The sequence below is a fragment of the Orcinus orca genome, chromosome 5 (genome assembly GCF_937001465.1).
Source record: "Orcinus orca chromosome 5, mOrcOrc1.1, whole genome shotgun sequence".
Lineage (NCBI taxonomy): Eukaryota > Metazoa > Chordata > Mammalia > Artiodactyla > Delphinidae > Orcinus > Orcinus orca.
This window is the reverse complement of record NC_064563.1, coordinates 71,439,773-71,728,130: the sequence shown is the minus strand read 5'-3', so window position 1 is coordinate 71,728,130 and position 288,358 is coordinate 71,439,773. Positions and strand designations below refer to the sequence as shown.

The 288,358-nt window shown below is 38.7% G+C and overlaps 2 protein-coding genes, 1 long non-coding RNA gene and 1 pseudogene across 5 annotated transcripts; 3 read left to right on the top strand and 1 right to left on the bottom strand.

Annotated features, from left to right (window-relative positions):
* The first annotated feature begins 66,400 nt into the window (after positions 1-66,400).
* LOC101289265 (nascent polypeptide-associated complex subunit alpha-like) lies at positions 66,401-67,230 on the top strand. Its single transcript, XM_033403250.2, has one exon. The coding sequence runs from the start codon at positions 66,461-66,463 to the stop codon at positions 67,049-67,051; it is 591 nt and encodes a 196-aa protein (XP_033259141.1). The 5' UTR covers positions 66,401-66,460; the 3' UTR covers positions 67,052-67,230.
* Positions 67,231-115,831: 48,601 nt separating this feature from the next.
* P3H2 (prolyl 3-hydroxylase 2) lies at positions 115,832-284,616 on the top strand. 2 transcript variants are annotated; one of them, XM_033403246.2, is made up of 15 exons: positions 115,832-116,875; positions 233,354-233,506; positions 234,927-235,116; positions 245,352-245,483; positions 247,100-247,242; positions 247,568-247,657; positions 252,880-252,920; positions 254,910-255,004; positions 261,356-261,483; positions 262,043-262,138; positions 262,671-262,821; positions 263,915-264,032; positions 264,990-265,065; positions 269,158-269,298; positions 281,313-284,616. In XM_033403246.2, the coding sequence occupies exons 1-15, from the start codon at positions 116,402-116,404 to the stop codon at positions 281,496-281,498; spliced, it is 2,214 nt and encodes a 737-aa protein (XP_033259137.1). In that variant the 5' UTR covers positions 115,832-116,401; the 3' UTR covers positions 281,499-284,616. The 2 variants fall into 2 exon arrangements, with proteins under 2 accessions (XP_033259137.1, XP_004278539.1); XM_004278491.3 differs by lacking the exon at positions 281,313-284,616 and adding an exon at positions 274,625-275,655 and having other exon boundaries at positions 115,837-116,875.
* LOC105748445 (RAD52 motif-containing protein 1-like) lies at positions 188,970-192,677 on the top strand (annotated as a pseudogene). The gene has a single exon (XR_007477558.1). The product of XR_007477558.1 is annotated as an RAD52 motif-containing protein 1-like (transcript).
* LOC125964499 (uncharacterized) lies at positions 277,773-281,774 on the bottom strand. Its single transcript, XR_007477566.1, has 2 exons — positions 281,673-281,774; positions 277,773-278,405 (listed from the first exon to the last, which is right to left on the bottom strand). It is a non-coding gene; the product is annotated as an uncharacterized LOC125964499 (long non-coding RNA).
* Positions 284,617-288,358: the final 3,742 nt, after the last annotated feature.

Sequence of the window (288,358 nt, the reverse complement as noted above, 5' to 3'; positions counted from 1 at the left end):
AGATCAGCTCGGTGCTTTGTGACCGCCTGGAGGGGTGGGATAGGGAGGGTGGGAGGGTGGGAGAGAGGGAGACGCAAGCGGGAAGAGATATGGGAATATATGTATATATATAACTGATTCATTTTGTTGTGAAGCTGAAACTAACATACTATTATAAAGCAATTATACTCCAATAAAGATGTTAAAAAAAAAATTATATAAATCAACATACTGGAGTTCCCAGACCTTGAGCCATCCAAGAAAAATAGCCCTTATAGCTTCCAGGACACTGAGTTTAATTCAGAAACCATTTGATAAACATTTACTCTTTCATAGAGAGAAGAGATCTAAGAAAGGAGAGAAGTCATCTGGAATGTAGCACTGACTTCTCTTTAATGGGAGGAAAAGAGTGTGTTACACTTATATTCTTGGATTATGTCTGATAATCATAGGTTCAGCCACTGGATTAGTCATATCATGAATTTCATAATCACTGTGTAATTGACACAGACGTTTAAACAGTCCTTTCTCCCTGGAGCCAGTTTATTGCCGGAATTAAACGAACTGTTACTCTCTGGGGAAAATGGAACCAACTTTTCACTTGGCTCTTCTTGGCTGTGAGAACGAGCTTTCCAGGAGTTCGTTCTCTTCCTAATCAAGCTGTCCAAGTGGAAACAAGTAGATTGTCCTTAAGGATGCAAAGATTCTCTAAGTGGGAGCCTGGAGGAAAGGTAAAGGAGAAAGTATTTAATGCCCAGACTGTTAGAAGTAATTAACTGACTGTGCTGTGTGTGTTTCCACTGTATAAACACCAGCATTTAATTAAGCCTCCATGCAACCCAGGCACATCCACTCTAGCCTGGACTCTGGAGCCAGAAGGACAGTTCCAATCCCAGCTTGGCCACTTGCCAGCCATGTGACCTTTGGCAGATGGGACCAACCGGGGTGCATGTTCCACAGGACTCTTGTGATGATTAAAAGCAGGTAAAATAAAATAAAAGTGAAGTAAAATAAAATAGTAAAGTAAAAGCAAAAAAAAAAAAAAAAAATACCTAGAAACAAATGACAATGGAGACACAATGACCCAAAACCTATGGGATGCAGCAAAAACAGAGGGAATTTTATAGCAATACAATCCTACCTTAAGAAACAGGAAACATCTTGAATAAACAACCTAACCTTGCACCTAAAGCAATTAGAGAAAGAACAACAACAATAAAAAGTTAGCAGAAGGAAAGAAATCATAAAAATCAGATTAGAAATAAATGAAAAAGAAATGAAGGAAATGATAACAAAGATCAATAAAACTAAAAGCTGGTTCTTTGAGAAGATAAACAAAGTTGATAAACCATTAGCCAGACTCATCAAGAAAAAGAGGGAGAAGACTCAAATCAATAGAATTAGAAATGAAAAAGGAGAAGTAACAACTGACACTGCAGAAATACAAAAGATCATGAGAGATTACTACAAGCAACTCTATGCCAATAAAATGGACAACCTGGAAGAAATAGACAAATTCTTAGAAAGGCACAACCTGCCAAGACTGAATCAGGAAGAAATAGAAAATATGAACAGATCAATCACAAGCACTGAAATTGAAACTGTGATTAAAAAATCTTCCAACAAACAAATGTCCAGGACGAGATGGCTTCACAGGCAAATTCTATCAAACATTTAGAGAAGAGTTAACACCTATCCTTCTCAAACTCTTCCAAAATATAGAAGCGGGAGGAACACTCCCAAACTCATTCTACGAGGCCACCATCACCTTGATACCAAAACCAGATAAGGATGTCACAAAGAAAGAAAACTACAGGCCAATATCACTGATGAACATAGATGCAAAAATCCTCAACAAAACACTAGCAAACAGAATACAACAGCATATTTAAAGGATCATAAACCATGATCAAGTTGGGTTTATTCCAGGAATGCAAGGATTCCTCAATATACGCAAATCAATCAATGTGATTCACCATATTAACAAATTGAAGGAGAAAAACCATATGATCCTCTCAATAGATGCAGAGAAAGCTTTCAACAAAATTCAACACCCATTTATGATAAAAACCCTGCAGAAAGTAGGCATAGAGGGAACTTTCCTCAACATAATAAAGGCCATATATGACAAACCCACAGCCAACATCGTCCTCAATGGTGAAAACCTGAAAGCATTTCCACTAAGATCAGGAAGAAGACAAGGTTGCCCACTGTCAGCACTATTATTCAACGTAGATTTGGAAGTTTTAGCCACAGCAATCAGAGAAGAAAAGGAAATAAAAGGAATCCAAATCGGAAAAGAAGAAGTAAAGCTGTCACTGTTTGCAGATGACATGATACTATACATAGAGAATCCTAAAGATGCTACCAGAAAACTACTAGAGCTAATCAATGAATTTGGTAAAGTAGCAGGATACAAAATTAATGCACAGAAATCTCTGGCATTCCTGTACACTAATGATGAAAAATCTGAAAGTGAAATCAAGAAAACACTCCCATTTACCACTGCAACAAAAAGAATAAAATACCTAGGAATAAACCTCCCTAAGGAGACAAAAGATCTGTATGCAGAAAATTATAAGACACTGATGAAAGAAATTAAAGATGATACAAATAGATGGAGAGATATACCATGTTCTTGGATTGGAAGATCAACATTGTGAAAATGACTCTACTGCCCAAAGCAATCTACAGATTCAATGCAATCCCTATCAAACTACCACTGGCATTTTTCACAGAACTAGAGCAAAAAATTTCACAATTTGTATGGAAACACAAAAGACCCCGAATAGCCAAAGCAATCTTGAGAACAAAAATCAGAGCTGGAGGAATCAGTCTCCCTGACTTCAGACTATACTACAAAGCAACAGTAATCAAGACAGTGTGGTACTGGCACAAAAACAGAAAGATAGATCAATGGAACAGGATGGAAAGCCCAGAGATAAACCCATGCACATATGGTCACCTTATCTTTGATAAAGGAGGCAGGAATGTACAGTGGAGAAAGGACAGCCTCTTCAATAAGTGGTGCTGGGAAAACTGGACAGGTACATGTAAAAGTATGAGATTAGATCACTCCCTAACACCATACAAAAAATAAGCTCAAAATGGATTAAAGACCTAAATGTAATGCCAGAAACTATCAAAGTCTTAGAGGAAAACATAGGCAGAACACTCTATGACATAAATCACAGCAAGATCCTTTTTGACCCACCTCCTAGAGAAATGGAAATAAAAACAAAAATAAACAAATGGGACCTAATGAAACTTCAAAGCTTTTGCACAGCAAAGGAAACCATAAACAAGACCAAAAGACAACCCTCAGAATGGGAGAAAATATTTGCAAATGAAGCAACTGACAAAGGATTACTCTCCTAAACTTATAAGCATCTCATGCAGCTCAATAACAAAGAAACAAACAACACCATCCACAAATGGGCAGAAGACCTAAATAGACATTTCTCCAAAGAAGATATACAGACTGCCAACAAACACATGAAAGAATGCTCAACATCATTAATCATTAGAGAAATGCAAATCAAAACTACAATGAGATATCATCTCACACCAGTCAGAATGGCCATCATCAAAAAATCTAGAAACAATAAATTTTAGAGAGGGCATTGAGAAAAGGGACCACTCTTGCAGTGCTGTTGGGAATGTAAATTGGTACAGCCACTATGGAGAACATTATGGAAGTTCCTTAAAAAACTACAAATAGAACTACCATATGACCCAGCAATCCCACTACTGGCCATATACCCTGAGAAAACCATAATTCAAAAAGAGTCATGTACCAAAATATTCATTGCAGCTCTATTTACAATAGCCTGGAGATGGAAACAACCTAAGTGTCCATCATCGGATGAATGGATGAAGAAGATGTGGCACATATATACAATGGAATATTAGCCATAAAAAGAAACGAAATTGAGCTATTTGTAATGAGGTGGATGGACCTAGAGTCTGTCATACAGAATGAAGTAAGTCAGAAAGAGAAAAACAAATACTGTATGCTAACACATATATATGGAATTTAAGAAAAAAAAAATGTCATGAAGAACCTAGGGGTAAGACAGGAATAAAGACACAGACCTACTAGAGAATGGACTCGAGGTTATGGGGAGAGGGAAGGGTAAGCTGTAACAAAGCGAGAGAGTGGTATGGGCATATATACACTACCAAATGTAAAATAGATAGTTAGTGGGAAGCAGCCGCATAGCACAGGGAGATCAGCTCGGTCCTTTGTGACCACCTAGAGGGGTGGGATAGGGAGAGTGGGAGGGAGGGAGATGCAAGAGGGAAGAGATATGGGAACATATGTATATGTATAACTGATTCACTTGTTATAAAGCAGAAACTAACACACCATTGTAAAGCAATTATACTCCAATAAAGATGTAAAAAAATTTTTTTAATTTTTTAAAAAATAAAAATGGGTGGAACACTTAAATAGACATTTCACCAAAGAAGATATACAGATTTCCAACAAATACATGAAAGGATGCTCCACATCACTATTCATTAAAGAAATGCAAATCAAAACCACAATGAGGGGCTTCCCTGGTGGCGCAGTGGTTGAGAGTCCGCCTGCCGATGCAGGGGACACGAGTTCGTGCCCTGGTCCGGGAAGATCCCACATGCCGTGGAGCGGCTGGGCCCGTGCGCCATGGCCGCTGCGCCTGCGCGTCCGGAGCCTGTGCTCCGCGGCGGGAGAGGCCACAGCAGTGAGAGGCCGCATACTACAAAAAAATACAAAAATAAGAAATAAATAAATAAATAAATAAATAAATAAATAAAATGCACAGATTTAAACAAAAAAAATAAAGAAACCACAATGAGGTATCACCTCACACAGGTCAGGATGGCCATCATCAAAAAATCTACAAACATTAAATGCTGGAGAGGGTGTAGTGAAAAGGGAATCCTCCTGCACTATTGGTGGGAATTTAAATTGATACCGCCACTATGGAGAACAGTATGGATGTTCCTTAACTAAAAATAGAACTACCATACCACCCAGCAATCCCACTACTGGGCATATACCCTGAGAAAACCATAATTCAAAAAGAGAAATGCACCATAATATTCATTGCAGTATTTACAATAGCCAGACATGGAAGTAGCCTAAGCGTCCATCAACAAATGAATGGATAAAGAAGATGTGGGACATATATACAATGGAATATTACTTGGCCGTAAAAGGAAATTAAACTGAGTTATTTGTAGTGACGTAGATAGACCTAGAGTCTGTCATACAGAGTGAAGTAAGTCAGAAAGAGAAAAAAAAATACTGTATGCTAACACATATATATGGAATCTAAAAAAAATATATATGGCTCTGATGAACCTAGTGGCATGACAGGAATAATGACAAAGATGTAGAAAATGGACTTGAGGACATGGGTGGGGAAAGGAAAGCTGGGAAGAAGTGAGAGAGTAGCATTGGCATGTGTACACTACCAAATGTAAAATAGATAGCTAGTGAGAAGCAGCTGCATAGCACAGGGAGATCAGCTCGGTGCTTTGTGACCACCTAGAGGGGTGGGATAGGGAAGGTGGGAGGGAGACGCAAGAAGGAGGGGATATGGGGATATATGTATACATGTAGCTGATTCACTTTGTTATACAGCAGAAACTAACACAACATTGTATAGCAATTATACTCCAATAAAGATGTAAAAAGAAAATTTAAATTTAATAAAAACAAACTAAAAGCATGTGTTGTTCAGAAAATTTTAAAAAATTAAATTAATTTACATTCTATGTTGAAATTTTGTAGCACATGTTTTCACTTTAACTATTAATACGTTGTCCTTTTATACCAATCAGCCTCTCATTCAGCCAAGATTATGAATTAAGTGACCACAATAATCTATGTATAGTATGCACTGAACACTTACCTAATACTAGCAAATTTGTTTTTTTAAAGTGAACCGATGTCTACTCTGGCACAGTCATAAGGCCAGCACTTAGCTTTGTAAAGATGGTGAGACATGGTTTGAAACTTCAAGTATCTTAGAGGGCAGTGTTCTCAGCTGAAAAACTGCCCTGGCTAAACCATCCCCCAGACTGGGATAAATCTTAACAGGAAACAACTCTCAAAACAATATGCAGCTTCCTTTGGTTCTCCTTCATGATTTGCTGTTATTTCCCTCTCAACTAAAGCCATCTCAAATTTAAAACTCCAGGCCCAGTGTATTCCGAGAACTCCAGACTTGATACACAGCTACTTACCCAATAATAGGCTGTCTAACAGGAATCTCAAACTACAAAAGGGAAAAACCAAATTCTTGATACAAAGCAAACAAAACAGAAACTTGAGAAGGTCTCTGTCTCCTCAGTTTAACTACAACTCTGTTTCTGCAGTGCTCAGGGCCAAAGCCTTGACAATATCAGTGGCCTTATTCTTTATCTCATGCACTCTTTCCATCCATTATCAAAACCTGTCATCTGTAGTTCAAAAGTTATCTCAAATCTAATCACTTCTCACCACCTTCCTCCAAGTCACATAGTCTCTCATTTGGATTACTGATATTTCATTGGACTTTTTCATTGGTCACTGGGCTTCAATCCTCGTTCACTCACGGTCTAATTTCCACACAACAGCTTGATTATTTAAAACCCAATTCATATGACGTTACTCTTCTGCTCAAAACCATCCAAGACTTTTACATCTCACTCAGAATAAAATTCAAATCCCACACCTTGACCCATTGCCTGTAAGGCCCTACCATATTATCTGACCCTCAGTTACCTGTCTGATATCATCTCCTCTCCCTGGCTCATTCTTTGTCAGCCCACACCTTGACCCATTGCCTGTAAGGCCCTACCATATTACCTGACCCTCAGTTACCTGTCTGATATCATCTCCTCTCCCTGGCTCATTCTTTGTCAGCCACAATGATCTCCTTGCTATTTCTCAGTTAGGAAAATCATATTCCCAATTGAGGACATTTGCATTTGTCATACACTCTGAGTAGATAGCTCCTCCCCCAGATACTCACATGGTTTATTCCCTCACTGCATTCAGATTTTTGCTCAAATGTCACCCTGTCCAAAAATCCTCCCTGACCAACCTAAATGAAACAACATATAACCCAACCCCTCATCACTCTCTAACATCTTACCTGCTTTTTATTTATAATTCTTATTATGACATATATATCAAATATACAATGTGCATATTACATATTTCTATAAACAAAATAATATCTTATATATTATACATATTTGGGGTTTCTTTGTTTATGTGCATATCTTTCATCTCTCCAGTGGAACATAAGCTCCATGAAAGTGGAGAATTTTTCTGTTTTCACTGCTGTATCTCCAGTTTGAATAACCGTTCCTGGGTCAGAGCAGACAATCAAAAACTTCTTGATTAATTAATAATAAACTTTTCTTCTTTTACTTTAACATTGTCATACAGTGTGCTTCACAGCTTCTTAAAAAAGGAGAATTCTTTATTTCTGATTTGTCCACACTCATTGTAAGGTGGCAGAGATGTAGAATAAAAGATGAAATACCTCCTTAGTTACACGTTTGTAGAACTCCAAGGATGAATTGGCTGACAGGAAAGGAGCTGTAGAAATGAAAATGGTGAGGACAAAGACAGTGTTTTTCCTTTGTTCAAAATTCTCTTCCACCCAGGACTAGATAAGGTCCTAGAAGTCAAATGGGACAACCCGGCCCAGGCTGAAAACTTTTTCTAGCATCCTAGACAAGTGGTCACCCTTTCTACCTCCAAAGACAAGATATTCACTGATGCAGGGCCACAGATATCATAAGTCACATACTTCTCCCAAGTAAGCTCCATACTCTGGAGTATCTTTCAGAGGTTATATTCCATTTATCACTAGAGAATTTTTCCTAAGTCCCCCAAAGAACTAACTTCCAGGTCCACTTTCAGTCTCAATCCTAACCAAGTGTAAAATCTGTTATCATTTCTGAAGCTCAACATGAGGTCCTGTTTTCTCTGCCAAGCCTCCAGACCTTGAGGCAATGTTGTCAGGCTTTCTGTAACTGTGATTCAGCTCACAGGTCATAGCAAAGAGAGACTGAGAACCTCCCAAGAGAGATTCTTTTGTCATGAATTTATACCAGGACTAGATTATGTGACAGGCTTATCAGTGCTGATGAATAGTAAAGCCACTTAACTGTTCCAAAAATGAGAAGTCACCTACTTTAACATGAGCTTTCTTGACTCTAACCAGTCAGGGATTCACACTGACACTTAAATAGCTTCATGATTAAGTTGTCTTTCACTTACTACTTGTGACATTGGTGAGGTCATTAATTCTCTCTAAGATTCAATTTCCTCAGCTTTACTTGGGAATAATAACTACCTAATTCACTGGGTTGTTGTTAGTATTTAACCTTTTTTTTTTTTTTGTGGTACGCGGGCCTCTCACTGTTGTGGCCTCTCCCATTGCGGAGCACAGGCTCCTCTCCGCAGCCATGGCTCATGGGCCCAGCCACTCCGCGGCATGTGGGATCTTCCCGGACCGGGGCACGAACCCGCGTCCCCTGCATCGTCAGGCGGACTCTCAACCACTGCGCCACCAGGGAAGCCCCCTGTTGTTAGTATTAAATAAATAGTTATACTTCCTGGTCCTGGTAGTCACTCAGTGACATTACCTATTATTCTTTTCTTGATAATGATATGGGAAAAAAATGGGATATAGGTTTATCTTCTAGAATTCTTCGCTATTTATCCAGTGAAAGTCCTCACTTAGAAGTGAAAGTAAAAGGTGAGACTTCTTAGAATTAGTATAAAATTTTGAGTTATTGATCATTCAAATAGAATTTTTATAAAATATTTTGCAAATATGTGTTTCTAGTAAAAGGTAATCAGATACTTGAAAACATTCCACTTAAATAATAGTACCATAATCAGATAAAATATTTTTATTCAATTATCTAGACAATTTGATAACTTCAGTATTAATATAAACATTTACCCTCCATGGGTATCTCAGATATGAGATTGGATTTTGGGACAAATGGGTTGGGTCTTGTCAATGTGATAAAGGGAATCATAAAATTAGTTTTTTCCAGTTCTGCAGCAAAATCACCCAAATTTAGTGGTTTTCAAAGTTTGATGTTCAGTCTTCCGGGGAACACTGAGACTTATTCAGGAGTTTTCTGAAATCAAAACTATTTTTATAATACTACTCAGATGTTATGTGCCATTTCCACTGATGGTGAAAAAGCACTGGCTGGTGAAACTTCTGGTATCTAAACATGAATCAAGGCTTTGACACCACAGTGTATTTGTAATCATTATATAATATTCTCTGCCACATCAGTGTAACTAATTCATCAAAGAATGTCCTTCATGAAACACTAAGAATTATTAATTTTATTAGATCACAGCCCTTGACTACAGGTTTTGTCAATATTCCCTGTGACAAAATGAGACATATGCATAAAGTACTTCCCTGTCATACTGAAGTGTGATAGCTGTTTCAAGGAAAAGCTCTTGTATGATTATTTGAGTTGCAAACTGAACCAGCTGCTTTTTTCATGGAACACGATTTTTACTTGAAAGGCTGATTGAAAGACAAACTATGGTTAATAAACCTTGGGTATTAGGCAAACATTTTCTTGAAAATAAAAGAAGTGAGGCTGTCACTTCAAGGAAAACAACTGAGAATATTTGTTGCCAATGGTAAAAATTTGCACTTTCAAATGAAAATGTATATCTATTTGCAACTTGGAAAACGTGTATCTGCTATTATGAACTTGATAACTTTCTAGTGCTTAAAGATTTTTAGGATGTGACCGACAAGGGCTTAATTTCCAAAATATACAAATGGCTCATACAACTCAATAACAACAACAAAAAACCCACAACCTAATTTAAAAAAATGGACAGAAGACCTAAATAAACACTGTTTCCAAAGAAGACATACAGATGGCCAATAAGCACATGGAAAGACGCTCAACATCGCTAATTATTAGAGAAATGCAACTCAAAACTATAATGAGATATCACCTTACACCAGTCAGAATGGCCATCATTAAAAAGTCTACAAGGGCTTCCCTGGTGGTGCAGTGGTTGAGAGTCCGCCTGCCGATGCAGGGGACACGGGTTTGTGCCCCGGTCCGGGAAGATCCCACATGCCGTGGAGCGGCTGGGCCCGTGAGCCATGGCCGCTGAGCCTGCGCGTCCAGAGCCTGTGCTCCTCAACGGGAGAGGCCACAACTGTGAGAGGCCCGCGTACCGCAAAAAAAAAATGTCTACAAATAATAAATGCTGGAAAGGGTGTGGAGAAAAGGCAACCCTCCTACACTGTTAGTAGCAACGTAAATTAGTGCAGCCACTATGGAAAGCAGCATGGAGGTTCCTTACAAAGCTAAAAATAGAGTTTACATATGATCCAGAAATCCCACCCGTGGGCATATATCCAGAGAAAATTCTAATAGAAAAGATACATGTACCCCAATGCTCATAATAGCACTATTTACAATAGTTAAAACATGGAAGCAATCTAAATGTCCATTGTAACTGAATCACTTTGCTATACACCAGAAAGTAACACAACATTGTAAATTATACTTCAATAAAAAAAATTTTTAAGATTTTTCTTTTTGAGATTGGTGATGTTAACAAAGTTGATTTGTTAATATTGTGGAAAGATAGTACCATTCATTTGGAAAATCTGTATAACTTAGTGAACTAATATTTTACAAACAATCAGTGCTTAATATTACACAATCATGCATGGATAAAATACTGATTCAAAATGCAAGATAGTTTTGATACAATGAGGTTATCACCTCACACTGGTTAGAAAGTCCATCATTAAAAAATCTACAAACAATAAATGCTGGAGAGAGTGTAGAGAAAAGGGAACCCTCGTACACTGTTGGTGGGAATGTAAATTGGTACAGCCATTACCAATACAGGAACAGCATGGAGGTTCCTTAGAAAATTAAAAATAGAGCTACCATTCCTTAAAAAAACTAAAATTGATCCAGCAATCCCATTCCTGGACATATATTTGGAGAAAACCATAATTTGAAAGGATACATGTATCCCAGTGTTCATTGCAGCACTATTTACAATATCCAGGACGTGGAAGCAACCTAAATGTCCATCGATGGAAGAATGGATAAAGAAGATGTGGTACATATAAACCATGGAATATTACTCAGCCATAAAAAAGAACAACATAATGCCATTTGCAGCAGCATGGATGGACCTAGAGATTGTCACACTCAGTGAAGTAAGTCAGAGAAAGACAAATATCATATGATATTGCTTATATGTGGAATCTAAAAAAATGGTAAAAATGAACCTATGTACAAAACAGAAATTGAGTAACAGATGTAGAAAACAAACATAGTTACCAAGGGGGAAAGTGGGGGGGATAAATTGGGAGATTGGGATTGACATATACACACTTCTGCATATAAAAGGTAACTAATAAGAACCTACTGTATAGCACAGGAAACTCTTTTGGGTGCTCTGTAATGACCTATATGGGAATGGAGTCTAGAAGAGAATGGATATATGTCTATGTATGGCTGATTCACTTTGCTGTACAGCAGAAATTAACACAATATTGTAAATCAACTATACTCCAATAAAAAATTAATAAAAAACACAAAATGCAAGATATTCCATTTTATGTACACACCATACGTTCTTTATCAATTCACCCATTGATGGACATTTTGGTTGTTTCTATCTTGAGTATTATGCATAATGCTACAATAAACATGGTAGCGCATCTATCTCTTTGAGATCCTGATTTCAGTTCCTTGGATAACTACCAAAAAGTGGGATTGCTCGATCAATCTCAGTAGTTTGGTCAATTTGCCATTATATATTTTCTATAATCTTATTTGCACCCTGCTCTTCAGGTCCCCAGCTCTGGCAAGTCATCTGATTTTTTCCTAACTGGTTTTCAATTATTTTCCTATGCAGAACATTCTATACTTTTCTTTTTCTTTTCTGCACTGTTATTTTATTAGTCCTTCGATTTTTTTTTTTTCTTGGTACAGGAATGTAGCTTCTAATAGTTTTCTTTTCAGTTTTCAGAGATTGTATGTAGGTCAAGATGACACTTGGGGGCTTCTCTGATACAACCTGTTTAATAACTCGTCAGTCTATATCAAATTCTCATTCCATACTAGTTTGGTAATATTCACATTTCAACTATCTATTCAAATCTTATATATTAACTTTTTCTGGTTCTTGAAGTAGACTCTTTCCCCACAAATTTAGTTAGAGCTTTTAGTGTATGTGAAATGTCAATATGTACCAGGAAAGTGGATTTGCTTGGAATTCAGTGTTGCTAGAGCTAATTAATTGTTACTAAAATTATAAATGAAAGGATCTTGCGATTGTGCTGAAGTGTGCCCTATATTTCTCTGTAGTCCTTTCAGGAACTAGCACAAAGCCATACATATGGTAAGCACTAAGGTAATGTTGCTTTATTGGGCTGCAGAGATACTTTATCATTATAAAGTTGGATTCTTTTTAATAAAATTGATTCTGCTATCTTTTTTTCACATGGTTACTAAAGTTAAAATGTTATAAACTAATGGTAACAGAAGCATCTGGTGTCAAGGTTCTGGCTCTATGCTAACGGTTTACAGGCAACGGCTACCAAGGGCAGGTCTAGTGACTACTGAGCCCTCTTGTCCTCTCCACTTCTCCCCACTTACATGCAGGGGCAGCTGCATGGGACAAGTCAGCAGCCGTTTGTTTTGGCTCATGAATTCCTCTAGACCACACCTTAGTCTCCATCTTTGTTCTGATATGTTGAATTTAAAGCCTTATTTTTGGACTGGCTAATTGTCTCTTTGTAGATATCCTCAAAGTATTTTTCAAGTACTTCACACACACACACACACACACACACACACACACACACACACACACACACCTGGCAATTATTACCATAACTGCTTACAACAGTAGCTGTCCCATTTCTCTAGTGAGTTAGTCTTTGTAACTGAATACTGTGAAACAATACTCCTTTTCAGCCTCAAGTGATATCACGAAGCTGAGTTATTCCATAAATCCTCTGTTCCTTGGTTATACAACTTTCTGTTCTCTCCTTAGCTTCCTGATAGCAATAACCAACAACAATAACCATGGCAACCCGTGGCAGCAGCTCATCTCCTTCCTTCTCTGTTGTCTAACTTCTAGCCAATTGCTGACTACCCTTTCTTACTTATTAATAATTGGAGGAACAGTTTGGTTAAACACTCAGGGATTATTTTAAGCATCAGCCTTATCGTTCTGCAGAACCTACAAAACTAACCCAGTCTATGAAAATGGTTGAAGTTGTTCACAGTACTTTCTTTTCCCTTAATTCTCAAACCTAATCTGTCACTGAGTCATGCTGAGGGCTATTTTTTCCTAAATACACCTCAAATCATCTGTTTCTCTCCATTTTCTCTGCCACTATCTTGGTCTAAGCCACTGAACTATTTCAATGTCTCCAAAAAGATCCCTCCCTTCCATCTATTTCCATGTCCCTTGCCAGTCCTAGGCCTATTATCCTCAGATCAATCCCTCCCTCTTCCCATGTGCTGCTTGACATTGTAAGGAGGCTAACACTTGCAGACTGTGATAACCAGGTTATGAGTCTGCAGGCTTTTTGCTAATGGGAGACATTGGCAGGAAATGGGAGGATATAGGAAGGGAGACACCAGCTATTAATATTTCCCTCTTTCCTGCCCTACCTTGTGAATCATCTCTGGCACTATCTCCACCACTTCTGGGTTTTAGCTATCATCCCTCATGGTTCCAGCTTCTGCTAGGAGACCCTGGACCCCAAGCACAAGTTTACCACCTCCTTCCTTGGTCCCTCCAGCCTTGGTGTGTTAGAGAATTCCAGCTGTTACTAACTCTGGGTTACTTTGCTGTTACCTGTTGACTTTTAGTCCACTTCATCAACTGTTAACTGTCAGCTGACTCTTACCAGACAGGAAATTGTCAGAGAAAAATATGATACAACTATAACCAAGGAAGTTTAGGGCTCAGCACTTCTCTCCTACTTAAGACCAAGACTAATTCTAGGGGCAAAAAATAACAAAGCTATTATCATATATTTGTTGCTGACTGTTCTTTGCAAGAGCTAAGAATACAAGCACACCACTGACACTGAATAAGGACTGTTTAGAAGGAAAAATTGGCAACATACACCAAAAACAAACAAATAAATAAAAACCGTGATATGAATTGTTTCCTCTGCACATAGACCACTAATGATTGTTTATCATGTGGATTCTCTCTAGCTGTTTAACTTTTTCTTTTTGAATATGATAATTGGTGGGAGCATCCGCCCCTGGCTAGACAGATGACATGAGGGTAGGTACAGATGCAGCAATACACAAATGCTGTTAAGATGAAAGTCTCCAGGGAGGAGACTCCTTTTTTGTTCTGTGATTGTACAATTACTGAGCTAAAGGTACCAATATGTGCTTCATCTTTAATTGCCAGATTTCTCTGCAGTACACACAATTCCCTTTCTGCAGTCTTAGCAGTTTCTCAACAATGCTGGTGGTCAAAAATCCCTGTACAGTCCAAACACTTTCGAACCACAGCATAATTTTAAAATATACAGGGTTTTACCTTATATCCCATGGAAAGCATTCTTTGGGTCTGGCTAGGTCTCCCTTCCTTACAGACTTAATTTGCTGTAAGCTCATTACAACTAAATTAGAAAGAAGCAAAAAGGCACCAAACTGTATTCAGTTAGATTCACCATAATGTTTATAATTTGATACTTATGAGGGGAAAACAGTCTTTTTTAATTGGGGCTCTGATTCTACCACTACCTATCTTCATTTCAAGCTGAGGTTTTCAGAGAAAGAAATGATTTGTCCAAGACGTGCTTTCTCCATAACTTTTCTAGGTACAAGTAAATTAATCTCAGTGTTGCCTCTGGTGTGGTAATACAGGAGAGTGGTTAGAGTATGACCTCTGAGTTTGAGAGATCTGGATTTGAGTCCTGGCTCCAACACTGACCAGCAGTGTAAACTTGGGTAAATTGAATTCCCAGTGCCTCAGTTTCTTCCACTCTACAGCAGGAATAAAAATCAAATTATTGTAAGGATTAATGACATATTTGTGTGAAATCCTTACCACAATGTTTGGTACCTAAGGAGTTTGATATATGCTAGTTATTCTCTTCTCATTATCATTTTTATTCATAATATGTCTACTTACGTTGTATGAATTTTATTAGAAAATGTCTCCCCCCATATCAAAAATATTCCTCTGTCGAGTACGAGGCATAAAATGAGAATCAAGCTTTCTATAATAAATAACTGAATATGTAATGATTTCATTAAGATCATATGTACAGAATCAAACAAGGAAGAAATCATTAGTCCTCTTCTGCAAATATAGAAACCAAGTTTTCAGGAAGGTATGTTGTTCAAACCAAGGTCTTCTGCCTCCAAAATTCAGGTTCTTTCAATTCCCTTTTGTGATCTGATATACATGAGAGCAGTCAAAAAAAAACTGAACTTTTCATTCTTGTTCTCCCTCCCCCACACCAGGCAAACTCCACCCTCTCAACCAGCCACATGTTTTTTCAATGTTTTTTTCCTCACCATCTCCCATTTTCTCACTTCTCATTTACTATCTTTTTAGTTCCAAACAACTTGATTCAATTCAGTGAAAGTCATGATAATAAACATATAAATATCTTGAAGACACAGTCCAGCCCTTAAGAAATTAAAAATTAGACAAGTTCTCAAATGATGATGCCCAATTTACTGTTAAAAAAACAAACAGTTACCCAAGAAATATAAGAAAGGTATTATGATGTTGCAGAGTTGAAAAATCACATCTTGTTAGGGAATTAAGAAAAGAGATTATGGAGGAGACTTGAAAGATGATATGGTTTCATCATGAACTGTCTGAGCAAAGATATCCCAGGAATGTCAGAGATATTTGTGGGGAGCATGGAATAGTCTGATTGTGCTTAGGATTCTTGTAAATAGTAGTAGTAACTAAGAGGGAGAAAGGGATTGGGAATATTTTGTGGAATGTTTAGAACATCAGAATGAACAATGTACACCTGATCTGATAGCCAATAAGGAAATCTTTGACAGCAGTGTTTACTATTGTGTTTTTATATCTTTCCATATATTTTGCTGCCCAGTTTCAGATTCTAGAATATTTAGACAAAAAACGTAACAACACTCAAAATCCAAGCATAAGATCTATCCAATTCCTCTACTTAAAGTACAGATACTTAGGTTATTACTAAAAGATTCCAGGAATCATTGTATCTTATGCTTTAAATTCTTTGGGCACAAAAGTAAACATATTCATAACAAGTGTGTTTTCATATATGCTTGGTTTCATTACAAGCCACAAGACATGTCAGAACAAATAACTCAAATCACATTCTCTTGCTTATTGTAAACATAGAAATTCAAGTGTTTTGGTTCCATTCACCGATAGAGTTGAGGAATTTCTCTCTGTCTTTGTATAGAACTTCAAGGAGGAAAAGAGGCTATGTTCTGCATTGTGTTAGCACGTTAGAGGAAGATACAATACCTAATTTTTTTTAATCAGCAATTGAGAGTTTTATAAGTAGTCTCATAAGGAAAATCCAGCTGGTATAGTAAATCCCTGTGGATAAAAGTGGATCATTTATAAACAGCTGCTTTGCAAAGTACAATCTCTTTTCTTCATTCTACCCACACTCCATCATTAAAGTGAAACAAATCTGTTTTCCTTCTTACCTTTTTCTTCCCTTGATAATTTCACCAAGAATTTGCAATTTTATTTGCCTTTTCCAGCAATCAATATTTGACTTTTTTTTAGATCTTCTCTACAAGATATTTGTTTATTTCATTGGTATCTATATTCTCTACGTCTTTCATTCTATTTTATTTGAATTTAATTTGCTGTTATTAAAAAATACTTCTTGAGATGGATGAGCTAAGATTGAGTTTTCTGTCTCATTTCTTTTCTCAAATATGAATTTAAAGATAAAAATTTTCCTCTAAGAACAGCTTACCCTGCAATCTGTAGGTTTTGAAATGTCGTACTTGTGTTAGCATCCAGTTAAACACATGTTCTAACTTCCATTGTTATTTCATTGATCCACAGGCTATTTTAAAGTTCATACCATAATTTTTAAAAAGTAAAAATTTTTGTTCTATCTTTTTTAAATCATTAATTTCTATTTTAATTGTGTTTTGGTTAAAAGACACACAATTGGAAAAAAAAGTATATTCTAAAGTTTGGAGTATAGTATTTTATATGTCAATTAGATCAAGTTTTCATTTATATTTTTCAAATATTCATTGAGAAATTGACTTTTGTTGTTTTGTTATGTAACTTTTATTTTATCGTATGTCGTTTGAGTCTGTGTTATTAGTTGTCTGCATTATTATTTGCATACAATTTAGCATTATATCTTCTTTATAAATTAAGTATTTAATCATTTTGAGGTGACCCTATTTATTTCTAGAAATTCTTTTGTTAAAAATCTTGTCTGATATTACAATAGCTACACTGGTTTTCTTTTGGTTATTATTTGCCTGGTATATTTGTCTCTATCCGTCTGCTTTCATTCTTTCTATATCCTTATGTTGTAAACGTGTCTCTTGTAAACAGAATAAAATCTTTCTGAGCTGCAGCATTTGCCAGGCTTTTTTTTTTTTTTTTTTTTCTTCTTGTCAGGTGACTGGAACGAGCCAGCCTGATTCCACGGGGGCTGGACGGAAGCTGGCCTAGACTTTTCTGAAAGGACAGTAACAAGGTGGCAAATTTTACTAAGCTGTAGAAAGGATTCCATAATTCCATGCCTTATAATTTCCATGGATCAGACATGCATAAAATTATTTTCTAAAAGTCGTGGTGGAGAAAACCCTCCGTGATAAGTATCAGCTAACTTCAGCACTACTCTATGTTGGAGGTATAAACAAACTGATGTTCCGGTTGGAATATTTCAAACATTGAATGCCTCTTTCTTTATAGTTTAGTGCTATTTAAAAAATCCAACTTCTCAGTAACAGCTGGTAGGATAAGAGGAGAGTGAAAATCAGCTATAAAAAGCGTGGCAAAGTTGGAAAATTTCAATGCATCCTAATTGTCACTTATGCTGAGTGCTTAGTCCCTGTAGCTTTAACACAAGAGTATTTCCTAAAAGGTCCTTGAGAAAATGCTAATAGATGTTCTTATGAAAAAACAATGAAAGAAATATCTCCTTCCATAATTTAATTTTAATATTATGTTAGGAAATATCAAACATATTTTGTATCCTTTCCTTATTTAAAATGCAATGTCTTACATATTTATTTTGAATAACTAAGTTATACTAAAACATATTCTGTGGCTAAGAGGAGAAAACAAAACAAAACAAAATCTTGAGGTTCTCAAACTATGACGGAGTGAAATAAGCAAAAATTCAGATTTCCTTAAAATAAATTAAATAACCACAGCCTTTGTTGTAAAAAAGTGATAATCTTTCCAAGATGTAAGCATTAATAATGTTTAGAATATCCTAATTCAAGACTACCAGCTTATTACCGGGTGGTTCATCTTCTCTTTACTATAATGGATAGGTATAAAATAGGATTTTCATGTTAAGTGGTACTCAAAATAAAATACAAAATACAGATTAACTTGAATTCTCTATTTTTATCTGTTATAAAGTTAAAAGCAACTCATTAGAAAAATGAATGTTTATCATTGCTGGCAACAATTCAGTTGTGAAATCATTTTTAGCTATCCACTGTACTCAAATTGCTTATTATTGCTCATGATTCTCTGTTGGATTTCTATTAATACCTTATAACCTTATAAGTATTCCTGTGGTCTGATGAGTTGGGAAAATATCTAAAGTATTGGGAGACATTTATATATAGGAAAGAAAAAAAATATGCATATAATTTGGAATCAGAACAAGATTTAAATCTCAGTTCTACTTACTAGCTATATGACCTTGGGCAAGGTCCTTGGCCCTTACCCAAGGATCTTTATCTTTACAAAGAACACAAAGATGCTACAACTGGGAGCACTTCCATGGATGATTGGAATTGAAAGAGTATCAAGATAACTATTCCAGCACTTTGATGTTTGAATTTTTTTAACATCTACACTTCAGGCAATGCTGCTTGAAGTTCACTGATAGACACTCAAGCATCTATTGAATTGAAAGAGATGTAAAGAAGAGAGAATATTTATACGTGTCAAAGAGCTAGGTAGGTATTCAACATATTATTCTGCTTTGACAAAAATATGAAATTTATTTTTATTATTATGCTCTGAAGCTCAAGAAAACTAGATAATTGACAGAAATCACAAAAGTGAGAGACTGAATATACAAATAGACAATGGTCAGACCATATATAAAAATAGAGCTCTGACCCACTACCTAAAGCAACCTGCCCAGAAAATCAACTTTTTACCTACAAGAAACAGTCCAGGAAGCCAGCCTTCTATAATAAGGACTTGTAGGAAGCCAGATTTCTTCTCTAGTAACAATCCAGTAAGCTGAACAGTAATTCTTGTAATAATTGACCCCAAATGATCAGGACTTGATTATTAACTGACAGCCTCCCTAATACTCCCCAATTCCAACTTAGGACCAAGAGAAAGTCCCCAATTCCAACTTAGGACCAAGAGAAAGTCAAATATGTACCCCTATATCTTCCCCACACCAAGAGCCTCTAATCATGGTACACCTGTAGCCTTTCCTTTTTTCTACTGTAAAACTTTCCCACTCCTCTGTCTGCCTTTGAATCTTTGCCAAAATGCAAGTGACAGTGACTGACACTTTTGCTGTAGCAAGTTCTCGGTAAACAAGTTTTGCTTTTCTCATTTAGCTGGTCTTTATTTATTTCCATAAAATCTAACAAAAACTAGGATTTAAGAAATTATTGCATGTGTGCAATAGGCTACATGTACAAGAATATTAATTGTAACACAATTTATGATAGGAAAATGTCCTTCAATAAAGGACAAATAAATTGTGGTATAGTTATACAATGGAAAACCTTGAAACAATGAAAAATTAACACATTATAGCTATAGACAGCAATGTGGATACATCTTCCTTTCAGGAAAAGGGTATTTATAATTATTAGAAATGGGCATACAGGGGGATTGTAGCATGCCCACATCTGGTATTATAGACCTGATTGGAGTTACATGGGTTTTTCTTGATTCTCAATCCAGACTCCTTTGCTATAATATATTCCTTTCCCAGGATAAACATCACAATTATTTACTGAACTTAAAATCTGAGTGTAAGAGTTTGGGGATACTTACAATTTCTGTGTGATTGATTCTTGTTTTAAGGTGAGAAAAAAATCCTTTCCTGGGAGCATGAGCTCCCTTTAAAATCCACTCCTAAATTCCTGCCTCAAGCCAGGTTTGTGCATCTCCAACAACTACAGCCAGGTTTTTCTGCTCCACAGCTGCTGGGAAAGAATGACCACTTAGCATACTTGCTCTGAGACTCAATTGGATTCCAAATGGAATTCTAGTCCATGAATGCGGCAGGGAAGGAATGAGGAGTTACTTGTTAGAGCGTTACCAGGTTTCTCCTTCACATCTAACTTTTTCTTAACTCATCCCATTAGGAATAAGAAAAAATATCTCTGAAATTGCATCATAGAGGTTCAAGCCTCTAGACGTATGGGGAAAAGGACAGATGACTTCTGGGGTTGTTGGTGAAGGTCCCGCTGACTTAGGCTTTAAAGTCATAGCAAGTTTTTTAGTTTGTTTAAACATTTTTACATGTTATATGGACTCTTAGAGCTCTTCTCTTTTCCTTTATTTATATTGAAATAATTTTAGACTTACAGGAAAGTTGCAAAAATAGTAAATAGACTTCCCACATAACTACATTCAGCATTCCCTGATGTTAAAATCTTAGAAATATATGTATATAAACTGACCAAGTGTATACACACACCTTTTTTCATTTCTGTATCTGTGTGTCTGCATGAAAACCAGGAGTTTATACTGGTATCTCTGATTCTAATCCACTATCCCAAGGTTCATTCTAATCTTCCTGAAAAAAATGGTAAGATTTTAATGGCAGAGGAGCTCTTTATATTAATGTAAACAAAAACATAGAGCTTCAAAAGTCAACACTACTGAGGGAAATGGTCAGGTTTTGCATGGCTTGGGTGGGAAAAGGATAGTTATCCTGTGAAAAATTTGCCAGTAGGAAAGGAAGACAAATATAAGGCAGAACCACACAATTAAACCCATATAAAATATTTATTTGATTTATTATTGAACATAGGACTATAACTTAAACCTACATTCTATTAATGAGTACTTATTAGGAATTTAGTCTCAATCATATAGAAATTTTCTCCTCCTCACCCATTGTTCTCACCTCCCAACTCTACATTTTCTAAACACTCAGAAATGTACAATCTTGCCTCCTAAAATTTGAAATCAGCTAGGTTAAGACTCATTTCCTCTTTCACAATCTTGGCAGCATCTGGGACGTTCTCTGCCAAAATTCCAGGCAGCTGTGTAAAATCTGGTGCTTGGGAACCAGCAGACATGTGAATTAATTGTGTGGGTGCTATTGTTTGGTGAAAATTTATAGGTTTATAAGCAACATGAATAATAACCTGCTTGGTATAAAATGGTAATTTTATTCAAGAATACACGTCTAACACTGCAAAACATTATTATGCCTTTGTATTGTACATCTCTTCTATGATTTATGTAATTCTTACACTTAGGAATTTTCACTGACTCTGTTAAGTATACTAGTTTCCTGATGTGTGGGACAGTTTGTCCCTTTCTGTTGACTCAACACTAATACTTTACAATCTGTTGAGCTTCCTACTCTATTCTCCTGGGCTTAAAGCTTAAGGCAAAGTTGAATAAGGTACAGCATATATATGTCTCTTTCTTTACCATTTCACAGCCAACTTTTGACTTCAGTGCCAATGGTGTAAAGAGCTTAGAAGTCGTCACTCCTGCCCTTACAACAAGAAGAAGCTGAACAAATTGAAAATCAATGACTTTTCTTTGACCCATCAGAGAAGTGAGATTGAAGGGCAAACCACCACCCTACAGAGACAGATGAATTCAGAGAGACACAGCTGAGATCCACTTACCTAGAGCAAAAGGCAGTAAAGTTATAAACTGATAGGAAAAATTGAATGGTGATTTTGATGAGTGCTAGAGGCTGAGTACAGACTACCATGGGGATGTGAAAAATGCGGGATGCAGTCTTAGAAAGATTCCCACAGTTTTGTGGGTTTTACCTCCAGGAATCCCATAAAATTATAAAATTAAAGACCCAAGAAAATGGTTTCATGTCTCTGGTGGGGAAGGGGGAGGGTAGGGTATAATCATTGTGAAATATACAAGTATTCTCCATGACAAAGGCCTACTCTCAAGGGAAAAATACTATCAGAGTTTTATTCCAATTGGGGGAAGGACATGTCTCCAACTTCAGTCCCCTCTAGCCTTCCTGTATCACCTGAGGTAATGATGGGCTATATCACTGAAGAAACTATTGTAAAGGTCGTCACCAGCGACAAAGACACACTAGAAGACTGAGATTTAATCATAAGATTATAGAATTCTTCCTGTCCCCCACACTTTCTCACTGTACCAACAGTTTCCAGCATTATAACAGATTACAGCTGAAAGAGCTATAAGACAGACGTTCTCGGAGAAAGAGTACTAAGGGAAACGCAAAGTCAAGACAGGAGACAAAAACAAGGATCGTACAGGAATTGTAAGCCTCTGACACCTACAACTACAGCAAATATTAAAAACAACCCAATTCTTAGGCAGATTAACATAAATCAGTACAATAAAGTCCTATTTACCTTAATTCCTATTATGTGATAAGTCATATCCAGCTTTAAAAAAAAACGACATGCCACAATAAGGAAGTGCATAGGCTAAAGAAACAAAGCAAGTATCAGAACAGGCTCAGATGTAACCCAGATTTGAAAGTATCAGAGAATTTAAAATAACTATGGTTACTATATTAGAAATTTAATGAAAAAAGTAGACAACATGAAAGAACAGATAGGTAATGTAAGCAGAAATATGGAAATTCTAAGAAAGATACAAAAGTAAAAACAGTCATGCCTCAGTATCCATGGGGATTGGTTTCAGGACTCCCCATAGATACCAAAATCTGCAGATGCTCAAGTCCCTTGTATGAAGTGGCATAGTACAGTTTGCCCCCCATATCCACAGGTTTTGTATCCACAGGTTCTGCATTTGTGGATTCAACCAACTGCTGATCAATTCATGGTTGGTTGAATCCACAGATGCAGAACTGCAGTTATGGATGGCTAACTGTACTAGAAATAAAAAATGCTGTAATGGAAATGAAGAATGTCTTTGATGGGCATATCAGTAGACTGGACATGGCTGAGGGAAGAATCAGTGAGCTTGAAGATAGATCAATAAATAGAAACTTCCCAAACTGAACAGAAAAAACAACAACCCCAGAATATCCAAGAACTGTGGAAATTTTTCAAAAGGTTTAACTTGTAATTTTAATACCAAAAAGAGAAGTAAGAGAAAATGGAGTTGAGGGATTCAAAGTATGATCTGGCAGGAAAGGCACAAGTCCTTTACGTCTGAGGAAGTACATGAAGATCCACTGTGGAGCCATGAGGAAACCACAGGACCTTAATGAAACAGAAATAAGACTGAACAGATCAGAAAGAAGATCAAGAGAATTGATCAGATGTCTTCATTTTTCAGTGTCTTCCAAAATCTGAATTTTCCTGCAACTGGGTGGCTGTAGGATCCTCTTACAGTAAGAGTCAGAAGCTCTCATCGTGATATTTAAAGGTCATCTCAGACAGGTAAGGGCCACAGCTTTGCAGCTCTGTTTGTGCTACCACCCTGCCACCCGCAGTATTCTCTTCTGTTTCCCTTGACTTTTCCCCATCAAACCAATCTTCTCCAGGGAAAGAATCACAGCAGGGATGAGGAATAAAAGAAGCTATAGCAACAAAACTCTTCTTTGGCCCTTTCTCAAGCATCTTCAATGTCCTGTGCTTGGTTTATAACACAATCCTGTGCCATACTGTCCAGAAGAAAGCATAAATGTTTCCAATATTATTATGTTCTATATAAAAATTTTCTGTATCCAATCCCCAGCCTGGCTTTCAAGGCCCACTAGGCTAAATGTTTTTTGTTTGTTTTGTTTTGTTTATCTAGAAAGTTAGTATAATTAAAAGGTTAGTTTGTTTGTTTTTGCGGTCCGCGGGCCTCTCACTGCTGTGGCCTCTCCCGTTGAGGAGCACAGGCTCCGGACGCACAGGCTCAGCGGCCATGGCTCACGGGCCCAGCCACTCTGCGGCATGTGGGATTTTCCCGGACTGGGGCACGAACCCGCGTCCCCTGCATCGGCAGGCGGACTCTTAACCACTGCGCCACCAGGGAAGCCCTAAGAGGCTTTTTTATCTGCATTATTGAGAGTGGCTTTTAAAGAGACAAGACTGGCAGCAGAACAATCAGGAAATATATAATTAATTCATTTGAAAGTGATGAGGGTCTGAACTAAGACTATGGTGATGTCAAGTAGAAGAGTATATTGATGAACGGGTAGGGACATGGGGCCAAAATGAATGTAGGTGAGAGAGAGACACTTATATTTGAGGACTATATAAACTGAATATGTTCCCTAACAAGGACATATTAGTATTATTGTTTCTGCTCACAAATATGAGTAAGACAATTATAAGTCTAATAGGAACAGAGTCTATATTTTAAAGAGTCAGAGATAAGTTTGCAAAAGGTAAGAGAGGCAGGTTACAAAAAGTCACAGAAGTTTGACATATTTAAACATGATGCCACAGACAAGAAGAAGTCAATGGAGATTCTTGAATGACATCATGCAGCAATCTAAAGGGTGAGTGGGAGGGGAGAGAGGTTGGAAGGAGAGATAAAAAGCCTTTGCAGGGGGGCTTCCCTGGTGGCGCCGTGGTTGAGAGTCCGCCTGACGATGCAGGGGACGCATCGTTAAAATCCCAACTCTCCTACTTACTAGCTGAATATCCTTGTGCAGGTTGCTGAACCACAGGTGCCTCAGTTTCCTCAACTGTAGGATGAAACTTAAAACAATACCCACTTCATAGGCTTGTGTGAAGGTATATGAAATACACATACACAAAGAACTCTATTCAGCACATAGTAAGTTCTATGCAACTGTTGGCTATAATTATATATATAGTAAGTACCTTACTCAGTACCTAACACAATGCTCAATAAATGATATAGCTTGTATTTTTAAAATAGTTGGAAAAACAGGGCTTCCCTGGTGGCGCAGTGGTTGAGAGTCCGCCTGCCGATGCAGGGGACACGGGTTCGTGCCCTGGTCCGGGAGGATCCCGGATGCCGCGGAGCAGCTGGGCCCGTGAGCCATAGCCACTGAGTCTGCGCGTCCGGAGCCTGTGCTCCGCATCGGGAGAGGCCACAACAGTGAGAGGCCCACATACTGCAAAAAAAAAAACCAAACAAACATATAATAGGTAAGGACTAAAAGCCCACCCGATTCAATTCTACCTAAGACTCAGCATCAAAGTTTCCCCCTACAGCATCCCTGCCCTGCAGGTATCTAGCCTCTGCTTGGACAATTCCCACAGCAAGGAGCCCAGAAAGGCATTTCATGGAATGTGCCAGGACTACAGGTTAAGATTTGTTCTCTGCTTCAACCTCTCTCTGGCATCTGGCAAATAACCATGAGTCATTGCTCAGTTATTCTCAGTACAGATCATAAAACCAAGGCAGATAGCAAGAGGGCCTTGCCCTTGCATCAGTGGTTGCAGCCCTATTTTCTTGAGTCTGTGGCTCTCCCAGAAGCTGAATAGAATCTGCTTCTTTTCTTTTCCTTGTGCATGTCTTAGGGACACTCGATCTTCCATTCCCAATTAGAACCCTATGAAAAGTATAGAATTCCATTTTCTTACCTAGATTAAGCAACTTCCTGCTATACTAACTGGGGACAATATACGTAAAGAGCCTAGAACCTGACAGTTTAACTAATTCAACAAATACTCATTGCGTATACACCAAATATCAGGCACTGAGAAGATGAGACTAAAAATAAATCAAATATCAATCTTTTTTTCTAGGACCTCAAATCTAGTTGGAAGGATCGATTTATATGAATAAATAAAATGTAGGGCAGATAAATACAAAGTATAGAGAGAACACAGAAAGAGGAGCCTGATTTCCTGAAGGTTTGTCAACAGAAATGATATCTTCCTCAGGGTAGCTCCCAAACCTGGGCCTCTTCCCTCCTCTTCCTTCCCTTTTCCCGTCCACATTAAGCTGTATCACTGTGGGGTAGCAAGTGTTGTTCCCATACAGGTGGAAAGACGTCATTTTAGGACTGTGTCCTTATTCTGTCAACTTGCCAGTTAATGCATGATCTGACTCACGATGCCACAGGTATTTATTGCTCAACAAGCCAGGTGTGATAGCTCTGGGAGATCCAAATCCCACAACCATAATGAAGGCCAGAATTTTCACTTAGTAAACACCTGGTCTGTAATTCGGTTTTGTTTTCTTACTTGATTGAGCTATTGCCTCAAAACTACAGGCTTTTAAAAATACTTATTTTACTTTACATTTTTCTCTAGAAATTGTGCCAGCTTAATTGGCAAAATTTGGAATAAATTTTCCCTATTTTTTTGAGTGTCTAATTAGATGGGGTATTGCTTAAAATCTTCTAATATCTGCACAGAAGCAAATCTTGAAATGATTTAATCTGGACCTCCTATCTGATTCTTGAATCAGCTCTTCGTCATTCTTACCATGTGGATATCTAGTCTTCTGGTTGCACAACAGTGACATGCAACTATACTTATGATCAGCCCATAATACTGGGCTTTCTTTATGAAGGAGACTAGTACTTATTTTGTGTGTTAACTTTTCTCGTTTTTAGAGCAGAGGCCTCATCATAACCATCCTATCATTTTAGTGTTGCACAATTTTCAGATTGTTTTTTCTTACATTTCCATGATTCTTACATTCCTGTGAAGAAGACAAACTGGTATTATCACATATCACCAGGAGAACAGCCACCTGGATCCCTAGTCCACGATTATGTTTACTACTTCAAACCATGATGACTACCAAAATATTTTTCAATACCCTCATACGACTGTCTCAAAACTCTTTATCAGCACTTGACTTACAATGTGACAGTTTCCTCAGGGATGAACGTATCATGCCCTGATGTCCAAATTGACTTGTTACACTTCAATGTAGGTTTTTGGAGTTGACTAGAATAAAAAGGCACAAACTCATTGTACTGTTGTGCTTCACCATCATTGTGAAGAATTTATTTTTTGTTTCCACTATTATTTTTTTCCTCTCAAGAATAAACTTGGATCCTTCAAGATGTCAAACCTTTTAAAAAGTTGCCAGAGTTTAGTTAGGCATGGAGTCATGTCAAATAATAGCCACAGTTGATTTAATGCCTACTGTGTGGCAGTCACTGAGCCAAGGTCTTTGTACTCCACCTCCCATAGTTTTATAGTCGAGAAAACTAAGGCTTAAACAGTTGAACAACTCATCCAATGGTAAATAGCAATGAACTTCAGGCTCTGGGATTTAAACCTAGATTTTTCTGACTTGAAATCTTGAGCTCTTAGATGCTATGTTAGTATTTCTTAAAGTGTGGTGTCCAGACCACCTGCATTAGATTACCTGAGGTATGTATCAATAAATCAGTTGCCTGGACCTTTCCCCAAGGCTACTGAATGGGAATTTCTGGAGATAGGGCCAGGCATCTTCATTTGGAACAAATTTTCATTTGGATCACTAAGGTTTGAGGACCACTTCGCTCTTCCATCCTCCCTCTCAAACACTTGTATAAGCGGGAGGGAAGGGTGTGGAAAATCTTTAGTTTCACCGCACACCATGGGTGCTGCCACATGGTGACAACTGCAACCAAAGGTTACTGGGGCTTGTACACTTTAAGGGGGTTGTACTTGGCTATTTTGACACTGCACAGGATGGCTTGAATCAAGTTTTTGGCACAATTGGAACATGGAGTGTTTTTGCTATTTTCCACATCTATGTTTAGAGATATTGAGGATACATGAAGATTTAAAATCTCAGAACTTCTTGTTTTGTAGAAAGGCTGTCCAAATTTCTAAATAGCATCTCTTCTCCCTGTTCCAAAGTTTCTGCAGCTATGTTGTTACCATCCTCCTGGGCTATTCCTGCCATAAGTGCTTTCTCCAAATCTAGATCAAGGGGAACTAGTATACCTCACTGAGCCACTGAGGAACGTTTATTGAAGAGAACAATGCCAGCAAAAAAATCATCGCCTTGATCAGTGAGGAAGATAGTGCAATGTAGAAGCCATAAATCCTCAAAAACTCTCTGAAATGTACAAAAGGAGGTGCCTATGGGATGAGACATAGGAGGCCATAGTGTCTTCAGGGTCTAGAAATGAGTCCAAAATCATACATGAGGGACATTCATAATTAAGATATTAGGAGTTTACACATTAATTACTCCTTCCTGCCTGACTCTTGTGTATAGGTCCTGCCCCTCCAGCTAGCCCATCTTCCATTACTTTTTTGTGACTCTTCCAAGCTCTAGTGTAGTGAAATACAACAGTTTAGTTGCTTTGTTAATGCTGATTATGAAAATCCAGTTGCATTTTGGGTAAAGTATACTTTAAAGTAGAGAGTCTTAATTTTCAAAAGCTGAATCAAAGTGGGATATCACTCTTCTGTTTTCATGAAATTCTTCATGGCTTTTGCAAAATAAGCAGGGTGATAGTTGATAGTACAATTTATTTTTCCAATTATTTAGTTTATCATACATACATATATGAGTGTATATCATATATGTGTGTGTGATTAGCCAGTCTTGAGGGCTGCCTTGTGTGGGCAGTATTCTCCTCATTTTTGCTGAACAGACAATATGGCTCAGTTAAATTAACTGCACAGATAAGGTAATTGCACAAAGTAATGGAGCTAATGCTAGAGTCAAAACAGTAATTCAGGTCACTCCAAACCAAGGGCATTTTCTTCTGCAAGGAATCTCCATGGGAAAACTTCTTCAAAGAGGGATGTAAAGTATGAATTACCATTGCTATTGCTATACACTATTGATATTATTATGTCTCATGTTGACTTAGGTTCCCTCCTTCTAAAATGCTGATGCCTGTTCAAGGGAATTCATGATAATAAACTGTAAAAGATTTCCAGCTTCTGAATACTTTGAGATTAAAAGTTCAAAACCTGCTTGAGGGGCTAGATATTGTTTTCATTTCTTTTCTGTGTGGGTGGTCTGCTGTGATCCCCAAGACCACCAGCACTGTGGGGCTGGAACACCAGCTGATGGTGCACTAGGGAATTAGGCTGTTGTTTTGCCCTCCCAAATAACAGCTGAGCTAGCCAAGCCCAGGTCAGCATACACACACGCACACACACATGCGCACACACACACCTGCACCAAGAGAGTTAGCCTCCAACTTCAACTCCACCCCCTGAATTCCTTCATCAAAAAGAGCTTTCCTTGCCTTTCTAATGCTCCCAGTCCCATCCACAGATATCTAGAGATGTAGACACGCAGGTTTCGAGACCCTAAGGAGAGGCTTATAAAAGGTATTCCCAATCCAGCGACCCAATTTTTTCAAACAGCCACCTGAGCTTAGGTTTAGGGAATGTACGTGTTTCTCAATGTCTGTCTCTTATCTTGCGAATACATCTACCCCAGAATTACCCTCTGCCTCTCTGCCCTGGGGCAGCCTGTACGTATTACATGCAAAAAAGAATTCCTTCACTCATAATGAAATACTTCTGTCTGGCTATTTGATGTGTGTCAGGTGTATTCAGCAAATCAGAGGCAGGCCTGGGATCTGCCCAGCCTCTGGACTCTAATTTTCATATTTTAGTGTACAGTCTGTGCAGCGATTTTGAGAGAAGTTCTACTTCTAACTACCCATAGAAGTTTTAAAACCTGTTGCTTTAAAGCAATCCTCTTGGTAAATAATATTTCACAGTCCCCAGAGGGCATGTCAGATTGCTGTAGGAGTTATAACCATATTTCAACCTCCCAAGTGAGAAATAACTAGCTAAAGACCAGAGGAGACACTTCTGACATCTTGGTTTTAGACAAACTTGAATTGAAAAAGATGCAGTTGTATTTCCCTTCCTTTGTTTGCCCCAGTGAACTTTTGTTCCATCAGAACTGTTCTTTCTTCAGAATCTGGCATCTACTGCTCAAACCACCCCCTCATGCTTGGACACGTTTATGAACTTTTCTCAGAAAGTTCTGACGGTACCTCTCTGGGACATTTTGTCAGGAGCTTTTCCTTGGAGCTTTTCCTTGCAGCCAAGTCTTAATGAATTCACAACTACTCTTTTAGGCATCAGGGCCTCCCTCAGACACTTCCGTGATTGGGGTCAAGTTGGTCAATCTCCACTTTTTAAAAAGAGCTGGAGGAATTAGGATGGCCTTGAAAAGATAGTCAGGAGCTCATTCCTAGGGGACTCTCCCATAAAAGGTGCAGCTTGGGACCTACATAACTCCATCCTAGGTTTCAGAAATTCCTCTGGGAATGAACAGAAGAGGCAATTAGCCTCAACAGGTCATAATAGGAGGCGAAGGGTAAAGGTAAAGAAAGAAAGAATCACAGCAAAGAGTAACAGAATGGAGTGTTTGGGAAAAAAATTAGCAATAAGTGTTTCATCATACAAAAGGAAGGAAATTCATACCTGTTAAGTAACTATCATGTCTTAGTTCCTCAGTAAAGCACTTTAGTATAGAATCTCATTCAATTCTCCTCTTAGAAAGAAAGTTGAATTGTGTCCCTCCCAAAATTCATACGCTTAAGTCCTAGTCTCTAAACTTCAGAACGTAACTTTATTTAGAAATAAGGTTATTGCAGATGCAATTAGTTAAGGTGAGATCATTTAGGAGGGGCTCAGTGAGGATTTGCTCAAATGAATGGCATTGAAATATTTTTTTATTATACTTTCCGACTTTAGAGGAAGCTTATACCTTGAGAACTTCTTTAAAACAGCCTGTTCGTGATTCCCTGATAGAGCACACTGACCCCATTAGAATTGTATCCTTTCCATAGTCAAATCTGGAATAAAATAAAATGCTGAGGTGTTTTTTTTTTCAACTTTAGACATGATTGCACCCTGAGTGTTTTCCACTACCAAGAATTCCACATAAGAACTTTGATCTGATACATGCACCCCTATGTTCATAGCAGCACTATTTATAATAGCCAAAATATGGAAACAACCTAAATGTCCATCAACAGATGAATGGATAAAGAAGATGTGGTACATATACACAATGAAATATTACTCAGCCATAAAAAAGAATGAAATAATGCCATTTGCAGCAACATGAATGACCCAGAGATCATCATACTAAATGAAATAAGTCAGACAGAGAAAGACAAATATCATATGATATCACTTATATGTGGAATCTAAAATATGACACAAATAAACTTATCTGCAAAACAGAAACAGACTCGCAGACATAGAGAACAGACCTGTGGTGGCCAAGGGGGAGGGAGGTGAGGGAGAAATGGAGTGGGAGTTTGGGGTTAGCAGATGCAAACTATTATATATAGAATGGATAAACAACAAGTATAGCACAGGGAACTATATTCAATATCCAGTGATAAGCCATAATGGAAAAGAATATAAAAATGAATATATATATATATACATATATAAAATTAAATCACTTTGCTGTACACCAGAAACTAATACAACATGGTAACTCAACTATACTTTAGAAGAAAAAGAAAAAATAATTTTACAAAAATTTGATCTGAGGCTTTTCTACTGTAGGTTACAGTACTCGAGTTTTCCATAAACTTCAAAGAGAAATGGTAAACTCTTCACTATTGAAATATTAGCAACAGAAAATCTTTGCCAAAAACAGAAAAACCCAAAACAAACAAACAAACAACAACAACAAAAACCCACCTCTCCATCCACAATTGCTATTACCCAGAGAGGTTTTAAATTGTATTTGGGGGCAGTATCTTGCTTTTAGAAATACCAGTTGCTGTTTCAGGTCCTAATAAAATTGTCCATGAGGACATTTACCCTGGGATTACAGCAGGAAAGACACTGGTCTAACACCCTCCTTCAGCACAGGAAAAACTGAAGCCCAGAGAGGGTACCACTCAAAGTCAAGACCAGACCCAGTTGGTATTATTCCCATTCCAGAGGTTTCTCCACTATCTAAACTGCCTTTATATGTATTTTTTTTTCTTTTTGCAACCCCAGTTTTCATTATGAAAAATTTCAAGAAATGAAAAAAAGGAAGAGAAAACAGTATAATATACACTCATATGTCTATAACCCAAATTGGATTGAACAATTGTTAATATTTTGCTATATTTGTATCATTTTTCTTTTTTACTGAAATAGTTTAAATTACAGATAGCGTGGCATTTTATCCCGGTTATGCATCTCTAAAAAGTAAGGATATTTCCCTATGTAAGCATAAACCATCATACCTACCAAAATTAAGAATAATTTCTTAGCATCATCTAATACCCGAATCATATTCAAATTCTTCCAAATACTGCCATCATTTCAGTTATAGCTGTTTCATCTAACTAGGATCCAATCAAGGCCCATACATTGCCTTTGATAGTTATATCTCTTAAGTCTCTTTCAATTTACAATATTCTTTCTTCTAATATCATATTATTTAATTTTATTTATTTAGTTTTTTAATAATATTGATTATTTGAAGAGACAGGAAAGTTCTTCTATAAAATGTTCACCTTTTGGGTTAGTCTAAATCCTTCCTTATGGGTATTTGTTTTGTTTTTCTACCCGCCCCCCCCCCCCACTCCCTGTGAATTGGAAGTAAGATATAAAGGCTTGATTACATCAACATTAAAATGCCTCTATTTTTGAAGATAGAAATTGGCAGCCATTTCTCTAGTATAATTAACTTCACAAAACCCTGAAGATTGACTTACAAGAGATGCAAGGGAGAATACAGGTAATGCCAGCATGTGGTGTGGAAAGGAGAATATCCCAATTACATGACTGCATTCCAGGATCTGTTATTGAGCTCTGATCCTCAGAACTTGAGTGGATTTAGAGACACAGAGCAATGAAATAAAAACCAGAATATTACTTTCATAATTTGTAATGAGATATGAAGCATTAAACTAACTAAAATGTTTTCCTTGACCAGCCAGTGGTTTCCAAGCTTAGCTGCATTTTAGAATTATCTGGGACTCTTAAAAAAATACCACCCCCGGGCTTCCCTGGTGGCGCAGTGGTTGAGAGTCCGCCTGCCCATGCAGGGGGCACGGGTTCGTGTCCTGGTCTGGGAAGATCCCACATGCCGCGGAGCGGCTGGGCCCGTGAGCCATGGCCGCTGAGCTTGCGCGTCCGGAGCCTGTGCTCTGCAACGGGAGAGGCCACAGCAGTGAGAGGCCCGCGTACTGAAAAAAAAACCACCCCCAGAGATTCTGATTTAATCGGTCTTGGGTGGGGACTAGGCATTGGTGTTTTTTAAAAGCTCCCCAGGTGTTTCAAAAATGCAACCAGGGCTGAGAAACACTGCTGTAGGTAGATCTAAATCAGAAGCCAATTTCTCATCAGAAAGTTGTTTTGGACACACAAAACCAGAAATTGCCATGTCAGTGATACAAATAAAGAACGTCTGCACAGTCTGTATCAGTCAGTGGTGTTCCAACTTCTGCATACATAAGAGAAATTGGTGTATACATACTTAAAAAAAAAAAAAGCAGAAGGAAAACACTGGATCCCTGTTTTCTACTTCACTCTCATCTTTCCCATCCCCTGTAAGATTCTGATTAAAGAACTCTAGGGTGGTCCCCTAGATGCTGCTTCAAGAAACAGCCAACAGGAGTCTGATGTAGATAATTCATGGTCCCCACACTAAGGAATACTAGTCTACATCCTCTGGGATACACTTGCTTGGAGGAGTAGATAAGACCTGTGTTGTTCTCAAACTTAAGCTTCATCAGAATAAACTGCAAGACAGGCATGTTAAAACACAGATTGATTGCTGGGCCTCACCCCTGGAGTTCCTCATTCAGTGGGTTTGGGCTGGAGCCCACAGTTTACATTTTTAGCAAGTACTAAGGCAGTGGTTCTCAGCCAGGGAGAATTTGCCTTCTAGAGGACCTTTGGCAGTGTCTGGAGGTTTATTTGAAGACGTTATTTTTTTGGAGCAGTTTTAGGTTCACAGCAAAATTGAGAGGAAGATACCTAGATATCCCAGATACCTCTTATACTGCTATCAAATCCCCTACCCACAATCTTTTGTCATCTCACATTTCTCTTTCCAATTTTTTTCATCTGCCTTTCAAATCTCAAGATATTGTAGATCCCTTCAAAGATTATTCCTCGAGTTCTTTCTCATTGGAATCTTTACAGATTTTTTACACATTGAAGAGTTTTGCTTTGAAGGTACCTACCCTAAAGCCATCCTCCTTGTAAGTCTCAATCATGGAGTAATTACTAGGTTTTTTTCAGGATTGTTTGAAATGTTTTTATTTCTATAGCAATATAAAAAATAAGCTAAGGCATATTTATTTGGAGACAATAATAGACTTTATAATAATATTTATTCTTATAATGTCCATGATTTTTTTTCTTATGCTCCTTATGACACAATAGTAATTTCTTAAAGATTTTTAAAAACCTTCTTAAAGTCTAGTGCACATATCTGTGCTATGTTAGAAGAGGATATTAGGTTTTATGAAACGAGAAAGGGTGGAACCTCAGTTTGAAGTGAAGAACTATTTTCATCCAGGCTGGAGAACAAGTTCTACGGGTTTGGATTCAGCCCCTGGGGCACACAGGTGACTTCAAAGGCCCACAGGGTTTGAGGGTTATAAACATAACTTGCTTACTCCAAAGGGCAAGAGCAAGGCCTGACATTTCTTTCTTAACCTTGAGAGAGATGTTCCCATTCAAATGGTGATTTATTGTTGCACTCATGTGTTTCAGGATCAGGAATAGGTATTATAAAATCACACAAACAAGAAAAACATAATCTAGTAAAACAGACTGAGATGTGCCTAGTAGGAGAGATTGACGATTGCACAAATAACTCTAAAACAGGCAGAAAACTCAAGTGCTCTAGTAGAGACATAAGTTGTGATCTGTGGTTATTTGAACAATCAGGGGAGGATTCAGAAAGGAATAGCATTGAATGATGCCTGGGATTTGAAATAGCTGAGTTGATAAGGAACATTTCAGGCTGAAAGAACAGTATTAGCAAAAATCTTTGGACATCTGTAGATAGGTGTAACAATAGTGCAAGAGTTAAAGGTACATCTTGTAGAGCTGCTGGGGATCCAGTGATGAATAGAAAGACTTAGTGGGGAATAAACAGGGAATAAATAGCTCATTGACTTGAACTAAACAGAAACAACCATCTGGGTATAAGTTCTCATTTTGAGAATGACTCTTAACTTAAAGCTCTCTAGAATCTGTTGGTGTCTTCTGTGTTACATCCTAAGGGTCGACAGGAAGCGGGTAATATATAGTAAGCCCAGGTCTCTCCACCCTGGAAAGCCCATTGAGTTCACTCTTAAGGAAGACAATAAAAGCCTCAACTCTGTACAGGACTACAGTTGGCACACTTGGTATTAGAAAGCTTCCAAGCGCAATCTTAGTGTCTTTATTAGTTCTTGGATTTTTCATTTTTGGTTTGTTTTCTTTCATTTTTAAATTTTTTGCCCATAGATATTATATTTCATGGAGTGTAGTTAATTCCCCAGTTCTCAGCTCTATATAAATCACTGTTGGTGAAACTTTTCAAACCACTACCTGTTGACTGCTTACCTTATGATTTCTGTGACAAGGCTGGGAATCTGTTAAGAGAGGAACAGCTGAAGGACATCCAACAGCATATTCCAAGCACTTCTAGTACCCAATTGAATCTTACAATGCAAGCAAACTCTGTACTCCAAGGAGCTCCCTTGAGACACCCAAAAGAAGCCCAGTCAGCCACTGGGTTTGAGGAATTCCAGGGGTGGCACTCCATAATAGTGGTATCCTGATGATGGCATCAGACAAGAATGAACTCCCAGAAAGATCTCAGAAAGTCTGATGTCATTTAAGACCTCAATTTTCCAAGTAAATGAAGAAGAATTTCATTGACTTGGATAAAAAAAAAAAAAATGTAAATGTAAAGACTACAGAATATCCTTCTCTGAAAACTTGTTGAAATAGGCTAATAACAACAAATTCCCTGATGACAGGGAATTTCCCCCGTCATCTTCTTGGCACAGGTAAGTGTCTTACTGTGCTACGAAAGGAAGCAGCTCTTCCTCTATTAGTGTGATGTTTCCTGCACCACGAGGCAGGGTTTTGTGAGTGGGGTACCTTAGATAAATTAGTGGATCTTTAAGTCAAAGAGGATTGCTGGAGGTCATATCCAGTTTCAAGGTGGGTCCTCATATAAAGTATCAGAGAGAGAGAGACATGCAGCAAAAGAGACCTATGGTGGGAGAAGCACAAACGTTAGAATCACGAAGTCCACGCTTAAATCCCTCGGCTACCACATCTAGCCATGTCATTGGCTTAACTTCTCTGAGTTACACTGGAATATGGGGTTTGGGAGGACAAGGTACTAATACTGTTTTTAACACAACAGTCTCAAGAATCAAATGCTATAATGTATCTGAAAGTGCCTCATAGACTAGTGAGTCTCAAATTTTAATTTGCATACAAATCACCCAGGATCTTGTTAAAATGCAGATTCTGGGGTAGATCTGGGGGCAGGGCAGGGAAGTCTGCATTTCTAACAAGCTTCTGCGTGATATTCCCTTGTGGTTGGTCCCTAGAGCCCCTCTCTAATAGCACAGTGGTAGAGAATGAAGTGTCACATAGTAATCGGTTGTTGTTATTAGCCTATTTCAACAAGTTTTCAGAGAAGGATATTGTTTAGTCTTTACATTTACATTTTTCTTTTAATTCACTAACTCCTACCAGAACCCTCCACATAAACGCACACAGCTAATAATTCTACAAAACTCGCTTAATATAGTGAATCCTGCTCAAAATAGCAATCAACAGTTTCACTGAAGAGTAGACTTACAGGAAAATGATTTTTTCACTCAGTCTTTATGTACAATGATTTCACCGTTATCTCTGTGTACATCAGATATATGGATATTGTGATGATGCAAAAAAATTAAGTGCTTGCTAAGTTGCAAAAGAAAATTGGAGGGGATTTTATAAAAGGATCCCTTGGAAATCAGTATATAATATTTGCATATAGTGTATGTCTGTATAATGTGAACATTTGTGTAATATTTTATATAATTTACCATTTTCAGGACACTTCCTCATGTGTCGCCCCATTAATCCTTTGCAGAAAAGTAGACTGGGCTGGAATCATTTGGCCCATTTTACTGATGACGAAACTGGAACACAGAGAGTTGAAGGGAGTTGCTCAAGGTCGTGCTCGTACAGTTGCTGCGACACTAAGACAAAGCCCAGTTTTTCTGATTCCTAATTCAGTGATCTTTCCTTTGTCTCCCTGTCCACAGTGCTTACCATACTGACAAAAAAGTTATGGTTTGGTTTGTTGAAGCCTGGTTATGAGTAAGGTAGCAGCATGTAAAAAGTACCAGACATCACAGAGTTGGTTACTGCAGGTACATCGTCAACAGGGAGCCCATCAACGTGGCTATCTCTCATAGTGATCAGATGAAAACCTGCTGCAACCCTGAATTTTCAGATGATTCATTTGCTTGTTTAATTTCCAGCCAAGAATGCAATGTCTTACTCCTTTTGGAATGTTTACAGATGAGAGTTAGAGCTTGGGGGTGGAGGACAAATTGATTACTATAGTCATCCCAAATGAGTGCTTTGTCTTCTACTCTCAGAAAATATTCTTCTTGCCTTTCTTCTTACTTCCTCTACGATATGCCCCTGAACACTCCATCTCATAGCGATCTCAATCTCTCTTTCCCTGTTTGTGTTAACAACCCTGTGAGTAATGAGGCATTTGGCATCTAGCATCGTATACTGTCTTGCCTGTAGTGATGTTTCACTCAGGGATGTGTGTGTGTGTGTGTGTGTGTTCCTTGCCAAATGAAATTGGGAATTCTTTGAGGGCAGGGACAAATATGTTTCATGTTTCATCATATATTGAATGATGGAAATAAGAAATGGAGGTACAGAATGAAAACTATATTGAATTTGGAGTCAGGTTATCTGGATCAATGTCTCACGAGCCATATGACCCTGAACAAGACATTGAAACTTTGGGTTTTTGCTGCCTCATCTAGAAAATGAGAATATTAGTACTTATACTGTTGTCATGAAAGGTAAATGAGTTAATATGTGTGCAAATACAAGTACTTGGCAAAGTCACAAGAACTGTATAAATGTAAAGAATGTATTTGTATTTACTTTAAAAATAATGTAGATTAAATCTGAGAGATCTGCTGGTAACACCAGTCATATACAAAAGTATTTGCTTCACCCCCAAAACATTGTATATCTCTGTGTCCTGCTATTCAAAGAAATATAGCCACATGGAAGCAATATTATTAATTTGCTTTTGCAAAAGTGGGAAAGATAAAAGATTTTTGAGTCAAGGAAAGTTGATATAATCCAGATGCTAAAAATGTTCATTAAGAGCTGTCAGCATTGTAGTTTCATGGAATCCAGATAGTAGGAGTTAAGTTTTGGCTTAGGAAATTCCCTTTTAAATTCTAATTATTTTGCAGAAATATTAAGTGAAACAGCATAACTACCAAAACCTCTAAGGGTAGGAAAATGATTCGCTCTCTAGAATGAGGGTGCTAATGTAAGCAGAACTTGCATGCCTACCAGCTCCTCTGAAAGTGATTGTAAAACCCAAACCCATCATTCTCTTCCTACTTATCCACTTTCTGCTGGTACCACATCAAAATACTTCCGGTTTCTGGCCCCAAGACTGTTCCATAGCATTCCTTCTCCTCTTTCTTACCCTATCACACACATAATAATAACTGCTACCTATTTAATACCCACTGGTGTCAGGAGCTGCACCAGGGCTGCACCAGGGCTCTTTAACCAATACCCGCTAGGTGTCAGGAGCTGCACCAGGGCTCTTTAACCATGAACCAGGGTTCATGTTCAATGAAACATGGGTTTCATTATTCCCATGTTATAGAAATCAAGATCCCAAGAATCTTAAGGACATTGCTTACAGTCCTTCTGTGGATCAGGGGACAAGAATTCAAACTGGTAGAATTCTGGTTTGAATTCAAAGAGGCATTTGGCATTCAAAGAGTTCAAACTGGCGGAATTCAAAGCACTGTGGTGCTTTGCCCCTGCTCTAACCAATCAGCAGCACTGTCCAATTCTCAACTTTTTTCTTTCAAAATGTTTTACATTAATAACCCAGGCAATTTAAAAAATGTTTTCAGTCACTGGGATCTACCTGTAGACATCTTTCAAATGAAATCATGAAGATATGAACATCTTCCAGACAAATACTTTTTGAATTAAATTGGTGACACCAGATAATGTAAAAATAAGGGTATGAATAAGAACATACAACATGATGAATTGAGTAGTGACATTCTTCATATGTAATCAAAATATTTTTTTGAATTTTATTTTTTTATACAGCAGGTTCTTATTAGTTATCTGTTTTATACATATTAGTGTATATATGTCAATCCCAATCTCCCAATTCATCCCACCACCATCTTTTTTTTTAATAAATTTATTTTTGCTTGTGTTGGGTCTTCGTTTCTGTGTGAGGGCTTTCTCTAGTTGTGGCGAGCAGGAGTCACTCTTCATTGCAGTGTGCGGGCCTCTCACTTTCATGGCCTCTCTTGTTGCGGAGCACAGGCTCCAGATGTGCAGGCTCAGTAGTTGTGGCTCACGGGCCCAGTTGCTCTGCGGCATGTGAGATCTTCCCAGACCAGGGCTCGAACCCGTGTCCCCTGCATTGGCAGGCAGATTCTCAACCACTGCACCACCAGGGAAGCCCCCACCACCATTTTTTAAGAAGGGAGTGGTTTGGTAAAAAAAAAACAAAAACAAAAAAACACTGGATTATGAAGCAAAACCCCAGGTTCCAGTCGTTGCTCTATAACAGACTTTCTGTGAGATAGTTGGTAATTATCTTTTCCTCCAGACCTCAGATTTCCCATTTTTGACATGATGAAGTTCTATGAAGTGTGTCACTGACGTACAGCCAACTGTCCTGTGGCATTAGCTTGCCCAACTTTATCCCCTACCTTTCTACCCACACATCCTCGTCATGTCTTTCCTCTTTTTCCAGTCTAGCCTTACTTGGCAATTAGTACCTTGCTCAGACATGCTTTATATTAATCTACCACCACAATGCCCACACTATTTTAACTTAATATTATTCTCTAAATTAATATGCAAAACTTTAGCTTTGTTTTAATTAATCATGTCTATGAATTCATACATTTAGAAAATTTTTTTTTCTAATACTCACGGAATTTCATGGATAACCTTAAATTTTCTTTTACCCCTGAACCCCAAATCTTGTATGTCATCCATTGTAAACAAATCATACCTTGGGAAACTCAAGCTTTCCTTTGGGACGCCACAAAGAAACTTGTCCTCATCTCAGAGAAGACATAAACAAAGACAAGCTGTGAGGGAAAGTCCAGCTGGGAACGGAGCCAGTACCCTTGACTGCCCTCCTTCTCCACCTCTCAGGTGCTTTCTCAATACCTGTCCAATTCACCAGGTTGACTCATTCACTTACTCCATCCTGAAACCTTCTATCACCACCGGGCCTCACATTTCAGAGTCCTTTTGTGTGTCCTATGGGTGGACAAATCTCCTTTCACCACAAACACATAAAAGACAAAAAGGCACACTAGGTAGTGACTTAAAATAACATAGTTTCAGTTGTGCCCAGTCCACCATCTCCTTGACAAAGAAGGTACTTTCTTAGCTGAACTGCATATTCTCCTTCTGGGTATCAGAACACCCTGAACTGCTCAGCGTGGTCCATCTGACCCTCTTAGAGATCATTCTTGCTTTGTGTCCCTGAGCAGCAATGACCTTGAGCAAGACCACTTTTTTTGTTGTTGTTTTGTTTTTGTTTTTTCCTCTCTGGTTTCTTGGCTGTAACGGGGGAGCAAACACAACCAGAAGTTAGACTGAACTGGGCTGCAGTCCTAGATCTACCACTTACTGGTCGTAAGTCATGAATAAGTGACTGAAGAGCTCTATGTCCCAGTTCATTTATGTGTAAAATAGGAAAACAATTTTAAAAAGTGATTTTTATGAGATTTAAATGAGGAAATGTGGGTAAAATATCTGGCATAGTATTTGGCAGCATTCTTATCAAATGTCATTTCCACTTCTGGTATCTGAAACATAGTTATTACCTGGAGGTTATTGTTGGTTCTAGTCTGTAAGGATACTTGGCTTCTTCAGTTACACTTAAACTATATTTCTATTTGTGCCCAGTGAGACACACTGTCCCCATGAAGGCCTCTCTACCTCACATCAGCTCCTTTGGCAAGACTGTCATATCAAAAACCTGACTTCTAAGGGACTTCCCATTTTGTTCCTGTGCCTGGCCTGTGGGAAGCTAATTTAAAAGCAGAACCGATTTGACTTACTCTGAATGTTTAAATGCTTTCTGGCTTGAAATTCCATGATTTTTTTTTTCTGATAACCTATGTAAGTATTCAGTCACTTCCACCTATAAGAGACAAAATAATTTACATGTTCACTTATCCAAATATTTAGCGAAATGTTGATATTTATCAACAGATACGTAACAGACACACATGATCCCACTCTACTTTGGGTTTTCTTTTTGCTTTTTTTTTTTTACATTTGTTTATTTTTTTATAGAAGTATAGTTGATTTACAATGTTGTGTTAGTTTCAGGTGTACAGCAAAGTGATTCAGTTATACACACATATATATCTATTTTTTTCAGATTCTCTTCCCTTTTAGGTTGTTACAAAATATTGAATATAGTTCCCTGTGCTATGTAGGTCCTTGTTGGTTATCTATTTTATATATAATAGTGTGTATATGTTAATCCCAAACTCCTAATTTATCCCTCCTCCCTTTCCCCTTTGGTAACCATAAGTTTGTTTTTTATGTCTGTAGGTCTATTTCTGTCTTGTAAATAAGTTCATTTGTATCTTTTTTTTTAGATTCCACATATAAGTGATATCATATGATATTTGTCTTCCTCTGTCTGGCTTACTTCACTTGGTATGATAATCTCTACATGTTGCTGCAAGTGGCATTATTTCATTCTTTTCTAGGGCTGAGTAATACTCCATTGCATAAATACATCACATCTTCTTTATCCATTCGAATAATAACTGCTGGAAAGGGTGTGGAGAAAAAGGAATCCTCCTATACTGTTGGTGGGAATGTAAATTGGTACAGTCACTATGGAGAACAGTATGGAGGTTCCTTAAAAAAGTAAAAATAAAGATGTTATATGATCCAGCAATCCCACTTCTGAGCATATATCCAGAGAAAACCATAATTTGAAAAGATGCATACATCCCAATGTTCATTGCAACACTATTTACAATAGCTAAGACATGGAAACAACTAAATGTCCATAGACTGATCCCACTCTACTTTGATGTAGGTTTGAAAATTTCCCTAGCAAAATGTAAAAGGAAGATTTTCTTTTATAGTTTTCCAAATTACCACTTGGATGACTCCAAAACTACAATCGTTTCTCTTTATCTTTTACCTCCTACCATCTATCTTCAAATAGCTTGCTTTGCCCCATCTTGTATCCTCTATTCTGACCAGAAAATTTATTAACCTTCCTAGGTAAACAAAGCAGTTGATTTGTCTCTGGAGCTCACACATATTCCTTCCCTTTTGTATGGCCTGCTGCCCAATTTCCTGTCCAATGAACAGAGTCATTTTTCTCCTGACCACTGATAATGACTGTTTCTTCCATAAAGAGTTTTAAGTAAATCCCGTGGATTAAGTCTATCTCTGTGCAACCACAATTGTGTAAGGATGTGTCCAATGTTTCTGTAATAGCCTTTGAGTTTTTGTTTTTCCAACGGGGTTTGTTCCACCATCACTTTAATTTTAAGTTCCTCAAGAACAAAGATGAGGAACTTTGAATAATTCCACTTCCTTAATAATTTGCCACAAAATCAAAAGCAATGTCTTCTGCAGTGGGAGCCTTCGGGGCATGTGAATTAGAAAATATTTTTCTGTTGGAAGATCTGAAAGATTGTATGAATTTTCTGGGAGACCAAAGTGACAAATTTCATATAATTAAGGCCAGGGCATAAGCAATGTTGGGGGGGTCTGATAGCTAGACAGCTTAGGTGAGAAAGAACATTTTCTGATTTCATCCTTCTTTTTACTTTAAGTGTGGGTATTTGTTTTTGATCCTCTCTCACTACTGCAGTCCTTTCTTTTTGCCTCCCACTGATGCTGCAGCTACATTAATAGCTATTAGCAGAGAAAGGAGAGAAATATCTAACATAAAATACTAACAACTTGAATGTGCTTAAGAAGTATTCACTGAGCAAAGAATTGAATTACCATCGCCACTGCTTCAGCCAAAAATTAATTTTTTCTTTGAGGAAAGGATATTCTGTGTGCTAGTTATAGAGAGAAAAACACCCTCTTGAGGGGGCGGGAAGCAGTGGACATAGTTCTTAAAAGGAAAGAAAGAAAACCTCCCTTTCTCAAGCCTCCTGCTACATATGTAGTCAGTTGGGAAAGCAAGATTTCTGATGAACCCTGAAATCCCAAAGACTGTGGTCCTGAAAACCCAGGCAGAGGGACTAGACTAGAACATCAGCAAGGGCCCCTTCAAGTACAAAACTCCTCTAACATTTTGATATAAAAAATGTATATAGTTCTGTAATTTCTCTTTTACTTAAGAAGGAAGAAAGGAGATAGAAAGAAGAAGGAAGGAACAGATGGAGAAAGAAACAAAGAAAGGAAAAAAATGAAAGAAGAAGAAATAACCAAAGAATTGTAAAGAAAATTTGGCTCCTCTGAAAGATGAAAGAAAGAAAGGAAGGAAGGAAGGAAGGAAGGAAGGAAGGAAGGAAGGAAGGAAGAAAGAAGGAAGGAAAGAAAGAAGAAAGAAAGAAAGAAGAGAAAAAGAAAGAAGAGAAAAGAAAGAAAAGAAAGGTATCAGCTTTGAGTGATGGTTTAAAGTTTTATTATTTATTTATTTATTTAACTTGTGTTCATGTAGCGCCCCCTATGGGCAGAAAAATTGTTTTTCAGATCCTCAAGTCACTGAAAGCTTTTCAAGCGGCAGATGGTTTCTGGAGCAGAGCTGAGAAGGTTATATTCTCACAGGAAAATGTGTTCTTTGCCATGAATAATAAGATGAACTACTTAGCTTATAAATATTGGAGATCTTTAAAATCACTACTGATTTTATTTTTAAGAGCTATACTAAAGGACCATGTATTATTGAGACATGGTAATAAAAATTTAACAAATCCACGCATCTAGAGACCATATTAAAATACAATTTTTGTTATGATTTCTTTGGTGTCCATTTTAAGCTTTGCTGAAAATAACCAATAATCATAAATATTTACAACAAAATAACGTCTTTTATGGAATGAAGATATCATGAAGCCATTTTTTATTAGTTAATCCTTCACATAGGGCAGAATTAAAACATCACCATCCTTCCAAATGCATAAATGTCAAAACTAAGGTATAAAAAAAGACCAATGTACTAATTTGAATGCAAATTAGTGACTGAGATTCAGGTATCATATTGACACGGAGCTGAAGAATTTGCAGGTCAAGAATCAATTTCCTTAGAGTTGCAGAACGACTGAATGTTTTTCTCTGATTTCTGCCTCTGAAAATTAAGATAAATAAATGGCATCCCTTCCATCATGTTTCCCTCATTTTCAGACTCAGGAAGTAACATTTACAACTCTATACTCCTGTCACACTTTACATGTACCTCTTTATAAGCCTTTTAATATTTATGTGATAATGATTTAGTTTATATCTATACTGTGATCTCCACATGGACAAAAGACACTGTTCTTATTTCTTTGCTGTCCCAAATTTTCACTGGGACGAAGAGGGGTATAATCAATTAACTAACTATATGTGTAAAAATATACAGTGCCTAGCATAGGATGGTAAAATCCCAAATAAGTGTTTTGGATAAATGAATAACTGCTGATAAGTGAATAAATAAACCCATGAGGTAATAGTTTCAGCAAAGTTCAAGCACAAAGCAATTTAAGACTCCTAGAAGGAAACATAGGTCAAAGCAACATAAAGCAATGTTGTATAAACTAAGTAGAATTCAGTGCTAAAGGAATACTATGTGAAGGTGTGACAGAATAGGTGTCAGTTTATTTAGAGTGTAGGTCCGATTTGAGCCAGGTTTTGAAGGATATGGACCAGTAGGCACATTCTTTCACTCAAGCACTATGCAGCATGACCCCATCATTTTGTTGAAAGTCCAAAATTATTCTAAAGAATAAAGTCTAAAATGTTCCACTCTCTACCACTGAGTGAGGCAGTTGTTTGGTGGCAGCCCATTTTAGCCTTGGATCAACATAAAGAATCAAAATATTGCCTCTTGGGCTTCCCTGGTGGCGCAGTGGTTGAGGGTCCGCCTGCCGATGCAGAGAACACGGGTTCGTGCCCCGGTCCGGGAAGATCCCACATGCCGCGGAGCGGCTGGGCCCGTGAGCCATGGCCGCTGAGCCTGCGCGTCTGGAGGCTGTGCTCCGCAACGGGAGAGGACACAACAGTGAGAGACCCGCGTACCACAAAAAAAAAAATATATATATATATATATATACATATATATATATATATGTATATATATATATAGCCTCTTAGTGTCTAATAAATATCTCCATATTAATAGGTCCCAAATCGAACTCTTGATTTCCCATACCCTTAACTTGTTTCTTCTCTATTTTTTCCTATCAAAGTAAATCACATCACCCCAGACTCAGTTTCTCAATCCTAAAATCTATAGAGACTCTCTTCCTCTTTTTCTGATTAATAATCAGGCCGTGCTAGTTCTTATCTCCAAAACCACCTGCTTCGATTTCTACTACCATCATCTTAGTCCTGACTACCACCATCTTATGCCTGGACATGTTCCCCTAGTTAGTCTCCCAACTTTCAGTTTGTCCATCTCCAACTTATTAGAAATGTGTAATATTTTTTACAAGAGAAAACAAATAGATCAATGAAATGCACCAGCAAGATCAGAAAAAAGACTCATGTATTAACATTTTTAAATCAGTGAAGAAAGTGTGGACTACTCAAAAATACTGATTATCTATGTAGAAAAATAGATTCACACTTAATTTTATTCTCAAAAACAAATTCCAGGGCTTCCCTGGTGGCGCAGTGGTTGAGAGTCCGCCCGCCAATGCAGGGGACGCGGGTTCGTGACCCGGTCCAGGAAGATCCCACGTGCCGCTGAGCGGCTGGGCCCGTGAGCCATGGCCGCTAAGCCTGCACGTCCGGAGCCTGTGCTCCGCAACGGGAGAGGCCACAACAGTGAGAGGCCCGCGTACCGCAAAAAAAAAAGAAAATTACAGATGGGACTAACACTCAAATGGCGATAACAAAAAAAAATTCCAAATTATTAACAAAATTATAGTGAAATTTATCATAGCCTTGGGGTATAAAATCTTCCTAAATAGACACAAAAATAAATGCTTTAAAGATTGATAAATTTACATCAAAATTTAAAACTTGGATATAGAAAGAAAACTATGAATTGCCATGTTTTCTCTCCTAGCTTATATATTTTTCTCTGTAGCTTTCTAGTTGATTAGTGCTCCTTTTCATTTTTTGTTAAATTTTGAAAGCTAAAAGTTTTCTTTTCTATCATCTAGTGATGTCTTAAATATCTGACATACACTTTTAAAATTATTTTAACAAAATCTTATCACTAGCTTTATCCAACCTCCATGTTGATAATATCTAAAAGTTTACTTCTCCCTCGTCATTTAAAGCTAATTTTTAATCAAACAATACTTAAATTTGCTAATCTCATTTACTGATTTCTTTGGTTGTGATTCCTTCTTGCATCTTAGTATATACTATTAACTTAATTTTTATTCTTTGTAGACTATATTTGTTACTTGCCCTTTCAAAGAGAATCTGTGGGTTATAAACTTTATGAATCCTCTATGTCTAAAATTCTTTGCCCAGCTAAAATAGGTTAGCTGAGTATAGAATTCTACATTCAAGTTTATTTTATTTTATTTTATTTACTTTTTTGCGGTACGCGGGCCTCTCACTGTTGTTGCCTCTCCTGTTGCGGAGCACAGGCTCTGGACACAGAGGCCCAGCGGCCATGGCTCATGGGCCCAGCTGCTCTGCGGCACGTGGGATCCTCCCGGACCGGGACACGAACCCGCGTCCCCTACATCTGCAGGCGGACTCCCAACCACTGTGCCACCAGGGAAGCCCTCAAGTTTATTTTATCTTAATTATATGAAGATATTGCTACTTTGTCTTCTCAAAAACAGTATTACTAATGTTATTCTATTTCTCATTCCTTTGTAGTTTATTTTTTTTTCTATATAAAGTTTCTCCTCAGAAGTGAATTTCTTTCCATTATTTTCTTAAGTTTCATTTTGTTGTTTCTAGCTATGGGTGTTTGTTCTGTTTGTTTTTTAATCTTGCTTGGCAACTAGAGAAACCTTTAATCTTAGGAGTCATGTTTTTTTCACTTTTGGAAAATTCTTGGTCATATTTCTTTAATATTATCTCCCCTCTATTCTCTCCCTTTTTTCCTTCTGAAACCTCTTTTAACTAAATATTTAGATTCTGGACCTATTCTTATCTTTGACTTTTCTTTAATATTTAGTATTTGGGGACACGTTCAGGGAAGTTTCTCAGCTCCGCTTTCTAGCACATTTTTAATCCCTTTGTTTTTTTTAATTAAAATACTGTTTTTTATTTACTAGAATTTTTATTTTGTGCTTCTTCATAAGCACCTGTTCTTTATCATAATGTTTGGGTCTAACTCTTTGAAGATAGTTTTTGGAAGAAGTTACCTCCTTTGGCTCTTTGAGCTTATTAAATATTACTTTAAAATCCTTTTTAGGCTGCATTATGACCTTTACTTCCTTGGTTATATGTTCTTTTGGTGGTTGAGCTTATCTGTGTTTATGTAAAGATGTTGGTGTTACTTAGCGGTTTTGTCATTCTTAGCTGTTTGTACAGGAATTCTTTCCACATTCTGTGGGGAGAATTTCTCCTAGTGTAGTGGCTTCACAATCGTGTAGATACTAAACTTGAAGATGGCCTAGCTTTAGATTTGTCTGCTGGGCAGAGACATATCAGAATTATTTTCCAAGCAACACAGCCCTGGTTCCAGCTTCATGATAGTAAAACAGCAGACTCTGGTGGTTTTGAGTTTGTTTTACTCTTTTAGAAATACTTCTTCAATTCTGGTCCATGAAACTTTCTCTTACTTGTTTTTGAGTGTGGCTAAAAATTTGTTCATTAAAAAAATATGTATATATCATTTTAATGGATTTTGTGTAGAAGGGAGGTATTTTATCATATTTCTCATGGGCCACCTTGAACTTAAAAAGGAATATAACTGATATTTCTAGTTATAGTTATAGACACAATAGTTATAGACACAAAGAGCTATAGCAGAACACATGACATGATGGAAGCTCAACGTGAATATCAAGGGTATGGGATAGGAAAATATCAGTGTAAGAAGGGAAGAGCGAAGTAGGAGCTCTTGGAACTGACTTATAGTTTTGGAAAGCTATTGATAATATTCTTTAGTATTTACAAACTGCTCTAAGGCAAAACATGTCTAAGATTACCTCAGCACTATTAATCAGAGTCTGTTAGTATTTTTCTTAATTAATTTTTAATTAATCTTAACTTTTCTTAACAAACATGTAAAATTAAGAAAAAATAATTTAAGTATACAACATTAGATGAGCAAAATGTGAATCTCTTATTCCATGTCCCCTTCACCACTCCTCCATCCTTCCTCAGAGGCACCTGCCACTAATAGATATGTCTGTATTCTTGCAGTCCCCTTCTATGAATTGACATTCATACACAGATAATTACATATTTCAAAAACAAATGGGAAACATTGCCGTGCAATTTGTCTTTTCAATTAAAATTATTTCTTAAAAAATTCTGCATCATTTCATACAGATGCACTTCTTTTTTAATTACTGTTGCCTAAAATTCTACAGTATAATTTCTCTTTAGAATAAAGTTTCAGTGCCTGAGTACCCAGGGTTGCTCATAGACTTTCCAGGAACATATGAGAATGAAGAAAGAAATTGATTTCCAGATTCTTCAACTTTCCATTGTACTTTGCCCCAAAATTGACTTGCCTGAGAATGCTCCTGTGATCAGGTCGGTCTTGTTTCCTCTCTCCACTTTCACAATCAATCAATCAATCACCACTCTCCTATTTAACAGCAGAAAAACATGTCTCTCATCAATCCCCCTTATTTGCTATGATGTAATTGCCTCAAGATATAACGCACTTTGGGGTGCAAATCAAAGGACCCTTGGAAAATGCATAGCTTCTGGGGGAAAGGGCCAGGAAAAATAAGACACAGAAAGTTTAAACATTGGCAATGTAACATTGATTTCACTCAGGCAACTGGAATAGCTTAGCACTGGAATGCGAAAGCGAGATGGTTGTCCCTGGAACAGGTATTTATATGTCTATTTGAATTGAAAATGAAGTCAAATATTTTTGACATAAATATGAGAGCTGTCTTTGCTCTTTAGATTATATGGCAGACTTTCTCCATAAATTGAATGAGTGAATTTATAGCACTTAGACTTGGATGAAAATATATTTAAAGCATATGCACAATTTAAGAACATCAGAAATCACATCTTTTGCAATAAAACATTATGATTAAAATAACGTCAATATCATAGTTTCTCAAAATTCTTATGAAGAATAAATGAACAAAAATTTTAAAGACGATAGTCTTCTGATACTCTCCTATTGATGGACTTTCATCATTCCTCACTCAGCTGATGCTTCTGAGCACTTACTGTGTACCAAGTAACTATTTTAAGATGTGGAGGTGCCCCAGTGGATCATAATAAACAAAATCATCCAAGTAACCAAACCAAAACACAGTCAAAAAACAATCCAGTTGAAGGAGATAGAAAATAAAAAACACAACTTCATAAAAGCATAAAATATACACTATGTCAGATGGTGATGACAAAGCGTACACTTTTAAATAGGGTGCTCAGGAAAGGCTCAATGAGGTGACATTTGAGTAAAGGCTTGAAATAGCTCAGGGGATATATGAGGAAGTTCAGGCAGAGGGAACAGTTAAGTGCACGGGCCCCTATGCCAAGGTTATGTCTGGGCGTTTTGAAGATTTAAAAGGAGGGTAGAGGGATTCCCTGGTGGCGCAGCGGTTGAGAGTCCGCCTGCCGATGCAGGGGACACGGGTTCGTGCCCCGGTCCGGGAAGATCCCACATGCCGCGGAGCGGCTGGGCCCGTGAGTCATGGCCGCTGAGCCTGCGCGTCCAGAGCCTGTGCTCCGCAACGGGAGAGGCCACAGCAGTGAGAGGCCCGCGTACCGCAAAAAATAAAAAAATTTAAAAAAGGAGGGTAGAGAGTCTTGAGAAGAGTGAACCAGGAGAGTGTTGGTAGGTGAGGTGAGAAAGATAAGAGGAGAGAGCTCTGGGAGGAAAGAAGTGAGGGCTAAAATTATGTTAAGCCTTACAAGTTATTGTGAAAATCCTGGCTTTTACTCTGAGTGAGATGGGAATCCAGTGGAGAATTCTAAGCAGGAGAGAGACAGGATTCATCATTCTACTGGCTCTATTGAAAATAGACCACAGGCAGATAAGACTGGAAGTTGAGAGACCAGATTAGGAGGCTGTTTTAGGCATTCAGATAAGAAATGATGATGGCTCAGAGCAAAGTAAGAATAGAGGAGGTGAGAGATGGTTTGATTCTTCATATATCTCTAAAGTATAGCCATAATAGAACTGTACAAATTACTGACAAATGGGATGGAGGATATGAGAGAAAGTGGTTTCAAATAATGACTTCTAGGATTTTGGCTTAAGCTACTGGAATGATGAAGTTTCTATTTATCGTGCTCTAGAAGACCAAGATGAGAACGGGTTTGGAAGACAAGATCAAGAGTTTGTTTTTCAAGTTATGTGTGAGGTGTATATTAGATATGGAAGAGAAGGTGTCAGTAGGCAGGTGGATGCATGAGTCTGGAGGTCAGAGGGGAAATTTGAGCTAGAAATAGAAATTGTCAAGTGAAGAGTAGTGGATGTTGAATCAGAGAATCAGGACACCAGAGGAGGGCACCAAGGAAGTGAGTATAGATGGAGAAGAGATCTTAGGACCAAGTCCTGGGGAACTCCAACAGGAGGAGGTGAGGCACATGAGGAGGAACCAAGAAAAGAGACTCAGTCTCAGAGGCCATTGAGGAGGAGAGAAAGCCAGGAGAGCGTGACATTTTGGAAAGCAAGAGAGGAAAGTGATTTCACTTTAACATGTTCCGCATTTTCAGTATTTTTTTAAAAATTAGGCAATGGGGCTTACCTGGTGGCGCAGTGGTTGAGAGTCTGCCTGCCGATGCAGGGGACACGGGTTCGTGCCCCGGTCCGGGAAGATCACACATGCCGCGGAGCGGCTGGGCCCGTGAGCCATGGCCGCTGAGCCTGCGCGTCCGGAGCCTGTGCTCCGCAACGGGAGAGGCCACAACAGTGAGAGAGGCCCGCGTACCGCAAAAAAAAAAAAAAAAATTTAGGCAATGGACGTATATCTTTGTGCACATATGTGAATATTTCCTAAGGATTGATTCCAGAAGTAGAGTTGCTACGCTAAAGATGTGCGCATTTAAAACTTTTATAGATTCTGCCAAATTGCCTTTCAAAACTGTTTCACCAATTTAATCACCCTTCAAGAGTGTTTGACAGTGCCTGTTTCCCCATATTATTACACACTCTTGATAATACTAAATTTAAAAAATACATACAAATATCTTATTTTGATTTTAACTTGCATTTTTCTTAATGTTAAGTTTGAGCATCTTTTTATCAGTTTATTGGCCATTTATAAATCCTAAGTGAATCCTGATACAAATCATTTCCCCATTTTTCTATTGACCTGTTTTCTTAATGATGTGTAGATGTAGAAGCATTTTTATGTTCAGAATGTAATTTCCAGTCTGCCACTTGTTGTTTAACTTTGTTTATGGTGTCTTTCATCACAGAGAATTTGAAAATTTTTATGTAGTCAAGTGTTTCAAACATTTTCTTTATGGTTCTGGGGTTGTGTTTTGCTTAGATTTTCCCCACCATATGGTTGTAAAAATTATCGTGCATTTTCTCCTTAACACTTTTATAGTTTGCTTTTTACATTTACCTCTCTAAGCCATAAGGAATTTATACTGGTAGATGGCTCGAAGCTGAAAATAACTATTTTTTTCCAAATGCATAACACATTTTGGCAATGCCGTTCATTGAATATTGACTTGCTCTCTTTCTTCCCACTGAGTTGAACTGTCACTTTAATTAACAGCTGAACTTCAACATTTTTTCATCATTCTGTTTCTGGAATCTGTGTGCTACTCAATGAGCTTACTCATTTATTTCTGCATAATTTGACATCTTTTAATGACTATTATTTTATGATTTTTATATATCTTAAGCAGGTCCTTTATCTTATGGGGGGGTATTGTTTCACATTTTTTAAAATTTAAATATTAGAACATATTTATAAGTGTTCCAGTATACAACAAACAAAAATCTTTTGGGATTTTGTTGGATTTGTAGCTAAATTTGGGAACAGTATGCATATTTATAATAATAATATACTGCACTTCTTTTAAAAAGTGCAGTATACCTTTTCCTTCTTCTGTATGCCTTGGTAGGGTTCTACAATTTTCTTCATGTTAGGCTTATTCCTAGTTAATTTATGGGTTTTCCTAGAATTTTGTGAGGAAGAGTATATTGAAAGGGGGCCCAAGAGGACGCCTACCTCAGATTTTAATATTTCTAGCTCTATTGACTGGCCTCCAATATTCACCTAGCATACACCATAATTAAAATATGTCTTCGGGTTAATTTTGGTTTTGTTTTTCCCAGCTCAGTACTTGTCAATTTATAGATGATAATGTAATAAAAATAGACCACTAGATGGCAGAAGAAGCCATCTTTTCTGGACTGGTGTACGCTTTTTTAGAAAAGAAAAAACGCTGCTGAGAAGAATAAATTATAGTCCACAACACACCAGCATACACTGGCAATAATATTGACCTAAAAAAAGTCAATATTAAATAGATCAATGATCCCTACTTCAAAACAATTGCCATAAATTATACTTCATTAAATTCTTTATGTAAACATACGTTTATTATTCTTCCTCAAATTCTTCCTTATTCCACTGCAGAACTGTGGGTATCCTGTAGAATTCAATTTTTGATCTTCTGCGTTGCTTTGTTCCTTTTGCTTTACTCCATCTAAATAACTTATCTACTGCAAGGTTTCAACCATCATCATCTCTGTGCCCAGAACTCCTGAACTGCATTCATGACTTTGAACTCAAATTCATCCTCAAATATCTTATTTTTAATAATGGACCGACATGTCCCATAGGCTACCTGAGTCCTTCTCTTCCTCTAGGACACATAGGTTGCTAACATTTGCCTCCTCCAGGGACCTCTTGTCTGATTCGTTTCAAACAACAAATTGCATCCCATTAGTAGGCTATGAAAGCAATTAAGTTATTTGCATCCAGTAATATAAAGAATAATGCAGTAGAAAAATGTCAGAGAGCAATGCCCATAGTAAGGGCAAATATTCATTCTGCGAGATACTTGTGTCAGCTAAATATATGCATGTATATGAATATGTGTACTGGATTGTGATAAAAATGTATTTTTTACTGTGGATCACAGTCAAAAAAGCTTGAAAAAGAAAAAGAAAAAAAAAGTGCCCTAATAGGATCTCTCAGACTTCATCTTACCTAATATAATGGAGGACCTTAGGTTCCACTTTCCAAAATATACCATGTCACTTTATATGCTAACCCTCGGTCTTTGCAAAAATATTGAATATATTTGCACAAATATCCTACTTTATGCTTCTAGGTGCATCAGACTGTGAAATCTACCTAGATGTCTCTTTAAAGTCACAGAAGTCCTAGCCTTTCCATAGGTGCTTAGGTGTATGAGCTCTCCCATCTCTCCTACCATAATTAGCTTCGGAGTTCCAGCTTGCTGTCCTCTAAGCCTTGCTGTATACTCTATCCTTGCCTGACGTTTTTGGAAAAGCGGGTCTAAACCCTATTCATGCTGAAATTCCATAGGAAGTCTGCATGTAAGTCACACTGTCATTTAAAGGTGAACACATTTGAAACTTAACTCATCTTCTGTTTCAAATCAGCTTATATATTAATTTGTATGGTATTCACAATTTTATCTATCTGTTAATTACTTAGGCTTGAGATCTTAAAATGAATATTAGGTTAGGGCTTCCCTGGTGGCGCAGTGGTTGGGGGTCCGCCCGCCGATGCAGGGGACACGGGTTCGTGCCCCGGTCTGGGAAGATCCCACATGCCGTGGAGCGGCTGGGCCCGTGAGCCAAGGCCGCTGAGCCTGCGCATCCGAAGCCTGTGCTCCGCAACGGGAGAGGCCACAACAGTGAGAGGCCTGCGTACCAAAAAAAAAGAATATTAGGTTAGATGATAAAAGCTTTAACTCAGGAGAATATGGCTTTGAATATCAGCTTAACAACTTTTTCTCTGTGTGTCTTTATGCAAGTTACTTAGCATTTCCAATTCTCAGACTTCCTCATCTATAAAATGGAAATAATGATAATACCTATGTTAAAGAGTCACTAAGAAGATTAATGGCATGATGCTTTCAAAGCACTTAACACAGTGTCTGACAAATAGTAAGAACACAAAAAATGTGGATTATTGTTTTTAATAGTAGTAGCAGTGGCAGCAACAATCCTGAAAGAAATCAGCAGAACTCGTCAAGCCTCTGGTATGATCTGGATTCCCTTGAGGTTTTCACCTCCATAGTACATAGCTTAATGTGAAGTACATGGAATGCACTCCATAATAGGGTGTGCCTGGGATAAACATTTTATCTTAGTATTCTCTAATTATTCTTTTTAGTTATGTAACTAATCTTTTAATATTATTTTCCTTAAGTGCTTATATTTGTATTCTATATTAGAGAATCTCTTTTTTTCTAAAAATGTTTCTTATGCTCTACAATTTTGTAGTGAAAATTATGAGATATTAGTGCTGTTCCTTTTTTTAAAATAAATTTATTTATTTACTGGCTGCATTGGGTCTTCATTGTTGCACGTGGGCTTTCTCTAGTTGCGACCCGGGTGGGCTTCTCATTGCAGTGGCTTCTCTTGTTGTGGAGCACAGGCTCTAGGTTCGCGGGCCTCGGTAGTTGTGGCACGTGGGCTCAGTAGTTGTGGCTCACGGGCTCTAGAGCGCAGGCTCAGTAATTGTGGTGCACGGGCTTCGTTGCTCCATGGCATGTAGGATCTTCCCGAACCAGGGATCTAACCTGTGTTCCCTGCATTGACAGGCGGATTCTTAACCACTGAGCCACCAGGGAAGTCCCGTGTTCCTTTTTTAAAAAAGAGAAATACATGTATGCTTTGCATTTATAGAGATGAGATTAATAAAATCTGTTTTTCCTCATTATGAATTCCATGTTTTAAATGTAAAACAGGAAGAGTCAGAGCCTAAATGTTGGAAAACTACTCAACAGTGGCTTGAGGATCTCTTTTCTCAAATATTTGATGTACTTTGGAAAATTTAAATTATCTGGTTCCTTGACTGTGATATTGTGATATATAAGGAATATATATTTGCTCATGTAGATGACCAGAATATATTTATCATATATATATATGTGGTCTTTGTCCACAGTTCTTGACTCACAGCTCTCAAAACTTGGCATTTTCTAAGTGTTGGGAGTGATAAAGGTGTCTTTGTTATGTGAATGAGGTGACTTTTGGAATCCAGGGTTGGAACTCGAGATAGTACCTTTCATCTCCTGGAAAGGGAGACGGACTAGAGGTTGAATCAATCCACAATGTCCAATGATTTAACCAATCATGACTATTAATGAAGGCTTCATAAAAACCCAAGAGGATAGGATTTGGAGAGCTTCCAGGTTTGTGAACCATCAAGATATGGAGAGAACGGTGTGTACTGAGAGGGCGTGGAAGCTCCACGCTCTTTCCCCATACCTTGCCCTAAGCATCTCCTCCAGCTGGCTGATCCTCAGTTACGTCCTCTTAAAATAAAATGGTGATCTAGTAAGTAACATGTTTCTCGGAGTTCCGTAAGCCACTGCAGCAAATTATTCGGATGCAAGGAAAGGGGGTCATGGGAATCTCTGATTTATAAGCCAGTGGGTCAGAAGCACAGATAACAGCCTGGACTTTTGACTGGCCTTTGAAGTGAGGGGGGTGGGCAGGCAGTCTTGTAGGGCTGAACCCTCAAACTGTGGAATCTGATGCTATCTCTGGGTAGATAGTGTCAGAATTGAGTTGACTTCTGGGACACCCATCAAGTGTTCTAAGAATTGCTTTTTGAGGTGTGGTGGTCCTCGTCTTTCCCCCTGTTCTATGGCGCGTATTGGAAATTGAGTCTCAGAACACCAAAGGTTGACATTCTCAACATATTCTGGCAAGAGTATACCTTCACTGTCGCAGACAAAGAAATATGATCTTTGGAGACACTGTTCCCTGTTCTAACCCTATACCTAATTCAGTGCCTGGCGTGGTGCTCAATAATATTTATTGAAGGAATGAATAAACGAATACAAGGAATCAAATCCTGACTTTGCTAATTAACATCCTGACCTTAGTCAAGTTATTTACCTCTAGAACTTAATTTTTTTTTTTCTTTTTCGGTACACGGGCCTCTCACTGTTGTGGCCTCTCCCGTTGCGGAGCACAGGCTCCGGACATGCAGGCTCAGCGGCCATGGCTCATGGGCCCAGCCGCTCCGCGGCATGTGGGATCTTCCCGGACTGGGGCACGAACCCGTGTCCCCTGCATCGGCGGGTGGACTCTCAACCACTGCGCCACCAGGGAAGCCCTAGAACTTAATTTTACTCTTCTCTAAAATATGGAAAGTCTACTTACATTTTTGTGATCATGTAAAATGAGGAATTTATGAAAGTGTATGACAGATAGTAAGCATGCTGTGTATTGGTTTCCTCCTCCCTTTTATTGTTGCAATAATAAAACTGATTTATCCAAATGCTCAGGTTATTCTATTATAGAGATTTTATTGTTTTGGTAGGGCTATTACTGTATAGGATAGGTGGTAATTTAAAACGGTAATTTAAGCAGTAAATATTATTGCTAGCTCTAGAAAGGATTTCAGACCATCTTATCCTATTGCTTCATTTTATAGATGAGGAAACTGAGGCACGGAAAGGGAGAGTATCTTTACCAAGTTCCCACAAGTTCATGGAGCTACATTCCAGATTTCTTAGTTTCTCAGCACAACACAACTATTTTTCTTTGCCTCCCCCTCTTCCTCTCTCTGTCTCTCCCTCCCTTTACTCTACAAAGCAGCTTTCCAAAGTTACAGTCATTGGCCGAGAGGGACCCACTGGAGAAGACAGTCAGACAGCAGGCAGTTAAGACACGGCATCTGTTAATGTTTTCTTCTCATGTTAAATATCAGCTAGAGACTTAGGACAAGCCCTCTGGGGTGGCTGGACTTGTGCAGCTCACATGCAACACTGGCCATCCACTCTGGCCTTTGAGATACTGGAGCACAGATGGGCAGCTGGGGAAAATGCAAGAGTCAGCAGTTAATCGAAGGGCAAATCTGCGGTGTGGTTCAGGATCTGGGCATCTCTTCTGAGCAATCAGATTGTGGAATCTAACTGGCTCCATGTCTCTGTATGTCACCGGTATCTGTGTTCAATAAATATTTAGCCTTTGTGTTCATTAAGTATTTAGATATCTTATTAACTGTTTTTTTCAAAGTATTTCATATTTACTTGTATTTATCTCCATTATTTATAATATGTGTCCCTAAGTAACATATTAAACAGTTTTATACATAAAAATAGTTTACTAATAAGTAAACTTCATGTAAAATTTTATTTTCTTATAATTCTATTAATCTTTTAACTGAAATATGTTTTGTTTATTTAAGCAGCTCCCCTCTACAGATTTTTTCTTCAGATTGCAGAAAAATCTTGGCATCTGGTAAAAATGTGTTTGTAAAAAAAAGAGACAAGTAGAGTTGATCTCATCATTAAATTCTAACTTTTCAATTTTAAAATAATCAATAGTTTTTCATAACTTTAACTGATTTAGAATGAGTAGATACAATCAGTATTATCTTTCTGAGAATGTTTAATTTCATTGAGAAGTGAAATTTGTCAATGTGGAACCTAGAAAATGATACAGATGAACCAGTTTGCAGGGCAGAAATAGAGACACAGATGTAGAGAACAAACGTATGGACACCAAGGGGGGAAAGCAGCGGTGGCCAGGGGAGGGGGGGGAGGGCGCGGCGGGGAGGGTGGTGTGATGAATTGGGAGATTGGGATTGACATGTATACACTGATGTGTATAAAACTGATGACTAAAAAGAACCTGCTGTATAAAAAAATAAATAAAATAAAATTCAAAAAAAAATGTGACACAGACACTAAGTAAGCAAGTGCTGTTGGAAAAATGGCACCAATAGACTAGCTCCATGCAGGGTTGCCACAAACCTTCAATTTGTAAAAAAAGAAATACAGTATCTGTGAAGTGCAATAAAGTGAAACAATAAAATGAGGTATGCCTGTGCATTAATCTCACAGACATTATCCTGAGAAAGAAAATGGACACAAAAGAATCACTGTATATGGATTTCATTTATATAAAGTTCGAGAACAGTGAAACTAAACTAATGAAAACAATTTTAAATGATTGCCTCTGAGAAGTGTTCACTGAGAAAAAAGCAAGTAGGAATTGTCTGGGATGATGGAAATGTTCTATATCTTGACGGAGCATGAGTTACCTGGTTACATGCATTTGTCAAAATTCTGCCAGTTGTACACTTAAGATTTGTGCATTATATTATATGTAAAGTTTACCTAAATAAAAGAACTATAAACAGAAAAAAAATGAAGCCAAAAAAAAAAAAAAGAGAGAATGTTTAATTTAATTGAGAAGTGAAATTTGTCGGACCGAAAGAAGTAGAATTAATTATGTTTTAAAATATCAGTCACTCATTCATTCAGTTGATTGTTTATTGAGCATTTCCTATTTTCCAAGCCTTTGCTAGCGCATTTCTTACTGTATTACTTGTTATAAAAAGGCTCTATAGTAGGTATTGTTAGCCCCATATTCCACATGAATTAACTGACATTTAAAGGGGCCCATGTCACATAACGAATAAAAGGTAAAGCTGGGATTGAAATCCAGGGTATTTGGGCTTCTCTCGTTGTCTCATGAAGTCTCAATAAACTAATAACACTTATTCATAATAACGCTGATAAATAGCACTTACTTAGCAGTGGCCACACGTTAGACATCATTATAGATAGTGTCTGACTTTTTTTTTCACATTACTTCACACACAGGTAAGTATTATAAAAATCAGGAAAGGAATATTTATTTGGTGTTAAGAGATGCTGATAATTGAATCTCAGTTCGATTGTAAATCCTGTACTAGAGCTTCTTAACCAGGAATATGAGAATAGAATTCAAGGGGCTCATTAATCTGGAACCAAATAGAAAGTCATTTTCACACTAGTTTTTAACTGAAATTTAACATTTTCTTTAACAATGAATAGTGACAAAAAAAAAAAAAAAGAAAAATCACAGTAGCATTGGAGGCCCAAGACAGACAAAGGTAGCCAGCATATTGAAAAGGTTAAGATTCAAAAACTTCCATACTTCATCTCACAGAAGTCATTCCTACCATGTGCCTAGCACTGGGTTTCATAAATCAACAGAAAAAAATTACCCTTAGGGAGCTCAGAGAATTGCAAAGGAAATTGACATGTGAATATATATATATATATATAGCATTTAAAGACCACAAGAAAGGTGGTGAGAGAAAAAAGATAAAATCACCAACTTTACCCCAAACATCTCCTCAGGGAGAGAGGCCACCAGAAGACCTTCCTTCAAAGAAGAGCTACTTGAGCTACATCTTCAAGATGAAGAGGAACTCACCTTGCCAACAACAGTTCAGCAAATGAGTGAGAATTCCTGGTAAAAAGAATGACTTGTGAAAAAGCACTACAATGTGAGAGGCAAGGCGCATTTGGAGAACTCAAAACAGTTCAGAACAAATGGAAAGCAAGGTGGATGTCAGTGAGTGTCAGAGACTGAGGCTCAAAGCCAGTGGGGCAACGTCATGCAGATCACTGCCGCGGTAAGATGCTGAGTCCGCGAGCGGAAAAGCCTTGGGAAGGATCTATCTCCCATGAGAATGAGCAGCATGTTTAAAAAATAAGTGTTCAGGGCTGATCTTTACACACCTTCATCATTCCCTGGCCATAAGGGCTGCTTTGCCTCAAACCCCTTAAGTATCAGATGTTTGATTTCTTAGAGGCGCAGTGGAGACAGCTGAGGTTGACGAGATGCCCCGTAAAGTAGCAGAATCCTCTTAGTGTGGGGTCCTGGGCTCTGGAATTTTAACCAGATGTTTGGACACAGCCTCCGTTTATTTTCCTTCTGAGCCTGGTTCTCACTTTATCCTGTTCACTCTGACCTACAGCTGGGAACAGAGGCTGGAAACAAGAGGGTTTGCCTGAGTTCTAGGAGACAGAAAAGGAGGGAGATGAAAGCATTGGCACTTTGAATCTTGACTTCTGTTCAGAGATCTTCCCGCACTGCTCAGAGAGGAGTCCACAGCTTCAGTTGGAAAAAATAAGCGACATTTTCCAACGCTATTGTTAAGCACTGGTGGGACTAAAGTTGGGATCTGATGGGCTTGTGTAGTAGCCCAGCGAAACAATTTATTACAATAACAGTCATTGGGCCCTTTCTGCGTGTCAAGCACTATGCTAATCGTTTTAGAAACATTAGCTCATTTTTTCCTCACAGTAATCCCATGAGGTAGGGATTACTTTTCCTACTTTACCGTGTAGAAAGCTGTGTTTAGTGAGGTTAAGTAGTTTCTCAGACTTCACCCTACAGTCCACCTGTTCAAGAGCCAGGATTTATACATGGGTCTGGCTGACTCCAAGCCCATGCTCTGTAAAGAGCAATTTTATGTAGTGGAAGGAGCACTTTTTAAGGAGTCTGGATCTAACGTCTCATTCTGCCACTTAATTTGCCGCGAAATCTCAGTTAAGTCATTTACTCTGTTTCTTGGCTTCCTTATAAGCAAATGATGTACTACAGATATTTGTTGTGGAAACCAAATGAATTCATGTGTGTACAAAGAGTTTTTGATGTTGTTAAATTCTACGTCAAAGAATTTACATATTTTTATTTATTTCAAAGCCTCAGTTGTTGTACCTATAAATTTGGGAAATAGTGGTCCTGAGTAACTCACATGGATGTTGGAAAAAACCGAGATGACCTATGAGGAAGTACTTTATAAACTGTAAAGTACTGTACAAATGAGGTAATGTGCAAGCAATCACCTTATAATTCTAATAGGCTGCAAGGGATTATAGTGATTACCGTCAGTTCCTCTGAGACTAATAACAAGTATCACTAGTTAATATTCTTTCACTTTTATTAGGTTCCTTAGATTGCTGTGGCATATATTTTCCAAGTAACTTGGCGTAGAACTTCCTCCTATCCAGATTTCCTTCTCCCAGACTCTCTGCCACTGTAAAACAAGAGGACGCCAGCATGAAAGTAGCAGCATGTTCTTTGAATGACCTGCCAAAGTCAGAGCCTCATGTATTACATATCTTAAGAACTGCACATGCATTAATACTATAAAAGAGGTTTTGTGAGAGAGACAAATACAAACACCATGAGGTCACTTCTTCCAGAGTATAACAGGATGCAGATTCTTGGAAGGAAATAGTATAAATGTCCTCTTGGAAAATTTTGTCTCTGAGTACAGAACACATTATAAATTTTTCCAGAACCCTCCAACATACAGTACATCAAACAGTGTGCCTTTTCTTTTCTTTCCTTTATTCCCCTCTCTCTCTAAGTAGTTCTATTTTCAGAGAAAGGAGGAACAGCTGGGAGGAGCTTTTAGTTACCAAGGATTTCCAGCATCAGTTTCTGCTCTTCAGACCCCAGTCCATTTGCAGACAGAGCAGTTCAATCAGTCCAGAATCAAGATCCCAATCCCACTTTTTCAGCTGGGTGAATAGTCCAATTTTTCAGCCCTCTTCATCTGCCAAGGAGAACAGAATGACATGAAGTTAAACAAATACTGAAGTGGAAATCAAGAGATTTGGGTTCTATTAAATAATTCTACAGATAATTGTAGTATGACAAAATAACTCTTTTAATGATAGCTACTAAATTTCTAGCACCACTTGGCACAAGCTCACTAAATAGTTGTTGAATTGTAAGAAGTGAGTGTAAAACACTCGGTAATAAGCAAAATTTCAATGAAGGCATCACTGCACTGATCTGATCGTGGTATTTCTAGACTTCCGGTGGTGCTAGCCATAGTGTGTAACTTGGAACAAGAGAATGACTCCGGAGGAGGTATGAGAGCTTCAAGTTGAACTCAGGTCTGTTGCCTCCACGATACAATGCTGTCCTTATGATGAGTGAATTGGCATCTCTGAGCCTCAGTTTCCCCATCTATAAATGAAGCAGTTAGATTAGATAATCCCTGAGACACCTTCCAGCTCTGTGAGTTTACTTCTATATAGTACAGCACATAACAATTTAAGAAACTCTAGACTTAGAAAGAATTTTCTGTAAACACTGAAAGTTAAGTCCCCACTCCAGAAAAAAATAACATCAAACACGCAAGAAATTGTATGATCTCTTCTTACAGACGGTAATGCCATAATTTCTGTGGATATCTTATTTGAGAGCTACATATCCAAAAACACCAAGTGGCTAGTTGCCCTCTTTTACTCTCATCCCATACCCTGGGTAATTAATTTTATGTTTTTAAAAGCCTCAAAGATTGCAACTGTTGATCTTCAGCCTTTTCTTTAGACCAGTGGTTTTCATTCATGACTGCACATTAATGTCACCTGTGCAGCTTTTAAAATGTGAGGATGTCTAGGCCCCATTCTCTGAGATTCTGATTTAATTGGTTTGACTTGATCAAGGTGGAGTCCGGACATCTCTTTTTTAAAGCTATCCAAGTGATTCTACTAAGTAGTCAGGGTTGACTAGAGCAGCGTCTCTTAAATTGTAATGTGCACATGAATCACCTGGGGATCTTGTCCAAATGCAGATTCTGATTCCATAGTTCTTAGACAGGGTCTGAGATTTTATATTTCTAATAAACTCCCTAAACTCCCAAGTGATGTTGATGCTTTGACCCTTGCCACTAGAAGTGTGATCCATGGGTCAGCAACATTAGCATCTTCTGGGAGAATGTTAGAATGCAGAATCTCAGGCCCCACCCCAGACCTACTATATTAGGGTTCTGGAGAGAAACAGATCCAATCGGAGATAAATACATATAATGGAGTTAATTATAAGGCACTGGCTCATGTGATTATGGAGAGTGACAAATCCCAGGCAGTAGACAAGCTGGAGACCTAGGAGAGCTGACAGTATAGTTCCAATCTGACTCTCAGGGCCTGAGAACCAGGATTGCAGATGGCATAGTTCTAGTCTAAATGACAGCAAGCTTGAGACTCAATGAAAGCCGATGTTTCAGTTTGAGTCAGAAGGTAGGGGAAAAGCCAGTGTCCCAGCTCAAGGCAGTCAAAGCTGGAGGAGTTCCCTCTAACTCTAGGCAGATCAGTCTTTTTGTTCTATTCATGTCTTCACATGATTGGATGGGGTCCACCCACATTAGGGAGGGCAATCTGCTTTACTCAGTCTACAGATTCAAGTGTTAGTCACATCCGGAAACACCCTGACATTCCCAGAATAATATTTGACCGAATGCCTGGATACATGACCCATTCAAGTTGACACAAAAAATTAAGCATCATATCTACTGAATCAGAATATGTGTTTTAATATATTATATATACATATGTATACAAGTAATACACAGAGTATGAGAAACACTGCACTGCAATAACAATTCTCAAAATTTTTGGTTCTATTGACCCTTTTCACATTCTTAAAAATTATTGAGCATCCCGAAGTATTTCTGTTTGTATAGGCTATATCTATCAATATTTCTTGTATTAGAAATGAAAACTTTCAAAATATTTATTAATTAGTTTAAATAACAATAATAAACCCATTATACATTAACATAAATAACATTTTCATGAAAAATAACCATATATTTTAAAGACAAAAAGTTATGACAATAACATTATTATACAATTTTCCAAATCTCTTTTTTTGCATTACGCGGGCCTCTCACTGTTGTGGCCTCTCCTGTTGCGGAGCACAGGCTCCGGACACACAGGCTCAGCGGCCATGGCTCACGGGCCCAGCTGCTCCGCGGCATGTGGGATCTTCCCGGACCGGGGCACGAACCCGTGTCCCCTGCATCAGCAGGTGGACTCTCAACCACTGCGCCACCAGGGAAGCCCTCCAAGTCTCTTTAATGTCTGGTTTAATATAACACAGGTGGATACTCACTTCTTTCTGAATTTAACATGTGGCAATATTGTATGTCATATAGACTCTGGAAAATTCCTCTCTACTCTCGTAAGATAAAGGGTGAAAAAGGCAAATAATATCTTAATATTATTGTAAAAATAATTCTAATTTTGAATACTCCCTGAAAATGTCTCAGGGGCCTCCAGAGGTCTCAGGACCACACTTTGAGACTGCTATTCTAGAGAAAATCTGAAGAATCTATATAATTCCTTCCAAAACAGTCAGCCTCATACCTCACCAATTCTACTGACATTTGGGGTAATTACAGCACTTTCTGGAGGAAGTCATCCCTTTTTTTCCACCAGTAAATTATGCAGTACTGCCAGTAGTTTCAAAGACCAATGATTAGAATGCCAGTTTTGAAATTTACTAACTTCCCACTCTAAACTAAGTTTTCTCAACCTCAGCACTCCTGATACCTTGAGTGGAATACTTTACTATAGTGGGCTGTCTTATGCATTGTAGGAGTTTTCACAGCGTCTTTGGCCTCTACCCATGAGGTGCTACCACATCTTCCCTATCGTGACAACCATAAATGTCTCCAGACATCACCAAACTCTAAGGCAAATGTCTCCAGACATCACCATCCCCTCGAAGGCAAAATTATGTCTAACTGAGAAGCAACGCTATAGACTAAGGGAGACAATGAGAGTGGCGAGGGTAGGAGACAAGGTTTCCGGCTCTGATTTCATCTTTTGTGTGGATTGTGGTACATTTAACAGGAACTGGAAATAAAGGGGGAGAAAAGTTTTGAGAGGAAGACAATGAATTCAAGTTTTCAGTGTTGATTTTGAAATATCCAAGGGCTCTCTGCATGATTAGAACACGGGGTGTTATCAGAGGAACTGCTACCAAAAGACTAGAAACAGAGGTTCTCCAGAGTCACACTATAACTGAGAATGAGAGAATGTCATCTAATTGGATATCAAAAAGAAATTCTTTTCATTTTTTTAATTATGTTCCAAGCATCTCATAAGACCTCTTATAAATAGCTGTTATTCTACCTAGTATGACCCTTTTACTGGTGAGAAACTGTACACTGAGAGAAGTTGAGTAACTGTTCAAAGCAAAAAACTCTTAAATGGATAAGTTTGGTTACACTCTAGAGTCTAAGGGCTTTCTACTACCCCTTTCTCTCTCTCTGTCTCTCTCTTCTTTCTTTCATTCATCAAATATAAGTGGCTACCATGTTCCAGGAGATATGTATGGTGCTGCTATACATTAGAGTAAAGAAGAGATAGTACAGACTTTGTCCCTTATGGAGCTTTCAATCTAATAGCAAAATAGAAAATTAAACAAGGAATAACAATGTGTTAACTGCTATGATCGAGAAATCACAGGGCCACAGGGTCCCATGGCAAGACCATTTATCCCAGTCTCCAAAGGGCAAGTCAGAAAAAGCTCCCTACAGGAAGTGACACTTAAGCTAAGATCTCACTGATGAGTAAGAATTAGAAAAAGACAAGGGGAAAGAATGTTCTACTCTGAGGGAATACTATGTGTGAAGGATGCGTCTCTCAATTTTTTGCTGTTTTTAAGTCTAAATTCTTTTATTTTCTTTACTCTTTTATCCCAATGTCATTTATATCAGTTTGTTAATATATAATTTTATTAAACCACATCATAAATATGTGGTTATATTTTTTGAAAGTACCTTTCTCTGAATTTTAATTAAATTGTACCAGGAAAGGCAGTCTGGCATGGTGAAGCTTTGAAGCCTAGATTTCAAGAGTAAGACATTCAACAAAGCATTTCCCGGCAGGTCACGCTCTCGCTAGCTCTCTTTCTGCCGCCATCTTGGTTCCGCGTTCCCCGCACAAAATGCCCGGTGAAGCCACAGAAACCGTCCCTGCTACAGAGCAGGAGTTGCCACAGCCCCAGGCTGAGACAGGGTCTGGAACAGAATCTGATAGTGATGAATCAGTACCAGAGCTTGAGGAACAGGATTCTACACAGGCAACCACACAACAAGCCCAGCTGGCAGCGGCAGCTGAAATCGATGAAGAACCAGTCAGTAAAGCAAAACAGAGCCGGAGTGAAAAGAAGGCACGGAAGGCTATGTCCGAACTGGGTCTTCGACAGGTTACAGGGGTTACTAGAGTCACTATCCGGAAATCTAAGAATATCCTTTTTGTCATCACAAAACCAGATGCATACAAGAGCCCAGCTTCAGATACCTACATAGTTTTTGGGGAAGCCAAGATCGAGGATTTATCTCAGCAAGCACAGTTAGCAGCTGCTGAGAAATTCAAAGTTCAGGGTGAAGCTGTCTCAAACATTCAAGAAAACACACAGACTCCAACTGTACAAGAGGAGAGTGAAGAGGAAGAGGTTGATGAAACAGGTGTGGAAGTTAAGGACATAGAATTGGTCATGTCACAAACAAATGTGTCGAGAGCAAAGGCAGTCTGAGCCCTGAAGAACAACAGTAATGATATTGTAAATGCTATTATGGAATTAACAATGTAACCATCTTGAAAAGAGGACCTTTTTTTGGTGTTTCAAAAGAGTAACTGCAGCTGGATTTGAAATTTGTACTGTTTCTATCATTAATAAAGTTATGGCTTCTTGTTGGATAAAAAAAAACCAAAGCATTTCCCTCCCAAATTTTCATTTTCTTCACTTGTAAAATGGCAATGGGCTATTGTAAAGACCATAAAACATAATATATATGGAGATGCTTGTGCAGATGTAGGCTTTCCATAATAACTGGACTATTATTCTGCCGGGTCAAAGGATCAGCACGAGTAAAAGTCATGAAATGTGAACACAAAAGGCATGTTCAAGAAAGCAAATAATCCGTATTAGCTGGAGCCTTGAAATCTAATGCAAGAGGAAACCGAAAACTACATTTAAGCAGTATGGTTGTGGGTCTTAAATACTAGAGGTAAGAGCTTACTGAACTTAATAGACAGGTCTCCCGATGTAGGTTATGAGTCTTTACTAACGACACCAGAGCAAGAGCCAGTATTCTCTGGGGAACTCTATAGCATCTGGTAATATCTATAAAGCTTCTATAAATAACAACTGATTATATGCTGCTGTTTTCACAACTGATTCGGGAGCAGTGTAAATATTTCTTCAGTTTCCAAGTATTCCTGATTTGAAGTTGGGCTCCAGAAAGCTGTTTAACAGATGCAGTAACATTTTTAAGGTATACAAAAAGAAATATAAATGTTAGGCTAAATTTAGAACTATCTTAAAATTTTCCAGACTATGAGATGTAGCAGTCCAGCCATGCAGCTTGTGTATGCAAGGGGTGGGAAAGTGAGATAGTCACAACAATAAGGGTCTCGGGGACCAAGCACGTGACCTTGGCAAAGTTGTGCTGAGTGACACAGGACTCTGAGGTGAACGCGGTGATGACCTTGAGAAAGCAACTGTGCTATTGAGTGTTCTGGTCTCAGACGCAGCCAGAGGATCCTGCTGAGAAGACCTTTGGAAAAAATGTACAGTTCAGAGGGAGACATTGCCAAGATTCTGAGGCAGTTCTGAGAGGTCTTCTTGAGGAAACCAGAAAGGCATCTAGTGTTATATAAAGAGCCTGGGTCCAGGAAGCAGAATACTTGGCTCTGAGGCCCAGCTAGTAACTATTAGCTGAATCTTCTACAAGATACTTTACCACCCTGAGACTCATTTTCATCATCTGAAAAATGGAATAAAGTTAGAGACTTATTCATAAGGTTGTTGTGAGAAAGAAATAATATTGCATCTTAAAAGACTTCTATGGAATTTAAGGTATTATACAAAATGTAATACATAAAACATAAGTGGCAGACCAGAGAAGTCAATAAAAAAAACCATTAAAAACTGGAAATTTTGTTTTAATTTTGTTTTAATTTTGTTTTAATTTTTTAACTATATATATGTTTGTGGGGTTTGGAGCACATTGGTTTTCTAGGCTCTAAGGTACCCAGATTTTATCTTGAACTCCTATAGTCCCTTTCCAATAAAATTAAAAGAAAATTCCTATTTGAAAAGCAAGATAAATCTCAACTAAAGACATCATTTAATAATTAAGAAAAGAGGACATGAATCGATGGCATCGCACAAGAGATTGAACCAAACACAGGGTTAGAAATGCCCAATGTATAGTTCTTGCACAAATTGAGACAGTATTTAGGATTCTCTTCCTGATGAGACAAGGGAAGAGCCTAGAGTTCAAAACGTATTTAAAATTAACATTAGAAGCCTTTCTATTCCAGGGACAGACATTCACTGCTGTACCTTCTTCACTGTGAAACGAGTTTCTGGGACAGTCAGAACATGGAGACATAATGCTTTCCGTCTAGAAGCTAAATGTCTGGAAGCGGATCTTCTGAGACAAATGGAATGAGACATTTATTAAATTTTTGCATACATTGTCAAACTGCTCACTAGAGAGGTTTCACTATTTTTAATGCTCATTAGCACTCCTAAAAAATGTCCATTTTCCCACTGCCTTGGGGAAACCTGGGTACTTGCCAACATGTGATATTCAAAAACTTTCTTTAGAGTTTAAAAATCTACTAGAGTATAAACTGTATCTTACTATTAAATTTTATATTTCTTTGAACATAGATAACTGAAATTTTGGTCCTAAGAATTTTACTCGATGATCTAAATAAAATTATTTGATCAGTGGACTTTCACATTCTTCATTTATAAGGTATTTACACATATTCTCACCCCCTTGCAAATGATGTGAACGTGTCTGTTTTCCTGAATCCTAAGTATTATATTTTCCAACCCTCACCTCAAATCTTAAAAAGAGACACTTAAAAGAAAAAAAAATAGTTTACTTCTTTTCATTAGTAGGTATTTGAATAAAATTTGGATAAATCTTTCTAAATTAACTTACAATAAATAAAAAGGGTGAGACTCAGACTCTCTGCAGAATGAATTAATGTCTGGGGAAGATAGGGTGAAGATAAAGATAGATGGGAAGTTCAAGTGGGATTTAAAAGCCAGAACTCTTTTTAAACCAAGATACAGATCATATAATAATGCAAGAAGTGGAATTAAGGAAATGCAAAAGTAGAATTAGGAAAAAATAAATAAAACTGACCATATACAACTCATTCCATGCCCCCAATGACCAGTAAAAGAAAGTTACCATATCTCAGTGCTCGATTCCAGGAACGTTCCTCTTTTCAGGAGCTGATGCCATGCCACTTTGCACTGGGCTTAACCCTTGATTTCATTTCCATCTGGTGGCCTCCCTTCGGCCCTTTGGACTTGGCATGGGTACTTGGATTCCTTGGCTTTGAACTTTGTTGAATGCTGAAGACTTTAACTCATACTCACTTTTCCAATGCATTGCTCTTGGATCCCTTGGGTAATATCCTTTGGGCCATAACCTTTCCCTTATTTCAGACCACAAAGTTTGTGTGTAGCATGTACACTGGGGTGCTGCAAGTCTGAGTAAAAGAGGTAATGATGGGTAAATGTAGGGACCTTGTACATGGAAAAGATCATCTGAGCTTTGCATCTCTTCTTCAGTAGTACTTGGACATATAAATACTCTTAATAGTAATAATTATCTGTCATATTTCCCGAGCATGACCCTATGTTTTCATTACATGCTATTCAGAATGCAACGGCCTTCAACCACCTATTTACTCCACCAGATCCTTCTAGATTATAGCTTGAATACTACCTCCTTTATGAAGCCTTCCTGATTTGCCCAGGCTGTTAGTTCTGTTCTTTGTCTTCCTATAGTTGTTTGAAGAAATGAATAGTAAGTACCATGTTGTTTTGTAATGTTTCTGGATAAATATGCGTCTCCACAGCAGTACTATGGATTTCCTCTGTTTCACCAAACCTAGCAAACTTCCCTGCATATAGTAAGTGCTAAGTAAACTCTTCCTAAATAAAAATTTAGTGATGCCAGTGAGGAAAGCAAAACAAAAGCTATCACCTTCATTCCATAGAACAGAGGAAGTGATTGAAGTGTAAGAGACAAAGAGGACTGTCCCAGGTCACCAAGCTAGGCAATATCAAATCTGGGACTCAAGTTCAAATTCTTTGAAACTAATCATGAGATAGTTTTCCCTTCAAAATATCATCTTCTAATCAAAATGAGGTAATAGAATACTTAAACACGATAGTCGTAAAGAACCAGTGACCCAAAGCTTAGCAGCAGTGCATGAAGAGTTCTGAATTTCTAATCCCAGAGCAAAAGTTTTAAGATTAAAATTTTTCTTGCTTTTAATTAGATCAGAGGAAATATTATATACTCCCTGAGCTTATGCTAAGGGGTGGGGTAGTAAACACTCAGTTTAAAAAACTCGGGACTTGTGACTTCAAAGAAGTTCCAGACTGGTGAAAAGTTTCACAGAGTAGGAAACATTTTTTTAAGTTGCGCAAGTCAGTTGTTACGTATTTATGATCGTGTTCAATTTATAGAATACTTTATGTGTATTTTAAGTGGAAATTCCTTAGGGCAGCTGTGCAAAGTAGGTTGATAGAATATTTTTCCCACTTCTCAAATGATAAAAGTAAAATACGGAGGTTATAAGCAACTTAGGGGCAGAGTCTTCGATCTTCAGACCTTTCCTTAGGTCACTGAACTGAATAATGAGACAAAGAGCTGTTTTATGGCTACACCTCCTCTTCAATCCAGACTGCTCAGCAGACCCTTGCTCTGTGCAATGGAGTGTATTTATTCAGAGGTATCTGTGGAATGTCCAGAGCAGAGCTGGTGGTCTCACAGTGTGCCTTTGAAGAACAGCAGATTTCCAGCTTTCAAAAAGCATCCTTACTTTGAGGTTAAAGCTCCCTCATTATTCTCACGACTACTTCTGTCCACTCCCTGACTCCCTCCTCTTAAATTCTCTTTCTCAGTGAACCCATACCCACCAGTTGCCAACTTAGGTACTGTCTTAGACTAGTTTTCCCATCCCACATCAAACATTACATCAAGCCTATTGCTTCTTGGCGCTCTGCCTCTTGCAGCCATCCTTTCTCCCTTCCTCACTGTGACTTGGGTCAGGTCAGGTCATAATACATCTATTAGACCTCCCTCCATCCAGTCTTGCCCATTCCAATCCTGTGTTACACACAGTCCAGCCAGACTGTTCTTCCAAAACAGAAATTAGACTGTGGCTTTTTCAGTGCTTTAAACCTTTTCTGCTCTTTTTGGCTGACCTTTGGCTCCTCTCCTCACCTCTTCACCCTCATTCCTTTCACTCCTTCTTAAGGATTAAGTTTCAAACTCCTTAATATGGCTTGGGAGGCTTTCATGATTTGTCCGTGTCTTACCACCCTCATCTCCCCTTACCCTTTTTTTGTATTCTATGCTCCATCCAAACTGAGCCACTTACAGTCCCATGAAGGCACCTTGCTACTCTTCCACCCTGTTCTGTGGCCGAGGTACATGTGACTTCCTCCAGCTGGAGCATCTTTTCACCCTATCCTCCACTTTATCGCTTCTCCTTGCACACTCAGCCTGCATGGCTCGCACTTGTGCTTCTGACCTCAGCCGATATTCCAGTCCCTTCAGGAAGCCTCCCAAGCCCTGGGAGCTGAGTTAGGGCTCACGTGCTGGGCTGGTTGACACCTGGTGTTTACTCCTAATTAACACAAGTGGCATCATTTTAAAACTGCACATTTATTGGGTATTTCCTCTATTATAGTCAGCAATTCGAGTGCAAAGACTGTGCCTTTGTGCAACTCTACAACAGTTGGCATAATAATTACACATAGTAGGCCTTCAATAAATGTTAGTTGAAAGAATAAAGGATCTCATTAGTGAATAGAGGATTGATATCATGGAGGTCCTTGTAAATTCAAGTTGTGTTATCCAGGAGGATTAGCATATTAACACCTCCCTAGTCCTTGCCTAACACACATCACTTTTTTTTTTTTAACATCTTCATTGGAGTATAATTGCTTTACAATAGTGTGTTAGTTTCTGCTGTATAACAAAGTGAATCAGTTATACATATACATATGTTTCCATGTCTCTTCACCCTTGCGTCTCCCTCCCTCCCACCCTCCCTATCCCACCCCTCTAGGTGGTCACAAAGCACCGAGCTGATCTCCCTGTGCTATGTGGCTGCTTCCCACTAGCTATCTATTTTACGTTTGGTAGTGTATATATGTCCATGCCACTCTCTCACTTCGTCCCAGCTTACCCTTCCCCCTCCCCATATTCTCAAGTCTATTCTCTAGTAGGTCTGTGTCTTTATTCCTGTCTTGCCCCTAGGTTCTTCATGACCTTTTTTTTTTTTCTTAGATTCCATATATATGTGTTAGCATACGGTATTTGTTTTTCTCTTTCTGACTTACTTCACTCTGTATGACAGACTCTAGGTCCATCCACCTCACTACAAATAACTCAATTTTGTTTCTTTTTATGGCTGAGTAATATTCCATTGTATATATGTGCCACATCTTCTTTATCCATTCATCTGTTGATGGACACTTAGGGGAGTTTGATCACATTATACAACTTTGGCAAGTGTTTATTTTTGCTATTTTCTTATTGGGAGTAGAACTAAAGATTACGATGGAGCTGTGATAAGCAAAGTAGCTTGAAAAATCTTGACATTTGTCTCAACTTTGCCAATGATCAAGCCTCATTCTGGCTTTGTCTTTAGATGTATAACAACTACTGGAACTCCTAGCCAAAGTATTTTGGCACTGGTTAAATACCACAGTTTTATCAAATGAAAAATGAGTCAGTCTATAAATTAGTCTCTGGTAATGGTTTAGTGGGCTGCTTTTCAAACTTATCATGCATAAGAATTCTGGAGAGGCCTGGTGTTTCTGTAGTTCCCACCTTCAAAGACACTTGGGACATGTCTCAAGAATTTGCATTTCTTATAAGTTCCCAGCTGTAGCTGATGCTGGCAGTTCACAGACCACGGCCTAGCACTAGTGGAGCAAAAATCAACAGTTATTTATTGAGAGCTTGCAGTGGGAAAGACACAACAGGTAGGGAAAGATCCTGCCAAAGGGTATCCGATCAATTCCACAAATATTTATTGAGTACCTACAGTGCCACCAAGTGCCGGCCTATACACCGGGATTCAGATATTAATATGACACTATCTCTGTTCTCCTACAGCCCCCGGTGTAGTGGCAGAAATTAACATTGGTAAGAGAGATAGTACATACTATGGCTGTCCACATAAGTGGTTCAGCTCCTCTAGAGCACGGACTAACGTATGTGCTGGGTAAAAATAGGAAAGAAAATTTCAGACCAGAGCATGAGGGCTTTAAATCTCATCTTAAGGAATTTGTGCATGCTTTTGTTGGCCACGGGAAAGCAAAATATTTTTAAAAGGGAATGATATGAATCGTTTCTTGGAACACTGATAGCAACTTCTGATAGCAGTTTGTATGGTTGTATGGAGGGACTGAGAATGGAGACAAAGACACTAGTGAGGAGGTGGTTGCAATGATTCCAGCAAAAAGTAATGAGAGGATAAAGTAGGGAGTTGCAGTAAAATTTTAATACAAATATATAGTCCCCTTCCAGCACAGCAGTAGAACTCCTGGGGCTTTCTTAATTCTCAGGAATATTTAAGGCCCTGTAAAGTTTTTCTACATCAATTTGTTGGCTCTTTCTTCATGTTCAAATAAAGAGAAACATCAAGTCTATTTTGTTTTTTAGTGCATTCCCAGCACATAATAAAGTTACTGGCACATATTGGTGTTAAATAAACATATATTGATTGATTGCCAAGCTGGAAAAGGTCCTACGTATCATCTAAACTTACCCCTTCATTATTTGTTCACAAATAGTGAAACTGAGGCCAAAAAAGAGGAATTGACTAAAATCATACAACTGGTTACTAGTCAAACTAGAACTAGAACCCGCATGTCTTGACTTCCCATCCAGTGCTTTTCAACCTGACACCAAGCCCCAATCAGGCTTCTGTTAAAGTCGATATTGTGTTAGGGATAATGAGCTACTTCTATGACCTCACTGTTCTCTGTTTTTCTGCCACATGCTGTGGCCTGGCAGACAGCAACCCGTTTAAGTCATCTTCTTCCAGTCAATGGCATCCTTGACTAAGATAATAAAATGTGTTTTTCTTCAATATATAGCCCACTTCTAGTGGTTTGTTTTTCTCTATTCTGTATTTCACTACAAGTTACCACCGCTTAATTCCATAAGCCTTTCAAAAGATGAAAGTAAAGTGGTTTAGCAAGCAGTAACTGCTGAGAGAGATTAAATCCTCAAACCACATCCTCAGTTAAAAAATGTATCACATGGAAAAAGGCACCAGAATCTCCTGACTAAACCTTGTAAAATGCCTCTGTTGTGAATGTTCCTGGTCATGTCTCCAATAAAGCCCCCAATAAATGCTTTGTATTGGTCTCAGAATGTGTATTCTGGGCAGTACTAGAATTCCCAAAGGGAAATTGGCCAGTTTCCTACTATTTACAGTTGTCCATCTGTGCAATGCCTTGGTGTTATATATGCTTCACAGTCATATAGAGTTTCTTGTATCTCAGATAAGAAAAAGACTAGGTTATAATTCCAAAGTCTTAGATGTTGGTTGCTACTCACAGGGTATGTGACCTCAAATTCGCTTTAACTCTCTGAGTTAATTTCCTCATATGTTAAAAGAAACAATAATATCTTACAGCATTTAGAGAGAAAGTGTATATGAAAGTACGTGGAAAGTTCTGATACAGTCATGTTTTTAAACATTTACTAAGAAGTATCAGTGTCCACCTGGATCAATTTTATATGGTTTTATTACCATGTTGTAGGGTATAAAGGTGGAAGATCTTTGTTAGTAACATATCCAAAGCTTTCTAGTGTCACCAGCTCATATGTCTATATTTCCTTCTGATATAGATGTTTAGTGCTATAAAATTCCCTTTAAATATTGCTTTAGTAGCATCTCGCAAATTTTGAGGATACCTTCATTTTTATCCAATTCAAAATAATTTTTAATTTCCTTTTTGAAATCTTCTTTGACTCATATATTTAGAAGTATATTGATTAGTTTCCAAATATGAGGTTCACTGATTAACATCTAATTTAATTCCATTATTGATAAACAACCTACAGTGTAAGGCTTGAATCCTTTTAAATTTATCAATGTTGGTTTTTATTGATATGACCCAGAATATAGTGTATTTTGGTTAATTTCCTGTGTACACTTAAAAATAATGTATATTCTGTGCTTGTTAGGTAGAGTGTTCTATAAATGTTAATTAGATCAAGTTGGTTGATAGTGTTGTTCAAGTTTTCTGCATATTTACTGATTTTCTATCTACTTTTTCTATCAGTTATTGAAAGAGGAATATTTAAATTCTTTCTGTGTTTTTATATTTAAAGTGGGGTTTGTTTTAGGCAGCATATAGTTGGTGCTTGCTTTTTATCCAATTTGATATCTCTAACTTTTAATTGGTGAGTTTAGATGATTCACATTTACTGTGATTATTGATATGTTTAGGTTTAAATTTTCCATCTAGTTTTTTGTTCCCTATTTGTCTCATCTGTTCTTTGTTCCCTTCTCCCTATTTTCTGTTTTCTTTTGGCACTTGTTATGATTCCATTTTATCTCCTTTGTTGTCTTATTAGCTACAATTCTTTGTTTTTGTATTCCAGAAGTTTCTTTACCTTATTACAATTTATATTTTCCAGTGATATTATACTACTTTATATATAAGAATTTTATAAGAATATAAATTTCTCTTCTGTTGGCCTTTATGTTATCGTTGTCATACACATCACTTACACATATATTATAAACACCAACTACATTGGTACTGTTTTGGTTTAAATAGCTAATTATCTTTTAAATAGATTTAAGAGATAATTTTACAAAATTGTATATATTTAATACATATATATCATATATATTTAATACATATATTTAATACATATAGTTACCATTTCTAGACTTCTTAATTCCTTTCTTTCCATCTGGTATTATTTTTTCTTTCCTCCTAAAGGATTTCCTTTAAGATTTTTTTGTGTTGGTTTTCTGGTGAATTCTGTAGGCTTCTGTATATCTCAAAAAGCCTTTAGTTTGCCATCATTTTGAATGATATTTTCACTGGGTATAGGATTTTAGGTTGACAACATTTTTTTCTGAACACTTTCAAGAAGCTACACCACTGTCTTCCTCTTTGCATTGTTTCCTACAAGAAATTGTCTGTTATCCATCTTTGTTCCTCTGGATATAATCTGTTTTATTTCCTGGGTTTAAATTTTTTTTCTTTTTTATTATAGGTTTTGAGCAATTCAGTTGTTATGTGTCTTGGTGTAGCTCCCTTCATGGTTCTTATGTTTGAAGTTTACTGGGCGTACAGAATCTGTAAGCTTATAGTTTCCATCAAATTTGAAAAAAAATTGATTATTATTTCTGCAAATATGCTTTTTTGTCCTGCCTTTCCTCTCTTTCAGGGACTTGAGTATATGCAAGGAGCTTGCTATTCTCCTACAGCTCACTGATTCTGAGTATTTTCTTTTTAATCTTTTCATTTCATTTTGATAGTTTCTCTATTCTTATGACTTCAATTCACTAATCTTTCCTTCTGCTGTATCTAATCTCTCATTAAACCAGAGGATGTATTTTTCATCTCAGACAATGTAATTTTCATTTGTAGAAATTTGATTGGGTTTTTTAAAAATATCTTCAATGTCTCTACCTAATATAACCAACATATCCTCTATCTTTTTGAACATATAAATATAATTATGGTAAGTATTTTAATGTCCTTTCTAGAAATTCTAAAATCTGTGATAGTTCTGGGTTTTCTTTATGATTGATGGATTTTTTCTTTATTATATATCATATTTCTTGTTTATTTGTATGCCAAGTAATTTTAACTAGATGCCAGACATTGTGAATTTTACATTGTTGAGTGTTTGTTATGACCTGAATCATGTTCCTCCCAAAAAGATATGTTAAAGTCTAACCCCCATTACCTCAGAATGTATCCTTATTTGGAAAAAGAGTCTTTACAGAGGTAATCAAGTTAAAATGAGGTCATTAAAGTGGGCTTTAATGCAATGTGACTAGTGTCCTTATTAAAAAAGGAAATTTGAACACAGGAAGAGAAACACACAGAGGGAAGACAATGTGAAGACACACAGGGAGAACACTATATGAAGACAGAAGATGCATCTACAGGGTGATGCATCTACAAAACAAGGAATGCCTGAGGCTACCAGAGGTGAAGAAAGAGACATGGAATAGCATCTTCTCTAGTACCTTCAGAGGGAGCATGACCCTGATGACACCTTGATTTCAGACTTCTGGGCTCCAGAACAATGAATTTCTGTTGTTTGAAGCCACACAGTTTTTCATACTTTATATGGCAGCTAGGGAATTAATATACTGCTGGATATTTTTGTATTCTTATAAAAATTCTTGAGCTTTGTTCTGGTATGATGATAAATTACTTGGGAACAGTTTGTTCCTTTTGAGTCTTACTTTTAAGCTCTTCTAAGATTGTGTAGTGTAGTATTTATTCTAGGGCTCATTTTACCCTGCCACTGAGACAATGCCCTTATTCTGAGCACTCTACACAAAATCTCCATAAATTAGGAGTTTTTCTTTATGTGGCTGTGTGGAAAGAGGCACTCTTCTTGGCCTTCTGTGAGCTCCAAGTACTGTAATAACAGTACTAATCCCTTCGGGTGGTAAAAGAACAACTGTATATACCCTTCACCAGTATTACCCTATTGCTAATATTTTACTCCATTTACTGTATTTTTGCTTGCTTTCTCTTTTTTCCTCTGATTACTTACTTGCTTATTTATTAGTGGACTCATGAATTCATATTTATTCAATGGTTTATAATTAATTACTCTGTTTATTTTGGTCATCATATTGTACCATATGTGGTCACTGGAAGCTCCTTCAAGCTAGTTTCTATGTCCCTTATACTTTTTTGAGCACTTTTACTTTCTGGACTAACAAGTTATTTACTTTCTGGACTAACAAGGCTCACTTTGACCTGCCCCAACACTGGTACCATTCATAACTTTAGGAGCCGCAATTCCTGTCAGTGGATATGGTACTAGAGACCAAGATTTATGTACTAAGTGTGCTCATTGCAACTGCTATGTAGAACTTAAATACTTTAGCTTAAATATTTGTAAGTTATATCTATATAGATAGTCCATTGAACTCAAACTAAATGTAACCTCCCTGTGGTCACTCCAAGGCCACACTTCATGAATGGAAGTGTGACAGAAGGAAGTTGAGTGAAAAGAAAAATATGTAAACTTTATAACAGTATAAGACCATAGGGATACAATGCAAGGGCTCCTACCAGACCTCAGGAAGGGTCTATAGAAAGTTTACATTCATTAGCTCCATGGTAAATCTGCTTTAGTCTACTGAAGAGTTGATTTCATCCCTTATTATGGGGGAGGAGGCTGTCAATAACAAGAAGCTCTTGCAGAACCAACTAAACTAGGTAAATTAATTGGGATTTTATGAAAGTTTTTTATTCAACATTTGTGAATTTCTTTAAACTCTTCAACATCTTTTTACAGTCCACCATCTTGAATTTTCCCAATGGGTCACTTTTCATTCCAGTGTTTTATTGACTCTTGTGTGTTCAAAATTACTAAGAGAAGATATATGACTTGAAATTATTTCATTTCAACCCCATTATGTAAAAATATGCTTTTACGTTTCTGAGCACAATATTTGGGATCAAATAAGCCTTTGAACAATTGAAGAACTACAGCTAATTGGAAGTAAGTAGTTCAAGGCCTAGAGTGCCTGGCTAAGATGTCCATCTCTTTGCCCTCTAGAGCCTTCAAGGTGATAGGTACTGCCTTTATTATGGAACTAGAGGAGAATCCATTATTCTTTAATGGGAAGGTATTGGCTGTTAGAGTGATGTGGTGCCTTGTTTAATCAAGGATGACTCAGGTTAATCTTGCTTCCCTGGAATTCTGTACACATTTAAAAAATTAACACATATCTAAGCATAACTTTAAGGTTCTATCATTCTGCTAGGAAAGTATTATATTATAATCCAGGAATCGTATATACAAAGTAAATCTATATAATAACTGGAGTACTTTGAAAGAATTTATACATATTTTTCCTCTGGGAAATTAAAAAAATAATTTAGAAAAGTCTTATCTAGAAATTAACATTTGGATCATTAATGTACCAACCAACTGATAAGTTAGAAACTGACTATTTATACTGTACATAATTTTATGAACACATAATAAAATGTCTACAATATTATTAACTTAACTATTCTCATCTATCAATCAGTAACATGTAAACCAAAATAAAACTTAAGAACTAGGAAGTTTTACTGGGTATCTAAGAGGGACCACATTTTCAACATGCAAACTTATCTGTGAAATTTTTGTTTTTGTTTTTTCTGGTATTTTATCTTCTTCTATGAGTCCTTTGTGACACTTACAAAAACTATCAAGGTCAGTTAGGTAGTCTATTCCCTAGGGAGAATTTAATTATGAAGGCAAAAATAAGTGTCATCTGTTTGAATATCATTCTGCATCCAGAAAAAATAAGAAAAATGAAATGTGTAAATCACATGGACTTGTTATGATTTGAACTCTTGGGTAAAGTCAAATATTAAAATTGTTATATTCAATTTAATTATTTAACAAAGCTAATACTCATGTTTTAAAATAAAAATATAAAAACTACATTAAAACTTTCTTAGCCTTTCTCATCTATGAGAGAAATGTTAAAGAACCCAACTCCTAAGTATTTTAGAATTTATATAAAAGTGACATATTTTAAATCAATTTGAACTCTGGTGGTGACTTGCACAGGTACCTGAATTGCACAGACATCTTCTAAGATTTCCTTCTGTCCCCATTAAAAGTTACTAGTGCAGGCAGCCCTCTGTTACCAAGGGCATTGACTTACACATTGAAGGTCATGGGATCAGATCCTATCTCTGATGACAACTGATTCTGTGATCTTGAGAAAGTCAGTCCAGGAGTCTCAGGGATGTTATGTATAAAATGAAGGAGGTAATTGTATTGGTGCAGGACCCTCAGACTAGTGTCAGTTCTTAAAATTTTTGTTACTGGTCTGAGATGAGTACAGAAATTGAGAGCAAATATTTAGAAATATTCCATCACATTCTGACAGGGTCACTTTACTTCTTTTGGAAACCTGATAAAACATAAGGCCTATATTTTGCTTATCTTTTTTCTACTAATTAATTTTAATTTTGTTTTTCTAAAAGTATCAATATTTGACAGATGGGTGGTGGAGTGAAAGAAGCAAACACCTGGTCCTTTTCACAGAAACAGAACCAAATGATCCCCAAAGTGCCTTTTTGTTCTAATAAAGACTACCACTGTATGATTCTAAGATGGTTCATTAGGAAAACAGCAATTGTCTAACTTTCACTTCCCTCTAAGCAGTTTATAAGAGCACAGGAAAACACAGCTTTTGCCAAAGTTCTTGCCATTTGCCAACCAATTTTGATTATGAAAGGGTATCTGGGCTAGTCATGTAGTAGCTAATTTGGGCTTGTCCAGACAAAATCAGAAAAGGAATTATAAGGCTGGCTTTGGTATGAAGCAACGAATAGAACATGTACTATGTTTCCAGTTGTTTCAGGAGAAAACTTTCTTTAATTCTAGTTCAGGAAGCAATGCCAAATTTCCAAAGGAATCTACTTGTTAGTGTTCAATGCACAAATAGTGGAAAGATATTCTTGACTAAATGTGAGACCACGAATGCTCACATGCTTTAGTATTCAAGAAATTTAAAATAAATACATAGGTATTTATACATTTATGGTGCCTGCTCTGAAATCCATATAAAGTAATCTTATGACTAGAAATAGTGTGTAGACTTCTAATTGGCATAGGTATGACTTAACAACAACAACAAAATCACCAGACTGGAATTTTTTTGTTTGTTTGTTTTTATTGGCTGCGTTGGTCTTCATTGCTGTGCGCAGGCTTCTCACTACGGTGGCTTCTCTTGTTGCTGAGCATGGGCTCTAGGTGCATGGGCTTCGGTAGTTGTGGCTCGTGGGCTCAGTAGTTGCATCACGCAGGACCTAGAGCATGCGGGCTTGAGTAGTTGAGGCGTGTGGACTCAGTAGTTGCAGCGCGCAGGCTCTAGGGTGCGCGGGCTTCAACAGTTGTGGCCCACGGGCTCGGCAGTTGTGGCTCGTGGGCTCTAGAGCACAGGCTCAGTAGTTGTGGCACACGGGCTTAGTTGCTCCACAATATGTGGGATCTTCCCAGACCAGGGATTGAACCCATGCCCTCTGCATTGGCAGGCAGATTCTTAACCACTGCACCACCAGGGAAGTCCCACCAGAGTGGAATTTGAAGACAAATTCTAGCTCCCATTTCTGCCAATGATACATGATCACTTACCTCTCCAGGACATAGGGAAAACACATGTTAAATGAGAAAATTAAACAGATAAATCTAAAATACCTCCATTTTTAATGATGTGTGTTCCAAAATGATGTTATTTTCCGCTTCTAAAAGTGAACATTGTATTCTCATTTTTTATTAGGCATTAACAAGAGATTGACCTATAAGCCATTAGAAAACCAGAAACTGTTTAATATAACAATAAAAAGTCCAATATTTTCTTACTATTTCTTTCTAAACTTTGAAGCCTGAAATAAAAAAACTTACAATTAGTCGTTTATTGTGAGTGACGATGATGATAGTAACCATTGCTCACAGATAACATGCTCTTTCTCATAGTAGAAATGGGTTCAGGCTGATCCAGTTATGTTTCCTTTTTGTTATAACCTCTTTCCTTTTTGTTATCAACATTTTGGAGTGACTCGAACATGGGGTAAAAATGGAGCAAAACTACCTAAGCTCAAAAAGAGGATTTGCCCCTAACCTAGATCTGTTAAGCAAGGTACTTAACTTAATACCACTGGACAAACACTCTGGATCTTGGTATAAGAGGTGTTGGAGGGTATTTTTTTCTACCATCCTGATTAGTATTATCACTCTCTGAATGATAACGTTCTCTTTAGAAAATTCTGAAGGGGACCTGTATCGCAGTCCTCAAATGTCAAAATTAAGAAAGCAATAACATTCATTTGTTTTATATGATTGTCCTTTTAAATGATTTATTATATTTTTAGATTGGAAAGAACTAAGAGGTCTTTTAATCCATTTTTAAATTGGTCAATGTCTGTGGACTGTCTACATTAGAATTTTTGGTGAAATTTTTAGATTCCTTCTCTTTGTAATGTCCCTTTCTCATTTTCTAGATTCTTATTCAGTAGAACCAAGAACTAGGTTCTAGAAATCTGTATGTTTAAAAAGTTACCTATACCACATTTTCTTTATCCATGCAGCAACCTAAAAGTCCACTGACAGATGAATGGATAAAGAAAATGTGATATATATATATACAATGGAATATTACTCAGCTATTAAAAAAAGAATGAAATAATGCCATTTGCAGTAACATGGATGGACCTAGAGATTATCATACTAAGTGAAGTAAGTCAGAAAGGGAAAAACAAATATCATATGATATCAATTATATGTGGAATCTAAAAAAATGATACAAATGAATTTATATACAAAACAGAAATAGACTCACAGACATAGACAACAAACTTATGGTTACCAAAGGGGAAATGGGTGGGGGAGGAATAAATTGGGAATTTGGGATAAACAGATATACACTACTGTATATAAAATAGATAAACAACAATGACCTACTGTATAAGATAGGAAACTATTTTCAATATCTTGTAATAACCAATAATAAAAAATAATGTGAAATATATATATATATATATAACTGAATCATTTTGCTATACACATGAAACATTGTAAATCAACTATATTTCAATTTTAAAAAAAGGAAGGAAAAAAAGGCTACCTAGTTTGTGGAATCTCTAATCTAGTTCAACCACCCATCTGAAGACTGAATTCCTTATGTGACCCATTCACCAATGGATGTTCGGTATGAAGTGGACCTTTACCTCCGCTTGAATACCTCCTCTGATAGAGAATGCTTTTCTAAATATCACTGGCCTGTTAGAGAGTAGATACTCAGCAAATGTGTGATAAATGACTGAATACACCAAGAAGGAAGGAAGGATTACCAGAATGGAATAAAACGATCTCAAACCAGACTGTACCATCTTTGGGTTTGGACTGTTCATTGAGTGTTAGGGGATTCTTTTTTTGTTTGTTTTGTTTTCTTCATAATTTTCACCCATTATTCTTACCTTATGCCATAAATACTTTAAAAATAAATGATGTAAAATTTTGTCGTTTTAAAGCATGCTTTTATATTCATTATCTTGCTAAAACATCATAAAGAAATATTCACATTATACAGAACAGAAAATGGAGGCGACTTCAAGAGATTAAAATGTATTGCTCAACATCATACATAATCAGAGAACAGTAGGTAGTCACATACTCAGCACAGCTACGATCAGAAGACTTGTGCTCTCTCCACTAGTAATCAGAACTAATGTACATGTAGTGTTTACTACACTGAGCAGATTTTTAAGGTTTTTACTTGTATTAATTTCGTGAATCTTCACAATAATCCCATGCGGTAGACACACCATTATTATTTCTCTCTTTACCTGTGAGGTGACACATACAATGAGGTTTAAATTAACGTTTCAGATATCACCCAACTAGTAAGTGACCAACCTTACATTATTAACTTCTAAGCATGCTATGTTTCCCCAAATACACATATGTTGCCTGAGGTGTATAGATAAGGATGTGTTGAAAAGACAGCTAATTAAACCATAAATAGTAATAAAATCAAGTATTATATTAGCATTTGTTAATACCTTTTTCTTAACTGCTTTCAGCTCTCTTAAGACTATTTTGCCATTCTCCATCACCTGATATTCTGGCCAAGGACAATGAACACATAAAGATTCTTCTGTCAAGTATTTGACTACATGGGATATTGGACATTTAGTCCCAGTTAATAAAGATATAACTGCTACTTTGCTCTCTAGAAACCAAGAATATATTGTATCAGTTATTTATTGATGCCTAACAAATTACCTTCAAACACAGTGGCTTAAAACAATGATGACTTATTATTTTTCATGATTCTATAGTTTGAATGGGTGTTTATTCTGTCCATCTCATCTGGGCTCACTTATGTAGCTATATGCAGTTGGCGGGATGGTTGGGGGATATACTTAGCTGTGATAGCGACGATGCTTGGCCTCTCCCTCCACATGGTCATTCCCGCCAGGGTTTCTTTACAGCGTGGTAAAGGATTACAAGTGAGTCCCAGTGCATGAGCCCTTTTCAAAGTCTCTGTGCCAGAGTTAATATGGCAGAGAACAACCCAAGGACACAGATACGTGGAGGCAAAATTCATGGGAGCCTATTACTGTAACAATCCCTGTAAAATTTCTGTCCCTCCCACATGCAGATTACACTCAACCATACCAAGATTCCCAAATATCATCCAATCATATTAGACTCAGAGTGCTAAATATTGTGATCTGCATCAGTTTGGGATATAGATGAAGCTTGTCAGTAGCGGATGAAGCTCCAGTCCAGGGAGCTATTTTTAACAAAGGAAGTTATCCAACAATAAAGTTACAAAGCCAGGAAAACAGCTATAGACACGCTCAGTCAAAATAGGGATGGGCGGGGAGTGACATAGCAATCACTGTGTGTAAGCAATTCTGAAATACAGCTAGCATGTGATGTCAGAACCCCCTATTCTAGGAGCAGGGAATAGTTTTTAAATTAAATTCCGTAATCCAATGTTTCCAGTCCAACCAATTAGAGTTGTTCTTTAATCCAATGGTTTTCAGATTCTTTTTATTGAAGCATAGTTGATTTACAATATTGTGTTAGTTTCTGGTGTACAGCAAAGTGATTCAGCTATATATATATATATATATGTATATATATACACACATATATATACATATATATACATATATATATACATATAACTTTTTCTTTTTCTCTTTGTCATATTCAATCTAATATTTTTCTCTTTCTCAGCTCTGCCTCTAAGACGTCTTTCCTTTTCATCAAAAAGTGGCCTGTGTTTGCAGCTGAGAATTTTTCTCAGCCTACTGCCTGCCTATAGAAATTTGAGTCCAAAGGCATTTGTTTTGCCTTTTGGACTCTCTTAGTCTCCTTTAATCAAAGTTGGTGGTGTTTTTCTCAGCATATCCCTCTTAAACTTTATATATTTCCCATGAAACTGAATGGATGTCACCGCCTACCCAAAATGCCACATCCACAAATTATTTGAGAAAAGTCTCTCTCTATTCTTATCTACATGTGAAGCTGCTGTGGGACAGTGCCCTTCACAAATGTAAAATGCCTTTGTCTAACCGAGAAGGTACTGAAAACCAAAAGTAGAAACATTTCAAAAAGGGGCAATAACTCTGGTAATGCTGCTTCTAAGTTAAATAATATAAAACAGAACTGATGATTGAATTTGGTTAATGAGGTTTGTTGGTGTCCCTGACAAGTAGTTTCAGTGGAGCGGAGGAATGGGTTCCTGATTAGAATGTGTTGAGGAACAAATGGAAAGGAAGAGATGAGGGCAGCATGTACAGACTAATTTCTAAGGAGCCAAAAGCATGGGATCTGTAAAGGTTTGTTGTTGTTGTCTTAAGATAAAATATATTATAGCAGGTTTGCGATGTCAGAATACTTTGGCAGAAAGTGTAAGATTTATGATGTAGGAGTAATGTCCTTGAGAAGTTAAGAGGAAATAGGGTTCAATACACAAGTGAAAATCCTGACTTTAAATAGGAACAGGGATAGTTCATCATTTTAACAGAAAGGATAGCACAAAATACAGATTCTAATGCAGCTCAGGTTTAGTTTGTTGGAGGGAGAATGTTGAATCTCTATTTTGATGGCTTTTTTTTTTTCGTTTTTCAGGTGAATATAAAAAGCAAATTTATATGCATCAGTAAGGATGTAAGAGAGGTTTTCAGATATGGGAAAAGGCATAAACTAGGTGTCCAAAGACAGGAGAAGGGTATATTGACTCAGGCGGTGTAGTTGGATTGCTCAGTAGCCCTGAGGTCACATCTGAGGTTTGTGTTGTAAATCTAAAGAACAGTATGGAGGTTCCTTAAAAAACTGAAAATAGAACTACCGTATGACCCAGCAATCCCACTTGTGGGCATATATCCGGAGAAAACCATAATTCGAAATGATACATGTACCCCAATATTCATTGCAGCACTATTTACAATAGCCAGGACATGGAAGCAACCTAAATGTCCATCAACAGAGGAATGAATAAAGAAGATGTGGTACATACATACAATGGGATATTACTTGGCAATAAAAAAGAACAAAATAATGCCATTTGCAGCAACATTCATGGACCTAGAGATTGTCATACTGAATGAAGTAAGTCAGACACACAAAGACAAATATGATATCGCTTACGTGTGGAATCAAAAAAAAGGGTACAAATGAACTTATTTCCAAAACTGAAAAACAAACTTATGGTTACCAGGGGATAAGGGAGGGACGGATAAATTGGGAGATTGGGATTGATATATACACACTACTGTATATAAAATAGATAATGAATAACCTGCTATATAGCACAGGGAACTCTATTCAATGCTCTGTAATGCCCTATATGGGAAAAGAATCTAAAAAAAAAAAAAAGAGTGGAGATATGTACATGTATAACTGATTCACTTTGCTGTATACCTGAAACTAACACAACATTGTAAATCAACTATACTCCAATAAAAATTTTAAAACAAACACATAAATAAATAAAGTGAGCTGTAAATCACAGCATACTTATCTGTTTTACTCCAGCTACGTTTGACTACTCAGGTGTCAACACAGAGTAATCAGAAACTTGGCTTTTACCCACAAAGATCAATGGAAAGAGAGAGGTATAAAAAAGTCCCAGAGAAATACATTAGTTTGTAAGGCATGACAACAGTCAGCAGTGGTGGAGCCAGTTGAGAAGATGAGTATATCAGAAAGCTAAATCACTATCCTACCTCCCACTTCTATCACATTCTCACTGCTGTAACCTATTTATTAATAACATTATTTTAATCTTAAAATGAAACTGAAAAAAATAACCTACAAAAATGCAATTTTGAAATTCAATGTTGCTATTAGAAAGCAACAGCATTTTCTTTTTTTTGATTGATTACGCTGAATAGAGTAGTAACTTGAACTAATCTGTGCTGAACACCTCCTTGGCTCCAAGATTTCTTAAGTGAATCTTCTCCTTCAAGTGACCATTGTAAAAATTTTTATACGTGGGCATTGTGTTCCTGATTTTAATTACAAATAAATTGAAGATCCTGGGTGGTAAATAATTTGCCCAACGTTTCACAGCAAGTAAAAGAACTTTATCAAAGCTTTTTCCACACTGCCTTGCATACCCTAAGCCCAGTTCTGAACCTGGGCAAGACTAAGAATATTGCTTTTGAAATGGCCTTTAGATTACCAGTTTCAAATTCCTTCTTTAGAAGAAAGGCACAGACATTACTTTGAATTCACTAACAAAACTCTGAAGTGTAAGATGGGTAAGGACTTCAACCTCATCATAAGAGAGAGAAAGACTCTGACTGGGCCAAATGTTAGTGACAAAAATAAGAACCATAAAAATAGTCTGAGGTAGAGCCAAGCACATAACTTGTCCGCAGAGGAATTCTCCAGGAAGCCTGAAAAGGCTGTAGTCCACACACACTTACGGGAGAGTCACCTGGTGCCAAGTTCTGAGATCCTTTGGGATCAGCTGAATTACACCCATCTTCATCTGCTTGGCCTTGAACTACTGATACTTACAGCTCTGTGCCAAATCCTCTGTGGATCAGGAACCACATTTGGATCATCATTCCCCTCAAAGTCTAGATGACACACAGGAATGTTTTTGAGACATGTCAAAAACATTCCACTCCCTTCACTTTTATTAGTGGAAGGAATTTGAAGGACACCGAATGAGGAAGTCAAGCCCAGCTACTGAGTAGTATGGTTATTGTATTCCACACACCCAGACAAAGATGGAATTAGTTGAGAGAAATAAAATTTACTTTCGGATGAGGGATCTGGAACCCAGAGAGGTAAAGCAACTTTATAAATAACTCACAGGATGAAAGGGTTTCACTGAGGTAAGCTCAAAGTCCTCTGACATACAAAACAGTATTCTTTCTAAGGTATGGGGAGAGTAGGGTGGGAGTTAAAGAAAAAATTCTGTCTCAGCCAGAATGTCACTCTAACCACAAGCACCAATATCACTCAAACAAGTGCTTTCAGGGTCCTTGATGGTTTATTGCAAATTCTCAATTTTCCTGTGAAGGAGCCAATCTGTGTTACTACTCCAGCCAAGGGGACCCACCCTTTGGCAGGTTGAACAGAATCTTAAGGGTACAGTTACAAAGGGTTCCTGTTTACAGTGGAACCATTCAAGAAAGCCAGTTTTGCTTTGCAAAACATATTTATTTATTCTTTATAATGAAAAATAGTCAACAGAAAGCTTTCTCCACTGGGTGAAGAGCAACTTTGTGCTCTACTTTTCTGGTTATTTTGAGCCTCAATATGGGCTTCTCTCTGGGGTTGCCATGAGCAAGATAATCCTTCCAGCTCTGACCATCAGCTCACCTCTAAAGACATGAGGCTCTATTTGTAGTGACTGACATGGAAGAGATTCCATCTGAACATTGTTCATCATCTAGTAATGCATGATGGGTAGCTATTACTTGTATTCTTATGTTCCTGCCTCCAGATTAACATCAATTCAATCCATCTTCCACATCGCCAGCAGCATTGTTTTACTGCAATGCACCTTGGACCCCAAACTTCTTAATATGGCATTCTAGGCTCTTTTACTAACTAGCCCCAATTTCTAGGTCCATTTTCGGCCATTTACCTCCACAATCCATATGATCCAATCACACAATACTAAGTATTGTTATTAAAAATATCTTCATGTTGTATCTCTTTGCCTTTTTATTTGTGCTCTTCCACCTTTCTGAACACCATTTCTTCCTTGCCCTGCTGTAAAAATTACTTTTCCTAGTGGCCAATCTAAAATGTTCTATCCACATTGTAGGTTTTTAAATTCCCATTTCTTAACAAAAATTAATATCTTCTTTATATGTCTTTCTGTAAAAGTTTATACTTACCTTTATAATTGTGTGTGTGTTTTCTTTATATTGAATAATTTTGTGTGTGTCTTCAGTTGTTGTGAGAGTCTTGGGAGCATGGACTAAATCTTATTGTCCTTACATTTTCAATTCCCTATATGGTATTTGATAAGTTGAACTAATAAAATTCACCAAATATTGTGAAAAGCACCTAGTGATTGAGCTTTTTGTTGTTTGTATACTTATTTTTGGTTAGTTTGTTTTAAGATCAGTAAAGACAAAAGAAAATGTAGACAACACCCATGAGCCTACCAATCTGATAATAATATATCATATATGCTTCAGACTTTTAAAAATAAATTATTATACAGCAAGTAGTGCTACAATTCCAAACCTCATTTCCTCCTCCAGAGGCAACTGTTCTCGTGGCTTTGGTGCATATGCAATCTATATTTTTATATCTTTCCTAAATATGCGTATGTATCAATAAATGAAATATATTACTTGTCTATATATTTAAATATATATAAATATAAGTACTACTACACCACATGCGTTCCTTTTCAACTTGCTTTTTCACTTATTATCTATAAATGTCAATTCTTAGAGTCAAAGTTATTTATTTTAATTTACATACTGTATTCCCTGATATTAAAGTATCATAATTAATTTAGTCCCTCTTCAACCATTGGGACTATTTCTAATTATGGGTCTTTACAGTCAACACTTTTTGAGCATCCTTGTGAATATCTTCTTCTATAAGAATTTCTCTAAGAGTTATACTTAGAAATGGCATTGTTAAATCATTTTCTGAGAACAACTTGCTCTTCAGAGGGACTTCATAAACTAGTAGTATATGACATAGTTGTGTTTCCATAATCTTGCCAAACTAGTTTTTGCCTTATTATTCTTATTATTCAGTATTATGGCTGCTTTTCTTCCCTTCCATTTTTTCTGGTCCATTAGTAAGTAACATGGATCAGATGCCATCCTCCCTGAGAACAATGATTCTCTGAAGTATTCTTTATTCATCTGTTTTTTGTCTCACTGGGGAAAACACTGAAAGATTGTCCCTTCGCATTTCCTGCTACTAACCCTCTATTCCCTGCTTGCTGTGGTAGGTCATTGTAGATAATCTTTACAATTCTACTTTTGTCAAGTAGCCTGAGATCAAAACACCAACAGCAACTATCCCCAGACTGAATCCTTTTTCTTCTCTGCTACTGTGTGGCCAGATTCTTTCCGCTGCTGTCCCTAGTGCCTCACCTCTAGTTCCTGCTTTCGTTACCTTCCTCCACCGAGAATACGATGGGACACTAGTTTAAATCCCTGTCAAACCCCTTCTCTGCCCTAATAGACCTCTAGCCATTTCCCCACTTCTCCATTCCTCTGTTTCCCACAGCCTTTTTCTGACCATAATCTGGCACTCCCACACTGATTAGCTGATTCATCATTTTTTCAGTGTCTGTTCTTTGGAACCTCTGGGCCACAGCCTAGGAACGAAACAAGATTCCCTCTGCTGTCTCCACCCATTTCTAGTCATCAGTAGCAATCACGGCACCTTGTGTATCCAGCCTACACAGGCTCCTGACATACTCATGTCCTGGCAGTTCAAACCCTTATGACTTCCAGGGGTGTTGGTCTTTTAACACCTGGATAAAAAATGTGGGTGGAGTGCACATACCATGGTTCATCTCAGATCAGGCACTCCCTAGGGATAATAAATACCTCTGGTAGACAAGTTTCCAGTTAGCTGCCACACCCACTTTCCCTAGAAGGAGCAATCTTATATTTCTCATGTCCCAGCTTTCTTCCCTCCTCCCTCACCACCACTGATAGATAGCTGATCAAACATGGCAAAACCACTGAGTGGCCATATATATATGACTTTTATGGCCTGGCTTCAAAAGATTATCTAAGTCATTGGTTTACCACACACCTGAACATTAGAATCACCTGGGAAATTTTTTAAAAATTTACCAATGCCCAAGCACCTCCCCTGAAGATAAACATTTAAACGTCCCAATGTGGGATGATGTGTATTTTTTTAATGCCCTCCCTTCCAAATGATTCTAATCACAGTCAGCATTGAGACTTGGGAACAGGAAACTATCTAAAACACACAGGTTACTGTCTAAATTAACATGACTTTGGGAAACTCTAGCCCAAGAAGATGAAGTTCCAAGTGACTTTAGTGTTTGTTACAATAACTACCCTCTGAATCCATTTATCTGAACAACTGACTACTCAACTACTCTTACTCCTTCTTAGGACGATAGGTAACTTCAGTATGTTCATCAGAAGACTGTTTTTTCAACACCCTTAGAAACCCTTTCTTCTCTGTGTCCATCAACCCTAAACTGTTAAGTCACAAACTTGTTCAATCTCAAGTTGGCTCCAGCATTGAAAGACTTTGAACTAGACCTCCAAATCCTCATATATATCCCACCCTTTCTATTCCTTTGTTTTGAGATGCTACTGAGCAATAAACTCTCCTTTATCAACGGGTTACTTTGGTGGTCATCAGGTTATCTTGCTGGTATTTTCAGAGAGTTGATACTAATCTGGGCTAATCTAATTGTCTCTCTGACCTAGGAGACACAGAGACCGTTGCCAGCTGAAGGTAGATGCCAGACCTAAGAAGTCATAATGTATATCCGAGAATAGTGATCATACTATAATGATCATAATCATAATAATGATTATGTGCAAGATGAATATATCAAGGAAGCTGGATAATAAAGGGGAGAATGGAGCCAAAATGTGCAGAGGGAAAGAGCAGTAGGAAAAATGGTGTGGCCTCTGAGAGGTAGTCTTCTCAGTACCTGGAATACTACTTCCTGTGAGGCCTGGGTACAGTACTTTATTTCCTCACTTGAAAATCTGTTTGAGTACCTATGATGTTGTGACAAGGCTGGGAAACTGCTTGTGCTTTGGACTTTTATGTATTTACTTATTTTTGTTGCTTTATCAAGAAGCCCCAGTTGTCAGCCCTTGATGTATCAAGAAGGAAATGAATCACTCTTTTCTCCTCACAGATGACAAAGAGCAGCAGTTGTATTTCTAATGATCTGACCCCATGTATTCAATGAGGGTATAAAGTGTATTTTGTGTCGCTAGGTCCTAAGGCTCCATCTGATTGGCCATGAAACGCTTTCTGATTAGTTATTAAGCCCATGCAGGATAAGAAACTGAAGGAGAACTTCTGAAAGAGAAAGTCTAAAGGGGAGGCGTTATGAAAGCAGAAATGGGACAAGGGGACAAGGGTGCTTCGTGGGCTCCAACCTCTGGAGTGGTTCATAGGTGGTCTGTGGCTTATAATCCAGCAGGACCTGAGGACCTGGAGAAAGATGATCCAAGTGTTCAGAGCTGTTTTCCACAGAACTGACTCTGCGCCTTGGCCAGCTGATGATCTCTTAGGAAGAGCTGCCCTAGTATAAAGAGGAACATGATCCTGCCTGTCCTTCTGATTTAAATATCAGTCAAAACTGTGAGTGCATTAAATACCCTCCCTGAGCTTCCAGTTTTCATACACCAAATAAGTGTGCTTACACCTGCTGAGACAAGGGGTGAACCCCCCTGAGCAGGACTGAATATACGAGTACATCCCAAGTTGAGAACAGAGGAAAGTGGACCCACTCCACTCCCGCCATGAAGAGTATTGCCCACCCATTCCTCCTCTATTTGAACTAGTTTCTGTTCCTTGGAATCAAAATCTATTACTAACATAATAACCTTGTTGTTATAGGGTATGTGGGAATTTCTAAGGCACTGAATAAAGATTGACCTTAGGCTTTTAAATAACCCTGGGAAATAAATGTACTCATCTCCACTTTACCAATAGTTAAACGAATGTCCCATTTTATAGCTAGAGCTGAGCTTGAATAACTTGCCCAAAGTGAAATAGCAAAGCAAAGGCAGAATGAATCTAACTCATTCCCCATTTCCCATATTAGCATCCAAACCTTTCCAGGGACTTACCAGGACTTACTCAGACTGAAGTAGGCAGGATAACAATTCCACAAGAGGACATATCCAAAGTTTCAACATAGCTTCCAGAGTAGTTCTCCATGCTACGGAGAGGAATTCATGGAACATTATAAGGGTTAATATAACTTTATTTTTTATGGCTCAAAACATTCCCAAGTTTCAGATCTGATGGAACTAAATAAGTGGAATATTTTGGCTTAAAGAGGAATAACACATAAAAGAGCAAGACTTTTCTTCACTATTATTTTCTCTTAATGATTGGTAATGTTTTTAGCATCTGCCTTCTACCATTGAAGAAAGTATCCATTTGAAAAAATGAAAAATATTGAAAAATAATTACATTATTTTTGAATATCAAGGAAATCAATTTTATTTCTGTTTGGGTGCCTTTCAGTCTTAGTTAACCTTATAATATTTTTAAAGAATTAATTTAATACTAAAAATTATTTATGAATCAAAAGAAAAAGAATGTAATTGTGCTACATTTAACTCTATTGTAGTCTCTTATCCATAGTCATTATAAGTACAAGGTAATTATAATTAAATATTGTTTCTAATTTTATCAGACTTTTCAGTAATAATCAATAGTTTTATCACCTAGCTACTTTGATCAGTTGTGAGTTTCATTTTCTCTCCTTGAGGTTTAAAGCATAATGATCAGCTAGAATTACCCAATAGCAACAGGGAACAATGGCTATCTCTATTTTTTAGACTTATATTTCTTTCAACAAATTACCACATGGGATGATTGTAAAGTACATGCTTTTCTTTCTGAACACAGCCTGGTATCATTAAACATCTGGTAAGATCCAATGCTTCCTTAGTCTGTTTTTGTTACAAATTCTTATGGCTTTAATAGGAAAATATTGGCACCGTCATGTGTAAACTGTGTATGTTTCTGTGATTTTTTAGAGCTTTCAGAGACTTGTTTGCTCTTCAGGCTTTATTCATTCATTTGTCTACCTCAGCAGTTGATTACTGACACTATTAAGCAATTCGATCTATTTATTTATTTATTTTTAAATAGATCTTTATTGGAGTATAATTGCATTACAATACTGCATTAGTTTCTGTTGTACAACAAAGTGAATCAGCCATATGCATACATATGTCCCCATATCCCCTCCCTCTTGAGTCTCACCATCATATATTTCGTGTTCACTTGTATATCCATCAAACATGCTTAGGAAACAAAAATAAATAAATCAAAATCCCTGACTTAAATGGTTATGGGGGAAAACATGCATATAAACACCTATTTATTGGAATGTGATACATGAATTTGAAAACACAAAGAGACAGAACTCACCTAAGTTTTTCTGGGAACACTGAGGAAGGCATGTAATACTGACAGAATAAATTAAGTAAAGCTTGTTAGGGAAATGCCAATTGAGTTTAAAGTTTTTGTTTTGCTTTGTTTTTTATCTTTTGAGGTAAAACTGACATATAACATTATATTAGTTTCAGGCATACAACATAATGATTCGATATTTGTATATATTTTGAAATGATCACCACAATAGATCTAGTTAATATCCACCATGATATACAGTTACAATTTTTTTCTTGTTATGAGAACTTTTAAGATCTACTCTCTTAGCAACTTTCAAACATGCAAAAGGTATTATTGGCTATAGTCACCATGCTGTACATTATATCTCTATGACATTTATTTTATACCTGGAAGTTTGGAAGATAAATAATAGCATTTACAGAGTTCTTATGACAAGTCAGACATGTTTTAAGACTTTACATGTATTAACTCATTTAATCATCACAACAATCCTATGAATTAAATACTATTATTATCCCATTACCTCATTTATTCTTCATTTTAAATGAGGGGGAAATTGCAGTGGTTAAATAATTAGCCCTGTGTCACTTGGTCAGGTAACACAGGAAATCAGAATGAGATTTTCCCTCTTCATTTTGACTGAGGGGCCAATAGTGTAAATATTGGTTACCACAGTGTAAAACAAACCCCTTCTTATCAACACATTTTCTTTTTTTACATGAAATGATACTGGGGATATGGAATCTCTCAGGCAGATGAAGAATAAAAGCAAAGACTAGAAGAGAAGGTGTGATCAGAGGATTTGCAAAGACTTTTCTTTCGAAACATGTTGTTATGCTCTAAATCTTCACCCCACCCATTTGGGGGGAGGGACACAGTTAATGTTTTGTCCCAAACATAGGGAGAAGGGTTTCAAGCCAACCCCTAAAAGAGCTTTGAAATGTGTTCCCCAAAATTGGGCAGTATAAAGCACTATGCCTGCCCCTTTCCCCAGAAAGATTTATCAGGCTGCAAACAAGGAATTCTAAAGGACAAAAGCAGTCCGGGTTTGTGGGGGAGGGCCTGGAAAGGGCTTCTGTATTGGGATCCACCACCAGTGGCTAAGGGTTGCTCGCATATTTTCTAAGGTTCAAGTAAAGGTCCTATGAGAGAATGTCAGTTAAGGTCTTCTTTTTTTGTTGTTTTTGTTTTTGTTTTTTTTTGCGGTACGTGGGCCTCTCACCGCTGTGGCCTCTCCTGTTGCGGAGAACAGGCTCTGGACGCTCAGGCCCAGCGGCCATGGCCCACGGGCCCAGCCGCTCCGCGGCATGTAGGATCCTCCCGGACCGGGGCACGAACCCGTGTCCCCTGCATCGGCAGGCGGACTCTCAACCACTGCGCCGCCAGGGAAGCCCCTAGTTAAGGTCTTCTTGATCCTCTCCAAAAGGGTTGCCTGGAGAGTCAAGAGGACCTCAAGGAAGAGTCTGTATGTGTAGCCTGGAGAACCAGGTGCTGAAGAAAGAATGAAAAATACAGTAGCTACCTGGAATAGAGTTATCCAGAAAATTTAAATGAGCGATCCAGCACAGAACGTCTGCAGAACTCATAAAAACTTCACCAAGAGAAAGATTTGACTTTTACCATTCACCCCATGAATGATAGCCACCCCGTGCAGTTAGAAATGTACTACCCTTTATCTTCCCTTCTTTTCCTGCTGCCACTCTGGTAGAAGGAAATCTGAAAATAGCTGGTGAGTGGGCAGAAAAGCAAGCAGGGAGGGAGCAGAAAGCAGAAGGACCTTGCCATGCTGAGTCTCCCGCCTTCCCCACTGCAGGCCTTCAGCCTGAAATAGACCCAAACTTGACCAGGGAACAATTAGCTGCTTTGTCAAGAAGCAGAAATTTGGTTCACAAATTTGGCTAGTATCTTGGACAGAACATTATAACATCTAAATTCAGACTCTATTTATGTTTAAAGTAACCATAAGACTATAACCTAAGAACTGAAGCAATGAGACCTATGGATCTGTTATCCAGGGCCTGGGAAGACTTACTCCCATTGATTAAAATTTAAAGGACAGTTAAAGAATCACATACAGTTATGTATCATTTATGTCATGAATTCAACATACGAGTTATACTAGTAAAACTTGAAGTCATTGTTTCCAACTGTTTTAGTCGGTGAAAAAGAGACAAATCTCTGGATGTTCTCTGGGGTAACGTCAATTGTAACTAGCAGTGAATTTCCATGTTTCTGTAAGTCTGGCTTTTCTGTCTAAAGCTGCTTTTTATCAGGGAAGAAATACTGAACACCGGACTAAGGTTAGAACAATTCCAATTAAGCCTCTTATACATCTTGGTAATTCACTTAACAACTCATCTGTAAAGTAGGATGAAAATCCCTGCCTTGTCTACCTTATAGTGTTATTTTGAAGAGCAAATGACAATAAAATTTGGTAGTTTACACAAATGGTGTGTATGTGTGTGTGTGTGTGTGTATAATATGGATAGAACTTATAATACTGAAATAAAGATAAGGGGCAGAACAATATGTACAGTATAAAATTGCATAAAATTTAAAATAACCCCTATACACAAAACAAAAAAATACTACAAATTGTTCATGGAGAGATATGTGTATATACATATATGAACATACATTTGAGATACCTGTGAGAATGTGGATAGGGGACTTCAGTTTTATCCAGAGAATGTTCATTCTTATTTATAAAAATGGAAATATTAATGGTTATTAATACCAGATTGTGAAAACTCCGAAATTTCTTATTCTTTCTGCTTTTTTGCATTTTTGCAACCTTATTTTTATAAAATGCAGAATCACAGAAATACACATAAAGAGCAAATTAGAAAACATACGTGAAAATCCTCGACAAACTGTAAGATGCTATAGAAACGTAAGGTGATGTTTCTAACCTATTGTAACATTTAATTTTGAGGTTTAAAGCGTGTCTAACCTTTTTTTACATTCTATTATACTAAATGGCAAATAATAACAAATACCCTGAAATATACACTTGAGTGAGTCAATAATTGCTGGATGAAAAGTATTTTCTTTTAGTTACAAAAGCTAATATGTGATCTGTGATTTAATCACGTCAGGGAGTCTGGGCCATGTAAATATTACTCCAGATGTCTAAGGTGGGCCTCTATTTTTGAAAGCTCTTTCTGAGATTAAATAATTGAAAGAATCTCAAATTTTAAAATTAAATTACTCGTACTTTTTTCTGCTTGTAAATGTCACACATAATTTGTGGAGGATTTATTTATAAGAGTGAAATTAAAAAAAAAATAAAACAACCCATAATTCCACTTTCCAGAGTTAATAATTTCCTTCAAGTATTTTTTTCTATAAATATACAGTTGGTATTATTTATTTCATGTCTTGTTCTTACCTCAACTCTGGTACCTGTCATCCAATTTCCTTGAATGTATGATTTTACTATGGTATTCAGCATCTGTTGGCACCACTGTTTATCTTACATTCTCCTTTTGATGAACATAAAGGTTATTTTCAACTTCTTAATATTAGATATAACACTCCTGTGAATATCCTTACTTATAAATATTTCTGCATGTTATTGAGGACTTCTTAGAATAAGTACCTAAGTATATTATTATTTTTAGGCCAAATGTAGAACTTCTCTAAGACACTAGCCAAACTGCTGAAAATGCTCCTCTCCCAAAAATTAAAGTCTAGGTCCACAACCCCTTATCCTTAGAGTCATATATGTTTTGGAATTTAGAAATTTTAGGATTTTAGAAAGATAGTATGTTGCATTCACCTTACATAAGGTAACATCCTTCTTTAGGTACAGAGAAACACCTTCAATCAAATACATTAATATTTCTTTAGCAAAATGTATTAATATTCTCACTAAGTAGAATAAATAAAAATTTTCAGTAGCCTCATATCAGTTCAAGCCTGGTTTTGCCACCAAATAAGCTATGAAAAGCCTTTGAACTTTGGAAGTGTGGATAAGAGATTGCAGATACAGACCAATTTATACTCCTTCCCAGAGCAGATGAGAAGAGCAACTCATAGAATTGTCAGCAACTATTATTTTAAAATTTTACCAATTTGATAAGTGAAAATGAAATATGTCAAAAAGCTTAACACTTCTTCGTATGCTATTTATTTGTATTTTCTTTCTCTTGGTATCCCTAGGATGTCATTTGCTCTTTAACATTTGAAGTAGTCAGCTTATTATTTACAATAATTATTTATATTAAAGATAATAACCCTTTGTATATAATATACTTAAAATTTTTTCACAGTTAATAATTTATATTTAATTTTAATATTTAAAAATATGTAATTAAATCTATTAATCTCTTACTTTGTAACTGAGTTGTTTGTTTCTATGTTTCAGAAATTCCTTCATCACTTATAGATCAAATATTGACTTTTATTTTTTCCTATTCCCTCATGACTACAGATTTTATATTTAACTTAGATTCTGTTGGAATTTTATTTGGTATATGTTGAATAAAAAGGAGGGATTTTATTTTCCTGTTTTCTCTATTAAAAATGGAGACTTTTGGGACTTCCCTGGTGGCACAGTGGTTAAGAATCCGCCTACCGATTCAGGGGACACGGGTTCGAGCCCTGGTCCAGGAGGATCCCACATGCCGCGGAGCAACGAAGCCTGTGCGCCACAACTACTGAGCCTGCACTCTAGAGCCCGCGATCCACAACTACTGAAGCCTGTGCGCCTAGGGCCCGTGCTCTGCAACAAGAGAAACCACCGTGATGAGAAGCCCGCACACCGCAACGAAGAGTAGCCCCCACTCGCCGCAACTAGAGAAAGCCCGCGCGCAGCAACGAAGACCCCATGCAGCCAAAAAAATATATTTTTTAATGGAGCCTTTTCAGAGGATTTTTGGAATTCAGCCTTGGGCTGTTTGGTGTGTGTGTAAACCACAGCCCTCAGGTGCTTTGATTTTTAATCAGTTTGCTGGAAAAAGAATGTTTAATAACGAAACTTGAAGATGCAGATGTAAAATATTTGCAGATGTAAATTCTCACAATTTGGCATCATTTACAAATATTTGCTTATTTTATCAATTCAAGTTATACTTTATGTTTTGCATGGATTTGATTCAGCTAATAATACAAATTCCAGCTTCACTGAAAATGTCAAAATCAATGTTGATCCTTTCCTTCCAACCCCTACCCTCAACTTGCCCTAATTTTGTGTTTTGTGTTATTATTAATATCATCTGACTTAGGTTGAGTTTTCCCAGAAACAGACTCTGAATCACGGATGTGAGTGCGAGGAGCATATTTGGGAGGTGATTCCAGGAAGAACTGGAAAAGAAGTGAGAAAGTGAAACAGAAAAGGGAAGAAAGCCAGTGAAGGTGTGTTAGGGGGCATAGTACTGCTGTGAGCGATTGAGGCTCAATTCCGCTGGAGAAATCTCACAGAATATACAACATACCTGAGTTTGTTTATCACAACCAATGGCTAACGTTACTCTTCTTTCCATTCCCTCCACCACATCCTACTTGTCGTCTGTAGTGCTATTTCCTAAGCAATTGTAGTAATCATCTCACTAATATCCCCTCAACTAGGGGTGCAGGGTCCCCTTACATAATACAATTGTTTCTCATGCTCCAGTCTAATCTTTTGCCATGTGCAAAAGAGTTTTAATAGATGGTAATTCTCTATAAGTAGAACTAAATCCAGGGAATAAATGGCCTCCAAAAATTGTTGTCTTCCTTTCTTTCCAGTTATATTTTGCTGCTGCTTCTTTAATTGAATGAAAAATTCTTTAAATTCTATAGTGCTTTAAAATTTTCAAAAGTTTCATACACATGGTTTCACGTAGTCCCATATTAACCTTTTTTCCCCCCTACCCCTATATTGCCCCTCTCCCTTCCCTCTCCCCACTAGTAACCACTAGTTTGTTCTCTATGTCTGTGTTTCTATTTTTGTTTTATTCACTAGTTTATTGTATTTCTTTAGATTCCACATATAAGTGATATCCTACAGTATTTCTCTTTCTCTGTCTGGCTTATTTCACTTAGCATAATGCCCTCCATGTCCATCCAGGTTTCTGCAAATGGCAAAATTTTGATCTTTTTTATGGGTGAATAGTATTCCATTGTTTATATATACCACATCTTGTTTACCCATTCATCTGTTTATGGACACTTAGGTTGCTTCCGTATCTTGGGAATTGTAAATAATGCTGCTGTAAACATTGGGGTCATGTATCTTTTTGAATTAATATTTTTATTTTTTAAAAATATATACACATGAGTGGAATTGTGGGGTCATAAGGTAGCTGCTTCTTAGAACATATGCTCCAAGAAAACTGGGCTCCTTTCTCTTTCCAAAACATGCTCTATGTTTTCTAAAGATGTGCATATTTTAATACTTTTTTCTCTCCCTGGAATGCCATTATATCTTCCCCATGTTGCTCTATTGAAATCCTACCTGTCCTATAAAGTTCAGCTCAACTACTAGCTCTTCCATAAAGTTCTCAGAAGCTAGAAGTATTAAAGTCTTTTGAAGTTGCTTAAAACAAAAGTCACCTTGTATTAATACTTTGAGTTGTGTTTCTTTCTACGTCCCCTAGATTGTCCTTTTTGAGGACAGGTCTATTATCTACTCTTGCATTCTCCATTAAATCAGGCAAGTCCCTTGAACATAACAGAAACATAAAAGATACATATTAAATTCATGCAATTATTATGTATCTTATGAAAGATGAAAGAATTTAAAAGAATTCAGAAACATGAGTTGTTTCAAATATCTAAAGAGATGCCAAGTGAATTCACTTAACTGTTTTCTACTGTTCATCATGGGGGATGACGAAAACAAATTGATGGAAGCTGCAGAGACCATGGAGATTGAAAAAGGAAGCTTTCCCTGAGTTTTTCATGGTGTATATAAGCTGAATATTTGTTATCTTTCTATTTACTTCACTTATTCATTCATTGGTTCTTTCAGTTGACTAGTCAATTGACAGTATTGGTAAACGTCAGGTACTGTTTTAGTTGCTGGGTACACGATGGTGAACAAAATATCTGATTTCTGCCTTCATAGAGCTTGTGATTTATTAAAGGAGAACAACAAAAACGAAACACAAATATATACATTGCTCAGTGCCATGAAGAAAAATGAGAGTGTACTGTGCAATAGATTATGAGAGGGATTTAGTATTGTAGGGGTAACAAAAATCCCTCTGAGAAAGTAGTATTTAGGTTGATAACTAAAAAACGGGGAGAATTCTAAAAAGAGAGAGTAACATGTGGAAAGGATCTGAGGTGTGAAATATTGGGGCACGTTTATGAAAATGAAAGGTGTCCAGTAAAAATAGAGGTAGGAAGTAGGAAGAAATTTACAAGAAGTAAGAAATTTACAAGAAGTAAGACTGAGTTTGGCATTGGCTAGATCATGCATTACCTTCTAGAAAAATTAAGGATTTTGCATTTTATCTTAACTGCAATAGGAAATCATTGAAGAATATCAAGATGGGGAATGACACAATCATATTTACATGAATTTAATAGATCCTTTTGCTGTTGTATGGAGAATAAATTGGAGAAGGACAATCATGAAAAGTGGGAGACCAGAAAAAGGGCTATTTCGGTTTACCAAGTGACAGATTATGGTGATTTGCTCTAGAGTGGTGGACTGGATTGGAGACAAAAGGAATGAGTTAGAGTTGTATTTTAAAATTTGAATGGACAAATATATATATATATATATATATATATATATATATATATATATATTTTGAGTCAAATGCCAAATACTTTATTTTTTTAATGCCAAATACTTTTTTTGGTTTGTTTCTGCTTTATAACAAAGTGAATCAGTTATACATATACATATGTTCCCGTATCTCTTCCCTCTTGCGTCTCCCTCCCTCCCACCCTCCCTATCCCAGCCCTCTAGGTGGTCACAAAGCACCGAGCCGATCTCCCTGTGCTATGCGGCTGCTTCCCACTAGCTATCTACCTTACGTTTGGTAGTGTATATATGTCCATGCCACTCTCTCGCTTTGTCACAGCTTACCCTTCCCCCTCCCCATATCCTCAAGTCCATTCTCTAGTAGATCTGTGTCTTTATTCCTGTCTTACCCCTAGGTTCCTCATGACATTTTTTTTTCTTAAATTCCATATATATGTGTTAGCATACGGTATTTGTCTTTCTCTTTCTGACTTACTTCACTCTGTATGACAGACTCTAGGTCTATCCACTTCATTAAAAATAACTCAATTTCGTTTCTTTTTATGGCTGAGTAATATTCCATTGTATATATGTGCCACATCTTCTTTATCCAAATGGACAAATATATTTTTAAATTTGAGTGATTAGCTATTGAGTATGAGGAAAACTAGATCTCAAGAATAATTTTCAATTTTTTGGTTTGAGCAACTAGGTGGATATTGGTGAATTTAATGATATGGGGAAGACTAGGAAAGAAAAAATGAAATCGAGGGAAGAGACTTGATAAAGAAATATCTTCTCTTTTTTTTGTTGTTTTTTTGTTTTTTTTGGCTGTGTTGGGTCTTCGTTGCTGCATGTGGGCTTTCTCTAGCTGTGGCGAGCAGGGGCTACTTTTCGTCTTGGTGCATGAGCTTCTCATTGCAGTGGCTTCTCATGCTGAGGAGCAGGGGATCTAGGTGTGCGGGCTTCAGTAGCTGCAGCACAAACCAGTAGTTGTGGCTCGCGGGCTCTAGAGCACAGGCTCAGTAGTTGTGGTGCATGGGTTTAGTTGCTCCGTGGCATGTGGGATCTTCCCCGACCAGGGCTTGAACCCGTGTCCCCTGCATTGGCAGGTGGATTCTTAACAACTGCGCCACCAGGGAAGTCCCAAGAAATATCTTCTCTTGTCTGGTATTCCCAGAGAAAATTGGTTGGATTTACCCAGTGACTCTGTCTTTGTTTTCCCGAGTTTCTCCAGCTTGCCTTTCGGAAGTAAAATTATTTTTCAGAGTTCACCTCCGACCCTTCATTGAATTTCCATTGTGTTTGGATCCATCTTCAGATTGTAGATCTGGTGGATTCAGATTCAGAACTGCTGACTACAGCATGCTTTTTTTTGTTTCCTTGGACATTTTGACCTGTAGCCTAGAAGTAAATAATATTCTCTTCCACAGAAATCTGAGCATATCACAAATGTAACATAAAATAAAAGCAAAAGCAATTTATAAAGTCTTGTGCAATTGAACAATATTGATGTTTTCAACTTTGAACATCGGTATTGAGAACTTGAGAAATTATGTATATGTTTTCTTTGTCCTTAGGAAGTTCTCCTCCCCAGATCCTGCCCGGACTTGTATGAGGGTACGCTGGTTGAAAGTTTGACCTATCTGAAATGAGGGTTTTTCCAAGTTTCAAAACCACAGCACCTTTCTTTTCTAATGCATTATATGCAAATAAAATCCAAGAGCTCTGGCTGAAGTGGAAGCAGGGGTTCCAAAAGGTCTCAAGGACTCTAAGTACCTCTAAAGCATCTCACTGATTGCAGTCTAATGATAATTTAAGCAAATTAGCTAGGAAGAGTTCAAACCTCAATCTTGATAACTTCTTTCTCCCAAGAAAAAGCTTTGTCTACCAAAGTATTTTTTCATGCTAGCTTAGCCATGAAATCATTGTATGCTTGTGTGTTAACTTTCCAATCTAGGCCTGGAGGTCTTCAGCTGAATCTTAAAAGCACTAGATGATCTTAAAAGCTTTTCTCATCCCAGAACATCCTATGAGCTTAACTATTCAAGCTTGTCTCTGTTGAGACTGATGCTCATGATAACCTCTTCAACTTGCTCTCTGAATGGTAGGTCAGTGTGTGATTGTGGGGGGAAGGGAAGGTAGTGGGAAACTTGGACAAGCATGGCAGTAGGAGGCTGGTGATTTGGCCTACCACCATCAGAAAGCTAGTTACCAAACTTCATTTGCTGACTTAGTTCCAGACTTACTGTGGGATTGAGGATGAGGGAAATCCCCAGGTCTTGATCTGTTTCCTTTTCAGGACAATTTGAGAAGTTTTGATTTATACTCGTGGAAAAAGAACAGAGATTATGAATAAATACATAATTTGGCTTCATTGATTTGTTCTTAAAATGTTAGATGAGAGACCCTCTTAAGAGGAATGTCACCGCGGAAAAAAAATGAATAAATGAAAAAAATTTATCTCTGGCTTTTAATGTCCTTCAGTGTTGTCAGAAAGCCTTTGTCAATTATGGCATAATCTTCCAAGAAAAGGGTTATAAGTTTTGCTGATTAAAATGAGGCAGTGAGGATAAGCTCCTATTTTCATCTGTTCTTTCCTGTTATCCTGCAATAATACAGAAGCAGATTCCTAGAGAATTTCCAATATGGAGTGATAGAATCTGAGATCTGGCAGTCTTTCAGATGCAGAGTGTAGAAGTCAGTCTTGTCTTCTTGTGGATATATCAGGAATGAAGTAGAGGAAAAAATAGAGGAATAGGACATTCAATAGTAACTCTTTCATATATCCTAAATTTTGGGAATCATTTTGGTCAAGTTTATCTCTCAAAATGCAGCAACACCTTCAGAAAGTTAAGTATATTGCTTTAATAAAATTGTTTCCCTCCTGGCTAAAGTTTTCAGTGAGGGAAATTGAATGGGGTTTTGGAAAAAGAGGAGGAATGGATTGCTTTGGAGTATTCAGTTCCTGGATATGGATGAGTGTGTGCTAAAAGCAGTCTTAGCGGCTGAGTGAGATTTTGCTTTTCCCTTGCTTTGCAATATAACCCAAAGGCTTTGTACAAGGAATGCCTAGGAGACCAGACCAGGCGGGGAGAGAGAATCTATCATTTTGCATGTGTAGAAGGGCTTTGAAAATGATCAAGTACTACAAAAATTAAGATGATGCCATTTACTAAAAGTAATATTATTATATATTAAATGATTATTCATGAATCAAAAGGAAAGCCTCTGACTCATTAGAAGTTTGGCTTCAGTCATTGCAATTTTTTGTTTTTTGTGCAGTACGCGGGCCTCTCACTGTCGTGGCCTCTCCCGTTACGGAGCACAGGCTCCGGATGCGCAGGCTCAGTGGCCATGGCTCATGGTCCCAGCCGCTCCACGGCATGTGGGATCTTCCCGGACCGGGGCACGAACCCGTGTCCCCTGAATTGGCAGGCGGACTCTCAACCACTGCACCACTAGGGAAGCCCCGATTGCAATATTTTTAATGATAGTAATTCTTTATCTTTTCAAAGTACATTTGATTCCTGGAAACATCTAAACGTCACTTGAAGTTGATTCTGGAAAATAAGTTAAGGAAGACCTTTTTTGGTAAAAATTCAGTTTTGATTATAAAATAATATGCAAATTTCTCTACAAATCCTTCCCAAAGCATTGGTGTCATAAATGGAGTTAGTATATGGCATCCAGGGTGTCTACTTTGAAGGCAACCAACCATACAATTTATTCTATGTTTATTTTAACAAACAGACATATGGTTACATTTTGCATGGTAGAATCAAAGGTCTGGCAGTCTTTGAGATGCAGCAGTTCAAGTTAGTGTCCCATGTTTTTTTGTAGGTGTATTAGGACTGAAGTGGGAGAAAATGGAGATTTTATTTATTTAATTTACCTCGTTGGAACTAAGAGGAAAAAGTTATCTAAAAAGTTTTTAAGCATATATATACATCATATGTATATGAATATATTCTACAGTACCTTAAAAGTTCTGATTAAAAATCTGAAAGTGGTTTGGAGATAAGTTAAATTGTAAATACAAATTGTCCCTTCTCCAAAAGTAAATTGACACAAGTCAGTATACCACTCTTCCAAGGGTAAGGTGATAAGGGTGTCAGATTCAATGGAAGAGAGGAGTTAAGATATTGGTTTGGCCAATTATTTCTTAAGTTTTTTTCAGTTGAGCCACTTCATCGCTGCATTTGGGTCTTACCTTCTCCATTTATCAACTAGGATGGGAGAAAAGGGTAGCAGTACCTCTACTCATTATTTTCCCTAAATCCTGGATTCCTCTCATGATTCTTCCCTGCCGGTAAAGGCAGAGAGAGAGAAGGAGAATACATACGCTGGGTATGCTGAAGTTGGAGGTTCCCCAGGGAGTGCAGGCATATGGATCAACTCTTCAGTGCCTGGAATTGTTACCACGCCTCGGGTTACCTCAAAACAATAACTCGTCTCCTGTTCTACTGGCTAAGGCTGGCTGATAGTTCAAGGCAAAACCAACAAGCTCTGAAGTAAGATGAGACTTTTAACGACCCCAGAGGGAGCTTTGAAATTTGCTTGGGAATCTAAGTTTAGCTTTATCCCAGAGATAAATGTAGGAAGAGGGGGAGTAATTCTTTGGAAAACCACTAAGAATGTGATAACATTACACTTTTAAAATGAAAGAATCAAAAATTACTTAAAGCTGGAATGGATCTCAGAAGTCCAGTTCCACAACTTCCTTTCCTGACTGGGGGTAAAGGAGGCCCAGGAAGGAATGTCTTGCCTAGGGTATCACGACTGAGCCAGAACAGGATCCAGGGCATTCTGATTTCCTGTCCGGGGTTATATTATGTGCCTGGCTCTTTTGAAATACATTTATTTCATTCACTCATTCAAATAGTATTTTCTAGAACACAGAGAGTGTTAAGATGTAGTAAATTTCTTTCTTCCCAAAAGGCTAAGAGGATGATGTTCATTAAGTTTTTGTTTTGTTTCTTTTTGTTTTTTTTTTTTTTTTTTTTGCTTTACGTGGGCCTCTCACTGTTGTGGCCTCTCCCGTTGCGGAGCACAGGCTCCGGACGCTCAGGCTCAGCGGCCATGGCTCACGGGCCCAGCCTCTCCGCGGCATGTGGGATCTTCCCGGACCGGGGCACGAACCCGCGTCCCCTGCATCGGCAGGCAGACTGTCAACCACTGCACCACCAGGGAAGCCCTCATTAGGTATTTTAAAAATAAGTTTCCATTTGGGTAATCTGCACATGGTCAGGTCCTGCTAATGAAAGGTAATTTGGGAGAGAACCAGCAGGAGTGGGCTGGTGTATGAGGCAGCATGGTTAAAGAAACCACAGGCAGGCACCCAGCCAGGCTGGGGAGGAGGAACAGGTGGTCAGGTAATCAGGAAGCTGGAGTCTATTTTCAGGGGAGCCAAGATGAGTAGTGAAGTCAGAACCTAAAATAGTCAATTACAATGCATGACAAGGTTTCCAGCAGAGCCACATTGGTGCGTTTTATGGTGAGTTCTGCCAATGTTTCTGTTCGAATGAATTCTTTAAAATCAATGTGGTAAGCAAAATAATCTATTTTAAAAACATGGAGTTTGGTATTTTAGCTTTGATAATTTTATTTTGATCACAAAATTTTATTGAACAGTTTGAAAACGTCTGCAGAGGATACTTTTCTTTATTCAAAAGGAAAACAAAATTGTTTCTCTTTCCTCTCAAGTTTCCCATATATATATGGTAAATGTTGCCTCTTTACTTAATTTCCTTTTATTCTATAGTTGGTAGCAAATCATATAGGTTGTTAATCTTTGTGTCTACAAATCAAATTTTCGTAAAAGATGGGGCAATTATGTTTTATATATATTTAAAATTAAAATTATGTATCATTTTATTACTTCGAAAGCAATTTATCCTAGTTTTACCACAGACAAAGCTATTAATGAGATGTTGAAATTTCTGGGGCTGGAGGAGAAGGACTATACATCTCCTTGAGACTTGGAGAGAGCTCATCCTCCAGCAGTTTGGGAGGGCTGCTAATACCTATCAGACCCTGGAGAACAGAACCGGGGAGAAGGCTCAGCAGTCCTGGCAGAGGCACATCTAAATGCTCTCCAGAGAAGCAGGGACGCCAGCACGCAGAGTACCATAGGCTGGACCATTCATGACGTGGACATTGTTGGAAATGGTCCAAAAAGAAGGAAATGGTGATAACAGTGGGCAAAGCAGACAGTGTGAGAGAGGCAGGCACACAGCTCTAGAATTCAGGGTGTCTTAGTAGCTGAGGCTTTATTGCCCAAATATTTGGCTCTTTTTTATTTCCCTGTGATCCCACCAGAAGCTGAATCTGGTGGCTACCAGAAGGCTGGAGAAGTTGTCTAGAACAAAGCCTCTGTCAGAAGGTACTAAAAGAAATTCCTGTCTAGAGACCCTAACAGGAGAAGGAAGAGAGCTTCAGGAAAGTGGACTTTGGACTCACTCAAGTCATGACTCCCTAACTTATTTGGTCTGTGAACTTTTAACTTTTTCTACCCAAATTTCTTTATTTGTAAAGTTTGTATAACCACATATCCATAACTTCTCCCCAACTCCCAACTCCAAGGATCAAATAAAATCACAAAATATTTCCAGCTCAGAATCCTCAATTAGCATTAGCTGAACCTGAACAAAGATAAAAGTTTAATGCTACCAGGGAATTTAATGGAAATTCTTTACCAAACAAATGATACCTTCCTGTGCGTTCTACATTTAGCTCTCCATCTAGGTCCCCAACAAAATGTGGAAACTGCAACAGTCTGTTTTTGCTGGAAATTGATATGTTTCATTTTGAAGTGGTCTCCTCCATCCTTTCACTATGAAGCTGAGGCCGGAGAGATGAGAATACCTACAGTTCTGCTGTAGCCAGGAAAGGCCCCAGTGTCCGCTTGGGAACCAGTCACAAGCAGGGTAAAACAGATACAGAGGGAAGGTCTGACAACAGAATGGAAACACTTTAGTAGGCCAGGCTTAGAAATACAGAATCAGTAAGCAACAGGATGAAATTCAGCCAGGTGTCCAATAGCAAAGCAGTCCACATCAGGGGTGACTGTAAGAGACAGAAGGCGGGTACCACGGCAGACCTAAGGATATTGTCAACAAGAACTAGTCACAGGTCCAGGAGCTTACTGGCGTTGGTGATGTCCAAAAGCTGGGAATAGGGGACTGGTTGGAAAATAACCTCAGTTAGAACAAGCAGGAACAAGCGGGGCCCCATTTCAGAAGAAACGGGGTGATAATTATTCTATTTAGATAAGTAGAGTGTTGGAGGGGAGCCCCTATTCTCCTTATTTGTCATGATGAGAAAACTTCTAGATTAATATTTCAGAAGTTGACCAGCTTGGCCTGAGCATAGGCAGGTAGTTTGATTTCAGGGCGTGGGTGGCAGAAGGAACAGAAAGGTCATTTACTGCATATTAAAACCCATATTCTTCAAACCTACTTTTCAGCAACAAAGTGATATTTGGGTATTTATTGCTTCCATTTCTGAGTCTTTTCAAATGGTTTCAAAATTGAAGTTGGAAAAAGAGAAGTGATTATCAACCCAAATATCTTCAAACAGGAGAAGACATGGGTTTCAGTTTCTAAATCAGATTTCGAGGGCAGAGCAGGCCAGTTGAGGAACAGTGAAGCTGTCTTTCCCATGGGAGAAAGCCTCCTCCAACTACTACAGGAGGGCTGAACGTGAAATGTGGGGTTTCACATGAAGAATTTAAGGATGGAGATGGGAGGGTGGGTCTCAAAGATAGGAAAGGCATGAGGGTAACCTCAGAATGATGTATCACTCATGCATACAGTCTCATCTCTCCCAGAATTTCTGATGGGTAAGGTTTTTCTTTGCATCCACGAACAGTGACCTGACATCTCTAATGTAGGAATGAATTAAACCTATTTACTCTCGTGGTCATGACTGTTTCTACAGGCATTAGATCACTTATCAAGTTGAGTTCACAGTCATATTCAGCCTCTGTCCAATACATATGATTTTACACACAGATACACACACCTTGTCCACATTTATTCTGCAGAAAAATTTTATGAACCTGTGACTCTAGCTCAGTGGTCCCCAACCTTTTTGGCACCAGGGACCGTTTTTGTGGAAGACAACTTTTCCACAGACCTGGGGGGGTGGGGGGATGGTTTGGGGATGATTCAAGCACACTACACTTATTGTGCACTTTATTTCTATTATTATTACATTGTAATATATAATAAAATAATTATACAACTCACCATAATGCAGAATCAGTGGAAGCCCTGAGCTTATTTTCACTTGCCACTCACTGGTAGGGTTTTTTTTTTTTTTTTTGCGGTACGAGGGCCTCTCACTGCTGTGGCCTCTCCCGCCGTGGAGCACAGGCTCTGGACGCGCAGGCTCAGCGGCCATGGCTCACGGGCCCAGCCGCTCCACGGCATGTGGGATCTTCCCGGACCGGTGCATGAACCCGTGTCCCCTGCATCGGCAGGCGGACTCTCAACCACTGCGCCACCAGGGAAGCCCACTGATAGGGTTTTGATATGAGTCTGCAAGCAATTGATTTATTATGGTCTCTGTGCAGTCAAACCTCTCTGCTAATGATAATCTGTATTTGCAGCCACTCCCCAGTGCTAGCATCACTGCTTCAGCTCCACCTCAGGTCATCAAACATTAGATTCTCATAAGGAGCGCGCAACCTACGTCCCTCGCATGTGCAGTTCATAGTAGTGTTCACGCTCCTATGAGAATCTAATGCGGTGGCTGATCTGACAGGAGACAGAGCTCAGGCAGTGATGGGGAGCGGCTGTAAATACAGAAAAAGTTTCCTCACTTGCCTACCGCTCACCTCCTGCTGTGCGGCCTGGTTCCTAACAGGCCACCAACCAGTACCAGTCCTTGGCCTGGGAGTTGGGGACCCCTGTTCTAGCTGAATGAGGAACATAAAACAAAGTTGGTAACTAAAGAAAAAATGTGGTCTGTACAAGTTTAACCCAAGCAGAATTTTGACAGGGGCTATGAAGATATTTAAGGCCTAGAAAGAGGCAGTGTAGTGCAGTGGGAGAAACACTAAACAGGCTTCAGTCCTGGCCCTGTAACGTGCAAACTAACCTTTGGTAAGTCATCCCTCATTTATAAACCTCAGCTTTCTCACTGGTAAAATTACAGTACGAATACCTTACTCAGAGAGACCCTTCCTTGCAAGTCAAATGACTACATGTTTGTGAGAAGAACTGGCATGATACCAAGTCCACTGGATAAGGGTAGGCCCACTGGATTCTCCGAATTTCAATCTAAATTGTGTTTTTAACTTAAATTATTTGGGGAATAATTATCATTCTTTATTTCACTTTTTTTTTCTTGTTCAGCTAGAATGTGAGTCTCCTGAGGAATGAAGTTGGAATGCCTCCATGAGAAGAGTGTGGGGACAGAGTGTTTGCAAATGTTTTATTTGATTTGGAATTTTAGAGCTCAATCAGGAATTAAGGTAAGCACAGGGACAGAGCTATTAAGGCAGTTGGAAAGGGACAGACAGTCCTGGAATGTGGCAGCTCCTGTTTGATTTTAAATGTAAGTTAAATATTAATTTTTCTAAAAAAAATATCCCTCTTCCTTCCAGGGAGGCCCTTTTCTCTCTCTCTCTCTTACGTTGACAGATTGTTGGTGGCTTGCCCTTCACACTAACTTATTTGGAGGAAAAAAGTCTTCAGGTGATCTTATTTGAATAAGAAAAAAAGTTCCAAACAGCTCCCTTGCTGCCACATCAACAGCAGCTGAACAGCCTGGGTTGCTGCATAGTGAGAATTATTCCTTTCATTTCAAGGGAATCAAAGATGTTTGGAGTAAGCAAGAGCCCTGGTTACACATGATCAAAATAAATGAGCGTTAGATTTGCTTATGGAAAGTGTCAGTTGAGTCTATTGCTAAAGTCTGAGTACACTTTTTATTGTTCCCTAAAGATTTTGCAGGAAAGAGAGAAGTCACCTATGGAAAAAAAAAAAAAAAACTAAGCTGATTTGGGGAAAAACAAGAAGCATTTGAAGATCTTCCCTTTTCTGAATTCATTCCTGCTGGAGGTTCCCTAAAGCAAGGGGTGCAATGATGATGCTGTTGATTGTAAACAGAAGTCAAAAGGAAATTCAAGCTTCTGTCAAGATTCATTCCAAAGATAATAAAAAAAGGAAATGATGGAATCCCTTTTAGAGCTTTTGGATGGATTCACTGGTGCTTTGGCTGTTCTCTGAATTTGTAAGGAATGGAGAGCAAAAGCGAAATTGCAGGCTCCCAGTTCATACCCACCTTAGCAGCAATTTCAACATCTTATGCTTCCAATGGCTCCTTTTCTCAAATCATCATTTGTTTCTTTCTTACTTTCATACATTTTTGTTTTCTTTCTCTTTTAAAAAAATTTTGCAAAGCTACTATCATCCAGTGCTCCCTGACATTCAGCATACATGTTTTATATTTTGGTGTATAAAATTAAGCACACTACTCCTGCCACTGCCTATCTATGTGACCCGTGGGCCTAAGTTTCCTCATTTGTAAAATAAGGGAATTGAGTAAGACTTGCAGTGCTCAAACTATGTTCTATCCCAGGGTTCCTCAATTTGTACACTGTTGATAATTTAAGCTGGATAATTCTTTGTAGTGGGAGGCTGTCCTGTTCATCAAGGGATGGTTAGCAACACCCCTGGCCTCTACCCATTAGATGCCTGCAGTACGACTATACTCTCTCCCCTGGTTGTGAAAACCAACAATTACCAAATGACTCCTGGGCTAAAAAAGTCACTAATTAAAGCAATGGTTCTCAAACTTTGGTGGGTGTCAAAATCCCTGGGGAACTTGGTAAAAACATAAAGGCCCAGACTGGATTCAATTACAAAGCCAGGGCCTCTGGGCTTTTTTGTTTGTTTGTTTTTTAATTAGCTTTTAAATACACAACAAAGTTTGAGTACCACTGTTCATGAGGAATTGTGTTGATGAAACGGTTCTCAAAATATGATTCTTGCACCAAAAGCCTCAGCATCACCGAGGAATTTGTTAGAAATGCACATTTTTGGGCTCCACCCCAGGCTTGGTGAATCATAATCTCTGAGATGGGACCCAGTTGTCTAAGAAATGGCCCAGGTAAAGAAGAAGTGCATTCTTAGTAAACCCAGAAAGACATTCAGAAATGCGAGAGAGGACTTTCTCAACACAGCATTGATACCATTAGGTAGAGCATTGCCTGGAATCAATTGCTCCACCCTGTGTGGCTTCTATCACCATGTGGTCATGAATTTTGTCCTGGCTCAGCCTTAAAAGGCAGATCAGATTTTCCTTCTTGGGGAGGGGAGATCTGAGGGATGGCACACCTCAGACTCCTGAATCCTCTGTGCACCTGGGCCCTGACTCATAGACTTACTCTTTGGGCTATGGCATTGACTCTAGACCAGTGGTTCTCAATCTTGGCTTCCTATTAGAATCACTTAGGGAACATTAAAAATCTCAATGCTCAGGCCAAACCCCAGACCAATTAAATCAGAATCTCTCAGAGTGAGAACCAGATATCAGTATTTTTGCCTTCTCAAATGATTCCAAACTTCGAGCACATTTGAGATGCCAATTGAACACTTTCTATAAAGTCAGATAGGGTTTGTACAGAGGGAGAAAAGGTAATGGGACATGCAGAAGGTTTGAAAGCAAATGCCAGTTTGGTAATCAGCATAAAGTTTGGTACGGCTACAACCTGTAAGCTTTTGATTCTGTGCCAGTGCCAATTCGTCCCCTAAGTTTTCTTAGATCCTTCAACCAGAAGCCATCTTTGCAGGCTCCGCATTTCTATAGCACTTTGAATCTAATCTAACATCTGCCATTCCTATTATATGGTAGATGTTAGACTAGCCCTTGTATTATAGCCCTTTCCCCCACAATACCTACTTTGGGAGTAGGTATCCAAAGATATAAATTTAATTGACATATATGTGGATGATGTGGAAATGTCATGGAATGTAGAGATATTCCACAGCAAAGCATCCTGGCACTTTGCCCTCAGTCTCACAGCAGGACTTCCTAGCCAATATGCTTCAAAACCTTCCACAGGTGGATTAATAACTCCAGACTCCAAAGTCTGACAAGAGAGACAAATCCTTAGAGCAAAAGTCTGGGCGGATGACCTAAGCGCACATTCTGGAATACTGAACATCCAAAGTATTGAGGACATAGCTCCAAGGTGAAGCTTTTCCATCAGTGGAATAAGCCAAATAAGTGAGGTTTGGTGGAGAAAAGTAATAAGAGCATGATTCTTTGGGGTCCCTTGGAGTTCCAGAGCCAAGGCTGTTTATGGCCAGAGTGGTCAAACCCAACAAAATGAGTGAAGGAATGAGCACGAAACTCTGGCATCCTCCTGGGCCTAGTGGTGATTCCACAGAAAAACCTTCTTGGGGAATTCATATCAGCTGCACGATAAGTGTTCTTTCCTGTTGCCTTTCCCTCTTGCTCATCATCGCAGTGGCCACGGAGACCTGGGTGAGATTGCTACAAGCACTAGGAGACCACAGGAATGTTTCCAGGAGGCAGGCTGGAGTCAAGGGTCCAGTGCATAAGCTCTCAGGAATCCTTGTGAGAGTGTGAAGCCAAGGAACCGGAAAGAAGGGAACACCTTGGCTCAGAAGGTATTTAAGCGGGAGGAGAAACAGAGGAACAGGAAAGCCTCTAGCTAGTCCTTTGGAGCCTGGCACCCACTTCTGTCAGCTTTCCCATTCCTAGACTGACGCTCATTGCTTAAGTCCTGGGAGTACTGGATTTATTAAATTGCCTCTTTGTTCAACTCTTGCAAAAAAAAACTTAGACCTGAAAACCGTTTGACGTGTTGGGATATCTGTCTGCCATAGTAGATGAGGAACCTAAGGCTCAGTTGTGCAAGTTTACAGCGTTGGTAAACTGACCGAGGCAGAATGTAAGTACAGCCATTCCAACAATTCTCTGGGTCCTGTAACGCCCTCCTCTGCACAGAAAGGTGGGCTATTCACTGTTCCCGTGTCCCTACTCCCTGCCCCAATGCACAGACACACACCCATACAAAGTGGGATGAGAAACAAGGGTGGGACCTTCTCTAAGAGAAGGAGCAGTAAGCAAGCTTTGATTCCAAAGGCCCAGGGTTGAGTCCTTCCTTCGCTTTTTCACAGCTCTATAAACGTGGACTAATCACTTTTCTCCTCAGCCTCCCAACGGAGCCAACGGGCCCTCTAGGGCTTTCCTCACAGCCGGAGAGGGAGCTTCCATGTGAAGGTGAAGGACGCTGCAAACTGCGAGGTCACGGACAAATTTCAGAAAATGATGAAAGCCCTATCCTCGCTAAGCCGGCTTTTCTTCCTCTCTAAAAAGGGAGTAATCATGTCCATTCTGCAACCTCGAATGGACCCCACGCATCAGGCTCTGGCCCCCCCCCCGGGCTGGCCGCCAGCGGGGCTGGCTCTCTGGCTGGCACTGGGGTGTGAGGGCCCTGGCCTCCTGGCGGCTGCAGCCGGGAGCCTGCAGGGCGCGCGCTGAGCGCCGGCGGCGAGCGGCGAGCAGAGGTTCGGGCAGCAGGAGGAGCGTGTGAGCTGTGGGCGTCCCTTTAAGAGCGGCCGTCCGAGCCGGCCTCCGCCTCTCAGTCCGCCGAGCGCCGCCGGTCACCTGAGGCTCTCGGGTCAACCGGCTGGCGGCGGGGCCGGCGATCTCGCCCGCAGAGCCGAGAGACGGGGCCTGGACGCCAAGTGCCCAGAGCCGACTGCGAGCGTGGCCGGCCGGCGCCCGTCCGCGGCGGAGGATGCGGGAGCGTATCTGGGCGCAGCTGCCAATGCTGCTGCCCTGGCTACTGCTGCCGCCGCCGCTGTGGGGCGGCCCCCCGGACGGCCGGTGCTCGGAGCGCGAGCCCGAGCCCGGGCCTCTGCAGCCCTTCGACCTGCTCTACGCCAGCGGCGTGGCCGCCTACTACAGCGGGGACTACGAGGTGGCCGTGCGCGACCTAGAAGCGGCGCTGCGCAGCCACCGGCGCCTGCGGGAGATCCGCGCCCGCTGCGCCCGCCACTGCGCCGCGCGCTGCCCGCTCGTGCCCCCCGGCGCTGGCCCAGGGGCCGAGCTGCCCTTCTTCCGCGCCCTGCTTGAGCGGGCGCGCTGCTACCGCAGTTGCCAGAGCCAGCGCCTCGGGGGCCCCGCGTCCCGCCACCGCGCCAGCGAGGATGTGCGCAGCGACTTCCAGCGCCGAGTGCCCTACAACTACCTGCAGCGGGCCTACATCAAGGTACCCAGAGCGCACACCTCACGCCCCCCTCGCTGCCCTGGGATGCGCTCCAGCCCTCCCCGCGGCTCCAGTCTCTCGGCCGGCGCGCTGCTCCTTAGCGAGTCTGACTGGGTCTCCTTTAACGGTTCTGTCTCATGTGTGGATCTACATAGCTGGTGGCCCGAGCTCTGTAACCAACACTCGATGAATCTGGGCAAGCCATTAGCTCTTTCGGCATCCACTTCTCTCTCAAAAAGAGGACTGTACTGATAAGACGTTTAAAGTACCCATTCAGCACTAATGTCTGAACGTTGGTAGAGCCGGGTCTCCTCTCGCTTCATTCCCTGGTCTAGCTTCACCCAGTTTCTCTTCCATTTCCGCTCCCTCATCCCTCCTACAAGCTAGTCTGCACCTTTTCTTTGAAGTTTAAAAGAGAGCGGTCTCAAAACAGCAGAGTTAAAAGTAGACTTGCTCCGAAACCCATCCCTCTGTCTTTTTCCCTGCACTTAGCACAAAAAGGGAAGATCAAAGGTTAAAGAGGAGGTATGCATGGAAGAGGTGAATCTGTGTGAGGCAGTCTCACTAAAAGTACCCAAAGTGCTGACTCTTTCTCCTTTGATAGAAGGCTTCCAGTTTCTGGAGGTAAGCATCGGACTGAGTTATTCACCACCAGATGCTCCCTCTTTCTGGTTTTATTTTTGTGTATTCAACTTGCCTGAAGTTAGTGCCAGGAGGCAGACAGTGTATATTGACATCTTCCCTACATTCACAGTTTTAAAGATCTAAGTGAATGGTTCACTTAGATGTTGGCAGAGAGAATTTAGCCCGTGTTCCTTAATCTCCCACTTTCACTCATCCATGTTGCTCTGAACTTACACTTTCTCCCCCTTCTGCCTTTCTATGTCAGTATATCAATGTCTGTTCTCCAGCTGTTGGAGAAGTGGCAGCTTTGGGGGTTGGTTGGTTGGTCATGCCAGCCAATGGACCAGGCTGCATTTCTGGAGTGGTGAAAATACACACCAGGTGCTGATATTCTAATGTCTTTTGCAGCTCATCCCACAAGGTCTCTGAGCTCACAGTTGGTAGGGCTCTCTGCAGATTTGCAGTTCTGGGTAGAGTTCAGGAACTCACAACTGTAACTAACTCTTTAACTCCCAGTGCTCTGGCTAAGTTGCTAGATTTAGTATCTTGGGCAAGAAATAAGGAGAAAGCCTGAATCCTTTCCAGGATTTGTCTTCTGTTTGCTTGTGCCTCCTGAAGCATTTGCTGAGGCATGTATTAAGTATAAATCTGCTTTCTTTTAAATGAGTGGCACAGTTTTTGGTGGTCTTTAGAGAAATCAGTCAGTAGCAGGCAGAGAGGGGCTTGTGAGTACCCGACAGCTGAAGATATATATACTAAGCTAGTTCCCAGAGCAGAATGTGGGTGGTCGGGTTTGGTCCCCGTGTAATACTGTCTTCCCAGGAGTCTCAGATGTGAGGTTGGTAGTCCTGTTGATTGTTCTGTCACACATCTTGGGCACATTTTCCTTTCTCAGGTCTGGAAAAGGAATGCATATTTATTTTCACTCCTATAAAAATAAATAACCACGAGGTAACTCTCAAAATGTGAGTGTCTTTGGTTCTGTAATTACACTTGCTTCACTGCTAATGTTAACATTGATCATTCTCCTGCTCCCATCTCCTGGTTGGAGGTCAAAGAAGATGAAGCCATAGGTTTAACATGCCTCAGTTTTTTTCAGTGAATTGATTATAGGAGAGAGTCACTCACAGGTAGCTCTGTGGGTGAACTACTGTCTGTGGTCTGATGAACCAATGAAGTTTAAGAAGTCCTTTCAAAATTATGTGAGTTCATGTGCCAATTTCTGTTTTACTGGCAATGTTTCTGAGAGCAGAACAAATCTTGCATCTGCTTCCTGTTCACCTCCGCTCCGATAGGTACAATTTCTACATAATTGATAATCTCTTAAGGAGGAAATCTTCTTACCCCTTTGGAAATTCATTTTTGATGGGTTGGAGTTTACAGAAGCATTTTTATGAACATCGAATAAGGTGTTCCCTCCCCGCAAGAACGCCACAATTTTAGCCTTTGCTTGGCTTCTTGGGAATTTCACTCATAAATACGCACACACACACACACACACACACACACACACACACACACAATCTTCTGAGAGCAAAACAAAACTCTCAAAATAACAGTATCTTTGGGCTCTGACAGGTTTGAATCCTAAAGTGTCCATTCCCTGAAGATAGAGGGGTTCCCTGCATATACCTGCATATGATCATGGTACCTTGTGTTGCTTACTTACTTTGGACATCAGTGATCCAGTCTGTATTTGAAGAGAATAATCCTGGGCCAGATTGAATTCAGTGAGGACTTTGTAGCCAAGATTTGAGAATTGTGAATCCTGTAATATGGTCAGAACTAGCAGACTTCCTAGAGATAAGGAAACACATTTATTCTCAGCTAGGGGTTTGCAAACTGTAGAAGCTCTTGGGAGATGCTGTTCCGCCCCCAAATCCCAGTTAGTGAGCTACTGATGGAAGCGGATTCTTTATGCTAGAGTGTTGGAAGGGAAAGATTGAGAATTGTGAAATCTAAGGCCTGTTGAGATCAATTTCTCATTTCACAGATGAGGAAAGGGAAATCCAGACAAGGGAAGGGGCTCACCCAGTGTCACATATGATTTGATTTGATGAATTGAGCACAGGACTGGGAGTCCGGGGTCTGGGCTCTGCCAATAATTGGTCATGCCTGTGCACATCCACTGTCCCGTGGAGTCACCTCAGGTCCCAGGGAATGCTGTGTCCCCAGGGCTGTCCTTTTGCCAGATTTGGACAGCTCCAGGAATGAGTCAGTCCTTGTCCTGTGGGGTAACAGACACTCACTGCATTTATCTTAAGGGCTATTCTATAGAATCTTCCTTAAGCCCTGGCATGCTGGGAAATCCTCTGGACAGCTACGAGGTGGTAGTTCCACTTAGATCCTATCCACACTTTTTTGTTTAAAGGCAGGGTGAGACTCTTCAAACTTTCAAATTTTATTATTTCAGATTGTAAGATATAACTCATGATTCACAGCCTAAAACCTAAGATAAAGCTTTTATCAGAGCAGTCTCTCCTCGGAAACCTTCGCTGGTTTCCCCTTGCTTCTGCATAGAGCCCACAGTGTTGAATACAGCACCCCTCAGCCTGGCTGCCCCTTAACTTTACAGGCCCAGTCTCCTCCCACTCTGCCATCCTTCAGCTAGAGGGAACAATGGATGCTTAATCTTATGTGTCTGACACTTCTGCACATCTGGGTTTATTTATTCTTCTTTGGGAGACATGTAGGCTCTGGCATGGGGTCGATCTGGGATTGAACTTTAGCTCTTCAATCTCTAGCTCTGTGACTGCGAGCAAATCACATAAACTTTCTAAGCTTTAGTTTCCCCATCTGCAAAATGGGGAGATAACGGGACCTACCTGATTGGTTTAGGTTTAAGAGAGGATTTATATAAAGCACCGGGGACAGGGCCCATTTCTGTTTCCAGAAACACTGGAGATGTATCTCTTATTATTATTAGTTATAACAGTAGATTTTCCCACCTTCTTCTCTATGTGTTCAAATGGTAAGTGTACTAGCACAAATATACCTATTTCTGTGAGATCCTCTTTCACTCTCTCTGCAACTCCCAACAATCCATCATTTCTCGCTCCTCTGAATGTCCACAGTAAAGAATATGTTCCTCTCATATCATGTTTCACTTTTAACCTTGTTTTGGAGAAATTCATATATTTGTTCATCACTTAATGTGAGCTCCTTGAGATCAAGAATGGTCACAGGCATTTTTGCACCTCCTAAAGTAGGAGTTTCCAGATCTGGAAGATCAGCAGGTGGATGATTAGTATGAATCCCCTGGGCATTAAAAATGTGATTTAAAATTGGAGATTTAGGTTCAGTAGGTCTGAGTTGGGTCTCAGCATTTATATTCCCCTCAAATACCTAAAACAGGGGGCAGTAGCAGTAAATGCTCAGTGTATGTTTGTTGAATGAATGATAGTTTGGTTGCTCGTGTATGAAATATTGTTGAAAAAGATTTCTGTGTGGCGGCAGGAGGTTTTCTCAAATTAGTTATTTGGTTTCCTGACTGGTCAGTTGGGGGAGAAAGTTATAGAAGGACTGTAGATTGCTTGACTTTTCACTCTCTTCTACTTGCAAGTTCCGGCTAATGTTGCAAACCTCCTTTCCCTCCCCCTCCATTTTTTTTTCTAATTTAATCCTTATTTCCTAAAACTATGCTTCGGAAAATTCTTGACACGCTGTGCCTGTTTTATGTACATTTGTGGAATTTAAACAAATATAAGTGAGATTCTTTTCTTTTTTTTAATCTGTGTACTTTATAATCAGGAATACTTTGACAGTATCTGTTTTTCTTTCAGTGTTCCCAACCATTTAGTTAAAGAAAAAAAATTTAAAAAAAAAAGACAACCAGTGCTGCTTATTTATGTTTTTTACTTAAAACAAGCTTGCGCCTCCATGTTTTGTTTCTAAGTTGGTGCTTTGTGCTCTGTGACCTTTGTTTTTCTTCTTAAGATTGGTGGGGGGGGGGAGGAAATGCAATTAAGTTAGGCAATTCTATCTCCTTCCTAGAGTCAGCTCCCCAAACTTCCTTTTTCTTGACCATAATTTATTTTATTAGTGGTTTCTAGAAAAGAGAAAAAGTAAGTTCAAGGATTTTCCTCGCTCTTATTCTGCTTTATCAACTTCTTTCTCTTTCTAGATGAAGGCTTTTAAAAAAGTTTGAAACGTAGGCCACATGACATGATACATAGTCTATTAGTTCAGAATAAAAACTTTTCCCAAATCCCGTATTTAAATCTTTTTACCTATATGTAGACTATGTACATTTTGTCCCCAAATTATTTCAAATAAGAAGTGGATTTTATGTCTTCATGAAATAGTTGTTTTGAAGTTTCCTAGTGGTTATTTCCTCAAGGGATGAGACTTTTTTTTCTTCTTACATTTGGAATTTTTCTTTTTTTTGAGCTTGAATCATCAAAATCCACTAGTCATCATCTTTCTGTCCCATGACTTAGGAAGGAAACCTGGGAGCTTCTTTGTGTAGCCAGCATTTAGTTCCTGTGTGCTAAGGAGATAGAATTTCTATTGTTTCCTTCCAGGAGGCTGACCATTTGAAAGCCCAGTCAGCTCTTTATCAGTCATGCATTGTGATTACAAACAGTCAGTGCTACAGCACCTTAAAATTCAATTAGATGAGGGAAGCACTTGCTTACAGGTTTTCTCCTATCTCAGTCTGGCGAAACAGGTATTCCTTTACAAGTTTTAATAAAAGAAAGTAATAAACTGCTTGTCTCCACAGATCCCATCTCTGAGAACCAAATGTATTCTGTCACAAATATCATTTGCTCAGTGATAAACTCCAAAGGGATAGGTGTGTGGTATTCTTTTGGGAATGTTTGATAAAATGTCAGTTTGCTTCGTGGATGGAGTTTGAAAATTCTGAAAAGTGCATGAGTTCACCTAAAATGAAAACTGATTGGATTTGGTGTAATAATGGTTCTTTTGTATTACTAAGGAATTGAGAAAACTTGGGTGTCTTAGAATCCCAGATCTTAGAGAGCTGGAAGGAACTCCAAGAGAGCATCTTGTTCAACCCTCTCTCTCCAAGTTAAATAATTGGTTTGGGGCAGTGAAGCAGGGGTGAGAGAGGGAGGGATAAGTATTTTCCTTAAGAAATGCGGTCTTGCAAGGGTGAGGAGTGATAATTATTAAAACGGTAAAAATGCTACAGCTTGAAGGAACCTCAGAAATCATGAAGAAGTCTATCCCTGTCACTTAACAGCTGATGACACTGGCCTCAGAGGTTCCATGACAAATCAAGGAGGGTGAGCAAGCGGAACTGGGTTGGAATGTAAGTATTTTAATTTATAGTCCAGTGCTTTTTCCGGACTCTGTGCAGTGGGTATTGCTACCTCCTGAGGGGCAGTCTGGTGAATCAGTGATGCCACTGAGACCTGCGGTGGACCTGGTACCTCCAGCGACAGTGCAGATACAAGGCCCTGCTTCCTGCACTACCCCACCCACCCTGCATTTTCATTCACGTGATATGTTGGCCACTTAGCCAAGAGTCACTTGTCTGGTGGAAAATTTTGCATTTCTAATTAGGAAAAATAATTTCTCCTGTCTTTTTTTCCATTCAGCTTTTCTCCTATAATTCTTTTTCTGTCCTTTTATGCATCCCTCCTTTCCTGCTGTCTGACTTCCTAGCTATGTAATTTCCATGAGAGCTGGCCCTCAGTTGCCAAATGGCCCAAACACATTTTTAAAAAAAAATGATTTGTAGTCAGCCTTCTGCACGGTATGTTTCAGTGCCGTGTGTGTGATTTTGGGGGTTTAGTACTGAGGAGAGCTGCAGGCTATAGTCAGAAGAAGCTGATTTCACTTGACCACACCCCTCTCTGCTTTACTTTGTTTTCTATACTTCTTTCTTTCTTTCTCTCCTTTCACATTCCGTGTCTTACTGATGATCTACACAGTGAAATTACATCTGCAAAGGAGAGGTTGTTGGGATCAATCAAGGGAGGAGAGAAGTAGGTAGTGGTAGAGGTAATGTTAGGGCTTTAGTTCTAATAAAATGAAGGCCATACAGCTTCTTATTTAATTTGCTCCACAGACATAGGCATCTACTATGAAATTCTTTTTATGTCCCTTTTCCCCATATGATTTGTGCATGAGTTGAGCATATGTTGGGAAAGATATTCATTTCCCTCTCCTCTCGGCTCTCCATCTTTCTGCAACTGCTCCCTGCCACGTTCATAGAACATTTGTGTCCCCATCCTCCCATTTTAAAGATGGGAAAATAAAATCTGAAAAAGAATCAAGTTGTCCAAATGTATCCAGCAATTTAATGGAAGAGTCAGGATTAGAATCTAAGAGCCCCAATTCCCACCTCTGTGACATTGCTGATGACCACTATTTGTAAGACACACTCTGAAAACACAAACGTAACAAAATTAATTTGACACACATAGCATGCCAGTTACATTATTTGCCAAATGGGATAGACCCTGAAAATAAAAGCTACCTTATGCAATGTTATTCCTTGCACTACTATTCTGCCCATTTCTGGGAAAAATTCATAAACAGGCCCCTGGATTAACGCTATTCCCCCAATAAATCTAATGAAAATGAATGAGGCAAAGAATCTTCTTTGGAAGGGAAATGAAGGTATAAGAGCCAGAAGGAGGGAGATCCAAGAAGTCAGATTTTCCAGAAGTTCGGGGCTATCAGAATGATCCTGCTGGAATTCATTATCTACAAATAATGGGTTGAGTTTTTGTGCAAGTAATGAGACACTGCTGAAGATTACAGTGTAATTATACTGGAACTCTGGAAAAGGAATGGAGAAAAGCAAAAGATATAATAAAATAAATAAATCTAAAACAAAACAGAAATTGTTAACAAACCCTGAATCACAGGAAAGTTAATTCAGCCAATTTTGATCTTTTCTTTCTGCTTGAATGCTAAATTTTTAGTTTTCACTTCGTCAAGATTAATAAGCTTGCACAAAAAAATCAACACATAATTAGGACACCAGACACAGTGAATTACCTTAAAGCCAGATTTGGCTGTTTTCAAAAATGATCTCAAATTATAGTATCAAAGATTAATCCAGAAGACCATAAAAAATTATTTCCCCACTGAAGTAAGAATTATTTCTTAGTAATATTTTTCAGATTGAATCCAGGATCAACAATCAGCATTTGATTGTAGTACAAGGCATTTAGAAATGCCACTAGGGACAGAGACTTTTCACAGACAATTATTGTTTCAATAGGATGATCAAGGGCTCAATTACACAGTGGAATCTGCGGGTATTCGGGTCAGTAGGCATTTAAACTGGAGTTTCTCAACTTTGACTTATTGCTATTTGGGATGGATAATTCTTTGTTGTGATGGGCTGTCCTGTGCATTTTAGGACGGTTAGCACCATCCCTGGCCTTTACCTACTCAACAGCAGTAGCAACACACTTCACCTTGCTTCTAAGCTGTGACAACCAAACATGTCTCTATACATTGCAAAATGTCTCTTGGGGTCAAAATCACCCCACATTGAGAACCACTGATTTAAACATGTAGCCATGTTTAAGATAACTGGGCATTGACATTAGACAAGTACAAATCAAGTTTTGGACAACCCATATGCTAGATGGCAGTATACCCACTGATGAATCATGATATTTATGAAAAAGTTTGGCTATAGCTTCATATCTTTTATGAGGGGAATTCCATTGGAAATAGAGCCTCTTTCTGCAAGATGCAAATCACTGGGCTTATATCCCTTAGCTGGTCCTGCCCGTGGCTGCGCTGATTCAGCCAGAGTATCTGGCTTCTCTCTACTTATTATCTGAACATGACAGGACAGGTTACTTTAGCAATACAAACTAACACCTTTCAGTTGCGAACTCCAAACTCCAGAATTAATGTGTTTTTCATTCAACTTGGAAAGTACCCGAACTCAGTCATGTAAAAGTAATCCACTGCAACTCTTGGTTTTCTTGGGGTTAGTTCTGTATCACATATACTCTTAGAAAGCAGCTTGACTCAAACCCCAAATGCCATCTTATAGAAGGCTGGAAAGTGGGGAAAATGGGAGGGGGTCAGAGGAAAGAAGAAATGATTGTGAGATTGAGAGAGAGAGAGTCAGAGGGTGTCTCAGTCCTTTTGGGCTGATATAACAGAAGACCATACGCTGGTGGCTTATGAACAACAAACATTTAATTCTCAGAGTTCTGGAAGCTGGGAGGCAAAGATCATGGTGCCTGCAGATATGGTGTCTGGTGAGAGTCTTGCTTTGCTCTGACCTCACACTGCAGGAAGGTTTCTGGAGCCTTTTTTATAAGGGCATGAACTCCATTCATGAGGGCTCTGCCTTCATGACCTAATCAGCTCCCACATGCCTGCTTTCTAATACTTTGGGGACTAGGTTTCAACATATGAATGTTGGGGGAACACAAATATTCATACCATAGCGGAGGGAGATGCAGAAATAGATGGAGGAAGATGAAGAGATGATAGCAAAAATTAGGTAAAGGAAGGCAAGAACAATAAATCAAAAAGTCCAAGCAGGACTCCACATGTGAAGGGAGTTTACACAAAACAAACATGGGGGAGGAGATATGGGGATATATGTATATGTAGGGCTGATTCACTTTGTTATACAGCAGAAACGAACACACCATTGTAAAGCAATTATACTCCAATAAAGGTGTTAAAAAGCAAACAAACAAACAAAAAACAAACATGGATGTTGCATCCTCTGAAATCCATGTCTCTGTAATAAAACCAATCATCCGGAAGCAGATGTTGGTCTTTCTTCACTCCTGTAATGCCAAAGGCCCCATACTTGGCTGAGATGTTTCTGCCTTGATACAGCCCAGGGTAGCAGAGCCACTCAGTTTCCTGGTGAAACAGAGAAGGAAGGAATGGCTTTGGGGCAGATTCCACATGCACAACAGTGAATATTTACCAACTGTTAAGGGAAATGCCACTTTGCCATTTCAGGTTTCTTTGAAATCCTAGGTGTAGCCAAATGTTCCCCATTTCTTCATTTTGCAATAGGGGAAACTGATTAAATGGTTACATGGTATCTCTGAGATCACACAGCTAGTCGGTAATAGAGTCAGAATCTGAATCCAGGTTTTTCTGATGACAAAATTGGAGTTCTTTTTTACTTCTCACACTTCGTGTTTTGACATGGAACAGGCTTATATTCAAAAGAGTCCTGACTTTTATTAGTTATGTGACACTGGAAAAGTTCACATGTATGAACCTGAGTTTCTTATCTGGAAAATGGGGATAATCACACCACTTCACTGGCTTCTTGTGAGAAGTTAATTAAAAAAAAAGTGTTGTGGGCTTACTTAGGTCAGCATTGACACAGAAGTACAGTTGACCCTTGAATGACATGGGTTTGTGCTATGGGGGTCCATGATTTTTTCGGTAGTAAATACTACAGCACTATATGATCCCCAGTTGTTGAATCCACAGATTCAGAACCGTGAATAAGGAGGACCAACTGTAAATCATATGTGATTTTCAACCACGCAGATGTTGGTGCTTCTATCCCCCCATGTTGTTCAAGGGTCAACTGTACTTATTCCTTGCCTCATAGCTGCTATGGAGAGAGAAAATTTGTAAGGGAATATGAAAGGCAAAGAATAGATAGGCAAATATATCATGATAAACTGAGACGATAATTACATGTACAGTAGGTAGAGAAAACTTGGGGACACACAAAACAGGAACTTTACCTGCTCAGTTGGAGCTACTGACTTCAAGTTTGATTCTCTAGACATTGGAGCATATGCTTAGCAGTCTCCTTTCACCATCAGACTAAAACAAGTCATCTTCTTAATGAAAACTTGGGATTGCTGTTTGCTGTTTTGAGAAAAGTCCTTTTGCTCTCTCCCCATTACATTCTCTAACCCTCTGATTTCACAATTTCCTGAGATTGTGGCCTCTTCTTTGTATTTTTCAAAAAATAGACTCTGTTCAAACACATTCCAAACCTTCACTGTTTCCTATTAACAGATAAAATCTCTTCCCACAGACCAACACATCTTGGGAATTTTAAACCCCTTTAAACCTCTTCACTACCCTGATCTCAGGTACTCCTGGGAGATGGCCTAGGTGTGGGAATCAACAAACATCTCATCACAGATACCAAAAATAAGACTGCTTCTTGTATAACAGTCAGGCAAGTGGAAGAGTAGCTCAAACAAAAATATAGTGAGTTATGAGTCCAGGAATCAAGCAATTTAGGCCCTGTCTCCAATGGTGGCACTAATGCCGTGAGGTCTCCATTTGGACAAGAGCACAGTTGGACCAGATGATTTATAAGAACTCTGCTACCTCTGCCTGAGATTCTAAAATACTTTAGTGGACTGGTACACTGTGAGCCAACCATCTACCTATGGAAAAGAAAAATGATGAGATAAGGTAATGGAATACAAAACAGTATAATGGAGATAAAGGAAGTTTAAAAGGTCAAAAGAAAGGAGGTGCTTTCAGTGTGTCTGATGCTCTAGTCCTCGCCTTTGGACAATCAGTCATTTTAAAGTAAAGGTTGAAGAAGGACACACTAATGTTTAATTTGGTGGTACTTTAAGAGGCACAAGATAAACTAGGGCACATTCAGGAAGGACAAAAACATATAGATAAAAGACTCAAAACTATGTTTTAGGAGAAAACGTTGAAATAGGGATGAGTAGACTAAATAAAAAAAGAGGTTTTAAAAAGATCGTTATCTGAGACAATTGTTCTTGATCTTTATGGCACCTAGGAATTGAACACGTAGGCCCAAGTAACAGAAGTTACAGAAAACAGGACCTTGGCTCAGATATGGAAGACTTTCCTAACACTGACAGCTGTCAGATATAATACACAGCCCAGAAAGAAGGTGTTCAAACATAAGTCAGGCAAATGCCTAAACAGGGAAGTTGCATTTAAGGTTTAAACATTAAAGCAATGTTGAGATAGATAAGATTTAACATGTTCTCCAATCCAGAGTTAATAAGACTCCATGATCTTATGAAATGAAAATGTCTTACACCCACAGATGGTGTATCATTAAAGACTTTTTCATTGGAAAAAATCTTACAGCTTTTTCTCTATCCTGCTTCTTAATTCTGGCTAATGTAACCTTAGACCATGGTCACCAGCACACTCCCTATAAATAACTTACATAAGGCAAAAAAGGAAAGAAAAAAAAAAGTGCCAAGGCCTTAAAACACACACGGAAACACACACACACACACACACACACACACACACACACACGGAATATTTAGCAGTAACAATATCCATATGTATGATCTGCATCAGTCCTTTGATTTCTGGCTCAAGTATCTCTGAGATAACATCTGAAAAGGATTTAATTGCATAGTACCAGTGAGAGTTTTAGGTTAAATGGGTAACAACTGATCAGAACAAACACGCTTAGGAATTGAAAGTGGGTGCACCTCTCTTAGCGAGTGTATTATGGTATACTCAGAAAACCCAATTTCATTCACAGAGCCTTGGCGCTGCTAGTTTGCTTCGTTTGTGTGCTATCCAGAGGCTAAACTGAAAACCTTGCCGTATTCCACACTGTAGTTCAGTTATCACACCTTTTGCTAATGTCCATTCTGGTCAGTTTCACATATGAGTTGCTAGGGGGTCTGCCCAGATCATCATATTTAAGAACATTTAAAGGATATTAAATGTTCCTAAAGAATGTTTAAAAAATCCCTTTATCTGGCTCCCTCTCCTCTGAAATTATTTTCTTACTCTCTAATTGGGAGGGGGAGGAGTGCCTGCTACCCTTGGGGAGGAGGGGAGTAGAAGTCCAGGCTCCCTGCCCTAGGAGCTAACCAAGGGCAGGGGGCAGCAAGATTTTTTTCCCCTGGTGTTTGGCTGGAGTTGGGCAAGTATGATCACAGATGTTTCTATTTTGCTATGCCTCACTATTTCGGTTCTTTAACTAAAGGGAGCATGCTTTGGGGGGGCCTTTTTTGTGTCTGCTCCCATTGGTATGTCCAGGTTGCAGGCAGAGTCCAATCAGGGATATAAGGGAGACAAAAAGAAAACCCAGGAAATTCACCTCTGTGTTCAAGGGGCAGGTCCTTAGCCCGTCTGCCTCTTCATGCCACCGTTCAGAATCTTCCTGTGTCTGTCCGGAGTTTTTAGGTGTGCTCAACAGAAGGTCTAGGGAGAAATGAATTTACTCCATCTTGTTCAGAATCAGAAGTCTTCATGCAGATTCTTTAAGTGATCTTTAAATTATAGTGACGATGATGATGAAGACAATTTGAGTGGACTTTATTTAAAAAAACTCGAGGTAATCTTTGTTACCAATGCTTTACTGCAAAAAGCTACAGAGAAGCCTTTCTGATCTCTAAGAAAAATCTCTAGTCAAATCTCATCATCACTTCCACCACAGGTGCGTTTATGTTAATGAGGTGACCTTTGGAAAGCACCTAAGGAGGGGGCTGGTTGCTGGGGAAACCAACGTTGATTGGGGGGTTGGAACTTTCAGTCCCACCCTCTGATTTCCAGGGAGGGGAGAGGGGCTAGAGGTTGAATCAGTCACCAGTGGTCAATGAGCTAATCAATCATGCTTGCATAATGAAGCCTCCATAAAACCTCAAATGAATGGGATTTGGAGGGCTTCTGGATTGGTGAGCATGTCGAGGTGCTGGGAGAGTAGGGCATTTGAAGAGGGCTTGGAAGTTCCGAGCCCCTTCCCCATACCTTGCCCTCTGTCTCTCATCCATTTGGTTGTTCCTGAGTTATATCCTTTTATAATAAGCCAGTGATCTAGTGAGTTAAACAAAAAAAATCTCACCACCACTAAATCAAACCTAAGTAGATCAACTGGACTGTGCTATGGTTCTTATAAGGTTGTTAAGTCTTTCCTTAGAGGTGGAAAAAGTCCCAGCCCTTTATAGCTGAGTTGCCACCCACCTGCCCTTTCACTTATTTATAGGTCCATAGAGGAGACCCCTCTGGAATACTGTGATTTAACTCTTCATAAATAAGTAAGTATGTGATCATTCTGGTTCATTTTCCCAATAGGATATTTAATAAAGATTTACCTACCATGTTACATATGGGAAACCAATTTAATTTAGGGTTTAGAATAAGAAAAACGCTAAGTAACAATTCTCTTTTCTCTTTCTCACTGTCCCAAAATCCATATGACAGTCCCATAATCAATACTTCCTATGTTCCAGATTATTATGTGCAAGTCTTTGACCTCAACATGCACACATGGCTAACATCACTGATTTTTTACACTTGGTAGGAACTTGATACTTGTTTGTTGAAATTGAACTGTCAATTCTCCTAAGGCATGAATTTATCCCTTTAATATACTCCATATAGTTAGGCATTTAAAAATGCCACTCTGTGCACTTGGTCATCATTTTTAAAGAGGGCTCTTTCGTGAGGGTGCCAAGTTCATAGGTCAATTTACGATTATTAATGTGAAGCTGGGTGGATGCACTAGAAACAGTGCTAGATAGAGTAATGAGTTTGGAGACCGTAGCTCTAACTATAACTCTGGCACTAACTCTCTATGGTGATAAGATGATGAATTTCTCCTTTCTGGGCTTCAGTTCCTTCACTTATAAAATGAGGTGATTGGAATGTATAATCTTGAAAGTCTCTATTAACTTTAATATGTTTTAATGTTTGGCAGAATATTTCCTTAATAAAACAAGGTCATTAAATGTTAGTAAACTGTGAAACTCTCAGCAATTAAACTGTTTGCACCTCAATATGACCTCAGTAAATACTCGTATCTTATGCTCAACATTAAAAATTTTGATATTTAGACACTAAAATGGTAAGCTTAGGCAATATAAAATACTGAATATATTGAAGAGGAAAGCCAAATAGGCAAGCTTTTTGCAATCATAGAAATAGTCTTTTTCAGCAGTGTCAGTGTCCTGAAGAAATATTTTGATCTCATCACTCAATTCAAAAACTGTATCTCTCTTTTCTAAATTCACTGTTAGAAAAAGTGTTGTATTTACTACACAGTTCTGCAGACTCCCTTCTGAAAATTTGTAAGCTAATAGTTAAGATTCAATTTTATTCAACATTTTTGTTATTTCCTGTAATGACAAGGACAAGGACAATGACAATGTCAAGATCAGGATATAAAATGTCAATACCAACTGTTCTCTATGAATAAAGCAGGTTTTTTTGCGGTATGCGGGCCTCTCACAGTGTGGCCTCTTCCGTTGCAGAGCACAGGCTCCGGACGCACAGGCTTAGCGGCCATGGCTCACGGGCCCAGCCGCTCCGTGGCATGTGGGATCTTCCCGGACCGGGGCACGAACCCGCATCCCTTGCATCAGCAGGTGGACTCTCAACCACTGCGCCACCAGGGAAGCCCAAATAAAGCAGTTTTTAAGTATCGACATTCAGGCAAGACCTCTTATTTGAAATGTACTTTTTGTTTGCTGCATAAAAAAATCAGTGCTCTATCATCCATTTGGATTTCAACATATCTTGTTCCAACACACCCATGTTCTGATTCACATAATATTATGAGTTGAACTGGAACATTGAAGTCTTTTTCATGATGCATGGGCTTTTAGTGATAAATGAACAAGTTATTCCTGACTTTTCCCTTACATATGTACCAGTTGACCAGATGTGATTCTTCTCTAGTGGATTATCCAACTATACAGTAAAATATAGTTATATCAAAACATATGATAGTAATTGTCCTTCCTCGTTGTGTGTATTGTATTATGTGACATTTTGCAGTCATTTAAAGATGGAATTTTTCCAGAAGCTCATTCTTCTTTCTTTCTAGTCATAATATGTTATTAATTTTAGACTCTTTTTTATAAGCTTCTAGGCAGTAGTATTCAGTGTAATTATTTTTGCTATAAGGAGTGTAACTTTGCAAAATGTCTTTTTTTAATCAGTTATATTATTTTTAGTTCTGGTGTTTGTTACTGTTTTTATCTCTACTATCAGCCTTTGGTGAATCACTAAGGAACCATGTATCTTTTTCATTTTTTTATTTTTGTAAAATGGTACTATATCAAAACATAGCAATGATAATACAATTGAAAATTTAATAATAATAAACAACCTGTAAATGTTATAAAGTAAGAAAGATTAAATGCACCTTGATAACTGAATGGTAGCTGACAGAAAACACCCAGAGTAGTGCAGCAAAGAACTTGCATGACCTTAAAAATGTCATGATTATTAAGACCATCATGGGATTTCTATGAAAATTGAAATCTACATTTTCAATTAAATGTAGTTTAATTGAACCTACATTTTCAATTAGTGCAGTATACCTTAACGAAATCACTTTTAAGTCTGAAACTGTTGGCGGTCCTTGTAATAAGCCATGGACGATGGATATATTTTAAGAAATACTGTTCTAGAAAGTAAATGAGATGGTGTTTTATGACATTCCACAAGTTACTTAAAGCTTCTGTCTTTAAAACAGGGTTAAGTCCATAGGGGTGTTGTGAGGATTTCATGAGCAAATACCTGTCAGGCACCTAGAACAGCACCTGGCTCATAGTATAAGCACTCAGTAAATAACAATTGTTGCTGATGTTATATTACTATCAGTATTATTTTTCTAATGGGCTGCCTATCTATTATTCTGTCTTACACCTTGCTTATATAACTTAAGAAGAATTGTGACAATTCTAATTTTCAGACCTCACCTTCTTAATTTTTAGTTTTGTAGCATGAGATTAACTCTACCCTAGTGTTGTTTAAATCCTAAATGGTATACAGTCTGATTACAAAACAATAGACTGATTCCACAGATCCCTGAAAAAATCTTTAATTTCTTTGAAATGATTTCCCTTTCTCTGAAATGGGGGATATGCTACAAATATTTACTCTATTTATGCAACAAGTTTACTATAAGGACCCAGGAAGGAATTTAAAAAATGTTCAAGTTCATACAAATGTAATGAAAAAGCAAGTAATTTCTTATTCGTATAAGAATATGTATAATTTGTTAAATTGTTTTATGTCATAAAATTACTATTACTTGTTTATGTGTAGCTGATTCACTTTGTTATACAGCAGAAACTAACATACCATTGTAAAGCAATTATACTCCAATAAAGATGTTAAAAAAATTACTATTACTATAGTAATAAAAATTTCTCTTACATTTTTTACCACACTAAGCTGCTTATTTTTTTCATAGATAATTTTATTTTATTTTTTATATCTTTATTGGAGTATAAATGCTTTACAATGGTGTGTTAGTTGCTGCTGTACAACAGAGTGAATCAGCTATACATATACATATATCCGCTCCCTCTTAAGTCTCCCTCCCACCCTCCCTATCCCACCCCTCTAGGTGGTCACAAAGCACCGAGCTGATCTCCCTGTGCTATGTGGCTGCTTCCCACTAGCCATCCATTTTGCATTTGGTAGTGTATATATGTCAGTGCTACTCTCTCACTTCGTCCCACTTCCCCCCCCGCCCGCCCCCCTGTGTCCTTAAGGCTGTTCTCTACGTCTGTGTCTTTATTCCTGCCATGCCACTAGTTTCTTTTCTTTTTTGTAAGTATTTTATTTTATTTTTATTTTTATTTTTTTACATCTTTATTGGAGTATAATTGCTTTACAATGGTGTGTTAGTTTCTGCTTTATAACAAAGTGAATCAGTTATACATATACATATGTTCCCATATCTCTTCCCTCTTGCGTCTCCCTCCCTCCCACCCTCCCTATCCCACTCCTCCAGGCGGTCACAAAGCACTGAGCTGATCTCCCTGTGCTATGCGGCTGCTTCCCACTAGCTATCTACCTTACGTTTGGTAGTGTATATATGTCCATGCCACTCTCTCACTTTGTCACAGCTTACCCTTCCCCCTCCCCGTATCCTCAAGTCCATTCTCTGGTAGGTCTGTGTCTTTATTCCTGTCTTACCCCTAGGTTCTTCATGATATTTTTTTTTCTTAAATTCCATATATATATGTTAGTATACGGTATTTGTCTTTCACTTTCTGACTTACTTCACTCTGTATGACAGACTCTAGGTCTATCCACCTCATTACAAATAGCTCAATTTTGTTTCTTTTTATGGCTGAGTAATATTCCATTGTATATATGTGCCACATCTTCTTTATCCATTCATCCGATGATGGACACTTAGGTTGTTTCCATCTCTGGGCTATTGTAAATAGAGCTGCAATGAACATTTTGGTACGTGACTCTTTGAATTATGGATTTCTCAGGGTATATGCCCAGTAGTGGGATTGCTATGGTAGTTCTATTTGTAGTTTTTGAAGGAACCTCCATACTGTTCTCCATAGTGGCTGTACCAATTCACATTCCCACCAGCAGTGCAAGAGTGTTCCCTTTTCTCCACACCCTCTCCACTAGTTGCATCAGTACCGTTTTTTTTTAGATTCCATATATATGCTTTAGCATATGGTATTTGTTTTTCTGACTTACTTCACTCTGTATGACAGACTCTAGGTCCATCCACCACAGTACAAATAACTCAATTTTGTTCCTTTTTATGGCTGAGTAATATTCCACTGTATATATGTGCCACATCTTCTTTACCCATTCATCTGTCGATAGACATTTAGGTTGGTTCAGTGTCCTGGCTATTGTAAATAGTGCTGCCATGAACATTGTGGTACATGTATCTTTTTGAATTATGGTTTTCTCAGGGTATATGCCCAGTAGTGGGATTGCTGTGTCATATAGTAGTTCTATTTTTAGTTTTTTAAGTAACCTCCATACTGTTCTCCATAATGGAGAATTTACATTCTCATAAGGTATCTCATAATGTATCAATTTACATTCCCACCAACAGTGCAGGAGGGTTTCCTTTTCACCACACCCTCTCCAGCATTTATCGTTTGTAGATTTTTTGATGATGGCCATTCTGACTGGTGAGAGGTGATACCTCATTGTGGTTTTTATTTGCATTTCTCTAATGATTAGTGATGTTGAGCATCTTTTCATGTATTTGTTGGCCATATGTATGTCTTCTTTGGAGAAATGTCTGTTTAGGTCTTCCTCCCATTTTTGGATTGGTAAGCTGCTCATTTTTACTTGCACAGTAACAACATCCATGCTGGCCATAAGGTTTAATAATATTACCTAAAAGTATTTTTCAGAACGCTTTTGAGCTTACATAAATCAAATATGGGCCGTGAAGATGTAAGAGAGCATATGTAGAGGTTTCTTTTGTCCTTGACATTTTTAAGATCTCTGACTTCCTTTCATACATTCCAGACCCATGCATGCTTTTGTCCCTGGGGGTTGGGGAGTAGGGAGTGGAAGCTGTTGCTTGAAACAACACTTGGCGCAGGAATTGTTTAATAAGGCCAATGGTTAGAATATTTGCAGCTTCTTGTTTTGAATTCCTGTGATAACATCAGCTCCCAAAGATGATCTAGCAATTTGTGGGGAGTCTAGGAGCAGTCAAAATTGGGCCTTCAAGTAAGACTTTCTAGATGTGATGCAGGAGGTTAGAAAGAAGCTAAGGAATGTGAACATGTGAGGGAAGTCAGAGTTGGCCCCATAGTGTAGTAAGTGGGGGGTCTCATTACTTTTCAAATCACAACTGGCATGACCATAGGGCTGAAGTTATGTCAGTGCTATGCCTTCTTAGGGTTTAAAAACTTTTGTTTCTTATTAGTAGCTTGTTTATGAGTCAGTCTCTTATTGACTGCATTATCGAACTGTGCATGAGAAACCAGTATCATTATTTCCGATATTCAAATGCATGGAAAGAATCAGTGTTGGAAAAATCAGAGCAATTCCTTCCTTCAAGTCATGCAGTGTATCAGTGACAGAGTCAGGACATGCCTAATATATCCCAGCACTCAGCTTCCTGAACTGGGTTCTCTTTGTTTTTGAGTGGTGACGATTACAATGGAAATGAAGATAATCACTGCTTGTGTTTGCATCATGCTTGGAAATCTGTGAAGGACATTCATACACACGTCCTCACTTCCTCAGGAGAGCCCTATGAGAAGGAAAGCTGAAGTTTCATGATCTGTCCAGTCAGACGCTGAGAGAATGTCCACTGTGACTCAGGGGAGCTTTTTGTGGACCAAGGCCAACGTTCTTGCCGACATGTCACAGCTGTTCTCTGTTAAGATTTGGAGAGTTCTTTGTAGCCACAAAACTATATATTCTAATAAGTTTCCATTTCAAGGCCCTCATGATGCTGCTCTTTTGTATCTTTATCTTTTCTGATATGTGGTATTTCTGAGCTAAAGAGATTCTAATTCAGTCATTTGGCCCTCTCTTTAATATATGGGTGCTTTTGGCCCTGTTGGGTGTCTGTGCTCATTGATCTATGACAGCATAGGAGGGGCTGGGTATGAGAATACTGTTTCCAGCCAACAGCTAGCACAGTGGCACAGCTGAATGTGGGATTACCCCAAAGCTTTTTCCATCTGAGATGGAATCTACATCCCACTCGTCTTCCTTGAGCCATCTGGGTAATAGTCCCAACTGTCCATTTCACATAAAAGAAATAACAGTTGTATGCTCCTCAATTATATTTGTCGAGTTCTTGGTTTATGTCTGGATTTAGTTTGTAAATATTCTACTTGTGCTCAGTGTAAACACTGATGTACAGTGTGGATTCCATTCTTTGATCAGCTGAAGACTACATGATTTTCAGAATCTAAAATAGTACATTGAAAGAGATGGTTTACAATTACATGTGGTTTTGTTGTTTTGGTTTCGATTTTGCCTTTCATGATATATGTACATGTCTTTCCCTTGAGTTGTAATAAGTTAGAATAGCAACTCGTTTTTGAGTTTTCCCCTAAGCTGATATATCTTCATGGACTTAGCCCTCTCTTGTTCTTATTCACTATGTGGCCAAGAGAAATTTCCACTTAAATCCCTGTTCTTAAAGCGTTGGATGGAATTTGTTGTTCTTTTCTATTGGGAATTATAAGCAAAATGTTGAACACTGTGTCTTTCTCAGGAGTATTTCTTTATATTTTATAGATTTTGGACTTAAGGTACAAATCAACTTCAAGCTCCTGTGTGTGTATAGCTTTGTAACTTTGGGTAAGTTATTTAATGTCTCTAGGACTCACTTTCGTCGTCTGGAAAATGAGCATGATAATAAGTCTGTTTTCCTGTCTGTCAGATGAGCAACTCCCAAAAGTATTATGACAATTAAATGAGCTAATTCATGTAAAGTGCTTAGATATGCCTAACAAGTCATTAGCATGAACCATATGTTAGCTTTTCTGTTAAATCTAATGGATCACACTTTGGGAAATACTGATTCTATTGTTTTAGTAAGTTTTCAGACTTGTGGTATTGATTAGGTTTGGCCTGGCTATGGCAGAATTATCTTGCTATAACCAAACAATTGTGGATGACCAGTCAGGAAATCTGGGTATTATCCTGGTCATTCCCTTTCTAGTTGCATGACTTTGGACAAATATTTTTACATCTTTAATATGAGATTTCTCTTACGGTGAAGAAAAGGAGCATACTTATACTTGGTCTCCTTACTTTTGTAAGATTATTGGGGAGACATTTCTTTGTATTGGCTGTATAGGTATTTTGTATATTGCAAAATACTACGTACATGTGGTTTCTTATCCCAGCTTTATCAGTTTCTATTTTGGACTGGGCAGAATGTCAAAGGAACCTAGTACTCTACTGTTGTTGGTATATGTGCTCAAGCACGACCAAACTGTTACATCAGGGCTGTTGACCTTGAGTCAGCCTTTCCAAGGCCACCATTGTCCCAATTCTTATGGCGCTGTGCCTAGGTTCTGTGGAAATTGCAGGGAAAACGTGAATCCGTAGGCTGTTAGACTTGGCTGCTAAATTTCGTTCACTGTTTCATATATTAGGACAGACGTATCTAGAATGGCTCTCGTTGCTACCAGCAACCAGGGTCATAGAATTGAAGGATACCGGATATACAAGAGAAATGGAAAATAACTTCCCAAAGTAATGCCTTCTGCAAGAATCCCAAGGCTAGGACTGCAGTGTTGAAGAAAGCAAAATAAAAAACGTAGCTCGAGGCTTGGGATTTCCTGCTTGTAACTCAAAACAGTTGTGGATGTAGATGGGAGGATGTAGTCCAAGAGTTTGCTTTCCTGGGTGGAAGGAATAGTATCAGTATTAGATTGCCGTTTAGTGGGTTTTGCAATGTATGTAGCCCCAGAGGTGCAGGGAATAGAATCGAGATCCATTTGCCAGATCGGCACATTCTCAATTTTGGTGAAACAGTATATCAGACTGTTAGCCATTGCTCTGTACAAATGTTTGTGAAAGTCTCAGAATTATTCTAAATTACTTTGGTTTATGCTACACGGCACCATTTTTCTTCTTGGAAGCAGAGGTGATAACGGAAGGGTTGTGAATTTTTCATCTTGTGAAAGGACACCTAAATAACTTCAGTAGAATCTTTCAGTGAACAGTATAAACTTACAGCATTTAATCTTCCATTTTCATGGAATTTTCATTAAAGATTCATATGGTGAGTTTTGCAAAACTTATAAAAAAGCCACCAATTTTTCAATTATTTCTAATGTATCTACTGCTAATCCTGGTGACAATGATATTAAACCAAACCAAACCAAAAGGAAACAAACAGTCTTTGTACAGTCACTTATTTTGATCCCCACATCCTGTCACATTCTCACCAGTGCTGTCTGCCGATCCCCCTCCTGCCCTCCTGGATACCTTTCTGGATGGCTTCAGCTTCTGGTTTGTGGTTTCATCACTGTCCTTGCTTTTGTTACCTTCCAGCCTCTGTGAATTCAGCCATCATGAGGACATTGCTTTGAGAGTTTTCCTTTAAACTTCTCAAATTTCTCTACTTTATTTTTCCCTTCCTAGCTATCTAGTATTTCAGAACTTACCTTGATGTCCGTTCCTCCTCTGTTTACCTTTCTGTCCAAACCAAGCCCATGGGCAGCTTCTTTAACTATTCACTTATATAGGGGCCTGTGGGCATTTGTAACGCAGTAAGGATTGCAGTCACTCTCTTCCATAGCTTTCCATCTTGTCAGGCTTTGCAAGGCTCAACCCCTGTTTGCGGAACACTGCAGACTAATGTCACACAGCCATGTCTTTGAGGTCTCCCACTTACTGTCACTGTGTGCTCACAGCTGGGGTGTTAGTGTCGTTTAGCAGTTTTCTGCTGGTGTTGCTCAGTATTTTTTCTGTGAGTTGATGTCCAGAATCATTTATAGTCCCCAAATCTGTAATCCTTCATTCTAGGAATAACTTTATCTCCCACATTACTAAGGCAAGCTTTGATAATGGACGGAATTTAGGGTGGTGTGTTGGGAAAGGAGAAGAGAGGGCACATGTATGAGACATTAAGAAAGTGAAATTAATAAGCATTTATATTGTTTTTGTCAATAGGAAGGGAAAGGTAAAAGAGGGAGATCAGCAGAATTGACCCAGAGATTTGGAGCCTGGGGAACTGATGGATTGATTCCATGAACAGAAGCAAATATAAGAAAGAAAGTAGGATAGGGAGAGAGGAAGTGACTTTCCCTTGCCACTTTGTTCCTCATTGCCCTTTTTAAAAATCTAATTATTTGTGCTTAATTACCTTAGATAAAATAGAACAATTTATTGCTTCAAATAAATCAGCTTCCAAAATAAAACAGCACATACCAGAAAGACGAAAAAGATTTCAGGTCCTGGCTTCCAGAAAGAATAATCTTTTTAATAAATCAAGTTTAAGCTCTGTAATGTCAGACAACTGGAACAGCATCCTGTCTTTGGAAAAATGCCCTAAGTCCTTTGCCCTTCCTCTTATTTTTAAAAATAGCTATGTAAGTGAGATGCAGCTCTTAATGGGAATATTTTCTAGATTTTTATGTCTTTCTTAAGCACCAGCTATTTTGCTGAGCCAACTCTCTCCTCAGAGGGTTTTTCTTTTTAGCAAGTCAAAGATTGACAGTGTTGGTGCCAAGGGTGCCAACAAGTTGGTGCCAACTTGTTTTAGTAGCAAGTTGCCCCGAATATCTACCTACATGGCCCTTGTGTATTATTTCAGCTGACACATTTCCTCTTTGATAGAAATAGAGTCTGGCAACGACCTACTGGGAAATGTGGCTGCACATCCTTGATGACACATAAAGCTCAGGTCAGCTTCTCTCTTCCTTTTCTACAGTGTGTCTCTTTGTATCCCACCTTCCCCACTTCATAGAGAATGTCAAGACACAAGAAACAGATACTGAGTTTCCAGCATCCTTTTCCTCTAGTAACGTCAGATGCCTTTTTCCTCTGCCAGTCTACATATTCTAAAAAACTTCATTCTTTTCACAGTCATATAAGTTGTCTATTTGTTGGAGGTCTGGCTTCTGCCATATTTCTTTAAACTTTTATATATCGGCATTAAGAAAATTATCTAACGTAAATATATATATAATAGTGCCAAATATCCATTTACAGACATCAAGGTGCATCTCTTTCTAAGTTGTCAGTGGTGCTGCACACTTGTTGTAATAGCACTCTTGCTTCTTTTCTTGAACTGGGAAACAGCCTTGGATAGCCTATAATATTATTTCATTCACTGTGAATTAGGGAGAAGCATGAGATTGAGAGTTTATATTCATTAAATTAAGTTACCATTAAATCAAGGTAACAAATGTGTCCACTTGTTCTTCCACATGGCAAATGTGACTCTTAGAACCACTTGCATTAATCCGGATGCTTTAGCTCAGACCACAAGGCATTCAGCAAACTTAAGCTTGATATTATCCCTTGGCAAACGTTACATAGAAGGTAAATTTGCCTCTTCAAATAGACTTAATATGAAAATCAACACACATAATTTTAGGATTACCTGCTTTTTGATTTATTTGTGGTTGTCATTCCTCTTCATTTGTACAATAAGAAATTAGCTTCAGTATTTAATTCATTTAGAGAACAAACATCATATAGTAAACATAACAGAAAGTCTAAGACAGAACCTGTCTTAGAGATTTATAGTTCTGGGAGGGGGTACACAGACACATAACTCAGTATTAAAAATAGTGTGTGAAAAGGACTATGAAAGTACTCAGCAGTGATGTATAACTCTGGGTGAGTCAAGCAAAACTTCTCTGGGAAGTTGACATTGAAGTTATGCCTTACAAATGAGTGAGAGGCCCTCACACAGAGGAAACAGGATCCAAATAAGAGGAGTATCCTGTATAAAGCCTTGGAGATGTCTAAGTGCTCAATGAGGAATTCTACTAGGTATACAGTCCATTTTCTAAGGTAATAGTTGGTAAAGATTTTTCACATCTCTCATCTGCACAGTGAGAACTGCAAAATGAGATCTTTCAAATGTTTGCCTGTTTGCCAGATTAACATTTTGTTTTCAGTAAGCATTTAACTCAACATATTTAGCGCCTATGATCTGGAAGACCCCAGAAAGAAAAGGAAATGAAAAGGAAACAAATACTGTCCTCTAAAGAAATAACTAATTATTTGAGGACATAGCCATGTTTATTTAGGTAAGAAACATGTGTGACCTGATGCATAATGAGAAATGAAAAGATGATGTTGGAGCAGAAAGGAGGGAGCAGTTGTGAAGACTTACCCACCAGGTCTTCGATGATCTCCCTACAGAGAGACTCACTGACTTCACATTCCTTTCACTTTATGGTACAGACACCAGACCACAAGTCCTTTACCTCATCAACCACTGAGACTGTGCCAGGCCCAGAAAGCTTTCCCCACAAAGGCCTCCATTCATCATTTCTTCACTCTGTGACTGAAATATGATGTGGAAGCAAGCAATACTAGAGCTAAATATGGGATCGAAAACCCAAATTGCACTAGGGTGGTAGCCTTGTGGTTTCCAAGTCTTTTTTAACAGACCTCACAAATTGGACACCCATCTTGCCCTGCCCAGATTGTTATGACTCCATGGGGCTGGAAAGCCCCAGCATGACAACCAAACACTTGTCTCCCAGTTTCTGACATGTTTCCCTTCAAATGTCTCAAAGGCCTCCCTGGCTTATTCCTATAAAAGGTACATCCACACACTGACAAGATACAAAAAGAGGGGAGGTAGAGGATGGGGTATATGGTAAGCATTTGTGACTACCCTCTAGAGTCAGTAGAGAGCATCCACCCAGTCCTGCCTCTGGTTAGGAGGGCAGGGGGAGAAGATCACAGGGAGGGGGAGATTAAGCAGTTCTTAATAATCTGGCCTCAGGACATGGGGGCCCATCCTGCATTGTGTTTCTTTCATATGACTACTTTGGGATTTTTAATTAACTTCAACCCCTGATTCACTCCGTTGGAAATTTCCCTGGTCATTGTCTGTGGATGGTGCAGGCAGGGGTCCTAAGAGATAAAGGACTAGAGCGTGCGGTGTGATTGTGGAACCCCCAGCATCTGCCTGAGGACACCAGGGGCTGCAGGGAAGACTTCTAACAGAACTAGATCTAGTTCTTATTCCCTCTGGCTCTCATACACTCTGGGTGCTCAGGATGGTGTATGTGCAGGGGAGCTGGAGGGTGGTTAGGGGTGAGTCAAATATTGCACGTTCCATGGGTGAAAGGAAGTTCACTCCTGAATATCCCCAAGTATTACAGGGACTGTTTCCTTGGCAGTCATATATGTAAAAATGCTATGCAAAATTTTTCATTTTAATAAAAATGAATCTCATTAATTAAAAAAAAATTAGTTTCTTTTTTTTTGAAAGTGAGAAGAGATCCAAGCACAAGGATCTTCCTTTAGATCAGTCCTTGACATTCTCACAAGTCCATAGCTGTTAGTCAGGGGAGAAAAAACAATTTCCCTTTACCCTTCTTCTGATCTGGTCTCATAGGTTGTGTTAATGTTCACCCCAATATTGCAGTTATCAAGTATAAGCCAAGAGAAGGGTATGATATTAGACACAATTCTTATCCTTCTGTCCCCAAGTCTGACTCATTTTGCTGACAGTCCAGCCACAAGAGGGACCCACATGTTTTCTTTACCATCAGCAGAGTAGAAAGAAGCACAGATTTAGTTTTCAGATCAACAAAGAAACATGGAAGTTTGGGCTTAATGAATAATCTGCCTTCTCTCCCTTCCACCCAAGACATCTCAGAAGCTTCTAATGTAGTCCAATACAGTTATGTCACTCAGTATTGCCAAGGGATTTTACCCCACAGCATGATTATACAGATGCAATATTAGGTATATTAATATTCTGAGGAAACAACGTTTTAATGATTCCAAAAATGTTTAAAGGGGGTATTCATTTTAAGGACCTAAGAAAGAGCTCCTTTAAAAAAGGCTTTAACTTTTATGTTTATCAACAACTGAGACTTTAGATCTATTGAAATGAAGATTGTTTCCATGTGTTCCAGATGGAATTTTTTATTTGGTCTCTGTTAAACTTACCTTGACTAAAGTCAAGTTGAAAATCTAGCATGTAATTTTGATAAGAAAAACTTTAATAGTGTAATTCATGTGTTGAGGAGTCAGAAGGCAATCGCTTCAAGAATTTATTAAAAACTTGGGCCAATGCCTTTATTTCTAATATTTATTTGTCAATGAAATATAATAAGGCATCCTTCTGATTAGTTATCTATGACACTGTAGGGTAGTCAACTCTCCCTTTAATTTACAGTAATCCAGACAATTTTTGTCTTTCTCTTCTTTCTTCCCACTCACTTTGTACCCAAGAATACTCATCAGAAACAAAACTAACAAAACCGCACAGGAATTAGGAGCATTATGGAATTTTATAGATAGGAATTTGGAATTACTAATCAATTCTTCAGCAAATATTGAGTTCCTGAGGTGCACTAAGATCTTTAATTTATATTGTAGAGCAGTGTAGATTGATAAGACATTGACCTTTTCCTAAAGAATCTTAAAGCAGGTGATACAGATGTTGAAAGAGTAGTGATAGAATTTGAAAAATACTTTTATAGAGAGGTACATGCAGAGTGTTGTGGAATATGCATAGAAAGGAATTTGTTCTACCTGGTGGCATTTGTCAGGCTGCGACATTATAAGAGGAGGTGACCTTAACTGGGTCTGGGTAGATGGGTAAGAGTTTGCAGAGTTCAAGTAAGAGTCAATAGCATGGATAATCACATAGGGGTTGCAAATTTACTTACTACTCACATGTGCAAATAAGTTAAAGCTTATGTTCCATAACAGATGTAACCTTTCTCATAAGCTTCTATCCTACTGAGTAGAGAGTGAGCCAGGGGCTGGGCTATGGAGAGGGACTTTAACTTGCCAGTTAATGACATCTCATCCCCTTATGGTCTTGTCTGTTTTATTTTTAATTTTTAAAAATAAATTTATCTATTTATTTATTTTTGGCCATGTTGGGTTTTCGTTGCTGTGCGTGGGCTTTCTCTAGTTGCGGCGAGTGGGGGCTACTCTTTGTTGCGGTGCATGGGCTTCTCATTGCGGTGGCTTCTCCTGTTGCGGAGCACAGGCTCTAGGTGCACGAGCTTCAGTAGTTGTGGCTCATGGGCTCCAGAGCGCAGGCTCAGTAATTGTGGCACATGGGCTTAGTTGCTCCACGGCATGTGGGATCTTCCCGGACCAGGGCTCGAACCCATGTCCCTTGCACTGGCAGGCGGACTCTTAACCACTGCACCGCCAGGGAAATCCATCTTGTCTGTTTTAAATAACTCAATCTTTTTGGGAAAATGCTCAGCCTTTCAGATTTTTTGTTACTTCCCCATGCTCCTTTGCAACATAATAGAAATTGTTTCTAAGTATTCGAAAGGGTTTAATGTAACTTCTTGGTATCAGGAGAGAAGATTTGTCCAGATCCTTATGGAGTCCTTTGGCTCTGGCCCCTGGACTGACATTCACTGAGGTACAGTTGGTCCCACTTGACCTTTTAGGCAGAAGAGTTCAGATTTATGATTTCCTTAGTCCTAACCATTTATGAAACTGAAATCTTTACACACTGCACTCTCATTGCATGATGACCTCAGGGCTCTGCACAACCATGATTGTATCAATTCTAAAGTTCCTCCTGTGCAAGCTGGAGGACTGGATCCCCTTCAGGCTATATGCAGGCTGAGGAAACCAGGAAGGCCGCTGCTGGTTGAGAGGTAGAAGGAAGAGCTGGGCATCTGGGGGCCAGCAGTACCTCTAGGGGACACCCAGGGAAGCTGACACCTCATGCTATGGTACTTAGGTGCTTTCATAAAAGTCTGATTCTTTCTCCAGGGGTTCCCCTCTGCACTGTCCATCCTCTTTTCTCATCCAGGAAGAGACTATCCAGTGACACTAATTAGAAGACTCGGTGAAGAATAAGAGGAGACAATGGGGTCAAGATATACTAGGAAGATTAGAGTCATACGGATTTAGTTTGAATTTGGTGGATGAGTAGTTGAAGATGATGTCAGCATTTGTTGCTTGGGTGATGATGTAGTTAGTGATGCCATCAGTCAAAATAAACAGTATAATGAGTTTGGAAGTAAATTTAGTAAGGCTAGTTTTGGTAATTTTCTTAATCCCTTTGGGCTGCTGTAACAGAATACCATAGATTGAGTGGCCTATGAAACAACAAAAATTTATTTCTCACAGTTCTGGAGGCTGTCAGGTCCAGCATCAAGGCACTGGCAGATACTGAATTTGGTTCTTTGATATTTGTCTTCTTGCCTCACATGGTAGAAGGAGCAAGGTTGCTCTCTGGGGTCTCTTTTCAAAGGGCACTCATCCCATTCATGAGGGCTCCATCCTCATGACCTAATCACTTCCCAAAGTCCCCACCTCCAAAAACCATAATACTGGGGATTGAGTTTCAACATATGAATCTTGGGAGGGAACACAAACATGCAGTCTTCTGCACTAATAGAGAAGGAACTTTATTGAAGTCTTTTTAATATGCTTTGCTATACTCTATAGAATATTCTCATCTCTCTTTGCCTGTCCAGGGAAAATTTAAAAATCAAACCATTACATGTTATTAATTTTGTAAACTTACTGGGAACATATAGAAGTGTGGATTTTTAAATTTGAGATCTAAGCAAGGTAAGGACGAAGTTTTCAACAAAGTGAAAATATGCCACATTTTTACAATCCATATTTGTGGCGGGGGACGTTCACAAACATACTAAATATGTCATTAATTCAAAAGTCAGTTCTATGTGTAGACGTTAGTATTTTCTCCCTCTGGATTTTCTAATCTGTTTCAAATAAAGGGTTAAAAGTAATTGTTACTGAACAATGAACAGGAACATAGGTAGTCAGCTCCAATAAGAGTAACAATTCTGAAGAGGCATTCATTTGCAAGAAACGTGTTTAATCTATTAGATTGTGCAGAGCTACACATGATTAGATAATTAATCTGTGCAGGCATTTGTCTGGCAATTGGGAAATCAGTCACTTTCCTGCTATGGCAACACTTCTGTTCTCCATTTAAAAGCTTATATATTTAACCGCATATATCCAGAGACTTGTAGCATCTCAGGGGGTTAGCAAGCTTTAAGTATGTCTGCATCTACAGATATAAGTATGTCAACATTTTGGCCCTCTTGGTTATACTAAAACCCCCAGTAAAAACAGCAGACGTCACAAATGGCTGCATCATTAGACAATGCTGTGCAGCAGACGGATCACTAGATTCTAGCTCCTTTTCCTCCCCTCATTTACTATGACCCTGAAAAAGCCACGATTCTTTTCTGAGCCTCATTTGTTATATCTGTGAAATGAGAGCGTTTCACCAGGAGCAACATAAGAATAATTCATATCTAAGTTCTTTAAGCCAATGCTGCATATGCTCTCTAATTCAGCATTTGGGTTGAACATAATTCTATTTTTTTTTCTCCAAAATCTGTACAGTGTTTTTTTAACCTGAATAAAAAACTGTGAGATAGATATTAAGTCTGCTCTAGGACTGAGGAGACTGGGGCTCAAAAAGTTCAGTTGAGAAAAGATTGGAGATGGGGTCTGTTTGACTCCAAAGCTTGTGTGTTTCGTGTTAGTTCATATTGTCTCATTAAAGGAAAAGTAAAGAAATGGAATAAAGGCATTTCATAGAGTTGGCATATTTTAATATATTATTTTTTTTAACATTTAATACGATTTTACAACTGCAAGGCCTTTGGCTAGAATAACAGCTTTACTTTTAGCATCCATAATTATTCGTTTATTCAATTGGTGTTTGACTCTTAAAGAGTCTTCACAGTTGAGTTTCCCTCCTTTTCAAATATGCTTTTAGGACTTGTAAGTAAATAACATGACCTAAGACTAAAGGTACATCTTCTGACCAAGAGATGGAGAAAATTAGGACAACTTTCTGAATAATTTAGACATAAAATAATGTTATTTACATTTTAGATGATGAAAAATGCTGTTTAAATGCTGTTTTAGGTCGTGGCAAAGGTTGGTTTAAAAAAAAATCCTCTGTCATCCACATTCAAAGGGCTAGTAGAGACCTCTTATTTATGAAATCTTCCCATCCTGAAGCTCGTTAGCTGCAAATACATTGAGGACATTTTACTGCAGGATCAAGGAACTGAATAGTGAGGAATGATTCAGGAATTCTAGCTGCACACACAGTAGGCACAGTATACACAATCAGCTCATTTGAGTCCTAAGCTTCTCATGAATTGATTCAAATCCTGACTCTGCCCTTTAATAGCGACTCGAGCTAAGTTACTGAGGAATCACACTGCTCCTCAAATCATCTCACTAACAGCTCAAGTTGCTTTGACAGATATCTTTTGCCTTCGAGGTAATATTTTTTCAAAATAATGGGCATGGAGCACATTAAAAGGCTTTTAACGTATCAATTGTTACTATAACGAAAACATCCAATTCCCATTTTTAAATTCCAGTCAAGTTTGTGGTTATTGTTTATTTGTTCATTTTTAAACAAGCTAATTATTTTGTCTGAACACAAATACAAGCCCAGTGGGGGCCACAAGGCAGGATTCTCTTGTATGGAGCCCAGGGTTGCTCTTGAGTGCAATTGGCAAAGGGGAAACAAATGTTTGATGTTAATCTGAAATGTTCCTGAAAGGCTGTACACGATTTGAGGATGGATTAGGTCTCTATGGGTGCCTAGGTAATTTTTATACACAGTTGATTTTAGAAAGAACTTTTATTTAGAGCTGCTTTTATGCCAGTGATGGGGCAGGCCACACCACAATTACACATTTTTAGAAGGGAGGATGCTTTGATGACAGATGTAATTTCTACCCCCTCATTTTCCCCCAGTTAAAAGATTAACATTTAAAAACCCTTTGAAAATGGTTTGGTCCTTTTTGCAAATGTGAATTTTTTTGAGTCTTGAGGATATTTATGCAGGCTGTAGTTTTTATTGGAAAAGAACACACCAGGGAGTTAATTCCTTTTCCTTATCCAAAATAGAAAGGATGTGGGCTTTCTTCCTTTGATGTAGATGAATGAGGCATGCCTCGTCCCTGACACTTCTGATGACTTTAGTGTTTCATGCTGTTCAGACTTGGCCGTGAGCATCCCATCTCTTCTCCCTGTCTTTCCCTTAAAATATGTAAAATGTTTTGCATTTCTCAGGCCAAATGTGATCTTGGGTAAATTACACTGAAGAAGGAAGACTGCAAAGTATTTTCATAAGTGGGTTTTCAAGACTTCAGAAAATCAATTTTGTCTTAAGAGAAAGTGCTAGACACCCTTATTAACTGCTCAGTTTTGATGACCTTGGGTGGATGCAGGTAAGTTTCATGATTCTCTGCATTGTGAAATTCTAGTTACGTATACATATTCACCCACTTAAACTTGGAGTACTATGTGCTTTAATCAAAACATGATTACAATAAAATTTCAATTTTTGTCAAAAAATATGTGTGTGTATAGTCTCTTCCTGTAAGTAATTCTCCATTTTCCCGTATTATAGACATTAGGATTTGTAGTTAATCCTTTCTGAGCATTTCCTCTATGCAAAGCACTCTGCTAAGTACATGCCTTAATATACTCATTCATTCCTCATAAGAATCTTGAGGTAGACATTTTTCTACATGGAAATCAAGACTGCCTTCTGCACATTCATACAATTAGAAGAAGACAAATTCAGGACTGACATCTGAGGTTCATCTCACAACAAGGCCAGTGTTTTAGCCATTGATTTGTTTAGCCTCTTCAGCTGAGTGCCTTGAGTCTCATGTCTCAGAGTGCCTCAGAAATTCAGAACATTTTTTAGCTCCGTGAATTGTAATTTTGTTAGAATGAATGGCTGGGTATTTTCATGTTCTTCCTACTGCTCCAGTCCTATTACTGACTTTTTGAATCCCTTCAGTTTTTCTGCATTTCATATTATAACTTAGTTTTTGTTCTAAGGTAGAGTTGGTTTAAAGTAAATTGATCATTTTAAAATTTTGAGGAGAATAATGCAATGAAAAATGATAATACCTAGGGTAGGCATAGACACAGTGCTGGCAGATGTATCACTGTGCTTCTCCTCCAAACTAGAAAGCGTTTCTTGTGCTCTTAGGCCTGAAGAAGAGAAGACGGTCAAACTGGATGGTAGTTCACTTTAGGAATCAGACTCGTTTCCCTGAAAAAACTTGAAGGCCATTTTCCCTTTTCAAATCACTCTTTTTCTTTCAACTTATATTCAATTTCAGTTTTGTAAACATATATACAGCTCAATGTAGGAAGCCCTTCTATTTGGGGTCAATGGTAACATGAAGCTATAATTTTATATATTAATTATATACCAAAGTAAAAAAAAATAAATCAGATAAGAAAATCGTAAAGAATTTTATTTAAATGTGTAATACTTATTATAATCTAGTCTTTGATAATTTCTATAGCCCTATGAAAAAGATATATAGGCTTTTCCTATTATGTAGGAAACTCAGACACTGAGGCACAGAAGTAGCGTTTGTTTGCTTGGCGTCACTGTAAGTATTAGATAGTTTAACTGGGTGTGAATGTCAGCCAGAGCTGCTCACATGAGCATGGTAATCTAAACCTTGCACTGCTTTTGAAATAAATTATTGCCTGTTTAGGAATGAAACATCAGAATGTTTCTTTTTCTTTAATTAAGAGGTTCTAGAAGGTGTCTGCGAATCTAGCAGATGGGAAGGCCATTATTTTAACTTTGTTCTCCCTTACTTCATCACAGACATTGCCTGGATTAATGAGTTTTTACATGATTTTTCCCTCAACTTTTACCCCCACCTATAGTGGAGGTTATAAAAATTGCTCAAATTTCATTCTCTTCCAGGTTTGTCATCAAGATCATGTGGAGACAATGAGATAAAGACTAAAACTCTTAACACAACACCCAAGGTCCTTTACACGATGTAACCTTTCTTTCTTTTCAGCCTCATTGCCCACTATTTATGCCTACAGCTTCTTGAATTCATCATGCTCAGTTGTATATCTGTGTCTTTTAAATTAATTTTTATTGGAGTATAGTTGATTTACAATGTTGTGTTAGTTTCTGCTGTACAGCAAAGTGAATCAGTTATACATATATCCACTCTTTTTCAGATTCTTTCCCCATATAAGTCATTACAGAGTATTGACTAGAGTTCTCTGTGCTACACAGTAGGTTCTTATTTGTTATCTATTTTATATATAGTAGTGGGTATATGTCCATCCCAATCTCCCAATTTATCCGCCCCCCCCATATCTGTGGTTTTATCCATACTCTTCTTTTTTGCCTTTCAAGCCTTAATTCCACCCTCTGAACGGATTTTCAAGACTGTATAGCAAATTACCTAACTAGTCCATGCCTGTAGATTCTCTATTTGTTTTTTCTGCCTTTACTATAATGTATAACCTGTCTTTCTCTACTATATAATAACAGTGAAGTTATCTATTGAATTGTTTTGTAATCTGAGCACTGTCCTAATCACTTTTCATACACTATGTAAATGGCCTATCATAAATATCTGACATTGCTATTAACACTCTCCCTCCCCACTACAGATGAGAAAACTGGGCACACAGTTAGTAAATGACAGACAGCATTTTAAATTCAGATCAATCTGCTTTAGAGCCCAGACTTTTGACCAGTAAACATACTACCTCAAGTCTATGAATTAAGAAAGAGGAAGTTCAGTGTCTTATTTATTTCTGTATACCAGTTCCAAGCCCTGTGCATGGTGTTGGTGGATACTCAGTTAAGGTGGAAAGAGAGATGCACACTTGGCAGTGTCTTTCTATGTCTTTGGGACGTTAGTGGGCTCTCAATCCCAGGAAAACTTGTTGTTAAGGAAATAAGGTGTTATGACCTGTGGGCATATATCTAACGGGATGCTGGGCTTCCCTGGTGGCGCAGTGGTTGAGAGTCCGCCTGCCGATGCAGGGGACACGGGTTCGTGCCCCGGTCCGGGAAGATCCCACATGCCGCGGAGCGGCTGGGCCCGCGAGCCATGGCAGCTGAGCCTGCGCGTCCGGAGCCTGTGCTCTGCAATGGGAGAGGCCACAACAGTGAGAGGCCCGCGTACCACAATAAATAAATAAATAAAGGGATGCTGCCAGATCATATCCTAATAAAAATAAAATTTATTTATTGCTCCCTTGTGCTTACATGTATTAACTTGATTCTTACAATTATCCTTTATGGTAGGTGCTGTTATGTCCCCACTTTACAAAGTGGGCTGCTGAGGTACAGCGTGGTTAAGTTGATGTCCGTGGTCACGTAGCTAGTGAGTGACCGAGCTCAGACTGGGGCATGGTGGGCATTTGGGCTCCAGAGCCCACACCTTCAACCACCGTGCATACAGCCTCCACGCAAACAGTCCTCTCACCATCCTGTACCTTCTAATGGAGGGTCCAAGGGAGCTGTCTGACGATTCTTGCATCCTTTGACTAAGAATATGCAGGCATACACACTGCTTTCTTTGCTGCTTCCCTGAAAGTGCAAAGTCTTCGTTTGCAGGAAGTAAATGATAATCTTATAAAGAATAAATAAGAAACAAACAAAGGACAAGTCTAGATGTACAATCAGAGCCTAGGGAACTGAGCCTGTTGTTTCTTCTCTATGAAATTGAGTGAGGGTGGTAATACTTGACATTGCTACCTCTAGCCCTTTCCAGTCTGTGGACATGTATGCCAGTTGGTCTTTGTATAATATATGCTCTTCTGTCTCGTGGGGCTGTTACTGCTTGTACTTCTCCTTTGCTAAATTATAAAGCTCCTTGTACATAATTTCCTCTAATCACTTACCTTTAGCAGGTGGTAATAAATGATGGTTGAATTATATAGTAGTAGAAGATGAAGCAACAGCAGCTCCCATTTATTGAGATACTATTAAATGCCAAACGATTGACACATATTTTCTTGTTCAATAGTAGTAATCATATTAGTTTCAATCAAATTCATCATAAATGGAAGCAAAACTGCTAAAATAAACAGCTTCATATCCCTGACTACTGAATTCTTCCATCTTTCAACAAATGTTTATCAAAAGGTTACAAAACATTGGGCCCTATTCTGAGCAATGAAGACACAATGATAATTTAAGAATAAAACAAACAACCTTTGGTCTCTGGATTTATGAAGTTTACAATTTAGGGATTTTGAAGGCTGACCAAGTTCCTCTCCCCCTTAAGTATTTTTCCACCCTACCTACCTCCAAACTCTAGTTCTACTTTATTTTCTCTTGAGGAAGGGGATGGAAAGGGTTCAGAGTAGCTCCTGTACCTCCGTTTTAGTCTGAGCTATGTTGGAAGCAGGTAGAAGGGCCCTCTGTAGATTTGCCTTGGGCCAACAGGAGCATTTTGAACCATCTGAAAATTGCTATATTTAATGACGTTTCCCTTTTCCTCGTCTCATATTCCCATCAGCTGCAATCAGTCCTCTCTGGGAGGCTCTGATTAAACTTGGAATTTGAATGATAAAGAGAAGGTAAATTCCGGTCATGTCATGATCAGAACTTTGATAGTAAGTGGATAATGACTAGTTTTCACAACGTTGTTCCTATGTTTCTCTTCCTAAATCTGTATGTAAAGGTCATTTCCTCTGCTTATTGTTAAAATTAATTCAGTTAATGTAATAATGAATGTTTATGCAGCCTTTATTATTTCAAAACCCTTTATTATTCATTGTATCTTTGGATTCTCACCCAAACTCTGTGAGGTGGGTATTTATCATCCCCCTTTTACGTGATGACGTAATTAAAGAGGTGATGAGGATGCCTATGTTTACCACTAGTAAGGAGCATTCCATGTGTTTGTACTAGACAATATTGCCATTACTCAGAATAGATATCAAGACCATTGTTTGCTGATGTGTGTGTGTATTTGAGTGAGAGACAGAAAAGAGATTAGCGAAAAGGGGAGAAGGAGACCTAGCATGGGAGAGAAAAAATGTAATTTCAACTGATTTTCCAGATCTGAATCCAGACCTCAGATCCATTTAATGGCATAAAGGTTTTTGGTTTGTCTGGACAGGGAAGGAGCGAAGGAGAACGTTGAAAAAGAGCCAGTTGCTACAGATGACTAGGCAGAGAAAATGTTCAGTGTTGCTAGGAGACCAGTTCTGCCATCAGGCTGAGGAATGAGAACATGTCGGATGGAGGGCACTGGGCTGGAACTCATGTTTGACACAAACCATTGAATCACACATGCCAGTGGGGCTGAGTCAGAATCAACCAGAGCTAAAAACCCTCTAAAATGTATTAGAGGGAACTAAGAGGATGCATGAGCAAGTGAGAGAAAAAGACATGAAACAAATAGTTAACAATCAAGAGTGTTGGGTACAGAGACAATAGGCTTGTGTTTACATGTGCACACATCCCCTCTCTCTTTATCTTTTCCCCTGTGGCTGTAATGAGATGGGGTTTGTTCTCTGATATTCATACAAGTACAGCTTTTGTAAACATGGGAATTATATTGTGTTTTATAAAATTAGGGGGTCGCTTTCTCTTTATAGAGAAATCTTTGCTGTGAGATTATAAATTTAGAATCCTAGTGTTCTAGGTTTAGGTTCAGACTCAATGGGATAAATGAGATCTTAAGTGGTTCACTGTACAAGATTAAGTAATTTAGTTAGAGTCACATAGCTTTTTTATAAAGACTGCAGAGTAAAATCCAAGTGTCCTGACTTGTAGGTTAAGTATCCTGGTTTTTTTTGGTGTGGAGATATTTTTTAATCTAATGACAAATCATTCACTGAATGATCTGCTTCAATAGCTGATCCTTACACAAAAAAAGCAAACTGCCCTGAGAAGCATTCTTTGTAAGTCCTCTTTATCATTTTAAAAATTTAGGCAAAGTCCTGATTCACCAAACAGTCTTATTTGTAGCTCATTTGAGGCATAGCTTTAGTTCAAAAAGAACAAAAGTCTTTGGCTGCACTTGGATTGTCTGTTTCCATTATCACAAACATCTCTTCCTTTAGCTCATGATTATGAAAACATCCATACCCCACTGCACCACTGGCTTTGAAAAAAGAAATTCAGTTGCCATCAGCCAAGCCTTAGAAATTCTGGCCCTGCTGTTTGCACTTGTCCTACTTTCGTTGACCACACTGTAGTTTCTGGGCACACAGCTGTCATTTTCCTTCAGTTGTGCCCACCAGAGTTGCGGTGGCAGCCACAGTTCCCAAGCCACATGACAGGGTACATTCTAGGCCTTAGTGGTTGATGCTCTTTTTACTGTCTACATTCAAGCATGCCTGTAGCTGATTAGCTCAAACTTGCCTGGAAGTTGAAAGGAGGCAGATGGTTTGTGGTTCATTGTGAGGAATAAGGTCTTCTCAGAGCTGTTCAAACTGGAATGACACCCAAGCCATTGCAGCATTTCTTATCTGTAGCACTCAGGAGTTGGGGTGAGAGGTTAGCCTCAGTGACCTTTCATATTTCCTTCTAGCTCTGCTGTGAGTCTGTAGGAGCAAGTCAGGGGTCAATGGCTGGATTCACTTTTAATCTTTTTCACATACGCACAAAAAATCGCACAGGTTTTAAGTCACAAACTGCACATCTATTTAACAAAGACTGTTTACCAACATCTGCAGTCCATTCAGAATTCCAATTTAGATACCTGTGTTTCATTAGTGCCAGATTCTGATAATCAACATTTTCACAGGGTTGATTACATGCTACTGTTTATATCATCTTTTTATATAATCATGTGATTTTGTTTTTGCTATTTGCAGTCATGTAAATGCAGTTTAAGAACAGTACAGGAAGGTAGTAACTATGACATGAAGCTGTTACAATAGGAGTTTAAGAATAATACTTATTCTTAAGTGGTTTAAGAGCAATATTTATTTTTCTGGAAAAATATATGCTCATTGCAGGTAATTTGCAAAATACAGAGAAGCAAAGTACAAATAAGAAATCTAAATCTAAGTAATCAATACTTAGTCAGCTTCATCCCCTAAGCCTAACCATTTGTAACACTTTAATGTATACCATTTCAGGTATGCACACACTGCATGTTCACGTATACTTAAAATTTGAATCATATTGTGCATGTTGTTCTGTAACTTTTATTAATTAAAAAATATAAAATAGACCTCTTAAATTTTTAAGTGGCTGTAATGTAACTATTATATGAATATATTATAATCTATTTAGCAAATACCTGTTAGTTATTTGGGCTGTGTACAGTTTTACACTCTCATAAATACTGCACGATGCTCATTATTTAATTTAAATATTCATTTGTCATCATTTTTTAAAAATACATTCCTAAGAGTAGACTTGCTAGATCAAATAGTATGCATGCTTTAAGACATTTGATATATAATGCCAAATTGCCCTTGAGAAAGTTGGTATCACTTAATACTCTAAATATAAGAGGCTGAGTATCTGTTTCCTAGAACCACTGCCAGCTTTGTAAATTATACCTAAATAAAGGAAACTGTGACAATTTGATGGATAAAAAGTACATCTTGTTTTAATATGCATTGTTGATTATGAAATATAAAACATCTTTAAAAATGTTTATTGATCATTGCTTATGCCTTTTGTCCATTTTATTGAGGTATCGATTATTTTTCTTGTTGCTATATAGGATGTACTTTATGACTAAGGATATTAATCCTGCACATATTTTTCTTAGTTCGTCATTGTTTCTTGAATTGTTTATCACCCAAACTTAGACCTGAGATCAGAAGATTTACCCAGAGCTAATTTGAAATAAATCCTAAATACTAGAAAAGTAAATCCCCTTTTTAATCACTCTCAGAGGACTCTTTCACATTTGCAACTTTTTCTTTTTGGTTTCAACATGTGTGTGCCTAGAAAGACCCATGGATAGTACAAGAAGATAGTGAGTATGATCTTTTCTGGAACGGAAAGTAGTGAAATAGTCCAAGAGTGCTTTTAAAATCCTCCTTGGAATAATTTGAATAGTAATTATCTTAGTTTTAACTTTTCTAATCAAAAGTTTGGTTACTATCTAAAACAAATCATGACAGCTAAAGCCAAGGTCATGGAACTTTGCTTAGTTCATCAATTTCAGTGCAAAGATGTCATCCTGGAACACGTTGGTATTTATTGAAGAAATTAGGTACATAGATTTGATGTATCTCTTGGAGGCTAGTGGGAAAAAAATGTTCCAGAATCCAGAATTAGAGCCAAGTTATCTTTCTAAAATTTCTCTAATAAATTATTTTCCTTGATTTAATTTATTCTGCTTTTAAATCATTGAAAAAGATCCTGTGCCGTCTATGTTTAATATGTTCTGCTCTGGTCAGCTTAAAGACCAACATTTTGGGCTTAACTAAGAGAAATTAATGAAGTGAGGGCAACACATAAACGTGAAAGATGAAGCTGTAGCAGGAGCCTGGAATTTGAGGCAGGTTTGAGGTAATGGAAATTCCTGCTTCAGGCAGACAATGTGTTTTTACTAAAGATAAGTTTTTGAGAAGCCTGGCTGTGAATATGTCCTGTTAAAAATAAGAATGTTTAATGTGGGAAGGAGAAATGACTATGTAGATAGTCAAGATTTATTGTCCCATAAACTCTTGCCTCCTTGCTGTACTCCCTCCTTGGATGGGGTTCTCTTGACAATGCTGGAGAGAAAAAGGAGAGGCAGCATGACTACGAGAAATCCCCAATACTCTTTCAGAGGACACATGGCTTTTTGTAACTAGAAACTCACTGGACATTCCTAGAACTCAGTTACCCTAAATGCAAGACAAGAAAGTTGAACCAGATTCTTTTTAGAACCCCTTCTACATCTGCTAATGTACTATGACTTCTAAGAGAATGAGATAGAGGTCATGAGATGAGGACAATCCCATCTTGTCACAATCAAGTCCATCAATCCACCACCAGCTTCTGTAGGTAGATAGACACTGCTGCTTTCCCTCCTATTTCAATACTAATGATAATGATAATATGAAAGGAAATAAAATAAATCTCTATACAAAATCAACATTAGATCAAGATTTTTTCCTAGTACCCTGGATCTAGCTCATTTCCTCTAGCCTTCCAAAGGATTTCATGCTTACAATTATCCTTTTTTTCTCTTCTACATCATCAGTTCCTCTGTAGTCACTGGACAATTGCTATCAGCTCACAAACCTACCTGAATGCACCCATCTTAAAACAAATAAACCACCTTTGACCTTATCTTTTCCTCCATTATTATAACTTTAAAAACTTGTCTGGACTTTCTGTCTCTACTTCCTCTCTCTCACTTTCCTCAGTACTCATGTTAGATTTCCATCTGTACCATGCACTGAAATGGCACTCATAAATGTCCCCAGTGGTCTACACCTTGCTAGAACCGATGATCAGTTATCTGACTTCAACTTCTTGACCTCTCAGTAGTATTTCACACACTGTATCTTGAAACCCTCCCTTCTCTAGCCATTCTTTCCTTCACTCTTGCTAGACTTCCTTCTGTTTAACTGGCTGTTTTCTATCTCCTTTGCTGGATCTTCAGTTTTACTTTACCTCTGAATGTTGGAGTGCTTGGACATTTCAGTCACTGAAGAGATAGGCAGAATTTTAACACATAGGGAGGACTGGGAAAGGAGGAAAAGTGAACGTGTTTAAATTTTATAGGAAAGTTTTCTTTGGCTGGAACTTAGGGTAGGTGAAGAGGAGATTTATTTATAGAAGGAGTTTAAAATGTCCCATCAAATATGTTGTATCTACTTTGAGACTAGGAAAAGATTTCTAGGGACTCTGAACCCTCAGTTGTTTTTAACCCTGAAGGTCAGTGAAAAGTCAAAGGATGCTCACACCCAGTGAGATTGGTGAGCTAATTAAGCCACACATTGAAAGTAGCAATTTCCTTTTATTGGCAACCATGGAAACCAAAGGCTTAGCAATGCTCCAGAAGAGAAACAAACAGTGTGTCACCATAGACTTTCTTGTTTTTCTTGGTATACTCTCTCCAAAGGATACAACTCCAGGGCCTGGGGCTAAACCACATAGGGGCCGACATTCATTCCTTAATTACCCGAATAGTTATTGAGTTTCTACTGTGTGGAAGGCACTGATGCATGAGGCTGTTTTGGACAAATATATCAGAGAATAGAATTTTTGTTGAAACTAATTTAAGTGTCACTTATGAAAATACTGACCTCATTAATATGAAGCATTTTTTCATGGTTTCTCAGGATACCACTGCGCATGGAATGGTATGTGTAGCAAGAATTTAGAGAGTCATACTAGGAGATTACATCTGGTCTTTGAAAACAAATTGCAACTTCTTTTTTAAAAATAAAAGTCTTAGAAATTATACTTTAATTTCATTTTTTGGATGTAAAAGAATCAATATATTGGGCTTCCCTGGTGGCGCAGTGGTTGAGAGTCCGCCTGCCGATGCAGGGAACACGGGTTCGTGCCCCGGTCCGGGAAGATCCCACATGCCGCGGAGCGGCTGGGCCCGTGAGCCATGGCCGCTGAGCCTGCGCGTCCGGAGCCTGTGCTCTGCAACGGGAGAGGCCACAACAGTGAGAGGCCCGCGTACGGCTAAAAAAAAAAAAAAAAAAAAATCAATATATAGGAGAACTGAAAATTATTGCCAAAGAAGAAAATTATACATTATGTAGATCAGCAAATATCAGTCTTTCCACTGAGCAAAACAGGAGACCCTTTTGAGTGATAAGCCTTCTCACTCAGGAAATTGCAACTTTGGCTTTTGTGAAACTGCCCTCTCTGCTCCTGTTTCATCCTCCAGGAATATTGCATTGGTAAATTGATGAAATGGTAGTTTTCCAAAGAAACTAATCTCCTACATAGCACTACTCTATGTGTCTTTGCCAGGTTCTTAGAAACGTTGGAAAAAAGATAGGAAACTGTTCAGTTTTGATATCAGTTAAGGTTTAGAGTGAGCCCAGTTTACTAAATCTGGCATTTTTAATACCCAGCAACTTCTGTGAGAGAAAAAGAGAGGGGGATGACGTCCCACAAACATCTATATTTGTTCAACAGGCTGAGCATCCCCTCGTGTGGCCAGACCAGGGGGGGACCTACAGTGAACATTGGGGTTGAGGTCTCTGGGGTCTTGTCAATATCAGAGGCTGGGACAAGGCTAACTTGCCCACTTTCTAGTTCTTGTTATTTAGGTTTCACTTTTAGTTTTAATTGTCTGTTGAAATTCAGCAGATTACTTTCCTTCTTAAGGTCCTTTTTGAAATGTTTGCTGACAATACATTCTCTTTAAAGTTCTGAGAAAGGATGCTTTAAGTGATTTCTAAAATTTATCTTAAACAGCTTTTGTAAATACTTAAAAAAAACCTTTTTGTCAGACACTTATGGGTGGGAAGAATAAGTATATGGTTAGTAGGTGAATGGGCCAGCACCATAGGTAAATTAATATTAAATACCAGAGAGTAACACAGAACCACTATGTCTCCAAAGAGAAACCGTAGAGAAATTGAGCTGACATAGAATAGTGGAAAGGGCACTGAAAATTTGTCACTGGGAGTTTTTGTCGCTAATTATTTCTTTTTCTTTTGTTTTGTGTGTGTGTGAGGGAAATAATGACTGAAAGGAATATGAGAATCATACAAGGATTTGTCTCGTTTCTTCTGTGACAGAAACATGGAACTCAAGTTTCTAGACCGTAGAAAAGGACCTCACAGTTATTCATATTCCTCCTTCCTTCTTCCTTCCCCTTTCTCTTCGTTTACTATTTATTCAATAAATATTTCTTGAAAGACATGTGTCAGGCATTTTACTAGGTAAAAAGATGAGTCAGACTCAAATTATGTCTACAAAGAGCTAAGAAACTGATAATTAAAGCTAAGTGTCAAGATAAACTACTGTGGATATAGTGGAGAGAATTACTGTTCAGCTAGTGACTTTCAGAGAAAGCTTTACCCAGAAAGTGACATTTGAACTGGATCTTGAAAGGTAGGAGGGGAAGGCATTCAGAAGACATTCTAGGTGGGAGGAACAACATAAGCAAAAGGCCAGATGAGGGGTCTCTGGCGCTTTTTTGTTTGTTTGTGTGAGTTTTTTATTTTTTTGTGTGAGTTCTGAATAGACAAGGCTGGAGATATAGGTTGCAGCCAGATTGGGCATGAGCCTGAATGGCGAATTAAGAAATTTGTAATGTACATGGCGAGTCTTAAATGATTTAAGTAGAGGAAATTCACTATCAGATTTGTTTCATTAATCAGACAATAGGACAATAGGACAGTCTCATGGGAGACTGAATAGGAGGCTATTGCAGTAGTCCAGAAAGGCTTTCTCATATGGTGACAAAGGCAGATATGATGACCAAATATTTCTGGGGTGTTATATATAAAACTAAGGGAAAGGTAAAATAAACCAAACAATATTTCTTTTTGAATCCAAAGTTGACCAAGCATTTGGCTGGAGAGAGGGATAGAGAGAGAGAGAGGGTGAGAGCCTTCAGTTAGAATTCCATAGGAGCAGGTACAGAAAAAAGAGCAAAACAAAACTCTGGGTCTTTATTAACATAACTCTGGCTGTTGTAAAAGATAAACTCCTAAATCTCAAGCCTTAACATAATAAAAGTTTATTTCTTGTAAAAAGTCCACGTGGTGGTGGGGAGTGGTGGCAAGTACTGCTCCTCTACCATCTTCAATAAATGGCTTCCAAAGTAATCCTGGATATTGACATTGGTCAACCAGCTGGTAGGCAACGGAAGAGAAAGTGCAGCATTACACAGGTGATTCTTTTGGGTAAACCTGGAAATGACGTATCTCTTGTATCCATACTTCATTGTCTAATTCAGTACTGTGACAGTTAACGCAAAGGGGCTGGAAAATATGCTCTAGCTTCGTGCTCAAGGTGAAAGGAAAGCAGGTTTAGTGAACAACCAGACAGACTTTGAAATACTGGCATTGTCTGCACTGATCTTAGGAGACACTGGATTCTTCCATGGAGACCGTGCTCTCCTGGAGACCTTGGACATCTTGCATTCCGGGGCAAGGAGATTTTAGGCAGGGAGTCCTCCAAGCCCGGTGAGCCAACCTATCAGAAACCAACAGCCCAGACTCTCTGTGCAAAAGCAGGCTTGACCTTGAAGATGAAATTAGCTGAACGCCCCTTCAGTCTCCTGTTTGTACCTACTATGTCTGCGTTACATTTTGAATTTGTTCTGTATCTGAAGGCTTTGTTCTGTGCCTGAATCTTGCCTGGCACAAAACAGGAAGGCTTACTTTATGGTTCTCCAGTAGGTCATCCTGCTAGCTCCCCTTCCAGGAACATGCTCAAGATGCTCTGTTAATTTAAAGGAGATTTACAAAATTATACAGAATGACTCAAATTTCATCTTGTTAAAATGTGGGCATCTTTGATTTTTAACATATGCACATTTGAACCATCGGATCACTTCAGTAAGCCTGGAGCTATGCCATTATTTGCTCTGCACCTATTCTTGGTGCCTACCAAAGTGCCTTGCACACCCTGACTCTCAATAAAAATAGGTTAAAACAATAAATACATATGTGAATTCACAAAGACTGGAAATGTGAGATGTTAATGGTATTTATATCAAGTTACAAAATAAGCCCCAGCTTGAACCTGTCAGCTCTAGTCTCTCAATATTCATGTCAGAATATGATTCATTTGTCTGTTCAGCCTTGCCCTGTCTCCTGACTCACTCCTCAGAAAGGATCAGAGATAAAATGACCTAATTTTGTCCTAGAATTTTGTTATTGAGAATTTTTATGCTAAAATTATTTTGTTTTACTTTTTTATTAGGGTTGATTTAAATTGAACTGTTTCCATAGATACATAGTTAAATATAAACAATCTCACATCTAACTCATCAGGGAAGAGAGAATGGAGGCTCCTCAATTTCTTTCCTTGCAGAAAATAGTTAAGAAATTAGCTGCTTCTGGGGCTTCCCTGGTGGCGCAGTGGTTGTGAGTCCGCCTGCCGATGCAGGGGACACGGGTTCCTGCCCCGGTCCGGCAAGATCCCACATGCCGCGGAGCGGCTGGGCCGGTGAGTCATGGCCGCTGAGCCTGCGCGTCCGGAGCCTGTGCTCCGCAACGGGAGAGGCCGCAGCGGTGAGAGCCCCGCGTACCGCCAAAAAAAAAATTAGCTGTTCCCTTTAAGGCCTCTGCCTCTCTCTTCCCAGTCCTTTCCCTGCAGATCTGGAGTGACAGCTTAAGTTCCAGAGGCAGCTCAGAGGGTCTCTGCTGGTTCACCACAGGCTTCACTCACTCCAAGAATAATATTCACTGTAATCACAACAACCATGACAATGAAGAGGAGGAGACTGGACACATTTACATGTCACTGAACACCAGGGGTGGAAACTTTATTGAAGCACTATCATCTGAATCTCTGACAAAGCACATACCTCGTATTTAATAGAACATAAAAAATTCAGACAGAGCCTTTCAAACGAAAAGATGCAAAACAGAAGTCTTGGAGGCAACTGCAGTTATGATTTTTAAAAATAATTTTTTTTACCAAGCAGTGTCTGGTGGAGTTGTCCTATTTAAAGAGAACCATTAGTACTGCCGTCTGTCCCTAATAGCCAAATTCATTGACCTGTGTGAGAGTTTAGCAAAATATCTTTATCCCAAGAACATTTCCTTTTGGCTTTGGCATCCTGGGAAGTAGGATTCTGTGCTCGGGCTTGAAAATGATGAATTCTGAGTCTCTCCAGGGCAGAATTACTGTTTACGTTTTGATAACCCACAGCTCATGCTATCTGCAGGCTATTCGTCACTGACTAACTAGAAGCAACCTGTCCTTTGCCAGTAGCTGCATTCCACACACGGCACATTTTTCATAGATTCTGAAGCAACTTGTAAAGGTAGAACTCTTAACTTTGAAGTAAAACATCTCAGAAGCCATTTATTGGAGAATTTGGTTTGGATCCTGTATATGGGCTTAATAGAAAAATAACTTGATATAACTTCTTTAAATACATAAACTAGGGCTTCCCTGGTGGCACAGTGGTTGAGAGTCCGCCTGCTGATGCAGGGGACACGGGTTCGTGCCCCGGTCCGGGAAGATCCCACCTGCCGCGGATCGGTTAGGCCCGTGAGCCGTGGCCGCTGAACCTGCGTGTCCGGAGCCTGTGCTCCGCAACGGGAGAGGCCACAACAGTGAAAGGCCCGCGTACCGCAAAAAAAAAACATAAAGTAATGGAAGCTTAGAACTCCACATAAACAAAATTGTCCCATAGGATTTTTATGTGGCTCCCAACTACTCCCTGCCTCCACACTCTCATCCTTGCTCCCAATGCTGGTTTTATACCACTTTAACCTTCTCTTCTCATCAGTTCATTGTCTCAGGAACTTGCTCCCTATTCAAGTCCTTGGTGATAGTTGGAGTAGAGAATGGGGTTTGCAGATATAAGAGATATTTATATTTATGATGGAAAAATCACTCACTTTGAAGCAAGATATCATTAGCCCCATTTTACAAATGATAAATCCAGGCCACAGAGAGCTTAAGATACTTAAGATACTCACCCAAGCTAGTAAGTAGAAGAGCTGGGATTTCAACATAGGCAGTGTAGCTTTGCTTTGAAAATGCAATGTTCACACATGATAATAGTGCCAGGGTTATTATTAACTGGTAAGTATTCACTGGACATCTATTAAGCCTACAGTATACAAGTATAGTTTTCCAACATTCAGCGATAGAGCAATGGGTAATGCATCGCCCATGGGGTTTCAGTTATCAGAGCTTGCTCTTGAGAATAAGAAATTATTTTATTCATTTATTCAATTTGAATTTGTTAAATGGGGCTATTCTTGCAAGGCACTCTGAGACTAGAGAGTTAAATAAAATGATGTTTGCATCAAGTTCTGCAGTAGAAGGGGATATGATATGTCATATACATCTCTTTATGGTACAGGGCACAGGATTAGGAAGTGCCAAAAGACAGGTAAACGTAAAGAGCTATGAGATTCACAGGGAAATACAAAGGTTGAAGGGAGTCCCCACTCCCTTTGTATTTGAGAACAAAGAGATGGTATTCCAGTTGAATTTTGAAGGATGGGTAGCATTTGAATACAATTGATGTAGGGTGACTGTGATGAAGGATAAACCACAGTCCAGGAAGCTGGGGAAAGAATATCCTTCTGTTTGTTGCACATTGACGAGATTAGTAAAGTATATTATGGTATATCACAGAGGACTTGATAAGAGAGAAAGTTCATCTATCATTTATTGAGTAACTAATATGTGCCAGGCATTTTACATTCTTTTTCTCATGTAATTCTCACAACCACAAATAGTTGTTGTTTTCTCTGTTTTACCAAGGGAAAAACTGAAGCCTAGACAGACTAAGGAACTTGCCCAAGGTCAACTGGAAATATACTAGGATTGGAATCCAGGCTTGCATGGATCCTAACATATGTTCTTTTCACTCCATCATACCCTGTTTCTTCTGAAGGCAATGAGGAGCTCTTAAAAATTTCTTAAGAGAAGAATACATGAGTATATTTACTTCTTAGGCATCAGTTTGCTTACTGAGTAGGAAGGAGGCAAGACTAAGAGGTACCGGTAGCCTCAAGCAGGGTATTGGTAGAAGAATAGAGAATAAGAAACGGTCTGTAGGACATTGTGGAATTGAAATCTGCAAGGCTTACTATTATTTGGATACAGTAGGAGGGGGTTGGTAAACACTAACTGGGTGAATTATTTCTGTCTCTGAGTTCTGTGGTTAAACCCACATTCCCATCACCCTGCTCCAGATCTTTGTAATGCCCGACCTTTCCTTGAGCCTTTGTTCTCACTTCTACCTTATCATCAGAGCTTTTCATTAAAAACATTGAACCATCTAGCTGTAAATAAAGTCTACCCATAAGCTCGTGACATCAACCTTACAATGGAATGTGCAGCCTTATGGGACATCAGTTCTCCCTCAGTTGAGATTAGTACACAGTAAATTCCCAAACACAGCATACTTTGTGAATGCTGTCGTGAGGCCCAGGGAAAATAAACTGGAGCAGGGATTCTTTGGCAATTACGGGGGAAGAAAGAAGAGGGGAAGTAGGGAAAGAAGATGTTTCAGTTTTGTTTTTGATTCCAGCTCAGTCTCACTTTGTAAAGGCTCCATGGTCAGAAACAACAGCATTGGCTGTGCCGAGAGCCCCACCAACAGGAATAAAGCAGGCTTTTGGTGTTACGTAAAATAAAGCAAACCATGTAGTCATTCCTGCCATCCCAACCTCCGCTTCTCTACATTTCTAGCGTGCTAATGGGTGGATTTTAGTTTACGATGCACTCTTATTTCTCTGAAGTTTTTATAATCAGATTCTCCCATTTATGAGATAGTGGAACAAAATAGCACCACATTATACTTTGATGTGAAATCTTTGCTTTGTCCCTTGGGGATATGCTTCATCTCAGGAAGTAGAGATCATAGTCTAAATTAGGCTATTGTGAATAAGATACAGTATATCATTCAGTTACTTAAGAACAGAGAAATGATGACTTGACCAAAAGACGAACATCGACTAAAAAAAAAAAAGGAGTTGGAAATCGAGCAAGTAAGAGGGAAATACTTCCATGAGTCACTGACTGTTAAAAATATCCAGAATTTTTTTCTTATTCGGCATTGATGGTCCCTCTAATTCCCACAAAATTAGTACATGAGCTTGAATAGATTTGTAACTTTCAGAAACTTGGTAGCTTTGGCTGTTGAATGAGTTACAATTTAGATATGAACTTCCTTACAAATCTTAAGTGTAATTTAAAAATAGATACCTAGATTAGGATTTAGCCATATGCTTTATTTGTAGTGGCAGGTATTGTATTTTTCTAATGGCTACCTCTTTCCCTTAACCTCCACGCATTTTAGGAATTTCTAAAGCAGTGAATTTCAGCAAATTCGGTGCCTCCTTCCAAAGGCTGCTTGAAGACAAACATTTCCAGCTATTTCTTAAAATACTCAGGTATTTCTCAGGCATTGTATTAGATTGAAGCAAAATGTTCTCATCAAAACGTTCGAAAGGCTAAAGTGACATATAAAGCCTATTTTAAAAAATTCTTGATTTTGGCCAAAACCTTAATATCTCAGCAATCCAAGATTATTACTTTGAATTTCTTTATTAACTTGTCAATTGGTAAAAATTTCTTCTCTTTTAAAAATGGAACCACAACTCAGGGTTAAATATGGTTTCGCATAGTTAGGTTTTCCCAGTGTAACTTAATTAGAATCATGATGGTACTCCTTGGCCTTACAAAATCTCAGGTTATGAGGAAACACCCTCACTTTCACAGTGTGAGAAATAAGAAGTCAGACTTACAAACAAGTACGTGCTGTGAAGAGAGCATGGATAGGCTTCTTGCAGGATGCAGAAGAAAGTTCAAGAATATATTTGTTCTGGTCCCTTAGTTGGCATTCAGTTTTTTCTTTTTTTTTTTAAGATTTACTTTTATTTATTTATTTAGTCTGTGCTGGGTCTTAGTAGCGGCATATGGAATCTTTTAGTTGCGGCATGCGGACTTCTTAGTTGTGGTTCCGTTTTGTTTGTTTGTTTGTTTTCCACATCCTAAAGACCTCCCAGAACCAGGAGGCCTGCATTAGTGGGCGGTGGCCAGAGCTGTTGGAAGGTGTCTGTGGCAGATACAGTGGAGGTGAACGGTTCTGGGAGCTGAGTAGAGCAGGGAAATGAGGATATGAGGATGAATAGGAAAATGTCATTTTTTCCAGTACTGACAGTTCACAGCTTTCTCCTTCCCTTGGTCTTTGCTTCTTTCAAGATGCCACTATGGCTGGAGATGCAGAGGAAGTAAGGGGCTCCATGATGGAAACCAGTGACCTTTTCAATTTTCCATTCTCCAGTGTTGGATGACAATTATGTGCTTTTGACACTGCCTTGTGCAGCTGTGCTGAGAGTGCCATTGTCCATTGCAGCTGTGCTCTGAGTCCCTTACTCCATCTTTCTGTGATACATTTGCCAAACACATCCTGAGCACCTGCGATGTACATCAGCTTTATAAAAGTGGAAAGTACACAGAACTGCCGCTCAAGGAATATACAATCGGTGGGGCAGACAGATGTGAAGACAGATCATTATGTTCTGTGGCACAGGTTGGGACATAATGAAGCATGCCCACAGGGCTACAGAAGCTCAGGGTAGGAAGCCACTGCAGCCTCGCCAGCTGCCACGAGGCAGGTGCCGCCTGTCTGGGCCTGCTTCCTCTCTGGCCCAGCCTTGTCTGAGGACAGTCCTGGGTACCAGGAGGCAATCCAGGAATGTGGTTATCAGAGTGGAACTTCCACAACTGGATGTGCCTTCTCGGTAGCTAATAATAACGTCCTCCTTCCTCAATCCATTAAGCTAGTAGGACAGCAGGGGAGAAAGGATGTCACAGTGTATCACTACAAAAACTCTCCAGCAGAAGCCAGTTGATTTCTCCCTGAACAAAATCTGGCCTTTGTTTGGTGAATTTCCATTTTCTCTGCTCTTTTCCCCACATCCATTCATTATCTGGGATGGAACACTGTGACCCTTTGCAACAGGGTTAAAATAACAGCAGTAGCTCAAATGAAGGTTGACATTTGCTGACCTTTTCACATAGTCCCTGTAACTTGTTTATATCAGCAAAGCACAGGGCCCCTTCTCTCCCCAGCTTCCAGCATGTTGTTGAACATGTCAAGGCAATAAGTCTCTTTTGCCCTTTTAAGTTGATATAAACATGTCATCCTTTCCATTCCTGGTCATTCCCCTTCTTGCCCTCACTCCCACTCTGTTACCAAGTTTTTCCAGCACTCTTGGGATCATTGACTCCCCATTCCGTCTCAGAACTTTGACCCTGGTTGAAACAACAGGAGTTTGTCTCTTGTAGTTCCTGTGGATCCCAGCAGGTTTCGCCTTGGTTCAGGCACACTTTTACTTCCTGGAGGGCCATCAGGACCCATTATCTTCACTGTGAAATTAAAAAATTGACTCATAAAATATTTGATAAGTGCTGCTTACCTGTACACAGGAGAGTATGGCATATCCCCATCTTATTGGAAAAGGATTAGGTCTTCAAAAAGGCAATTATCAGAGACATGGACTAAAATCTTCTGTGTACAAGGCATTGTGCTGGCTCCCTAGGTATACGTGTAGAAGAATATGCACTCTCCTACGTTCTGTTCAGTCAAGAGCTGCTGAGGGGATCTTGGGAATTTCCATGCCCTCCCTTGTACTCTTTTATTTTGGGAGAGGTGCTGCTGACAGGATAGTCTGTCATCCCATTTTTGATCTGCCCCAGCTGCTTCTGTTTCTCAACTACCCGCATCTTCCATAACCAGATCTCAGATTCTTTTCTCATTTCTGACTATTTCAGGTTGAAGGTCAGCTATGCATTAGTGCTGTGAGTGACTGAGAAAGAGAAGGGAAGAGGGGAGAGGAGCCTCTAATGGTGATCCCCCACCCCCATGTCTTCCTTAGGCTCTGAAAGTAGTTTTGTGCCTCTCCTTTCATCTCTCTCTTCACTCCCATGTTTTTATGGAACGATGCTCTTGATAGACAAAGGGGTTTTTTTCTGTTTGTTTTCTGAAATGTAGAGGAATTTAAATTCTGCCTAAAACCAAGACCTCACCCCACACCATCTCTATTTGCCCCACCCTTTAGCAACTTTGATTGAATTTTGTCTCCTACAGGAGGATCTGTGAGGTACAAAATCATGGCAGCCTCTTTCTTCCTTCTCTGCATCCACATCGTTAACCTAGATAGACACCTATGGGAAATCCCCAAAGGACCAAGTGCCTGCTTCAGATGGAAGAGTGTTGCAGGATTCTGTTCCCAGGGGACAAGACAAGGGCTGGCGCTGATGGAAGGAGGCCTCAAAAAAGAGCTGTGAGGGAGCAAAGAGTTTGTCCAGGGCTTGACTAGGGATCAGAACTAGTAGGTTTCAAACAATTTCCCTGGGGACTTAACCTTCTCTAGCTCTTACTCCAAACTGTGAAAATCAGTGCTTCTCAGACTTTCATGTGCATACAAATGACTTAGGCTATTTTGTTAAAATGTGGTTTCTATTCAGTAGGTTTGGGGTGAAGCCTGAGGTTAGCATTTCTAACAAGTTCCCAACTAGCTGATGTCTTTGCTTCTGGTCTGGGGATCACACCCTGGGTTGCAAGACTCTAAGCTACCCATCACTATGTAAAAGGCAGCAGGATAAGAGGAGATTTAAAGTCAGGTCTTCCAAATGTTTCCAAATTGATTTGTAGGTAGTTCTGTCTCTTTCTGTTCTACATCACTTTCTGTTCCCCTGCATCCCTCCTCCTTTGTCTGAAGGTTGGCAGCAGCTTCATGGGTTCTCTCCAGTATAAATGAACCCAGGTTACCCTGGGATGAGATCACATTTTCCAAAGATGGGTTTCTAGGCTGCGGTGAAGGCAGAGAGTCTGTCTGGGCTGTTAAGGCCTGGGAAGTGTAGTCTGTGTAAGACAAAGCAGGGTCTAGGCAGGGCATGGATTTGAGGACATTCCCCAGGCAGAGGAAGTGGGGAAGCCTGAGCAGCTGCATGTGTTTTTCTAATCCAGTTTCCTGGACTCATGGAAATAGACTCTGTGCTGGCACGTTTAAGGCATCCAGTGGCCTGGAGCTAGGAAAAAGTCTCTGACGTTTCTGTTAGTGCTTAGAAGCTTGATTATGGGTAAGACTCTTTAAAGACGGATGAATTAATCCAGATTATTACCTGCACCCCGGTGAAATAATGTTTCCTATTGATATGGCTTTTCAGAGTGTGATATTATGATTTATAAGAAATATGTATTTGGTCATTCAGATGACCAGAATATATTTCACATATAGAGTTAGTGTTTTTCCAGGGTCCTGATTCACAGCTCCAAAAACCCTTGGAATTTCCCAGGGAAGATGTCTTTTATTATGTTAATGAGGCAATTCCTGGAAAGCCCTAAGGTAACCTAAGGATGGGAGCTAGCTGCCAGAAGAACCAACTAGGTTATTAGAGGGTTGGAATTTTCAGTCCCTGCTCCCACCTCTCCTCCAGGGTGGAGAGAGGGGTTGCAGACTGAGCTCAACTGCCAATGGCCAATGATTTAGTTAATCATGCTTATGCACTGAAGCCTCCTTATAAAAACCAAAGGACAGAGATCTGAGAGCTTCTCGGTGAGCACATGGAGATGAAGACAGAGTGGTGTGACTGGAGAGGGCACGGAAGCTCTGTTCCTCTTCCAATCTACCTTGCCTGGGACCGCTCTTCCATCTGGCTGCTCCTGGGTTGTATCCTTTTAAAATCAGTATTTGTTTATTATTATTATTATTTATTTATTAATTTATTCTAGTGAATAAATGGGTTTCCTGAGTTCTGTGAGCTGCTCTAGCAAATTACTCAAATCCGAGGAGGGGGTTGTAAGACCCTCTGTTCTATAGCCTGATCCATAGGACACCAATCCTACAAATCAGGGCCCCACCCTAATGACCTCATTCAACCTTAATTTTTTTTTCTTAAAGCCCCTATCTCCAAATATAGCCACACTGGGGTTAGGGCTTCAACATATGAATTGGGGGGTAGGGAGGGGAACACAAACATTCTGTCTACAACACAACTAAACATACAAATAATACCTAATTACAAAGTATGATACATGCTAAGAAGAAGAAAGATATAGGCTCTTTTTAGAGCTGTATTACCTGGAATTGCTTTATAAAGATTACTTTTATTATCTATCAAAAGTATCAATCAGTAAAGCCAGGAGGATAAAATTGAGAATGATATTGTATTCGGTATTCCCTTTTTGGAAACCAGAGTCTATTTTATTCATACTTGCTTCAATGCCCACATAATAATCTTTGACTTCCTTCAAGAGAATGTGATAGTTTTGTGAAATATAACTATGACCATTGCCTGACTCTTGAAATGTAATTAGTGGATACCTTACACATCTAAGTACTGGGCCTTTTGATATTTAGTGAAACTAGAGAAAGAGAAAAATAACACTTTGTATCTGGCAAGACTTTCTATCCCAGAATTTTGCTTACATTTGATTTAGCATCTAAAGGTCCTTGTTATAAGATTTGAAAAATTGTTTGTTATCATGGTTGTTATTCAAGTAAAAGGGGTGTAATTAAAAACACATTAATGTGAATTTCAATTTTTCAAACTCAGATTTACAAAAATTAAATATAATGTCACTCAAAAATCAACTTGAGAATATTTAGTTTTTATCCAAACTAAAACAAATTTGGATAAGTAAGAAGGAGACTACTGAACATAAGACTGTTTGTTATGCACACCTTGTTATTATTCCTAACTTTAAAATGCCCCATTAAAGCTTGTTTATGGGCACAGAGGTCAGCATTCTCATTACCATGGGATGCCCATGTAGAAGAATTGTGTTCAGTTTTGGGCTAACCATTTAAGAAGAATATTGTAAAAGGAGAGCTATTGTTCTCAAAGTGGAGAACAAGATGGTAAGGGGCATACAACTCTATAATGTGAAGAAGGGGGAATATTAAGATTAGTTTCCTTTATTCCCACCCATAACACTGGGTGTGGTGGGGAGATTAGGGCAGTACCTGATTGTGTCTTCATACAACTGATGGCCAGGCAGGTAGAATCCATGTGGGGCTACAAAACTTGGATTCATAGGTGAGAGTTTCAGGATCATAGGAATTGTACAGTGTAAGAAAGAGGACGATCCTTCGACGAATGGGCTGCTCTGTGTAGGGGGAGGGAGGGATGTTGGCCTCTCTGTAGGAGTCCAGTCAAACCTTGATAACTGAGTAAAGATATCATACATGATAAAGATAATCCTGATGTCAAACAGCTGACCTGCTAGCCCAGTACTGTCTGTCTCAGTTCTGAGATTCTATGTTCTTCTCCCTGCACCTCCCTCAAGACCCCAAAGATAAGACAAAGCTGAATATCCTTTCTGGTATGAGCTCTCAGGTCAGTCTGAATAGCAGGTGATGACTTTACTAGATCCTCAGAGACCAGTTCAGTTCACCTGCAGATTATTCAAAATGTAGGTTCCTCGGATTATGGTGTTCTTTTGAACACCATAATTACATAAGCCAGTTACTGTCATCGCCTACATCACTTCATTGATAGTAAATTAGGCATTTGGAAACTAAAGTATGGGTGGGAGTGGGGGCCTCTGATTAGGTATTGTTTCAGTGACCTCAGTGTTTAGCTAGTGGCCACTGAGTGTAATGCTGTGTAGTGATTAAGAGCATAAGAGAAGAGAGTCCAGTTATAACCCCCTACATATATAGTCAATTGATTTTTAACTAAGGTACCGTGGTAATTCAATGGAGAAAGAATAATCTTTTTAGCAAAGGGTGATGGAAAAATTGGATAGCCATGTGCAAAAAAATTAAGCTCAATCCTTATCTCACACCATACACAAAAATTGACTCTAATGGATTATAGACCTAAGTATAAGAATTACAAATATAAAATTTATATAAGAAAACATAGGTGAAAAATCCTGGCAACTTTGAATTTGGTGATTATTTCTTAAATAGGGAATGGAATGCATAAACTATGAAAGCAAATATGAAGAACTTGGACCGCATTGAAATTTAAAAGGATTGCTCTTCAAAAGAGCAATAAAAAAAGTAATAAAAAAGTAGCTGGAAAGACAGACACTGTAATAAAAAGGTAGCTGGAAAGACAGCTATGGCCCAGGGGAAATTATTTGCAAAATATGTATCTGACAAAGACATGTATCTAGAATATATAAAGAACACAACTCAATAATAATAAGATAAACCAATTAAAAATACAAAGCAGGAAAAAATTTGAACAGATACTTCACCAAAGATGATATATAGATGGCAAACAGGGACTTGAAAAGATACTCAACATCCTTAGAGAAATTAAAAACTTGTACCTGAATATTTTTAGCAGCTTTATGTGTATTGTTAACAATTGGAAACAAATGTCCATCAACAAGTATATGACAAAACAAATTGTGGTATTGCCATACAATGAAATACTGCTTAGCAATAAAAAGGAATAAACTAATGATATGTTCAACAACATAGCTGAATCTCTGTGTTGGCTAAGTGCAAGAAGCCAGATAAAAAGTATAAGCTGTATAATTCCTTTTATAAAATTCTTTATAAAATTCTTTATAAAATGCAAACTAACCTATAGGTTAGAAAGCAGATCAGTAGTCTCAAATGTACAAAGGGAAAGAGAGGGATTACAAAGAGCTGCAAAGAAACTTTTAGGGGTGATGGATATATTCCTTATCTTGATTATGCTAGGCATTTGTGGGTGAATACATATGTTACAATTCATCAAATTGTGTTCTTTAATATGTGTAATCTATTGGTCACCAATTAAATGTCAGTAAAGATTATATATATGCATGTATATGCACACATGTACTCATATACATACACACATATATGCATACTCACATCTATACACTTTCATTACACTTCCATGCACACAGTCACGTGTTCTTAGTCAAATTAATAACCTCTCTGCCTTCAGTTTATATTTGTCTAAAACGGTGATATAATGTTATTTCCCTCAAGGAGAACAACAATGCTGGGCACAGAGCAAGATCTCAAAAAATGTTAGCTAAAATTATTACCCTGTGGTAATAGTTCACTTCGTTTTAAACCTTACTGATTTGTTTATCCTGCCTGTCTGTTTTTCTTTTATTTTTGAGAATGTCTGTTACCAGGAGCAAAATTGTGTTCCCTCGAGAACTATTTTCTAGAGGGTTTTTTGTTTGGTTTGGGTTTTTTTGGTAAGATCTGACTCTTGTAGAAGCATAAGCAGAAAAAATTGTGAAGAAGCCTTGTGAGATGGCATTCCCGGGCCTGAGAGGGGAAATCCTTGCGCTCAGAAACTTTCCATCCTCCTCCACAGCTGAAATGCCTTCCATGGCTGAAATGCCTTCCTCAGCATTTCTGTTTTGAACGCCCTTTCTTGGGGGATCCTAACCCAGCTGCGAGAATTCACTGTGGGCTGAAACCTGGCAGATTAAATCCCGGGGAGAAAAAGCGATTTGAAAGTAATATTTGTTCTTAAAATGACAAATATGTATTGCAGATATTATTTTCTATGTTGCAATTAAATCATTGGGGGTTTTACATATGAGCGACTTTGTATGGCCTAAGACAATTCAATAAGACACTTGAATTTGCCAGTGACAGTTTTCCTTTGTTTCTTTTAATTTTTTAAGAAAAAGTAGACTAAGCTATATAACTTTTCAAAATCAACTCTTCTTTAGGTAAAATCTTATTATTGCAGCTACTAAATACCCAGGATTTGTATCTATTTGGGTGTTTTTTTTGTTTTTGTTTTTGTTTTTAACGGAGGAGTCTAGTGGTACAGAAGATTGAGCAAATTATTTAACCCTTTCATACTAAACTGCATTGTTTGAGCAGAGTGAAATGACATTGTTTATTTTAATGCTATAAAATTCAATGTCACCTCTTTTCCCATTCCCATTTTTTATAAAGAAAAAACAAAAACGAAAAGGAAAGCCTTCCTGTGTACTGGTTGCTTATCATCATGACTATGGTGATTTTTTTCTTCATTTGTTTCCTCACTCTCCTGTCATTTAAAGTGACCTGTCAGCTATTGACAGCCTACTTCCTTCAGATCCTAACCTGCAATTACACCAGCTGCAATCAACATTGTCTTATTCCCACAACATTCATAACATATCAAATTATATGATGGTACTGTTATTGATGACATAGATGGTGAATTAATAAGAACTACGTTATCTACAGCTATGAGATTGGCTACTTGGGTTTGCAGACCAGGAAATTGCTACAGATTAATATCTTAATTTCAGAAGGCATTTGACAGTGTCTTTTATTATATTCTAATATTCATAACCAGCTAAAGAAGTTTTTTCTTATTGGTATCATGTGGCTTTGTAATAGCTCGGAAGGATTTACGTGGTGTCAAATAATGAATTAGTATTAAACTGGAAAGAGGACTTTGATAGTAAGTGCCAGGATACTACACCCCATTCTCTTAAAATGATAAAATGTGCGTGAGACTGAGGTAAGATAACTGAGAAAGGAGAACCAATTTATTATACAGAAGAGTTTCTGTGATGGAGGGCAAATGAAATCTAGCAGACTTGTGTTCTCCCAACATTCCTCAAAAAACTCGTACATACATTCATGCGCTGCCACAAAATTTATGAGAAGGACTCAAAAGCTTTAGTAAATTAATAGGCGTCAATAAGGTATGTCTTCTAGACAAAAACTAATAAGATCTAGGACTTCATCTATTGAAGCATATCTGAATTTGTATTCATTTCTGGTGCCTTCTCTTAAAGAAGATATTCAAATAGAGAGGATTAGAGCATGTAATTTAACACATTCATTTAAGAACTGAAGTTTTTTTTCTGCACAATGGAAAGCTGTGTAGGAATATAATTGTTGCCTTCAAATGCCTGAAGATCTATCATAAGAAAAAGGGATTGCATTATGCCTGTTTTTGTTCTTCCAAAATACAAAACCAAGAGCAGTGTAGAAGTTATAGGGAAGTAGATTACGGTTCAATGTTAAAGAAATTATGTTTGACTTAGATGTTTTGTAAGACAGAATGGACTTTTTTTTGGAAAGTAGTGGTTTTCTTCACTCAGGAAAAACTCAACCAGAGCCTGGACAAATATCTTGGGTTAATTTAGATTAGCATTTCTCACAGCATGCCCTGAAGATCACTACCCTCACAAGATAGTCCCCAAGACTCTGAGTCAACTAGCTTTGAGAGAGACCATATAGGATATTGCTTCTTGAATATTCACAGTGTGCATCAGCATATTAGATGCTCTGAAAGTCCTACATTAAAGAAACCTGTTTAACTTTGTGTAACCCGTCATTTCTCAAATTAATTTAAATCCTAAAAATGTGTCACATTTTGTGGAACAAATATGCTTCAGAACACATATGGAAAAATGCATTGGAGGAGGGAGACCTAATGACTTTGATTCCATGAAACCATTCTCTCCATATTTATTAATTCACATGTTAACTAACACTTGTATTTGTGTATGTGTGTGTTTCCTGTGCTTGTGTATCAGAGAGTGAGTTTTTTTTAATATAATTTGTTAGACTTTGGTTTAATTCATTTTTATTGAAATATAATATTTGCTGTATAATAATATAAAAGTACCAGGTATACAATATAGTGATTCACAATTTTTAAAGATTATCCTCCACATAAAATATTGGCAGTATTCCCCATGTTGTACAATATACCTTTGTAGCTTATTTTATACCTAATAGTTTGTACCTCTTAGTCCCCTACACCTATATTGCCCCTCCCCCCTCTCCCCACGGCTAACCACTAGTTTGTTCTCTATATCTGTGAGTCTGCTTCTTTCTTGTTATATTCACTAGTTGCTGTATTTTTTAGATTCCACATATAAGTGATGTCCTGCAGTATTTGTCTTTCTCTGTCTGATTTATTTCACTTGGCATCATGCCGTCAGAGAGTGAGTTTGAAGGCATGCTCTTATATAACTGACCAAATTGAAACATAGTTGTCTCGATGGTTGATAAATTGATAGCATGATGAATAAATAATCATTTTAGGATCCCAACTGCCTCAAAAAGACTACAATTCTCCACTTTCCCTCAGAGAGATCATGAAAGCCTGTTATAGTCACCACACATTATCAACTGTTCATCAAGAGAAAAGTAAGCCTGCATCTCCAGAACTTTTTTTTTTTTTTTAATTTTCCCCTCCCCTCCCTTGCAGTTTAGGCAAAAAGCCAATTTATTGAGCGTCGTGAGGGAGGGCAGGAGTAGATGTGAGAGGATACAGGGTTGAACCACAACTTAAACATCTGGTTTTATTTATGTGCAAGCACCATGCACAGAGCTTAATTAATGTGACTGAAAATAACCGTGTGTCTGCAGAAATGTTGGGTAGGCCTTATGTATGTATATTTCTCTTTCCTAAACACCGATCCTATGCTCCTTATGGCACTGTCAAGATTTAGTTATGAGCACAAGTTATGAATGTGCATAGCAGTTTCTTTGTCTCTTTTCTGACTTTCTGGGCTTTTTTTCCCCCGTAGTTTTCTTTCTAGAAAACTACTACTTTGGCAAGGGTTGAGGATTGAGTCATGGACATGCCTTTACTCGTGTCTTCTGTAATTTGAAGCCAAAATCTGAAGCAAATTCCAATACTGCTGTTTAGCTCTTGAAATGCTAATCACACATATATGCACACACCTGCAAAGCTATTTTTTTTTTGTTCCTCTGGAAGGTTCTAGGACTGGGAGGACATATAGATAGAAAACAGTAAAGAGAATCCCTTTCCTGTCTCTTACAGGACTTTTATTTAAACTCGTGAGTGATTTAATACTGATCAAGAAGAAACAGTGTTCCCCAAATATGTTGCAGCTGATATCCAGCTGTTGTCCCTTTAGTCCAATCAGATAGTAAGTCTTCAAATAGGGTAAACTGCTGCAGGAGTACATGTGTATGAGTACTTTATGTAAATATTACATAACATACATTTAGCCAAAGAAATGGAAAATAATAACTTTGAAATAGGCCAAAGATATAATATCAAGCTTATGTTTTCCTTTTTCTGTCTCTCACTCTCCTTCTCTTTTTAAAGTATTTAGTTATTAATGTCAGAGTCCATCAATAACCTAAGTAAAAGGATCTCTAATAAAATGAAGCAAAGTCTGGAGTCATTATTTCCAAACCGTTTTTCTTAAAATTAGCAGAAGCCATTTTTCAAATGAAAAGTCTTGAATGATTTTGATTTTAAAAAAGAAAAAAATATAACAATAAATGAAGAGTTTTATTGGTAAAACTGTGTCTCTTCTGTGGCTTACAGTCCTTGAGGTACCTCCAGGAACTTGGTGTGACAACCACTACTCTAGAATATAGGAAATCATAAGACCCATATGAATCAGGAAGGATGAAATAATCTCTCTGTGATTCAGTGTAAGTCAAGTCTAGATCAATAGCCAAAAAAATTACCTCTTGCTTTTTAATAACATGGCCTAGCTTATATTTTGTTTTTCTTAGTGTCATTGCATTCCAAACCAGGGAAACATAAAGATATATTCTTAGGTCAGATGTCCCAAGCAATGCTATGCCTCAGGATCATCTCAAGCTTTTTAAAACACAGGTTTTGGGCTCACAGACCCAGAAGGTCTGAATCGGTAGATCTTATGTTAGGCTTTGGCATTTGCATCCAAAATATTAAAATAAATAAATTAATAAAACCTACCTAGGTGAGTCTTTTGTGCCCCCAGGTTTAGGAACTACTACTGCTCCCCACAAAAGGATAGAATCGTAAAGTCATTGGATTTTCAGTCCAGTGCAGTCAGTACTTTTGATTGCCAGCATGATGCTGATACTAGAGATCAAAGATGGAAGGTCTAATCTATCCTTTTATTCTTAAGGTCTATGATTTCTTTCTTTCACATTCTAGATCATTTCAATTCTGTCTGCTACTTTTTTGAATGTCTACTATATGAGATTAAACAAACAAAAGGCAAAAGTGTGCTCTAAAGAGGAAAATGGATTTAACTATCTAGAATAAGAAGCGGGTTATCTTAAGTACCAGAGTGGAGGGAAAACACAATTCTGTGAGAGCTCAGTGGAATTGACTGTGATTGGAAGCATTAGAAGGATATGAAATAAGTGATCATTGAGTTCTTCCTTGGATTATGAGTAGAATTCTGTGCTGTGTCAAAGAGGGTGGGTTCAAAAAGGGGTTTAAAGCATAGAAAACCTAATGAGTATGGATGGAAGTTTGTAGCTTGTTAGGAGGTGATGAGTAGGCTGATGTAGCTCTTTGTCAGAGAAGAGCAGAGAAGGTCCTTAAGAGTGACTGTAGTCAAGTTTGGGTTCTTTTTGAAGGTCTCAGGCAGAAGCACCATTACGGAGGTGGTGAACATTTGGGAGAGCAAACTGATACCCCAGGAAAATGAATGGGATATGGCCATGTTAGACATGATAGAAAGAAGGTTTGTATTAATGTTGAAGGAATCCAGGGATATAAAGAATAGATGCAGTTGGGATGAGGATACTTAATTAACATTGAGCTGGTGAAACTGGGGTAGGTTGAGAAGACTGAAGATGCTGTGGGTGTGAGAAAGTGTATGGTAGGCACGGGCTCAACCTGATAGTTCTGATGGGTCAGAAGATGGCTGGATGATGTGATAGGGACATCATACTTACTGTTAGCCACAATGATTTTTAACTTCAAGCAAAGTATATTTATTTTAAAGTGAAGGACACTTCTTGGCTATTCAGTTCTTAAAATAACTTGAATAGTTTTTACTCTTTTAATAATATGTGTTCACTGTCAAAGAAAAAATAAAGGATGGAGATGAGTAAAAAGAAGTAACTGAAAATTATTAAATTTATTATTAAATCTCAATGCCCAAGGATAGTCGTTGGTAACACGATGAGGTATTTTTCCAAGTCCCTTTTGTTTCCAACTTATGAGCATTTGTTTCAAAACTGGTATCACCTTACTAATACTTTTTGTAACCTATATTTTCTAACCCCAATATATCATGAAGTTTTTCGATATTCTTAAATCTTCTTCTATAACACTAAGTAGAATGGCTGAAGAGTGTTTCATGATATAAATTACCCCAAATTTCTTTAATTCACACTAATGATAGGCATTTAGTTAGTTTAATCCTCTTTTTGTTTAATTGCAAATTTTCCTGAGGAAAATCCCTTTATATCAATTTTTTCATTCATATCTTATTGTTTCTCATCTGTCAATGAGATTTACAGTAAATTCTAAAGTAAATTCTCATCTGTGAGGTTTCTGTGTTGAAACGTTTATTCCTAATTCTTTGCCATCACTGGTCACTGTGGTAAGGTATCAGGTACTAGAGTGGCCCTCACACCCAAAATGGGTGAGAGCCCTGATCCTGTCTTCATCATCATCTACCATGATTTCGTTTGTTCAGAACAATTGAATTTTGAATTTGGCCCCATTATACAAGTTGACTGTTATTCTTTTCCTCGTCTTCCACATAAATAAACCCATTTAGTGTGGTCATAGAGTGAAGGAATTATGCTTATCTTTACCCCTTTGATGTTTGGCACAGATTATCTTTAAGACATTACTTCAAAGTAAGTGTGACATAGGACCAGTGAGGTTCAGCGAGAAAAATAGAACCAGATATATATTAAGAGCTTTATTGTAAGGAAATGGCTTACATGATTGGGGGGCTGGCTAGTAAGTGTGAAATCCATAGAACAGGCCATCAGGAAGAGCAGATGTGAACTTTTGGTCATGAGTTGAAGCTGCCACCTACAGAAGAAACTTATTTTTCTTTAGGGAAGAAGAAGAAATTCTCTTTTTAAGGCCTTTCAACTGATTGAATCAGGCCCACTCAGACTATCTGGGATAATCTCCTTTACTTAAGTAAACTGATTATGGACATTAATCACATCTACAAAATACCTTCACAGCAATATCTAGGTTAATGTTTGGTTGGGGACTGTAGCCTAGCTAAGTTGACACATGAAACTGGCCATTACACTTCTGCAGTTAGTTTTCATTCTCTCTCTGTGTGTCTGTCTCTCTATCCCTCTGTCTCTCTCTTTCTCTCTGCTATAATTGGAACTAAGATTTATGAAAGAATTTTGGGGCAGGGGGATGGGCAAGAATAAAATCTATTAAACAGGAAGCCAAGTTAATGGAAAAAAGAATATTTTTGTTGATTGTTTTTTTCAGATGCCTTTTCTTACAGTGACAGCCCTATTTTTCCTTGCTGAAGGAAAAACAAGTATAAAGATCTTAGCTGCTTGGAAGCTCAGATCTAAGTGTAAATTGCATTAATTTTAATTGCATTAATTTTCCCATCATTTAGCAATAAATCCAAACTCCTTGGCCTGCAATGCATTAGATGATCTGGGCCTTTTTTGCTTATCCAGCTTATTAAGTTCCAGACAAACCGACATTTTTTTTTTTTTTCCTCAAAATGCCAAAGTGCTTCTCCCAAGAATCTTTGCTCTTTTCTCTTTGCCTTGAACACATTCTCCAAGTCTTCTCTTTCCTGGCCTTGCTATTGGCATCTCAGCTCAAATATTACCCCCTCAGAGAGGGCTTCCTGGCCACCCTAGCTAAAGGAGTCCCCTCATCCCCAAATTACTTTATCCCGCTATCCAATTTTAATTTTTATATTGAAAAGTTATATCTATAATAATCTTAGTGATTTAACAGTTTTCTTAGTTATTATATATCTCCACTTTATCTGCATCTTTTGGAGAACAGAGACTTTTTGTTTTCCACTAAATCATAGTGACAAGAGCCTTACCTGACATTTAGTAGAGCTTTACTCCATACTTATGGAATGAATAAATGATTCCCAATTTACTTTCCAGGTACAATTCATCACTCCTTTCTGTATTTTTTTGGTCTTTCCTTCTAATACTGTCTTTTCCTTTTATATACGTTTTTATTTTAAGCTGCCTTACGATAAATATTATTTTTGGAAGTTTTATGTGTATACACTCTGTTGATAAATGTGTGCCTTTGCAGAGGTAATCAAGTGTCCCTGGTGAGGTGTCTCATTCTCCACTCCTGAGTGGAATATAATATATCAACCTTTTAGAATTCTCACTGGGACCACAGGGACACAGATGTCAGAACAGTATGCTGTGTGTGATGCATTCTAGGAAGCCTCATGGCAGCTGCAAGGGAATAGGGAGCCGAGGGAATGTGCCTTGGCTGAAATTTTCTGTATCATTCCACCACGCTGACTCCTCTGTACAGTAACATTTCTCCCATTTGGCATCTGGTTCAGCCAAAACTAATATGTAATGTGTCGTGATTATGAAGTGTGTGAGAAGGTGGTGAGTATCTAGGGAATAACTTCTACCTCTAACTAGTGCTGAGGAAGGATTGGCTGATGACTTTCCAAATATCTTGAAAAAGGAGTTGGACACCTATTCATTCCCTTGTTTGTGGTTTTATTTTAAAGACATTTTTTTGACCCTGCATATACTTTAACATGTGCAATGTGCTAAAAGTAAAATAATATGTAAACAATTTTCTTTGTAATGTTATACTTATTTGCAAAGAATTTATTATTACCTGGGAAAGCCTGTAAAGCAAGATATTTCTGTTGTTTTGATTTGATTTCTCCCTGGAATTCATCCAGATAACATTCCAAAACTCCAATTTTAGTAACAAAGACCTGATTTTAAGGCAGATTTGCTAGAAAAGAAAAATTTTTTACTTCACCGTGTGTGTTCAAAAAATAGCATCATTTTATGGGCAGATTATAATTTCAAAGTTTAACTATCATAGTTAGCAGATATTTTATGAAATATGTTGTACTTTATTTTCTCTATTGCCTATATTGTTCTCTGGTAGGAGGAACGTGAATTTATGTAGATTATCAGGGTATCATTAGGGCAGTTTTTGGTAACGGATTAATGATTATGCCACTCTAAGAATTTCTTAATTGGAAATGTGCCACATAGAATTTCACCAATTCCTACTCTGATAGTCATAAAAGGGTGTATAATAGGATAGATAATATATACCAACAAAAATAGAACTCAGAAGAGAAAATTATAATTTTCATGAGTATCAGAAAATAATATTTGTGGTTTATGATTGTTCTTCTGCAGATGTGAGTGTTCTAGTTTCAGAAGGAGAAAGTTTCCCCAAATGTCATTTGCTTTTATGAAGTCCCTTGTGCCAGAATGCAATTTTCTGTTTGTACCTCAATGCACTAAGACCTCCTACATTGTCAGTATTATTTGAATTATGAAATAACTCTGTTGCCTGGATTTTTTTCTTCCCAGAAAACTTTACCATCATAGATAAAGGCAGGTTACTCTATTTACATATGCTAACTATTTAACTGACTGACCTTGACCCATAGTCAGTAGCTTTGCTAATGTTCATAAATTACAAAAGGAATGTCTTCTCCAGCTGAAGTTGGGTAGTAATTGTAAACCTAAAATAGTAAATGAGAGGAATGTTGCACATGGAGGTCCAGCTAGCAGCATGGTATTTATACAAATTTTTGGACCACCTTTGGACAGGATAAAAAAACTGTCATCAAATGATTAACCACCTCATGGTTAGATGGGCTGCTTCATGTCATCAGTAGCATGTCCTGTCCTACACTGTACATGAAACACAAGTCATAATAGTTGCTGATGAAAGACAGACAGGAAATTCACTTAGCTCTAAGAAATGGGAAAATTTAACTGGTGGGGGGAAGATAACATGGGAATTTGAGAGCTGTGTTCAAGTTTTGGAATGAGTGTAAGGAAGAAATAAGGTGGGACTTCTTAGAAATGCCTGGAGAAGTCAGAACCACTCAGGGATGGGAGGATTTTATAAAGTCACAGTGCAGCACAGTCAAATCTAATCCAGTGAGCTCCTTAACCCTGAAAGAGATCACATAGAGCCTGGACAGTCCAGTGGTGGTGTAGATGCAGACATAGAGGAGGAAATTGATTGGAGTTTTTATAAAACCCCAGATTTGTTTTAAGGCATCATGCCTCCCTCAGGCACTGCCAGTTACTGAGTATTTACTAAATGAAAAATATTGTCCTAGAAACTAGGAAGAGAAAATAAGCATAAATTATATCCTAGTTAAACTGTAGACAAGCAAGTAAGAATCATAGAGGCTTAGTACTTTGCCCAGTAGTTGATAACACTGAGATTCAAAGCCTTATTGGCTTCAAAGCTTTTTTGTTTGTTTTATTTTTTTTCCCTTTTCCATCAGAAATGAACTTGCTGACTTAGCAGTCAAATTAGTTATATTTCCGTATCTCCCTCCTCTTCCTGCAATTGCTAGAAAACTAAAAGGGAGACTGTGAGTACAGTGGAAAGAATATTTTAGTGAGACACCTGAATTTTAGCTCTGATTCTGCTATTGACCCTTAGGACCTTGAACAAACCTTCCAGCCTCACCCCATTTATCCCTGAGCTGCAGTGTCCCCTTGAGAAGATCAGAGAGGGTGGCCTCTGTGCTTCCTTTCAGCCCTGACACCGTGTCACTCTTTGACTTCAGCCTCCTCCACCTAACCCTGGGAAACATTGCTGAGGACTTGTGGAGCCTGTCGGCCTGGGGTTGATTATCCTTATTCTCATTATCATTTCTAATCGTGACATAAACACTCGGTTGATATCAAGAACAGGATAAGGGTTTGAAAGAGGTATAATATTTTCCCAATAAAGATCTTACAGGCTGCCATTCTCCCTTCCACCAGCATAAGGTACTAGTTCCAGAAGAATGAAAAGTTGCTGAAAGCTGTGAATTACCCATAGCAAATCAGCACTCTTTCCACTCATCACTCTGTGGCCTCATCGTCTCCATTTGTATGTGGGATCCTCATGGCTTTCTGGATGTTAGAGACACTAGTTCCTTAATTTTGATTTGTTGCTCTGGTTCTTAGTGGGTGAGAACTGCCTGCATTTCATGAAGGCATGTAATAAGTCTCAGATGAGACCTTACTGTAGTTAACTAGAAATGTGATAAATGTAAGACTCCATCTTCAAACACACACGCACACACACACACACCTCTATTCGTTTATAATAGTGATATTGTAAAAGTGATTTTGGAATTGTTTCATTCCATATATTTCCAAGCACTTTCTTATATTTCTTCTTTCACAGCCCTTCACTAATAGGCCATGTATCTGGTTCTGTTCTGTTACTGGAGATTATTTTAGGGGAAAAATATATAATGACTATCTCTAATGGTTAAATTTCAAATGAAAAGCTCCACCTGCCTTCATTTTTAGCATTAGAATCGATCAGCCTTTTTTCCTACTCAAGCTTTCTACCAAAGTGTTCTTTTATTTCTGTGAAAAGCAAACATAAGCATTCACCAGTTTTCTCCAGAATGTGGTGCTCTGGGGACAAATTTTCACTGCCTCTTGTTACTAATAACAGTCAACATGCTGGAATCCCACATACCCTTAAAAGGTATCAGTAACTATGCCAATGTGAAATAGGAACCACCATTCCTTTGAATCCAGACCAAAAGTTTTAGTACACTAAAACTGGGACTGGAGATGATGTGAAATAGAAAATATGGTATTTTTATTCCTAGGTTGTTCTGAAGGAAGTTGCCATATTAATCTTTAAAATCATTGCTTAAATACAATAATCTCTTACATTGCTATATAGCTTTAGAGTTTGTAACCTACTTTGATATATTTTGATATATCCCACAATACTCCTGTGAGACAGATGGCCAGGAGACATATATATATATATATATATATATATATACACACACACACACACACACACACACACACACACACAAAATGACATTCATAGGATGTCCTGACAAGGAGACAAAGTAAACAAGTGAAAACAAATTTCGGAACCATATCATCTGATTCCTAATACTGTACTCTTTCTGCTGTCTACACTGAAATTTCGTGGACACGTGCAATAAACTTTATGGACTGGACCAGTTTTTTTAAAAAGCATCAAATACCCAGTGATCCCCAGCCCCCAACACAGTACATAATCTGAGATTCCTATTTATGTCTACTAGGCTAGTTACGCATCAGAGGACTCTACTCCAGATGGGTCTTCAACAAAATAAATAACTTTCTTCCTCCCTCGCGCTCCACTGCTCCACCATTGCACTGGGAAAATAGGGGCCAGTTTACTGTCTTTAAAGCACCTAATTGCCAGATGACATCCAGGCAATTGTAGACTTTAATCATTAATGTATTTCCCTTAGAGGAATGTGTTTTGGGTGTATATGTGATTCTAAACTGTAAAAAACTAGGTAACCAAAATGAAGTAATTACTTTCTGATATGTTGAGAAATTTTAAAAAGTTGAACTTCCCATGACCATGAATTTTTAAGTTCTGTTTATGGTATTACTTTCCACTCAACAGTTCAGAATTGTCCTTATGGCCAATAAAGGCAGATTGTCTCTCTCTGTCCTTGGGGACATATAAAGCCACATAAAAGCAATTGGGAGAAATTACTTAATTTAAGTTTTAAAATGTTAATGGAGGGTAAACAGTGACCAAACCGGATGCTGAGCTATTGACCTAGGTCTTTGGGGCCTTTCAGGTTGCAGAATAGCTGTTACTTCCTTTAAGCATTTGCAAGTCAGGCATGGAAACTTTTAAGCAGGCTCTGACAAAAGTGCTGGTTTTCATTCTGTAATTGCACTAAGTAGAAGCCAGCTGTGAGCCTCTCAGGACCCTTTATTGGACTGAGATTTTAAACATTTTGCTGAGTAGGCAGTAAAGTTTTCTTCTCTTTATTCCCACCCTCTTGGTGAAAATGCACTCTTAATAAGCTGAAAGGAAACGGGGTATGAAAATAACAAATGAAGAACTTGTGTTGAACACAGATTTTAGTGCTTCCCTAAAGGTCACACAAGCCACCAAATGGAACTTAATTTATGACTATTACATACGAGCTGTGTGTAGATACTCAGTAAATATTTGTTGAATGGATCGCATATTGGTTAACTCACTTTGTGCATATAGTATGATAGAAATATATCCAGTCTATCTGCAAGGCCAGTAGCTTTCCAGACAAGAATTCAGTTTGCTCTGAGTTGAGGCTACTTTGTATAAGGCCAACAAACTAAAAGATGCACATGTCTTAAGTCAAAATCATCATCACACCTCAAAAAATGCTACTTTCCATGTTCCTGATCATGAAGATGAAAGCATTGCCTTCATGGAGAATGGATATGATGGATATGATTTTTGTTTCTTTGGTTCATACATCAGTTGTCCTTGGATGACCATTCAGATCAGATTCATGTCTTACAAAAAGATGATCCAGTTGTAGGTCTTGACTCTGATGGAACAGGTTGATTTTTCAGTTATTCTGCAAGTGACAGATTCAGTAACCATTAGTTGGCATTCTCTCTTATAAGCCTGAAATCACCCTTTTTTTTTTTTTTTTTTTGCGGTACGCGGGCCTCTCACTGTTGTGGCCTCCCCTGTTGCGGAGCACAGGCTCCGGACGCGCAGGCTCAGCGGCCATGGCTCACGGGCCCAGCCGCTCCGCGGCATGTGGGATCTTCCCGGACCGGGGCACAAACCCGTGTCCCCTGCATCGGCAGGACTCTCAACCACTGCGCCACCAGGGAAGCCCCGAAATTACCCTTTTTTGAACTCAGGTTTGTGGATTAAATGAGCTGCGTAATCATTTGTAGACGCAATCATGCTATAGACCCAATAAAAACTATTTAAATATTCTGCCAGTGCCTTGGAAACATCCCCATAATACATAATGCCTTACAGTGATAAACTGTAAGGCAAATTTCTGTGGTGCCAGTTACTATGGACATCGATACACAAATGCTGAGTCATTGCATGGAAAAGGATTAAAAGGCTGAATATACCTTTAAGAAATGTCTAATGCAACTATATTTACCTTTCTCATTTCTCCACAGTCCAGTGAGTTTTTGTTCTGTTCCTTAATCCTAGAGTGTACAGTAATCTTTTTAGCTATATCACGTAGAGGAAATACAGGGAACAGACAGCTTAATGCATTCATTTTATTTATTTCATCCATCCAACACCTACAGGATGTTCTAGACTCTGAGGAGAAACAAGAATGAATAAGTCCTGGGACTTCCCTGGTGGCACAGTGGTTAAGAATCCGCCTGCCAGAGCAGGGGACACGGGTTCAAGCCCTGGTCCAGGAAGATCCCACATGCCAGGGAGCAACTAAGCCCGTGCACCACAACTACTGAGCCTGCGCTCTAGAACCCACGAGTCACAACTACTGAGCCCACATGCCACAACTACTGAAGCCCGGATGCCTAGAGGCTGTGCTCCGCAACAAGAGAAGCCACCGCAGTGAGAAGCCCGCGCACCATAACAAAGAGTAGCCCCTGTGTGCTGCAGCTAGAGAAAGCCCGTGTGCAGCATCGAAGTCCCAATGCAGCCAAAAATAAATAAATACAAAAATACATAAATAAAAAAGAATGAATAAGTCCTATTTTCTACCCTTAGCAAGTTCACTATAAGTAGAAAATCAACTCAAATAATCTCTCATATTGATCCCTCCCTCCTGTGAGTCCCCATGCTATTTTGGAGGCCTTCTTGGGGATATAGTGTAGTCTATCTTTAGAATCTTATGTGTGTTCCTTGCATGCTTCTTGGTGGACTTGGAACTCCTGGAAGCAAAGACTGTGTCTTCCTCATCTTTGTATCCCTGGTTCCCACTATTATTCCTAGTGTATATTATGAACTTACATGTTTTAAAAATGAATGAATGATCTGATGATTTTGCCACTAACAATCTATAAGACTTCTAACTAGTAATCTAGTATCTCTGGGGCCTGTTTCCTCATCTGTAAGTGAGGAAGTGAGGATAATGCATGCTACATCTTATAAAGTTATGATATCAAAATTAGATGCATTAAATTTTGCAGTCTGTGAAACACTATACCAATGAAAAGAATCACTCTTATTAAAATGGAATATATGCTTTCATTTAACTCTCAGTTGCCATTTAACTACACCTGGCAATGATGTTTGAAGGGATCTCAGGGGCCTTACTATTAGTGGAAAACTCAACCATCATGCATCCCATAAAATTTTCCTTCCTTATAATGCTCAATTGTTAAAAAAAAAAAATTTAAAGTAGGTTCTAATGAAGCATATTAAGTATAGCTTATTTGTCAAACTCTTAACCTCTGTCTTGACCATAAAATATGAATTATTGTGGTATATGGCTCTATTCAGGGTATGATAAATGCTGTATGTACTTCAGGAGGAAACTATAAGGTATGTTTCTGGCTTGCCTTGAGGAAGAAATAAATGGCCTATGCAGTCACTTCCATCTCTGGTTTCAATGATTAATGCATCCTAGAGGAACAACTTCCTTTAGGCTGCAATGCCAGTTGCTATCCTTATTTCATCCCTTGAGTTTTACAGGGAATGTGAACTGAAAAATATTTAGCTTTTATTTTAGATAACTTTTTTCTTTGACTCCTGCTTGTGTCTTTTACATTTTTTTTTTTCCATTCTGGAGTTAGTTTTTCTTGTGCGTATCTAGGTTGTTATCTAGGAGGACATGGGAGGTGATAGAGATAATGCCGGGCTGTGCCTAAGGTTTGGAGGTAGAGCGGATGCTCAGGAGGCTGCGAGAGACCTCAGCAGCTCAAGTGCCAAAAGGTTCCGTGTGTCTTACCTTGTTACTCACTCATGGCCTCTATGAGGCTTGGGACCAATCAGGATTCCATGTTAGTGCCAGGTCTTCACTTGCTATGTCGTTAGGTGCAGTAGATAAGCATTTTGTGAAACCATTTGAGTGTATTTTGCATTCTTTCATGAGATGGTTAGTCAGGTGTGGCCACAAGAGGGGACAAGGTTCAGGAAAACAAAGTTTATTATATCCACAGCTTCTAAAGAGAGGCACTGCATGCCATGAGGGAGTCATGTAGTGGGAACATCAATGGGGCCAGCTCAACCAAGCAGCTGGGGGGGCCGAGAAAGAAAGAGGACCCATGGGCAAGTGCCTTTATTGGGGGTCAAGGTGGAGTACATAAGCAAAAGGCACAAGAAGATTTTCTGGGTGTGTTTGAAGGTCACTAAATCACAGTCGGGGCAGGGAGGAAAGGGTACTTGTGGCAAGGGCCAGCCTTATGCCACCTGTGCAGAAGCTCAGGGCCTCTATTTATTCACTGCAATGGGAATAATCCATTGTCTTATTTTTTTTAAATCATGATTTCATGTAACAAACATTGAATGTCTGCAATATATGTCATCAGAAGAAAAGCAAAAGGCAAAAAAAAAAAAAAAAAGAATTAGATACAGCATCCACAGTTAAATTGCTTACGATTTGATTTTATCAAAATGCCTTACCGTAGATTCATCAACATTCATACTTCAAATGACTAATGGGCATCAGTCATTTAAAATAACCTTAAAAAGCATGCTGATTTTAATAACTATATGAAGATAGCAATACTATGCAAATGCATAGGATGCATAGGTATGGGAGATTGAGGTATTGAGACTGAGGGAAAAGGATTGATATTAAAAATCCATTTGCTAAAATCTCAGATCACGGTATCTTATTATTTTCTGAAGATTTTATCCAGAGCAGTGAGTTTTCCTCAGAGTCCATATTTTTGTTGAGGCTTGGGGATCTATGAAATCCATAATATTGTATGCACGACTGTGTGCACATCAGCATCCTTCTGGGGAGAAATCTAAAGTTTACGCTAATTTCTAAAAGTAATAATCCAGTAATATTAAAAATCACTAATGCATATTTGACTTATAATTTACTTCTCCTTTTAGGGAAGACAGTGTGTTTGGTGGAAAGATCCTAGAATTAAGATGGAAAGGCATAGGCACGTGCAGTGACAATAGGATGGTGGAGTTGGTACCTTTTGCGGTTCCCATCACGGGTGACAAAACCTTGCTGGTGTGGGAGCTGAGCTCTGGACCCACGGCCGAGGCCTTGCAGTCTTCTCCCAGTTTGGCCTTCTGTATTCGGTCCGAGTCTTCCCAAATGCAGCAGTGGCCGGTCCTGGGTTCTATGCGACCATCAAGTTTTATTCAGCAAGGGATGCCCACAGAGCCCAAAAGGCATGCGACCAGAAGCAGCTTTTTCAGACATCTCCAGTGAAGGTTCGTCTCGGCACCAGACATAAGGCGGTTCAACATAATACGCCTGCCCTAAACAGCTCCAGATACCAAGAATTGGCAAATTACTACTTTGGTTTCAATGGGTGGTCAAAAAGGATCATCAAGCTTCAGGATCTTTCTAACCTTGAAGAAAGGGAAAAGGAAGATATTGTGACACCACTTCAGAAGCAAAGCCTGACGTTCTTTTGTGCTTCAGAGGCGGTATTGCCCTCCCACGAGTGCAGGAGTCCCGAAGTTGGCATGGCTGAGGAACCTTTGGATAACTTGGAGGAAGGGTCGTTATCATTCCTTATGAAAAGGAAGGTAACCCAGAAGGTTGCTATTCAGAAGGCTATGAGAGATGCATTCCAGAAACAGCTGATTGTGGTTTTAGAAAGTGGTAAAACAGCTGTGGCATGTAGACCGTGTGAAGAGGTCACAGATGCTAGAACTGAAGAGGAACTGCAGGATTTAATTCAAGTATGTGGAGATAAAAGCTCAAGGGGTACACAGCCAGTGTAGCCACAATTCAAAACAACCAGCAGGATTTGGAAGACTTTGGCATGTCTACTCAGCTCTGTCATCCTTAGGAAAAGGTGAAACTCTGAAACTGCTTTTGAGGCAGGGAATTTCTAGGACTTTTCCAAGTCCCGAGCCTTGTCTCTGGCCCCTTATTTGAAGTTTGGAGAGCAGGATCGAGGGCCATCAGTGTACGTCTACAGTTGTGGATACAGGAGAAGACACAGGACTTTTAGAACTCCCCTCAGTTAGAATTGCAGGGATTTGGGAAGAAAGTAACTATGGCCTTAAGTGTGATTATGCTACAGTGTTTAAAAACTATTCATGCCTTTCAAGTAAGGTATATTACCCAGATCTCAGCATCTCATATATATCTTGTGTTAAATATTTTGCCGAAGAACCTTTCTGTAAACCAATTATATGGATGCCTCAAATTAGGGATTAAGTTGTCAACGTAATTTCTAAAAGAAAACATTAATGTACTGCATATAGGATTTTTATTAAAAAGGAGCAAAAAGTGTGTTTCATGTCATTGAGAGCTTAATTTGGGGCTAGATTTCTGATTATTTAACTCACCCCAATGTTGCAAAGTTTGTTTTGAAGGGAAGAAAGTAGAGAAAGAAAAGGTGGTTATGTTCTGAAAAATGTAAAAATTTTGAAAGTTTTTCCTGTACAATATAATTATTTTAATTCAATTTAAATCAGTCAAGGGAACTTCAGACGTATCCATGTTTGGGCTTTAAGAAGTCTAGCTTCCTGTGAAACGTGAGAGGAAAGGATTCCATATTGATACTAAAGATTTCGGAAGCCTGATTATAACAACAGATCCATTCCTAAATGAGGCCAATCTTGGAATCAGTTCCATTTAGAAACCATTATGTGCTAGGCACTGGAAATAAGATGAAGCTCCTTCTGTCTTGGAGTTTAGGTGTTAAAGGTGTACCAGACAATTAAAAAGGACTAAAATTAAATAGATTATGAAAAGGACTGTGAAGAAAGTAAATAGGGTGCTAGTTACAGTATTTCAAGAAAATTACTTAACATGCTGACTTTAACATTCTAAGTGTCTTCTCCATGTGTGCACACAGGGTAGACCTCTGAAAAGTGACACTGTAGTTTTTTCTAGATTAATGGCTCTGTTGAGACAAGGTGGGATGTGGGAAGTTTGCCCATGCTAATGTAAAGGGCCGTTCACTTGGTTTTAGACTCTCTTTCCCAGAATGAATTGCTCACCTGCCCCAAACCCCTTCTACAGAAGTTCTGGAGTCATCACTGATTCAGTGGTAACCCCTAATAACAGAGTGGTGAATTAATAATGAGACGTGAATACTGAGAGTTTGGAGGAAATGGCAACATTTTATTTTATTTTATTGTTTTTTATTTTTTTGGCATCTTTGTTGGAGTATATTTGCTTTACAATGGTGTGTTAGTTTCTGTTTTATAACAAAGTAAATCAGTTATGCATAAAAAAAAGATGGAAAGGCATAAATTATAGTCCTTAATTCTTTCCTTTCTACCTGTGTGACTTCAGAGAAATTACTCAACTACGGTGTCTTTATCTTTAAAATGGGCAGATACTCTGTTTTCACCTGAGAGTCAAATAAAATGGGTTATGTGACTGGCTAAAATAAATAAAAAATATACCACATAGAGATTATTACTATTATCTTAGGTTATTTGGGCTTTTGCATCTGCCAATCCATGATACTTTTATTTGTTAGTTAAAAATTTTATTATATTACCAAGTAAATATATCCTTCCTACCTTGCCAATGTTGTCAACTTAGTTTTTCAAAGAATGATTACCCAGTTCATAGATTTTCCGTGTTTTTGGAAGCCTTTGTTTTTAAATGAATCAATGTAAGTATCTAATACACCATGACAACTGCCTAGTCTATATCATAGTAAGGGCAGGAGCAGGGTGACCACTGTGCTAGTGCAGAGCCGGGGATATCCCTGGCCTCTGTCAGATTCTACAAAGGAAACTTGGGAGAACTACTTTTGTTTCCTTTGAATAAAGGTCAATAGTAGGTTGAGTGAATGAGGTTGAGGAAGAAATAGAAAGAATAGAGATGAATGTGTTTTGACATTAGATTATGAGTTGAATTCCCTGCCTTGTCTCCATGCAATCGTAAGTTCTCATATTCTTTCTGAGACTCAATGTTACTATTTTTAAAACGGAGATAAAAAAGAATGATCTCACAAGATTATAGTAAGCCTGATGCAATTATATCTGTAGGTTGCTGCTTGTCAACTATAAAGTGATATACTACTTTAAATGTTGTTAGTCATTAAGGAATAATCATTTCAAGACAGTTCCAAAGTGCAAGATGATTAGATCACTCTTGGCGTTTGTTCTGATAGGATTTCACTAGTATTTTATTTATTTAAATATATATATTTGAATATATACATATATATACACACACACATATATATGTAGTCTGTGTATACTCATTATTTGCTATTTGTTTGGGGACACGTGTGATAAGTAGGCTGCATCATTAGTTGACAGCAAACTTCTCAAATGAGAATCAAAGACGACATAAAAACCAGTGAGAAAGAATTTGGAAGAAAAGGGAGAGTCATGTGGTAAAAAAGACAGAAACTGCCACTTCATATTAGAGAAGAACAGAGGTAGGAAGGAGGTGGTAGTGACCGCTAGGACTTTCAGAGGTAAATTTTGTTCTGAAAGTGGAAAAATGGGAAGCCAAATGTTGTAGAAGTATAACAGTAGCAGAGACAGTGATTGTAATAGAATAAAATTATTAGTAGGTCGTTTCCAGGGACTCTTCACTGCAGTTTCCCATCTATGACAAACTAAACGTCCTTAACAATTGAGCACATATTCTGCTTATACCTTTTGTTCCCTTCCCCTACTCCAAATCTCAGTGCTAATTAGCAGCACATGTTAGGGGAAGAAAGCCTGGTAAGACATTCCTACATGAGATCTGGGTTTGCTTCAAATCTCCCAAATGCCCTCAAGCTCAACAGATGGTTCTTGCTTTTGTTTAAAGAAGAATAACTTTGAGGTATCAATAGTGCAACACCCCAACCCTGCTGCCTTTTAGTGAAAATTAAGGCAAAGGGCATGTTAACCATATCAACAAAATAGGAGAAGTAAAAGGGAAACCCATAGGTTCCTTGATGGGTGACAGAGAATTGGTAAATAGATCATAGCTGGTGGATCAAAACGGAATGACAAAAAGGATGTCCCCCAAAATGGAATCACAATTTCAAAATAGAGAATAAATTATTTAACTGTTTAAGACCCTGTAATTTTTAGTGAGTTAAAACTTTACCTATGTAATAAGCTTTATGTTCAGATAAAATGTGATAATGTTTATAGGATGTTATACTGATTAACTCACTCAGTTCCTAAATACAGTGGGATGGGTGGGGTGTCAATTCTTCTCATAACCATTTTATATATAATGAACCAGAGAAGTTAAAATGTTCTCCTAAAGTCATGCAACAAATAATTCAGGAGTCAAAGGTCAAATGCTGGTCTTCTGTTGCCAAGTCCTTTGTTTTGACAACTATTCCTAATGGCTAAAGAAGCAAATTAGAAACAAAACAAGAAGGAGAAAGAGAAGAGAAAGAAATATAATTCAGTCAGATGTTTTCAAATATTTAAAATGTATTTATTTTGAATTTTCATACAGTGAAATTCACTCGGTGTACAGTTCTATTACTTTTGACAAATGCATAGAGTCAAGTAATCACTGTCATCGAAATTAAGGTACAGGGCTTCCCTGGTGGCGCAGTGGTTGACAGTCCGTCTGCCGATGCAGGGGATGCGGGTTCGTGTCCCGGTCCGGGAAGATCCCACATGCCGCGGAGCGGCTGGGCCCGTGAGCCATGGCCACTGAGCCTGCGCGTCTGGAGCCTGTGCTCTGCAACGGGAGAGGCCACGGCAGTGAGAGGCCCGCGTACCGCAAAAAAAAAAAAAAAAAAAGATACAGAGCAGTTCCATCACCCCCCAAAATTTCCTCACGCTGCCCTTTTATATTCATCCCCTCCCTTGCCCCCAGTCCCTAACAACCATTGATCTCTTTGTTCCTCAAGTTTTGCCAATTCAAGAATGTCTATCAATGAAATCAAACAGTATGGAGCTTTGAGTCTAGCTTCTCTTTGTTTTCAAATTTTTTATATGAGTGCTTGGAATCACCTGGAAAATATGTGAATATTTCCCTATATTTTTGTTTATATCCGAAACTGTGCAATCCTGTAGAAACCGCTGGATTCCCACGTTTATTGTGAAAGATGATGTCCAAATTCTGAGGCAAATCATTGTTCATATTATACCACTAATGGCTGTCCCTAATATACCTAGAGGGAATACCAACACAGAAAATGCAAGTCTGGCTGTCAGGGTTTTTGAGTGTCACCATCATTACTACATCAGACTTTTGACTGAGATTATGAGGAATAATTATTGATATGTGATTAGGTATATCAGCTACCTCTTTAAATCAGCCCTCTGCACAGCACTGTTACTTAGAAGTCTATGTAAATTCCTTTACATGCTTTTACATCATGCGAGTCTTATGTTGCCACTTGATGGGGAAAAACATTAAATCTTTTTAGAACATTTTGTTCGGTTGAACATTGCGTTAAAAAGTATTTCATAATATGAGCTTGAAATTGTAGGGAGAACTATGTTAGGAAATCAAATATATACCCAAAAGCAGAAAACAAGAGCTTCCCTGGTTGCCAAGGGAACCGTTGTTTGCAAATTTCTGTTTATTGAATGTTTGACTGTAAAAGAACAAAACTGTTGAAAGGGGGAAAACCTCTTTATCTTGAGTGATAGAATATGAATGTTACTCCTTTCTGCTTGGGAAAAGAAACATAAACATGGGATTTCAGGCTAGATGGGCTTCTGCACTCTTTTGTAAACTGCTTAAACCATACGGTTTGTTAATTCTTGTTTGTAATTCTTTGTTTCTTATGTAATTGAGCTATTTTTTCCCCAAGAAAAACTTTGCAGTTTATTTTTATTGATAGCATACAACACATTTTATTATGCTTTCTTTCTTCCCCTTTAGTCACATGGTGACTTAATTCTTTTTAACTTCTTATTTTGAGTAAAATATTAGAATTATAGAAAGCTTGCAAAAATAGGACAGACATCTTACAAAAATAAGATATCCTTTACCCATTTCTCCTTATTTTATCAACTTATATAACCATGGTACATTCAATTGTCAAAACCAGGAAATTAACATGTGATGCCATACTATTAACTACAGACTTATTCCAATTTCATCAATTTTTCCAGTAATGTCATTTTTCTGCTCCAAGATCCAGTCCAAGATCACACATTGTATTAGTTGGTATGTCCCTTTAGTCTCCTCCACTTTGATAGTTTCTCAGTCAGTATTTGTCTTTCATGATCTTGGCACTTTTAGTGAGTATTGGTCAGCTATCTCTAGTCGAACTTTTAAAATGCTTGTTACAAATCTTAGCTGAAATTTTAAATGTTCGTTACCAACCTGCATTTGTTTCTTTGTGAGTTGTAGGATATTTATTAGAGTTTTAGTGATTTTTGCTTAAAAGTTACAAGAACCCCCTGTATATTAAGATGCTAACATTTGTTTAAAAATATTTCTCCCACATGATTATGTTATTAGGTATACATAAGGGTTTATTTTGGTTTTATTTTTTCTAGTTTGTCTATGTTCACATTGACAAGCTTTTCCTACTGATGTCTTCCGTTATAGAAATCAGAAATGTCTACAAATATTTTATTCTAGTTGTTTTATAGTTTATTTTAGGGTATTTAGTATTTTAATTGATTTGCAGTTTACTTGTGTCTTCCATCACTTCTAAGCATAATAAAATTATCCTTATGTAGGTATAAGAAATATTCACATGTATTTTATTTTATTTTTTCAAAATCTGTTTTTTTTTTTTTTTATAAATCTTTACTGGAGTATAATTGCTTCACAATACTGTGGTACTTTCTATTGTACAACAAAGTGAATCAGCCATATGCATACATATATCCCCATATCCCCTGCCTCATGAGCCTCTCTCCCACCCTCTGTATCCCACCCCTCTAGCTCTTCGAAAAGCACTGAGCTGATCTCCCTGTGCTATGCTGCTGCTTCCCACTAGCTAACTACTTTACATTTGGTAGTGTATATATGTCGCTGCTACTCTCACTTCACCCCAGCTTCCCCCTCCCGACCATGTCCTCAAGTCCATTCTCTATGTCTACGTCTTTATTCCTACCCTGCCACTAGGTTCATCAGTACCTTTTTATTTATTTATTTATTTTTTTAGATTCCATATATATGTGTTAGCATACGGTATTTGTTTTTCTCTTTCTGACTTAACTTCACTCTGTATGACAGATTCTAGGTCCACCCACCTCACTACAAATAACTCAATTTTGTTTCTTTTTATGGCTGAGTAATATTCCATTGTATATACGTGCCACATCTTCTTTATCCGTTCATCTGTTGATGGACATTTAGGTTGCTTCCACGTCCTGGCTATTGTAAATAGTGCTGCAGTGAACACTGTGGTACATGTCTTTTTTGAATTATGGTTTTCTCAGGGTATATGCCCAGTAGTGGGATTGCTGGATCATATGGTAGTTCTATTTTTAGTTTTTTAGGAACCTCCATACTGTTCTCCATAGTGGTTATATCAATTTATATTCCCACCAACAGTGTAGGAGGGTTCCCTTTTTACCACACCCTTTCCAGCATTTATTGTTTCTAGATTTTTTGATAATGGCCATTCTGACTGGTGTGAGGTGATACCTCATTGTACTTTTTATTTGTATTTCTCTAATAATTAGTGATGTTGAGCATCTTTTTATGTGCCTCTTGGCCATCTGTATGTCTTCTTTGGAAAAACGTTTATTTAGGTCTTCCACCCATTTTTTTAATTGGACTTTTTTTTTTTTGATATTGAGCTGTATGAGCTGTTTGTATATTTTGGAGATTTATCCTTTGTCTGTTGTTTCATTTGCAAGTATTTTCTCCCATTCTGAGGGTTGTCTATTTGTCTTGTTTATGGTTTCCTTTGCTGTGCAAAAGATTTTAAGTTTCATTAGGTCCCATTTTTTAATTTTTGTTTTTATTTTCATTACTCTAGGGAGTGGGTCAAAAAAGATCTTGCTGTGGTTTATGTCAAAGAGTGTTTTTCCTATATTTTCCTTTAAGAGTTTTATACTGTCTGGTCTTACATTTAGGTCTTTTATCTACTTGGAGTTTATTTTTGTGTATGGTGTTCATTAGTGTTCTAATTTCATTCTTTTACATGTAGCTGTCCAGTTTTCTCAGCACCAGTTATTGAAGAGTCTGTCTTTTCTCCGCTGTATGTTCTTGTCTCCTTTGTCGTAAATTAGGTGACCATATGTGCATAGGTTTATCTCTGGGCTTTCTATCCTGTACCACTGATCTATATTTCTGTTTTTGTGCAAGTACCATACTGTCTTGATTACTGTAGCTTTGTAGTACAGTTTGAAGTCTGGGGGCCTGCTTCCTCCAGCTCCATTTTTCTTTCTCAAGAATGATTTGACTATTCAGGGTCTTTTGTGTTTCCATACAAATTGTAAAATTTTTTGTTCTAATTCTGTGAAGAATGCCATGTAGCTTGATAGGGATTGCACTGAATCTGTAGATTACTTTGGGTAGTATAGTCATTTTCACAATATTGATTCTTCCAATCCAAGAACATGGTACATTTCTCTATCTCTTTATGTCATCTTTGATTTCTTTCATCAGTGTTTTATAGTTTTCTGTGTACAAGTCCTTTGCCTCCTTAGGTAGGTTTATTCCTAGGTATTTTATTCTTTCTCTTGCAATGGTAAATGAGATTGTTTCCTTTATTTCTCTTTCTGATTTTTCATTTTTAGTGTATAGGAATGCCAGAGATTTCTGTGCATTAATTTTGTATCCTGCAACCTTACCAAATTCATTGATTAGTTCTAGTGGTTTTCTGGTGGCATTTTTAGGATTTTTTATGTATATTATCATGTCATCTGCAGACAGTAACAGTTTTACTTCTTCCTTTCCAATTTGTATTCCCTTTATTTCTTTTTCTTCTCTGATTGCTGTAGCTAGGACTTCCAAAACTATGTTGAATAAGAGTGGTGAGAGTGAACATCCTTGTCTTGTTCCTGATCTTAGTGGAAATGCTTTCAGTTTTTCACCATTGAGTATGATGTTTGCTGTGGGTTTGTCATATATGGCCTTTGTTATTTTGAGGTAGGTTCCCTCTATGCCCATTTTCTGGAGAGTTTTTATCATAAATAGGTGTTGAATTTTGTCAAAAGCTTTTTCTGCATCTGTTGAGATGATCATATGGGTTTTATTTCTTAATTTGTTATTATGGTGTATCACATTGATTGATGCATATATTGAAGAATCCTTGCATTTCTGGGATAAATCCCACCTGATCATGGTGTATGATCCTTTTAATATGTTATTGGATTCTGTTTGCTAGTATTTTGTTGAGGATTTTTGCATCTATGTTCATCAGTGATACTGGTCTATAATTTTCTTTTTTAGTGATATCTTTTTTGGTTTTGGCATCAGGGTGATGGTGGCTTCTTTGTAGAATGAATTTGGGAGTGTTCCTCCCTCTGCAATTTTTTGGAAGAGTTTGAGAAGGATTAGTGTTAGCTCTTCTCTAAATGTTTGGTTGAATTCATCTGTGAAGCCATCTGGTCCTGGACTTTTGTTTGTTGGAAGATTTTAAATTACAGTTTCAATTTAATTACTTGTGATAGGTCTGTTTATATTTTCTAATTCTTCCTAGTTCAGTCTTGGAAAATTGTACGTTTCCAAGAATTTGTCCATTTCTTCATGGTTGTCCATTTTATTGATATATAGTTATTTGTAGTAGTCTCTTATAATCCTTTGTATTTCTGAGGTGTCACTTGTGATTTCTCCTTTTTCATTTCTAATTTTATTGATTTGCATCCATTTTATTCTAGATTTTTTAAATATATAATTTGAAATGCATTTTAGTGCCTATAACTCTTTACTCCATCTGCAGTTTATTATTTAGTTTGATCTCAGGCTAAGGTCAAAGTGATGTTTTCTAAATAATCAACAGTTTTTCGAATATCATTAACTGAATTCACATACTATTCTCATTGATTGGTATTGCCTCATTCTTACTATATTAAGTTCCTTTATATTCTAAGATCTGTTTATGGGCTATTTAGTTTGTTCCACTGATTTTCTGTCCAATTTTCTCTCACTAATAGAGTATTTTCATTACTGTGGCTTTATTATAGCAAATTTGCCCTCGTTGCTTTTGATTTTCAAAACGTTATCTCTTTGGTCTTTTCAGTTTTTCAAGGGAACATCAGAATCATTTGGTCAAGTTTAAGAGAAACTCACTGTTTTTCTGATTATTTAGATATTTTCTATCTTTTAGTGAAATTTTAGTGTTCTTCAAATGGCTGTAATACATAACTTACAAAAGTCATTGTTTTAAAGGTTTGCGTATTCAATCTGTAGATGTTATCTTTTATCTTTATATATTTAAATTGTTTACTAAAGGAATACAGGAAAACTAAACAGTTTTTGTATTATCTATTATATAGCTACTTGGTTGAACTCATTAAATCTAACAGTTTAGCGAATTGTTTTTGTTCCTCAAGTAATGATAAATTTTGTCTTTTTTATAATTTTTTGTCATATCTTGATTTATTGATCAAAATTCCAGAACAGGGTTAAATAGCACTGTGGATAATGATTCTCTAATATTTTGTCATTAAATATGATTCTGAGTCCAAAATTATGTTGAATGCAAGACACAGATCAGATACTTTAATGAAAAAAGAGAAAAAAGAAAGAAAGTCACCAATTTCCTATTGCCTATTGGCATTTCTAAAGGATTATCAGTTGTGAAGGAATGACCACAATTTGACATGTAAACATACAGTTCTCACCAAATGAAATTGTCAAGTTGGGGGCTATTTAAGAATAAATATGGGTAACAGTCTGCAGTTTTTAAAAATCCCTGGATATTTTTGCTCCCCTAAAACTTTCTTGTTAATAATTATCAGCAAGAGATTAAATAAGAGGTTTATCTCTGATACAAGGGCTTCATGGTTAATTGAATCAATAGTCTCAGCTGCTGGGATCACCAGCTTCTGGTACTCAGTTATTGAGAGCTCCATTAAATCAGATAACATATGTGAGATGTCAGCAAGATACCAAATTCACAATAGATACTCAGTAAATATTAACCACCCTCACCCTGTCCTTAAGAGGTAATAAAATATTTACTTAAGAAACACAGGCCGGCTTTCTAGGAGTTGGCAAGAACCTAATAGAAATCAAAGAGGCCTGTAAGGGACATTGTGAGTTAATGGCAACTTCCTGCTTTCTACCTCCATCTTGGCTCCTGGAAATTTCTCCTTGCTTTCCTCACTCTCCTCTCCCTAGACTCGCTTAGCCCAAGTCCTGACACATTATCATTTTCTTCTCTTATATCCTCAGAGACATCTTTGGGCTTTTAAAGAATGGACTTTGTAAGGAAACTAAGAGAAAACCCAAACAAAACCCCAAATAATAATAACGTCATAATAGAACACAGGGTCTCCATTCTAAGAATCATAGAATTTTAGTTAATTCTAGGAACATTCACTGCATATCACACCCCATGCAGGGCACTACAAAGATTAAGCCAAGACACCTATGGTCAAAAAGACCCTTGGGGGCTTCCCTGCTGGCGCAGTGGTTGAGAGTCCGCCTGCCTATGCAGGGGACACGGGTTCGTGCCCCGGTCTGGGAAGCGGCTGGGCCCGTGAGCCATGGCCGCTGAGCCTGCGCGTCCGGAGCCTGTGCTCCGCAACGGGAGGGGCCACAACAGTGACAGGCCCGCGTACCGAAAAAAAAAAAAAAAAGACCCTTGGTTTGAGCTATGGCTGCTGATCTGGGTGCATCACCATGAGAGCCTCTCAGCATGGAAACATCTAACAAGGAACATCCCCTTCAAGTGTGTCAACTTAAAAGAAGAGGTGGAGGATTTCTGGACTCCAGGGCTTGGCTGGGATAGCTCTTTAAACATGTATCCCTGTTCCTTCCAATCCTGACTTTACATGAAACCCCTAACCCTGACTTTGCGCTCTGTTAAAGTAGGACACAAACGGATTACTACTGGGTATGCTGGGTGAGAGTGGCTTTCCTATTCTTTTGCTAAATATGGTAATTATCCCTTTAAGGAAAGGGCTAACATTTATTATTTGTCTCTTATGGGCATGGTACTGTAAATTTGGGTTTCAAATCGTGGACGATATTGGGATTATCAGTCACTCTTCTGGAAATGTGTGGAAATGGAGGGAACTTGTTGCTAGGAATAGGAGAGCCACTTCAAACGAAAAGCCAAGGAATGGAGTACAGAGGGCTCAGTCAGCAATATAGACAAAGCGGGGAGCAGAAGCCTGGTCTTAGAACTGTATTCTGTGATAACAGGGAGGAGGGTGTATGCTCAGACCCAGAACAGAGGACCTCCTGTGTGCAAAACACATGGACCAGCAACCAGTGGGAAGACGGCTACATGAAATCCTGAGCGGGGAATGATTGGAAATTAGTAGTTTGAGTCCATTACTCATTTAAGGGTCAGTAATATTAACAGCATCTACTTTATTTAGAGAGCTACTTAATTTTATGTTACTGAAAATACAACAGATATTTACAATATAGGTTAAGTAATGACTTCCTTCTTTATAATCTTATGTTTCGTTATATGGACATAATTTCTTACAGTGAATTCTTCTATTTTAGACTTTTCAGGTACCCAGCCATTCTTCCTCTCATTAGTTATTTTACATAGGGGTGGAATTAGCTGGCTGTGATACCCTTTTCTGGCTGTCCTTATGGATAGAACACAGAGGTAAATTTATATCATCCGTACTTCAGAGCACGGTATTATCTATTTGGGGTTTTCTCTCTCCAGAGCTAAATGGCAAGGAATTAGACATCATAGCTTAAAATCACATGCCTCAGAGCCAAACTGCCTGGGTTGGAATTATGTTCTCTCTTATTTCCAACTCTATGAACTTGGGCAAGTTCCTTCTACTTTCAGTGCCTCAGTTTCCCCATATATAAATGAGAATGACAATAGTACCTACTTTATAAGAGCGTTATGTGGATTAAATGAGTTCATGTTTGTAAATCACCTAAAACAGTGCTTGGCTTGTAGAAAGCCAAATGTTTTAAATAAAATTTAGAGATTTTCACCCCTGCCTAAACTTTTAATTTCATAGCTTTATACACCCAGTAAATTTTCACAGAGCTCCTAATAAGGACCATGCATTTCACTGATTGAAGAACCAGGCTGCAACATTAGAACAAGTAGTATCTGTATGATATGTTCAGTTTACAAAGCTCTCCTCATTTCAGTTTAATTGTTATAACAATACTATGAGGAAGGCATTATAAGAATTCTCAAGAATCTCATTTTTAAGTAAATAGGCTAACAGAAAGGAAGTCAATGGATGGATGGATGGATGGATGGATGGATGGATGGATGGATGGATGGGTGGATGGATAGATGGATGGATGGATGGATGGATGGATGGATGGATGGATGGACGGGCTAGCTGATGGGTAGCCAGGTAGATAGGCATCTGACAGTATGAATATTACAAATTTGTACAATTTCAGCTTTAAGTGTGGACTTTATTTTTAAAAACTGGTTGAGAAAAGGTTTACATAATCTAGGAATAAAATATTTGCAGAGAAGAGGAAGCTACTTTTTCAAAAAAGGAAATTATAAGTGAGTAAAAATGTGTTTGTTTTGGATTTATGCATTATAGCAGTGTTGAAAATCCCAAAAAAATCAAAAAAGGAAGACTTTAAAAACAAAGTGAACCAGGCCAATTGAATTTCACTTTCCAGGCTCAAGAAATGCTAAAAAACAAGCAGAGGCAGAGGCAGGTTATTATTACTTTAATGAGCTACAATGATGCATAAGAAAGGGAAACATTTTTGTACTTTCTGATGTGTTTACTTCTCCATCAGATTAAAACATTTACATAAAAGGTGTGAAATCTCTGAAACTGCTCAAATGTTTTTTGTGGTTATATTAATTTTTCAATCCAAAGTTTTGATTATTTGGAAACTTTTCATGTTGGGTGTTCTGTAAGCATGGGTTTCCAGAAGTCTGTAGTTAGGCATTATTTAGACTAAACATCTGGAAGACTAGCATAGTATAAGTCAAAGATGGTTAGTTAGGGCCTTGGGGATGGAGTTTTCCCAAGTGACTTTGGGAAAATCATTTCTGTTTTATGGTTCTCAGTTTCTTCTTTTACAAAATTGTGGGATTTGGACTAGAGTATGCCTAAAAGCTCCTTGCAACTGCAGAACCAGCCAGTTTTCACTCCAGCATTTTAACTAGGATTTTGTAGACATTGCTTTCTTTTGTTTTACATTTTTGACTGAGTTCACTCCTCCTTGGAAAAATGACTCCTCAGGAAGCCTTTCTGAAAGGCCAGTTAGTCTTCAGGCACTTCAGCGGGCTTAAAATAATCAACGTGTGTCTGTGGCAGCTGCCCAGCCAGACCACGCACAGGAAAAATCACCCCACCCCTGGATGGGCTTCACACTAGAGACCCACACTTAACTGTGACCCTATTTAACTTTGCTGTGTAGCTGGGACTGATCAGACATAGGAGGCTTTCATGAAAGGGGAAAGCTTTGATTTTTAAGATGAGACCTGGAGGTCAGGTCTGTTCAACCATAAAAAAGATGCTTATGAGGGTAAGTCCTTGAAGAACTCATCATGGCTTCTTTGAAGTTACTGCTGATACTATATTTGGGGATCCAGTAAGCTGCTTAAATAAAAAAAGAACGGATAAGATGGTTGGATTAAGATGGAAAAGAAGAGACAAACTTGGCTCTTAGGAAAGATCTCCCAGTGTTCCCCAAAAGGAATATTTTGGGGATTGATTTTACTTTTAATTGATTTTACTTTCTCCCAAATCTCTTTGACTTTTACATTATCCAGATGACCCACTTGCATGCTGACTTCATCTGGTGTGGTGGAGACACGTGATACAGGTTTCTTGAATCACTACCTTTGTTTGCACCAGAAACCTGATGTTGAAGGCTTAGCCTTTCTGGAGGTGGTGGTCACCACAGTTAATGGAAGAAACTTTGAACTAATGTCATAGCTTCCTATTTTATTACAGAAGTAGACCAACTGTGAACCTTTCTAATCAAAGTCCTCAGGCTTGTGCCACCTCTTGCTGCCAGCAATCATGACTACTGGCAGAATTGTGTCCACTGGGCAAGGCATGTTTAATTTCATTCTCATCATTATCGTTAACATTCACTAAATGCCTATCTGTCCTAAATACTCAAGATAACAAGAAAATATGGCAAGTTCTTGTCATCACGATGGAGAGAAGGCATACTGAAATAGAAATAATTGCAGCAACCTCATTTGTGGGTTTGCTGGTGTATGTATTTGTGTAGGTGAGTTTTAAGTAGTGTCACATAGATTTTTCTATTTGCTCCTTACAGCAACCCCTCGAGGTAGACCATGCAGGAATCATCACTGCTATTTCATTAATGAGTTTATTGAAACTAGGAGGGCAGTGTGGTGACTTGTTTGAGGTTCTCGAAATGGAAGACAGACCCAGCTCATCTGTCTTCTTACAATTACAAAGTGTCAAATTAACAATACAATTGACCGTAGAACTTTGAACTGCATGGGTCCACTTATACGCACATTGTTTTTAATAGTTGAATCCCAGGATGCTGAACCACAGGTATGGGGGAACTGCATGGAGGGCTGACTCTAAAGTTATATGGGATTTTTGACTGCGTGGAGGATGGGTCCCCAACCCCTGTGTTGTTCAAGGGTCAACTGAATTGGGAATGACTGTAAGCATCCTGCCATTTATGGACGTAAGGATAGAGGGACATTCTCATGTAAGACTAAATCATTAAATCATTGAACCAATGCCGCTGAGTATTTTGACCATTTCTCAGTTCTGGAAACTAAGCTTAACCTCTCCAGCCATTCTGAATATGAGATTCTCACATTGTACTTCTGGATTAGAAAGAAATACCTTGTATTTTGGCATAAAAATAGGTGTCTATTCTAGGGAAAAACATGGTTAAAGTAATATCAGTGTCATTAACCTCCATTGCCTGAGAGGAGTCTGTGTTCACAGACTCTGGGAGGGCCAGTTCCTCGTGGGGATTTTTCTCTTCTGTTTGTCTGACTAAACTTTCCTTAAATGTCAGGTCAAAGAAGTGACTGTATTGAATCTTCCCAGTTACTGAATGAATGGCAATTCTCTTGACTTTTTGAAGGGAGGTCTTGGTCAAGCTAAGTCTAAATTTCCTTGGGTGTTCTAAGTCTCCTGTGTGTATTTTGGATAGGAACAAGTGGTATAGAATCCAGTGGTTTCTTCCTACATTAGTCACAGTGGCATTAAGGTTTCTGCATCTATTTCCATAGTAATCTGGCCCATTACCACACAAGGAGCTTACAGACATCTGTATTAGAGGGAAAGACAGAAATATTTAGTCTGTCCTAGAATAGTGAACTGTTTAAAGAGAGGAGTGTAAAAATCCAAGTGATAACATGTGGAAATACATCCACAACCACTTATAATTCATTTTCTCCTTAGGCCTATAGTGTGAAGGTAAACTACCAGTGTGAAGTAGTAGAGCTAGAAATACCTGAAATATTTAACATTTAAGCCTTGTTTTTCTCATCTGTAAAAATGAGATTACCACTCACCTTATAATGATGTTAAGAAGACTTAATGTGATAATATATTTAAAGTGTTTAGCACAGCAGTACGATGCGTGGTAGCTATTACTATTATCATTATTACCATTATCATTTTGCAGAAATGTGCATCTGTGTACAAGTGAGATTGAACTGGTGAGAAACTGTGAATAATTAGTTTAGCAAAACTAACCACAATGGCTAAGAAAGTAATTTAAAGTAGATGTCCTCTTATTAGAAATTATTTTTGCTGAGTAAAATAACACTTCCTTATAAAGTTTCATATAACTCTGAACAGCTGCATGTAAAAGCTTTCATAATGAAAGGATAAATTCATAAAAGGCTATGGAATTGACTGCTGTGTCTTCACTCACCTGGTAACTCATGGGAAAGATAAGCTGAACGCCTTCCTTTTCACTGACTTGTTCGAATCGGTTATACTTAGGTTAATATGTATGTGTATATATGGGGGAATATGTGTCTATGGCATTACAGAGTTTTCTGTGGCATTAAAGCACTTTCTGTCTGCTTGGGACCAATTTTCACCATTCCAATGTCCCGAATAATTTGGCTTTAATCACAGAGACAAGATCATTCAAGTGAAAGAGAGAAACCTTTCAGGAGATCGACTGTGGAGAGTTATAACGTTCATCTGTTTGCTTGTGTATCCACAAACAAAGCTTGCCTCCTGTTCCAAGACTAGCAGGGGCTGCGGCATCAACAGCACTCAACAGCTCATACCACATGTATAATGCATTGTGGCTTAGGGGTGCAACTCCATGGCAAACACATAACTGTGTACTGCTGGCAGTAAATGTGCTAAGGAGAAAGCCAGAGGAGAATTCCTTTTTCAATCCATTTCCCATTAACCAAGCTGTCTCTGGGACTTATTTTGGTTATTGTCAGGAGTCAGATATATTTACCACGCTGTTACTGGCTCCATAGAATCAACAAACCTTTTGCATCCCATGTGTGTGCTATTTAGCCTCTGGAAATAATATCTCCTTTTGAAATATTTTTTGGGATGATTCCCAAACTTTGGTAACTGGAGAACCAACAGTAAAATAGTTTTTTTTTTTTCTTTCCTGAGAGAGCAGCTGAGGTGGCTTAAATGTATACTTGTAAGTAGAATTTCACTGCACTGCTCAAGCCATGGCTGCCTGATTTATGAAGGAAAAATAAATGACATTGCCGTATGATATACTGCTTCCTTGAACAGAATTCTTTAGGATACGGAAGACTACTTCTGACTGACAGGACAGCTGGAAAGGCGCTAAAGAACAAATTCAAGGGAACACACAGAGAGAGGATGGGGCAGGTCCCATGATAGAGTGTGCTGCCACCTATCTGGCTTCAGATCTAAGATATCGGTAGCCACCGATAAAAATATTCTTAAAGGAACCAGATTTTTTACTGAAAGAACTCATTGATTTTGTACACACGTTTGAAGGGCTACCTTAGACCTATTTGGAATGGCTGTGGCTAGTGGATTGAGTTGGTAGAAATTTTAAGAGAGATTCTAGTCAGCATAAGAAAGGACACTGGAATGGCCAGAGCTGTCCAAAGCTGGAATGGGCTGCTTCGGAAGACTGTGAATTTCCTGTCACTGGGGGTATTCAAGAAGAAGTCACATGACCACTGACAGAACTTTGCAGAGGATTTAAGCACCAGAAGAGAGGGTGGAGGTTTGGCCAAGTGACTCTTATGGTCTTTTCCATTGCAGAGATTCAATGGAAAAAGCAGTGGGAATATAGTAAATTTATGTTAGATTTGTAACTTATGAACTTGTCATTCTTTCCACAAATCATATTCCAGATGAAAAAATAAGATACATTGAATAAAAGTTAAGCATTACTGTTCTTCCCATTAAACACACCAGGCAACTAAACTAAGACAGATTAGGATTTACCACACACTGAAATCAGCAGAAGAACAGGAAATCCCACCAGTGAACTCTGTTGTGGATTTCTTTCCCTTAGGATAAATGAGCCAGAGATAGAGTGACTGATGATTGACTAAGAGGATTGAGAGAGAGAACAACAAACTAAAGAGCAAGTGTATTTACTAGAGACCTACCAGCATGCCTGAATTCCAAGGGAAAACACTCATTCAAAAAGCGAATGCAAATTCCCCTCCTTGCTCCCTCCCACCACACACATACACACAAACTTCTCTATCCAGATTTTTCTAACTGCTTACTTCCAGTGGACCATTCATCTCCGGTCCTATCCTTTGGGCAGAATTTAAGGCCAGCCAAGAATATAGCCATTATGATTTGTCTGAAGTGGTTCTCCAAAGGTACTGGCTCATTCCGGGAATACCCAAAAGGCTAAAGTAGTGAGGGCCTCAATCTACCCTCTGTAAGATGGGCCCAGTGAGTGCAATGATGCTGAACTAAACCTGATCCTAAAGGTGCCAGTTTAGGAAAGATCAGAAATGTGGGACCCATTCTCAAGTAGATCTTTCATCTTGAGGAGTAGGTCTAGGCTGGTCAAAAGGGGATGAGTAAGACAGACAAGGAGAGTTCATCGCGAGCTCCGAACTAGATAAGTGCTATTTCTACTGTGGAATACAGTCTCTTATGGGATGGGAATGAATTATTCTTCAGTGAGTGAAGGGAGGGTGAGCCGGAGGGTCTCTGGGTAAAGCTTGTTATATACTGAAACATTCTTCAAAGTTTTTTACAATTAAGTTTCTAAAAGGGATTAAGTTGATTATACTATTTTTGCCTTTCATTCTTAAAATTTATATAATCTAAATATGTAAACACAGCAAGCTAGAAGTCATCTTAAAGATCACCTGGCCCTTCATTTTACAGAAGTGACAGATTCAGAAATATCGATTGGCTTACTTAAGTTTACTCAGCAAGTTGCCAGAACTAGAATCCATGTCTCCTGTGTCCTGGTCCCATACTTTCTTCATTACCTGAGTGTCTCCTTCCTCACAAGTCTAGTAAAGAATTTTCTGCAGTTCTGAAGATATCAGCTTGAGAGCATGTTGCTGGCTATGGGGAAGAGTGATATAGATCAGAATGATAGATAAAGAAGGCTCTCAGGCTAAGACCAAGGCATTGGAGAAGCCACAAGACCCCCATGAATGGCATAGAAAACAGTGAGCCCCTCATTTTGACTTAAGCCACAGGGGATGTTGTGGGCTTAGGGCTGTTGTCTACATTCATTCATTCGAGGACATTCACACTCTCCCCATCATCAGCCTCACCTGCAGCCAATTAGAACTTCTTTGTCAATACATAGCATGCTTTTCTCAGTTATAGTTACTTCTCCCAGAATACATTTTTCTCTCCATTTTCAGCTGTCAAACCCTATCCATCTGTCAAGGTTGATCTCAAGTATCCCTTCCTTTATGTAGTTTTACCTCTCTTTCCCCAGTGATATGCTTTCTCACATAACCGTACCTCTTGGTCCCCTGTCTACTTTTCTCTCAGAAGGAATAAAAATTATTTGGATACAACTGGAGAATGGAATTTCAATGAAAAGAAAATTCCAAAAATTCTCCAATTTCATGTAGACCTGAAATAAGTATTTCTTCATTCACCCATTCATTCTTTTAGTTTAACAAACCTTTGCCGAGCGCCCACTCCTCATAGCCAAATCATGCTTTTCCTCAAAGACCAGCACGTACTATATTCTTCACATTATCTCTTTCTAATTCCTCACCTGTAAGTAATAAGTGCTCCTCATAAATCAGCTATTGTCTATATTTTGTCTATATTTTGCCACCGAAAGTTTTTTTCTCCCTAAATTCCCAAAGAAGATTTTTTCTCCCTAAATTCCCAAAGAAGTATTTTTCTTGAGGACAAATACAAAGAAAAAGATAAATAATTTCTCCTATTTTTAAAAACTGGGATCAAATCAGATTTACTGATATCTTACCCACACCAAATTCTTGGTCTCAGTGCAATATTTCATATGCGAAAATGATGAAGTGATGATTTAATTGACTCAATTTTCTTTTCTCATAGAGGATTTTTGAAGCCATCAGCATTTGGCAGCCAGGACCATTCCATTTACCCTCCAGTTCTGGAAAATATATTTGAAAACCTAGCAGCATGCAAAGCCAGGGTTGTTAAAATCATCATTTCCCTAAAGGATGTCAGAAGTCCTAAGGGAAAATATTTACAAGGAAAATCTGTCTTCTCTTTGGAATTTACAGGTTTTATTTGTATATTTTTCTCTTCTTACATGTTTCACCCTTGCCCCATCCCATGTGGCAAGAAGACAGACCTGCTTGTCTTTCCACCAATGAATCTGTCATCAGGTAGCTGGCTGAAGTCTATGCCTATTTAAGTAAATGTCTTTCAGTTAGTCAGTTTGCTAACAGATTCTTATCATTATCATTAGTTTATTTTTATCTTCAAAAATTGCTCAAGAATGACTTAAAAAAAAAAAAAAAAAAAAAGAATGACTTAGTAGTTCCAGTTTAACCAACCTCCTTTCAGAAAACAGCTATCGGGAGAGTGCTATAGTTTTTAATCATCTTCCATAATTTGAAAAACTTGGGGATAGAATAAATGCCACCAGTTTTGAGTTAAGTGTTCTGCATACCCACATCACTCTCTTTTGTACTTAATTCACCACCCGATTATTGTTTATCTACTTTTTGTAGCTCTCACAATGCTGTCATCTCTTACTATGTTGATATTGATACATTGTGATGGACACACTCATGTCCTGTGTGCCTATCACGTATAATTGGTGGCTAGCCTACACTGACACATTAAGCAAAACTCTCCAGTGTTTGATGAGTGGACAACTACATGAACAGCCTTTCATCCAGTTACTGAAAACCCAAGATGTGCCAAGGAGGGTTAATCACCAGCAATGTAATAGCCAATCAGAGCCACATAGAGACAGAGCTCTTTGTGAGTTGAGTATACCTTCAAATTAAGAGAGAATATTGTTCTATTTTTTCTACAAATGCATCCTTTTTTTTTTTTTTTTTTGGCTGTACGCGGGCCTCTCACCGTTGTGGCCTCTCCTGTTGCGGAGCACAGGCTCCGGACGTGCAGGCTCAGAGAGGTCTTAGCCTAAACTTTCTTTTCGGTAACGTTAGTCATTCTCTGACACCTCAAGGGAGACTTCTGGACAATACCACAGAGGTTAAGATGCCTTCCCAGTTGTTCAGTCTTACCCTGTCCTAATGTTTAAAACTAAAAATAACAGTAACATACCAATAAACCACACATTAATTTCACTTGATCCGTGGCAGATATGACTTGCTTACGTTCCATCACTGAGATAGTACTCTCTCCTTACCCAGCAGCCATCCAAGTCTTTTGTGTTCTCTTGTTAGGACTTAGACAATACAACAATACACAGACAGCCTGAGGGACTTTGTGCAATTAAGCACACACATATTTTTTGGTAAATACTTTGAGTTCCCTGGTTTTTTTTCTTCTCAAAAACTCAAGGACTTTTTGTTTTAAATAGTCTCTAATATGAAGTAGCTCGTTGAAAAGTTTTGCTCCTTCACTCTAGTGTTTTTGTCACCCTGAGAGATGGTTTTTCTTTCGATAAGAAATCTTCCTGAAAGCTTAACTGATAGAATCTGTCGTTCCACTGAGTTCATACGGGTAACCTCATTTGACGGTGGCAAGGCACCATCAGTGTTTAACGTTCAGTTGTAAACATCAGATTAAAACTTAGAGCGTTTAGAAAAAACGGGAGTCTATTATTCAGGCTCAGGACAGTAAGTAATTGAAGGAAAGGATACAAGCAGCTGGCAAAAGAGAGTGCTTTAAAAAGACATATGTGTCCTTTCCAGCTTACTCCACAGAGAAAATGTTACTCTTTAAATATGTCATTTGTCATCTAATCCTTACCAAATAGCATTTTGAAAGCTACAAATATTTACTTATAACCATGACTACACTTTAGACTAACATTCTGTAAATGCAAAGATAAGTTAATTTTCTTCATTTAGCATGAACACCTAATGTGTGAATTACTATGTGTTCTTTTTTTTTTTTTTTCCTTTGCGGTACGCGGGCCTCTCACTGTTGTGGCCTCGCCTCTCCCGTTGCGAAGCACAGGCTCCGGATGCGCAGGCTCAGCGGCCATGGCTCACGGGCCCAGCCGCTCCGCGGCATGTGGGATCTTCCCGGACCGGGGCACGAACCCGTGTCCCCTGCATCGGCAGGCGGACTCTCAACCACTGCACCACCAGAGAAGCCCTGCATCAATTTCTTTAACTTGCAAAATCTCATAACTTTCTGTATACTGGTAAACAACATCTTCATGACTCTGCCCCAAGAGAACCAATGGAGAACTCAGGCATGTCAGTGGACGATTGCAATGCCTTGACGGAGGCACTATGAGGGAATGATGTCTAAGCAAACAACTAAAGATGAGTAAGAAATAATTACGCAAAGATTTGGAAGGATATTTTTTTCGAAAAAAAGAACATAGAAATTCAGAGAGGAGAGAGTAAATGGAACTGAGACAAAATCCAACAGGACCATAGCTGAGAAAGCAACAGAGAATAGTGAAAAGAAAGTCTGGGCCAGTAAACCAGGACCAGTTAGGCAGGAGCTTGGGAGTCACTTAAGGACTATGAATTTAGCCTCAGACTAGGGGGGAGCCTTTGAAAGTTTCCATCAGGGAGGGATAAGATCAGACTTGCATTTTAGAAAGATTATTCTGGCTTCAGTGTGTTCAATAGATTAAGGGGAACAGGAGTTCACAAGAAAGTTCCCCACAGCTGTTTGCCTTTGTGCATTTAAATATGATGCCCTTATGCACACAGGAATGCTCATGCACACACACACACACAGCTTCTCAGAATTTCACTTGCCTTACTTAAGTTCTAGAAATCAAATTCACTGATGGTATTAAAAGACCTTCTTCCAAGATTAAGTTCTTCCTTGGCTAGTATATTTCTTTTTTCAGGAAATCATAATAAACCTTGACTTTTGCTTACTTTCCCATTTGACCTCCATTTCTGTTTCTGTTTCTTCATACCATATATTTGTTTTTGAAAATTAGAAAACAAGATGAAAAATAGAGATTAATTATTAAGTCCTAAGTTAAGTTCCCTGACTCCATCTGAACACAGCTGCTATTAACATCTGGTGTATAAAATTTTTTAATGAGTTTATATTACATAAATGGGTGCATAGTTTCGTCCAGTCTGCTTTTTTCTTTCAAATATATCATGAGCATCTTCGCATGGCTCGTTAGTCTCAGTGGGCGTATAATACTCTACCAAATAATTATGCTGTGATTTAGTCCATACCTATTGTTAAAAACTTCACTTTTAATTTGATCAGATCAGAGTTAGTATGGAGTCTTAGAAACTCTGCTTTACAAAACTGCCATGACATTTCCCAGGCAGACTTCTCTGTCTGGTTCTCTGGTATTATGAGTTTTCAGCATTTCTCAGGAACTTTACCAGCTAATTAAAATAATACCAGGAAAGTATCTTCCCTTTGGGAGCTTTCTACATTAGGAAAACTTTTTGGTTACAATAAAGTGAAAGAGGATGCTTAGAGGAAGAGTTTTGATCAAACTCCTTTTCAGAATGGGAAGTTTAAGTACCATAAATAAAAACAGATGTACCATTCCAGAATGCCTAGAAGAGAATATTCATTTGTCTTGAATTTTCTGGTCTTATCCTGAGAAATTATAAGGGAAACCAGGTATTTTAATTTTCATTTGGAACTCTATTTTTTTCTTAACCCTGTTTCCCACCCTGTTTTAATGTCAAAACTGGCCTACCAAGGTAATTTCATGATACTCTGATGGCAAGAACACTGAGTTAAAAGTTACAATGCCCTAATTTAGTTGTTAGCATTGTCATTGATCAGCTTATCACTTGGGGGAATACAGCAGTGAGATGAAGGGCCCGAGTTCTGGTGTAAGACATCGCTGGGTTTAAAGTCAGATTCAGTTACTTAGTCTTTTTAGTTTTCTCAGTGGCAAATGAAGTTATTGATTCCCACCTCGCTGTTATTTTCGTTTTAAAAATGTTGTATATTACTTTACTAAGGCTTCCATAAGAGAATACCACAGACTGGGGGGCTTAAACAGCAGACATTCATTTTCTCACAGTTCTGGATACTACGAGTTCAAGATCAAGGTGTCTGCAGGAATGGTTTCTTCTGAGGCCTCTCTCCTTGGCTTGCAGGTGGTCACCTTCTCCCTGTATCTTCACATGGCCTTTCCTCTATGCACTAGTGTCAGTGATGTCTCTCTCTGTGTCCTCATCTTTTTTTCTTATAAAAACACCAGTGAGATTGGATTAGGGCCAGATAGGCCTAATCCTAAAGGCCTCATTTTAACTTAATTACCTCTTTAAAGGCCCTATCTCCAAATACAGTCACATCCTTAGGTCCTGGGGTAAGAGTTCACCTAAATTGACCTATGAGACTTAGGGGATACAATTCAGCTCATAAACATGTGGTCATACATATAAGACATTTATTTCATGTCTCTGGCCTCAATAATAGTAACAACTATTATTATTTAGCTTCTCTGAGCTTCATTTTTGTCACTGTGAAATTGGGACATTAATATCTGCCCAGCCTACATATGATAATGACTTGAGATTAGCTATGTTAAATTTCTTCATAAAATAAGTGGTAGGAGACTGTTGTTTATCTTAAGTACTCACACGCATACTTACTTTCCCTTTAAGAATATGAACATTTGCTCTGAGCTTCTTTTTCACTAGAGCCTGGAGTAGGAAAAGGAGGATTTAGGCTCCCATTCATCTCTCTTTTCCTCTTATAGGTTTCAACATCCTCACTTCCTGAACAGGAAAGCACAAAGTTAATAATTGCAATTCATATAGCCTTTCCTATAAGACTTCCATCTGCTCACATGGGGCATGAGGCAAAGATTAATAAAAGCGTAACAGAATCTCTCTGCCTGACTGTCTCTGAGGAGAAGCAAGTGAGAATTCCTTTAGTGCCTCATGGGGATGTTTTCAAATGAAAAGAATGAACCCTGCTTATATTATTTTGTAGCAGGACCACATGTTCTGGGTAAAGAGAGCAGAGATGGCAACTCCCAGATGGAAGGCTATGTTCATTTTAATAACTTGGCTGGGATTTCTTTCTGATTGAAAATTGGACTTGCAGTGGAGTCTTTAAAAGGCTTTCAGTCTTTGAAAGCCTTAAAGAGGCTTTAGACTAACAGAAAGTGGGTCTTCCAGCAATGGTAAATGTGGCAATTTAGCACTCTGTTGGCATGCCTGACCAGCTGTAACTTTCAGAGTGTGATTATGTGGCTTGGTTCCATAACGCTAGGGATGAAAGGCCAGGTTGAGACCTGACTGGATGGAGTAGGGTATACTGGCCCCTGGAGCTCAGTGGGATTGATCTAAGCTGCCTCACTACAGACTGACCTAGTATAACCTAGTAACCTAGACTTACTCCTTTCCAATGAGACTGAGATGTTTCTGGAAGCGAGTTTCAAAAGATTCAAGTCACTCCATTTGCTCTGAAAGTTTCAAGTGTTCCCCCAAATGTGATACAATATGTGCTTAGCTTCAAACCCATACCACTTTGTCCCCAGCCTACTTTTTAAGTGTTCTTACATACTTTAAGCCACTCTCAACACTCGTACTTCCAACAAACTAATCCTTACATATGGATAACGCTTTTTATTGGTGTCTTACCAATTGTGAGATGCCCTTCCTGGTGTCTCTGTCTGTTGAAATTCCATCCATCTTTCAGGTTCCATTACAAATGCCATATTCATAATAAGATTTCCATGAAGACTTTCTAGACCCAAATCCACCTATTTAGAAGTGCTTTTTCCTACTTTGAATCCTTACAGTATTTGTTTTTAACTTCTCTTCTCTTAATCATACTCAACCCTGAATTATAGGTATTTGTCTGATTTCCCACCCCGTCCCACAGATTACTAATACAAAGCAGGAACTAACTCACATTCCTCCCTATCATCCCCACCCACCCAATACCCAGCATAAGACCCTCATTAAATGTTGGTCAGGTTGAACTGAAAGACAAAGTGGAGTGGCCTGAACCTCAGTTTCCCTAGAAATACAAACCTTATATTACGTTATGCAGACAAAGTGGGAGGATTGAACTCCGTATGTGGAAGATCATAATGGCAATCTTTTCTTAGTATAAACCAAACATGCAGCTGCTAAACTCTGCCACAACATAACATTTTAAGGGGAAGGAAGCCAATGTAAACCCACAGTATGTGCAAAGTTAAAATCAGAAACCCGGAGTTATTTTTTCACCACTGAATATAATTTTATAGTCTATTGATATGATTTTTCTAGGCTGTGGTTCAATTCAAACCAGTCTCTTCATTTGAACCCAATCCTATAGTTCTCTTCTGTACTCATTAGCAACCACTTTTTAACTTTAATTTTGCTCACTCTGGGTGGCATGGAGAAAAGTATTCTTTTATGTCTTTTGGAGGGATGTATTTTGGGTATAACTTTTTTATATGTACTTAGCCAAAATGGTACATTCTTTATTTTCCTGCTAAATAAAAAGGATTGGCCACTTAGTCTTAGATGCAATGAAGTAGTGAAACACCATTAACTTTGGAATTAGAAGACCAGGTTGTGGGATCTAGCATTTCTATCAGGATTTATGTGACCCTGAGAACAATTTTTCACCTTATATTTTAGTTATCTTATTCACATAAGTATTCGAGGAGGGAGTCTTACACCAAATGATGTATAAGGACCATTTCAGTATTTGCATTTTGGGATTCTGGGATCACTTATGTAATGATTTTACAATTAAACCATTCTTTCATCAGTTAATGAAGTTTACCCACAGTGTGGGTCGCTATATACATACCAACAAATTAGAGTCTCAGAAGGCTGATTAGTTCCTTGAGTCACTCTGAAGCAGGAAGGATGGTTCTTTGGTCAAAAAAGTTTGAAAAATGTAGAAAAAAAATTCAATTTATAGAAATGAACTATCATAGTAGCATATTAAAGATTCTAAAAATCTTACCCTATATAAATTTAATTTTGAATACAGTTTATCTTATCCTTAATTAACTATAAAAACATTAAAAAATAATAACTCTCATGACCATCCAGGGGAATACACTTCTTAGCAAGATAAGGGTTAACCACAGACCCAAAGGCATTTTCCCTGCCCTTCTGGGTTGCTCTGAGTTACTTATACTAATTGATCATGGCTTCATCCTTGAAAGTCTTCTCTTTCTCTGGACCAAATATCCCAAGTGTGCCTTAGGTGAAGACCTTGCCCAACTCTCAATTGATCAGTTCTCCAGTCAAGATTCTTCACTGCTAAGGAGATGTATTCTTTTGCATTCCTCCCATTATACCAAACACAACCAAGTTCAAAATGAAATGATTATTTTCTTCAACCCACGACAAAATTTTGGAATCACCTAAAAATACTGATTTCCATTGCTGTTTCAATCATATTCCATAACTGACTGGTTTTGAAATTTTAAGGATGTCCTTAATTTTTACATTTCCTTTGACTAATGCAGCAGACAGATTGTGTTCCCCCAAAATTAATATGTTGAATCTTTAACTACCAATGTGATGGCATTTGGAGGTGAGGGCTTTGGGAGGTTATTAGGTTTAAATGAGGTCATGAGAGTGGGGCACTCATGATAAGGTTAATGCCCTTATAAGAGTAGATACCAGAGAGCGGCCCACTAAATATGAGGATAGAAGGAGAAAATGACCATCTGCAAACCAGGAAGAGGACTTTCACCCAAGCCCGGCCATGTTGGCACCCTGATCTCAGATATCCAGACTCCAGAACTGTGAGGAAATAAATATCTCTTGTTTAAGCCACCCATTCAATGTATTTCATTATGGCAGCCTAAGGTGACTAAGACAGTCAACATACTTCTTCTTTATGTGAGAAAAAAATTACAATGTTTTCCAGGAATTTTGCCTCTTCTCCAGTCTCCCTTTACTCCCAGTTTATCCTACAAACACCAGGCTAACTTTTCCACAAGAGAAAGAATATCAAGTTGGTTATATAGTGCCATTCTTATACTCTTCCCCCTGCTGAGAAATGAAATGTATTTCAGACTTCTGGTTTCTGGTTCTGCATATAAGGAACTTGGATGTTGCCATACCATCCTAGCAACAAGTGAAGAGCTAAACAGACTGAAAAATCAACAACTATTCTAGGATCCATAAAAGAGGTTGAGACTGTAGGGCAACCCACTGCTCCCAAGATTGGAGAGATAGACAGATGAATACAGGTTATCTTGGCTTATGAAGCAGAGACTAATTAGCAGAAACCACTGAGGAGACCAGTGTAGGGGTAGGAAAACCTAAACTGTAATTGACAAATTGCTTTAGGTTCAGTATGGACAATTCTGAGAGTTAAAAACTCCAGTGGAGGACCCCATCATAGAGGGGCACACTCAATAGTGTGAAATTTACCTCTAGAAACTCGACCAGGTTCTCACAGTAAATATTAGAGGAAAATCCCCTCGTGCTTCCTGCAAGGAGGGGGAAAAGGAACCATTTTGAAGGACACCAGAGAAACTTTGTTCTTCTTAACAAGGCCTGCCCTCAGGAGAAACTAGCTAACCAGAACCTAACTTGCTCTAGTACCATCAGAGACTAACTGACCTGGAGGAAGGGATCTGCAACTTTATGAATTTATTTAATAGTTCTAATTTTTTTTGGGTGGAGTCTTTTGGGTTTCCTATATATAGTATCATGTCATCTGCGAATAGTGACAGTTTTACTTCTTCCTTTACAATTTGGATGGCCTCTCCTGTTGCGGAGCACAGGCTCCAGGCGCGCAGGCTCAGCGGCCATGGCTCATGGGCCCAGCCGCTCCGCGGCATGTGGGATCTTCCCGGAGCGGGGCACAAACCCGTGTCCCCTGCATCTGCATCGGCAGGCGGACTCTCAACCACTGCACCACCAGGGAAGCCCTGGATGCCTTTTATTTCTTTATTTCTAATTGCTATGGTGAGGACTTCCAATACTGTGTTGAATAAGAGTGGTGAGTGGAAATGCTTGTCTTATTCCTGATCTTAGAGGAAAAGCTTTCAGCTTTTCAGGGTTGAGTATGATGTTAGCTGTGAGTTTGTCATAAATGCCCTTTATTATGTTGAGGTACGTTCCCTCTATGCCTGCTTTGTTGAGAACTTTTATCATAAATAGATGTTGAATTTTGTCACATGCTTTTCCTGCATCTGTTGAGGTAATCATATGATTTTTATTCTTCATTTTATTAACGTGGTGTATCACATTGATTGATTTATGGATGTTAAACCACCCTTACATCTCTAGAATAAATCCCACTTGATCCATAGTGTATAATTCTTTTAATGTCTGTTAAATTTGGTTTACTAATATTTTGTTGTGGATTTTTACATCTATGTTCACCAGGGATAGTGGCCTGTAATTTTCTTTTTTGTGGTGTCTTTGTCTGGTTTTGGTATTTGGGTAACGCTGCCCTCATAAAATGAGTTTGGAAGTGTTTCTTCCTCTTCAATTTTTTGGAATCCTTTGAGAAGGATAGGTATTAACTCCTTTTTAAATGTTTGGTAGAATTCACATGTGAAGCCCTCTGGACCTGGACTTCTTCTGGGGAGGAGTTTTTTAAATTACTGTTTAATTTCATTACTAGCAAATCAGTCTATTCACATTTTTTATTTATTCATAATTCAGTTTGGGATGATTGTATGTTTCTACATACAATGGAAGTTACCCATTTCTTCTAAGTTTTATAATTTGTGGACGTATGATTGTTTGTAGTATTCTCTTATGATCCTTTGTATATCTTTGGCATTCATTGTAATTTCTCCTCTTTTATTTCTAATTTTATTTCTTTGGGCTATTTCTCTCTCTCTCTCTTTTTTTTTTTTTTTCCCTTGATGAGTGTGGCTAAAGATTTGTCAATTTTGTTTATGTTTTCAAAGGACCAAATCTTAGTTTCACTGATCTTTTCTGTTATTTTTATCTATTTTATTTATTTCTGCTCTGATCTTTATAATATCCTTCCTTCTACTAAATTTGGTCTTTGCTCATCCTTCTTTTTCTAATTCCGTTAAATGTACATTTAGATTGTTTATCTGGGATTTTTCTTGTTTCTTGAGAGAGGCCTGTATCACTACAAACTTCCCTCTTTGAACTGCGTTTGCTGCATCCTATAGGTTTTGGACAGTTGTGATTCCATTTTCATTTGTCTAAAAGTATTTTTTGATTTCCTCTTTGAATTCTTCATCATCCTGTTTTGTGTTTAGTAGCGTGTTATTTAGTTTCCATTTTTTTTTTTCAGTTTTGTTCTTGTAGTTGATCTCTGGTTTTATACACTCCCTATCAAAATATCAAGGACAATTTTTACAGAACTAGAGCACATACTCCTAAAATTTGTATGGAACCACAAAAGACCCCAAAAAGCCAAAGAAATCTTGAGAAAGGTACCAAACCAAACAAAACAAAACCAATGTTTCCGAGCTTGAAATTATACTACAAATCTAAAGCAATCAAAACAGTATGGTACTGGCACAAAAACAGACATATAGATCAATGGAACAGAGTAAAGAGCCCAGAAATAGACCCATATAAATATATTCACTGATCTTTGTCAAAGGAGTGAAGGCAATACAGTGGAGCAAAGACAGTCTTTTCAAAATGGTGCTGGAACAACTGGATAGTCACATGCAAAAAAAACAACAAAAAAAGGAATCTACATAAAAAATTATGTCCTTCACAAAAATTAACTCAAAATTGATTAAACTGCACAAATATAAAAATTCTAGAAGATAACATAGATGACTTTGGATATGGCAGTAGCTTTTTGGATACAACACCAAAGGCACCATCCATAAATGGAATAACTGATAAGATGGGCTTCATTAAAATTAAAGGCTTCTGTTCTACAAAAGACAATGTGAAGAGAATTAGAAGACAAGCAACAGACTAGGGAAAATATATTGGCAAAAGGCACATTTGAGATAAAGAATTGTTACCCAAAATATACAAAAAACTCTTAAAACTCAAAAATAAGAAAACCAACAACCCAATTTAAAAATGAGTAAAGACCTTAACAGACACCTCACCAATGAAGATATACAGATCGTAAATAAGCATATGAAAAAATCCTTTACATCATATTTCATCAGGGAAATGCAAAGTAAAGCAAAAATGAAATACTACCACACAACTATGAGACCAATATCCAGAACACTGACAACATCAAATGCTGGCAAGGATGTGGAGCAATAAGAACTCTCATTCATTGCTGATGGGAATGCAAAATGGTGAGGCCACTCCAGAAGACAGAACAGCAGTTTCTTACAAAACTAAACTGCTCTTACTACACCATCCAGCAATATCATTCCTTGGTATTTCTCTAAAGGAGTTGAAAACTTATGTTAGCACAGTAATCTGCACCCAGATGTTTATAGAAGCTTTATTCATAATTTGCAAAACTTGGAAACAGCCATGACATACTGCTCACAAATACTGACATACCTACAGTATTTATTCATACTGTAGGTGAATAAGTAAATAAACTGTGGTACATCAGACAGTGGAATATTACTCAATGCTAAAAAGAAATGAGCTATCAAGTGAAAAAGACGGAGAAACCTCAAATGCACATCACTAAGTGAAAGAAACCAATCTGAAAAGTCACAATACTGTGATTATAACTATATAACTGTCTGGAAAAGGCAAAGCTATGGAGACAGTAAAAAGATCAGTGGTTGCCAGGGGTTCGGGTGGGGGTGATGAATAGATGGAGAACAGAGGATTTTTAGGGCATGAAAATGCTCTGTATGATACTATAATGATATATACTTGTCATTATACATTTCTCTAAACCCATAGAATGTATACTACCAGTAGTGATTGCTATGGTCTTTGGGTGATTATGGTGTGTTGGTGTAGGTTCCTCAGTTGTAACAAATGTACCACTGTGGTTAGGGATGTTGATAATGGGAGAGGCTATGTCTGTTTGGCAACATGGGGAGATATTGGAAATATCTGTTTTTCCTCTCAATCTTGCTCTGAACCTAAAATTCCTCCAAAAAAAAAAAAAAAAAAGTCTTAAGAAAAACCCTTTTATAGTTACCTCAAATATTATAGTTTTTATTTTTTGAATTATTTTTGAAATGAGACAGAAGTTATTTTCATAACTACACTCACATACATGCACACATAGATATATCTGAGTCTCTTTTTCCAAAAATAAAAGTCAAAACACCTCAGTTTCGTGTGCAAAGGTCCCCAAATTCCAGCTGCATTCAACCTTGTTTTCCGTTACTTCGCAATCTAGTCCTTCCACATGAGCCAGTTCAGCCGAATTACTATTCTATAAAAACATCTGAGTCGTTCCTATTTCTTCCTGCTCACCTTCTTCTGCATCTGAGACATTCACAGTTTTCTATTCTTCAGGACCCAGTCTCAGTCCTCAGTTCTCGGTGAGGCCTTTCCTGTACCTTCCAGGTTACTGTGGTTTCAAATTTCAATTTCAATAGCACCGTGTTGACTGTAAATCACTCTGCCCTCTAATCCTGTACAGACTTAGTTCTTGATATTAATAGTCATGTAAGTCTCCTTGCCCCGTTGGACTGTATTTAATAAAAGGTCAAGGACTATATTGTAAATATTTTATATCCTCAGAGAACATCTATCACAGTTCTTTCTGTGGCAGAGGTGAGCAGGAAATGCTTGTTACATGAACTCACCTCTACTTTGAAATCACAGGGATTAAAATCCCAAATACATGTTTGTGAATGTTTTAAGAAAAGATGTAGATTCTAACCATAGTCTTGTCACTGATTTTCTATGCAGATGTTTTATCCACCTGTAAAGTGAAGCACTAGTACTATGTGATTTAAAGGGCCTTTCTAGCCCTGGTTATGTTGGTTAATGGAAGTTAATTTTCAGAAGACCAATGCAAGTTCCACCAAAGTAACAGAAAAATGTTCAGTAAGTAAGCAGATTTTCTCCAAGCTTTAACCTCCTCAGAAATTCAGGTGGACTGGAACTTCTTTCCAATACAGTCTATTGACTGAGGTATGGAGGAAATGTTTGGGTTTATATTTAACCTGTGTATACGGCAGGGATATTTAATTTACAATACAGCCTAAGGTTATTGCTGTGGCTGAATGTTTCACAAAGTACAGGTGTGATGCCAGAGGAGCTTATGAAACATTGAAAGAACTCTATCATCAAAACCACCTCTTTGGGCTTCCCTGGTGGTGTAGTGGTTGAGAGTCCGCCTGCCGATGCAGGGGACACGGGTTCGTGCCCCGGTCCGGGAAGATCCCACATGCCGCGGAGAGGCTGGGCCCGTGAGCTATAGCCACTGAGCCTGTGCGTCCAGAGCCTGTGCTCCTCAACGGGAGAGGCCACAGCAGTGAGAGGCCCGCATACCGCAAACAAAACAAAACAAAACAAAAAACACCTCTTTAATAAGACCCTGCAACCTGTCAGGTTAAGAGTACCAATTAGTCATGCTGATGGGTTAAATACCTGAAAGGACCTTAGTCTCTTCTTGAAGTCCCCTCCAAGAGGGGTCTTTGGAGTGAAACTCCCTTTGACTTGCAGCCATGGTGCTTTCTTTTACATGAGCTGAAGTGAAGGTTTTGAAATACTTTTTGAAGTAGATCTCCCCACCCTTATAAGAGCAAGAGAAAGTTTATATTTCATAGAGGAATGTGGCATATTTATACCAAAAAGGTACAAGTGAGAAAGTGTTTGATTTGCTTGTTTGCTATTCTTATATTTCTCACAGTGGAGTGGTTTGGGTGGAATGTTAAATTTGTTTCATAAACACAAAATGGAAGGGAGACCGAAATGAAAAGAAGATGGTAGAAATGATAATGATAGCATTTTTCTATATGCTCACTAAACCCTAAAGCCCCTCCCCAAATCATCAACTTTGGCAAGCTATCTCCAGCGTTATCCTAGCACTGTTACAATTTTTAAGAAGGCAAAGCCCAGTGTGTTACTTCTTTTCCCTGACACATATTCCTTCATCTGTCATCCGCTCAGGAAACGTGGGTGCTTATGAAAGAAACAGGAACGAAACCCAAACTTTGATTCTCAGTCCTCGGTTCTCCCGCTCCTTCTCACCTATGACGAGCATTTTATACCCATCACTTTGTTCTTTCACAAAACGATGTGGCTGATATACAAAAAAAGTTTTGAAAAGTTTTTTATATTCTCAAGAGCAGAAAAATCAGTGCCAGATCTATATTAAGCTATTTCTGTGCTGATTTTTAAAGGATATCTTAGAAGCAGAAAGCCCAAATCCAGTTTATTTGCCGTTCTGCAATCGTATCTGACAAATAAATTCAAATGATTGCACCTTTGTACAGTTTGGTGTAAAGAATGTGATCTGGCTGCTGATCGCTGAGGAGATACAACTCTGGTAGTGAGCAGTTAGGCTGTTGGCTCTAGCAAAGTGATGGCCAGCTAGAACTTTTTAATGGGTCACTAGGGATAGACAGCATTCATCTCCATTTGTCATAATGAAAGCCAGGCAGAAGCTAAGCATGCGTGAACAGTTAGAACAACAAACTTTGTTTTCATACCATCAGGTTCATTAAGGGCCACTCAGTCTGTGCCAGCACTAGCTTCCCCATGGTGCTGTAGCTCATTGTTTGTATTATGACTGTGCTCTTGTAAATAACGATCAACTACTTTTGCACTGGGCCCCGGGGTGATGTACAGGGGTTCATCTTCCAGCTTCTTGAAGAATTTCGTAATCAGGATTGTGTATACACTTGATAAATGATCATTTTTATTATTATTATTTATTATTACCCTGTCCTAATGTTTAAAACTAAAAACAGTAACATACCAATAAACCACACATTAATTTCATTTGATCCGTGGCAGATATGACTTGCTTACGTTCCATCACTGAGATAGTACTCTCTCCTTACCCAGCAGCCATCCAAGTCTTTTGTGTTCTCTTGTTAGGACTTAGACAATACAACAATACACAGACAGCCTGAGGGACTTTGTGCAATTAAGCACACACATATTTTTTGGTAAATACTTTGAGTTCCCTGGTTTTTTTTCTTCTCAAAAACTCAAGGACTTTTTGTTTTAAATAGTCTCTAATATGAAGTAGCTCGTTGAAAAGTTTTGCTCCTTCACTCTAGTGTTTTTGTCACCCTGAGAGATGGTTTTTCTTTCGATAAGAAATCTTCCTGAAAGCTTAACTGATAGAATCTGTCGTTCCACTGAGTTCATACGGGTAACCTCATTTGACGGTGGCAAGGCACCATCAGTGTTTAACGTTCAGTTGTAAACATCAGATTAAAACTTAGAGCGTTTAGAAAAAACGGGAGTCTATTATTCAGGCTCAGGACAGTAAGTAATTGAAGGAAAGGATACAAGCAGCTGGCAAAAGAGAGTGCTTTAAAAAGACATATGTGTCCTTTCCAGCTTACTCCACAGAGAAAATGTTACTCTTTAAATATGTCATTTGTCATCTAATCCTTACCAAATAGCATTTTGAAAGCTACAAATATTTACTTATAACCATGACTACACTTTAGACTAACATTCTGTAAATGCAAAGATAAGTTAATTTTCTTCATTTAGCATGAACACCTAATGTGTGAATTACTATGTGTTCTTTTTTTTTTTTTTTTTGTGGTACGCGGGCCTCTCACTGCTGTGGCCTCTCCCGTTGCGAAGCACAGGCTCCGGACGCGCAGGCTCAGCGTCCATGGCTCACGGGCCCAGCCGCTCCGCGGCATGTGGGATCTTCCCGGACCGGTGACGAACCCGCGTCCCCTGCATTGGCAGGCGGACTCTCAACCACTGCGCCACCAGGGAAGTCCTATGTGTTCTTTAAAGCTAAAAAATTCTAAATTTTCTCCCTTACCATGAAGGAAAGAACTTAATTAGTAGAAATTTCCTTTACTACGGAGGTTTATCTTTTGAGTAAATTGCACCTTTTCTGTATCCAAAAGAACTTTGAGTTACCTTGTGAAAGCAATTATTTGTATAATTAGATTTTTGAAATGGGAGCAAAACCAAAAATAACTCAAAGAAAAAAATGGAAATATACTAGCTTCACTTTGATATACTATAAACCAGCATGATACAGTTACAGTAAATGAAAATACAGTTTAGTTCTGAGTTTCCTTGTAGTCAAGACAAAAAGGACAACACAGTCTATCATGTAGTCCTCAATGTCTGGTGAAATTAATTTGATACATTAATCAGGAAAATCAACCAATTATTTACTATAACTGAATTATGAAAAGGGCTCAATATACGGGGCTTTTTGCAAATTATATTAACAAAATAAAGGACGGTAACATCGCCAGAAATTATGGCATAAGAAGGAAAAGTTATTTTTCATATAGCTATTTTTGGACTCTAAAAATCTGACTCCATTATATGGAAATGTTTAGGAATTTCCTAAGATTGAATTCTCATGAAAAAGCCTGGTCATTACATTTGGAACACTGTAATTTGTAGAATTTAGTTTAATTCAGTAGTTCAAACAAACTGCTTCCAAATTTTGTTTCAAAATTGGATGGGTCTTTATTTTAACAGTATTCTCTTTTTTTTTTTTTTGGCCGTGCCATGGCTTGCGGGCTCTTAATTCCCCAAACAGAGATTGAACCTGGGCCCTTGGCAGTGAAAGCACGGAGTCCTAACCACTGGACTGCCAGGAAATTCCCAACAGTATTCTTTTAATACGTTGCTCAGTTATTTGAAGTTTATTTATTTATTTAACGATGTGGTTCTGTGAAGGAAAATTAACTTTAGGTTGACAAAAATTTGAGGTAAATTTGGAGACATTAGCAAGAGCTGAAGTATCTACAAAAATGTTGGGTATCACCATTAATAAAACAAAATCCTCCCGCTTCATAAAAGAAAGTTTTTAGCCCATGAATTTTTAGTGTTCAGGATGATGTACATGCTGTAATCTGATGACTTCCTTCCCCCTGCATCTAGTGTGATTATGCTACTAATCAGAGCTTAAAAATTCTGCTGTGGCTTAGAAACAGGATGTCTTCACTGTCTATTTACATGTTTGGCAGTTGGTAAGAAACTTCATATGGGGTTAAAAATTCTCTAAAGTTGCTATATTGTGAAATTTAAGTTAAGAGCCAAGGCAAAAATATAGCACTGCATCAAACTAAAATGCATGATATTGGATGAATTCCCAAAGTTAGGGTGGGGAAAGTAGAGAAAGAATTCCTTTCCTTATTGAAAAAGTCGTTTGAGTACAAGAATGGAAATTACTTATTTCAGGCTTGATGTTTTATACTGGTTGTATAAAAGGCTTCAGAAAATGGAATGTGATCTTAAATATTCTCTTACAAAAGGACGCAGTGTTCTTTTTTTTTAACATCTTTATTGGAGTATAATTGCTTTACAATGGTGTGTTAGTTTCTGCTTTATAACAAAGTGAATCAGTTATACATATACATATGTTCCCATATGGACGCAGTGTTCTTTACATGTTTTAATGTGTTTTAGAATTAGTCCCTTTCCTTTCTTGCACATGTCTTACAAACTGTTCTAAACTCATACTCAAAATATTTGAGCTTCATATTTATGCTAATTCACAAGAGAGGGAACTTGTATATCTTTCCTAAAATAAGTTTGGAAATTTTAGAATTGTTTCCTTTTGGGCTATGCGTCCGCCTTCGAAATTGAGAAACTTTGCTATGGCAAGGATGGGCAAAAATGGAAAGGAAGAGAAAGTAATGGAAGAGGGAGGGGTGAAAAAGAGGGGGCAAACCTATGCTGTCCCATTTTTATTTTGTGATGTGAAAGCATTACCTCTGAGCTGGATTACTGCAGTGTTCTCCTGCCTGCTACCAAAGATCTGTTCTCTACATAGCAGTCTGAATTATCATTTGAAAATATGTATCAGGTATTTAAAATTCTTTAATCGTTTCCTCTTGCACTTAGAATAATGTTCAAACTCTTTACTGTAGCGTACAAGTGATCTGTTATCCAACTTCTCAAATCTCTCTTCTTAGTTTCTACTCTGCTTTTTAAACATGCCAAGCTTTTTCCATTTCAGGGCCTTTTTGCTTGACTTTCTTTTGCCTGGAACACTCTTCCTCCTCTTCTGTTCATGACTGGCTTTTCAACGTTTAAGTCTCAGCTCAAAAATCACATTGCAGAGACCTTACTTGACTAATTTATCTAAAGGAGTCCTGCTTTCACCCAGCCCAGCCAGCTCTTACTGAATTGTTTGTTCGTTTATTTCTTCATAGCACTTAGTGCAATCTAAACTTATTTTCATTAATGATTGGTTTACTTGAGGTTTGTCCCCTTGGATGAGACTGTAAACATCTGGAAAGCAGGGTTTTTGTCTGTTTTGGCCATGTGGTTATTCTCATCGACTTTCAGACTTTCACAGTGCCTGGCATGGATTTAATGCAAAATAAATATTTGTTGAATAAATGAATGAGTGAAATAAAGAATTTGGTATGGCTGGAGTACTGAGCCTGTGTTTTCTTGAATGAGGGTTGGTAAATTATAAAACTTCTAGAAGTTTTTCTAGAACTTTCCTGGGAAAAGTTTGCATAGTGGTAAATAGGAAGTTATGCTAGAAAGATAGGCCAGGGGCCAAATCCTACAGTTTCCTGAATGTAGTGGTACATAGTTTCTGGAATCACCTCTGTGGTCAATGGATAGCTATTGACAGTTTTTAAGCATTTTTGAAATGCTCCTTTATTATTCATTATGGAAAACCATTTGTGTGTCAGTAGAGTCTGGTTCACTCACCAGTTGACTGAGTAACTTCCAAACATCAGCAGGGTGTTGATTTAATCAGCCTTTTTTCATGCAGCATGGCTGGCAGGAGAAAATTTTTGCCTTAGTTCTTCACAGCCTGAGATGAAGTGAACCAGTGCTTGTTGAAGGCATTTCTTACCAGTTGTTTCTCATATCTTAGTAGAGCAGCAGGCTCCCCCAAAGCATGATACCATCTTGTTGAATCATTCCCCTTTCCTTAGTTGTTCTTTATTTTACAATTTACTTTTCTAATGCATAGAGTTACCGTCACATTAGAGTTACCTTCTCCTGTGGTATGTTTTAATTTGGTCTGGTCTTAAAGGAAATCCAGTTTGAAGCCTTTAAAGGCAGTTAGCTTCTTGTTTGTTGCAATGGAGTAGCAGGTAGATCCTTCCTTAGCTGAAGCCTAGTACTTATACGGCCTTATAATAATCTCCAGCTAATAGTACAGGCTTGTATGTGGCACACACATGTTCACCTGGACTTTTCCTACCACTTCAGATGTGTGTATCTAATTTCAAAAATGAACTACAAAGATATCAGGCTTCCAGTTAACATGATGGCCTGTTTTATATATAATCTCTGGCAGCCAATTCTAGTTTCCTGAACTGGTTCACAATAATTTAAAAGCCAGTTCATGAATAAGTTTTATGGATTAACCTTAAGTCATGGAATCTTTATATTTATATTGGGGAACATGGTATTATGTTTAATACGGGGTTATAAATGGAGAAAGCACCAAATAAGCAAAAAACCAATGTGGTCAAATTTAAGAGAAGGAACCAGTTTATCAGTGTTGGCTAACAGTTTTCAAGAGCTACTGAATCACATTCATCAGTGATAATCAGTATTGGAAGCTCTCAGTGTGAATGATGACTTCAGAGATGTTGTTATTAAACTTACATCCTCCTAGTCCATTATAGCTTATGAAGCACACTCACATGTAATATACCTTTTGATTTGTGTGAAAATGTTTTGCTTCTTAGAATTTATTTTTTCTCTTTTCCTAGACATATCATAGACATCATCTATATGTAAAGTAGATGGAAAACAAAATAATAAATAAGTCATGTGGTCCCTATCCTCGGAAAGTTCTACTAGGAGAAACAAATGTACTTAGGTAGGTGCCACATATGGCAGAGTATGATAAGTGCCAGTAGAAGAACAGGGATACGATGATATTGCAATGCTTGACTGTAGCTTTAGGGTTGAGAAAAAATTTCTTAGAGAAGGCAGGATTTAAGCTTGGCCTTATAGGATATGTTAGATTTCAACAAGAAAATCCAAGTGTCAGAGGATCTCTAGGTCAGTGGAACAGTCTGAGCAAAACATGAAGGTAGGAAAGTGCAAAATTTATCTATTTTCATTCAATGTTAATGGCTGGTGTTATAAAACTAGAGTGTGTCAGTACTAACCTGTTGTGTTCAGAACTTATAGTTTGGCCCTTAACTGGAGGCAGTTTCCACCAACCACAAGTACCTCACTATATCCTCATAAATTATGTGTCTATGGGAGTTGTAGACTATACATACCCAGCATTAATGAGAGTATATTCACATCCTTGAAATGAATAGATCTTATATAGATCTTGTTTCTCTTTAGGGTTTTAGTGATTTCTGAAGAACATTTATATATAATACACAATTAAATCATTCCAAAATCCTATGTAGTAGGTGGTGGTATGACAGTTTCTTAGTGGAGAACCAAGACACAAGCGTTTAAATGACTTTTTCCAGGTTCACTTGGTCAGTAAGTGTAGACACATACCCGATTTAGGACCTATTCATTTTCCTCTATAGCTATATGCTTGTCACTATGTAGTCATCCATACAGCTCATATTTGTCTGTGTTGGTGTATGAGAAATTGAGGAAATTTAAGAAAGAAACCAGGAATTCAAAATGAATGATTTTGACAGCAAAAATAATTCTGAAACCACAGAATCGAGAACAAAGGTGAAAGTGGCAAGGAAAGCTGATTTCAGGCAAGATTTGATGGAAGGAAGGCCAGTAGCGAAGAATATGCAAATTAAAAAGAAAAGGAGAAGGCTTTACTATTATTAGACAAAGTTAAGGATATCAGATCTTAAAATAGGGCAGTTTATGTTTTCTGTAGTAAGGGATACGATTCTTTATATATCATGAGAAGGCAGTGACTGGGAACTCAGGAACTTACTACTACTTTCTATTTCTTACTAATACTTGAGTGGCCAGACTATCAAAAGCCTACTCAGGTGAATCTTATATGCCTTCCATGATTTTATATTTATTTGTTCAGTAACAGTGAGTTTCATTTCTTTATACTTCAAAATAGACCAAGCATAATTTGGATTTCACCATGAAAATGACTAGTACTAGTGAGAATATTCACTTTTCTGAAATGAGGCAAAGGGTTCTGTCTATAGACATTCTCCATGAATAAAGCATAGGGCAAAATGTATTAAATCAAGTAAATTTAATTACATTTTTTTACCAAAAAATGCATCATTGCACGTTACATGGAGAGCAGCTTATTAAGTGGTTTAAGAGATTTATAGTGTCTTTGTAGTTTATTAAAAATCCTTCCTTTTATATTAATGAGAATCCAACTTGTAAGTTTGGAATCAATTTCTCAATCAAAGAAATGTGGTATAACATTTTGTGTGCTGTATTTAGCATCTCTTCTGGATTGGAAAAATTTCTTCCTTTTAACCTTGTGTTCTTCACATTCTAAAGCCTTAAAACAGATTTGGAGGAGTGGGAGGTATCCCTAATCTCATCCTTCAGAAAGTCACAGTTTATTCTTCCATTGTCAGGATTAAAGGCAAAAGGAACAAAAAGAAAAGAAGAGAAAATAAAAGACAAAAATATTGAAAATGTGAATTAGAGGTGGCACAGCATTGGCAGATTTTAATTTTGATCAGTCGTAAGACAAACAGAAGCATGTAGAGTCAATTTCCCAGAAAACACATATGGCTTAGAAAAGAGGGAGAAGAAAACGAACTTGGAACAAAGCACATTCATCCATTTTCACCAATGCCGAAATACCCACATATCATTTTAGGAGCACTGTTTATTAACCTCTTGCCCTTTAGTGTGGAGGCTGGGTAGAGTGAATGTGAACTAGAACTCAGCCCTGACACTTTCTGTCTGTGAGACCTTGGACTGAACCCAGTTTAGAAATATTTGCCTTCATTTGATCCTCTTTTTTTCTCTTTATAGCTTAACCAGCTGGAAAAGGCAGTGGAAGCAGCACACACATTTTTCATGGCCAACCCTGAGCACATGGAAATGCAGCAGAACATCAAGAATTACAGAACGATGGCGGGTGTTGAAGACCTCCAGCTGGTAGATCGGGATGCCAAACCACACCTGGTGAGCTTTGGGGACCCTGTCCTAACCATGAGGAACTTAGTGCTCCTAACTTTCAATGGACTCAAAGCAAATTCCTATGAATGGATATCTCACATTGATTTCCAACGTCCAATACAGTATCATTTTTACACTTTCAGAGTTCCCAAGATGAAGTATTGTAATTCAGGGTTGAAAAATTGAAAGAAAAAGAAAATTAACTTAGAAAATCAGTATGATATGGTGAAAAGTAAGATGTGACGTAAATGTCTGTAACCCTCTCTGAGCCTCAGCACCCGCTCCAGCGCTTCAATTTTACCCACTGGAGTTGAAGCCCATGTGAATTGCTCAGGGTCACACCATGGTTTCCCAGCAACTAGTCCAGTGGCTTTTTCCACGGTACCTGTCCTTTTCAAATTTTGATTTTTTTAAGCTACATAATTATTCCTTTAAATGAAATCTTACTTGAAATTCACAATGTGTTGAAAGGGCATCTTTTTCAATTGGATACATCACCATTCTCAATGTGTGGCCTCCAAGAGGACTGAAGAAAAGGCTAAGAGAGGAAGATTTTAGATGAAAGTCTTTTTTCGTTTTATCTTTTAAAAGAATGAACTATGTTCCCTGGAGCCACATTATTATGATGGTTTCCGTGCTCTTGTACATTGGATGTCTTAAGCTGAGTGCAGTTTAGGGGATCCTTTCTAATTACAGGAAGGTACTTCTTTCCTTCAACGCTGTGATCTGATCTGTGACAAATCTGTACTATACATTATGTAAATGGCTAACAAGTCAACTGCAAACCAACTGAATGCACAAATCTTAGTGCTGGTGCTGAAATCTATTCAAAATAGTCATCATGGTCTCAAAGTTTGTTTCAAAATTTGCAAGCATCAAGTGTCAATCAAAACTGAAGATGAAACATTAATGAATGTTGAATTCTCATGTTTTAGGTGTACTTCCTTTTTAGATTTTTTGGTTCTCTGATAATTTTACCATACTGTTTCATTTAAATTTCTTACACACTAACTTTGCTTATGCCATTGCAATAAAATTGCAGTATACACACACACACACACAAAAAAAAATTTGAACCAGGCCTGGAATTGAGTGTCACGTCCACCCACATCCATCTTCCTGCACTTTGTTGCATGGCCCTACCTGCATTTAAAAGGGTTAGAAAATATAGTCTTGAGTGAGCTCAGGAAGAAAATGAAATTGATTGATGCCACAGCAGTAGGCTTGCTCAGTCAGTCCCTTCTCATTTACAATTAGTTGAAGCCAGGGGAGTTTCCCTTTATCTCCCAGTGCAATCCTTCTTTATCTTCCACAGCGCAAGAGTCCCACACCCACCTACCTAAGTGATCCAGAGTCTCCCTGCATTTTGCCATTCAAGTGCCCCTTGGGTGCTCTTTGAAAAAAATTTTTCTGTGTTTCTTTACAGGAGAGTTACAGTGAAGGAGTTAAACATTATGAGGCAGATGACTTTGAACTAGCTATCAAGTACTTTGAACAAGCTTTAAGAGAATATTTCAATGAAGATACAGAGTGCAGAGCCCTGTGTGAGGGGCCTCAGAGATTTGAGGAATATGAGTACTTAGGGTATAAAGCTGGTCTCTATGAAGCCATTGCAGGTAAAGTTTATTTTTTCCCTTGATTTCCTGATTATAGAAATACTACATGCCATCTGTAAAACTATTCCAATAATGTAGACGTATATATTGTAAAAAGTATAATTGTAAAAAAATTCTCCTATACGTATCCCATCCTCTCTCCCGTGGATTACTTTCCCTAGCTTAAATTTTGGTGACTATGCTTCCAAGCTTTTTCAGATACACACACAAATATTTAGGTACTTATTTATAATTATTATTTCATTTTATAAAAATAAGACAACACTGTAAATATTGATTTTCAGTATATGTTTTGTTTTTGTTTCATTTTATGCTTAACAATATATTGTGGACTTCTCATGTAAGTACATGTAGATCTACCTTATTGCATTATATGGGGAAAGTGTAATTTATTTGACCAGTCCTTTACTGATGAATACTAAGCAAGTTGCAATTTTTTATTATGATTAATAATGTAGTAGTGAATATCTTTGTATAGTCTTCTTCTATTACTTAAATGAATATTTTGTTACATACGGGAATTTAATATACCGCTATTTAAAATAGTAGGTAAAGTTCATTATACATTAATTGGGGAGGTTGACTAGTTAACCATGTATGGTGGGGACTGAGTTCTCTGCTGCATATGAAAAAATACACGAAATAAATTCTATTATATTAATAATATGAGTAAAAATAGAACTGTTAGAAGAAAATGCAAGGGAATATTTGTATAACAGTAGGAAAGCTCTTCTTAGCATGATGAAAGACAAGAAATTTTAAGAAAAAGATAGATTTTACATAAGATTTATAAATATAAAAGCTACTTTAATCAAATTGATTTATAATAGCAAGTGGAAAAAGTTGCAAAATGTTTACAGGAAAACAGTTAATATCATTAAACACAGACTGTGAATTATTAGTAGTACTGGTAATTCATTTCTTATTTATTGGTAGTAATAAAAATAAGCAAAATTTATTTAACAGTTAAAATATACAGAGCATTTTATATAGCTATATCTCTTTTAATCCTATAAACAACTCCTTGTAGGTATTGTTATTCACCCTCTTCTCCCCTTTTAAATGAGGAATTTAGACCTCAGAAAGATTAAGTAATGGGATTAAGGTGAAACTGGGAATCAAACCTAGGTTTTTCTCACTCTAGAGCCCATACTTTGAAGATCTACACAGTTGAAAAATGGGCAAAGTTTATTTATTCAATAATAAATGTTTAACACATATTTGTTGAGTGCATATTGTATTCCAAGTTATAAAACATGAAAAACAATGTTCAACTTCTCATATACTCATAGAAATGCAGATTAATAAAGTCAGTTTTCTTTCCCCAACTTCCAATGTTTTCTGTCTTCATAAAAAGCATCACTCACCTAGTAGCTCAAACCAAATCCCTAGAAGTTATCTTTCAATCCAACATTTCCTTCAATTCTTATTCCCCTCCGACTTGTTACCAAACTTTGAAAGATGCTACTTCCTAATAGCATTTGAGATTTCCTGGTTCCCTCCACTCCTTTTGCTACCACCCTGGTTCAAATCAACACTATATTTTAACTAATTCACTGTGATAGTTTCCTTGCTGGTCTTCACATTCTGATCAGGTTTTACTCTGTAGGCAGACAGAACAGTTTTCCAAAAAACAGAAAGTCTGCTCACAGATATGCTGAATCACCCCCTGCCACGCCACTGGCTTCCATTGCACTTGAAATAAAACCCAAAACCTTTAACAAGGACTTTCATGACTGCGTACTAGTGTTCATCTGTACTTATTTTAATTCCTAAGGTACGCCAGGCTCATTTCCACTTACAGACTTGAAAATGTTGTCTTCTCTCACTTGGCTATTGCCCTATCTTGTTAAGTGCTTAATCCTCAGTGCCTACTTATGGTGACTGGCAAGTAGCAGGTGCTTAGTGAATATCTGTTAAATGAATGGGTGGAAGGAAGAAAGGATGAGGGAAGGAAGGAAGGAAGGAGACAACCTATCCATCAATCACATTGCAGAGATTAAAAGGTTAATAATACTATACATTTGTGAAAATATAGGTCTTAAATTGTTGAGGTTTTTTTTTGAATTTTATTTTATTTATTTTTCTTATACAGCAGGTTCTTATTAGTTATCCATTTTATACATATTAGTGTATATATGTAAATCTCAGTCTCCCAATTCAACACACCACCACCCCCTTCTGTCATGTTCCCCCCTTGGTGCCCATACATTTGTTCTCCACATCTGTGTCTCAATTTCTGCCCTGCAAACCGGTTCACCTGTACCATTTTTCTAGGTTCCACATATATGCGTTAATATACAATATTTGTTTTTCTCTTTCTGACTTACTTCACTCTGAATGACAGTCTCTAGATCCATCCACGTCTCTACAAATAAACTAATTTCATTCCTTTTTATGGCTGTGTAATGTTCCATTGTATATATGTACCACATCTTCTTTATCCATTTGTCTATTGATGGGCATTTAGGCTGCTTCCATGTCCTGGTTATTGTAAATAGTGCTGCAATGAACATTGGGATGCATGTGTCTTTTTGAATTATGGTTTTCTCTTGGTATATGCCCAGTAGTGAGATTGCTGGGTCATATGGTAATTCTATTTATAGTTTTTTAAGGAACCTCCATACTGTTCTCCAAAGTGGCTGTATCAATTTATATTCCCACCAACAGTGCAAGAGGGTTCCCTTTTCTCCACACCCTCTCCAGCATCTGTTGTTTTTAGATTTTCTGGTGATGCCCATTCTAACTGGTGTGAGGTGATACCTCATTGTAGTTTTGATTTGCACTTCTCTAGTAATTAGTGATGTTGAGCAACTTTTCCTGTGCTTCTTGGCCATCTGTATGTCTTCTTTGGAGAAATGTTTATTTAGGTCTTCTGCCAATTTTTGGATTGGGTTGTGTGTTTTTTTAATATTGAGCTGCATGAGCTGTTTATATATTTTGGAGATTAATCCTTTATCCGTTGATTTGTTTGCAAATATTTTCTCCCATTCTGAGGGTTGTCTTTTCATCGTGTTTGTAGTTTCCTTTGTTGAGCAAAAGCTTTGAAGTTTCATTAGGTCCCATTTGTTTATTTTTGTTTTTATTTCCATTATTCTAAGAAGTGGATCAAAAAAGATCTTGCTGTGATTTATGTCAAAGAGTGTTCTTCCTATGTTTTCCTCTAAGAGCTTTATAGTGTCCAGTCTTACACTTAGGTCTCTAATCCATTTTGAGTTTATTTTTGTGAATGGTGTTAGGGAGTGTTCTAATTTCATTCTTTTACATGTAGCTGTCCAGTTTTCCCAGCACCGCTTATTGAAGAGACTGTCTTTTCTCCATTGTACATCCTTCCCTCCTTTGTCATAGATTAGTTGACCATGGGTGCATGGGTTTATCTCTGGGCTTTCTATCCTGTTCCATTGGTCTATATTTCTGTTTTTGTTCCAGTACCATATTGTCTTGATTACTGTAGCTTTGTAGTGTTGTCTGAAGTCAGGGAGTCTGATTCCTCCAGCTCATTTTTTTTTCCCTCAAGACCACTTTGGCTATTCGGGGTCTTTTGTGTCTCCATACGAATTTTAAGATTTTTTGTTCTAGTTCTGTAAAAAATGCCATTGGTAATTTGATAGGGATTACATTGACTCTGTAGATTGCTTTGGGTAGTATAGTCATTTTCACAATATTGATTCTCCAATCCAAGAACATGATATATCTCTCCATCTGTTTGTATCATCTTTAATTTCTTTCATCAGTGTCTTACAGTTTCCTGCCTACAGGTCTTTTGTCTCCCTAGGTAGGTTTATTCCTAGGTATTTTATTCTTTTGGTTGCAATGGTAAATGGGAGTGTTTCCTTAATTTCTCTTTCAGATTTTTCATCATTAGTGTATAGGAATGCAAGAGATTTCTGTGCATTAATTTTGTATCCTGCAATGTTACCAAATTCATTGATTAGCTCTAGTAGTTTTCTGGTGGCATCTTTAGGATTCTCTATGTATAGTATCATGTCATCTGCAGGCAGTGACAGTTTTACTTCTTCTTTTCCAATTTGTGTTCAGTTTGTTTCTTTTTCTTCTCTGATTGCCGTGGCTAAGACTTCCAAAACTATATTGAATAAGAGTGGTGAGAGTGGCCATCCTTGCCTTGTTCCTGATCTTAGAGGAAATGCTTTTAATTTTTCACCATTGAGAATGATGTTTGCTGTGGGTTTGTCATATATGGCCTTTATTATGTTCAGGTAGGTTCCCTGTATGTCCACTTTCTGGAGAGTTTTTATCATAAATGGGTGTTGAATTTTGTCAGAAGCTTTTTCTGCATCTATTGAGATGATTGTACGGTTTTTCTTTTTCAATTTGTTAATATGGTGTATCACATTGATTGATTTGCATATACTAAAGAATCCTTGCATCCCTGGGATAAATCCCACTTGATCATGGTGTATGATGCTTTTAATGTGCTGTTGGATTCTGTTTGATAGTATTTTGTTGAGGATTTTTGCATCTATATTCATCAGTGATATTGGTCTGTAATTTTCTTTTTTTATAGTATCTTTGCCTGGTTTTGGTATCAGGATGATGGTGGCCTCATAGAATGTGATTGAGAGTGCTCCTTCCTCTGCAATTTTTTGGAAGAGTTTGAGAAGGATGGGTGTTAGCTCTTCTCTAAATGTTTGATAGAATTCTGGTCCTGGGGTTTTGTTTGTTGGAAGATTTTTGATCACAGTTTCATTTTCATAACTTGTGATTGTTCAGTTCATATTTTCTATTTCTTCCTGGTTCAGTCTTGGAAGGTTATACCTTTCTAAGAATTTTTCCATTTCTTCCAGGTTGTCCATTTTATTGGCGTAGAGTTGCTTGTAGTAGTCTCTTAGGATGCTTTGTATTTCTGCGGTGTCTGTTGTAACTTCTCCTCTTTCATTTCTAATTTTATTGATTTGAGTTCTCTCCCTACTTTTCTTGATGAGTCTGGCTAGTGGCTTATCAATTTTGTTTATCTTCTCAAAGATCCAGCTTTTAGTTTTATTGATCTTTGCTACTGTTTTCTTTGTTTCTATTTCATTTATTTCTGCTCTGATCTTTATGATTTCTTTCCTTCTACTAACTTTGGGTTTTGTTTGTTCTTCTTTCTCTAGTTCCCTTAGGTGTAAGGTTAGATTGGTTATTTGAGATGTTTGTTGTTTCTTGAGGTAGGATTGTATTGCGATAAACTTCCCTCTTAGAACTGCTTTTGCTGCGGCCCGTAGGTTTTGGATCATCGTGTTTTCATTGTCATTTGTCTCTAGGTATTTTTTGATTTCCTCTTTGATTTCTTCAGTGATCTCTTGGTTATTAAGTAACGTATTGTTTATCCTCCATGTGTTTGTGTTTTTTACATTTTTTCCCCTTTAATTAATTTCTAATATCATAGCATTGTGGTCAGAAAAGATGTTTGATATGATTTCAATTTTCTTAAATTTACTGAGGTTTGATTTGTGACCCAAGATGTGATCTATCCTGTAGAATGTCCCGTGCACACTTGAGAAGAATCTGCTGTTTTTGGATGGAATGTCCTATAAATATCAATTAAATCTATCTGGTCTATTTTGTCTTTTAAAGCTTGTGTTTCCTTTTTACTTTTCTGTCTGGATGATCTGTCCATTGGTGTAAGTGAGGTTTTAAAGTCCCCCACTATTATTGTGTTACTGTCAATTTCCTCTTTTATAGCTGTTAGCAGTTGCCTTATGTATTGAGGTGCTCCTATGGTGGGTGCGTATATATTTATAATTGTTTTATCTTCTTCTTGGATTGATCCCTTGATCATTATGCAGTGTCCTTCCTTGTCTCTTGTAACATTCTTTATTTTAAAGTCTATTTTATCTTATATGAGTATTGCTACTCCAGCTTTCTTTTGATTTCCATTTGCATGGAATATCTTTTTCCATCCCCTCACTTTCAGTCTGTATGTGTTCCTAGGTCTGAAGTGGATCTCTTGTAGACAGCATATATATGGGTCTTCTTTTTATATCCATTCAGTGAACCTGTGTCTTTTGGTTGGAGCATTTAATCCATTCATGTTTAAGGTAATTATCGATATGTATGTTCCTATGACTATTTTCTTAATTGTTTTGGGTTTGTTTTTGTAGGTCCTTTTCTTCTCTTGTGTTTCCCACTTAGAGAAGTTCCTTTAGCATTTGTTGTAGAGCTGGTTTGGTGATGCTGAATTCTCTTAGCTTTTGCTTGTCTGTAAAACTTCTGATTTCTCCATTGAAAATGAATGAGATCCTTGCTGGGTAGAGTAATCTTGGTTGTAGGTCCTTCCCTTTCATCATTTTAAATATGTCATGTCACTCCCTTCTGGCTTGTAGAGTTTCTGCTGAGAAATCAGCTGTTAGCCTTATGGGAGTTTCCTTGTATGTTATTTGTCATTGTTCCCTTGCTGCTTTCAATAATTTTTCTTTGTCTTTAATTTTTACCAGTTTGATTACTATGTGTCTCCGCATGTTTCTCCTTGGGTTTAACCTGTATGGGACTCTCTGCGCTTCCTGGACTTGGGTGGCTATTTCCTTTCCCATGTTAGGGAAGTTTTCAACTATAATCTCTTCTAATATTTTCTCGGGTCCTTTCTCTCTCTCTTCTGCTTCTGGGACCCCTATAATGCAAATGTTGTTGCATTTAATGTTGTCCCAGAGGTCTCTTAGGCTGTCTTCATTTCATTTCATTCTTTTTTCTTTATTCTGTTCCGCAGCAGTGAATTCCACCATTCTGTCTTCCAGGTCACTTATCCGTTCTTCTGTCTCAGTTATTCTGCTATTGATTCCTTCTAGTGTATTTTTCATTTTAATTATTGTATTGTTGTATTGTTCACCTCTGTTTGTTTGTTCTTTAATTCTTCTAGGTCTTTGTTAAACATTTCTTGCATCTACTCGATCTTTGCCTCCATTGTTTTTCTGAGGCCCTGGATCATCTTCACTATCATTATTCTGAATTGTTTTTCTGGAAGATTGCCTATCTCCACTTCATTTAGTTGTCTTTATGGGGTTTTATCTTGTCCCTTCATCTGGTACATAGCCCTCTGCCTTTTCATCTTGTCTATCTTTCTGTGAATGTGGTTTTTGTTCCACAGGCTGCAGGATTGTAGTTCTTGCTTCTGCTGTCTGCCCTCTGGTGGGTGAGGTTATCTAAGAGCCTTGTGCAAGTTTGTGTTGAAGTTTTTTAGAGGGGTAATTAGGAAATATCTATCAAAATTTAGACTAAGAAGTAAACTGAAAATCAATGTGCCTTCTTTTAGCCTTTTTTTTTTTACATTTTAGAAATATATATATATCTATACATTTCAAACTGATCACCACAATAAGTCTAGTTAAAATATGTCACCATACAAAGATATTACATAGTTATTGACTGTATTCCCCACACTGTACATTTCATAACCATGACTTATTTATTTTGCAACTGGAAGTTTGTATGTCTTAAGCTCCCTCACCTATTTTTTTCCTCCCCCACCACCTACCCCTCTGGCCCATTTGTTCTCTGTATCTATAACTCTGTCTCTGTTTTGTTATGTTTGTTCATTTGTTCTGTTTTGTTTTGTTTTGTCTTTAGATTGCACATATAAGTGAAACCATATAGTATTTTTCTTCCTCTTTCTGACTTATTAGCATAATACCTTCTAGGTCTATCCATGTTGTCACAAGTAACAAGATTTCATTCTTTTTTATGGCTGAGGGCTGAGTACTGTTCCATTGTGTGTGCACATATATCACATCTTCTTTATACATTCATCTATTGATGGGCACTTAGGCTGCTTCCATACCTTGGCTATTGTAAATATATTATTTGTCAAGTGACTTATTTGCTACACATTCAATTACCCAAGTTCAACTCAATTCACTTAAAATCAAAACAGCATTATTGGGGATTTTTTTCCCATAAGGTTTTATTTTATTGGGCCTCTACCAGAGCCATTTACTTGCATTTTTGTAAACACTGCTCATTTGAATGTCACTTTTATGTGTGCTTCACATTTCAACTGCTGAATATTTCTTTAACTTAATCTTTTATTTGAGAATGGGCAGGCTTTTCCTTTATTACAGTTTACTATCTTGTAGTTTTTTTAAGGATAGGTTCCCTGCTTTCATTCCCACATTCATCTCTACACCTACCTCTACCAATGGCCACTGAACAGCTTTGGCAAATGTCCTAGATCTGGTTTAAGAGAATTGACTGACAAATTCCCACAAATTAACATTTTGCAATTTTCTGAGGTCACCACAGCCTGTTGGTTGCTGGAAAAGAATAGAAGTCTCCTAACTCAGGCTACTAACACAGCTACCACCACCATCACCCCACTTCCAATAAAGAAAAGTGATAAAAAATTCATAGGCCCTCAAGTTTAATCAAATATTATATGTTGCAGGAATATGGTAAGTCTTCTCAGGAATTTGAAGCATATCCAATTCATAATGAGATGGAAATCTTTAAAAGTATTCCCATGCGAGTGTCTTGAATCTCAAACCTATTAAAACATAATCATTTCACAGTAACATTTGATATAGAAAGGAGGCAAGGAATACAACTAATAAAAAGGGATATCATTACTCTAACTATGTAAATTCCTGCCTGGTTCAAAACTATTCTCGATTAGGAGTAAAACTGGCTTTTAAAATACAGAATGTATTTAGAAAGTCAGAGTTTTTGACTTTTAGACTTGGAAGAACATTACCAATTGGAGAAAACTACAAATGGCTTCTGAATGCAGTTATTTATTACCAGCCATGCTCACTGAAGCCTTAAAGGATATCATTTTGTCACTCTTATTTTGCTGCTATTAATATCTTACTTTGAAAAATACTTTCATTCAGATTGTGGATTCCTGTTGGGTGTGTTTCCCACCTTTTCCTTTTGCTTGTCATTTGGAATTAGGAGTGAATATTAAAAGGTAAAGAGGAAAGCAAATGGCCAGCGAAACTAGGAGAAATGCTTGAGAGTTGTTTGTTGTTTTCTTAAGAAATAAAATACCTAGCTATTTATTTATAACATGCTAATCAAATAAACATAACCCATTCTTCTCTTCATGTCTTCCAACTGAAATTAAGAACCAATGGATGATAGTGATCTTATTAGCTGTACTATATTAGATTGAGTTAGCCAGGTTTTAAGAGAATTAGCACATTTCCCTACACACCAGGAAACAGATATTTCCTTTCTGTTGTGTTTTGGGGGTCCCTCTTCAAGGTCATCTAGATACAAGCCAGACTCTGCATAATAGAAAGCCTTTTGAATGGAGGCAGTTGTGGATTAGACTGTACAGTCATGAAGTCGGGTGGTTTTATCATTATTCTCAGGAGAACTTGCTCTGCACAAGCATGAATGGACTATTCTCTTAATGGAAAAGACTGCCTCTATCTTCATTGTAGACATCAGAGTCGGGGCAAAATGTAAGAAGCGTTTTCTTTCTGGGACATTAGCCACTTGTGTTTCCTCTGCTCATGCTTGTATGAGATAGAACCCAGAGCTAAAAGGAGCATGAAAACCCCTGCACTTCAGGATCCTCGCCTGTTTGCAAGTGAGAAGAATGGGAACAAAGAAAAAGAGGCAAAATGCTTCTTCAAATTCTTTAGCTTTCATCCTTCTCCTATTTTACCAGTCTCTACAGTATTAGGATTTATAATGTCCAGGTGATAGACTAATTTGTAACTGGGTAGAATAGGTTCCTGATCAATGGATGTAAAGGAATGTTGCTTTTATTTCCCCTTTAGTAAAAGTGGCTTGAAAATATTAACAAGGAAAAAGAGCATTGTGGCTTCACTTCTCTGTGTGAACTCCCCACGTACGTGGCAGTTCCTTTCTCTCAACCGGTCCTTAACATAACTGGGATCTGAACTTCCCATCCTGACTCCAGGACACTTCAGGCCATCTAAAGTCCAAAAAGAGACCCCCAAGTTTTTAAATAAGAAAGTAATCTACTCAGCTGGGCATGGGTGGGATGAGATGGCCTATGTCACTTTCAGGAGATGTAGAAAAAGAATACATGGAAGGAAAGAGTGCTATACATTTAGAATCTACTAGTAATTAGTCTAGTGATCACTGGTTAGGAAGCCTTGGCAAGTCACTTACTTTCTTTGTGAAAAGGATTTCTGGTCATGAATGAGGGTGATAATGATATCTCTCTAAGAGTGTATGGTGAGGTGAGATGCCCTGCGTAACCGTGGTTCTCACTTTGAAGTCTGGACGTTGAGAAGATGAGAGGAACCCACTTCTTGGCTCTTGTTTTTCAGATCACTATGTGCAGGTGCTGGTTTGTCAGCATGAATGCGTGAGGGAACTTGCCACCCGCCCTGGCCGCCTCTCACCAATCGAGAACTTTCTTCCCCTACATTATGACTACCTGCAGTTTGCCTACTATCGAGGTAAAGCGTGGATTATCTGTGAAAAACTTTGGGGGGAAGGGGTGTGGCTCATCACAAGACACATCGAATTTTTGTGGGTTAGTCCTCCACCTTCCTCAGTTGTAATCAAGCTATGGGTGTGTATGCATTTTCTGTCTCACCTCACATCACTACAGCTCAGAACAAGAGCAGACGGTGAAACCACAAGTGGGCAAATGTTGTGACAATGCCCTGAAAGTTATACTAGATTGATATTTTATGTGATTTTTAAATTTAATTTTTCGACTTAATTTGAAGAGATAATATACTCACAGGTTTAAAGACTAAATATTTAAAAACCTCTCTCTCTTTCTTTTCCCCACAACCCAATTTCACGCCCTAAAATCCACAGTTTCTTATTTACCCTTCCAAAATTTTATACAGAAACAACACACACACACACACACACACACACACACACACTGTCTCTGAATTATTTTATCCTCCTACACATAGAAGATAGCACATTATTTACACTCTTCCTCACATTGTTTTCTTCACTTAACAATACATATCAGATTTTTTTTAGTATGTTGGACCTATGAAATTCCCTTTTGCTTGGTCAAAAATGGTCACATTTGGGAAGTTTTATAGGGCTCAATCTAGTTGTTTCAGTACATACAGATCTTCCTCATTCATTTTTCTTTATATCTAGATATCACCATACTATAATTTATTTAATGTGTCTCCTTACTGATGAGCATTGTGTTGTTTGTAATATTTTACTATTACAATCAATGATCAAATGAATATTTCCTGTATGTCATTTACATTTGCATGTAAATATCTATAGGATAAATTTCTAGAAGTACAGTTGCTGCATCAATGGTTTATTTGTTTGTAATTTTGACAGATGTTGCCAATTTGTTCTCCACATGGAGTACACTTTTCATTGCACAGCAACAGAATATATTATCAAAATTTAAATATTCCCAAATCATTACGTGAAAATTGATATCTCAATAAAGTTTTAATTTCCATTTATCTCATCGAGAAAGAAAGAGTGAGCATCTTATGTTTAAAAGCAATTAATAGAATTTGTATTGCTGAAATTGGTCTTAGATATCATGTTTTCAAATTCAGTACAAAAAATCAGAATTAACTTCAAAAATTCTACTCTGTATTAAATAATGTAAGTTGCCAGCAAATATCTTCAGGTGGAGCTTTTGATAATTTGTTGCAGACATCTAGCAGCATAGCAGACCGAAGTTAGTACCTTTGGAATACCTGAAATCCTGTCCTTCCTTTCATCTGCAACTATTTCTGCTGCTTCTACTCAGCCTCACGGCATCTTCCCTCTTTTCTTTTAATTTTTATTTTATATTGTAGTACAGTTGATTGACAATATTGTGTTAGTTTCAGGTGTAAAGCAAAGTGATTCAGTTATACATATACATATATCCATTCTTTTTCAGGTTCTTTCCCCATATTGGTTATTACAGAGTATTGAGTAGGGTTCCCTGTGCTATACAGTAGGTAGCCTCTTCCCTCTTACTGATCATTTCATGCTGACTCTCATGGACATGTTGACATATCTTTAAAAAATTTTGTAGACCAACCTAGGCTGACTCTAATGCCGCAACTCCTGGATTTTTCAGTTGGCGAATATGTGAAAGCCTTGGAGTGTGCCAAGGCCTATCTTCTACTCCATCCGGATGACGAGGATGTCAGAGACAACGTGGATTACTATGAGAGTCTGTTGGATGACAGCACTGACCCAGCATCTATCCAGGCCAGAGAGGTGAGACCCATGTTCTGAGAAGAAACTCATTATTCTGCTCAGTGCTCTGGGGAGAGTTGGTAAAAATATAACACTTCTCTTAAAGATAGCTAACAATTTAGTAAAGGTTCTAGGGCTCAGTTCTTTGCAACTTTAATTAGTAATGCTAAAAGCGTGTTTTTCGCCTATGTGCTAGCTTGTGAAAATCTACAGAGATAGAGGCATTTTCTGCAGCTGTGAATATTTTTTTAGCTCATTTGTTACTGTCTAAAGAAAATTATTTCCACTTGAACATTAATCATACCTTTTAACTGTTATTTAAATATACATTTTCTTTTTTCTGTAGGATTTGGCGATGTTTGTGAAGCATCATAAACTGGAATCAGAACTAATAAAATCAGCTGCAGAGGGTCTGGGATTTTCATACACTGAGCCGGTAAGAACAAACAGGAGAGAGGAAAAGGTCTTTAAAGGAACTATTTGGTGGACTTCTTATTTATGATTGTATTCCCCAGCCCCTTTTGTTGAAGATTATAATCCCCTGCCTTTTTTAAACAAACACTGGAGGGAGCGGGTGTTTACCCTGTACATGTGATGAACTGTAAAAGACTTTAACAGATTTCCATGTCACTGAGAGCTAAAGTCAGAAGCAAATATACTTGGATAGGAAAGAAATGTTTTGAATATGATATGTTTGCCTCAGGATTGTTTTATTTCCTAATTTCTGTATACAACATTTTGTATTTTCTTTTAAACATTTCTCTTAAACATTTTAAACAATAAAAAGACTTCAAAAGAACAGAATCAGTCACAATCGTACTACCTATCATGCTGACTACTTTTTTCCACGTGTCCATGTTGTCTTGTTTTTTCTTATTTTGGGGGGCTGCGTTGGATCTTGCTCTGCACAGGCTTTCTGGCTTTCTCTAGTTGTGGCGAGCGGGGGCTATTCTTCATTGCGGTGCATGTGCTTCTCATTGAGGTGGCTTCTCTTGTTGTGGAACATGGGCTCTAGGCACGCAGGCTTCAGTAGTTACAGCACACAGGCTCAGTTGTTGCGACACACGAGCCCTAGAGCATGTGGGTTTCAGTAACTGCAGAGCGTGAGCTCAGTAGTTGTGGCATGTGGGCTCAGTAGTTGTGACTCATGGGCTCTAGAGTGCAGTCTCAGTAGTTGTGGCACATGGGCTTAGGTGCTCTGCAGCATGTGGGATCTTCCTGGCCCAAGGATCGAACCCATGTCCCCTGCACTGGCAGGTGGATTCTTTTTTTTTTTTTTTTAACATCTTTATTGGAGTATAATTGCTTTACAATGGTGTGTTAGTTTCTGCTCTATAACAAAGTGAATCAGCTATACATATACATATATCCCCATATCTCCTCCCTCTTGTGTCTCCCTCCTACCCTCCCTATCCCACCCCTCTAGGTGGACACAAAGCACCGAACTGATCTCCCTGTTCTATGTGGCTGCTTCCCACAAGCTATCCATTTTACATTTGTGTATGTATATATGTCCATGCCACTCTCTCACTTCGTCCCAGCTTACCCTTCCCCCTCCTCATATCCTCAAGTCCACTCTCTACATCTGTGTCTTTATTCCTCTCCTGCCCCTAGGTTCTTCAGAACCAATTTTTTTTTTTTTTTTAGATTCCATATATATGTGTTAGCATATGGTATTTGTTTTTCTCTTTCTGACTTACTTCACTCTGTAGGACACACAGACTCTAAGTCCATCCACCTCACTACAAATAACTCAGTTTTGTTTCTTTTTATGGTTGAGTAATATTCCACTGTATATTTGCGCCACATCTTCTTTATCCATTCACCTGTCAATGGACACTTAGGTTGCTTCCATGTCCTGGCTATTGTAAATAGTGCTGCAATGAACATTGTGGTACATGTCTCTTTTTGAATTATGGTTTTCTCAGGGTATATGCCCAGTAATGAGATTGCTGGGTCATATGGTAGTACTATTTTTAGTTTTTTAAGGAACCTCCATACTGTTCCCCATAGTGGCTCTATCAATTTAATTCAAACCAACAGTGCAAGAGGGTTCCCTTTTCTCCACACTCTGTCCAGCATTTATTGCTTGTAGACTTTTGATGATGGCCATTCTGACTGGTGTGAGGTGATACCTCATTGGAGTTTTGATTTGCATTTCTCTAATGATTAGAGATGTTTAGCACCCTTTCATGTGTTTGTTGGCAATCTATATCTTCTTTGGAGAAATGTCTATTTAGTTCTTCTGCCCATTTTTGGATTGGGTTCTTTGTTTTTATGATATTGAGCTGCTTGAGCGGCTTGTATATTTGGGAGATTAATCATTTGTCAGTTGCTTCATTTGCAAATATTTTCTCCCATTCTGAGGGTTGTGTTTTCATCTTGTTTATGGTTTCCTTTGCTGTGCAAAAGCTTTGAAGTTTCATTAGGTCCCATTTGTTTATTTTTGTTTTTATTTCCATTTCTCTAGGAGGTGGGTCAAAAAGGATCTTGCTGTGATTGATATCATAGAGTGTTCTGCCTATGTTTTCCTCTAAGAGTTTGATAGTGTCTGGCCTTACATTTAGGTCTTTAATCCATTTTGAGTTTATTATCATGTATGGTGTTAGGGAGTGTTCTAATTTCATTCTTTTACATGTAGCTGTCCAGTTTTCCCAGCACCACTTATTGAAGAGGCTGTCTTTTTCCATTGTATATTCTTGCCTCCTTTATCAAAGATAAGGTGACCATATGTGTGTGGGTTTATCTCTGGGCTTTCTATCCTGTTCCATTCATCTATATATGTTTTTGTGCCAGTACCATACTGTCTTGATTACTGTAGCTTTGTAGTATATATAGTCTGAAGTCAGGAAGCCTGATTCCTCCAGCTCCATTTTTCTTTCTCAAGTTTGCTTTGGCTATTCGGGGTCTTTTGTGTTTCCATACAAATTGTGAAATTTTTTGTTCTAGTTCTGTGAAAAATGCCAGTGGTAGTTTGATAGGGATTGCACTGAATCTGTAGATTGCTTTGGGTAGTAGAGTCATTTTCACAATGTTGATTCTTCCAATCCAAGGACATGGTATATCTCTCCATCTGTTTGTATCATCTTTAATTTCTTTCATCAGTGTCTTGTAGCTTTCTGCATACAGGTCTTTTATCTCCTAAGGTAGGTTTATTCCTAGGTATTTTATTCTTTTTGTTGCAATGGTAAGTCGGGGTGTTTCCTTAATTTCTCTTTCAGATTTTTCATCCTTAGTGTATAGGAATGCCAGAGATTTCTGTGCATTAATTTTGTATCCTGCTACTTTACCAAATTCATTGTTTAGCTCTAGTAGTTTTCTGGTAGCATCTTTAGGATTCTCTATGTATAGTATCATGTCATCTGCAAACAGTCACAGTTTTACTTCTGCTTTTCCTATTTGGATTCCTTTTATTTCTTTTTCTTCTCTGATTGCTGTGGCTGAAACTTCCAAAACTATGTTGAATAATAGTGGTGAGAGTGGGCAACCTTTTCTTGTTCCTGATCTTAGTGGAAATGGTTTCATTTTTCATCATTGAGAGCAATGTTGGCTGTGAGTTTGTCATATATGACCTTTATTATGTTGAGGTAAGTTCCCACTATGCCTACTTTCTGGAGGGTTTTTATCATAAATGGGTGTTGAATTTTGTCAAAAACTTTTTCTGCATCTATTGTGATTATCATACGGTTTTTATCTTTCAATTTGTTAATATGGTGTATCACATTGATTGATTTATGTATATTGAAGAATCCTTGCATTCCTGTCATTAACCCCACTTGATCATGGTGTATGATCCTTTTAATGTGCTGTTGGATTCTGTTTGCTAGTATTTTGTTGAGGATTTTTGCATCTATGTTCATCAGTGATATTGGCCTGTAGTTTTTCTTTTTTTGTGACATCTTTGTCTGGTTTTGGTATCAGGGTGATGGTGGCCTCGTAGAATGAGTTTGGGAGTGTTCCTCCCTCTGCTGTATTTTGGAAGAGTTTGAGGATAGGTGTTAGCTCTTCTCTAAATGTTTGATAGAATTTTCCTTTGAAGCCATCTGGTCCTGGGGTTTTGTTTGTTAGAAGATTTTTAATCACAGTTTCAATTTCAGTGCTTGTGATTGGTCTGTTTATCTTTTCTATTTCTTCCTGGTTCAGTCTCAGAACATTGTGCTTTTCTAAGAATATGTACATTTCTTCCAGGTTGTCCATTTTATTGGTATATAGTTACTTGTAGTAATCTCTCATGATCCTTTGTATTTGTTCAGTGTCAGTTGTTACTTCTCCTTTTTCATTTCTAATTCTGTTGATTTGAGTCTTCTCCCTTTTTTTCTTGATGAGTCTGGCTAATGGTTTATCAATTTTGTTTATCTTCTCAAAGAACCAGACTTTAGTTGGCAGGTGGATTCTTAACCACTGTGTCACCAGGGAAGTCCCCCATGTTGTCTTTTAAACATTCTTCATATGAAGACATCCCTTTTGTAGAAGTAGTACCTCTATATATATAGATTTCTATTTTTATTTATTGATTTTTATTTGGGATAGCATAAGCAATTTCTTTATCTTTACAGCTTTCAAAATTATTTTTAGCTACATCTGTAGTTGATGTGCAATAAATAAGTTAATCCTCTTCCTGATGTTGAACATTTGTTTACTTATTTTTTGTTTTTTTGTGCCCTAATGAATGCATTAAGCATTTTTCTTTCTACTGAACTATATCCATAGGATAAATTTCCAGAAGTGGGTTAACTCTGCCATCAAAAGATACGAGAAGGTTTAAAATTTTTGAAATTTTTTTTCTAGGAGAGTTTTCTGGTCCTTCATTATTCCTAACAGTTCATAAAAGTTTATGGTTTTACCATGAACTTCTCAGCAATGAGAAATAACATCTTAAACTCATTCATATGCCTAATATATTATGTACAAAATGGTGTTTTAATTTGTATTCCTTTGATTACCAGCAAAAATCAACTTTTCACAAATTATTATTAAGTATTTGTCCTCTCATTTGATTTACCTGGACATGTATTTTATTCATTTATCTGTTCATTGCTATATAAGTTCTTTATATACTGTACATGTTAATAGTTAATATAAAAAGCACTGTTTGTAATATATCCTATTTGTAACACAGTTTTCATCTCTTTCTTAGTTATGTTTTTATTGACACATTTTTAAAATTAGGATAATTTTAATGTACGTTTCTAGTGTAACATTTCTAATATGTTTATATCCGGTCTTACTATTTTTGAAAGTTATGTTATCCCAAATGACCCTAGGAAAAACAATCACTTACTTTATGATCCTATACAGATGATTAACCAGACTGGACTTTTTGTTTATTTGTTTTATTTATAAAAGTGAAAGGAGTCATACTTAATTATCTTCTAAGTGTCTTCTTGCTACCAAATTCTAAATCACTTTCTTGGACAAAAGGATGGATGCCCAGGCTAATTCCATGCTATTTTTTTAATCCATTTTGTCTTAGCCCAAATTGCACCAACCTTAGCCTTCCTTTTTATTAAAATTTAAAAATAAATACTATATTGTAGATTTATATAATATGCAAGTTTTCTAATATTTTAGGTCTTTTGAGTGTTTTATCTTACTTCTGTACATGGAATTTTAGTGACAAAACTACTGAGTTTTTGTTTTTTTTTTAATTTAAAACAGAATTATTGGATTCAATATGGAGGACGACAGGATGAGAATCAGTAAGTTCTCCATTTAGAATGTTTATTTGTAATGAGAAGAAATACTTAGAATCATATTTATTGTAAAGAACTTGGGCTCTATGAAATAGGCAAAGGGATATAATTAGAAGAGCTCTGAACTGGGAATTAGGAGTTCTGCATTCTGGTCCCAGCTCTTCCTCTTATTTCCAAGGCTCCTTAAATAATTTATCTTCCTCTCTGGGTCTCATGCTTTTCCTCACATCAAGGGGTTGAATCAGGTGATCTCTAATGGCTAAATGTTCTGTGACTCTAAATCAGAGAAAGTTGGATGCTGTTTTTGATTTTTTAATAGGAAAAAAACAATTAAATTATCTTTTTCATGCTAAATTTTCTTACTGCATTGACTTGAAAGCATCAAGCTCGGAAAGTTTTACAGCAAGCTAAAATATTATGTGTCATGAACTCAATCAGAAATGAAGAAAACGCAATTTTTAAAATGATAGATGTCAAAAGTCAGTTTACATGTTCTGAGCATTTCAAGGAGTCATAGAATTTTGGAGTCACACGTTTGAGATTGTCCACTGAAAAAATATGCACTCTAAAATTGAGAGTTACGGTTTTTTTTTTTTTTGTGGTACGCGGGCCTCTCACTGTTGTGGTCTCTACCGTTGCGGAGCACAGGCTCCAGACGCACAGGCTCAGCGGCCATGGCTCACGGGCTTAGCCGCTCCGCTGCATGTGGGATCTTCCCGGACCGGGTCACAAACCCATGTCCCCTGCATCGGCAGGCGGACTCTCAACCACTGCGCCACCAGGGAAGCCCAGGAGTTATGCTTTATTCAGTGGATTTTCTGAGGACTTCAAGCCCGGGAGACAGCCTCTCAGATGGCTCTGAGGGACTGCTCCCAAGAGTTCAGGGAGGAGCCAGGATGTATATGAGTTTTGTAACAAAAAGCGGACAGTCAGAATAGCAAAAGATTACTGTTAATTAAAGAAAACAAGACATCCCTAGTTAATTTAGGGTTTACGCTTTTCTATGTATGGGAAGATTTCAAGAGCCTGGGCTCATTGAAATCATTCCTTTGATATGCACCTCAGCTCTCTGGGGCCAGTGTCCTGTGTTTTCCCATCCTGAGTCCCCTCAGGGTGCACCGTTGCGGGGAGGCTGCAGTGCCTGACTGCTTGATGGTGTGTATCCTGTTTCCATCCTCAGTTCCTTCAGTGCTCACCATCAGGGGAGGCTGTAGTGGCTGATGGCTTGATGGTCGCAACATCCTTCATTTACTGATACGGCAGGTGGCATTCTTAGTCCACAAGATCTTGAAGTCCAAGTTATTATCAAAATCAGAAACTGAGGCCCTGACAAGGCAAAGGACTCAGTGTCTCACCATGAAGGACTGGCAGATCCAGACCTTCTTATTCAAAATCTTGTGGTCTTTCACTGAGCTTCAAGGGCTCAACCCCTGGGTGACCTCAAATTATTGCAAGAGATCCAAGAATGTATATGCATATTTGGATTTGCTCAATTTGTATATATTGAAAGGGCATCATGCTATTGTGTGTGTTCACAAGGTTTGACACAAACTCATGTCTTCTATCTTGGAATAGTCGAGCACCACTACACTCGGACATGATTTATTTCAATTCAACCATCTTTCAGTGATGCGCTCTATATTCAAGACATATAATACAACACTCTGAGCATTGTAAACATGCATGTGACCATTGTTTCATGCTCTGTTGGTACTCAAAGTCTAATCTCAAGGGGTTTACATTATGGATACAATGAACTGTAATAAAGGTTGCTAAGAAGATTTAGAGAAGTGAAATAGAGCACACTCAGTGGGAAAATAGAGAAGAGCTTCATGGAGGCAATGGCATCTAATTTGATCTTGAAAGATGTGGACTTGTGAACCACAAAACTATACAATATGAAGTCATAGACTACCTGAGTAAGGTATCCTTTGCCTTTGAACATCTTTATTCGATGGGATATTGCTATTTCAACTTTTTTTTTTGAATGGGCAGGGTCCCTTCAGGAGTGAATGCGGAGGGGGCAGAAGTTCATGGATTACCAGCGCAGAAAAAGTCATCACCCAAGATAGACCGAGACCTAAGAGAGGGTAAGTATTGTTGCACTTTCGCTCTTAGAAGGAGGGGAAGGGGAGGCTGGGACTTGGCCAGTTCTTACCCGGATCAGGGCAGAACCCATTTTCATTGAAAAATAAAGAACAGGACTAAACTACTCCAGTTCATAAAATTCTGCAAGCAAGTCTCAAAAACAAGAATGTCTCAGTCGTGTATATCACTACTTTTGGTTTTCAACAAAAGCGCTACCAAATTCACTCACAGGAGTCCTATGAGCTAGGCAGGGACTATATGATCATTGCTGTCCTCAGCTGAGTACCTGAGGCTTGGAGAGGTTACCTGGCTTACTTCTCTCACATTGGAGGGGAGTGCTAGAGAGCATGGAATAGACTGTGTATCGGGGGAACTTGAAGAGACAGGTCACATGGGATATTAGTTAACTTAAGATCCTTGAGGCACATATCTGATCAAGGCTTTGAGAAATCAGTAGAATTTAGATAAGATTGACAGAAGTGTGGAGGGAGCCATTCAAGTGGATGAAACAAAGGACACAAAAGGCTCAGAGATGGAGACAGCAGGATATTAGATGCCTGTTTACATAACCTCAGAATGACTGGAGCCACAGGTAGAGTGTTGCCAAACGTAGGTTTTAAATAGAGCCAAACATTGTTGTAATCATAACTTATTAGCAAGTGTAGTACTAACAACAGTAGTAATCCTTAACAATTATTATTACTTCTATATGTTTTACAATTTTCCCAGCATATTTATACACAGTTCATTTTAATACTGGCAGCATCTCCTGTGAGACAAGTGTCCCCCACTTCACAGGTAAGAAAACTGAGGCTCACAGAGATGTAGTGACCTACCCAAAGCCTCAGAGCTTGTAATAGGTTAAGCAGGCTTTTGAATCCAAATCCCATTTTCTGTTCTTCACCTGATGATGGAACATAGAAGTGTCTAGATATCTGAAATGTATCCCCTATTGATTAAATAATTGCAAGATAAGAAGACGTTTTTCAAAAACCTGCATTGAGAATAAGTACAGTCCCCCTTTCCCCAACAGGAGAGATGTCAGCACATTCCTCTAGTTGATTTGAAAACTTCTGGCTGTCTGCAGCTCTCACATTTCCCAGCCCTTTCCTTCCTCAGCTTCCAAGTCAGTTTGAGGCAGTAAACAGGATAATATGCTCATCTAATCTGACCTGGACCTCAGTTTGTAGTCACCAAGCCCAAGCTATTTTACGAGTGCCAGAGAGCTTCATGGTCAGCCAGAGTTCACGTTGCTTTTTAAGCTGAGAAATCACCCAGGAAGTACATGCCAGTAAGCTGCACTTTGCTGTAAACGTTTGGGAAGCTCCAGGACAGTTGCCAAATTTCAAAGCATTTTTTTCCTGGCTACCAGGGGATCTGATGTCCAGCAATTGACTAAGAAGGCTAATGGGAAGAGTAGAACAGAAAACTACACAAGATGGAGAAAGGTCATGATTGACTGGGTGGCCAAACTCTATCATTTCTGCCATTGAATGCGCTAATGAATCATAGGATGTTCCCTGGGAACCTACTGGAAAGCCTTCTGTGCAGTCACTAGAGATCAAAATATGGTCTAAATAAAGAACAGTGGTAGACAAGAGGCAAAGTTCCCAATGAGAAAACACTTTCAACATCTTAGTTTGACTGAAAGCAGATGTCAGGGAGGCAAGAAAGGATGCGTGCTTCCAGATAGAATATATTTCAGCTTTTCTCATTTTCCACAAAGAGATTGTCATCTACTCTGGTTACCTGACAGTATTTAGTAGTATTCATACTGGATGTCTCCCGAGCATTAAGATGGGAGTGACTCAGGGCTACTGCACCCCAGAGCGACTCCAGCCCTTGGAATATGCATGTCATCTTATTAAAAACATCTGTCACTTATCCATTCTTCTTTCAACCACCAGTTTTCCAAAAGCCCTGCTCGAGAATAATCCCAGAGTCAGCGGGGGTAGAGTAGAAATAACTTTGAACTTGGAGTCAGGAAGCCTATCTTAGTCTGATGTTCTCCAGAGTGATGGGTAACTAGAGACTCACTCTCTCTGACCCTTATGGTCCTTTACCTGTAACAGAAGGATAGCAACTCTTTGGAGAGGACGAATATGAAAGTCTTTTGTAAACTGTAAAGGGCGGTGCTCATATAAGGGCTTGTTAGCACACTCCCGTCGTAACTTATATGACCTTGTCGTATTTATGGTAAAATATATCTTCTTGCCATGAGCCATAGGCAGTGAACACAAAAGAGCATTTTCCTGTAAGATTCCTCTTTATTGCAAATGGAGAGTCAGAGCCAGGCACATACTTTATGAATGAGAGAAGAATTAAGTTGTTTAACTAAATCTCCTTAGGCTGTGGTTAAGAGTTGGCTGAAGCTGTCAAATCAGATCCCAGGAACCACAACTTATTGGACTACATTTTTATTTTTATTTTAATGTTTTTCTCTGTCTGTTGTGCTACTAGTCATTTATAGGCTGGTAGACTTGCATTTTTGAATGGCAGGATTTATTTTTCCTTCTACATTTTTGTTTTCCTTTTGGTTAGTGGGTAGGTAGTTGCCTGTTTTTTGTTAAATGGATGTGTGGGAAACCTCTGTATGAAACTCTGTGCTTAGTGGTGGTTGTGCGAGCTGCATGAAAGGCAGATGTCTATACAGATTCTGCCCAAACCTGTTAGAATTTAGGTATTTTAGACTCTGTGTTGAGCTCTGTCCCTTCACCTGATCTTTGTATATTGCTTATGCCATGGTTGGGGAAATTGTCAATATCCCAGTAGCTCTCTTTTAAATATAATCCATTACGCCATATGCTTATTAAGATGTCTCATTCGAACTTAACACAATATACCAGGCACATTTTAACAATTCAAAAATGATCATCATAATAATGGAAAATACTTATACAGAGCTTAAGCATGGTAGGCATTTTTCTGAATGTTCTAAAATAACTTTTGAAGTCATGTTTTGAAAATAAATGAATATATTTAAAGTGATACACTCTCAATATAGAAAATGAGAAAAACATGGCAAAGTACAAACCAACCTAGTCCACTAAACCCTTGATCTGTCTTCCATTTCTATTCGAATTTTATACTAGAAAATTCTTTCCAGTGAACGTGCAAGTATCTTGTCTTTCTTGTTGAAGGAACGTCTCTCTCTCTGTTTCTGAATGGAAATGGAATATGCCATTCACTTTGGAATATTTGAGGGACGGTCTCAATGTAAACTATATAGATTAGAGCAACCTTTCCCAGACAAACTGTTTTTTGTTAAGAGGTCCATTCCACGCTGTGAAAAAATTTAGCACAAAGGTAGCAGCTTACAGTAACATACACTTACTATCTCACAGTTTCTGTGGGTCAGGACTATGGGGGTAGCTTAGCTGGGTCCGTTGCTTCAGGGTCTGTCACAAGGCTCCATCAGGTGATGATCAGGGCTGACGTCTCTTCTAAAGCTGGGAAGCTATCTTCTTCCAAGCTCAGATGACAGAATTCGATTCCTGAAAGCTGTTCTCCGTTTCTTGTTGACTGTTGGCTGGAGGATGCCCTCAATTCCTTGCCGTGTGAGCCCGTCCAATACAGCCACTTGTTTCATCAGACTATAAGCTGAGAAAGCAACAGACTGAGTCAACCAGCAACATAGAAGTTGCAATGTTATGTAACCAATCAAAGACGTGATATCCCATCACCTTTGCCATATTCTATTAGTTAGAGGCAAGCTGCGGGCCCCACCCACACTTGAGGGAAGCAAAGTACACAAACCTATGAGTACCAGGAGGCTGTGACCATTAGGGGCCAACCTAGAGTCTCTCTGCCATAGGAAGGAAGGAGGGAGGAAGGAGGGAGGATGGGAGGGTGGGAGGGAGGGAGGGAGGGAGGGAAGGAGGAAAGAAGGGGAAGAGGGGAAGGAAGGAATGAGGGAAGGAGGGAGGAAACAGGGAGGGAGGAAGGGAGGGAGGATGGGAGGGTGGGAGGGAGGGAGGGAGGGAGGGAGGGAAGGAGGAAAGAAGGGGAAGAGGGGAAGGAAGGAATGAGGGAAGGAGGGAGGAAACAGGGAGGGAGGAAGGGAGGGAGGAAAGAGGGAAGGAAGAAAGGGTGGGTATTGTGTTAATTTAGGGTGAGAACGGCTGCATATTATATTGATATTTAGGAGATTCATAATGCCTGTTCACATATTAAAAGTTCCAAGAAGTCCTCTTAAATTTTGTTTACTCCAGTACTTCCCAAACATATTTGATCTATAAACTCTTTTTTCATTAAAAACTTTTCTGTAGAACACAGTTTGAAAAACATTGAATTATAGGAGATATATAGATATAGATAGATATAGATATTTATGTATGTATTTTCTGTTCATCCAAAAGATCGATACTAAAACTGGGAGCTTGTGGATATATTCCTGGAATCCAAGAAATTCTGTATTTATAAATCTTGATGGCCATTTAAAAAATTAAGAGGAAAAAAAAAATAATAAGAGGGGCAACTAGTGGGTCATCTGAATAACCCCTTCTAGCCAAAGACTGCCATGAGATTTCATACCTCAGTGGGTATGGATGCAGTTACCATCACATTGGCATCGGTTAATAACACTTCAATGATCAAAGACTAATAAGAATTGAAGTAGGACAAACTTATGAATAATGTATTAAGACCAGATGAAGGCTAAAATTCATTATGGTCCACTAAGATTCCACAGTAGTTTCAACAGAGAAAACTTGTAGTAGAATGAGTCATCACACACCAAAAGCACTCTGAGGAATGCTGGCTCAGAAGAACCAGGGCCAGATCACTCATTAGAATATTCATGTGGAACATTGCTTTTTAGTTTCCACAAAATAACATTAACCATTTTATTAATATTGTTAATTTGAATTTAGCTGGTTTTATGGTCTTGCTTTTATTTAATCTTGTAAATTGGTTTGGGTATGATAGTTGTATGAAGCTATAAAAATAAATACTGTACCTACAGTTTTATGATTGCAAACATGGAAGTAAAACTGCAGTACAAATAATTCACTGAAGCTTCTTAGGGAACTTTTGCTTTAACAGATAACCATACATTACTCAAGATTGAGAAACACTGTCCCATTATTTTAATATTCCATTAATCATGGGCTGTACTAACTCTTTTATCCCAACCGGACTAAGAACATTCAGTGCCATTCCCTAGTTTGACTAACCTGTTTTAAAGCCAAAGAGTAGACATCAATTTCAGTTGTCTCCTTCTCCTTCAATGATGTGTTTTAGACCAGTGTGCTGGTGACCATTGCCCAACTGGGGGGGGGGATGGGAGGAGCCCTCCTCACCCCCGTGCCCTCCATGGTGAGCTGCCCTTGTTGACAGGCATCAGGTCCCTTAGGAGGAATATTATAAAGAGGAGAAAAACAAGTTTTACTTTTCTATTCAGTTTTCTGCTTCAAGGTGTTTGTACTTTGCTACATTGGAAGATTTCCTCACCATCAGAGGCTTTGTCCTTCAGTCCTATTCTCTATGAGGAAAGAACCATGTCAGGTCTAGATTTTGTAATTTCGCCACCAAAACATAGCCCCAAAGCATCATGCTTTGAAGAGCCAATATGGAGCTAATTTTAGAAAGTTGTAAGCTCTGTCCAGTGAGGGAGAAGGTGCCTACAGGAAACTCTCCTGTGGGGGAGAGAGCAGAGAAAAAGAGATATTCCAAAAGGCAGACCATCCAGAGTCAGTAGGTGGTGGAAAGAAGACTGGAAAGGAGTCAGGTGACTTGGTTATGACTGTCCTGATGGGCATTTATTCCGAGTTACTTGGTGAAGGTTTTGCTCTAGATACCGGTGGAACTGAGGACACAAACATGTCATCAAATAATTTATTTCTCTCTTTGTTTCTTTCTTTTTTTTCAATTGTTTGGTTGTCCTGCTATCTCTTTAAAAAGTCTTTACCTACCCTGAGGTCATGTCATCCAGTAATTGCATGAGATGTTGTGGCAGAGGTAGGAACCCAGGGCTGTGGAGAAGGGAGGGGCCCACTGCTGAGAAAATTCTGGAAAGTCTTCAGCGAGAAGAATCCTATGAGATGCCCAGTCTGTTTTGCAGGATCATCCCTGGAATCAAGTGGAAAAAAAAATAGCTTATCAATCCCCAAATCCTATACAAATGTAATATATTAATTACGACATCATGGGGAAAACTGGTAGCCAGACATCTGCTTTTTTCTTGAATCCATATTGCATTTCTCAGGCTTCCAGATTTGTAATTTGTCTTTGCGTTCCTAAATATTCGTGAGGAAACTGACTCCTGAACTGCACATTGAAAGCTGTTGGGTGTTCTGTGCTTCCCGCCTTGGGGACAGAGGTAACAAGGACAACCATGTGTTTTGTCCCTGCAGGTGGACCTCTGCTCTATGAGAACATCACGTTCGTCTACAACTCCGAGCAGCTGAACGGGACTCAGCGCGTCCTCCTGGATAACGTCCTGTCAGAAGAACAGTGCCAGGAGCTGCACAGCGTGGCTAGTGTGAGGACCGGCAGCCCTGCTGTGCTGATCTGGCCTGAGCATGAAAGAGCTTTGGTCCTGGACTTACTTGGAGCCAGGAAACCAGGCCTGAAACGTTACTTTCTTTAGGAGAAGGACATTGATTGTGGAAGCACTTTCATAGCCTTTGGTTTGGGGTGATTGTAGTTTTGTCCAGCTCTGGACATAGCTCTTGGGTCTGGAAGAGCTAGAGGCTTCATTCCTAGGACAACTGTATCCAGCATGTGCCCTGCCTATCATATAAAGTCGCTAGGAAAAGTCTCTTTATTTTTATCAATAATTAATCAATATATTAATTATTTATGTTCTACCTGTTTCTACAGAAAGCAGTGGCACCACTTTATAATGAAAATGCGGGGTGAAAGTTAAATAAAGATGCCTCTTTTGGTTGGAAGAATTAATGATACCGGAATCCTAGAATAAAATGGAGACGGTTCTGAGTATTGACTTTTGTTCTCAGCTTTCTGGCGGTCAAGGCAGAAAGGGAGATGGGATGAATTCGTTATCCTCATTAATAAAGCACCTTGTATTTTGCTTCTAGGGAATCATGCTTGTTGGTGATGGATACAGAGGAAAAACTTCACCCCATACACCCAATGAAAAGTTTGAAGGTGCAACCGTCCTGAGAGCACTCAAAGTAAAACTTAACTTCTTTTGGATTTGAATTCCTAAGGGTCAACCCAGGATCTTCTGGGAATGGCAGATACAGGGAAGAGAAGGGTTTAAGATATAGACCTATCAGCTCATTGAAGGGAGCAAGTATGAACTGGCACCTTCATTGTTTTTAATCACTCCTTCATTCCTCCATTCGGTTATCAATTGATCAAACTCTATTTCCTAGATTGGCATCTGACAAATAATACACAACCCCCTTGTCCTCAAGTAGCTCAAGGTCCAATGGTGAAAACGTTCTCAAAAAAGTTATCAGTCTGTACTGCGAGAGGTTTTTTTGTATAAGAGTGAGGAAAGTGTTCTGAGAGGAGAGGAGAGGGATAATTAGCTCTCAACTTTCCCTCATTTTCCTAAACCAAATCCGCAAGTCTGTAGTAGTATTCCCACGAGCCAACAGAGAGATGAGCATCCTATATTGGCTTAATAAAACCTAGCATCTCTTTTCCTCCAGCCTTCCAATCAACCCAGTGGTTTCTAATATTCTTCTTTTTCTTCAGTTTGGTTATGAAGGCCGAGTCTCCCTGAAGAGTGCCCGTCTGTTTTATGACATCAGCGAGAAGGCTCGAAAGATTGTCGAATCCTATTTCATGCTGAACTCAACCCTGTATTTTTCCTATACACACATGGTCTGCCGCACAGCCCTGTCTGGTGAGATTCCAGAATCTGAACATGTTCCCTTTTACCCACAGTGAAATGAGAAAGAAAACAATGCAGAACAAAGCTCTATGAACATGTCAGACTAACGGTTCAGAAGAGTTCTACATTTCTAAAACAAAAGAAGCTTACTCACTCTGATTTTTCCCTTCCCTCTTTTTCTACTTTGCTGGTTCCCTACAGCATTAGAAGACCATCACGCTGCCTATTTTCCCTTTCAAATCCATTTCTTCTGCTTGCTACAATCACACAGAAGAATACCTTTCTGCTCTAGGTTTCACTTTTCAGGGTTCAAGAACCTGGAAATTACAGTCACCATTATGCCCACCAGCATTGAGGGGAAGCATAGAAGATAGAAAGGATTGTTGAAAGAAATGTTTTCAAAAGGCAGAGACCTCCTCACTCCCTGGCGTCACTATTTTTGTCTCTACATCTTCTCTTCTATACCCTCCTGAGGAGGGGGTGGGGAGAGAATGTCACAGAAGTAGACTTTTCCACTTGTGAACCTTCAGCGGCATCAAATCTTTTCTTTTCTTTTCTTTTTTTTTTTTGCGGTACGCGGGCCTCTCACTGCCTTGGCCTCCCCCGTTGCGGAGCACAGGCTCCGGACGCGCAGGCCCAGCGGCCGTGGGTCACGGGCCCAGCCGCTCCGCGGCATGTGGGATCTTCCCGGACCGGGGCACGAACCCGCGTCCCCTGCATCGGCAGGTGGACTCTCAACCACTGCACCACCAGGGAAGCCCAAATCTTTTCTTTTTGACGTTTACATTTTATCCTCATCCTTTGACTGCCCCACACAAAGTACAGCCCATGAAATGCATGGAATTTCTGCATGTATATTTATATCGGAGAACTTTTATAGCTGAAGAGACAGGTGTGACTTGCCTACAGTTTTTTACATCAAGTTCATATCGAAGCAGGACCAGAGTCTCTTCACGGTGCTTGCCCAGCGTTCTTTAGCCTGCTCTGAGTTCTGATCCTCAAATTTGCAAGGGGCACCAGCCACAGGAGAAGACAGATTGCCAGCTTTGCTCTTGGAGGTTACGGCATTCAATTTCTCATGCTTCCCTCTTCCCTTTTCTGGCAGGTCAACAGGATAGAAGAAATGACCTGAGTCATCCCATCCATGCTGACAACTGCCTGTTGGATCCAGAGGCCAATGAATGCTGGAAGGAGCCTCCTGCTTACACATTCCGGGACTACAGGTACCGCCAGCATCTGATTCAGAACCAAGCTTTTGCCCAACAGTTATCAAAACCCCATGGAAACTAGAAAGCTGATCTGTTTTGCTTGTCATCACGTTCATCTCAATGAAGCAGAAATGCTCAAATAATCTTCTGAAGCGGCTGCCACAACTGAGAAGTGATTTCAGCATATCATATTTTTATCTTAAAAATCCCTGCATGATTTGTTGCATCTTATTCCACAGAATGCCCATTTTGTTTTAATATAAAAAGTAAAGTTTATGGTTTTTTTTTCTCACTTGGCTTTTATTTAAACATATTCCTTGTGGTATATGTATTAATATCTCAGTCTGAGAACACAGGGTGTGCATCTCAGCAGGCATAAGGGATCACAACACATCATTTATCTATGTCTGCATTTTGTAAGTAAGAAACTGAAAACTCAGGACAAAAAAGTTTTGTCTTATTGAATGATATTTTACTGTGTAAAGAGTCAGTTGTAGTCATCATGTATATAACGTGTTAATTATTACTACACTGTGCTCTATACAAACATGTTTATTGAGCGCCCCCTATCTGCAAGACTTGGGTACACCCCTTAGATCTCTCCAGCTACTTACGGAAAAAATACATCCTTTTGAGTTACTAGTATAAAAGGAAAGAACAGAGTTTTAGATTCTGTGGGCGAGATCAAAGGGCTAGATTAAACCTAGCTAGATTTTATTTGGAGGAGGTGAAATGATAGATGAAGTTTGACATATAATTAAAACTTTAACCTGAGTGGAATAAATAAATACTTCAGGGTTATGACCCTACATCTGATCTTACTCTTGAAGGTTAGGAGGGTCAATCATTTTAATGTTTAGTTCAGAGGAAACTTACTAATCAGGCTGGTCAGTTCATGCCCAGTCTGCAGTATTCTGCGGTGATGTTGTGTAGTCATATAAGAGTACAAATTGCTTCCCTTTCTTCTTACAGTGCTCTCCTATATATGAATGATGACTTTGAAGGAGGCGAATTCATATTCACTGAGATGGATGCCAAAACCGTGACCGTAAGCAAGCCTATTCTTGCAAATTTATCTAGCATTTTTAGTCTCAATTTTGCCATTTTCCAAAGACTGCTGGATTTCAAATATTTCTGAGCTTGAGAATTCATGAGGTGGAGAGAGATCCAGTAAATGTATACATTATAAAATGTTAGAAATGGAATCATCAATAAAAATCTTCTTTTCCTTTTTACAGATGGGTAATTTAAAGAATATATATTAAGGATCATATAGTTAGTTTGTGTTAGACTTAGAATTAGAACCTAGGTCTTCTGATTCTTTGCCAAGTAATCTGATGGGAACCTAAAAACACCTATTCTTAAATCACCCACGACTATGACAAGTCAAATGACTCTACAGAATGGCTTTCAGGTACCCTGGTGCTCTGTATGTTAGGTGAGCATTGGCTTCCATACCCCTCATTATCCAAATTATGATATGCGTGTGTATATATATATGTATACATATATATACATATATATATATATATAAAATTCTGATGGTAAGTAAACCTATACTTGAAAATTGATATATGCACATTCACACAGACACACATGTGTTATATATTCATACTTTGGATGAGATTCTAAACACACCTTCGTAGATCAAAAATCAAAAGTTAAACTCAACCACCATCTTCCTAAGCAAACTAATGCCTTTGGACAACCAGCCTACTGAACACATATAAACTGTATAGCCAGAATCTTTGGTTTTTAAGCCGAACAGCATATGCCATGGTAGAAAAAAGAGGTTTTCTGATTGAGGAGATAATTGAATTATAAGTAGATTATGAGATATCTCTTTCCTCTATACAAAATCAAAATAGTTGAGACATGTATGTGATAGATTTCAAGGATTTTGCATTATGTAAGCTATTTCCACAACTTTTTTCTGCGTTTTATTTCTTTCCCCTCTTATTTTGTACCCTTTTCTTGGTCTCATTCATGGCGTACTACCAGGGTGTAAGCAAATGATATAAAAACGATGTATTACTGGATTTAAAGGGAAAACCTATGGGAATTCTGGTTAAAATTGTCCAGAAACATTGATATAATTAAGAACAATATTTCATACACTTTAATGTACTGTATATTTAAAAGGTCATGATGCCTCACACTCTTTTTTGTAAAAAGCTTAAATATTATCATGGGAGTATTTTGATGCTTCATGATTTGGGAAATTAAATCAAGACTGATGATCCAGGCTCAGTTTAAATGCCAATACAAAAATACCAACTTTTGAAAAGCCTCTGTGCAGAAAGCATTTGATTTCTGAGCTCTGCTAACAGGTTCAAAACTGCTTGAATCTCACACAATTGGAAAGAAAATCAGGCAGGTGGTTGAAAAGATTTCTTTGCTTCTGCGCCATCTAGTGGCCATATTTGGAAATGTTCAATGTTTGAAAATAAGTAAGGCGGGAATATTATTGATATGTATGAATCATAAATGAACCATTAAATATGTGTGAATTCACCAATTTTTGAATTAAAATTAACTGTAATTCTGCTTTTTAAAGATGTGAAAGCAGATACTACTCCTCTTTAAAAGATTTATACTTTTAAGATAAAGATGCAGCTATTTTTAAAAGTACTGAATCTAACCACCACCATCCCCTAAAAAAGTAAAACTAATTTAAACAATGTTTTAATGAAAAAGCTCCAAGTTGAGAGATCTATTTTCAAAAATTAGTTCTACTTCAGATTAATGCATATGGTAGCGTTTTGGGAGCATTTTGTAGATAATTAAAATTCTTAGTTAACCAGTGCCAATAACAAAGAGAAATGGACAGTTTTCCTTTTCAGTTTTCCCTCCCTTGATTCTGGAGGGAAAATTGGAGCAGGGAAATGCCCCAGCTTTGTGCTATGCGAGGAAGAATAGTCTCCTAAGTTCTTTACTTTGGAAAAATCTGGAAATTGTATAATTACTGAATGGTGGCTGAAGATTTACATTTATTCAAGGCAAGTACAGCACAAAGCCTTCTCTGACTTTAATCATCAGTTAGATGCAAATCAAAAGGAATTTTCTTTCATCATACTTGGAAGAGCCATGGATTATTTTCGACAGCAGCATATTTGTGAAACTTGGATATTTCGTTATTTTGGTTTCTCTGTGCAAGTTTGAAAAAGATAAAATCCAATGAGTTCCATTTGCTTCATGAAAAACTAAACTCAGTGGGGCTGTGTTCCAAACGTATGTTTACAATCATTTAAACTTCAGAATACATTTTCCCTTAGAAGCAATGTCATTAGTGGAGCTTGTTTATTCCTCCGCATACCTGATCTGTGAGAGGTGATGCTCTCCATTTGATAAGATTAGTCCTTTGTGACTCCACGTACCTGCAACCAATCCCAACTACTTCAGGCAATGGATAGCTTCTTTTCCCAAAGTTCTTCATGTGTAAACATATTTTCAATTCTTCCATCAGAGACAAAGCATTAAATTGTTCCCACAGCCTCTCTTTAGTATTGTAAGATGTTGATGCCAAGACTCTAATCACATAGAAGCAATGGCAAGCACGTGTGGATAAGTAAGCCCTTGACCAGCACCAGGGAATGAGCAGCTCAGAAAATTTGAAATTAGATCCTAAAGCCATGCGTATAGGAAGGCTTTCCTGTCCTGCTTCCTATGTCTTCTAGTATTAGTTAACTTGCTGTTTCTGTGTGAAAATGCACAACAAATTCCTGCTCCAGAAACACAAAATCGGATTGATGCTGGAGGCACCAGTAACTAGGAACCTAGATTCACATCAGAAAGTCACTTTGATGAAGCTGCTTGAGAAAAGCAACTCTCTCTAGCAACTCTCTCCTCAGTTATCGTGAACAGAAGAGTAACACAGAAAGTGACTGCTTTTCTCTGCTCTTCCTTTTAACATACACACACACACCGCACACACACACACACACACACACACACACACACCCCTCAGGATCTTTGACTACTCCGCTTACCTTTGACCTTCCACAAGTTCGTCACACAGTCTGGGAGTACCTACGTTAAGTAGCGTCCAAGGACTTCAGGAAACCTTCCAAATATTCCTCCTGAAGCTGGCAGTGGAAAAACTTAGCCGATCCCGTTTTATGGTGAAGGGGACCAAAGGTTCTTCTAATGGTCATGTATCAACTCAAGTCAATTCAGAAAATAGCTAGTTAGAACTGGTCCATCTTATCAAATAGTACAACGATTGGTGCCACTTTCTTGCTTTTATTTCTAAGCTGTACTATGGAGTAAGGCAGGTTTCTGTGTTTCCCAAGAAAGAAAAATGAACTCTGCTTAGAGCAGACACTTTATTCACGGAAGCAAGACCCCGAATATTCCATTGCTTCAGCTTACTCAGTTTGGAGAGCCTGCTTGTTTGATCTAATGCTCTGGCTCAGGGCCCCCAGCAGTGCCTCTTTCCCTTCTACCCTGTCCTACCTAATCATTAGTGGACAGCTCCATCTGAGCCAGGCTTGGAAGGACTGTGCCCATCATTCCAGAGCCCTGGAGGCCATGGAATTGGTCACCTGAAGGGGTGGTGTGTTCTGATCCCTGGAGGTATGAAAACATTGGCTAAGGACTACTGGGCAGGAATATTGTAACAGGAATTAAAGTATCACATGGGATTAGACTTGACTTTTAAAAAATTTTGTATTATGAGAAGTTCACAAACCATAAATGCACAATAAGGAATTAGAAACGATGCATCCGTGGAACCACTATCTAGGTCAATTATAAGAATTTACCAGCACTCTACATGTCCCCTTGATTTGTTTTTGTCATTCCACAAATATTAAATGTACATCTGCTTAGGCCAGATGTTGTGCTAGTGCTAAAATTAGAGACGTGAATTAAAAGAGAGAGCCTTTGCCTTCATGGAGTTTACCAGCCACCAACATAGCATGTATTGAGCAATTGCCATTTGCCATGGACTGTGCCAACCGTTTTACCTGATAACTTTATTTTCTGAATTAGGTATTGTTTTGACCTTATCTTTGTTTTACAGACGAGGAAATTGAAGCAACTTTCAACCCCAGGATTCCATTAGAAGGATAGAGAAGGGGGATTGTAGAAATGGTAACAGTATAGGAATTGAGAGTCAAACTTTCACTCTCTTTCTCAGGCCTCTATAAAACCAAAGTGTGGGCGTATGATCAGCTTCTCATCTGGAGGAGAGAACCCGCATGGGGTGAAGGCAGTCACCAAGGGCCAGAGGTGTGCTGTGGCTCTGTGGTTTACCTTGGACCCACTCTACAGAGAATTGGTGAGTTTCTGACCCACCCAGAAAGCCACTGAGACATCCTATAGACCTGCTTCATGAACTGATTTATCGGAAAAGCCCTTTTGATCCATAACCCTTCAGGGATCTTAGAGATCATGGGGAAAAAACCAAACCAAAACAAAACAAAAACTTTTACAGAATCCTTTCTGTCTGGTTTCCAACACTGGCTCTGTTTTCTAAGCAAGAACAAATTTTGTTAATCAGATCCGTAACCTAGCAATTACGCATTTGATGTTTGTAGGATGAGTTTGAGGAAAAGAAGGGCTATGAATGCAGTTCTTAATCAGATGAGTTCTTAGAAGTGAAGCTTTGCAGAAATAGACATCACAGCCATATTTGGCAGTCTCTAATTAGTCTTGAGTTTATTGATAAATTGTCGCATCAAGAGAGAGGAATCATTTTTTACTGGTCACTGGGAAGACTGATCTGTTTTCTCAACAAATCCTTTAAAAGTTCACTGAATAATTTATGAAACATATGTAGAAGAGGGTGAGGACACCTGAAAGTTTATCATTTACTACTATTAAATTAAATATTAAAATGTTGTTATTATTCTATTGGAAGTAGCTAAGGATACTTAGCCCGGGTAATAGACCGTGATCACATCCTTCTGGATGCTGTGGGCAGAGATTATGGTGTCTGTCTGTGAGGCTGCAGAGGGATGAATTAAGACCTCTGGATACAAGCCCCTGGGAGGAAAATCTAGGCTCAACATAAGGAATAACTTTCTAATTGTCAGCACTATTTGGTGGACTCGTCTTCTTTGGAAGTATTGAGTTTCTTGTCACTGGACGGCTCCAGTCAAAGCCTCAGCAACTGCTTGGCATGGAACGCTGAACCTGAACCTGAACCTGAAACTTCATGGCAAGGGCTAAACCGGATGACTTCAAAGTCTCCTCCAGCCTTGAGTCTTAATGAAGCTATGAAATTCTAGTGTTGAAAATGGCATTCTAATCAAATTTCCTCTTTACATCCCTAAATTGAATCCAATTTCATCAGAAACTTTAAAATGAGTTTCTCTTTCTCATATAGTTTTTGCCATCAAACCTGACTCCGTTTTTAAGCCATATCCCCTAAGCATTCTTTCATATATTTCACAAATGTTTATGGAAGATCTACTCTGTGCCTGGAAAACTCACTAGGTAGGCCCTGGGGGTACACAGTTGAACAAAGCATAGCTTTGGCCACGAGGAGCTTGGAAAGGCTGAAAAGCAAATGACGGGGAGAAAACAGCAGTCTGCGTTTGCAGGGGGATAGCAAGGAAGACTTACGTATATAAGCGCAATCCTAAGAGGGCAGAGAATGATAGCCAGCCACAGAAAGAGATAAGAATGGTCCTGACAGAGGGAGCAGAGCAGGGAGAGATCTGAAAACTTCACTTCCTTCACCTGTAATTCCTCTCTCCTCCTGTGTCTCCACATCCACAGTGTCAGCGTTCCTCCACATTACTCCTTCTGGACTAAGGAAGCTAGGTACCTGAGTACGCAGTGCAGCTATCACATTGTTGAAAAATTGCCTCGCCCTTTTTTCTCTTTAGTGTTTAATTCAATAAACATTTAACCTGTTTTATTATTCATTACCTCAGCCCTCTCTCCCAAGATATTTTTTATATCTAAATAAGCTAACACAAAGTTCTCTTTGAGCCTTGCTAACCTGGCAAGTACAGAGTTAAGAAAGTTCTTCAATCTCCAGGCTGTGGCGACATCTAGTGGTCACAGATGAAAATGACCAGAGCCTCTGAGGCAACTGCTAGAAAATTTTGCCTATGACGTGATTCCCAGACTTTGGGAATCAACTGGCGATCTTTACAAACTATTGACATTTTGTCTACCACCCTTGGAAATTCTGGGTTAATTGATTTGGGCTGTAATCTGAGTGTCGAAAGTTTTAAAAGCTCTCCAGGTGATTTCAATGTGCAAAAAAATCTTCAGAGTCCCTGAGTTAGGCGTCTGCTCTCAGGTTGCATCCCTGGGCAAAGAAAGCCTGCCTATCAATACATCGTGAGAACTGGCAGACTTCCATGCTCATAGATTAGTTAAAAGGCACTGAATTCTCAAGGAGTATTTAGCAACATACACCGGTAAGGATGCCCAATATTAGAAGCTTCAGTTGTTTGTATAGAGACTTGCAGCTCTTAAACATCTTTCCTTTCAGGACGTACATGACAACAGTCTCCTGTGCATTCAGATTGCAACATTTTGTATCTACATCAGTTTGCTAATCAGCAAGATGTTCTCCCCATATTCATAAAAGTAATACCCATTTTATTTGGACATCAAGACAGTTTAGTTTTCTGTTATTCAGTATATTTGGTCCTTGTAGGTGCCTTTTGGTCAACATTATGCTCAATTACAAGCTCTTGAATACAAGAGGCTTTGTTTCCAAGTCATAAAATGTTCTTTATATAACTTACTATGCTGGATATTGTGCTAGGGACTACCTATAGGAGATACAAACTAGATAAGACATAACTTTTATTTTCAGGGAGCTTAAAGTCAAAGTGAAGAGATAATACAGGGGCCTGAGTAATAAAAGCATAGCAAAGTTCAGTAGGAATTATTAGAGGCAAAAATGCATGGTGGGGACTTCCCTCATGGTCCAGTGGTTAAGAATCCGTCCTGCAATGCAGGGGACACTGGTTCAATCCCTGGCTGGGGAACTAAGATCTCACATGCCGCGGCCCATACGCCACAACTACGGAGCACACGGGTTACAACTAGAGAGCCCGCATGCCACAACTAGAGAAGCCCATGTGCCGCAATGAAGAGCCGGCACACTGCAACGAAAGATCCCACATGCAGCAACTAAGACGAGACACAGCTAAAAATAAAATTAATTAATTAAAAAAATGCATGGTGTTTAGGGGATAGAAAGAGGAAACCAGGAAAGGCTTCATTGAGGAGATGGCATTTGACATGAGCCTTAAAAGATGAGCATGATTTCCTTAGGGAGAGATATTTTAGACAGGGACAGCCCTTCATCCACTTCTGTATTTATTCATCAACTATAATACTCCCTTGCCAAATGTGTTGAGCTTTTCTGGACACAGGAAAAACAACAGTGACCAAACATGACAAGACTCCCTGCTTTCATGGAGCTTACCTTCTAGTGAAAAAAGACAACAAATAAGTAAAAGAATAAATAATTGAGGGATTTTCAGATAGTGAGAAATGATGTGTGGGAAAGAGAACAAGGCAACTGATCTGAGAGTAAAAAGAGCCGGGGGTGAAGTGTGAGGGGCCTCCAGACAAGTGACAAGAAGAAGCTAACCGTGGTAAAGGTCTTCGGAGGAGTATTCCAGGGGGAGAAGAGGTTGTAAAGGCCCAGAGACAAGAAGGAGCACAGAACAGTCAAGAAGCAAAGAAATCCAGGGTGGCCAGAACAGGGCATGCAAGGCGGAGAGCGGGCTGAAAAGAGGGCACAGAGGAGGCGGCGATCGGATGGACAAGCTGCTCAAGAAATATGAATTCTACTCTAACTGTACAGGGGACGCGATATTCCTTCCTCACCTCCTCCAGCCCCAGGAGTTACAGGAGAGGAAAGATTACTGTAGCTAACGCGTCGTAGACTAGAGTCACGGTAAAGACGGTGAAAGGATGTGGGGGATTGGAGATGCCATTTGGAGGTAGACCAGCTGGGCCTGTTGAAGGATTGGTGTGGGGATAAGAGAAAGCATAGGATACAGTGGAAGCATCCTTTAAATCCTAGGGGCACTTAACCTGGACTAGGATGAGGAAGTCCTTCTCAGAGTGCTGTGTTCAGAGACCTTGTGGTAAGTCAGGAAGGTGGAATGTAAGGTGAGGCGAGAGGGGAAGACAAGGTGAGCTGAAGAAGAGAGAAAAGTCAGAGTCCTTATAAGCACATCAAGGAGGTGGGACCTGGAGGCTTCCCTGGTGGCGCAGTGGTTGAGAATCCGCCTGCCAATGCAGGGGACACGGGTTCGAGCTCTGGTCTGGGAGGATCCCACATGCCGCGGAGCAACTGGGCCCGTGAGCCACAACTACTGAGCCTGCGCGTCTGGAGCCTGTGCTCCGCGACAAGAGAGGCCACGATAGTGAGAGGCCCGCACACCGCGATGAACAGTGGCCCCCGCTCGCCGCAACTAGAGAAAGCCCTCGCACAGAAACGAAGACCCAACACAGCAAAAATAAATAAATAAAATAATAAATTCCTACCCCCAACATCTTCTTAAAAAAAAAAAAAAGGGCGTCCCTGGTGGTGCAGTGGTTGAGAATCCTCCTGCCGATACAGGGGACATGGGTTCGAGCCCCAGTCCGGGAGGATCCCACATGCCGCAGAGCAACTGGGCCCATGAGCCATGGCCGCTAAGCCTGCACGTCCAGAGCCTGTGCTCCACAACGGGAGAGACCACAACAGTGAGAGGCCCGCGTACCGCAAAAAAAAAAAAAAAAATAAGATCCGACCTGGAGCGTGGAGCAATGGGAACCCACGTGAGAGTTGTGAGCAGTGAGCAGGAAGGGGTGGGGATCATGATTCAAGTTCAGAGAGTCCATCAGAAGCACGTGGGAGGGGGTGTGAAACAGATCCGTTTGGAAGCTGCCGCAGTAACTGAGTTAAGAGATGATGAGAGCATAAACCCATGGTCCTCAAGCAGGAGCGATTTTGCGTCCTCTACGGCACATTTGGCAACATTTAGAGACATGTTTGGTTGTCACGACTTGGGACCAGGCATGTGCCACTGGATACCTGTAGTGGGCAGAAGCCAGGGATGCTGCTAGACATCCTACAATGCACAGGACAACCCACCCAACAGAGTTATCTGCTCCAAGACGTCAGCCGTCAAGGCTGAGAAACAGTGGCCTAAAGTGAGGCGACAGTATGTGCACTGCAAAAAAGAGGGGGCAGAACAGAGAGGACTGGTGACTTATCAGATCCAAGAAACCCTGGTCAGGCTTTGGGGGCAAATGGGGGAGCAGTGGTCGTCTCTATTGAGAGAAGAAATATGTGAAGAGGACAGAGTAGGCCTGTGGGGGAGAAGATGGTGAATTCAGCTTGAACACTGACCTGGAGAACTGAACTGGAGATCTCCGTGGGACCGCAAAGTAGCAAGGGAAGTCAGCAGTTGAATATACAAGATTGCTTGGCAAGAGAGAAATCTTGGAAAATAATTGCTCAGGACATAGGGAAGTTGAGAGAAGGTACCCGGGTAGGGATGGAGATGAGGTTTCATTCTTAGCCAGATTTAGCACCCATCCATGTACAGATGGATGCCTGGAAGTGTTGAGGAAGCTTCTGCCACTGATTAGTACGCTTGTAACAGCAATGTGGAAATTGTCTTTTTTTGCAGGAGCGAACACAGGCTGATGAAGTGATCGCGATCCTGGATCAAGCACAGCAAGGGAAGCACAAACCAAAGATCAACCCCAAAGATGAGCTATGAAAACGAGAGAAAGAGTGTTCTATCAGATATTTATATAAATTGTTAATCTTATGAGAACCTTTTTATTTTTGTACAGAGCCATGGTATGTATTAACAGGTTACTATGAGTCACCAGATCCCCCTTCTGTGCTAAGGATGCTTGCTTTGCTTTGCCCCTCTCGGTCTTTGTGTCTTGGTTTTTCAGCAGGTCATCTCTCAAAGCCCAGTCACGCCCTCCCCACCACACACACACACACACACATTTGCTGTAGATCCTAAAACTCAAGCAGAAAGAGTCAGTCCATTCTTGGCGAGACAACAGCTCCCAGACATGCCCACGTCTAAAGTTAGCGTGTGATTTGAACTCCGAAGGCCTTCCTGGCTCTGTGCCTTTCAGCCACCATCTCCCCCAGGGCTGATGGCCATGAGTTTGAGTCTGAGGAGTCTCTGGTGAGGTCAGAACTGCTTCAGGTATTGCTGGCTTGAGGGCCCCCAAGCTCTGCAAAGGAACGACTCTGATGAGGATGGCGTGAGACGGGGGAGCTCAGCCTTCCCAGGGCCTGGGTGGAGTTTGTGACTCTGGTGTTTTCAGCAGAGAGCACCCTTACACTGGAAACTTCAATTCGCCCTGCAACCGGGTGCCAGAAAGGACTGCCCGAGGAGTTGTGTCTTTAAAAAGGTTGTACAGGGGTTGAAGTGGCATGGCTCTTCATCCCAGTGACTTTGGAAGGAAATCTTTAATCCCACCTGAATCAGGGCACCATGGCCACGTTGCCTGAGAGTGGGCTCCACTGTTGAGAAGGTGTGTTTTGTTCATCAGGAAGAATAAAATGGATTTCTGATTGATTCCACTCTCCACCTGCATATATTTTGGGGGCCCCTTCTCTTTGGTGCTCTCCAGCTCACGGATTTTAGTGCTTGTATCTGATTTTTTAAATAAAGGGAGCCTTCTTTTAATATTTGGCGTTTATTTTTCTTCCCCCAAATGTTTCGTTTGTCTCCAGGTAATGGTTTTGTGATCCCCCAGGAGCTTTGGGGACCACCCGGGGTAACACTGGGCCATGGCTAGCTTTGCTGGCAGGTGCTTTGGGGCCGCAAGAAGGTGGGAGCATTACTTGTGAAGAAACAGATGGTTAGCAAACAGGTGTTAATCCAGAGAACATCTGGTCCTTGGTGTGAATTCTAAGGAAGACACTGCAGAGACAATGTTTTGGGGGGTGGGGACTGAGGTTGTTCTAGCTGAGGGAGTCTGCTCCACTAACCCATGGGAGATCGTCTGCCTCTGTGATGGGCAGTGGTAGAGGTTGTAGCCCTTAAGAAAACCAACAGATAAAAGCATTTTCTTGAAATCACATTTACTTTCTGCCATTTATGATCTTGGGTACTGGTAAGAACATTCATCCTTTGAGACTGAAAAATTGGGTCATAATGATTTATGTGCCATCCGTTTTTCACCCAACCTTCTGGTTGCATTTTCATCATGGGAGAGTGAAAAGAGCATCAGATTATAATCCCAGCCTGATCAAATATGCTCTGCTGTGTGACCTGGAGCTACTCTCTTTCCCTTTCTGGGCTTCAGTTTCCTTCTCTGAAAATGACATCATTGGCTGTCATTGTTTCCAAAAGCCCTCCCTCTTGCTCTAAATACAAAACAAAGCTAAAATGAAACAAACCATAAAACTGATTTTAGAAATACTCACAAATACAACCAAATTTACTTCTACCAACTTTTTCAGAATTGTGAATGGGTCCATTATGTGTATGTGTGATTTTAAGACTTGAAACCTAATTTTAGGGCTGAAAATCCCTGAGCTTTGGAAAGGGAGGTCGCTATTTGTCTGCTCTCTTACTGAGAAGCATTTGCTGGCACTCAGATTTGCTGATAGGAGGTTCTGGCCAAGGATCTAATTTCTGTTTTCTGGCAACAAGGCGTCAACAAAGAAAACAGTCTTTGGCTCCTTGCAGCCCACGCTTCCTGGATGCTCTGGGCGCTCTGGGAGAGGCTAGGACTCCGGCACTGACTGCCATTCAGCCCCACAGACAGTGAGCAGAGACCTCAATAGATGGGCATTGGGGTAGATCCCCATCTTGTTTCCTTGCTGACAGCGCAGAGTCGTTATTCTTGTTTGGCAGGCTACCCATGTCCGGTTCTACCTGGGACATCACGTATACTCTCAAGCATTTATGTTTTAATCTGCCCCGCATCAAACCATACACAATTTCATTCAAATATTAGGGAGTGTCATCAGACGATTTTTAAAAGATCAAGCTCAGGAATTTCAATCTATGTGATGTCTAGTCCCCTGTGTAGAAGGATGGGAAAGCTCATTAGAATTTCTGTAGCTTTTAGAGCTCAAAGAGGTCATAGAGATCACAATTCAATTCTATCTTTCTGTCTGGAAGGAAAAGGAGGCTCAGAGGTAATAAAAATGATTGTGTGCTTCCAGAATTTCAGCAGGAAGAGCCAGGGCTGCTGAATTGAGTTACACGAGAATCCAGGCACAGGGCAGCGTCCACTAGAGGAAGGGGTGCCTTTTTCTATTTGGCCCCAAAATGCTACTTGCTCATCAATCCACAGCCCTGCAGGACTGTGTCACAAGGGGTGCCTTTTTCTAATTCACTTAAAAGTACTGTATGTGCTTGAGGCAGCCTAGGCTAAGAAGCCCAATTTTTATGACTCCAAGTCTAGGACTCTTCATCGATATCACTTGGAGAACAGCCACTTGTCTTGATGACTATCCCTTGCGTAAAAAGGCTGCAGTTTATTTATTTATTTATTTATTTATTTATTTTTGCTGTGTTGCGTCTTCGTTTCTGTGCGAGGGCTTTCTCTAGTTGCGGCGAGCGGGGGCCACTGTTCATCGCGGTGCGCGGGCCTCTCACTGTTGCGGCCTCTCTTGTTGCGGAGCACAGGCTCCAGACGCACAGGCTCAGTAGTTGTGGCTCATGGGCCCAGTTGCTCCGCGGCATGTGGGATCCTCCCAGACCAGGGCTCGAACCCGTGTCCCCTGAATTGGCAGGCAGATTCTCAACCACTGCGCCACCAGGGAAGCCCAAAGCCTGCAGTTTTACAGAGTTTATTTTTTCACCCGTATTGTTGTATTGAATGTTTATGACGCAGAACAGGTTCTCACACTAGGAACCCCAAGAGCTGTTCCAGGCCCAGATTATGATGCCCATTTTATAGATGAGGAAACGGAGAGCAGTGAAGAGAAGTCAGAGCCTGTGGTCCCTGGGCTTGGAGTGTCCATGTCTGAGGCAGAAGCACAGTCTTTTGAACAGGAGGGAAGAAATAAAGTACCAGCTTGTTTGCCCCCAGGCATATTTAATCTAAAATCGCACATTCATGTAAAGAACAGAGTTAGGTTTTTATAAAATCTAAACTTTTTCTCCTCCTCTATTTTCCTGCTGATGTGTGAAGGCGTATCTCCTGTGTGTATCTCCTCTGAGGGATTTTGATCGTGGTTGCCTAATTCAATGAAGCAAATACCTGGCGGCTGGCCCTGCTTTTATGAAACTCACAAAAGGGAAGAAGGGAAGAAGGTTCTAGTCAGGGGCCATTTTCCTCTCCCTCCAAGGCAGAAAGAATCTGGAACTTCAATTTCTTCTTGAGAAAACCCCGACACAGGACAGAGTGATCTCTTTGGGTGTGTGAGGCACACAGTCTTCATCACTGCTTTGTGCATAGCATTTTCTGGTACTTCTTCAGCTGAGGAGAAACCGTGGAATGAGTCAGTACCATTTAATAACATATACCTACGAGTTTTAATTGCAGTACAAATGCTGAATTATTTCACAGAAGACAGCCATGGGGAACAACTCGCTCACTGACGTCAAGAAAGGAGGTAATGAGGGCCACCTCACTAGTTCTTGCTGCCAAAGAATGAAACATCCCAAGGTGACTGACAATGGTATGGCTGAGAAGTGAGAAAAAGTTGAACTGTTCCCACATCCAAAACTCTTCCGGGAGACAGGAGCCACTTGCAGAAACTCCCAAACTGCAAGTTTGATTGAGCCCATGGTTATGATCCCTGGCTACATCCTGCCAAGAAGCCTGTGATGTGAAGTGACCTCCCCACACAGCCCCTCATCCCACCCGCAAATCTTCTACCCCCAGATAATTTTTTTTTTTTTTTTTTGGCCGTACGCGGGCTTCTCACTGTTGTGGCCCCTCCCGTTGAGGAGCACAGGCTCCGGACGCGCAGGCTCAGCGGCCATGGCTCACGGGCCCAGCTGCTCCGCGGCATGTGGGATCTTCCCGGACCGGGGCACGAACCGGTGTCCCCTGCATCGGCAGGGGGACTCTCAACCACTGCGCCACCAGGGAAGCCCTACCCCCAGATAATTTGATGTTTCCAACACGAGACACAAGGGCCCGTTCCGTTTTGGACCTGGGCGATTTCCTCAGGCACACTGAGACACATAACGTCCACCACCGTTTGAGCTCACTGCTGGGTGGCAGCTGCAGGCTCTTGCTGTCAGAGTCTCCTCATTCCCACATCCCCGGGTAAATCACGGTGTTTTCTGTGCCTGCTTCTGACCTCGGAGGCCAGACAGCGTCAAGTCTGGAACAATCTGATCACTGATCCTGCCTCGCTCTACGATGGATGGCATCAGCTCTGTGAAAAGCTGGCTTTTGAGTGACTCACCTCTGAAACTATGGAATTTGAACTCAATAATTTCTTGAAAGATCTTATGAAGAACCCACCAGAAAAACAGCCAAACAAAATGTTCCAGCCCCCTCTTCTCCTGACACACATTGCTAGGGAGGAAATTCTGCATGCTCTGTTAATTCAATATACAACCGACCTTTTCTGGTCACTTGCTATGATACACCTGGAGAGAGGGTGAACATGGTAAGTCTTGCCCTTTCTTTCCCTGTTAGGTTACCGGAGATTGAGGATAGAGCAGAGTTTGACAACATTTCCACCTTAATAGTCCTTCTCTAAGCCATCTTCTGCTTTGCAAGGGCCAACCAGCTGCCTTCTCTATCCGAGTCTTCTCTTGAAACTGGGAATTGGGTGTCACCCATCTTTCTGGGAACTCTTGCCCTTGGCCCGTCTTGTCAGATTCAGGTAACTTCCCTCAAGACAGAGGTACCTAAAAAGGCCCTGGAAATCCTATCTAGACCCCAGTTAAACCCTCCTCCTTCTTCCCAAGCTGACATTGTTACCTCTGAATTACTATCTGATGGTGGGTGGGGATAAAAGTGGGGATCAGACAAGAAGGATTACCTGTTATGTCTCATCTTTTTCCGTCTGTAAATCATATATCCCATTGTTTCAAAGGGTTGTAATCATGGTTGGCATTTATAAAGTTTTTTTATGACCTTGAAGCACTTGGCAGTCATATGTAAGTACATAATTATCTTAAGAGACACATCAGTGCAATCTTCATTTTGTAAGCAGAGAAGGGAACAGGCACAGCGAAGGAGGTATAGGAAAGCTCTGGTCATTCATGAATTCATTCCTTAGACAGTTTGTTACTTAGTAGTGGGTTTAGAGAGGGGTTCCAAAATGAGTATGATTTCATCCCTTCCTTTAAGAAATTCTAAGTACAGTGGAAAAAGTAGATGTAAACTGATGAAAAATATAGAATGAGGTAAGTGCGGTGACAGAAGGGTTATGATAGAGGCAGGTACAAAAAAAAAGGCCATGTGAGTTCAGAGAAGGAGTGGCTGGAGAGAGGGAAGGCTTTGCAGAGAAGGTGGCAGTTAAGCTGGGTCTTGAGTGACTGTCTGTCACCAATAAGCAGAAATGAGCCACAATGTCCTCAGCTGAAAAAGTGTTTGAATTCGAACTCAGTAGTTTCTTGGGTTTTAAAATATTAAATTTTCAGAAAAGTTGGAGAGGTTATTTTACAGTTGTTTTGAAGGTGGGGTGGGGTAGGATCTTTACTACAAATTTTTCTGGGAAAGCATGCTAATGAATGCTGTGAAAATCCAATTTATGAATACCAATTTAAAAGTTTTATTTTATTCCCTTGTGAGGAGGTTTTTGTAAGTGGGTGGAGTGAGGCCGCTGAGGACCAGGTTTCCTGCTGAAAAGCAGAGCCCCAGCTGGCATCAGAAAAAGCTGAGGGGAACCCCATCATTCAGGTGCTGGGCGATGAGCTCACGCAGCGGCACTGCCCTCTGCCCGTGGGTCCAAGAAAGCTTTTATCCCATATGCCCCAGGGCCAGTCCACTCTCTCAAATTCTTACACTTTCACCTTAGAAATAGGAATAATGACAATATTCCAGCCCATCTGATGATATTCAGGAATGCTTTCTGCAAAGCCTAAAGCATCTGGTAAATCAGTCGAGCTTATGGTGAAACCAGAGAGCTGTGGAATGTTTTAGTAAGGACATCTCTTTCAATGTCAAACAGGGAGCAGAGTTTCAGAAGCTTTGGGGTTCCTTGGAAGCAAACCGTCTCCAACAGGCATTAATGGGGCATAATTAATGCTCTTTCCTCACAAGATAATATGAATCAGAATTATACTTATTTGGAGTTATTATTGGTAATTAAATAAATGCTATTCAGTTTTTTTCCTCTCAGTATCCAAGTTATAACAGCATTTTTTTAGCACAGTTGGATTCTGAGAAGTCTTAATATGCAATTTATCCTACCTTTAGCTACTTCAAGTAAAGAACAGGCACGAAGGCATCGTGGGACCTCCGCTGACTACACAGAGTCAAGATTCCTGGAGAACGTTCCATTTGCCTTCGCTGTTTAGCATTGTGGTCACTAAGTGTTTCACAACATCCCAGGAGACGAGACCGTTATTCACACAGAGGGAAAAAGAAACCCAGAGTAGATGAATAAATTGACTTAAAGTCATAGTATTGATAGATGTCAGTTTCCCAAATAAAAAAAACAAGCGGTTGTACTCTCTAAGGTTGTTTTGCAGTTCTGATCATTTTTTATGAAAAGCTAGGAGGCGGGAGGAATTACCATGAACTGATCTGATTCTAGGTCTCCCCACTCCCCCATACCTTCTGGAAATCCAGAAGGAGGCTCCTGTCTTCAGCAAGATGGTTGCTACCACTGCTCTGAGGGTACCAGGTCTGATTCCAGCTCTGTTCCAGCATACTCCGGTTTCCTTATGAGGAACGCTCTGAATTTCTCTGAACTTCCAAGCTGCAGGGCTGAGCACAGGGTACAGATTTTTCTCCCAGTCGTTTGGCTTCTGAGTAATGTTTTTTTTGTCTCTAAGGGTAATAAAAGTACATCTGATGCTGCTCCCTGTACCATGAACTTTGCTTTGAAGCACCATTGATCCACTTCAAAGGCTGAGCACCACTCGGACAGGGAGATGCTGTTCCTGGGGACCCCGCTCTACCGAGGTGTGCCCACCAACCCGGGACACACTGCCCACCAAAACACTTAAAGACCGGGGGTCAGACATGTCAAATGTGACAGATTGGCATGCTGCAACTTCAAACTGCTCTACCTTCAGAACCAGCCTAGAATACCCATCATGCTTTGAACTCTATGGGGAAATGAAATGCATCGTTTACATGCAGACGGATTTACAAATTAAGTAGAAAAATATCTCAGTCCTCAAAGCCGAGCATAGAGTGCTTGTAGTGTTCAGTCCACATTGAACTGTTCAAATCTGGTTAGACTGGGGAGATCAAGCCTGTGGTGGAAACACAAGGGAGAATCATGGTCACAATAAGGCTTCGTATTTATAGTTCAGCAAATGAAGATCGCTGCAAATAACAGACTGCAAGTTGGAAGGGGCCTTAGGGAGCATCTGGTCTTACACCCCTTATTTTAGAGTTGGGGAAAGTGAGGCCCAGAGAAGAGGTTATTCACTTGATTTCACTACGAAAGTTACTAGTAGAATCTGAGCTTAAGTCCCAGGTAGCCCCACCCCTGGAGTCAGTATACAATAGCAGGGAAAGCTCAGATTTTATGCCTCCTAGACTTGGAAACCCTTGCTGATTTTACTAGCTCTCTGATAATGGCCAAATTTCTTATCCTCTCATTTTCAATGTCTTCATCTGTAAAGGGCTAGTGATAACTATCTGATGAGTTGTCATGAGATTTAATTGAGATAATAGAAAGAAAACACAAAGCACTTAGCAGGCCATCATTAAAAGGCAATTGTTAATTTTTCCATATCAGAATGCCTCAACAGAAGGAAAACGAACTATGATCTCTCTAGCAATGTTTTCCAGCTCTCATGACATTTTTTTTTTAAATGCATTTTCCCATGAAGCATTTTGGAATCTTCAAAGTTAATTTTCACACTATTAGATTTAAGATTTATCTCTGGCCCCAAATAACACACTTATTTCTGGGACAGGGGCACAGGAGAAGGGAAATTTGTTGTACAAAATCGAGAGGGTATTTCAATTCCAAACTGACTGTCAATCATCAGTCTAGAAAGGAGATGGCCGCCTTTCCTGCAGCCACCTTATCTGGCCCTTCTGACTTCCTAGCCTCCCCGAGACCAGGACAATTCAATGGCTTTTCCTGGTCCTCTCTGTCTCACCATGTTGAGAAGCACAACAATTTTCATCTATTCCTTTCACTAAACATTCTCTCACTTGCTTTTCCACTGTGTAGGAAACACAGAATCATTGCTTAGCAGCAGAGGGCACTGTCGGCATATTTTGCCTTAAGGGGTTAAAAAAAGAGATGCCTCTGTGCATTCATTCATTCATTCATTCATGTTGACAAGTCGTGGCTTAATATCTGTTGTGTGTTCGGTATTAGGAGGGGTGCTAAAGTAACACAAGAGGTGGACTGAGAGTCCAGGTTGGGAAGGCTGCACAATAAAAGATAAGCATGGTACCTATGCAAACACAAAGAAAGTGTGTTTTGGAGATTTTTGAAGAGAGCAGAGTTTAGAGTAGGCTTAAATAGCTCAGGAAGAATTTTTTTTTTTTTTTTTTTTTTGCGGTACGCGGGCCTCTCACTGTTGTGGCCTGTCCCGTTGCGGAGCACAGGCCCCGGACGCGCAGGCTCAGCGGCCATGGCTCACGGGCCCAGCCGCTCCGCGGCATGTGGGATCCTCCCGGACCGGGGCACGAACCCACGTCCCCTGCATGGGCAGGCGGACTCTCAACCACTGCACCACCAGGGAAGCCCACAGGAAGAGTTTTTGAGGGAGTTGGTCTAGAGTTAAATGATGAGCTGGACATGGAATGGCAAAGATGAGGCAAAAGGTAAAATAGACAGCAAAACCAAAGAGTCTTGCGTTGCCATCAACATCGGCACTGTAACCATGGCAACCACTACTGCAACAAGTATTACCTCTATGTCTTATAACAGTCATCACGGCTCACGTGGATGGAGGCTTTCACAACCGTGACCTCATTTGGCCCTTGCTGAAATCCTGCGACTTCAGCTCTACAGGTATTATTCTAATTTGACCAGTAAGAATGCTGAGACCCTTAGAGGGAAAGTGACGCGCTTAAGGTCACACAAGCAGTCTCTGTTAGGGCTAGGCTCCCCAAACTAGTTTTTCTCCCAGCTAATGCAGCAGGAAACCATGGCTCTTGTGACGCAGACTCTCAAAGCAAAGAGAGTTTGGGATGCAGAGTAATAGGATATGCTTCAGCTGTTAGGCTGGCTTCGGGTTACCAAGAGCTTGACCAAGAGTTAGACTGCGGTATTGGGACTTGATCCTGTAAACCTCAGGAAGGTTTCTGAGGTTTAGGGAAACTAGCGATGGGTGGTTCTTTGCTGCAGTTGCATAGCAAATCTGGCACACGAGGGAATGGAAGAAAAGGAGAGAAATCAGGATACCAATAAAGAAAATATTACAGGATTTGAGGCTGTGGTGGCAGTAAGTGGGAGTGGTCTGCTCCAGATGGGAGGAGATTTTATGATTGCCATTAACTGCTGGCACATAGAAATAATACAAAGAAGATTGACCTTTAAAAACATGTTTAGGGCTTCCCTGGTGGCGCAGTGGTTGAGAGTCCGCCTGCCGATGCAGGGGACACGGGTTCGTGCCCCAGTCCGGGAAGATCCCACATGCCGTGGAGCGGCTGGGCCCGTGAGCCATGGCCGCTGAGCCTGCGTGTCCGGAGCCTGTGCGCTGCAACGGGAGAGGCCACAACCAAAAAAACAAAAACAAAAACAAAAATTTTTTAAATTTATTTGTTGATATTGTTGATTTACAGTGTTGTGTTAGTTTCTGCTGTACAGCAAAGTGACTCATTTAACTATATATACATATATATGTGTATATATATATATTATTTTTCCTATTCTCTTACATTATGGTTTATCACAGGATACTGAATATAGTTCCCTGTGCTATACAGTAAGACCTTGTTGTTTATCCATCCTATACATAATAGTTTGCATTTGCTAACCCCAAACTCCCAATCCACTCCTTCCCCACCCCCCCCTTAACAACCACAAGTCTGTTCCCTATGTCTGTGAGTCTGTTTCTGCTTCGTGGATAGTTCATTTATGTCATATTTTAGATTCCACATATAAGTGATATCATACGGTATTTGTCTTTCTCTTTCTGACTTACTTCACTTAGTATGATAATCTCTAGGTCCATCCATGTTGCTACAAATGGCGTTATTTCATTCTTTTTTTTACGGCTGATTAATATTCCATTGTATATATGTACCACATCTTTTTTATCCATTCATCTGTTGATGGACATTAAAGTTGCTTCCATGTCTGGGCTATTGTAAATAGTGCTACAAAGCAAATGGACCTTAAATTGACTGGTTTTAAATTCCTTACAGAAAACACACTCCCTTATTGCCGCAATCCAGGGGGGTCAAATCCCACCATCCTCCTACCCTAGCCCCATACACCCTCTGGTCTACCACTGTCAAGGCACAACGTAAAGACAGCCTGAATCAGGCTGTGAGAAAAGCTATTTTGAAGAAAAAAGAAATAAGGACTTGGTAGCTGATGGAATCACCAAGGAAAGAAGATAAAAATCATGATTCTGAGATTTTGAGCCTAGGAAAATAATGATGTCAATAATGCAAATAGGGAAGTGAAGAAAAAAATAAACTGGTTTCAGAGGGAACGTGACCTTACAGGACAGGAGGACTTCCAAGTGGCAAGTCAACCCTCAGCTGGAATGCTTTGGTACAAAGTTATTTCCTATTCTGTTTATTGATTTCTTGCTTTCCACTTTTCATCTGATACTTATAAATGATGGGGTTGCATATATCTCTTTTACAAGAAGGAACTGAAATGAGGGATAAAACTGCCAAGCTATTAGTGTTACCATTCATCGCTTAACATCCTTCCACTGACATCAAAACCAGTGTCACTATTCTTACGGTGACAGAACTGTGCACATTGGAGCCCTGTGTACCTTCTTCTCTCCTTGACTCCCTACCTTACACTGCCCGCTGTTGCCTCTTAGATGTTTACATTCTGCCTTCTTTCCCCAGAACACGCTCATCTTCTCCAAACCTCTCCAGCTTCATCAGGAAACTCTCACAGGAGGGTGGCCAACCATCCCCGTTTCTCTGGGACTGAAGAGTGTTCAAACCAGGACAGTCCCAGGCAAACCTGGACAGCTGGTCACCTTACACGTGAGTCAGCTTCTGTCTTGCATTCTTCTTCCTCTTGGAAGCCTTTCCTGGCCCGCTACTGCCCCAGGCTATAATTTCCATCTCCCCACTGAGTAAGTAGTCCACCCCCATCCTGCTGCCACCCTTCTCACTCTCCTAACTACTGAGATGAGGTCCATCTCCCCTGCAAAGACAGTAGATGTCTTTGTAGTACCTCCACTCTCAACATCCTGGTTCAAGCACCTGTTGTCTCTCTGCTGAATTATCACAGAAGCCTCCTAACTTCTGTCCTGCTTTCCATCCTTGTCTCCTTTGAGTGTATTCTCCACACAAAAGCTAGAGTCATCCTTCTGAAACATAAGTCAGATCATGTTTACCCCTCTGCTCAAAATCTTTCGCTCATTTTCCATTTCACTGGCTAAGCCAGTTACCCTCTGCTCTTCCCTCTATATACTCCCTCCTTACTTAGCTCCAGTGGCACTGCCCTCATTATTGTTCATAGAACACATCCAGCATGCTCCTGCCTCAGGGCCTTTGCATTTACTGTTGCTGATTTCCGAACCATTCTTCCCTCAGGTGTTCACATGGCTCATCATTCACGCCCATGGAGTCAAGGGCGTGAATGTTAAAAGATTAAAAGTTAAAAAATCTTAGGGGATCTCCCATGACTTCTTTCTACACTTGAACTCTTGCAGCTGCCATTCCCACTCCCCCTCTCTGCTTTATTTTTCATACCCTTATCACCATCTAACATTTTACCTAATAAATTCTGTTTGCTGCCTGTCTCCCACCATGCAGAATATAGTTTCTAGGGCAGGAATTTTATTCATTACTACACTTCCAGGGTTTAAAATAGTACATGGCACAGAGTAGAAATTCAGAAATATTGATTGAATTCATGTATACACGATTATAGGAAGGAGTGGACACACAATCAAAGGACAATTAACTGAGAGTCACGAGTTTTAGTTCAGCCACACAGGATTTGGGTGAGATTGAGAAAATTCCTTTCTCCCTCTAGTTCTTATTTTCTCCATCTTTACAATGAAGGCCTTGGACTCAGGGATCTTTAAGGGTGCTCCAAGCAGTGGTATTCTCAAAGTCTAGCAGTCAATGATACATAAGAGCCAGAATCCAATCTTGTTATTAAAGAGGGCTCCGAAGGAAGAAAACATTAACAAGGGAAGGAGGAGCACTGTGGAAGTTCCAACTGAGACAAAAAGATAGATGTATAAGAGACCTGGGAATTCCGTATGTGAGGAGATGCAAAGGAGGCAGACGGCTGATCCAAGATAACACATCCAATTCATTATCGGGCTAAGACTGAACCTCAGCCCAGGGATAAATTATCCTAGCAGTCTGGAAAATGACACCCAAAGTGGGCCAATCCCCATCTGATTATAAAGCCCTGCACTGATACGATTTGTGGTAGAACACTGCTTGGAAATCCTTCTGCACACCTGCCTAATGGCCCCCAGAGTGGGTGGATTCTCCAATTAGTCATATGAGAACGGACAGTTTAACAGAAGAGAGGCTGCTCTAGATGGTTCCATTTGGAAAAGTCTCCTCCCTTCAGCAAAGGGAAGTAATTCAAGATGCACACAGCTCTCTGTCTATTGCCCGCCTGTCTTGAGGGGAGAAACCTATTGGCCACCATCTTAGAGATGGTCCTTGGAGAGAGGGTGGAAGGGGATGGATTAGTCAATTTAAAGTGCTTCAAGTGCTATAGCTGCCACACCCTGATTGTGAGGGACCGGACCGGTTATTCAACTTCTCCTGTAGAGCTACTGTATGGATACAGACTTAAGCCCAGTAAGGTCAGTGAGTTACTCAACAGTAACCAAATCCCTGGTGTTGCGGGATTATCAGGGCGATCTCCCTCTGCAGTTGTGGTTGAATAGGATTTTGCTGTTGTCACCTTGTTTGGTAACACAGCAATAGCAAGTGTTGCAAGTGTAATTGCTGCTGTTGAAAGTCCTCTTGGCAGTTCCTGGGGGGTGTGTGTGTGTGTTTGTGTGTGTGTGTGCGTGTGCGTTTACCATCTTTTCAAAGTGGCTCTGGGAACTTAGATTCCACTGCAAGGAAGTAACCATGGATTGAATTTAGATCCAACTAATAGATATCAAACCCCTAGTTCTTGCCAGACGTTGTATTGAACGCTTTGG

Coding starts and splice junctions, on each gene's coding strand:
- LOC101289265 (XM_033403250.2), top strand. CDS start 66,461: ATGCCCGGTGAAGCCACAGAAACCGTCCCTGCTACAGAGCAGGAGTTG.
- P3H2 (XM_033403246.2), top strand. CDS start 116,402: ATGCGGGAGCGTATCTGGGCGCAGCTGCCAATGCTGCTGCCCTGGCTA. Junction 233,507..234,926: donor GGGATGCCAAACCACACCTG/GTGAGCTTTGGG, acceptor GTTTCTTTACAG/GAGAGTTACAGTGAAGGAGT. Junction 269,299..281,312: donor ACCCACTCTACAGAGAATTG/GTGAGTTTCTGA, acceptor TCCTACCTTTAG/CTACTTCAAGTAAAGAACAG.